The sequence below is a fragment of the Pecten maximus genome, chromosome 15 (assembly GCF_902652985.1).
Source record: "Pecten maximus chromosome 15, xPecMax1.1, whole genome shotgun sequence".
In the NCBI taxonomy this organism is placed as follows: Eukaryota; Metazoa; Mollusca; class Bivalvia; order Pectinida; family Pectinidae; genus Pecten; species Pecten maximus.
In genome coordinates, this window is record NC_047029.1 from 28,579,217 (window position 1) to 28,867,574 (window position 288,358).

The following is a 288,358-nucleotide window of genomic DNA, read 5'->3' on the forward strand; positions in this document are numbered from 1 at the left end:
GAATCATTTTTGGTAATAATAAGACTGCATTTGAATAAGGAATATGATTTTATTAATGTGTCATTTGAAAAGATACATCCACTTATTTAGCTTGCATTCAATCTTAACTTTGTTTCGTTTTTAACTGCATATCTGCAATTTTCATTGACCGCTACATTGACCAATCACATACTTTATCTTGACCAGTAACGCCACCTATCGCGTCATATCCGGGGCCAAAAAAAAATTAGACGGCTATGCCGAAAAAAAAATTATACGGTATTATATCACAATTTACAGTCAGAACTTCAAACGCCTGTTGTCTCATACCGTATCAGAGACATGTATGAGGGCTACTGGATTTCAGTCAGGTCATTATGATTTCATATGTGTCTCAGACTATTGACTATTACCCTATTCAAAATGTATGTTACATACTTTGTATTATCTGTTGTCATTAAAAACAACAATCATTGCAACTTAGATTTAAGAAAGCCATATCCTTATTAGGGTATACACGGTAACAAGATTGCCGATTGATCATGTGACCACCTGGAATACGACTTCCGGAATAAACAAAATGGCGGATACGAAGGCCCCGTCAAAACAACCTGAAGTTCCCGAAGTTTCTAAAGGTTTGTAATAGACATAAATCGAGCACAATATGTATTAATCATGTATTATATGCGAGATGTTTTGTATAACCAAGTCGTGGATGCTTATGCATGCAAGTAACAAGTAGCGCGGGATATGTCCGAGCGAGCAAAACACTTCGTACATAAAACAGGTTCTGACTTCACCGATGTGCGATCGGATTGTGCTTACTGATGCGTGTAATAAGTCATGACACGTTTTTTGATCGAGTCAGCAATATAGCCAGTGTTGTGTAGTAGCTATACACGAGCCACTGGTAGCATTGACGTGATACAATTGTGGAATACACAATGTTGCTGATCGATGACATACGTACATTATTGTACGTGTACAGTTTACGCAATCAATCAATGGCTAATTTCTATATTTAGTTTAAAGATTTACTTCTGGTGTTGACCAAGTCAATAATCATTTATATATTTAACTTGACGAAGTTAGCAGAATTACTTAGCGTGTCAAAAAAGAGTTCTGTCTTTATAAATGAAATAAACCAAGAGAAAGTGCACTTTGGGTAAAACATTTAAAATTATTTTCTGATGATATTTGTACATGTGGTACATCTTGGGACCCATCAGACCAAATCCTTGCAATATGTTTACAACCAGCACAGAAGTAGAGATCCAGTCAGCCTCACTAGCATGATAACATATCTCTGAACTGGCCAATGGTACTCTATCTATAGCCATCCGAATCGAAGAAAAGTCAGATCATAATCATCATTGATCATGCTCTTAAAATTATACATAATCATTTGGTTATTGATCCAACACCATACATAACATCAAGTGATAGGAGAACAAGAGGTGCCAACAAACTCAGTTAATTATCCTCTTAACAAAATGCATAACAATTCGAGTAACAGTTACTCATGATCACCTGCACCATAAAAACATGACATATATATAAACACTTAAAGAGGCTTACCCGCAGACGGACCGGTAAACGGCACATCTCTGATCACTAAATAAACTTCAGTACACGTTTCTATGTGACAAAATTAGAGGCTTTCCGACTTTATTTCTTGAAAACAATTACAGAATATGTATTTAAAAGATGTTTTAAAACTCAACCTGAGAGGGAAATGTATGGAATATAACGGCAAATCTTCTTTGTAAATCGCCGCTGCCTTTGAAGTTATCACTGTGCGGCACTGTGCACATGCTTGTTTCTTTGATGTGTCAATCAAATTAGACTCCACTTTATAGCGGGGACTTATTGCGGGTTGCGATTAAATAAATAATATTTAAAAAATGAGGTTTTAATATCACTTTTCAGCGTTTTATAAGGAAAATAAAATGAAAAACTCAACAATTCCAACAATCTATCATGTGTAAAAAATCTTTTTCTATTAGCCAATTTTTCTGATCTCTCTGCAGGCAAGCCTCTTTAAAGTTCTCAGCATGTTCATGTCTTATTTTCACAAAAAATATTTACATTTTTTTTTCAAGATAGATTTTAAAATATCACCTAAAATAATCATCAATGTCACTGACAAGGTGATTTTCACACAAACTGCTGCAGTCGGTAAATAAACTACAATACCATGTGCTGGTATACGTATACACCATATTTTGATTTACAGCACAGATGAGTGACTTACTCCTATGTTGGATCATTACATATTTACAGTTTTTGTACTCGTATACAGAATCATTAAGCACTTACAGAATGTGTCCAACCTTTGTAACATGAACTGTCCTTTTAGTGTATGTGTATTGTGGTGAACCGTGGTTGTGTTACCTGCCGTTCCGTACTGTCCATCTTCAGATTTGTTTTTAGTCTTGTCATTAAACAGAGTTGATCATGAGATGCATGCAATTGTAAGTGATATGCATACTTGCCAACTTTTTAAAATTCTCATGGGGGAGAAAGTGCGTGAGCGACATTTTTGACCGGAAAACACATTTCACGCCCGACACATTTAACAAACAAAAACTAAGGGGAGATAATTTGCTATTGGAAAATAAATTCCTTGCATGATCACTTAAGCTTCCTTCCCTCACTGAAAAAAAGGGAAGCAACAAGTTACAAAAAAATAGCTGCAAAATTACATAATTTTTAATTATTTCTGGAAATTATTTAACTCACTGTTCACTCTAAATAAAAGTATTTACTTAGATATGTTATGAAAATTATGTTGTAAGATAGATGTCAGTCAATTAAATGCAAATTATCACAATGATATCACTTTCTATCAAGCTTTCTCTCCAGCAGTAAACTTCAAAAGAAAATACCTAAAATGTCACGATAAATATCTAGAGTACAATATAATATCTGAATGAAATTTCAAATGTTTCCTTTGGATTACAACAAAAACAATAATACAAAAAAAAAAAAAAAAAGGGCTGTACCAGCAGTTGTAATCACTATATATAGGCTTACAACTCAGTACTTTGTACGTGGGGACTGATACCTGAATTCAAAGTTTTAACATGACAGTATTTAGTTTAAGAAAGTGAGTATTTGTGTACATGTTTTTGTCTTTCAAAATGTGAATTGGGAAAGTTTCTGCCAAAATAAGTCTCTGCTAACTGACACTAAGTATGCTGATGATACGGTGATTGAAAGAACGTTACCTACCGGCAACCAGGCCTTCGGTCTATATTTGGTCTATATGGTCGTTATTGTGAATTTATTTCCCTGTGCTAATTATCTAAAGATCAGCCAATGTTTAAATGTAGTTAACATTTCAATAAGTAATCTGTCAAATTTGATACTCCGTTGATAACATTGCCAGTGTATTTTTCACTTATTCTGTCCGAGATATACTGTCAAGTGGAGGTCGTTTATGCGCTTGACATCAAAGGCAGTATACGAAGCCATTTACAAGCGTTTAATCAACCATGACTGATCTGCTACAAAACCATCACCACGCGTCCTCAGCTTAATTGGTTTTAATTAGTTGTTTATTTATCGGGGTATTGTCACCCTTGCAGTCAGTGAAGTGTCAGAATTTCGTTACGGTCTGTGAGCAGGTCAGTTAACTGACCAATGCCCCACGCATATGTCTTTCACCAGCCAGCAAGCGTTATTACCTGTCATAGGCCTAAGTGAATCTAACAAGATTAATAGGGGCTCCATACGGGGTTATCAAGACATATTCTCCAAAATCGGGAGAATACACTATGTTTTATCTATACGATCGGGAGACGGGGCAGGGAGTCTGGAATTGGGAAATTCCCGACTAAATCGGGAAAGTTGGCAAGTATGGATATGTAGCAGGCCGGGTTTTAATTGTAAATACTGTACATAGTTGTATGGTCGCCTTCTAGCTTCCGGCTAATGAGAATTTCCCTTTAGCTCAGTCGGTAGAGCGGCGGACCAGTAAGCCGAGGGTCGCAGGTTCGATCCCGGCTGGCTGCACACTACTACTCCTTGAACTTTTACATTGGTGCCGCAGACCACTCCAAGTGAAAGCAAGAGGCTTCCTTGGAGAGAGAACCTGGGTTGGTGTGTTCGGGGGCGAACACGTTTGAAGGATGGAGTAGTGTAGCAGGCCGGGTTTTAATTGTAGATACTGAACATAGTTGTATGGTCGCCTTCTAGCTTCCGGCTAGGGGGAATTTCCCTTTAGCTCAGTCGGTAGAGCGGCGAACCAGTAAGCCGAGGGTCGCGGGTTCGATCCCAGCTGGCTGCACACTACTACTCCTTGAACTTTTACAGATATATATACCTAGGAATTTTAGAACATTTAGACTTTTGATCAGAAAAAAAAAATTGCCAACAGGTGACCTTCTTGGATTTTGAAAACTGAAGTTTGTTTCCTCTATTTCTTGAATTTTTATGTAGGTTCCACTTATTCATGTTATCAAATTATTAAGAAAGAAGAAAGAAGGGAAAAGTAGAAAGTATGTCTGACATAGAACTAATAAAGATCATTCAATGATGGGTTCCAAGATCCCTCTTGCGTCTCTAATTTAGGTTTTATATTATCATATTACGAATCATGTGCACATATATACACTAAAAAAGGGGGAAAACAGAGGGAAAACATGACAGCCAGACTATTTTTGATTTATATCACAATTCTTTATGAAATAGAAATCTATTCCAGCCTAGCTGTTTTCTTTCCGTGCGTTAGTGTTATATATACCATGTATGTTTTAATGAAATAAAACAGCAGAATGAAATAAAATCTGCATCATTATTTTTCTTAAAAAATGTAAAAGGAGTTTATTATAGAAGATGAAAAAAATTGAAAGTTTCATGATTTATTCAAAGATTTATTTTTCACTTTCACAGAAACTTTAAAGCAATGGGAAGCAGAAGCTAAGGATGATAATGATGAAAGTCAGGTAAAATTGGGTGATTATTTTCTCAAGCTTGCTGATTCTGGAATCGACAGAGAAGAAAATGCCCAAAAAGGTATACATTGGCTGGTTCAGGCATCGAAACAAGGCAATGATGAGGCTACCAAGCAGCTGGGGAAATGTCTCAAAACAAAGACAGGTAGGTGTTGTGTAAAGCTTGTTACATTCCAATCAGGATTTGGGCATTATTGCTTGTAAATTGTAATTACGGTACGCAGAATTAATTTGTAGCTGTGACTTTTACAACTGTAGCAGAATGAAGGTGAAAGGAAGAGCAAAAAAGAATATCAGTTTTTTTCCCCGATGTAAATTAAATATTAGATAAAGTAAACATGATGAAGGGATGTAGAGACCTTTAGCCTGGAGATCTTGGGATCAAGGGATCCACTTCATATCTCTAGGGATCTATAGGAAACTCTATGGGACAAGGAATATATCCTAACCTTGTTAGTCTCCTTAGCCAGCTTCTTACAAACATGACTGCAGTCAGTATGATCCAGGAATGAGGTATAGATATTAAAATGAAACCTCTCTCGTGTTTTCTGTGTCTCTTGTTTTTGGTGATTGAAATTTGTCTATAAATGATAAAATGATCATACGCGTACTTAAAATTTGTATTTATCTGCAAATAAGCCCTTGACCACAAATAAGCCCCTTAATTCACACTGCACACCAATAATTCAGCTCCCTTCAATTTTGGAGAATCATCACTTTGAAATAGTTAACAAATGAAGCCCTAACTGCAAATTTAATAAGCCCCTATCCATATATAAGCCGCCTGTTGACAAATAAAGATGTTAAACAAAATAAACCAAACAAATAAACCCATTACAACAAGACAGCCTAATATCCACAAATAAGTCCCTATAGACAAATTCTCCCCTGTCCACAAAAAACCCATGACCTCAAATAAGCCCTCTTGAATTTTGAAGAATCATCAATTTTATCTACATTTGCATTTCACAAAACCTTTACACTAGGGGACCATCTCATATGGTCCTGGGTATTTGCAAGGATGTCCCCCCCCCCCCCCCCCCTTAAATATATACTAAGGGATTGGGCTTATGTATGGATGAATACTGTACTTTACTTTTTTTTAAGGTGTCACAGCTGAGAATCGAGAAGAAGTTCAGTGGTGTGTTGAGACCAGTAATTTTGAGAAGAAGGTTAGGTCTGCATCTCGTGGCCTGTTCCACAAACTGTCAGGGACACACCAAAAAGTGATGTCTTTGGAGGAATATATCACAGCTGTCAAGAAAGTTTCGGGCGGAGATGTTTTGGAGGAGAAAGTACTCATAGCTGCAGGTACCAAGATCTTATTCATATTACTCTAGTCTCAACCGTTGGAGAATGTGATCTCAAAAATAGGTACAGATACTGCAGCTAAACAGTAGTATTTAAATCCCTCAACTGCAAATGGTTTGGACTATTTATTTGTATTGTTCTCAGTAAATCCAAAGCAAAAATGGTCAATAACAAAATTATATGGAGCTGTTCAGCTCTCTATTTGTTCAAAAATTGTTGATTTTAACATAACTTTTCAATATTGTTTTCAATTTTGAATTTGCTGATAGGTCAGTGTTTACACATACAATGGTATAATCTCTCTGTAACAAAATAGATACATATTTCTAAAAGTTTATGTAAATGAAAAAAAATCCCAAAAGGTACAAATACCACACAAATGTACACAGGTAGTGACACACACCACATGCTTATTTGTATTAATTTGCCTGTATTATAAGTTTTGCTTTACGATTACTGTTAACATTTTAGAAAGAAAACACGACTGTAAAATACACAAATCAATATATTCCTCGAAATTCTTTGATGCCGCCATTTTATTTCACCCATTCAACAATGCTTCATTTTAGGCAAGAAAATTGGCGACAACATCAGTGAAACTGAATTCGCTAAAGTATTGTCAAAGAAAATTCAAGGAAAGATAACTCTAACATCTTCCGAGAAGGACTCTCAATCAGAGGAATACAAATCTGCTGGAATCATTAATAAGGTAAGTCATGACAGAATTTAAATTATTGTGAATAATTTTCCTGCCATGCTATTTCATAGTGCAGGAAGGGAGGAGGAGGCATACAGTGTTACCCCTGACCATCATTCATCTTTTTCATTTGGTTATTGAGTTTATTTAGTATCAGGGATTTTGCATTGTATCCGTCCTTCCACACTTGATCTTTTCCTGGCTGACTATCTCCTATAGATATGTGTTATATAATTTGGAACTTCATACTTCAGGCATGGGTTCACCATATGGTGAGGAGGTGTGCCATGTATCATAAGAAGGTCACTCTGACCTATATTTTGACCTTTGACCTACATGAAAGAAATTGTTTGTCTGGGTGGTATCTTTTACACTACTTGTCACTTGAACTTCACACTTTGGCCATAGGTTCACCTAGGTGAGGCAGTGATTTACGTATGAAAAGTAGGTCACTAAATGTAGGGTAGATCACTCTGACCAACATAGGTCACTCTGACCTACATGGGTTGCTCTGACCTACATCAGTCACTCTGACCAACATAGGTCACTCTGACCTACATCAAAGAAAAATTTTGTCCAAGCTCTAGTTCTACCTTATTCCCTACTAGTCAATGGAATGTCATACTTAAGCATATCTTCAACTAGGTGAGGTAGTGTGTCATGTATTTTATCAGTACATATGTAGGCTACTCTGACCTATATTTTGACCTTTGAACTACATCAAAGAAAAAGTTTGTTAGGACTGTATCTCGTACACTCATTCGCTCTGACCCTGGACATGGATATCCACCATCTTTACCGGTGTGAGATTTTCTTGTCTTACCTTAGGTCAACAATACCATGATGTCACAGCACAATACAGTGACATCTTTTAAAATAAAATTTAAATCATATCACGTCAAAATGTCCTTGCATTGATGTAGCGTTCATATTAGATACATAATAAGGTAAACAGGGTAAGAGAAAAATAATCATTCACCCCCATGGAAGTGAGACGGGGGAATCTCAACCCTTCGGGGAAAGATAGTTACGCTGCCAAACACTCGGCAAACCTCGTGTCTGGTAACTGAAGAATTCTATTAGTCTCTGGAACATCATACTTGAGGTATTGGTTCACCTAGGTGAGACACTTTCATATACAGGAACCAAAATTAGGTCACTGCCCTACATTTTGACCATTGATGTACCAAAAAGCACAGTGGTGGTCATGTCTTCGTGCAAGACACTCTACCAAAATTAGGTCACTGCCCTACATTTTGACCTTTGATGTACCATAGTACATCAAAAAAGCACAGTGGTGGTCATGTCTTCGTGCAAGACACTATACTGCGTTTAACCAAAACTATATATATAAATACTACATAGTTTGAGATGATTCTGTACAGCTTTGTAAGAATAAGATATTGTTTGAATGAATCAATTTTGTTGACTTTCAGTATTTTGTTCACAGGTTATCAAGCACCCGAAAGCGACAGCCATGGTCCTGTTTGATGAAGGATTGGAATGGGTGTCTGACGAAGGTTTAAAATTTGGCATGTCTTTGATTCCAACCAATCAGCTTTATTTGCTTGGCGTATTTTTCCTGTACAGTTTTATTTCAACGAAACTCCTGTTTCTGGTCATCCCGCTTATCGTATTTTACATCGCAATTGCCATCATGGTCATCTCCACCTTACAAATGTTTTATAAGAGCAAGAAACTAAGGGATGCAACTGCAATGGCAAAGGTCCTCAAGAATTACGATGTCGGAGTAAATGTTGATGATACAAAATCTCAATACACATGGAACACACTAACACCATATTTGGTATATTTTGGAGCCTTGCCTTTTCTGATCGTAAGTTTCTCATTGGCTAATAAGATATTCATCCCTTGCTCTGAACTAATGATACTTTCCGGCGCTTTGTCTGCAGTTTGTTTCTCTGCCTTGAGTGACAGCCATGATCTTATCACTCTGATGGCATTGGGGTGTAACTTTCTTGCGTCACTTCCAACATTTTTCCATGCTTTCCCAGATATCCCTGTAATAACTCCGATTCTACACATCTTAACAGGCTCCCTTTTCTCCATTGAACTTGGTTACGGATTTTCCCTAAATTTCGGAATTCCTTCTCTTTCACATATTGTGATTGGTTTATTTTTCATCATCATGGCAATGCAGAAGTCCTTCAGTGGTGTATATAGGGTATTAGTACCTCACCTCATCTGCTACTTTTGGTGGAACTTCATGACGTCACTCTTTCCCTTCACCACTTGGACTGGTTTAGCCCGTGCAGGTATCGGATACTTATTTCTCCCTCTGCTCTTTCCATTCATAATGTTAGCCATCATAGGAGGCTTTCTCTATTGTATCTACTGTCTTTTCCGAACCGAACTTTTTGGAAAGATCATCATAACACTTCTTTTGCTTGCTGTGCCAGTCCTGCTGACTCAAACAAAAGCACTTTTTGGGAAGAAGACAGATAAGCAATACAAAAATGTCAAAACTATCGTCATGGTTGTTTTCGGAGTTTTGGCATTCATACCTCTTGCTTTCATTCGTCTGCCAAGTTTCAAGGTGAAAGGAAAACTTAATTTATCTTGGGATGACTATAGTAGTATTTGTGTGGATGGATTGAAAAGCAACACAGCACCGAACCAAATGCAATGCAGTCATTTCATTGGCCAGAAAGTGGTATGGGAGGGAACATTTGTAAGTTCAAAGGTCACAAAGATTGAGAACAGTGTTGCACCATTGCTTAGTAGCTTGCCCGGATTTATTGCGGAACAACTTCGCTGTATATATGGAGAGGACTTTGGAGACTGCGATTCTGATGAAATTACAGAAAACGAGAAAAAAATCTGTCAGTTGATGAAAACAGCAGGGAGAGATTGCCATTTAAAGAAACACGACACTTTCTCATTTCTGGTCAACGTAGAAATGCCCGACTCAGTAATGCTAAGTTTGGATGTCGGAGATGGATTTAAGCATATAATAGCCGCTTTAGAAGAAAAAGACAAAGTCAAGGTCACTGCAACTCTTCATGATGGTTTGGGGACAAAATCTCTGCATATGAAAATGAAAAACATTAACTGCCTCAGCCGAGATTTGCCAGTAATGGAAATGATAGATGAGGAAGATGATGATGAAATAATTGAAAGAGCCATGAACGAAGCTGTCACTGTTGCTTTTAATTTCTTCTGGTATCCTTTAGTGGAATATGCTCCTTAGAGGCTCAAGGTCACAAGGTCAGAGGCACAGAACTAAAAGCACTTGCCCAAGGGCATTTCCAAAAACTAACAGTTGATATAAGCATTGCAATCTGTATGAAAAAGTATGCTGGTAATATTTTGTTATAAATTCTCAACATTTTAGTGACAAGAGAAGACCACTTTTGTGAATCTCTTTTAGGTGTCATTGGTTTTTATGTATGCTACTAAACGTGTGCAGTTTAAAATACACGTATAATGTACTTCAACAATGGCATAAAAAAAAAAATAGCTGGTTGGAGTAACACTACAGTATATTGTTGTTTGAAATATGGGTTATATATTGTTCAGGGCTCAAAGTAACGTCTGTTATTGTGTAAATTTGCGATTTTGTTAATCTTTCAAAAGTTGCAGTCAATGCTAAAATGATGTTCACAATCGAAAAAGGTTACAGAGAGATGTTATACTGTACGTACTAAGGAATTAGAAGATTTCTTTTAAAATTAAGACAACTTGGCCGGCGACTAACTTTTCCAATTTGCACCTAGATTGTATGACTTGGTAGCCAAATAGGACAACTGGTAAAAATATCCACTTTGAGCCCTGTTTGTTTTAGGTTGATTATTTTATCAAGCAATTGTGCTTATTATAATTATTATAATTATTCACTAGTCAGGAAACTTGTAGTTTGTATATCAATATGTATTAATCCTGAAATCAGCCATCAGAAACAATGAGTACCTGGGCTAATTAGATTTAAGTATCTAGACTAATTAGATGTAAGCATCTGGACTGATTAGATGTAAGTATCTAGACTAATTAGATGTAAGTATCTAGACTAATTAGATTAAGTATCTGGACTAATTAGATGTAAGTATTTGGACTGATTAGATGTAAGTATCTAGACTAATTAGATGTAAGTATCTAGACTAATTAGATGTAAGTATCTACACTAATTAGATGTAAGTATCTGGACTAATTAGATGTAAGTATCTGGACTAATTAGATGTAAGTATCTGGACTGATTAGATGTAAGTATCTAGACTAATTAGATGTAAGTATCTGGACTAATTAGATGTAAGTTTCTAGACTAATTAGATTTAAGTACATGTATCTAGACTAATTAGATGTAAGTATCTAGACTAATTAGATGTAAGTATCTAGACTGATTAGATGTAAGTATCTAGACTAATTAGATGTAAGTATCTGGACTAATTAGATGTAAGTATCTAGACTGTAAGCACCTGAGCTAGTTAGATGTGAATACCTGAGCTAGTTAGATGTGAATAACTGATCTAGTTAAATGTTAACCAAGTTCATTAATTTTATTTATTTATTCTATTCAAGGACAAATTAGATGTTTAAGAGGAAAATGTATTTAGCATTGGGACTTACTATTAATACATTATAATAATTAATTTAATTTCCATTGATGCCTTCTAGCAAAAAATATATTAGCAACAACATTAATGATTTTGATATAGAATTATTGATTATAAAAAAAACATTTGAATGAAAATTAAAGATGATAGATCTGTGCCTTAATTTTCCGAGGTCAAACTTACAATGTACAAGTTGTTGAACATTTTTCAATATTTTCGGTGTTTTTATTTCACACCTTAGTACTACAATGGTTTAACTAGTTTGACTTGGTAATTGTCTTATCAAAGTAATTTATATGTTTGGTTTAAAACACTATAGAAGTGATTTTCAGTTGGATATTTAAAGAGGATATAATTAATTTTTCTTTGTTTTCATGGTAAATACTCAAATGTGATTGGTCGAAAAATTCTTTTCATTCTTCTATGAAAGAAAGATAAATAATGGCGCGAAAAACGTTACTATCAGGTACTCTCTTTATTATCAACTTATAAAAGTTTAAAATCTTGACGTTAGAATTATCTCCTGTCATAGTCTCATTTGCTTGATGGAGGATCGCAAGTTGCTGCTGGTTTTTCTTTTCTTTTATTTATTTTTAATACTCCAGTTTTGAACAAATCTGCATGATTCCATACAATGTGTTGTAATCCATACGGAACAAGTTTGAAGAAGAGGACTGTCATTGACAGGAATACTGTAGTTTATAATAGTTTCATAGTTTTCTTTTAAAGTTCAAACTTAAGGATAAACTATTTTTCATGTCAATTGCAAGGCCTAATTTTGGAGTTGCAAAAGAACTATTTAATGTATTTTTTTAAATGATCTTTTTTAAAAATAGTTATATCCTCCAAAGACCTCAGAAGAGAAAGTTATACTAGGCAATTATTAATTGTAGTTTATAATCCATTATCCCCATTTATGCCCTGTATCCAAAACACTTTTCACATTCAAATTCATTTAATTAAATATTAATAGTGTTTATGCACTTGTGAATGTATAATTTCATTTATAAAGTATCCCATGGTTTTCAGTGCTCTCAAATACATATATGCTTTTGTCTCTTATGTCCATATATATATGTGGGACTCAGTGTCTTTGACTCAATGTCTGTACTTCTCCTGTAAGTACCCAATACAACGGACCCAATGTTACAATTTCAACCAGGAACTAATTGTCTGAATATTCTGATTTTATAGAAATTACATTGAAGAAAAAATCTCTACACATGTGATATAAAGGATATTTTTATATGAATAGTTCAGGAGGCATGTTAAGTTGCATATTAAAAATTATTTTTGTAAGAGTTATCTACCTTGAAATTTTGTCTCATAACTGAAATATAACCAGTGCCATGTTGTTTGTAGACTGTGATACATGGCCACTTTTGCAAAATCTGCAGAAATGTCAAACTAGTTGAACCAGAAAGACGAATTAATGTGAACAACAGTTACCACAGTCTGAGACTTAAACTGGCAGTATATGTACTAGTACTTGTCCAAAACTGACAATCGCTAGTTTTCAGAATATCTAAACATATCAAGGTCGGTGCTCACACATTTTAGTTAGCACCATAATATGTTGTCTTATATGATAGAAAACTTTGATTTGAGCTGTACTGGTTACGAAATGCTTGTTCTGATGGGACTTTGTTTACTGCAGTTAAGGTCCATACTAATTGGACCATTTCAGCCCAGGTTATGTGTACAGCAGCCCTAGGCCTATTTTTATTGTAAAGGCATGACTAAGGGGAAGCTACTTTACTAGTATACTTTGGAAATTACTCATCTCTGTAAAAAGTATCTGTCATAATGCAGCTGTACTTGTCGGCCATTATTCAGCAGGGCTCACACTCGATCACCAAAAAAAAAAAAAAAAAAGCAGATCGAGAAATTATGTATAAGGTTAAGACTGAAGGAAATTTCTTTATTTTTTGAAATGTTTGTCTTTACGAAATATGTGGAAACTTGTTTTTTGGTATGCATGTATATTACATGCATATTCTTGTGATATATCATAATACACTAAATGAATCTCAATGGTTATATGCTTGAGGCAAACAAAACCTTTTTTAATACAGATTTTATGATTATAAAGTTTAATATGTTATAACATTGGAAAATAATTTTGATTTACGGAAGTGTAATATATTTATAGAATAATTTTGATTTACAGAAGTGTAATATATTTATAGAATACTCAAGTGGATATGAAGATTAAATCGTGCTATCAATGTCTGATGGGGAAAAAAAATAGGTGCGTTGAGATATGTAATTTGAGTTTAATATTGTATTGTTTAATTAACTTCAGTGTTTTTAATTGATTGTAACAAGTCTTACATGCGTCCAAAGACTACAGTATTTTTTAGCCTTTGTTCAATATTAATTTTTTTAAAATTCATATTGAATTGAATGAAGACAAGGTCACCTGCTTTCAATATTGATGGAGATAAGATCTTTTAGGCATCAGCTGAATTTGCCTGTAAGGTCAAAGTTCAGCATGAATTAAGGGTCATGATGACTTCATACCTACATCTAACTTCAATGTCAAGGTCAAAATCGCACAAGTTATGTATTTGTCATTATGAATAGATTCAGATGACAAAGGCCATCAGATTTCTTTCAAAGTAAATCTCGATATATGTGATCAGAAGTTAACAAAGGTTTTATCTATAATTGTAAATTTGTATAAAAATTAATGTTAATGAGGAAATCAAATTTGTTAATTGTTTCTTAAGATCAAGACATTTTAGTTTGAATATAATTCAACTTTTTTTTTTTGTAAAAAAAGATATACCCTTGGTTCTTTGCCACTAAGACATGACGATCAAATTTTCACTTTTTGTATCATAAGAAAATGTATCCTTATTTTTTCTTAGCAATTCTTTGTTTTTAATTTTTTATATCTACATGTAAAAAATATTAAACTGTGACATGTGTTTATCACTTCATACATTGTTTTAAGGTTGCTGGTAAAGGACTCATTTGCTTCCTGTGTGAAATGTTTGTTTTTGTTGAGTTTAAACATACTTTCACATATCATAATATATATATATATTCATACACTTTTACATATATATATTCATATGCAAATTGTATATAAATTTATTATTTTATGTTTACATAACTTATACACACCCTATAACATGTTTTTATACTTTTGTGATCTATTATATCAGACCCAATGTTTTGTTTTGATTCAGAAATGTGGTACACTTCATAATATATGGATATCACGCTAAGAAAATATGATGCATTTTATCAAAGGACACTTTGTTTAGATTGTGGCTAATTTTCAGATTTCAATGGTTACATTTTGGAAACAACCATGTTAAGATTTTTTAATAACGAACAGATTGTTAATTTCTCATGTTACGAATTTAGCATTAGTTGATCTAATGACTGAATTTTTTTCAACGACTTAATTTTCTTGATTACAATGACCTAATCTTTTAAATGTTTTGTACCTAATAATTATGCATAGACATGTTCACAAACTGTGTTATTGCTCTCAAAATCTTGTTCACATACATGATATACTTGTTATCTTTTCCAGACTTACTGTTGCCTAGCTGTTACTGGTATTTAGTATCTAGCATATTTTCCATTGTCACAATATTGTACTCTTTGTTATTTCAACTTTTGGTTACCATTTTTTATAGTTTTTCCGCTTTAATACCTAATATATTGCAATATTGATCTGTGACTTGAACAAAATTAACTGTTATAACAATAAAATTGGAAGCTTTAATTGTTGATTTGCATTTTTTGTTCAGCTCTCGTCTTGAAGGGCCATGCGAGTTTGTCTTTGTGCGTCGTCCTTCCAGTCATCTGTCGCCCGTCAGGTGTCAACTTCTCCTTTAAACAATCACTTTTCACTAACCAAGACTGAGAATCACGATATTTGGTTGGTGGGTTCCTATGGTGGAGTCCCACAATGTTTGTGAAAAGAAATCACCTCGACTCCTATCAAAGGTCATATATAGGTCAAATTTGTTAAAACCTGTCATGATATCCAAATAACCACGACTCCAAGAGTCATACTTGGCCAATATGTTTTCAGACGAGACCCAGCAAAGTTTGTGAAAAGAAATTACCTTGACCCATATTCAAGGTCACAGGGGTCAAATTCCTTAGAAGTTTTCAATTTGGTTCCTTGGATGAGATGCGACCAAGTTTGTGAACAGAAACGAAGTGACCCATATCTAAGGTCACAGGGGTCTTTCAAACAAATTCAGGTTAACAATCATTAAGAATCATATTTGGCTAGATGATTCCTATGATGGGGACCCACAAACCATATTCAAGGTCACCAAGATCTTTGTTCAAACATATGAAGGGCTAAGTCTGATTACTTGAAAGCCGAAGAATGAAGTTCTTTTGATTAAATGAAAGCCAGATAATCATCAAATAAATAGAATACCAGGCGAGACATGCAGGCCCGTTAGGCCTCTTGTTCTTCGTAACTGTATTTCTCCAGGGTTAGACATAACTTTCAGACAGTTTGGGAGTTTATTGGACGTTGAAGTTGTAATTTTAATGAACAGCAATATAATATAAGAGTGGGACGAGGTAATATTGCCAGTAATATATTGTTGGGTTTTATAAACTGAAAATATAGAATAATCATATGATTATTACAGACAGAGCCTTTATCCTGAAACGTACACTGCTCATGCAAAGTCTTGGAAATTAAAAGCTGGTCACAATCTTCAAGGTGGTAATTTTCAGTTGTGAAAATTTCATCATGGTTTCACATGGAGACAAAAGAAATATCCTCCCAATAGAAATGCAAATAAAATCTTCCTTTCAATGGTATTTGTTATTTTATCCTTTAATATCGCAAAAAATAAATTCCTATGGAAATAAACTTCAAACTTCTATTCCATTTTGGGACGGATCAAAAACTGACATGGCTGACTGGTCGCCATCTTTGATTTTGACATTTGAAGTTTGTTATCACAATTTCTCAGAAAGTACCAAAGGGATATCTTTCTCAAATTTCATAAGTTAGTTCCCTTTGGCCTCAAATTGTGCATATTGCATTTTGGGACATATCCAACAACAACATTGCCAACAGGAGGCCATCTTGGATTTTGACAATTAAGTTTTGTTATTGCAAGCTACTCTCAAAAAGTACTGAAAAGATTTTTTTTTTTTAATTTCATAAATAGGTTTCTCTTGGTCCCTAGTTATGCATATTGCATTTTGTGACCAATCAAAAAACATGGCTGACAGGCAGCCATCCTAGATTTTGACATTTGAAGTTTGTTACCACTATATCTAAGAAAGTACAAAAGGGATCCTTCTGAATTTTCATATGGAGGTTCCTCTTGGTACAGAGTTGTGCATAAAACATTTAGTGATCTGTAAAAAGGCTGCCATCTTGGATCTTAACAATTGAAGTTCTTTATTGCTGCATCTTGGGGAAAGAACTGAAGGGATGGTTCTCACATTTCATATGTCAGTTCCCCCTTTGTTCCTAGTTGTGCATATTGCATTTTGGTACTGATCGGAAAAAAAACATGACGACCATTTTGGATTTTGACAATTGAAGTGAAGTTTGTTATTTTTCAAATTTCATGTGTAGGTTCCCCTTGATCCTAAGTTATGCATATTCCTGGGTAGGACCAACCTGACAACAACATGGCCAAGAGGCAGCCATCTTGGATTTTTAGCTCATCAGATGGTTGACTATTCAAATTCCTATGTCGTCGGTCTGTCATCCGTCTGTCTGTCTGTCAAACCCTCCATAAGTTGTTATTGCTATTTCACAGAAAGTAATGAAGGGATCTTTCTCAAATTTCATATACAGATTCCCCTTGGTTCCTAGTTGTGAATATTTCATTTCAGAGGATTACCGATCAGAAAACAGCATGTCTGACAGGTGACATCTTGGACTTTGATAATTGAAGCTACGTTTTTTACTGCTAATTCTCAAATTTCATCTGTAGGTTTCCCTTGATCCCTAGTTATGATTATTCTTGTATAGCACCAACCTACAACATGGCCAACAAGCTGTCATCTTGATTTTGACAATTGAAACTTCATTAGCAATTTCTTAAAAGATGAGGAGTTATTTGTAAACCACTTGTAGCTAACTGCATCATTATTAAAATTAACGATTCTGCTATCTAAATTTCGAGGAAAAATTCAGTACTTGATTGGGTTCTCCGATCCATTAATCTGTCCCATCTTGTCCAGGAATAAAGTTGAATTTAATGAAATAATGGTTGTGCCCATTTGATTTAGAGTCTGACCCATCTTTGTGCCATCTATGATTTTGACAGCTGAAATGTGTTATCGATTCTTCTTTGGAAGCACTATAAGGATTTTTCTCAAACTTCACAGGAAGATTACATGTACCCTTGATCTTTAGTTCAGCTGAATTGGTTCTGAGCATGATCCAGAAAACTAGCTGCCATCTTGGAATAATTATTTAAATGTTTGAATACGGAACTTGAAGCTTGTTACAGCTATGTATTTCTTGAGAAGTACTGGGAGGATTTTTCTCAGCGTTTATATATAACTATTAAAGATAATTCAATGGTGTGTGCCAAGATCCCTCTTAAATATCTTATCCTGTGAAAAATTGGGTTTAGGTTTTACCCTGGATTCATAATGTAACCTCTGTACTTCTTTTAAATTAAGGAATCCTAGATGAAACTAAGAGATCGAGATTCGATGTAAAGTTAAGAAATGTAAAGTTAATCAGTTTGGGTAGATACTTTTTGGTACGGGGACAAGTAATACATGTAGCTACAATTTTGTAAGGATCCCGAGGACAAAATTAGCTATATAAGAATAAAAAACAAGATTGTGAACAGTGCAATAACTTTATTTAAACCTAACAAAACAAGAGGCCCAAAGGGCCTTAACGGTCACCTGAGATTTGAAATATTTCGGCCAACTAAATTGACCCTTTTTGGCCCCACCCATCAGTCCTAATGGGGTCAGTCTATGAAGAGTATTTGATTCTAACATATAGTAGATAAGAAGATTTTTGAAATTTCAGTCAATTTTACCCTTTTTGGCCCCGCCCACCAGCCCCTGGGGGTCAACCAGGGCCAACATGTACATAACATCAAACTGTAATCCCATGCTGATAATTTGAACCAAGTTAGAATGAATTCCAATACAAATCCAACAAATAATAGTCAAAAATGTGATTTCCCTATATGAACTATAGTAAAGTTTACCCCCTCCCCAGGGGCAAACGTGAGACCCCAGGGTCATGAAATTCACAATTTTGGTAAAGCACCTAAAGAGCCTTCCACCTATGAAGAGTATTTGATTCTAACATATCTGAGAGTAGAGAAGAAGATTTTTGAAATTTCAGTCAATTTGACCCTTTTTGGCCCCGCCCACCAGCCCCTGGGGGTCAACCAGGGCCAATATGTACATAACATCAAACTGTAATCCAATGCTGATAATTTGAACCAAGTTGGAATGAATTCCAATACAAATCCAACAAATAATAGTCAAAAATGTGATTTCCCTATATAAACTATAGTAAAGTTTACTCCCTCCCCAGGGGCAAACGTGAGACCCCAGGGTCATGAAATTCACAATTTTGGTAAAGCACCTGAAGAGCCTTCTATCTATGAAGAGTATTTGATTCTAACATATCTGAGAGTAGAGAAGAAGATTTTTGAAATTTTAGTCAATTTGACCCTTTTTGGCCCCGCCCACCAGCCCCTGGGGGTCAACCAGGGCCAACATGTACATAACATCAAACTGTAATCCAATGCTGATAATTTGAACCAAGTTGGAATGAATTCCAATACAAATCCAACAAATAATAGTCAAAAATGTGATTTCCATATATAAACTATAGTAAAGTTTACTCCCTCCCCAGGGGCAAACGTGAGACCCCAGGGTCATGCAATTCACAATTTTGGTAAAGCGCCACAAGACCCTTTCATCTATAAAGAGTGTTTGACTCCACCATATCTGAGAGTAGAGAAGAAGATTTTTGAAGTTTTAGTCAATTTGACCCTTTTTGGCCCCACCCCTCAGGCCCCTGGGGGGTGGGGACCATATAATTCACAATTGTGGTTGACCTTCAGCCATAGAAACTTTCTGCCAAATTTCATTGAATTTTGTTAAGTGGTTTTGGAGAAGAAGTCGAAAATGTAAAAAGTTTACGGACGGACGACGGACGACGACAGACAAAAGGCGATTAGAATAGGTCACTTGAGACTTCGTCTCAGGTGACCTAATAAAAAACATTCCCACAAAATACAACAAAACATGAATTAGTTTAATTATACAGTAATTTAAAATGTTAATAAAATTACAGTATATGGGCGACTATCTTAAACACTAACTTACTTAAGGTACAATATACCTGGTAGATTAAGTTGACATTAGAGTTAAAATACTTTGTACCTAATATATAGTACGTATGTCTACACAAGGTATCGCATACCTGGTATGTTAAGTTGACAGAAAATATAGGTACCTAGATATTTATGAAGATGTGCTATCTAGTCACTATGTTGTAGTTACACAGTTCAGAAATCATTTAGAGACATCCAATTATCCTTAGTCCTGTTACTAAAATCATTTAGAGATGTCCAATTATCCGCAGAGTCCTGTTACTAAAATCATTTAGAGATATCCAATTATCTGCAGTCCTGTTACAAAAATCATTTAGAGATATCCAATTATCCGCAGTCCTGTTACTAAAACATCATTTACAGATGTCCAATTATCCGCAGTCCTGTTACTTAAATCATTAAGAGATATCCAATTATCCTTAGTCCTGTTACTTAAATCATTTAGAGATATCCAATTATCCTTAGTCCTGTTACTAAAATCATTTAGAGATATCCAATTATCCTTAGTCCTGTTACTAAAATCATTTAGAGATATCCAATTATCCTTAGTCCTGTTACTAAAATCATTTAGAGATATCCAATTATCCTTAGTCCTGTTACTAAAATCATTTAGAGATATCCAATTATCCGCATAGCCCTGTTACTAAAATCATTTAGAGATATCCAATTATCCTTAGTCCTGTTACTAAAATCATTTACAGATATCCAATTATCCGCAGTCCTGTTACTAAAATCATTTAGAGATATCCAATTATCTGCAGTCCTGTTACTGAAATCATTTAGAGATATCTGATTTATCTGCAGAGTTCTTTTACTGAAATCTAAATATTTTGAGATATACAAGTCTTTTTATGCCTTCCATTTCGTCAAATCCATCTCCTCAATACTGTCACAGTATTTCAATTTATTTCTGAAAAAATAAATAAAAGACATATCATTAGACCATCAACCAACAAACCCAGAGTCTGGATCAATATCAAACTCAGATACTTCGCTTGAAATAGCGAAATACATGTACTCTATATATATGAATGCTTTCCATTTCAATGTTTAATACCTTGCATATTTTCGAAATTGGCCTAACACACTAATTAAATACCCAGGCAGTGTAATGTGAAAATATTGTTGTCAAAATCAACCACCCATATACTGGTAAGTTATGATGTCATTATCAACTTCTCAGCCGAAGTAGTCGAGAAGACTTTAATGCTGCACCAAAACTGTATACAAAGTAATCATGTCTACAATTCTATAAGGTCCAAATAAACCAAACCAAAAGTTAGGACTTACCTTTCACTCTGTACGTGGAAGACATCCTTTGTTATCAGATCCATTCCGAAGTTGGTACACATAACCTTGGCAAGGGTCATTTTCCTTATCTCCTTACGTTTTACTGAAAATAATTATCTTTTCATGTTAATGAAACAGTATTGGTATTTAAGGCTACATACAGTATCAAAGAGCTTCCTCCCTTTTACAATAGCATTTTATCAAGATAATGATAAAAAAGAGTTCCCTTAATGATCAACTTCCCTCAATTGCTATAGCTTTTGATATTTACAACTATATTTTAAAACATATTTCAATTATTGTCATATCACTCATTAAGTTAACTGAGCATTATATTAATATTTGTTTCAAACTTATGCTAATTTTACCTTTCTCAAAAAAAAAAAAAAAAAAAAAAATCCAAAATGATTCAAATGTTCAAATGATAATAAATTTTCAGAGGAAAATCTTTTGGAATGGAGGCAATAAAAAGTAACATACACCCTTAAATAACATTGATCAATTCGTAAGATTAAAAAGCTACATACATGACATCACATTTTACATCAACAATAATCTCCAACTAAGAATTTCATTACCAGGAGAAAATCCTTCGGGGGCGGGCCTTTCAAACCAAAATCGATCACCAATTTTGATCTTTTTGAATTGCCTTGCTATTATTTCAGAGAAAGTGGGTCCAAGATTACCGTTAGGCTTCTTCTTCTCGGTCATACCACCAACATACAAATCAATATCATCAACATGGCTGCAAACAAAATTTATTTGCCAATTAAAACTAAGATTCAATTAAAAGCAGAAAAAAACAAAGGAAAAAAATTGGTATACAATTTATAAGGTATCTATCTCATAGAGTGGTGTATTAACGATTCGTCGATTCATCAATGTATTGGATCGCAGAGTGGTACATAAATGCATCGTCTATCCTTGATTTGTACCGCGATACTTGAAAATGTGTGGTTATCTCCCTTGACCAACGTTAGCTTACGTTTTGTAATAAACAACATGGCTGATAAGGCCGTTCCAGTGGCTTATAAAGCTGCCTGTTAGAGTTCCTTCAAATCCAAATTATCTAAATTCTAGAACGCTTTGTGGGAAACGGACAAAACATGTTTTTGTAACAAATGTAGACAAAAACTCTAATTTTAAAAAGTCAAAACCATAGGATCTTTTAGAGGCATTTAACAATGAAGAGACCAGATAACCTCACAGTTAAAGATTCTCCTAAGCCTAATAAATGAAACATCATGAAAAATAAATATCCAGCAAATAAACTCTTACAAACAATACCCCAAATAACATCTTCACAGTCTCGTATCCTTTCTTTTCGTAAAGCAGAGTTATCTGCTCTTGAGAGGAAGTATCAATGGTTATGTCATTTGTTTTGCGAGAATAACACAAATTTATGAGAAAAAATTTCTCGAGCAAACTAATGATGTACACTTTCAATACCTGCTCCCTAGTTCAGAAAACTCTGCATTGTGAAAAGACCTAGGAAAGAGACAAGAGCAAATGACCAAGTTAAAAATTTTAATCTATAGTGTTTTACAGGAGATTATGAAAATTTTCTGTCCTGTTATCTAGCATTGAGGTTACAAATGTAAGATAGTTCCATATGATGAACAGAAGAGGTTTGAAGTATATACTACCTTGTTTCATTGTTTCTGAAATTAAGATTTAAACAATACAGACCTCTAACATATCAACTTCAGTACTGTATTTACCTGTAGACAGCTTTTAACATGTCTTTGATCCCATCATTGTGATTTGTCATTTTCTTGAAATTTTTGAGCTTCTTCAGTCCAAATCTTTCCATGTAGGCGTTGTAAGGAGGGATTCCGTGGTCGCGTCCTCTCTGAATATTCAGTGCGGCCAAATCGAAGCTCATTCCATTACTATCAAGGAACAGCATGTCTTTTACCCCTGCCTCAAATCTCCTGGTCAACATAATACAATAGTTGTAGAGGTATAAAGACACAGGTTGGTAGAGCTAAATACCATATCTTTTCCTCAAATAACCCCCCTCCCCTATAGTCTAAAGGTTTAGCACCATATTTATCTTAAAATAAACCTCCTCCTCCCCTTGTGTAAAAATTTAGTACATTACTCTATTTATCAAATAAGCCCCCTCATCTACTGTAAAAGTTCACAATTAAAGTTTAAAGCTTATTTGTGAACCTCTCTCAGATTTATCAATATTTTAATAATTTGATTTTCCAAAAATGAAAGGGGCTTTTATTTGTGAACACAGGCTTAATCAATACAGATAAAAACATTTACTTGAGAGCTTTGAATGAGAAATATTGTACTGTGGAGGTTTATGATTATCAAAAATTCTGTTTGATAATTAAATTAGTGCCAGAAAACACAGAAATTGTCAGTGGAATTAAGAATGTTAAGCTGACAAGTTATTCATGTCAAATCAAATACCCAGTAACCGTTTGAGTTAAACACAGATTGCATGCAAAACGTAACAGAACCATTACCTTTTATTGAACATATAAAATACTGTTTGATCGGCCTACTTACTTTTTATTGATAACCACGCCATTTCCATGTGTATTAGCACCGGAAGTTGGGCTGCGCATGTGCGTATAAAATGTTACTGTAACTGAGTTGGCGTTTTATCCGATTTAATAGACAGCACTGACCGTTACAGTTGTACTCTGAACACCTCGGCAGTAATTACGCTATTGTTTCAGCAGTTTAAAGATTTAATAGGTGCCGGTGACTGTGTCATTTCTACACCTGTAAAAACATCAGCCGGGTAGATCTACCGGGGTGTCAGAGATTAGTTCCGCTTGAGCGAATGGGTAGATGAGTTGTTGACTATCGTGTGTACTGATATCGGCGACCGCCTTGGGAAATTACCTGATGTAAGTAAAGCAGTACTTTTTATCACCAAGACTTGTTGTTATAAGATTCAACCGACAATTTCTTTTATAAATTTATGAAACACTTATAATAGCATGTAGATTAGTAGTGCCGATATGTTCAGTATTACAAACGGAATTTAGTTCTTAAAAAATGTCGGCGTTTGCCACCGATCGACGAAAATTATACTTCGAGTTATTCGAACATTTCAAGTAGGATTTATATTGTTGGGACCAAATTTTTACTTCATATTATCCGAGTTTTTCGAGTTATCCGAATTCGAATTTTCTGAGTTTTTTTTACTAAGATAAAGAGAGAATTCGGCCGGGACCGGCGAGGTACTTCGAGTTAAGCGGGGTATTCGAGTTATCCGAGTTCGAGTTAACGAAGTTCCACTGTAGTTATAAAATGAAACCAACATTTTCTAAAAATAGTTATGATGACCATGACCTTACTAGTCTGAACCTGTTCAAGATGTAAGGTCCTTTATACTTAATTGTCTGAAGTTTGATCAAAATCCCTCAACGCATGATGAAGCGGCTAGAGCACCAACACCAATCTTCTAAAAATAGTTACGGAGACTTTGACCTTACAACCCTAAAATGGAGTCCTTTGTTATTGTGTAAAGCTTAATGAAAATCTCTCAAGTATTGACGCCACTAGACTGGTGACAAACTTTCGTCAAACTTGCACATCAAAATTCTAAAGGTTACAGGTTTTGCAAAAATAATGAGAAACAAATTTTTCACTAATCAAGGGATTAAGGTAATCATCTTTTGAATAACTGGGCCCTTGCTTACAGGATATTGAATCAAAACAAAACACAGATATACATGTGTAATACAATATCTCAAACTTATTCTGTTGTATAATCAAGGGGACATAACTCGCTGAAAAAATGAATCTATGTATGAGACGGATGAAAAGGGAAAAGGTAGCCATGCACCCCTCTAGTTTCACCACCAGGGGACCAATAAGCTGTTTTGTTTATAATATTGATTTTCAGGATTGCTCAGCATTACCTGTCCACCTTCATGGAACTGTTGGTACACATCCATCGTGCTAGTTTTGGAATGTCCTGTCCAGCATTTCCAATCACCATTGAAGGCCTGAAGAAAGTTTCTTCAATTGGTGTTTGTACTTCCCATGTTGCATAATCGTGGAGGAGATACCCCTCAAGTGGAGGGATCAGAGAGTGTCCAAACCTCATGGCAGCAACTGCAAACTCATTCCTAATGTTTGGGTTAACATCAGGCTTATAAAGGTCCTTATTAGACTTTTTGAGTTCAAACTTTCCCAAATAGGATGGACTTAGAATAGATGGGAGCCATTCGTAATAACTGATCTGTTGTAAAATTCCAGATACTATTTTCCTTGTTTCTTGAAAAACTCTCTCATCATTCCAGTAGGTGTTCATAGAAGAGAGAATTTCTGCAATTCGATTGTGCTCCCGGAAGAAGAGAACATGATTAGCTCCAAGATGAGGGACCACATTAGCTCGTATATCTCCTGTTAAACAATAAAAACATATTTATGATCTATTTAATATGCAAACTTAACTCTCTGCTGAAGAATTGTAAAGGCTAATGTTACTATTGATTTTACAACAACAGTGAAATAGTTATATCAACTTTATCAACTCTTATTGGCCCAGATGGAAGAGTACGAGGGATCTAAACTGTTGGGAGAAAAGCAGAGTACCCAGAGAAAACCCACATTGTCAGACAGGTGTCCCTATACCTTTTCACATAAGATTGGGGAATCGAACCCCAACTGCCTAGGTAAAAGGCAAGTCCATTCTGGTACTAGTGCAACAACTGACCACCCAAAAGATAAATGTCTATAATAACCAACAAGAATAGCTAGTTGAAAGCCATTGTCCAATAAAAAATAGAGGATTTGAGATTATGTTATAGGTCAATCAGGGTCTAAGGTAATTATGCTATTATCCTAAAATACTGGTTTGACAACCTACGATCCTAAAATACTGGTTTGACAATCTGTGATCCTTAAATACTGGTTTGACAATCTATGATCCTTAAATACTGGTTTGACAATCTATGATCCTAAAATACTGGTTTGACAATCTGTAACCCTAAAATACTGGTTTGACAACCAACAATCCTAAAATACTGGTTTGACAATGTACGATCCTAAAATACTGGTTTGACAACCTGTGATCCTTAAATACTGGTTTGACAATCTGTGACCCTAAAATACTGGTTTGACAACGTACGATCCTAAAATATTGGTTTGACAACCAACAATCCTAAAATACTAGTTTGACAACCAACAATCCTAAAATACTGGTTTGACAATGTACGATCCTAAAATACTGGTTTGACAACGTATGATCCTAAAATATTGGTTTGACAACCAACAATCCAAAAATACTAGTTTGACAGCCAACAATCCTAAAATACTGGTTTGACAACCTACGATCCTAAAATACTGGTTTGACAATCTGTAACCCTAAAATACTGGTTTGACAACCAACAATCCTAAAATACTGGTTTGACAATCTGTGAACCTAAAATACTGGTTTGACAATCTGTGATCCTAAAATACTGGTTTGACAATCTGTGATCCTTAAATACTGGTTTGACAATCTGTAACCCTAAAATACTGGTTTGACAATCTGTGACCCTAAAATACTGGTTTGACAACCAACAATCCTAAAATACTGGTTTGACAACCTACGATCCTAAAATACTGGTTTGACAAACCTGTGATCCTAAAATACTGGTTTGACAATCTAACCCCAAAATACTGGTTTGACAACCTATGATCCTAAAATACTGGTTTGACAACCTACGATCCTAAAATACTGGTTTGACAACCAACAATCCTAAAATACTGGTTTGACAAACCTGTGATCCTAAAATACTGGTTTGACAATCTGTAACCCCAAAATACTGGTTTGACAACCTATGATCCTAAAATACTGGTTTGACAACCTGTGACCCCAAAATACTGGTTTGACAATGTACGATCCTAAAATATTGGTTTGACAATCTGATCCTTAAATACTGGTGTGACAACCAACAATCCTAAAATACTGGTTTGACAATGTACGATCCTAAAATATTGGTTTGACAATCTGATCCTTAAATACTGGTGTGACAACCAACGATCCTAAAATACTGGTTTGACAATGTACAATCCTAAAATATTGGTTTGACAATCTGATCCTTAAATACTGGTGTGACAACCAACAATCCTAAAATATTGGTTTGACAATCTGTGACCCTAAAATACTGGTTTGACAACCTGTGATCCTAAAATACAGGTTTGACAATCTGTGACCCTAAAATACTGGTTTGACATCTGTGATCCTTAAATACTGGTTTGACAATCTGTGACCCTAAAATACTGGTTTGACAATCTGTGACCCTAAAATACTGGTTTGACAATCTGTGATCCTAAAATACTGGTTTGACAATCTGTGACCCTAAAATACTGGTTTGACAACCTGTGATCCTAAAATACTGGTTTGACAATCTGTGATCCTTAAATACTGGTTTGACAATCTGTAACCCTAAAATACTGGTTTGACAATCTGTAACCCTAAAATACTGGTTTGACAATCTGTGATCCTTAAATACTGGTTTGACAATCTGTGATCCTAAAATACTGGTTTGACAACCAACAATCCTTAAATACTGGTTTGACAATCTGTAACCCTAAAATACTGGTTTGACAACCTGTGATCCTAAAATACTGGTTTGACAACCTACGATCCTAAAATACTGGTTTGACAATCTGTAATCCTTAAATACTGGTTGGGCAACCTATGATCCTTAAATACTGGTTGGGCAACCTATGATCCTAAAATACTGGTTTGACAATCTACGATCCTAAAATACTGGTTTGACAATCTGTGATCCTTAAATACTGGTTTGACAATCTGTGATCCTTAAATACTGGTTTGACAATCTGGCCTTGTAAAAATTTTCACTTACCAGTATTGATGCAGAATTCTGTTGTTGAATTCAAAACACAGGAGTGTGGGTCGCCCTCTGGTGGTAGACCAGATGAAACGCTAGATGTCTTCAGTAGTCCTTTATGACAGCATTATTAAGTTCAACATAGATTTTATTCAAGATCAGTATTTTCCCAAGAAAATATTCAAACAAATTGTTACCAGTACACGTGTATATATTTCAAATCGATAATTTTTCCAAATTGTGTAAGTCTCAACAAGACTTCTCATCATACCTTTAGTTATTTTACACTATATAAAAGGTAGACAATAGAAATGCTATTTGAAACACATCCGCAAAAAAATGCTATTTACCAGGTTGAAAATCGAAAGTGCTATTTACCCGGAATGAGCACATTCATATTTTTGCAGATTTTTTGCTTTGTTCGTTCTGATTGGACAATGCATTTGTCATATCCCTTCGGATTTATTTAGATTCTACCCCATCCCTTGTATTAGAATAAAGTCCGAAAACTCGTTAAAAAACGTAAGCGTCCAAGACGAATTAGAAACAGATTGTTTACTAAAATCGTTGAATGCTTAAGAATGTTATTACGGGGCGAACAGTTAGCTTTGCCTCAGGAAATAGTTAATGTCTCGGAGGACAATAAAAGTGCTATTTCCCTCACACCCATACAATAACTGTATATTGGGGACAAGTGTTTAGTTATGTTCATGAAGATGTTAGGATATAACAGGAAATACATGTCAGAAACAAGGTTCATATAATTGAATTCCTAATCTATCGCTATCAAGATAAAATCCACTCGTACTGATTTAACTCTTGTTGGCCTGCGAGTGAATGATGAGACTTTATGGAAACTGGATAACACATGTGTTTATCAGGCAGTAGACGCACATTTTTCAAGTCAGATCAAGAAATTGAACCATTAACGTCATACCCTACTTTGCGAAATACCATTATAATCATCCAATCACCCAAGTTCAGTGGCATTGCCCATCGTCTGAAAATGGTTAGGGAAAAAAGAGCTGAAGATGACAATTCTAAAGCTAATATAACGACCTTACCTTTGTTGAAAGCTCTCAGACCATTCATCTGGTCGAGTGATGAGCCGTACACATTGGATCCATCCACAAATGCAGTGATAGCATTGAACTGTTCACGATGGTCTGGAAGTGAAAAATAATTCTAGACATGCTATTTGATATCAGACAAGGTTTTCATCCTACACCATAGGTAAAGGGGCCACGGTGGCCGAGTGGTTAAGATGTCCCGACACTTTATCACTAGCCCTCCACCTCTGGGTTGCGAGTTCGAAACCTACGTGGGGCAGTTGCCAGGTACTGACCGTAGGCCGGTGGTTTTTCTCCCGGTACTCCGGCTTTCCTCCACCTCCAAATCTGGCACGTCCTTCAATGACCCTGGCTGTTAAAAGGACGTTAAACAAAACAAACCAAACCTACACCATTCCCCTTACATTATCTGATATAAGGTTGCATGTTACCCGGCAGTTACCAGTTATACTTGCGTTCAGAGTTATCCCCCTTATAAGCTTCAAAAACAATACAAATGCATACTTACAAACTCCAAATTTTCAGGTGGTGAGGGTTGGGGGTGGAGTGGGGTGGGGAATAAATATGTGCATGTTCAAAAGTTTTAAGTCTCAGAAAATAACAATTTACAGACCAACAAATTAATCCCGAAATTTACATATTTGAGGTTGGTCCCACCAGAGCAATAGGACTTAATCCCCATTTTTATGATTATTAAAAAAACCTTGTTGAAAAACTTGGGAGCCTCTTGAAACCTTAATTAGGAGTGTTATGAAGCATATCATGAAATTATCTTAGTTATCAATATCATGTCATCAGCTATGTAAACTCCAATAACCATTAGATATTGGAGGTGGCTTCAACTTAGTACTTGGCTTGTAACTCTTCTGGAATGGAGGTGAATATGTAAGAAGAGCATACAGCCTTAATAGTGCTTTATCCCACTGACAAAGAGAAATTATGATGGATTGAAAACACTAAGCTACTAAATATTTTTATACTAAAGTCAATATATATGCCAATACCACTCTCAAAGCTCAAGTGTCTCTTTATCGATATCAGATTCATAACTTGGGGTCCTATAAGCTGTTTTTAGAACCCTGTTTTTTCCCCATTTGTTGGCATTAGATATATTCCTCTACAGTAGGCATTATTGTGGCGAGTGATGTTTATGCTGTCAGAGGTTCCACATCTTTTAAGCTTTATTTTCAGTAGACTTACTTGGAGAGCAGGCTTCTGTGACTGCTGCTGATCGAACAAATTCCATGCAATTGCTATTGGTGAAATGGTCATCATTATTTGGGATGGTTATTGGGAAACATTCTGGTCTGAAAATAAATATAACAATAATCCAATTTAAGGCAAATGTAAACCAAAAGACCTGTTGTTAAGATTAAATTTCATATATATTATCGATTATATTTTACTGTATACATATTATCGATTATATTTTACTGTATACATATTATAGATTATATTTTACTGTATACATATTATCAATTATATTTTACTGTATACATATTATAGATTATATTTTACTGTATACATATTATAGATTATATTTTACTGTATACATATTATCGATTATATTTTACTGTATACATATTATAGATTATATTTTACTGTATACATATTATAGATTATATTTTACTGTATACATATTATAGATTATATTTCATAAATATCGAAGATTAATTTTTAATGTATATATTATAGATTATATATGTTTATAGCTTATATCTTATATACATTATAGATTATATTATATCTATATATACATGTATTATAGATTATATTTTATATACCTTATAGACTATATTTTATATACCTTATAGACTATATTTTATATACCTTATAGATTATATTTTATATACATTATAGACTATATTTTATATACCTTAGATTATATCTTATATACATTATAGATTATATTATATCTATATATACATGTATTATAGATTATATTTTATATACCTTATAGACTATATTTTATATACCTTATAGACTATATTTTATATACCTTATAGATTATATTTTATATACATTATAGATTATACTTTATTTTATATACCTTATAGACTATATTTTATATACCTTATAAACTTTATTTTATATACATTATAGACTATATTTTATATACATTATAGACTATATTTTATATACCTTATAGATTATATTTTATATACATTATAGACTATATTTTATATACCTTATAGATTATATTTTATATACCTTATAGACTATATTTTATATACATTATAGATTATATTTTATATATCTTATAGACTATATTTTATATATCTTATAGATTATATTTTATATATCTTATAGATTATATTTTATATACCTTATAGATTATATTTTATATATCTTATAGATTATATTTTATATACCTTATAGACTATATTTGATATATCTTATAGATTTTATTTTATATACCTTATAGATTATATTTTATATACTTTATAGATTATATTGTACTATATTTTATATACCTTATAGATTATATTTTATATATCTTATAGATTTTATTTTATATACCTTATAGATTATATTTTATATACCTTATAGATTATATTGTACTATATTTTATATACTTTATAGATTATATTGTACTATATTTTATATACCTTATAGACTATATTTTATATATCTTATAGATTTTATTTTATATACCTTATAGATTATATTTTATATACTTTATAGATTATATTGTACTATATTTTATATACTTTATAGATTATATTGTACTATATTTTATATACCTTATAGACTATATTTTATATATCTTATAGATTTTATTTTATATACCTTATAGATTATATTTTATATACTTTATAGATTATATTGTACTATATTTTATATACCTTATAGATTTGATTTTATATACCTATCTTATATACCTTATAGATTATATTGTACTATATTTTATATACCTTATAGATTATATTGTACTGTATATATATCATAGACACCTGAAGAGCTTCCTCTCAAAGCATGTGAAAGCACTTGTGATTTTCTGGTTTGTGTTTTTTTATTATTATTACTATGGATATCCATCGGTTAATCGGGTAAAAAGCCCCCGCAAATAGGCAACCCAATTAAGCGGAATGCACCGCTTCACATCCATTATGACCCATTGCATATGTTTGAGGCTTTTTTTTCTTACCCATTTTGTATGTATATATGGTATATACATGAAAATTAATACTATTATGCTCCTAGCAAAGAAAAAAAAAACATCAAGCAGAAATTCTTTTGTACTCATATCTCCATATCTAGTATAAAATTTTGACTTTACAAGTGACGATTTTTAGGATGCCCTTATCTTTTTTTTTCATTTTGTTGGTGTTGATTTGGAATTTTTTTATAGCACCAGTGCCATTTTTTACTTCTCTTTTTTTCACAAGCAGTGTCGGTGCTGTACGTATCATCTTAAATGTAGAAAATAGGTTAATATACTTACAAAGTAGCTACAGAAGAATTACAGCAGTGTGTTAATGTTCCTTCAGCACCTGCAACATATCGGAATTATAGAAAGGCATTTTTGAGGCAAGGGTGTTTTTATTAGATATAAACCCTTAGACTGCTACGCGCGTCAAAAGACGCATTGATAAAATTGGTACTCACTGCGACACGCGTAAATAATTGTTTTTTGACTCAGAGTTTTCAATCGGTAGTCCGGTAGACAAATATCCCGCCTATGGCTATATTTGTGTATGAAAACGAAAGTAGAATTCTTCCGATTGGTTCTGAAGTCATTACTTTCGATATTCTCGGGATTATACACTAGAACTAACGACAGGTGTGCAAGGCACTCGAAATGAAAACACTGACTCATCAAAATGGCCACCATCAATTGGAGCGATGACGAGGACGTTCAAAATTTCTTCTTTTTAAAAATCTGGAGAGCGATTGTTTTGTGTATTACATAATACAGTCGTTGGCCAAATGGCTGCTGTTGACTAGCGAGAACGGACAAGAGAAGATGGATGCAGATATCCTGTAAAATAACAACTTTATCATATACAGTTTTTTCCACTCTTGTCTAACTTTGTATCGATTCTCTGAAAAAAGAATCGATATCGGATCGGAAGACGAGACTATCTATAGATTTATCATTTCTGGTAAAGTCACTCAACTCAAAACAACAATTAAATGACAGGTTTAATCACACCGATATCCTAAAACAGTTAAAAACACAGATGATACATGGGTTAATAGATAAAAGAGTTTACCTGATGTCGATGGGGTGAGTGTGATGTCATGATCAAGGAATTGGCCCCACGCCATTACCATTAGCGACAATTTTGTTTCTTTCTTTTCTTTGCTAGACTTGAAAACACTGTTACTGACTACACGCGCACTTGGAAGTGGTTGACTGTTCTTGCCTTGTGTTCTTGGGGAACCAATTCCTGAAATACAAGAGATCCCAGAGGGATCTTGGCGCCCACCATTGAATGATCTTCATAGGTTCCATGTCAGATTGATCTTTTCCCTACTTTTCCCTTCATTTTACTAATCTGTGCAAATTGAGACATCCCTCCAGTACTTTTCAAGGGAATCCTAGCTATATAAGAAATTTGAGATTTAACGATAATGGCTGTTTGTTTGCCAGGTTGTTTTCAGGACAGACTGGTCCAAAAATGCAATACAAGGGACCAAGGGGAACCTACTTATGAAATTTGAGAAAGATCCATTCAGTACTTTGAGAAATAGAGATAACAAACTTCATTTGTCAAAATCCAAGATGGCTGCCTGTCGGCCATGTTATTTTCAGATTGGTCTCAAAATGCAATAAGCATAACGAGGTACCAAGGGGAACTTACATATGAAATTTGAGAAAGATCCCTTAAATACTTTCTCAGAAATAGTGATACCAAACTTCAATTGTCAAAATCTAAGATGGCTGCCTGTCAGCCATGTTGTTTTCCGATTGGTCTCAAAACGCAATATGCATAACTAGGCACTAAGGGAAACTTACATATGAAATTTCAGAAAGATCCATTCAGTACTTTCTCAGAAAAAGTGATAACAAACTTCAATTGTCAAAATCCAAGATGGCTGCCTGTCAGCCATGTTATTTTCAGATTGGTCTCAAAATGCAATATGCATAACTTAGGGCACCAAGGGAAACTTACATATGAAATTTGAGAAAGATCCCTTAAATACTTTCTCAGAAATAGTGATAACAAACTTCAATTGTCAAAATCCAAGATGGCTGCCTGTCGGCCATGTTGTTTTCAGATTGGTCTCAAAACGCAATATGCATAACTAGGCACCAAGGGAAACTTACATATGAAATTTCAGAAAGATCCATTCAGTACTTTCTCAGAAATAGTGATAACAAACTTAAATTGTCAAAATCCAAGATGGCTGCCTGTCAGCCATGTTGTTTTCTGATTGGTCTCAAAACGAAATATGCATAACTAGGCACCAAGGGAAACTTACATAAGAAATTTGAGAAAGATCCCTTAAATACTTTCTCAGAAACAGTGATAACAAACTTCAATTGTCAAAATCCAAGATGGCTGCCTGTCGGCCATGTTGTTTTCAGATTGGTCTCAAAACGCAATATGCATAACTAGGCACCAAGGGAAACCTACATATGAAATTTCAGAAAGATCCATTCAGTACTTTCTCAGAAATAGTGATAACAAACTTCAATTGTCAAAATCCAAGATGGCTGCCTGTTGGCCATGTTGTTTTCCGATTGGTCTCAAATCGCAATATGCATAACAAGGCACCAAGGGGAACCTACATATGAAATTTGAGAAAGATCCCTTCAGTACTTTCTCAGAAGTAGCGATAACAAACTTCAATTGTCAAAATCCAAGATGGCTGCCTGTCGGCCATGTTGTTATCCGATTGGTCTTAAAATGCAATATGCATAACTAGGCACCAAGGGGAACCTTCATATGAAATTTGAGAAAGATCCCTTCAGTACTTTCTCAGAAATAGCGATAACAAACTTCAATTGTCAAAATCCAAGATGGCTGCCTGTCGGCCATGTTGTTTTCAGATTGGTCTCAAAACGCAATATGCATAACTAGGCACCAAGGGGAACCTACATATGAAATTTGAGAAAGATCCCTTCAGTACTTTCTGAGAAATAGCGATAACAAGAATTGTTTACGGACGGAGGGACGGACGGACGGACGGACGGACGGACGGACGGACGGACGGACGGACGACGGACCACGGACGCAGGGCGATTTGAATAGCCCACCATCTGATGATGGTGGGCTAATAAAAAATTAAGGATGGATGCTATGTTTTAAATTCTGTACGAGTTATCTCCCTTGAATTGACCGTTAAAACACTAAGTTTAACTATTCTCGCCTTATGTTCTGTGAGAAGCAGCTCTTCGAAATGTTTAATTCAGATGTAATGTTTTAATTTGAACAATTGTTATCTCCCTTAAATTAAAGGTAGTTTGTCTACAAATCTTGTACTAATTAAATCATCAAGTCTTTTCCCCCCAAACAATGAAAATCCCTCACCTTAAATGTTGAAATTCACATCCATCTATAAACCTTAAAACTCATGAAGACTAGAAATACTGCACAAATCTTTTGTTTCAAGTTTTGTTAATGCTTAATATCTCCCCTATATCAAGCTACCATTTGTGAATTTTATCATTTATTTCAAATTATGTTTTCCGTTTCCCAATTCTCTTGCCATGGCATATATGACATCAAAGTTATTTTTTTTTACTTAAAAATCATCAGATATGATTTCAAAATTTCCATTCCTGATGAACTAGTGATGTAGTTAAGACAATGTCTGTTTACATACTCTGTAAAGCCTCGTAAAAAATAAGTGATATTAAGATTGTACCCGTGACTATCCCGTGTTTTTTTTCTATAGGATATGATTTAGATATCACATACTTACCATCACCATATTGCGGAGGTAAAAACCTGGACTGTGCTGTTGCTGCCGCACCATATTCTGGATTGGCCAGGTTGTTGCACGTTCCACTCGCAGAACGGAAAGTTGTACTTGCTGTCGAACAGTCTACCTGGTTTGTTGGACACGTAGTTTGTTTCTTCCACTCTGACATTATTTCTTTACTTTCCTTGAGATCTTTCAGTGACATGCCAGTCCTTTTGCAAATAAATGAACTTTTATTTTGATTTTAACCCAAAGGGTACATATAATTGTATCGTAATTTGTACCAATATTTTACAGGTTGCCAAAGCCACAGCAGTTACTAGCATTCTTAGTCCAAATGTTGCTTTTCTGCAACTTATTGGAAATATTCAGTCAACTCGGTACATGTACCAATTACAAGTTTATCTTGGGGAAAAAAGACAACTTCGGGCCAGCATTAACTTTAACTCCAGCCAAATTTTTTTTTTTTTTTTTTTTCGCTTTTAATATCGATACCATGCACCTATGGCTTAACAAATTAATATCGATACCATGCACCTATGGCTTAACAAATATTTATAGAGGTATAGATATTTCCAGACTTATTTCATCCTCAACCCAATTATTTGAATACAGGATACACACTACTCACATTTCCTGAAGTTTCTTTGTAGCATACAGTGATTTCATCGACACCTCTTCCTTTGCTTTGACCTCAGGAGATGAATATTTCATCATCTGCATCATGCGTCGACTCTTGATAGTTCCTGCATTGGAAACAATTACTAGGAACTAAGTCAAAAGTTCTGTCTCATCAGGTTAGCCCAAAAAACAGGTTGTTTGCAGTTCTCCAATGCTGGACATTTATAAATAAAAACTTTGACAACCAAAATATAATGCGATACCAAATGCAAAAACATGTAACTAGGTTACCAAATTGGCATTATAAATACAAAGTAATAGATATCTAACAAATGTGATTAATTATGGGGATTGGTGCATTGAAATTTGAAACCTCCATAATCTACATGAACATTAAAATCAAAGTACTGTAAGTACTGTAAACGAACATTATTGTTTAATGCAAAATCAGTAATCTTCTAAGTTTAAAGTTGATAAATTTACTGATATTGATTTAGGAATTAATTGCAAATCATTTGAAATGTTTGCAGCTGTTCTGATATGATTGTACACATGTTTCTGTAAGGCCCTAATTAAAATTGGAAGTATGTTGATCTATCTTGGATGGATAAAAATAAAATATGTCTTCTTTCTTTCGGGAAGGCATCATCAGTTATAATACAGTCAGGACTCTGTGACCTTATTGATGCCAACTTCTAATATGCACTAAATTTAGGCTAGTTTCATCATTCGTTTGGCATCCCACACCGAAATAAAGTACAAAAAAAGTATGGGAAAAAAGTACTAAAAAAGCATAGAAAAAGTATGCTTTTTTTGACTCAATTTGGAACCGATATTCCAACACGGTTCCAAATTGAGTCAAAAAAAGTACTAAAGTACAAAAAAAGTCTAACAAAAGTATACCTTTAGTACATTTTATTGTTTTCATTAAGTACAGAAAAAGCACAAATATAGTACAGAAAAAGTACATTAAAAGTACAATAATAGTATAAAGTGCACAGGGCCAAATTGATGGTGTACTTTTTTTGTGCTTTTATACTTTTTTAGTACTTTTACAGGTAAGTCCATAAAGTACAAAAAAAGTACAAAAGTACAAAAAAAGTATGAAAATGGTACAGAAAAAGCAGGAAATTAGTACTGAAAAAGTAGGAAAAAAGTACCAATAAGGTAGGAAATTAGTACTGAAAAAGTAGTGGAAAAGTAGGAAAAAAGTACAAGAAAAGTAGGAAAATAGTACTAAAAAAGTAGGAAATTTGTACTGAAAAAGTATCAAAAAAGTAGGAAAATGGTATTGAAAAGAAGGAAATTAGGACTGAAAAAGTAGGAAAAAAGTACCAATAAGGTAGGAAATTAGTACTGAAAAAGTAGTGGAAAAGTAGGAAAAAAGTACTAGAAAAGTAGGAAAATAGTACTAAAAAAGTAGGAAATTTGTACTGAAAAAGTATAAAAAAAAAGTACTGAAAAAGTAGGAAAAATTTACCAAAAAAGGGACTTAATTTAATGGTGTAGGAAATTAGTTCTGAAAATATAGGAGATAAGCTTAAATGAGAATACTGCATGCTTAAACAATACATACATCAGTCCCATTCCTAAGAGAAATGCACAATTGTATCAAGTGAAAACAAACATTGAAATACAAGATTAGTTATCCAATCACAATTCCACTGAGTATAATTTCATGCCATAGCAAAGTCTTGATCTAATGAGCTCGAAATTTGTTTAAGGGTGAGGTTAAGGATTTACAGATGGACATCTATGTATAAGGGCAATAACTTTTGATAAATTATTCTAATATTTTTTTCAAGCAGGAAAACACAATTTTATATCATGTGTATGTAGGAGATCCAGACAAAAAAAATATACTATTCTAAATAAAAAGGGCAATAACATTTGTAAAAATTGTCGAATCATAATTCCTCTTGAGGAAACACAACAAAAAAATGTAAATAAAAAACAATGCATAAATGCATACTGAATACAATGAAGTGTGGTATATGCATAATGTTGCTTGCTAAACTGGTCAAATCCAAGTAAGTGTGAATTCGAAAAATGAAATGTCTGATTCTCTTCATTCCTTTTTTGCTTTATGCGAATCATTGCCCTCAATTCAGACCACAATGCAATATCTTTAAGCTTTCCCTCACTTCAGAATGTACTGCATAATCTGTTGGAAGAAAGAGAAAATTTTAAAATATTTTTTATATCAAAACTTAGAATAATTGTGAAGATTTGTTTAATATAAAAATGAAGATAATTTTCCTTATATATGCACCTGATCACTTTACTGTCATTTATTACATGCATGTCGGCTTGGAAGTCTTTTTATCAAGAAAAGCTAGCCACATGTATACAAGTTTAAAGCTACAACATAAAACTTTTAATTATAAGGATAAGTACTTTAATAAAAATCAAGCTACTCCAGAATTCTCTTGACAGTTTATTTCATCTTAAATTATGCAACTAACTATCAAAATACTCCAAAACACAGATTTTTTTTATTCAATCATTTCTTGAGATCATTTTTTTGTGAATTGATCATGATCATGACATACAACAAATTTTCAATGGATTTTATTGACTTCGTTTTTGAATGTATTTTCTTCAAATTCCATATACTATAGTAGACAATTATTAGCTCATTTACCGATATTTTTACATATATTCCCTAAAATAGATATACACATGTTGCCCGAAATGTGACGTTACTTTCGTTCTTATATTCTAACTTAAAAATGTCATTGCTATTTTTTTTGAAATTTTATGCAATATCTCTTGAAATCAACTACAAAAAATTCTGTTAATATTATCAGATGAATAAGCAAATAATTCTTTACATGTAAGTGAAATTTCAATAAATTCCATTGAAAAACGAAGTCATTAAAATTAATTGGAAATTTGTCAAAATGCATGAAATATGTAGTAAAGATATTACGAATTTACCGTTACGTGACAGAAATAAAAATGCAATATAACTACGTCGAAGTTCGTCAATAAAGAAATAAAATTCTTCTTGTTCTCAATATTTGGGTGCTATCAATCAGGATGCTTATAAAATCCCAGGCGTATGGTAGCATAAATCTGTAAATTGAATACTTACGATTGAAACACACGTGGATCTAGCGGTTCTTTGTTAATTAAACTCGGGCCGTGTAAACTGTAATCGGTGATGAATTCATTATGAAAACCCTGAAACACGAAGTAATCAAGTATTAATATTAACATGTGTAGGCCCCTATTCACCTATATAATGTGAAACGATGTAGGAACGTGCAGAAGACGAAATAGATTTAAATATTTATAAAATTGTAAACTTACCTGGTCGCGATATCTGTGATATTTTCGGGTGAAAATGAGCATTTGTCGCCAAAAACAACAAGAAAGCTGATATTCTTTGGCCACTTACTGACAGATAGTCGATCTTCTTCAGTTAGGCAAGAAAATGAATTTCGTTTTTAGGCTATTCTATATCAAAATCGTGTTTGTTTATGTTTCTTCTGTAGATAAACATCCGGTGAAATTCAAACATGGCTATCAGACTTCCCGCTAAAATCTCGCTGTTTGTTGCATCATGGGATAAAAAAAAAGTTTTGTCGGAGATCTACTGTATCGATTTCATTCTTTTATTACTTGTTTTTTTATATTCTACTTCCTTAACCTCTATTGTTCCATACTTTTGGTATTACTACTTCAGCATTTAAAGCTTGCACATTGCACAAAATGATCGCACGAAGCGAACTCGTCAAATCTCGGTAGATTCCGTAAACCGAAGTAAACAAACGAGATCACGGCCCCGAGGTCATAGGTGAACCGACCGATGGTAATCTGACACAGGTATAAGCCTCGTCAGTACCTGTTATGTAATCCGGATGTTTTGTTTAAATGAGGGTAGGCACCTGTGATCTGATCGTAGTGAAAGGCAGTCAAGCTTGACAATATAAATTGTTATAATTAACGCCGCGGGCATAAGACTTTAAGAGGGGCAATATGTGTACAGGCGAGACGGGAGGTACACAGGTAACTCCAATAAACAATAAAGCTAGGTATGATTTGCCATTACAGTCGACTGTCGCTTATATTAATTAACACCACGGGTGAAATTAACTTTCGGTACGACGTTAAGCATATATCCTGATCGCTTTGTTAGCTTAACACACAGGTTTCAAGATTTAGTTTAAAACAGTTGAAATATTTTTGATCGATCTTGGTGTTGCAGTTATTCAAGCCGTCTACTATATCAATTAAAATATTTATGATAGATCCTCGTATTGATCTTGATTTTTGTATACAATAGAGTATTTTATTTGTACACACAACACTAGCTCCTACGAGATCATTCTACAACAGATTAGAGTACAGCTACATTGTGTCGTTGTCCGAATTATCGTACGATCTTGCTAAATAAATATCAGACAAATTAAAGTTTTCTTTTTGTGTTCACTTTCACCATTTCAATGAATGCGATGTAATTCTGATTTAAATACTGGAATATTGTTCCTTGATCATGCCTGTTTGTTGTCAGTCAAGCCATATCGAGATCGAGATCATCACAGCGCTTGACTTCAATATACGTTTTACAAAGAAGCGTCCGAGTGACTATATCAGTATTACACATGTTTATCTGAGTATATCGGTGAATATTTTGACAGAACACGACGTGATTTCGGGTGCAATTATCAGATGTAATCTTAAAACCACGTATATCCAGCAAGTATATGATATGCAGACAAAGAGCAGGTGATTTTAATTTCATTTGAATGAATTAAAAGCGTATTACAGGCACGGGCACATGTGTGTTTGTAGAGTGATCCCCGATCTGGTAGAGGTTAACGTTTGGATAAACAAAATGTTTTAAACTCCGTTAAAGAGTTTATAATTAAAGCCAAAATACTGTAACTTCAAAGAACGATCTGGAACAAAAATTTTTATAGAGCTAAGTTTTGACGTTCGTCACATGAACGTATAGTAACATTCATCAATGTGAAGTTTATTACTTCTGAGATGCATATGGAAATACAAACGAAAAGTGACAAAGAAATCACCGTTAAAATGTGTGAACCTTACTAACAAAGTACATTGAAGTGAAATACTTATGATAATAATTGTTGAATTTTAATTATTTTTAGATAAATTTCTGTGGTACTGATCAAAGTATGAAAAGTATTTTTTAGAACATAAAAAAGACAAAAAAAAAAAAAACAACAAAAAACGAGATCAAAAACATTTGATATTACCAAATGATAATTTTCTGTATCTTATTTGATAGATATTTGTTGTGGTTAATCCTGGGTATTATTTTTTTAGTCTTAGATTTGTAGTCGACTGAAAAAGTCAGATTTAATTTTGAAAATATTAATATGCTATAACCCCTCGCAATGTCTGAAAATATTCTAAGTCCATAATAAGTACAAAAAAAGCACAATGGCATTAGCTGAAAAATTCTAAGTCCCAAAAAAGTAGGAAAAAAGTACATCCATATTTTCACAATCTTTCAAAAAAATTCTAAGTCAGATTTTAGCACAAAAAAAGTACTCTGAAAAATTTCAGAGTCCAAATAAAGTACAGAAAAAGTACCCTGAAAAATTTCTAAGTCCAGGATAAGTACAAAAAAAGTACTCTGAACAATTTCAGAGTCCAAATAAAGTACAGAAAAAGTACCCTGAAAAGTTTCTAAGTCCAGAAAAGTACAAAAAAAGTACTCTGAGAAATTTCAGAGTCCAAATTTAGTACAGAAAAAGTACTCTGAAAAATTTCTAAGTCCAGAAAAGTACAAAAAAAGTATACTTTTTTGGTACTTTTTCTAAAAAGTAGGAAAAAGTGTATACTTAAAGTAGCATAAAAGTATACTTTAGTGTGCTTTATTTCGGTATGGGATATTTCAACTTAATTGATGAAACACACAAAGAATTACTGAAAACCAAAATTAGAGCTGCTAATCAAGGCCTGGATTAGGAATGTATCGTATTGAAACTGTACTCAAGCATGTATGGTACTTCAAAACAAAAAACTTTTGTTCAGGAATCATTTGATGTTAATAAATCTTTATATGAGAAGATATACTCCTGGTATAATTATTGTAAACAATGTGATAAAGGATAACCACCACATAGCTGAATTATTCGATACGGGAAAAGAAAACTTTAAGCTTCATTTTCAACTTCAAACCTGATCACAAAGATTACACTCCATTCGATGGGATGACACATTCCCTATTCATTGTCCTTTTCCAATGTTGACCATCCAATCATACTGAACCACACAGTTGAGCAATGTAATCGTACAAATCACACACTTATGTGGAGAGAACATTTTTGGGGGTGTTATAAGATTCCATAAATTTAACTGTACGCAAGTTTGTGAAGCATTCCATATCTATATCTATATATACACCGTACGTGTATTTATTTACACATATCATAATTGGAATGATACAGAGGAGATTTGCAAGTTTTAGTTCACCTTCAGTCATAGGAGGTTTGGTTTATGTAAAATGCTATATTTACCGGGGTAATAAGTAATTTTGAGAATATATTAATGAAGCTCTATTCTGTACTTTCTACCATGATAATAAAATAAATGCTTGGGCTTATTACCAGGCTTGGGCTTATTACCAGGCTTGGGCTTATTACCAGGCTTGGGCTTATTACCAGGCTTGGGCTTATTACCAGGCTTGGGCTTATTACCAGACTTGGGCTTATTACCAGACTTGGGCTTATTACCAGATGTGGGCTTATTACCAGATGTGAGCTTATTACCAGGCTTGGGCTTATTACCAGATGTGGGCTTATTAACAAGCTTGGGCTTATTACCAGGTGTGGGCTTATTGACAGACTTGGGCTTTACCAGACATGGGGTTATTACCAGGAGTGGGGTTATTACCAGGTGTGGGCTTATTACCAGGAGTGGGCTTATTACCAGGAGTGGGCTTATTACCAGCCTTGGGCTAATATTGCCAAACATGAGCTTATTATCAGGCATGGACTTCTTCCCAGATGTGGGCTTATTACCAGGCATGGAATTATTACCAGGTATGGGCTTATTACCAGACATGGAATTATTACCAGGCATGGGCTTATTACCAGGTGTGGGCTTATACCAGACACGGGCATATTACCAAGTGTGGGCTTATACCAGACATGGGCTTATTACCAGGCGTGGACTTATTACCAGGTGTGGGCTTATTACCAGACGTGGGCTTATTACCAGACGTGGGCTTATTACCAGATGTGGGCTTATTACCAGATGTGGACTTATTATCAGATGTGGGCTTATTACCAGGTGTGGGCTTATTACCAGACATGGGCTTATTACCAGACATGGGCTTATTACCAGGTGTGGGTTTATTACCAGATGTGGGTTTATTACCAGGCATGGAATTATTACCAGGTATGGGCTTATTACCAGACATGGAATTATAACCAGGCATGGGCTTACTACCAGGCATGGGCTTATTACCAGACATGGGCTTATTACCAGACATGGGCTTGTTACCAGGCGTGGGCTTATTACCAGACGTGGGCTTATTACCAGACATGGGCTTAATACAAGATGTGGGCTTATTACCAGACATGGGCTTATTACCAGATGTGGGCTTATTACCAGATGTGGACTTATTATCAGATGTGGGCTTATTACCAGGTGTGGGCTTATTGCCAGGTGTGGGCTTATTACCAGACATGGGCTTATTACCAGGTGTGGGCTTATTACTCAGATGATGTTGTTTTTAAAAAAAATTTCAAAACATATCACCTCTATGACCTTGAAAGTAGGTGTCACAATGGAAAGTGTGGCTAATAAGTATACAATAAATGCATATTGTATTCATAATCTTTTTTGGGCAACATATTAACTTGCACAAATAATTGGAATCTGCGACTATCACAGGATTGTAAAATAGCATTTGTTGGTTATTTTACTCAACAGGCCAATAGCTATGGGGTGGGCTTATAACTGGGCATGGGTTAACTGCCAAATGAGTATACAAGTTCAACATGCTTACCATCAACATAGTAGATTCTGAACTGGCGATTCTCCTGGTAGGTCTTGTCAGCTTCATCGTGGACATATTTTATGAGTTCCTCTATTGACTTTGCAATATTTTCTTGGTAGGAATGTACACATGTTAAGGAACAGACTCCGATCACCAGGAGAACTTCCCTATACATCACTAAAAGAACAAATACATACAGGATTTAGATTCATGATCAGATACAAATCAGATTTAATTTTAGCCCAATTCCAAAACACATGATTGTCAGTATCAGTAAACATGAGTTACAGAACTTGTAAGCAAAGAAGTATAATCTGTTAATCATTCCTCTACCCAGTAACTGGGTTTTACCATCTAGAATAATACAATAGATCATGAAATGCATGTTTAAATAAAATATTGATATTGCCAAACTTGCTTCAGAACCGAACAGTATTCCTGTCAATCAATGAATATAAATAATACTTACTAATCATATAAAAAACAAACCGTTGAAAGCCTGAATTTTAAACATTTAACACAGAGATCAAATGATGTTTTGTTTTAAAACTAATTTTCAACACATATCTCACCTCTATGACCTTGAAAGGTATGTGGCTAATAAATATACAATAAAAACATGAATACAATGTACTCAGATTTGGACTAATTTTCACGTATAACGAAACAAGAGGCCCATGGGTCTTAACGGTCGCCAGAGTTTTGAAATATTTCTGTCAATTTGACCCTTTTTGAACCATCAGCCCCTGGCGGTCAGGCCAACATCAAACTACCTTCCAAAACTGCTAATTCACAGAAATAACTCCAAAAGAAATCCAACAAATAAAAGTCAAAAATGTGATGGAAACAAAAATAAAGTTTACCCCCTCCCCAGGGCAAACGTTTAAATACCTATGCAGACAAATGGAAGTTACTAGTAAATACAGAAAAAACTAAGATTGTTATTTTTCGTAATGGCAGCATAGTTAAAGTGAACGAAACTTGGACTTTCAATGGGGAATTGCTTTCAGTAGTTGATCAGTTTTGTTATTTAGGTGCCCTCTTCCGATTCAACAATAAATTTAGTTTTATGTCTAAACATGTGGCTGAACAAGGACGAAAAGTTCTTTTTGCTCTTCGCTCCAAATGTAATAATATGAATTTGAATATCAAAACTATGTTGCACCTTTTTGATACATATGTCGGAAGTATTCTTTTTTATGCCTGTGAAATATGGGGAATTATTAAAGATTTGGAATTTTGCAAAAATTTACTTGGTGTAAAGAAATCTACATGTAACGCTATGGTATACGTTGAACTTGGTCGCCAACCGCTTGCTAATTGTTTAGGATGTTGAAATATTGGTTTAAATTATTAAATTCGGATAATTGTATCTTAACTGAGGCGTATGACTTTCTTAACAGGGAAACGGAGAAGGAACATCCTAATCAAAATTGGTTAGTTTTTCTAAAACAAAAATTATTTGAGCTAGGTTTTGGTTATGTCTGGGCGAGACAGACACCCACCGACATTTATATTTTGCCTCTAATCAAACAGAGAATTGAAGATCAGGCCAATCAAAATTTATTTAATTTAATACAAACTTCGAGTAAATGTGAACTCTATAGGCATATGGTTGATAAGGTGGCCTTACAATTCTATCTGACTAAATCATTACCAAAACTATGAAGAATTATGATTACTAAATTTCGTCTATCTGCCCATAATTTAGCTGTAGAATCCGGAAGATACAGGAATATAGAAAGGTGTTACAGATATTGTCCATATTGTAATTCATTAGATGTTGAAGATGAATATCATTTTCTACTTGTCTGTCATTGTTATACTGATATTAGGAAGAAATATATAAAGAAATATTTTTGGCATAAGCCATATCAGTTCTCAAAGTTATCGAATTATTAAACTCAAGAAGTCAGAAAGAATTGAATTTGTTAGGAAGATTTATTTCAGAAGCCTATAAACGTAGAATTGTGTAACTATATTATTACTGCAATGTATTTTTCAAAGTGCTGCTCTCTGTCCGATATTTTTATGTGTTTATGTTCAATCTGTCCGTTCGTCCGCCTGTTCCATTATTTTGATACCTGTACAGGTGTAAGGATTAACCGTTCAATTTCGATATACCTTAGTACATATAACTACATATTAATTCAAAGTATTATCTAAGGATTATATGTATGAAATTTCACATCATTACTCTAGGTGGAAAATGTGTACCGCTTTAGTATTATGTAACATGTACACTGTAGAGTGTGAGATTTTGTGTGAATGTATCATGTATATGTATATATATGTTTGTGAAAAACCGAAAGGCCTAAGGTAATAAAAGAATTGAATATTTATCTTAACTTGAGACCCCAGGGTCACGAAATTAACAATTTTGTTAAAACACTCCGAGACCCTCCTATCTAAGAAAAGCCCCTGGGGGTCAGCCAGGGCCAACATGTGCATACCATCAAACTCTCATCCAATGCCGATATATGTTAACCATGCATGCTACAATATATTCTGGTAGAAATTAAATAAATGATAGTCAAAAATAAGATTTCCCTATATAAACTATAGTTTACACCTTTCCATACCAAAGGACAACTTTAGACCCCAAGGGTCATGAAATTCAGAGTTTTAGTGAAGCATCTCAAGACCTTTCCATCTGAGGAATATTTGATTCTATCAGATCTGAGAAGATTTTTGAAATCTTAATCAATTTGACAACCCTTTTTAGTCCCACACCTCAGGCCCCTGGCATGGTGAGTTGGGACAATATAATTCACAATTTGACAACCCTTTTTAGTCCCACACCTCAGGCCCCTGGCATGGTGAGTTGGGACAATATAATTCACAATTTGACAACCCTTTTTAGTCCCACACCTCAGGCCCCTGGCATGGTGAGTTGGGACAATATAATTCACAATTTGACAACCCTTTTTAGTCCCACACCTCAGGCCCCTGGCATGGGGAGTTGGGACAATATAATTCACAATTTGACAACCCTTTTTAGTCCCACACCTCAGGCCCCTGGCATGGTGAGTTGGGACAATATAATTCACAATTTGGTTCGCCTTTTACCCATGGAAGCTTCCTGCCATATTTCATCGAATTTGGTTCAGCAGTTTTGCAGAAGTCAAAAATAATGTTTTTTTACAAATCGTGGCTAAATCATCTCTAGGGACTTAGTTTCATGGTCATATCTTTGAAACCATGGAGATCCCCACCCTATAACCATATATAGCATTGTTGGGCATTAAGAGATAAACACAACCCCGTTGTAAAAATGGACCCTGGGGTCGTATTTATTATATATGTCACCGGGGTGTGGAAATATTACCAGAGACAGAAGTAGTTCGTTTGATGGTTTAATATCAGATCATAAAACCTACAAAGACAAGACAAACATTTACTCACAAAGTCTTCCAAATCGAACACACTCACCCAGTCTCGAACGCGAGTTCCACACACCATTCACCATTACTACAATGTCAACTTACCAGGCTTCTATATGGCGACAATTCAACTCGGTCATCTCTCGATGACCGATGCTAGCTAGTGCTTTGCGCTGCTGGACCGCTTGCGCCGACGTCCAGCAATAGAATGATAGCTATAGGTAGAGAGATAGAAAGCCAGAAAGGAAGTTACGTAAACAGGTGTGGGAACGCAACGAGCGTGCAAAGCAAGTGCAGGTGTTAATTGCTGAGTTGCGTTCATGCTGATGTCCATGTCACGTCGGACTGGTCCGGCTACTTTGTACACATACCTTACATTCCACAAGACAGGTACTTTGACAGGATAATATAAACAACATGTCACGTACACAGGGACTTGACGCACACATACACAATGAATACTTATGTATACCTGGACAGGTATACAACGTACAATACGTATACTATGTTATATATATATGAATATGTATATAACACCTGGGTTACATATATATTATTTATTCAATGCTCACGACATAATTTTTGCTTTAAAGGGTCTTATATAACAAGTAACATCTTGATAATTTATTATAACGGGCCTTATATAACGTAACATCTTACTAGTTTCCTATATAACATTTTTATTGGTTTATTGATAATGTATTTTATGAAATTGGATTATTTTGTGGTTTTTTTTGTCTTCTATCAATCAATTTAGGCCAACCTACCTCACTGTACAGATTTTCAATATTAGTTAATATTTACCTTAGCACCAGTAACTATTCTGGCAGCTTCTAAATCTACACCTTCAAGCTTTTGTACATATTTGTATGAGATATAGTCCCAAACAATATCAGCATACTCTAGTATAGGGCCAATAAATAAAATATACATTTTGTAAAGAACATCTACCTAATTTGAATTCGAGTGATTTAATTATCTGATTTGCTAGCTTTACTTGTGATATAATTAACATGATCTAAGCAATAACCATTTTCTGAGAACATTGCACCACGGTGTTTGTAAAATGATACATCTGTTTTCATAATTCATTTGTAGAACAGGATGATTCAGATCAGTATATTTCCTACTAATTATCATACTTTCTGTCTTTTTTTGGATTAAATTCCACTAACCATTGTTTCGACCAGGTTGATATTTTATATAAATCACTATTCATAATCATAGCTCCACTATTTGCAAAGCTTTTTCTGGATGCTTTTTTGAGCCTTTAATGGACCCCTGATTTCCAATAGAAATTATTTCATATTTAAGCCAAATTCCAAAAATTTGCCCTTTACTCCTGAAAAAGTCTCAATTCATCAATTTTCTTCCCGAAATGTGACAAAACAGCCCCTTCCTAATCCTGTGAGCCCTGATTTGGACAATCGACTAGAAAATTAGCAAGATGTTGCATGTTTCACAAGTAAAAATGTTGATTGTGTAGCAGGGTCATGCGGTATGCCATCATTACAGCTGGGAGTACATCTATCCAGTCAGTCTGTTGCCCGGTGCAGTAAGTTCGAAGTCCTTGCAGAATCACGCTATTCATCCTTTCACACACAGCATTCACCATTCTACCCCTTATTTGGAAAAGACATGAGAATGCCGATAGACGCAACATTAATACCAAAACAATCTTTACCAGTAGACTTTCGTCATCAGCTCACCCAGCATTTGAAAAATTTAGAGAAATCAAGAGAATTAGCAAAAGAAAACATGAAAATTGCTCAGCATCACTATAAAAGACAACATGACAAGAGGGCGGAAAAAAACAAAGTTTAGAGTAGGTGACAGAGTTTGGCTTTACTGTACCCAAGTACCAAAAGGACATGCTCCTAAACTACACAAAAAGTGGATAGGACCGTACAACATTGAGAGCAGCTACCCAAACAACACATTCAAACTCGGGCGTTGTTCAAATAACAAACAAGTCAGATCTCGGGTAAATGCAAACAGGCTAAAGCCATATTTTGATCCTGTGTGACGCCCAACGAACCCTCCACAAGATTATGTGGACGACACAGATGAAGCAGAATTGAATGCAGAAGAATTGGATGAACCAGAAATCCAACATGACAATAGGAACCAAGCTCCTGATACAGCGCCATCACAGCCTGATGTCGACAACAATGTACAAACACAGCAGCATTCATCACAGGATGATACTCAGGCAATTCCTCCATCAGCAACTATGGATAACCCCAGCCAAATTGCTAAGAAGAAGAAACAGTCTATACCAGACTACTCTGTAAAGAATGTCGCACCAAAGCCACTTCCAGCCGACCAAATTGAGAAAATACTTTGTTCAAAAAGATCAGGTGACAAGCTATGGTATAGAATTCTTTATAAAGACAGATGATACCAAGTGCTTGGCTAATATCAGAGTTAGCGCCTGCTGAAATGAGAATCCACTTCCATGAAAACAAGAATATGACTGGAAAAGCTCGAAAGCGACCTTTAAGACAAAACCAATTCTTTCAGCAAAGAGTAAACAGCATCAATCTTGTCAACAAGCAGAATTCACACAAAAGAGGTTTAAGATGTCCCAATATCATGAAACACTTCAATAAGCCTGACTGCTTTAAATGCAGCAGAGTTACAGCGATACGTCTGTCTCCGGGACCTATAAAAGCCAAAATATATTGCAACGACACAAGACAAGAATCTCCTTTCGTTCCCATCGATAGAGTACCAAAACTGTTATTGTCATATTTCATCAGAAAAATTGGAAAAGACTTGACCAGACTCAAATTGCAGTACCACAACTCACGGATATCCAACCCAAGAGAACACATAGTGTATCATAACAATCGGAAGAACTTCTTAGGAGTTATCCCAAATACTCTATCCAATCTTCTCACATGTTTTCATGGGTGCAGCCATTTTCATAACAAGTAAACAGTCCGAGGAGTTCCGATTTTTACTCGTATCCTACACTAGCACTCCTCGGATGTTTTCCTATTGTCTACACTAAACTAGGGCTGTTGTGCGGTTTTATCACGTTTTAATTGTGTTATGGCACGTGCACAAATAATACATTTGTACGAAGACACGGAAAATATTTTGATGGAAACTATGGATATAATGATGTAACAGTTGTAAAGTTGTTCTTGCTGCATATCCCACTGGAAAGACTCAGGTAGGAATTTACTCATATTTACTCTGTTTATAATTTCATTAGGTACATGTTGTGTTTCTTCTTTTATTGTAAAATAAAATATATATGTATATATATAAAGTTACCTCTTCAAATTCCATATTCAAGTTCCGTAATGTGAACAAAAACTCATTTGCGTTTGTATTGAGAACGTATACTATGTATAATGGAGAGATGTGTCGCTATGCGCGTGTATCGATAGACTGATACTTGTCTCAATGAACGCACACGCTTTTATAGCGGCTCGTATCTACGCATTACAAAAAACAAAAATGTCTGCCGTCCTTAGATACGACACAACCATAATTGGGGGATGTCTCGGAAACGACTTTTGGAAATCTGTACATGTATTATTTTTTTTTAATCTCAATTGGATGCTTTTTCACTTGCACTGTCAGCTTTAAATTGCTAGTAGACAACATAATATGAAGACTCATTATCAGACATTCTTTTTACTTATATAAAATTTCTGTAATATTTCAGTTAATCTGGTTATATAAGCATAGGTAAAGCTTATTCTAAGAATGTAGGTAATTATAAGGTACCAGTTAATTTTTGTTAGACTAGGTATAAAGCAAAAAAAAATTTCACATTGCACCTATGCATTAAAGAATTTACACATTTAAAAAAAATCAACAACAACAAAACTACAAAATGATCAGTCACATACCATGTAACTACATGTATGATAGGTCCCTCCCGCCAACCCCCATCTATTTTTCAAAGAAAAGAAATATTCAGGAAAATGTTATACATTATATATGACATAGTTTCCTAATAATGTCACATGTTTGTTTGAGAATATTTGCAAAAACATATATGTAATGGTCAATATTAACTGGAACTGTAAATTCTGTATATTGAAACGTAAGATGTTATTGCATTGCAGACCTATAATGACTGTCATTCCAGGAACTATGAAGAAGTTCTACATGTACATTTGTGACACTCGGAAGTAAGGAAATGTTATTTCTAAGCAGTTTTTAATCCTAAATATGCAATTGTATGGATATAGTGGACAAAGCATCCGAAGAAATGGTGGACAAAGCATCCGAAGATATGGTGGACAAAGCATCCAAAGATATGATGGACAAAGCATCCGAAGAAATGGTGGACAAAGCATCCGAAGATATGGTGGACAAAGCATCCAAAGATATAGTGGACAAACCATCCGAAGATATGGTGGACAAAGCATCCAAAGATATGGTGGACAAACCATCCAAACATATAGTGGACAAACCATCCGAACATATAGTGGACAAAGTACCTAAGAGATGGTGAATTCAGTGCCTACTAATTGAAAATGGCTGACATTTTATAACTCTATAATTACAGAGTTTATAATGTATAAATTATATAGTGAGGAAGAACTATGAGAAAATTATCTCAAAAACAGTTATGATCATGATAACTACTTACAAGTGATTTGTGTCTGCGTTGATTGATTTATTAAGTGATGATTTAATATGCTGTTCAGTTTATAGAATATTCAAATTCATTTTATTGTGTAAATATATGTTAAATGTGCCAGTGTATAAGCTTGTATCAGGTATTTCAATGAGTTATAATCATGAAAAAAAAAAATGAAATGTACATATACTTCATACCTGACAATTTGCTTGCTATATAGTAAAATTGTATAATGACTTGCTGTTAAGTCTTTGGATAAAATAATGAATGTGGAGTGTGGGAGCTTTAAAACTCAAGTATGTGAATATTGAGAGATAAATATATAGGAGACAGTGAAACCTACCTATAGAATATATATAAATATCTTATAGACATATTTTTGTTTTTCTAAATAATTGTTACTTATAAATTATTATATATATAGAAGGAGTCGAATTGTTTTTGCAATTTTTTTTTCTGTAAAGAAAATAATAGACATGTTTTTAGGAATTATTTTCCTTTTTAATACGTTTATTGTGAAACATATTATAATTTAGCCTGTGCTTGTTTTATGTTGGACTGGTCATCCTTCATTTGATTTGCACATATTGGATTTGGGTTGATCTGACCAATCAATTCAATTCTCAATTTCAAAATTCTACAATATTTTAAATATTAATTTTTTTTATATAGTAACTATACTTTAGAACACATAACTTTATTTGATTTTTGTTAGATTTGGGACAAATCTAGGTGAAGTAGAGGAGAGTTTCACAAGTAAAAATGTTGATTTTAGAATTTTGGAAATAACTTGTATAGAACCCTACAAAACAGGAAATATTTGGTTTAGGTTTCCTTTGATGTTTAAGAAGTGTCATAGTAAGTAAGGTATGTCTCAATTGAATTAAGTCTTTAATTGACTCTGTAAACCGGTCACAGGTAATCTACAGATGACTTATACAATTGCTCAATAGAAATAAGAATTTCACTTAAGTGAAAAAAGAATTTCACTTAAGTGAAAAAAACATAATGCAAATAATTTATTCACCTTAAGGTGAAAAGAATTTCACTTAAGTGAAATAAAACATAATGCAAATAAATGTTAATATCCCTTAAGACGAAAAGAATTTCACTTAAGTGAAAAAAATTATGTGCAGACATAATGCAAAACACTTGTCCCATAAGTGAAATTCTTTTCATCTTAAGGTAAATAAAACCGACCATATGTCCATAAAGTCACTCTGTCCTCCTATCCACCCCATGGTATAATGGAATGAACCCTCCCCTTGGACCTGTCAACTAAGAAACAGCGTGAGTAAACTTCAACTTTGATACGTTCTTATCACTTACCATAATGGAAATAAATAAAACATATATTTAATGGAAATAAAACATAAGTGAAAGTAAATCATATGGGAAATAGTATTGATTTTATTAACAACAAATGAAGTAGAGAAAAGGTCTTGAATTGGTCAGAAATTAGACACCCAATGCTTGGTCAATATATGGACTAGTCCATATCTGATTCATGAGAGTGGGTGTCCGATTTACTCAACAGCAGCATTTGCATTATGTTTTATTTCACTTCAGTGAAAAAGATTTTCCCTTAAGATGAATAAAATTTATTTCACTTAAGTGAAATTCTTTTTCACTTAGGTGAAATAAAACATAATGCAAAACAAGAATTATCTTTAAAAAAGATAAACGGCATAGTTTTAATGCTGGTGGTTATAATGTAAAACTACTGGTGAAATAAATTAATGAACTACATTTTAATTAATAAATACGCAGTTTCAGCACGGATAACAAAATTATATCAGTTTGAATCATTTTTGGTGATAATAGGACTGCAAATGTGTCATTTGAATAGATGCATCCACTTATTCAGCTTGCATTCAATTTAAAAGGGACATCACGATAAACGTTGCAATTTTCACTGAATGTACGCGTTTTGTTCTTTTCCAGTTATGTTTCTGTGCTGTCCCAATGTTCACAGTCAATCCCTATGTCCAGCTTGACCACTCGATTTAGTTGGGAATCCCCCTCTTAATTTAGCGCGGAAATTATTTTAAAATTATTACGTGACTGTTTTGAAATCGTGGCAACACAAACAGACGATAGTTTACAAGGCGATATCTATATTCCGTCTGGGTTAGTTGGATAACGATATTATACAGTGGTTTAACTCTTTACGTACTCATTCAAATTTCGCGGTCGCTACCGGAAGTGAATGCTGGGTAGGTCCTTTGTGTATTGGAGCATATGGCTATCACATCAGACGTCGATAAAACGATCTTTTACTGATCTTTTACTGTTGTATAATGCTTAATATTAAATGAAGTTTATCATATGGAACAAGTACTGAGTACGGAAACTCTTTTACCCAATTTTTCCTTTAAAATACGGCGAAATCACCAGGCAGAATCGCGGGAAATGACATGTTAATCGGCACATGTGTCACACATGTGCAAGAAATCACGTAGCCAAAACATCGTTTTTTCGGTGTGTAAAAATATTTTACGTATTTCTTACTTATTTTGATGATAAATGTTACTCAATTATATATATATTATCGTTTTTAATTGTTTTATTGTGTTTAACACCTCAACAATCTCGCAGAAAACGAAAGTAAATTTGAGGCCGCCATTTTGTAGCTATGTAAACAGCTCTGCATGAACCGGCGGAATTCTTTGAAATAGACAATCTTAACGAATGAATTATGCTTCTGGTACGTAAAATATACCATCAATACAATATTTACATTGCTTTTTATTTCTTAAAAACATCATTTCCGTGTCAATTCCTTCGTATGACTATGCTAAACCAGCAAGTAATATCAACATCTTTCGCGATGTTTTACGACGATTTGAGTCGTCACAAAGGATGGAAGGCATGTTAATTGTGACGTGTGTAGTCGTCATGAAGGATACAAGAGCACGTTTTTGTGACGTCTGTAGTCGTCGTGAGTACGGAAAGAGTTAAATGTTAAATAACATGTTCTGTATATATTACGGCACACATATTTATGTGTAAATAAGTGTAAACACTGTTCATGTAGTATAGTGACAGTAGCGATGTACTGGTACAGACTGTGTAAATATTACCGAGCTTGTGGAACTATTACAGAGTTTGTGTTAATATTACAGAGTTGTGTAAATAATACCGAGATTGTCATGACCTACTATCAAACAATCAAGCAGAATACGAGCGGCGTCCATATTACTGCTGTTTTCATGTTTGAACTGTTACAATCCATTGTACTGCTTCCCAAGTTTAATTCTAGGATTATGTTTGACCCATTTCCCTCTTATTCTCTTCATTGCCAAAGCTGTTATCGTTTCCAACCGCAGTCGATTCACAATGGAAGCCATTTTTGTTTCCATGTATTTTAGTTTGTTGTGCGCATGCATTTATCGTATATATGTCACAAAATTTGCATATTCAGAGTGATAACCTTTTAATAATTGATAATTGATGTTTTTATGTACATACATCATCAAATTCGAATGGCTATTGTTCAGAAGGTTATTTTTTTAAAAGATATACCCAATAATATGATAGAAAATACAAAATAAATATTGGTTTACAGTGAGGTCCCTTTAACTTTGTTTCGTTTTAAACTGTATATCTGCATTTTGCATTGACCGCTACATTGACCAATCACGTACTTTTCTTGACAGAAACGCCACCTGTCGCGTCATATCCGGGGCCAAAACAAAATTCAATTTTCAATTTTCAATTTTATTCACTTTAGGCCATACAGCCTATCAGTATATACAGAATTCATTAGTAACATCGATAATACAGAATATGGCATGCAGTAACTATGCTAATATGACTTACAAGAACACAAAATATGGCAAAAATTAGTTAAGTCAATGTATATCCGTACAAAAATTACATTCAATATTTTCTGTAATTCATCTACATAATCAGAACATAAGATGTAGAACCATGTAATAACAGAATCATAAACAATTAAACCATACATTTTTATTGTTAAGATTCCATAAATAGTGGTCTGTCCGGAAGGAGAACATTAAATATTACTGATCGGTCAGAGAGCCGTGTCTATGTGAAATAAGATACACACTGACGGATTAAGTTAAACAATTCTACGCTTGAAAGCTTCAATAATAAATTTACCTAACAAGTTTAATTCCTTTAGATTGTTTGATTTTAATAATTCAATAACCTTCAAAACTGAAGGTTTATCCCAGAAACACTTTTTGATATATTTGTTCCTGATATCAGCGTAGCACTGGCATACAAGAAGAAAATGATATTCATCTTCAACATCTAAAACATTACAGTTTAAACAATATCTAAAACGTCTATCAATATTCCTGTATCTTCCGGATTCGATTGCTAAATTGTGTGATGCGAGTCGTAATTTGGTTATCATAACTCTTCGCTGTTTTGGAAGAGATTTAGTTAAATACGATTGTAACATTACCTTGTCAACCATGTGCTTATAAAGATCGCATTTGTTCCGACATATTAATTGAATTGAACAAAATTAGACGGCTATGCCGAAAAAAGTCTTTTAACCTTAAGGTAAAAAGTATTTCACTTTTAAGTGAAATAAATTTGAAGCATATTTTACCTTTACTCCTATAACATAAGAGGCCGCTGGTCGGCTCTTTTTCTATCGGATATTATTTTGCCGACTGCGCCTGTCAAAAGTATCTCGCCGTGTAAAACCTCTAACATTGTTGGAGTAATTTTACCTTAAGAGGAAATGGGATTAAATGTTAAAACGGCTTGCCATAGGTATCCACATTAATGTTTTCTGGTGTATCGAAAGAATTTATAGAATAAAGTATTTACAGAATAATAAGAATTTATAGAATAATTTGCAATAAAAAGATGCATCAAGATTACTTTATATTTTTTAAGGTTTAAAATCGCCAGTTTCCTTTTTTTGTGACCAAGAATGTGAATTCTTGTTCGGCCAGAGGATAGTTTGTTTTCATACCATTTTTCAACCGAATTTATTTAGAAGTTAATCGATTTTTATTCAAATATAATATGAATATTGCTTATTACACAGTGCAGTTTTTGGAAACCTGTGCAGTCCAAATTATGTGCAAAACGGCGCTATTTTATAAGAACATTTCATATAGTTAAAAAAAATGATGCGATTAAAATATAATATATGGTCTTACCTTGAAAGTATTTATCAGTGCCTCGGGTACGAAAGAATTCTGGACTGTTCTGACCTTCTTTACGGACGGTTCTGCGGATTGTTCTGACCTTCTTTACGGACGGTTCTGCGGACTGTTCTGACCTTCTCCAGTGGTCTAATGTCCTAACGCTGTACTCAAAGTATTTATGCTCGGAGTTGAAGAGCACGTGACGGGCGCTATATACATTTTCACGAGAATCACGTGATTCCTCAATAGTCAACTAATTACAGTAGGCACAGGGATACGTCATACACTATTAAATTTTCCCGCGTTTCGCTAGTATAAGCCGGGAAAATGTTGTATAAACGGCTGGTGCCGTACGTGTAATAGATCACGTGATACAGGTGAAATAGGGTATTGTAGTAAGGTGAAATATCATTATCTAGCTGCCCACAGTACGTTCAACACCAAAACTTGACAAGTTTTGCAATGCACTTGTATTCGTTATATATATATATACAAATGTATATATAAATTTTATTGTGTAATAGTATAATTTCCGAATATTTTTTATATGTGCTGTACATCTTGGTGATTAGGGGTAAAACATTTGTTTCAATATTTTTGTCCATCCCGGATCAGTCCAAGGTTTTCCAGAGTTTTTTTATATACATATTTCAAAAAGAACGATTTATTCTGAAACATACTATTGAGAAAAATATGTTTTTATCTCTGGTTTTTAGCCCAGGACTCTATCTTTAATTTCAATTTCTACAACAAACGTCACATATGAGGATAGGAGTGGAAGCGAGGGACGGGTATATATATACGTGCGAGGTCATGTTACATTTGTAATTTGCTCAAAATGCAAAATTAAAATAAACTCTTGCTACCGTACTCTACGCGGCAGGCTAGTCGGCAAAATGTAGTATTTGTGTCGGTGACCGTGTTGTTTATAATGGAGTAGATAGAGGAGTTTGATACTATGATTTATACCAGTTATTATCACAGGTGCTTGGCCCAAATTCACATTCCATATGGTCCATATAATTACTATAGAGATCGTAGATTGGGAATATTTATACCCAGTCCCCGTGATTATTAAATATGAGGCCATTTCCACCCAAAAAACGAAATAAGGACAATTGAGTTAAATTTTACTTTAAAAAAATCAAGCCTGGCAGAAAATTAGAGTAAAATGATGCCATTACACTATTCATCCGCTATGTTGTCTTTCGTTATTTCATAGTAGAAATCCTGCAATTATCATGTCACGAGAATTGTTTACATTAAAAATCCAGACTTCGAACATTAATGGCCGACATGTTGAATAAAACTTTGTCATTAAAATGTCGTTAAAAGATATTTTGATTTGCTTTTTTAGTTTGTATTAATTGAGTTTTAAACAGGTGTTCTTTTCTATATAGATGGCGTATTTTCATTTGATTCACAATTGCAAACTGGAATGTCTGTTGATCATTTTTTTTTTAAACATATGCATATGTTAGTGTCTGTAAATCGCCGACAGTTTAGTAGGATATTTAAGTCGCAGAAATGAATCTGACTTGATATTATCTAAACAGGCCTGAAGTTCAAACGAAACAAAGATAGTGATTCAAATGAAAAAAAAAGGAGGAAAAATAAAATAGATTGATAGATATAACAACAATATAACCTTATAGTTTTAGTTTATACAGTCGGAGCACGTTCGGATTTCTATTTCTTTAAAGACAACTTAGAATTTCAAAATGTTCGAGAGTGGTAATTATGTGATGTATACGTATGGTATAGTATAAAATATAATACATCATGTTGTTAATTGCAATCGATTCTAATGCCCCCTTTGTTGACAATGTAGCTCCGTACAGATTTTACCAGAATACATGTTTGTTTTGTTAGCCATAACTTACACTTCGTCCGAACGAAGATCGTGCAAAGTAATATGATGATTTTCAAACTAGGCAACATTTAACTTAAACATTTGGGATTTTAGTAAGAAACAGGTTGAAAAAAAAGTTGATCAGAGAAGAGGAGATATTTACTGAAATAACACGGATACCTTTGAACAACACTTGAAACGACAAAAGAAAGGTCATATTTTTTATAAAGTGTTTTATTTATCTGATGGAATGATGTTCTTGTCTTACAATGCTCCCTTAGTGAATATGATTTCTCGTCTTCAAATTCTACATCCTGAATGACGTAACTCGAGCTTGGTAAACACTCATTCAAACATACTGTGAATGTAAACAGGTAAAAACTAGCTGTCAAAACCTTAATTCACTCAAACACAGTGTACACAGTGCTTTGTCACAAAAATGCATGAAATAATACAAGTACATCTAATTGACAACAACAAAGGAAGTCCACACTCACTCCTTTATCGGTGTTAAGCGTCTTAATGCAGCTCAAATTAATTACATTGTATAATACGGGTTGGACTATTGACTAATTACATGCCCGGGGGTTGTATTGGCTTGGGTTCGTTCATCTTTCACACTTCTCTTCAATGCAACAAATGTTGGACCTTTTTTCTGGTGACCTGATTAAATGTCATAAGGGCTTCCAAATTTGATTGCCAGTTTTCTCGAAATTAACCATTCAGAGAGATTTCAATCAAACTTAGTTACAGCTTGAAATGCCTTACAGTTCGACCATGTTCGATTTATGGCCTGTTTTTTTGACAAGAAATACCATCTACCCATCCCATGCAATAACTGAATCAGAATATGGCGGGGTTCCTTTAAACCAGAGACATATATACAGACTGTATATATGTCTCTGTTTAAACTTAGTAGAGTCCGACCAAATTCTTCATTCTTTCAGATTCAATTGATTTTATAGAGTAGTGAGTCGGACGAGTCTTATCACTAAACCTTCTCAATACAATAACCCGGCTAAAACGCTTCAAAATGTTGCAGTGTCCATCTGACCACAGGGACATGGAATTAGTTACAGTCTACATGTATTTGGACCTCCCCTAGTGTGTATCACAGGGACTTGAGAATTAGTTACAGTCTACATGTATTTGGACCTCCCCTAGTGTGTATCACAGGGACTTGAGAATTAGTTACAGTCTACATGTATTTGGACCTCCCCTAGTGTGTATCACAGGGACTTGAGAATTAGTTACAGTCTACATGTATTTTGACCTCCCCTAGTGTGTATAGCACATTTGCAGACGTTTTGGGGGACTAGATTAAAATTCGGAAAAAATGACACCCCGGTGATCATTATATATAGTATATAGACTAATTAATGAACACCGGGGTGTCATTTTTACCGAATTTTAATCTAGCCACCCAAAACGTCTGAAAATGTGCTATACACACTAGGGGAGGTCAAAATACATGTAGACTAAAATAAATTCTCAAGTCCCTGTGCATCTGGCATTCATTTCTTACCTTGAAACTACTACACAAAATCAAAAGGCCCTAAATTATTTACAATTGACTGGTGCGTTCCTGTAATGGAAGTCAAAGTTTGATGGAACAAGTTAACATCACCCATATTTAATGTCACAAGTTAGCATCACCCATATTCAATGTCACAACTGTGTAAACACATTCAAACGTCTTTTGACTAACTATTAACTGTTATTGTCTGTGGGGAAAAATGAGTATTTGTATGTCCTTCGTAGCACATCAACAACAACAACAACAACAACAAAAAATGAAGTTAGTTTCATGCGTTTTTTACGACACATCACGTGGCGCAGTTCTGTGAGGGAAAGTCGCCGAGTTTATATGGTATTGAAAAGGACGCGAGAGTAAGAACTTGTTCTGGTGCTTATACAATTCAAATCAACATGGACTTGAGAACAAGTTTAAATTATCATAGATGGTAGCAAGTTGTAATATATATAAATAATCTCCCATTTAATTATCCCAATTAACTTTGAAATGACAGTTAGAAGTGGTTTGGTTTGTTTTTTTTTTTTTTAACGTCCTATTAACAGCCAGGGTCATTTAAGGACGTGCCAGGTTTTGGAGGTGGAGGAAAGCCGGAGTACCTGGAGAAAAACCACCGGCCTACGGTCAGTACCTGGCAACTGCCCCACGTAGGATTCGAACTCGCAACCCAGAGGTGGAGGGCTAGTGTTAAAGTGTCGGGACACCTTAACCACTAGATCGGCCACCGCGAAATAAGTTATAAGTGGACATCGGGGCATAACATTAAAACCGGGTATGAATTTATATCCATATGAAGGCATGAATATACAGGAATGACGGGGAAATGATGAGATTTCAATGTTATAATGGGCACAATGCAGCACTTAAAGTAAATAATCTTATCCATTTTATGTGTCTCCATATATATATATATATAGTGTGCGTATAAAAAAGGGAATTCGTCACCATTTTCCTTTATATATACGTAGAAGGAAATTATTCACAATTATACCTTCCTACATTGCCAGGGAAGCTATTTTTAAAAGCACATTTTTGTATATCGTGTTTTCCACACATGTTTCGCAGCTCATGAAGTAAAGAATTGGAAAATTTAGCTCTTGTGAACCTCCAGGTTTATTTAAGTCATATATGTGGAACTTAAATTCATATCTGACACAACCAATATGCTATTTAAGAGTGTGACGTTTTGATGACTACACTGTCGCCTTCATCAGACTAATGACCAATGTGAAACGGCATATTGGTTGTGTCATATCGCTTCTATCAACCTGAAGAAAATGTTCAAGAATATTGAATTCATGCTCTTTCCTTTCAGGAATTGTAATTAGAATTTCAGTATTTAAGAATAGTATTTCACAATGCTAGTACATTTGACACATGTAACGTTCATACATGCCATACCTCCCGGCGGGAGACAAAATCTCCCTGTTACGTTGAAAGTAGGCCCGTTGTCATAGCATGTGCCTCTTGAATTGGTTACTGAGAAAAGACTGTTTAGAAAATAAACATTTAACCCTTGTGACCTTGGAAGTCAGTATATGCCATTCAAATTGAAGGAAGTGTGTTGGCCTTAATCACAATAGGTACTGACCCAATATCGCGTGACCTTGAAAGTAAGTTGTCATTATTTTGGACAAAATTTGGCTATATTTTATCCCAGCCGGTTACTGGCCAATTATCACAACCTGCTTGTTTAGCGACATGAAACCAATTATATAAATTTCAAATATCTCATTTGACCCCCGTGACCTTGAAAGTCAACTTGACACATGTACAAAACAAAAATGTAGCTCATCATTTTAGCATGAACCTGATTCAAGATAGATTTAGGCCTCTTGGTTATGAAGAAGTAATCAAAATTATAACAATATAACAATTCATTCATCTAGACAGACCATTAAAAGATTAGCCTGTTGTCTGATCCATTTATTCATGACCCCTGTGACCTTATCAAGGTCATTTATAACATTAACAGCATGCCCCAGACTGAATGATCATACATTTCTTTGTTAATTATAAGTTGCATTGGTCGAAGGGAAAAACTGAGCCAGACATGGATGTTGGCATAAGTTTTCCTGATGGCTGAGCTAACAGTGAGTTTGTTTACAGATGGACATTGCAAAGGTTCAAAGGTGATGAATATCAACAAATCTTGTAAGTTGAGATGCAAAGAAAAGCATGATTTGCTACAAGAAATATACATACATCCTTAAATTACTTTCATAGCAACATAGGCACTTGTAGCTACATTTTGAATTCTGAGTACAGGGATTTAAGAAAATTGTTACAGTCTGAACCTTCATGAGCACAAGGGCTTGAGATTTTTTCAATCTGAACCCCGAGCATAGGGACATGAAAATTTGTCATAGCCTGAAGCCTGAGCACAGGGACCTGCAGATCACTTGTTACAGTCTGAAGCTTGAGCACAGGGACCTAAACATTTTTAACAGTATGAAGCATGAGTACAGGAACCTGATAATGTATTAGTCTGAAGCCTGATCCCTGATAATTTATTAGTCTGAAGCCTGATCCCTGGGACCTGATAATTTATTAGTCTGAAGCCTGATCCCTGGGACCTGATAATTTATTAGTCTGAAGCCTGATCCCTGATAATTTATTAGTCTGAAGCCTGATCCCTGGGACCTGATAATTTATTAGTCTGAAGCCTGATCCCTGGGACCTGATAATTTATTAGTCTGAAGCCTGATCCCTGGGACCTGATAATTTATTAGTCTGAAGCCTGATCCCTGGGACCTGATAATTTATTAGTCTGAAGCCTGATAATTTATTAGTCTGAAGCCTGATAACAGGGGCCTGATAATTTATTAGTCTAAAGCCTGATAATTTATTAGTCTGAAGCCTGAGCACAGGGACCTGTTAATTTATTAGTCTGAAGCCTGATCACAGGGACCTGATAATTTATTAGTCTGAAGTCTGAGCACAGGGACATGATAATTTATTAGTCTGAAGCCTGAGCACAGGGACCTGATAATTCATTAGTCTGAAGCCTGATAATTTATTAGTCTGAAGCCTGAGCACAGGGACCTGAGGATTCTGTAATTGTGCCTATCCTAGTGTATGAATACAGGAAATCATCAATCACCTGTGAACTTAAAATATAACAAATACATTTATTGATGTATAAGATATCTATTTATTTTTACGCACAATAAACAAAAATAAAACAATAACACTCAACAAAATATCATTAAAATGTGTAGAAAGTAAACAGGCATATTTTATTGATAATTCCAACATACTGTAAAGTTATCACAAACATACTGAGTTATCATTATGCAAGCATTCATTGTGGATATTTGTATCATATTGTATTATATCTGATGACCATTTAAAGAGAAATCATTAAATCTCGGATACCTCCGGTCTCAATATACCACTCAATTCTTCAACCAAATCTTGGTTGACATTCAATATTGTACAGCTTACGAAGAAGTCCACAGGACATTCGTTTTAATATCAAGAGTTTTAAAGGCATGTATTTTAGATACTCATAAGGTACCACACCTTCATGCAAACAGAGTTAAATGCATTATTTAGACAACTATCAAGTTCAAGCCAAGTTCAAACCTGTTGTACATGTAACTTTGAAAACAAAACTTACTTCATTTTCTAATTTGACTGCATAGAGAAGCTGTTTATCCTCCAAGAACTTCCATGATAATTATAATTGATTTGTACAATTTCAGTCATCAACAAAAACATTACCTGTTTTCTTCACAGTATTTCAACTACGGAATATGAAATTAGATTAAAAAATAAGTCTACTGTGCGGTATGTATGAGTGGGCTTATTACCAGATATGGACATATTGACATAAAAACGTTTATAGAACTTGCATCTAAACACTGTACTCAAAATGAAAGCATTAATAATCTGGAATGTAATTGAAGTACCGCATTTATCCGCAAATTTACCCCCGTTCACAAGTAAGCCCCCTTCTGTTTTTTTTCTTTTTCTTTTTTGATAATCCTCCGTTTCAAAATAATAACCTAAAAGTATAAGTTTATAAATAAACCCTCCCCAAACTTTAATAATTCTGAACTTTTATAATAGGGGAGGAGGCTTACTTAAGGATAAATACAGCACGAAATCCATAAAAAAAGAAATGAAATAGGTAAATTGTCACAACATTTAGGCGTGATATGGAATCAAACTGATGAGATTCTTTACAAAATTCAGATTGTAAATAAATTGAAAAAAACCCTTTTAAAACACAAATTTTTAAATGGATAAAATTGCATTTTATGAGTGTTTGATATCCCAGCAAGTAAATCAAAATGTTTTTTTAAGTACAGAATGTTTTTTTTCATTAACAAATATATGTAATGCACATTTCAAATGAGATATGGAATTTCTAAACAAATTTTCAGATTGTTTTTCTGATCAAAAATCTAAATTCAAATGGCACAACTAGGGACCAAGGGGAACCTACACACTAAGTTTGAGGAATACCCCTCTAGCACTTTTCAAGAAATAATGATAACAAACTTCTATTCTTGAAAAGATGTCCATTTGATTTTTTTTGATCAAAACAAAAATTTGATTGGCCTAACTAGGAACAAAAGGGAACCTACACATGAAGTTTGAGGGATATCCTTTCAGTACTTTTCGAGACATAGCGATAACAAACTTCCATTCTCAAAATCCAAGATGGCCATCTGTCAGCCATTTTGTTTTCCTTATCAAAAATCATATTCAAATGGCACTACAAGGGACCTTGTGGAACCTACACATGAAGTTTGAGGAATATTCCTCCAGTACTTTTCAAGAAATAGTGATAACAATCTTCCATTCTCAAATTCAAGATGGCCACCTATCGGCCATTTTATTTTCTGATCAAAAATCTGAATAGTAATAGCACAACTAGGGACCCAGGGAAACCTACACATGACCTTTGAGGAATATCCCTCCCAGAACATTTACAGGAAATGGCGATAACAAGGATTGTTTACGGATGGACAGACGACAGACAACAGATGCAGGGACCCGGTGATTTGAATAGCCTACAGTGGGCTAATAATGTCGTGTGGATAAAAAATTACTGGAACAAAACAGTCACAGCATTGGCGAATTACACACATTCATCATTGAATTTAAATATGTAATGTCCTAACACTAGTACTATGTACTGCTCACAGAGATCAATATATGTATATCAAAAATTCTAAAATCAATACATGTACATCAATTGTAAAAATTGACTTTTACAGATTCCGTTCACATTTCCAAAAATCATATTTTCTACAAAACCATTAATACTATAAACTTAAACATTTTTGTGGTAACCTTATTTAAACATATTTTTTCATGCTGGAAGTATAGTACAAAATTATGATTGGGCTAATTACAATTTCTGTACATTGTTTTCTATGGTGAGCATTGTGGTAACAGCAATCCATCTTCAGATTTCCACAGAAATTTGAGACCACCAAAATAAGTATATTTTACTCAGTGTTGGAACTTCAGAGAACAGATATCAAGGAATGTTCTATGACATTTAAACTATCACCTTTAATTAATTAAATTCTCTAGTATCAAGGTTGTTTTGGTATCAAATTTGTTTTTTTGGGATGCCTACAGCCCCTGAAAAATGTATTACTCAATGAACATGGTTTCTCGCACACCTGTTCAACATTAAATGGCTTACAAAAGCTGAATACACGAAAACAAGTCTGACTATAATGACATGTATATTTATTTTTATATATTGATGTGGAGTCTCCTTGCAGTAGCTGGTGACTTCCTCACTGAACAACATATGGGAGGCCCATCACATGAGAACAACTGGAGTAATAGAATCTAACACCTCTTTTGGGGTGAGATGGGGTATCTCTCTTTACTCTTAACCTGAGGGGGAGATTGTTAAATTCCTAAAACACAAGGTTTGTCGAGTGTTCCATAACTTTAGAACCCCCCCCCCCCCCCCCCTTCCCCCTCCGAGGGTAGAGATCCCGCTATCTCAGCCCAAAAAGGGGGGTGAATGATCATTTTTCTCTTACCCTGTATTCCAATTGCAGTGTGAACTTAATTCAAATGTTGGAAAACACAAGGACACATACTTTAAACATAACATAAGTTCCAATCGGTGTCAATGTACCTCGAATAACACCTTGGTTTCCATTTGATCCAATAGTTACCGAATCACTGATTTTGAACATTTCAATACATTTTAAATCTGCCTCAAATAGAACACACACAGGTCAACAAGAAAAGTAATGTAAAGTCTGTGTAAAAGTAGTTCCAGGTCAGGTCAGTGACCTCATACCATTGAGAACAAAGAACATGTGTAGCTGGTCTTTTGGCTCTGGTGAGATTAATAGAATCTTTCACCCCTTTTGGCGTGAGATAGGAGGATCTCAACATCAGGGGGGAAATTGTTAAATTCCTCTAAACGAGGCTTACCAAGTGTTTGGGAACTTAACAATCTCCCTCTGAGAGTTGAGATCCCCCAATCTCATCCCAATAAGGGGTGAATGATTATTTTTCTCTTACCCTGCTTTCCAATCGTGGTGTGAACCAAATCCAAACATATGTAAACAACAACACGTGTACGGCGGATGACAGTTGTGATAAGGATGCAGCAGACGCTTTACATCTTACGATGCTGATTTCATACAAAATATAGTTCCGATTACCTTACCAAAAAGAACACCAAGCACTCCGTTAACTCTGGTAATTAATACTTATTATAATTTCTTTTGTGAATAATACTGATATTTAGCATTCGAACGTTCTGGGTCAGGTCATAGTGACATCACCCTATCGAGATCAAGAGCACGTTCGAAGAGCATGTGTAGCTTGTCTTTTCCCTAGGGTGAGATAAGAAAATCTCACTGCGGATATTCCTGTCCAGGGTAAGAGAAAAGAAAATTTCATCCTGGTTAAACTGTGGATATCCCTGTCCAGGGTAAGAGAAAGGAAAATTCACCCCGGTCAAACTGCGGATATCCCTGTCCAGGGTAAGAGAATAAAGTGTCTTGCCCATGGACGTAGCCACAACTGCACAGACCAACCTATGTCTGATCAATTTCCTGAGAACAAAATTGGAAACTTATTGTCTAACACTGATTAATAACTACTCCTGCATGTTTACATATAGTCATGCTGATTATGTAATATACAGAGTAAATTAATACAAATTCCTAAGTAAAAAAAAAATATAAATAATTCCTAAAAAAGCTGAGATTTCCAATATTCCAGACCAGGAATCCAATCACAATCTGTTCGGACAAAACTATTATTATAGCATTTACCTAAACTGAACCTACATACATAATAAACATCTAAATATGGAATTCTGGGAAAATGCAGATTCAGTTTCTATGGAAACCTCTATTGAACAATTAGTAACATTACTATGTAATAACGTACAAGTACCTACTATCTTTTGATTTGGCATACCTATGCAAATAAATACAGTATTATCAATGTACAACATTATACAGCTCTTGACTAGATTCTACTGAAAGATAGAAAAAAATTAAATCAATTATAAAAGTCAAGGAAAAAACATTTCATTAAAATTCATAAAAATGAAAAAATATACAAATTTTTAATGGCCACAAGAATATACATATCAAAACCCTATTTTAATTTCTTTATGTATTTGATAATGTTACAGAACAATAAAGGCTAAGCCTTCTTAAAAATAAATCAATATTAATAGTCCTAACAATCTGCTTACCATTCCATAAATAAGTTCTATAATGTCTGCCTACAGTCTATTTTTAAAAATACTCTCCAATATTTCTAACTCAAGAAAGATACTGGTTTACAAAACAGAATACAAAATTACTTTGACCGAAAAATCTTTTTTTGTTTGTTTTTCATTTAACAACAACAGCATATGTTCCACAAATCTACAGGTTCACTAAACAAAAGATAAAACAAAAAAAACATATTTTCTCATTTACCAGGTTTATAAAAAATATCTTTTTGCTGAAGTCCAAAACATGTTTTTTTGAAATATAAGAATTGCCTAGACAGCATTGTTGGTTGAATAACGAAGAACTTTATGTAAAATATTCGATCACTATTTCAGCTGTTAAACTACTTTAATACCAAATGTTGTTGATGGATAGTAACACTTAATTCCTCCAACCACGTCTTGTAGTCAAAGTCTGGATTTCAAATTCAGAGTCAAATTCAAAGTATTATCATTAATGTTTTATACATATACAATATCAGTGTTTTTCCTGCCCAATTTGAACTATTCCCTGAAAATAGTCTATAAAGTTCACACTTTCTTTAAGAACACAATACATTTATCATGTCAAATATATGGTCTAGTGTATTCATTAATAACAATAATAGATTATCCATGATTTATCCTATATAAATACCATACAACCTTAATAGTATCTAAAACACACAACATTGTGACATAAAACAATATATTCTAACTAATTAATCATTGACCAAGCCATTCTGTGCACTGATGTTGTTAATTACATTCCGATTGTCTGGCGGTGAATGAATTGTCTGACTTGGCGATCCCTGATTGGATGATCTGAATAATGAGTAAGGTGGGGGCTGGGGAAGGCCACTGCTGGTAGGATCGGTACCACCTGAGGAATAAAGAAATAATCTGGTGATGTAGGTCAAAAGTCGAAATGTAGGTTAGATGACCGACTTCTGGTACAGGTACCCAACAGACTGTCATTCCAAAATTAACAAAAAAAAAAAATGTGGAAAAATGCTGCAGATATAATCAAGACACAACTCTTACACACTTGACTGCACACATCGATGGAGGGATATTGTGAAGATTAAACCTAATACCATTTTTCAGAGCACAAGAAAATTGGTTTAAGCATTAGGTACAGGTATATTTGTATATAATTACCTGAAATTAAACTATGATAAATACACTGTACCTATTTTTAAAGCCTTCAATCATTACAGCAATAGGTAGTTTTATTTACTAACCTGAGTTGTTTGTAGATAAATGCTGAGTACCTGGGTATGGAGGAAGTATGACCTCTGACTTATGAGCTGGATATAACTCTGGCTGCATCATCACCTGGATCACAGAGAAAGGTACAAGTTAGGACTATACCTATATACAGGTGTGTGGTCGGGTACCTTTATACAGGTGTGTGGTCGGGTACCTACCGGTATATACAGGTGTGTGGTCGGGTACCTTTATACAGGTGTGTGGGTACCTATATACAGGTGTGTGGGTACCTATATACACTTAATACAGGTGTGTGGTCGGGTACCTATATACAGGTGTGTGGTCGGGTACCTATATACAGGTGTGTGGTCGGGTACCTATATACAGGTGTGTGGTCGGGTACCTATATACAGGTGTGTGGTCGGGTACCTATAAACAGGGTTTGGATCGGGTACCTATATACAGGGTGTGGTCCTGGGTACCTATATACAGGTGTGTGGTCGGGTACCTATATACAGGTGTGGTGGGTCAGGTACCTATATACAGGTGTGTTGGGTACCTATAGTACAGGTGTGGTCGGGTACCTATCTCCAGGGGTGTGGGTACCTATTACAGGTGTGTGGGTACCTATATACAGGTGTGGGTCGGGTACCTATATACAGGTGTGTGTACCGGGTACCTATATACAGGTGTGTGGTCGGGTACCGATATACAGTGTGTGGGGTCGGGTACCTATATACAGTGTGTGGGTACCTATATACAGGTGTGGTGGGTACCTATATACAAGGTGTGTTGGCGGGTACCTATATACAGGTGTGGTGGGACCTATATACAGGTGTGTGGGGTACCTATATACAGGTGTGTGGGTACCTATATACAGGTGGGTGGTCGGGTACCTATATACAGGTGTGTGGGTACCTATATACAGGTGTGTGGTCGGGTACCTATATACAGGTGTGTGGGTACCTATATACAGGTGTGTGGTCGGGTACCTATATACAGGTGTGTGGTCGGGTACCTATATACAGGTGTGTGGTCGGGTACCTATATACAGGTGTGTGGTCGGGTACCTATATACAGGTGTGTGGGTACCTATATACAGGTGTGTGGGTACCTATATACAGGTGTGGTCGGGTACCTATATACAGGTGTGTGGGTACCTATATACAGGTGTGTGGGTACCTATATACAGGTGTGTGGGTCGGGTACCTATATACAGGTGTGGTCGGGTACCTATATACAGGTGTGTGGTCGGGTACCTATATACAGGTGTGTGGTCGGGTACCTATATACAGGTGTGTGGGTACCTATATACAGGTGTGTGGGTACCTATATACAGGTGTGTGGTCGGGTACCTATATACAGGTGTGTGGGTACCTATATACAGGTGTGTGGTCGGGTACCTATATACAGGTGTGTGGGTACCTATATACAGGTGTGTGGTCGGGTACCTATATACAGGTGTGTGGTCGGGTACCTATATACAGGTGTGTGGTCGGGTACCTATATACAGGTGTGTGGTCGGGTACCTATATACAGGTGTGTGGGTACCTATATACAGGTGTGTGGGTACCTATATACAGGTGTGTGGGGTACCTATATACAGGTGTGTGGGTACCTATATACAGGTGTGTGGTCGGGTACCTATATACAGGTGTGTGGTCGGTACCTATATACAGGTGTGTGGTCGGGTACCTATATACAGGTGTGTGGTCGGGTACCTATATACAGGTGTGTGGTCGGGTACCTATATACAGGTGTGTGGTCGGGTACCTATATACAGGTGTGTGGTCGGGTACCTATATACAGGTGTGTGGGTACCTATATACAGGTGTGTGGCCGGGTACCTATATACAGGTGTGTGTTCGGGTACCTATATACAGGTGTGTGGTCGGGTACCTATATACAGGTGTGTGGTCGGTACCTATATACAGGTGTGTGGTCGGGTACCTATATACAGGTGTGTGGGTACCTATATACAGGTGTGTGGTCGGGTACCTATATACAGGTGTGTGGGTACCTATATACAGGTGTGTGGTCGGGTACCTATATACAGGTGTGTGGGTACCTATATACAGGTGTGTGGTCGGGTACCTATATACAGGTGTGTGGGTACCTATATAAGGTGTGTGGGTACCTATATACAGGTGTGTGGGGTACCTATATACAGGTGTGTGGTCGGGTACCTATATACAGGTGTGTGGGTACCTATATACAGGTGTGTGGTCGGGTACCTATATACAGGTGTGTGGGTACCTATATACAGGCGTGTGGTCGGGTACCTATATACAGGTGTGTGGTCGGGTACCTATATACAGGTGTGTGGGTACCTATATACAGGTGTGTGGTCGGGTACCTATATACAGGTGTGTGGTCGGGTACCTATATACAGGTGTGTGGTCGGGTACCTATATACAGGTGTGTGGGTACCTATATACAGGTGTGTGGTCGGGTACCTATATACAGGTGTGTGGGTACCTATATACAGGTGTGGTCGGGTACCTATATACAGGTGTGTGGTCGGGTACCTATATACAGGTGTGTGTGGGTACCTATATACAGGTGTGTGGTCGGGTACCTATATACAGGTGTGTGGGGTACCTATATACAGGTGTGTGGTCGGGTACCTATATACAGGTGTGTGGGTACCTATATACAGGTGTGTGGTCGGGTACCTATATACAGGTGTGTGGTCGGGTACCTATATACAGGTGTGTGGGTACCTATATACAGGTGTGTGGGTACCTATATACAGGTGTGTGGTCGGGTACCTATATACAGGTGTGTGGTCGGGTACCTATATATACAGGTGTGTGGGTACCTATATACAGGTGTGTGGTCGGGTACCTATATACAGGTGTGTGGTCGGGTACCTATATACAGGTGTGTGGTCGGGTACCTATATACAGGTGTGTGGGTACCTATATACAGGTGTGTGGGTACCTATATACAGGTGTGTGGTCGGGTACCTATATACAGGTGTGTGGTCGGGTACCTATATACAGGTGTGTGGGTACCTATATACAGTTGTGTGGTCGGGTACCTATATATACAGGTGTGTGGGTACCTATATACAGGTGTGTGGGTACCTATATACAGGTGTGTGGGTACCTATATACAGGTGTGTGGTCGGGTACCTATATACAGGTGTGTGGTCGGGTACCTTTATACAGGTGTGTGGTCGGGTACCTATATACAGGTGTGTGGTCGGGTACCTATATACAGGTGTGTGGGTACCTATATACAGGTGTGTGGGTACCTATATACAGGTGTGTGGTCGGGTACCTATATACAGGTGTGTGGGTACCTATATACAGGTGTGTGGCCGGGTACCTATATACAGGTGTGTGTTCGGGTACCTATATACAGGTGTGTGGTCGGGTACCTATATACAGGTGTGTGGTCGGGTACCTATATACAGGTGTGTGGTCGGGTACCTATATACAGGTGTGTGGGTACCTATATACAGGTGTGTGGGTACCTATATACAGGTGTGTGGTCGGGTACCTATATACAGGTGTGTGGGTACCTATATACAGGTGTGTGGGTACCTATATACAGGTGTGTGGTCGGGTACCTATATACAGGTGTGTGTGGTCGGGTACCTATATACAGGTGTGTGGGTACCTATATACAGGTGTGTGGGTACCTATATACAGGTGTGTGGTCGGGTACCTATATACAGGTGTGTGGTCGGGTACCTATATACAGGTGTGTGGGTACCTATATACAGGTGTGTGGGTACCTATATACAGGTGTGTGGTCGGGTACCTATATACAGGTGTGTGGGTACCTATATACAGGTGTGTGGGTACCTATATACAGGTGTGTGGTCGGGTACCTATATACAGGTGTGTGGTCGGGTACCTATATACAGGTGTGTGGGTACCTATATACAGGTGTGTGGGTACCTATATACAGGTGTGTGGTCGGGTACCTATATACAGTTGTGTGGTCGGATGGCACACAGTTCAGGGTCCATAACACACTTGACTTTCACCTAGACAACTTGTGAAGTTCTATCCTGGCCAACAACAGTGATGAATCAATTGATATAACTTAATGTCTCACAATTACCGTATTTGACCTAATAAGGGCGCAGGGCGCGGGTAATTGACAGTGGGGGCGCCCTTATTAAGATTAGTTATTCTGAAGTTTTATGAAACAGACTATACCTTATAGCAGAATACCCAAGGTTGTGGAAATGGTAAAATATTCAGTCATAAAAATATTCCAGATGAAGATATCTATTCCTTATCATATATTAAGCTGAAACATGACTTGAATACTCCTGTAAACTTGTAAACCATGCCAGCTGATCTTTAGACCAGAGAACGTGTGTTCCACCATTTATGTTCAAATGGAACTCTTTTGTGTTCTATTTATAGAAACAGGTGATTTCCCAGATCATATCAGACATCGTTTTCTTTGACCTAATAATTGATTTACAATAACTTTTACTAGCTTTCTGTTCTGAACAAAAGTTATTTATCAACAAGAATGAAGTCTTTACTTTATCTTCAAATAAAGATGGTAAGTTATTATTTGTATGTGTGTTTAGTTTTGGGTGCTCTTTGCACTGACATGTCATCTGTAGCCTGTAGGAATACACAAAATGTGGCGAAAACATGTGTTCCAGTTACTTAATTTGCTGAAGAAAATTGAACACATAAAGTAGCAAAATATTTCACATGAATTATTACTTTTGAACACCATTTTGACACTCAGTCAAAGATTTATTTCCTTGAAAAAAGGTAGGGGCCCTTATTAGGGCAGGCGCCCTTATTAGGTCAAATACGGTATTGTAAAAGTTTACATTTTCAGAGTTGTAACAGCTAGCAAGCGGAGTGATGCCACTGGGGATCGAACCCACAGCCCTCGGCTTGCCATTCTGTTAAAGGGAAATCTTCCAATAGCGAGATGCTCAAAGGCAAATGTATTACTATGTACTCTATATAACACAAGAGGCCCAGAGGGCCTGTATCACTCACCTGGTTTCATGAGATATGAAACAAGAATGATGCTTGACTATATTTGTCGCTGGTATTGCTATGTCAATATATATCATAAGCATTTTATATGGGTACATGTACATTGGTTTAATTTTAATACTAACAAGAGGCCCATGGGCCTTAACGGTCACCTGAGATTTGAATATTTCAGTTAATTTAATTGACCCTTTTTGAACCCACCCATCAGCCCCTAGGGGTCAGTCAGGGCCAACCGGTGTATACCATTCAGTCATCCAATGCTGATAATGTTAACAAAGTTAGAATGAATTCCAATAGAAATGAAACAAATAATAGTCAAAAATGTGATTTCCCTATATAAACTATAGTAAAATCTAACCCCCTCCCCCCCAAGGGCAAACTTGTGACCCCAGGGTCATGAAGTTCATTACATTAGTAAAGCACTATAAGACCCTTCGACCTATGAAGAGTATTTGATTCTGTCTTAATTGGGTCTTGAGAAGAAGATTTTTGAAATTTCAGTCTATTTGACCCTTTTTAGCCCTGCCCATCAGCCCCTGGAGGTCAGTCAGGGCCAACATGTGCATGCCATCAAACTGCCATCCAAAACTGATAATGTTAACCAAATTAGAATGAATTCCAATAGAAATCACACAAACAATAGTCAAAAATGAGATTTCCCTATATAAACTGTAGTAAATTTTACCCCCTCCACAGGGGCAAATGTGAGACCCCAGGGTCAGGAAATTCACAATTTTGGTAAAGCACCTTAAGACCCTTCAATCTATGAAGAGTATTTGATTCCATCATACCTGAGATTAGAGAAGAAGATTTTTGAAATTTCAGTCAATTTGACCTTTTTAGCCCTGCCCATCAGCCCCTGGGGGTCAGTCAGGGCCAACATGTGTAAACCATCAAACTGCCATCATAAGCTGATAATGTTAACAAAGTAAGAATGAATTCCAACAGAAATCCAACAAATAATAGTCAAAAATGTGATTTCCTTATATAAACTATAGTAAAGTTTACCCCCTCCACAGGGGCAAACCTGAGACCCCAGGGTCAGGAAATTCACAATTTTGGTAAAGCACATTAAGACCCTTCCATCTATGAAGAGTGTTTGATTCCACTATGTCTGAGAGTAGAGAAGTAGATTTTTGAAGTTTTAGTCAATTTGACCCTTTTTAGCCCCACCCATCAGCCCCTGGGGTCAGTCAGGGCCAACATGTGTATACCATCAAACTGCCATCACAAGCTGATAATGTTAACCAAATTAGAATGAATTCCAATAGAAATCCCACAATTTATAGTCAAAAATATGATTTCCCTATGTAAACTATAGTAAAGTTTACCCCCTCCCCAGGGGCAAACGTGAGAACCCAGGGTCAGGAAATTCACAATTTTGGAAAAGCACCTTAAGACCCTTCCATCTATGAAGAGTGTTTGATTCCACCATATCTGAGAGTAGAGAAGAAGATTTTTGAAGTTTTTGTTAATTTGACCCTTTTTAGCCCCGCCCATTAGCCCCTGGGGTTCAGTCAGGGCAAACATGTGCATACCATCAATCTGTTATCTCATACTGATAATGTTAACCAAGTTAGAATGAATTCCATTAGAAATCCAACAAATTAAAGTCAACAAGAGGCCCATGGGCCTTAACGGTCACCTGAGATTTGAAATATTTCAGTTAATTTAATTTACCCTTTTTGGCCCCGCCCATCAGCCCTCAGGGGTCAGTCAGGGCCAACATATGCATATTATCAAACTTTCATCCCATGCTGAAAATGTTAACCAAGTTAGAATGAATTCCAATAGAAATCAAACAAATCAGTCAAAAATGTAATTTCCCTATATAAACTATAGTAAAATTTAACCCCTCTCCAGGGGCAAACTTATGACCCTCGGGTCATTAAATTAATAATTTTTAGTAGAGCACCTTAAGACCCTTCCAACTATGAAGAGTATTTGATTCTACCTTATTTCGGTCTTTAGAAGAAGATTTTTGAAATTTCAGCCAATTTGACCATTTTTAGCCCCGCCCATCAGCCCCTGGGGGTCAGTCAGGGCAAACATGTGCATGCCATCAAACTGTCATCCCATGCTGACAATGTTTACCAAATTAGAATGAATTTCAATAGAAATGAAACAAATAAAAGTCAAAAATGTGATTTCCCTATATAAACTATAGTAAAGTTTACCCCCTCCCCAGGAGCAAACTTGAGACCCCTGGGTCATGAAATTCACAATTTTAGTAAAGCATCTTAAGACCCTTCCAACTTTAAAGAGTATTTGATTCCAACTTATTTTGGTCTTGAGAGAAGAAGATTTTTGAAATTTCAGTCAATTTGGCCCTTTCTAGCCCCGCCCATCAGCCCCTGGGGGTCAGTCAGGGCCAACATGTGCATGCCATCAAACTGTCATCCCATGCTGACAATGTTTACCAAATTAGAATGAATTCCAACAGAAATAAAACAAATAAAAGTCAAAAATGTTGTTTCCCTATATAAACTATAGTAAAGTTTACCCCCTCCCCAGGGGCAAACTTGAGACCCTGGGGTCATGAAATTCACAATTTTGGTAAAGCACCTTCAGACCCTGCCATCTATGGAGTGTATTTGATTCCATATTATCCGAGAGTAGAGAAGAAGATTTTTGAATTTCAGTCAATTTGGCCCTTTTTAGCCCCGCCCATCAGCCCCTGGGGGTCAGTCAGGGCCAACATGTGCATGCCATCAAACTGTCATCCCATGCTGATAATGTTAACCAAATTAGAATGAATTCCAATAGAAATAAAACAAATAAAAGAGGCCCAAAGGGCCTTAACGGTCACCTGAGATTTGAAATATTTCGGCCAACTAAATTGACCCTTTTTGGCCCCACCCATCAGTCCTAATGGGGTCAGTCTATGAAGAGTATTTGATTCTAACATATAGTAGATAAGAAGATTTTTGAAATTTCAGTCAATTTGACCCTTTTTGGCAACGCCCACCAGCCCCTGGGGGTCAACCAGGGCCAACATGTACATACCATCAAACTGTCATCCCATGCTGATAATTTGAACCAAGTTAGAATGAATTCCAATACAAATCCAACAAATAATAGTCAAAAATGTGATTTCCCAATATAAACTATAGTAAAGTTTACCCCCTACCCAGGGGCAAACGTGAGACCCCAGAGTCATGAAATTCACAATTTTGGTAAAGCACCTTAAGAGCCTTCCATCTATGAAGAGTATTTGATTCTAACATATCTGAGAGTAGAGAAGAAGATTTTTGAAATTTCAGTCAATTTGACCCTTTTTGGCAACGCCCACCAGCCCCTGGGGGTCAACCAGGGCCAACATGTACATACCATCAAACTGTCATCCCATGCTGATAATTTGAACCAAGTTAGAATGAATTCCAATACAAATCCAACAAATAATAGTCAAAAATGTGATTTCCCTATATAAACTATAGTAAAGTTTACCCCCTACCCAGGGGCAAACGTGAGACCCCAGGGTCATGAAATTCACAATTTTGGTAAAGCACCTGAAGATCCTTCCATCTATGAAGAGTATTTGATTCTAACATATCTGAGAGTAGAGAAGAAGATTTTTGAAATTTCAGTCAATTTGACCCTTTTTGGCCCCGCCCACCAGCCCCTGGGGGTCAACCAGGGCCAACATGTACATACCATCAAACTGTCATCCCATGCTGATAATTTGAACCAAGTTAGAATGAATTCCAATACAAATCCAACAAATAATAGTCAAAAATGTGATTTCCCTATATAAACTATAGTAAAGTTTACCCCCTCCCCAGGGGCAAACGTGAGACCCTTCCATCTATGAAGAGTATTTGATTCTACCATATCTGAGAGTAGAGAAGAAGATTTTTGAAATTTCAGTCAATTTGACCCTTTTTGGCAACGCCCACCAGCCCCTGGGGGTCAACCAGGGCCAACATGTACATACCATCAAACTGTCATCCCATGCTGATAATTTGAACCAAGTTAGAATGAATTCCAATACAAATCCAACAAATAATAGTCAAAAATGTGATTTCCCTATATAAACTATAGTAAAGTTTACCCCCTCCCCAGGGTCAAACGTGAGACCCCAGGGTCATGAAATTCACAATTTTGGTAAAGCACCTTAAGACCCTTCCATCTATGAAGAGTATTTGATTCTACCATATCTGAGAGTAGAGAAGAAGATTTTTGAAGTTTTAGTCAATTTGACCCTTTTTGGCCCCGCCCACCAGCCCCTGGGGGTCAATTAGGGCCAACATGTACATACCATCAAAGTGTCATCCCATGCTGATAATTTGAACCAAGTTAGAATGAATTCCAATACAAATCCAACAAATAATAGTTAAAAATGTGATTTCCCTATATAAACTATAGTAAAGTTTACCCCCTCCCCAGGGGCAAACGTGAGACCCCAGGGTCATGCAATTCACAATTTTGGTAAAGCACCACAAGACCCTTTCATCTATAAAGAGTGTTTGACTCCACCATATCTGAGAGTAGAGAAGAAGATTTTTGAAGTTTTAGTCAATTTGACCCTTTTTAGCCCCGCCCCTCAGGCCCCTGGGGGGTGGGGACCATATAATTCACAATTTTGGTTGACCTTTAGCCATAGAAGCTTCCTGCCAAATTTCATTGAATTTGGTTTAGGGGTTTTGGAGAAGAAGTCGAAAATGTAAATTGTTTACGGACGCACGACGCACGACGGACGACGGACGACGCACGACGACGGACAAAAGGGGATTAGAATAGGTCACTTGAGACTTTGTCTCAGGTGACCTAAAAATGTGATTTCCATATATAAACTATAGTAAAGTTTACCCCCTTCCCAGGGGCAATCCTGAGACCCCTGGGTCATAAAATTCACAACTTTGGTAAAGCACCTTAAGACCCTTCCATCTATGAAGAGTGTTCGATTCCACTATATCTGAGGGTAGAGAAAAAGATTTTTGAAGTTTTAGTCAATTTGAACCTTTTTAGCCCCGCCCCTCAGGCCCCTTGGGGGTGGGGACCATGTAATTCAAAATTTTGGTTGACCTTTAGCCATAGAAGCTTCCTGCCAAATTTCATTGAATTTGGTTTAGGGGTTTTGGAGAAGAAGTCGAAAATGTAAATTGTTTAAGGACGCACGACGCACGACGCACGCCGCACGACGGACGACGGACGACGACGGACAAAAGGGGATTAGAATAGGTCACTTGAGACTTTGTCTCAGGTGACCTAAAGATGCCACAAAGTGCATTAATTCATGAAATGAAATTGACTTTTGGCGCGACCCCATAGGGATGCTACCACCGAATGTGAGTGATATCCATTGCTTAGTTTTAGAGAAGAACTTGTTTAGACCAATTGACCCCGTTTGACCCTGCCCTCTGTCACCTGGGGGGTCAGCTCCTTCCTTTATACAATTTTGAATCCCTACCCCAATAGGATGCTACCAGTCAAACCATTGCTAAGTTTCAGAGAATAAGTTGTTTAAATCAATTTAGCCAAATTGACCCCTTTTGGCCCCATCCCTCAGCCCCCTGGCAGCCCAGGTCAACCCCAACATTTGTACAATTTTAAATCCCTACCCCATAACCATGCTACCATACAAATGTGAGTAATATCCCTTACTTAGTTTCAGAGCAGAAGTCGTTTATTTCAATTTTGCAAAACTGACCCCTTTTGGCCCCGCCCCTCAGCCCCCAGGGGGGTCGGCCCCGTCATTTGTACAATTTCAAATTCCTACCCGAAGGTGATGCTACCAGTAAAATATGAGAGATATCCATTGCTTGGTTCCAGAGAAGAAGTCAATTATATGAATATAGCCTGATTGACCACATTTGGCCCCGCCCCTCAGGCCCCTGGGGGGTCAGCCCCATCATTTGTACAATTTTGAATCCCCACCCCATAGTGATGCTACCAGGCAAATATGAGCGACAGCCATTGCTCGATTTCAGAGAAGAAGTCGTTTATATCAATATAGCCGGATTGACCACATTTGGCCCCGCCCCTCAGGCCCCTGGGGGGTCAGCCCCATCATTTGTACAATTTTGAATCCCCACCCCATAGTGATGCTACCAGGCAAATATGAGCGACAGCCATTGCTCGATTTCAGAGAAGAAGTCGTTTATATCAATATAGCCGGATTGACCACATTTGGCCCCGCCCCTCAGGCCCCTGGGGGGTTAGCCCCATCATTTGTACAATTTTGAATCCCCACCAAATAGTGATGCTACCAGGCAAATATGAGCAATATCCATTGCTCGATTTCAGAGAAGAAGTCGTTAATATCAATATAGCTATATTGACCCATTTTGGCCCCGCCCCTCAGGCCTCTGGGGGGTCAGCCCCACCATCTGTACAATTTTGAATCTCCACCCCATAGGGATGCTACCAGGCAAATATGAGTAATATCCCTTTCTTAGTTTCAGAGCAGAAGTCGTTTATTTCAATTTTGCAAAACTGACCCCTTTTGGCCCCGCCCCTCAGCCCCCAGGGGGGTCGGCCCCGTCATTTGTACAATTTCAAATTCCTACCCGAAGGTGATGCTACCAGTAAAATATGAGAGATATCCATTGCTTGGTTCCAGAGAAGAAGTCAATTATATGAATATAGCCTGATTGACCACATTTGGCCCCGCCCCTCAGGCCCCTGGGGGGTCAGCCCCATCATTTGTACAATTTTGAATCCCCACCCCATAGTGATGCTACCAGGCAAATATGAGCGACAGCCATTGCTCGATTTCAGAGAAGAAGTCGTTTATATCAATATAGCCGGATTGACCACATTTGGCCCCGCCCCTCAGGCCCCTGGGGGGTCAGCCCCATCATTTGTACAATTTTGAATCCCCACCCCATAGTGATGCTACCAGGCAAATATGAGCGACAGCCATTGCTCGATTTCAGAGAAGAAGTCGTTTATATCAATATAGCCGGATTGACCACATTTGGCCCCGCCCCTCAGGCCCCTGGGGGGGTTAGCCCCATCATTTGTACAATTTTGAATCCCCACCAAATAGTGATGCTACCAGGCAAATATGAGCAATATCCATTGCTCGATTTCAGAGAAGAAGTCGTTAATATCAATATAGCTATATTGACCCATTTTGGCCCCGCCCCTCAGGCCCCCAGGGGGTCAGCCCCACTATTTATACAATTTTGAATCCCCACCCCATAGTGATGTTACCATGCAAATAGGAGCAATATCCTTTGCTTGGTTTCAGAGAAGAAGTCGTTTGTATTAACAGAGCCAAATTGACCCCTTTTGGCCCCGCCCCTCAGACCCCTGGGGTCAGCCCCACCATTTGTACAATTTTGAGTCCCCACCCCATAGGGATGCTTCTGACCAAATTTGGTCAAATTCTGATCAGTAGTTATGAAGAAGAAGTCAATTGTTGACGGACGGACGACGGACGGACGACGGACTACAGTATGGCATAAAAGCTCACCTTGGTCCTTCGGACCAGGTGAGCTAACAAGTAAAACCTGCCATCAGTCATGTACTATGCAAAATGATAATTTAGTTCCAAAATGATATATACACTATCTTTTTGCCAATTAGTAGCAGACATACACGTACCGTATTTTACCTAATAAGGGTGCAGCGCATGGGTACATTGACAGTGGGGGCGCCCTTATTAAGATAAGTTATTCTGAAGTTTTATGAAACGGCTATACCTTACAGCAGAATACCCAAGGCTGTGGAAACGGTAAAATATTCAGTCATAAAAATATTCCAGATGAAGATATCTATTCATTATCATATATTAAGCTTAAACATCACTTGAATATTCCTGTAAACTTGTAAACCATGCCAGCTGATCTTTAGACCAGAGAACATGATGTGTTCCACCATTTATGTTCAAATGGAACTCTTTCGTGTTCTATTTATAGACACAGGTGATTTCCCAGATCATATCAGACATCCTTTTCTTTGACCTAATTATTGATTTACTAGTCTTTTACTAGCTTTCTGTTCTGAACAAAACTTATTCATCAACAAGAATGAAGTCTTTTACTTTATCTTCAAATAAAGATGGTAAGTTATTATTTTTATGTGTGTTTAGTTTCGGGTGCTCTTTGCACTGACATATCATCTGTAGGAATAGACAAAATGTGGTGAAAACTTGCGTTCCAGTTACTTAATTTGCTGAAGAAAATTGAACACATAAAGTAGCAAAACTTTTCACATGAATTATTACTTTTGAACACCATTTTGACACTCAGTCAAAGATCTATTTCCTTGAAAAAAGGTAGGGGCGCCCTTATTAGGGCAGGCACCCTTATTAGGTCAATACGGTATATGTGAAATTTGAGAGAATTGGGAATACACCCAGATGGGAACTCCAGCAGCAACTGTACATGTGTATACCATCAAAATACATTTACATATGTAATTAACTTTGATTTATTTTACAACAATCGCAAAGCAATCTATACAAGATGCCTATAATGGGCCTGTATCATTTACCTGTAGCTTATATTTATTAAGTAATTTAACTTATGTAAAATCAAAATTGATACAGGACAAGGATACATAACTCAAATCCATACCCTTTATTTTCTCATCAATTTGTCATTATCTTAACAATGTAATTGGTATTCATTATTTAGAAACAAATACTTTTAGGGTTTTGAAAATTTGACCACAGTGACCTTGAAAATAAGTCCAATTATTTTTTTAACAAAATTGATAGCCCTTCATCCAGCATACTACAATATCAAAACTCTTGGCCTCTTGGTTAATGAGAAGAAGTCATTAAAAGATTTGAACACATGACTCCTGTGACCTTGAGAATAGGTCAAGTTCATTTGGAAAACCCTGGAAGCCCTTCATCCCAGCTTCTACTGGCCTAATATCATGACTCTTCTCTGATAGATTTTACAGTCAAATCTGTACTAGCGGACACCCTTACATAGTGAACACCTGTCCATAACGGACAGTTCCGGGAATCCCAAATGAAAATCACTATATAAATATCATTTGACCCCCTCTGACCTTGAAAATAGGTCAAAGTCATTCACATTAACAAACTTGGTAAGCTTTCATCCCAGCTTCTACTGGCCCTAGGTCATGACCCTTTGCCTTGTTGGCACTTGACACAGACAACTGGATGGCAGATGACATACCAATGCATATGACCTTTGGGCAGGCAAGCTAAAAATTAGTCTCTTAACGATGTGTTACCTCTGAGTAGGGTGGAGGCTGTAGTGTCAGTCCAGATCTGATGTCTCCACTACCGGTGTAGCCAAAATTGGAATGTGAAGACTGGAGATGGGCATGATTGGCACCGATTCCAGTCCTTATGGTGCTTGGCTGAAGGGGATTATGTCCCAGCTGTGAAGTCATTGTCACTCCGCATACCCCACGAGACCTAGCAAATCTCTGTCGCTGTTTATAGTATCCACAGCCTCCGAAGCAAGACATGAGGACAAACAAGATGATGAACCTGTAAATATGGTCAAAGGGAAGCAACTCTCAGACACCAGGTGTTATACATCAACTCCTTGGCTAACAGGACTGGTTCTTGGCCGCGTCATACAGGTTGTTTGTTATACAGTGTTATTTCATGGTAAAAATACTTGTTATGGACAGAGGTCATTATACACAAGTGGTCGCTAGTTACTCAAAGTTCTCTTGTGAAGTTCAAAGCAAAACTGGATCTTAATCCAAACAGATGAAATTATTACTCAAAGCTTTGATTTGATTTGATGAAGCAGGATTAGGCAAAAGATATTTCAACTTATCAAAGGTTTATCCTAATGATGATAAAACTACGACATATACAGATACTGTATATACTCTAGAAACACTGAAATCAGTAAATTTGACTATTTGTTTCTATAGTTACCATGATAATATTGAAACTGTAACAAAGGTCCATATAGCTAAAGGCACTACAAGAACACTTGATTGATGTGTGTTGAAAGTTTTCTATCTTGAATAGTTTTGAAGATATGCTCCAGAAATGCTCCTCGACAGATGGCTAGAACTGGTTTGCATATCTCCCAGCCCGAGCCATCAACCTTCATTTGGCGGGGATAAAAAAGATTTTGGGAAATTTTAACATATCTTGCTAACATGAGACCATGAAGGAAAGGCATTCATTTAACAAACTTGGAGGCCCTTATTCAATTAATTTGCATGCTACTAGTCAAATATGCCCCTGGACCTCTCAGGCATTGTTAAAGGAATCAATTAACCCATGATGCCCATGTGGTGACCTTGAAAGATTTTTATGCCATTCATTTGAACTAACTTGCTTACCTTCTCCCTAGCATGCTACTGGCCAAATTCCATGACCCTTATAGCCACTTGATTAAACACGTTACCCTTTTGACCTTGAACATAGGTTAATGGCATCATTTGAACAAACATTATAGCCCTTCATCCCATTAGATGTAATGCAAGTGCTTCTAGTCTTATATCATAACCCGATCCTCTTGGTTATTAATAAGCAACACCTAGAGGTCAACCATGTGTCAAAGCTAAGGTTACCATGGAAACAATGCATAATTTACTAATTAACATGACATTATATAAATCCATTCTAGCCAAATCAGGAAACACTTGCCAATGACTTTTACCAATAATCTTTAAGAATTCTTTATTTTTTTACAGGTGTCTTTACATAAGGTAAACAATTTTATTTAAATAGTATAGATTAAAGGCCATGCCCTAATCACATAAGTGCTATACTCACCATGACAATGTCACATGATCCATTTCGACGGTGGAAAACTTACCATTCAAATCTAAAATAGCCAGCCTTATATAATATATATGTGGAATGAATTTGAGAATTTTCCAATAAATTTAAGTTTTGCAATAAATATACTATAACACTTGTATCATTACAGAAAGGAATTTATCAGTTCTTTATAATTTAATAAGTCATCCACCTAAAGGCCCGGGACATGTCAAATTATGTGAGTTGAACAAATTACCACCAGACATTGTCTCCTGTCCTACCACAGGCTCACCAGACATCATCAATCAGCCATCCACTCTCATTATACAGTCATTATACCGTGATCACCAAGTAGAGCAAAAATAACTTTCTCCATTTTCACCCCCTCTGGCATTTCTCCTTCGAATTGTTGAAGTTGGCCAGTACCATATCAATAGATGTAGATGAATGACTGAACTTGTTTAACTCATTTCATATTATATTGCCATTCGTGGAAGATCCTTTATTTTTGGGGCATATATATATAAAAAAAAAAATAAAAATTATGTGAGCCTATTAGTTGGAATTTACAATATCTTGAATTCATAGTCATGCTGACAAACCCTGACAAGATCACGATAAACAAATACACACCAGAAATACCACAGGTTGTAAAACGACACCCTGAACGAATAGGCATGGTGATCGCGATTACTATCGTTGTCAACACCATAGCAACATCCACTCGGACAACAGCTCTTCGGATAGTCACACCTGGAACATGTAGTGAATATAATACCTACATTGTAGATTCAAGTAATAGCTGTTTGTTAATTAGTGGAGAGTCCATTAGATTAGTTTTCATTTATGAGTATTGACGTATGTAGTTTCATTCATCAATGTTTTCTAGATATGCGTACTGTTAATGATATCAACACGATCGACCTTGTTTATCAGTACAATTGACCTTGTTTATTGTATGTGTATCATTAATGATTAGCCTTGTGAGTCGTGACTATATAATTATTAAACACAGGAACATGTACGACTATCCTAGTATATAATATTTACCCAACAGGCAACAGGAAGATTCTGAGGTTTGTCAAACAGGGACCACCCATTGAAGTGGTTTCATTACGATTGAAGTAATATTTGGGTATCTTATACCGACAAAATAAAAAAAAGTTTTTTTTTCTATTTCGAAGAAAAAAAGAAATCGCAAAAAATTAGATACCTGAAAAATTGAATTGAGAAAAGCGTGGATAATTTATAGTTATAATGCAAACTATTTTTTTTCAAACTTCTGGAAAAAAACAGTGAAAATCTAAATCACTGCAAAAACAAACAGGTTGTATGGTTAAATAATAAAGTTGGATGGGTCTTTATAAATACAACTTAACTTATTTTATTTTTCAGATATATCTTATTATTTTGCAATTTCATTTTATCTTAAAAATAGTGAAAAACATAACCTCTTAAAATCACTGTATACACTTTGTACGTACATAATATTCTTAACGAAATACATTTCTGGCTAAACCCAGTATCTGTAATAAAGAAATTATGAGAATATTTTTACAGTGTCATGTGACATTGCCTCATGAAAAAAATAAATCCTTTGTTTTCTTGAATTCGGTTTTTGACTATCTAGATGTATTGAAAAAACAAATAGTATTGCATGAAACACATCAGAAATTATATATAATTACAGCATATTAAGGAAATATATCATTTACTAGTCGTAATTTTCTTACCTTTCTCCTGTGTCGCTACAGTATTGTGTATCAGCTGTAACCTGAATAACAAAAGTCATAATTACAACAAAACAGGGTATTATGGTATATAGGAGACCCAGGTCCAGGTTTTAGCCTTTTAAACAAAGAACAAAAACTGATTGCTTTGATGAATGAAAGTAACTTACAATATCTTTTAGCTAGCACAGTTTGTAAAATGTATCGTAGAACAGAGACCTATATACTAATATTAATATATTAATATCTAGGTCTCTGCGTAGAAGAATGAACTTTTAATACAACAAGTATATCAATTTAACTGAACATGTATTTTTGTTTCTCTTAGTGTCTGATAAGCCTTTACTTCATAGGCGAGATGTCAATTATAAATTGTTATAATTCTGTATAGTTATAATACTTTTGATGTTTTATGTAAAATTGACATATGACACTTTAATAAAATACATGTATACTGTATTGTATTATACTCTATTCTCTGTACCTTTTCTAAGTCATAATGAGCATATATGATTAAAAAAATCCCTGAATTACATACATGTATATATATATATATAGATTTCATTTCAGTTGAATTCAAGTTTTATTCTGAACACCTTACCCTCATTACTTGGCTCTCGTCCCAAACCCATATAATTTCAGAAAAATATTAAAAGACATGAAAAATGACATTTATAGGCAGTTGGCTTGTATATCAAGGTTCAATTTTTAGTTTTCAAACAAATGTAAATATGTATTTTAAGAATAACCGTATTTGACCTAATAAGGGCGCAGGGCGCGGGTAATTGACAGTAGGGGGCGCCCTTATTAAGATTAGTTATTCTGAAGTTTTATGAAACAGACTATACCTTATAGCAGAATACCCAAGGTTGTAGAAACGGTAAAATATTCAGTCATAAAAATATTCCAGATGAAGATATCTATTCATTATCATATATTAAGCTTAAACATCACTTGAATACTCCTGTAAACTTGTAAACCATGCCAGCTGATCTTTAGACCAGAGAACGTGTGTTCCACCATTTATGTTCAAATGGAACTCTTTTGTGTTCTATTTATAGAAACAGGTGATTTCCCAGATCATATTAGACATCGTTTTCTTTGACCTAATAATTGATTTACAATGTCTTTTACTAGCTTTCTGTTCTGAACAAAAGTTATTTATCAACAAGAATGAAGTCTTTACTTTATCATCAAATAAAGATGGTAAGTTATTATTTTTATGTGTGTTTAGTTTCGGGTGCTCTTTGCACCGACATGTCATCTGTAGCCTGTAGGAATACACAAAATGTGGCGAAAACATGTATTCCAGTTACTTAATTTGCTGAAGAAAATTGAACACATAAAGTAGCAAAATATTTCACATGAATTATTACTTTTGAACACCATTTTGACACTCAGTCAAAGATTTATTTCCTTGAAAAAAGGTAGGGGCGCCCTTATTAGGGCAGGCGCCCTTATTAGGTCAAATACGGTACTAATTTATTGAAAAGAAATATGGTCAAGGGAGATAACTCATTTTGACAAGAAATAATATCTGCCAGAAAATGTGATAAATCAATCATAGACATCTACAAGTGAACAGGAATGTTATTTTTTAACATATAATTGTGCAAAAGATGCATCAAAACTATATTAATCAACTATATATATTAATAACCCTCCTTACAATGTAAGTTATCCCCTTCAACATAATTACCTCCCTTGTTGGTTGTGTGTCAGAAAGAAAACTTATGATATATATTTTATTATGACACTACTTTTGACAAAATATATTGTAACAATACCACACAGACTGGATGAGACAGATATTTTTTATTAATATTTTTATCATTTTAGTGTTTATTATATAATCAAACCAGGGTTACCTCCCCCTAACCGAGTGGGTCCACTAAAAGAGGTTGTGACGAGAAGTGATTATGACCTAATGTTGCGTTCTACAATAAATTAATGCTAAAATAGTATATATCGTGACATAGATAATTTTGTACAGCGAATGAGCTATGCACGATTATCTATTTCATATCTGATTTGTGAAGGGAAAAAAATAAAGCAGAACCACAGTATACCGCTTAAGCTTATGGACATCATGATCCCGGACATATGTATCGTTAGATGTACCTGTGGACATGTACAACTATTTATCACACAAATGTTCACACTGTTAGGCTCTATAATTTTCATCAACAATCGAATCTCCACGAACATACACAATCAAAATCATGACAGTAGCGAAAAGCCGATCAAAAATAAACTGGACTTACGTGTTGGAAAATTTCTAACGAGAAAATAAGCCATGTCGTCAAATGAACATCATATTTGATAACCATCTTGCTCCTATGAATCAGTGTAAAGATCCAGTTATGATTGAGCCTGTTCTAGTGTCACAACATTTCCTTCCACTTCCGGACATGCTCTATCAAACGCAACAGCCGATGAACTTTGACCTTGGTAATGTGTTGCAGATGCTGAGACACGCACGTGTGCAGATGGCTGAACACGTGATCAAATGTGTTGCGATTATATAACTTTGGTCTCCATGCATGGCATATTGTTTGAAAAAAATGATATTACATTCTGAAACATGTAATAACTTATAGGAAATATATATAATGTATATTGTGTATATCATATCGGTGCGGTTTGGTTTCAAAAATGCCCAGACCAATTATATATATATAGAATGCATAGAAATTATCAAAAATATCAATTTATTCGACAAACAAGCTTACATACAGAATCCAGACTAACTATATTCTCTGCTTAATGACTATTTGATAGATATATTACATAAGATCAGGCGTATGTATGATACAAATATTTACTGAAGTGTGGACTTAGTGACGAGGAAATTTGAACAATTTAGGTCACATGATATTGTCATTTATCCACGAAGAAATAAATGGCGACTTTATTTCAATCAAATGCTATAAGATATATACCTATATGTTATATAAGTTGGAAACCAGACTGGTGGATCTTAACCAGCAGCGTTATTTCTTTTACATGTACATGTATACATGTACAGTATTCCGACAGAAGAACGCGTACGTCACGTGCATGTGACAAAAAACATGTCCGCGGTCATGCAGGTGGAAAACAAATTATACAAGTCGATGGGAGGCCCAGTTTTTATATACTGGAAATGGAAAACCTCGAATTATCACATATCGAGGGAAAGGAAAAAATCAATAAGGTTGTTTAATTTGATGTTAGCGCCACACTGTCATGATGCGTTGCCATAACAACCACATGGACTAGTATAAGCTCAAGCTCCTTACGGACCTATCCGATAAGGTACGAATATGTTTTATTCATTTTTTTTTACTTTTAATCGTGACTAGCAGATCCACCAGCAGTCTGCAGCCAACATCAGCTATATAATAGAAGCACTATAATAGAAGCACGCGTGTTTCCATATATAAAATTAATAAAATGTCATATGTGCAGCCCCTCAATAAATATTATTAAAGGAAACAAATATTAGCCATGTAGACACTATTTTGAAAGAGCTACATACTTCAAGCTCAATACGCTCTGGCATGTCAAATCCATTAGCCTCAACTCTGTTAATTAGTGCCGATGCATTAATATACAGCGCCCAACAGTATCATTGATATACCAGTGTAGATTTGTTGAATTTAAATTAATTGTATTCCACAAACAATACACAAAAGGATTGGACGCAAGCTATCACAACAGTGCAATGTCCTCTCCATAATACAATTATATAAATGCAAAAAATAACAATTTCCTAATGATAATCAGCATGTGATTATTCTAATATAGTATCTGAAACAGAGCAGACAAAAAGAATATGTAACAGAAAAAAAAGAACGGTGAAGAGAGAGAATCAAGGATACTTGTAGATGTAATGAGAATGGACTGTGAAATTGACGGGCAGGCAGATGGTGTAATCGACATGAGGACTGGTTTTGACCATCTCATACCGGTGAGTTACAACGCGACCGGGAAAAAAAAAATTGACATAGAAAAGTCTAGTACGGTGGCTGATATATACAATGTGCCATTTCGTTATTTTGCGTCGAAATAACAATAATTAAAGTCATTTCGCCCCCTAAACATTTGTTTCTCTCTCGCAGCCCCGGAACAACATAACGAAGCATATAATGTCATACGAGATAACGAAATAAATGACATCGCTATTTAGCGACCCGGAATATTTCGCCTATAGCCTTTATCGAAAGTTTGCTCCGTTATACAATACACATTATACACAATGAAGAAAAACGAGGAGAATGTGCTAGTTTAAAATATATATTTTAAGGATATGTGCAGTAATTGTCTGTGGAGGCACATTATTTCCTGTTGTATCATGAAAATCTTCATATCTTCTTCACTTTAACGTTGTTACGTAGCATATGCAGTGCAGTCACGGATATGTTATGTACGATCATCTGGAATCCGACAATGCAAAGTGAAGACAATGTCAATCATCAAGAAAAACAATAAGAATTTCAGCCGATATACATATAGATGTAATACATAGTTTATGTTAGAAGGTGTTTACATGTTTAGTTTTTTTTTTGAAAAAAAGGGGGAGGGGGGTTATAATCTACAGTTTATATGTATTTGGATTATGGCCTACTACAATGTATTTGCCTAGTTTGTAGCATATTTTGCAGACGCGTTGTGCCATTCTTTTAAATTAAAAAAAAACACCAAAAAAAACCACCAAAAAACCCCCAAAAAAACCTTACAAATCTGAAAATGTAGTAGGTAGTCTATACATATACTATATCTTCGCTAACCAAGGTTAGCGTGGAGTAACCGTTGGTTAGCGTGGAGTAACCGTTGGTTAGCGAAGATGTACATATACCTGTAATTCATAGACTGTAATGTGGTGAGCGAGTCGGGTGATTATAGCTGCGCTTTTCTATAATGCTTTAATTTACCTGCATCCATATGTCTTAATATTGTTTTATGTAAATTACGAAAAGCTAGTGATTTAAATTATGATAAATGTATGTAATGGATCATTTGGTTGATGATGGTTCTTGTACATGTGGTGCTAATATTGAAAATGCAATTCACTTCTTCTTCCAATGTCCACTTTACTTGAATATAACCTTCTAGGATATGTCAATCTTCAAGTTCTATTATACGCCTATGGTGTCAATGACTTGCTAACTGATTTAAATATAATCATACTCTCCAACACTAGTTCTTATCTGAAACAAGAAATATCTTTAAAAAAGATAAACGGCATAGTTTTAATGCTGGTGGTTACTGTATATAATCAGAGACATATATACAGATGTATATATGTCTCTGATATAATGTAAAACCAGAGACAATCAACGAACAAAAGCGTTTTAGCACGAGTAACAAAATTATATCAGCTTGAATCATTTTTGGAATATGATTTTATTAATGTATCATTTAAAAAGATAATCTACTTATTCAGCATGCATTCAGATTCAATCTTATCTTTGTTTTGTTTTTAACTGCATACCTGTATTTTGCATTTACCGCTACATTGACCAATCACATATTTCATCTTGACCAGTAACGCCACCTGTCGCGTCATATCCGTGGCCAAAAGAAAATTATACGGCTATGCCGAAAAAGGTAAACGCTTTAAAAATTATAAGTAATAATTGTGTCTATATATACTCATTTGTTTATATAAAAGTTCTAATAATTGAAAATACAGCATGAATACATATAGTAGTATGAGAGTGAGTGAGAATGTGTTTTCTTTGTTTATATCAGAGACTCTGTTTATATATAATTTATTAGGCTTATATCAATGATTAACTTCTAATATTTTCCTACTACATACTAATTTTGTAATACTCATATCAGAGACATATATAGATATATGTCTCTGCTCATATGTTCATTAAACTGGAAATCTATAGGAAAGGACTAATCAGAGACTTGTATATCACAAGTGTGATATACAAGTCTCTAGACTAATGTAGACTGAGCCTGTTGTCCAATCCCTTTTGCCAACACCAAATCTTTAAGATATTCTATGTAAAAAAAACCAAAAACATGTTATTATACTTGTTGTGTTGTATTAGGCCCTATGTCTCTGGTGTTGACAATAAAATATTTTGAAATTGAAATCCATATGTCTTGACACGTGTTTCTGATTCCTTTTTGTATAATCGATATGTTGTTATACACCGTTAGATAAAAATTGAAAAACAAAATACAATTTAAACTAAAACTATGCCTATGTAGTTATAACCAGAGACGTAACTGTCCCGTGATATACGGTATGTATACGCCTCTATTATAACCAGATATAACCGATTCTCGGAGCCGTGACAGTGGTCGATCCTTTCAAAATTCCCGGGAACGTGTCATTTTTCAAACATCTCAAAGACCAAGATTAGCAAACGTGTCCGACGTGAACATGCGCATGACAGAAGAAATGAAAGCCGACGGAGTGATGTAGAGTTCTAACCAAAACACTGCAGCTATGTTCAAGAAATTACGAACAAAGATCGAGCAAGGGGTTGCTCAGAGCCCCCTGAAAGGTGCCCTTAGCTCTGCATCAAAGGTAACAATTGATTCGTGTTGTATCGATCTCGGTGGCACAACAGGTGTTCGATTGTTGACAGTTGACATCCCCCCGGCCCATACAACTTTCACTATCGATGCTTGATCTTGTTTTGTCTTCGTGTCCTGCGTAATACCATTGTTGTATTTATCCTTACATGAAATTGTTAACTTGTTCGAATGCAAAGATACTTGGTAATATGTGTCGTCATTTGGCTAATTGGCTAGCTACTTTCTTACATCTGGCATGCTTGCTGGTTTATTAGGCATGACGTTAACGTTACTGTAACTTAGTGTAGTGTAGGTAAAATGGAGAAAAAAAAACGAAACAACTTCGATATAGAGAATCAAAGTTCTACGTTACTCAGCGATCTTAGCTAAGCCTCGATCTTTTTCATTTACGAATTTTTGTTGAGTACATCTCTCTATTAACTTGAGGTTCTGACATGGCTTGTTGATGGCAGTTTTATATTATAACATTAACGTATATATACTCTCAAATATAATATGCCAATGTAAAAAAAAACCTACTACACATACGCGCACATTATCAATATCTGCTCGTCAGAATGAATAGCCAAGTGCTTTTACTATAGGCCTGAGCATGTATGTAATAAGTTTTGTTGCCTCCACTAAGGATCTTGGATCTTCATAATCAGATGCTATCAGAATGAGCTAATAAGATTCTAACAAAGTTTGTCTAATGAATGTAGAATTAGTTTTATTACCAGTAATACCAGGGTGACAAACATATTATATGATCCCCTCCAGGAAAGTCCCAATGGAAACAGAAATGTTTGTGAAAGTTGAGACTGATTGCTTTTTTCACATCAGTATTTCCATTTTCCAGTTTCCTAATATTTATATGTTAAGGGGCTGCAGTGGCCGAGTGGTTAAGGTGTCCAGACACTTTATCACTAGACCTCCATCTCTGGGTTGCAAGTTCGAAACCTACGTGGGGAAATGCCAAGTACTGACCGTAGGCCGGCTTTTTTTTCTCCGGGTATACATACTCCACCTCCAAAACCTGGCACTTCTTAAATTACCCTGGCTGTTAATAGAACCTTAAACAAAACAAACCAAAGTCCTTATATATAGGTGCCAAGAAACAGAGGCAATTGTTTTATCAATGTTTATACCTTCAGTGAATTTTTTACTCATGAATTTGATTCGTGAACTCATGCTTTTCCATTGTGGCTCACTAATATTGAGTGCTCACTAAATCTGTTAGTAATTGGACTCCTCATAATTGGAAATGGTGTTCTGAACTGAATTGAAAAAATACTGGGTACTACAAAAAATTCTGATCTTTATTAGCCTCAGGAGATGTACTGTGTGCGTAACTATTTTGTATCTAACACAATAATAGGTAATTAGAATATTGTCTTTACACAATTTCCCTTGCAGGAGGACATATCGCAGAGTCCACAGCCTATTGCGGAGAGCACACCAAAAAAAGAAAATTTAAATAACTCCCACCAGGTGGTACCAGACAATGTGGGGGCCACACCCGGTAACGTTGCTGTCGGACAATTGGTTGACATTCCATTACAGGACACTCCTGATAACTCCACAGATGTAGGTCTAAATAATGTGTCCAGCCAAATACTACATCAATCATAATTAAAAGATTTACATATTGTGATTTTTATGCCACCACCATTTTATTTTGTTATTTTTTTTTCAAACTGTAATTTGGTAGCTTTATAGGTAATTATATAATGATTTGATATGCTATTCAAGTTCAGATTCGGTAATGGTCAATTTATTTGTCCAGTGATAGGTCATAACTGTAAGAATTTTAATTAAGCATTTAATTTAAAACAGTTCATGATCACTGTAGGACCAATATTGGAGAGCCTTGACGAACTCAAGTAGGAATTACAAAAAAAAACAAAAAAAAACACAAATATTATACCAAAATTGTTGAATCTTTTGATCAAGGGAGCAGTGTAAATGATGTATGGGGTACAACATTTCAACTCTAGTACGTCTAGTTTGCTGTATCAGATTTTGATTCTAAAAAATATCAAAAATAAAACACAGGTTTTTCACACTTGTCAAAAGCATTGATCTGTGATTTTACTTGAAAAACAGATTTGCTGGTAATTCTGAATTTATTGATCACACTCTTTATCTAGTGAATTTCCTGTTACTATCTGTCAATAATTGAAGGTCTGTCTCTTTCATTTTAGTTCACATCAGCCCTATCCTCACTTCCGGGGAATGACGACACACCCAGAATGTCACGATCACGTACCTCATCGATAAGTTCTGTAACTAGTGATAGTTCTTTTTTCAACACGAGTATCGCATCTCAGCACTATTACCAGATGCCTTCAGACATCGAGAGCGAGGTTGAGGAAACATCAAACCTGGACGGGTACTCGAAGGAAGACTTGTACATGATTGTCCGCAAGTTTGAACGGCGGTCTGTCAGATATAAAAGCAAATTTATGGAGGTGAGTTTCACTAACTCTGTCATGAGGGACTTTAAGCTGAAGTTAATAAATAAAAAATTTCGTTAAGATGCCATCATATGAATTAAAAAAAGATTGTTCTTTTGTGTATACTGAGAGGAATCATAATGCTGTAAAAACCTATATCTTGTTTAAATGTATGTTTATTTGTCAACTTTTCAGCTCATTGTGTACAAGCTTCTGACTGTAGGCTTCATGATAAAAATACAATGGGAAGTAGTTTATAATCTTATTTGTCATATAAATTGGTAAGTGAGAGTTTGAAATTCTAAGTTATCTAAATTGGTAATAAATATACAAATGTAGCTATTTGTCACATTAGCAGAATGAAAAGTTCACTTATTTGGGAACTATTTTTTTTACAGCTTGCCAATATATACAAAGACTTGACTCAGGAAAAAGACAAGATTAAGGTGAGTAATACAACATAAAGAGGTCAATTATCAACAGATGGTTGCTGACATTTTTATAAGTAGAATTTTTAGGAGTTTCTGCAGTTTGCCCCATTTCTTCTGAAAAAAGAATTGAGGGATACACAGGGATAACTCTGGAGGGGGCCATGGGGCCATTGGCCCCATATTTTCCAAAATGGCCTGCCAAAATTTTCGAATTCCTTGAATTTTCTATTTTTTGGCCCATCACATTTCTGAGATCTGTCAAAATGACCCATTTTCTTTTGGTCCAGGGTGAACCCTGGATTCATGTGCAAGCACGGATCCTAGGGTATTAGTAAAAATTCCTGTATCAAGGTTACTGATATGTACATATTTAGCCATCAAATTACAGTTAAAGTGCTAGAAAGTTTAATTGAATTGAATAGAAAAAATATTAACTCACATGATCATTTCTTATTAGCAATTAGGGATATTGGTTCATTTGGTTAATATATGTTTTATAAAGATGAATCGTTTTCCCCTCAAATCTTTAATAAGTCCTATTGTTTATTTCAATTCTACTTAATTGTCAATTGATCTGAAATCAATGACTGAACACTTTTCTTTCGTGGACAGTTCTATATTTTATGCAGTAAACACGATTATTGTGTGATGTACGATCTGTAGCAATGATTGCACCTATAATGAACTAGCAAAAAACATTATTCAGGTTAGGAAATAACCTAGATCTGTGAGTTGTCATCAGCCAATCAAAATACAGGATTCCTGACAGTAGCTGACGACTCATTGATTGGAAACACTTCGCTTTGTCGTAAAATTGTATCTCCTTCAAACAATTATGATTCTTAATTGATTTTCAACTAATTTTTTCCTAGTTTACATCTGTTTTAACATGCGCTTAGTGTACCCTCGACATCAAGCATTTGAACATGTAGAGCTTTATTTGATAGGAAACTCTGTTTCTGAAAATGTAATTGATTTAAAGTCATGTAGTTGTTACTATTATTCATTTTTCAGAATACTTTGACACAAACTCAAGATCGGGCATTCCGAAGAATCTCAGAATTGAAGGAGCAGATTCAATTAGATGTGATGGCCAAACGTGATTTAGAGGAAAATTACAGGCTGATGTTAGAAGAAAAAGATGAACACATGAAAGTCTTCCAAACTCAGGTTTGGTTTGGTTTAGTACGATTTAACATCCTATCAGTAGCTAAGGTCAATTGAGGACAGCCTCCCCAGTATGGGAGATGCATGTATGTAATGTATGTGTATGTTTTAGGAGGCTGTGATGTTTATGTTTGTCTCCTTGTTATGGCATGGGTCTAATGCCAAATTTATAGTGCTACCTCACTGAATAGGCCCAGCAGGACACCCCACCCAGTTAAAGTATACTGGCAACTGGTGAACCAGTTATCACACTCCCAAAAATGCTGAGACAAAGCTGAACTAGCAAATACTATTTTTATAGACTCAGCATGTCACGGCCAGGGACAAAACCCAAAACCAAAGCTTGGTAGTGGCAAGGGCGATATTAGGAAGAATAAAGTTGTTAGTAAGAAGAGAAAAAATAAGATCCCAAATTAAGTCACCTCTTATGATAATGCAAAAGGGCAGCAGGTACAATTCATTATGCCCTACCTGTAGGGCAGTTCAAACTTGTGTATGCTGATGTCTATTCGATTACTGTTAACATATTTACTTTGGTGCACTCAAATATTAGTGCAAATCCAAATTAAAACGGATTAGCACAGTGATCAATATTATCATGAATGGGGTGTAAAAGTCCACTACCTCACCATCCAAGGCTACCAAATTTTCAGCTTGGGCTATTAAAAATTACAGCCATGTTTGTGTGGGGCAACTAGAAAAAAAACCTGTCATAAACATGGTGTTAAATTTTCTTGTGGAAATGTTTTTTTTCTAGGTACGTCTACTGAAAGAGGGTAAGGAGTTGTCACCCGAGTTGTTGAAGAAGCTGGAACCTAAAGAAAAGCCAAAATCCATGCCTAACAGTAACACTCCAACGCCTGTGGACGGTGGGAAAGGGGAAGACGGTGATGTCAAAACACTTACAGAAAAGGTCAGTAAGAAGATAATTTATTTAGGGGCCAGGGTATTAAATGTTCTGTATGACCAAGGCTTTTATTCAATTATGGACATCCCAACACTTTGACTTGTTGGACTCTAGTTGTTCATTTATGAAATAAGGGTAGACTTATAGCAAGTGATCTTACTTGGTTTCAGGCCATTTTGTTAAAAACAAATGCATTAGTGGTCTGTCACTATCTAGGGGGCATAACTCTTGTAGAATGAATACTCTGTTGCAAATCAAGATGAGTTTTCAGAGGTTGAAGGTCAGTTGTTTTGAACACACAAATGCAATTTTGTCTTTTTTTTTCATTGACTGAATTCTTCCCATAGATGGTAAGAAATGGAATCAAATAGCAGTTCCAGAAAATATTGGACATCAGAAATGTACACTTGTGTCTATACGACTCCTTGCCTTTTTAATTAATGTAAATTATTACGAAATACATTTTTGTATGAGTAGCATTTCTCCGTAGGATCTGAGAAATAAGATGTATTACTTGTGTAGCCCTGGTTTTTCCTAGACTTGGTTATAACTAGAACATGTATGTATTAGGCCCTATAAATCAGTAAAGCCCTGGTCTGTCCTAGACTTAGTTATAACTAGAACATGTATGTATTAGGCCCTATCAGTCAGTGTAGCCCTGGTTTGTCCTAAACTTGGTTATAACTAGAACATGTATGTATTAGGCCCTATCAGTCAGTATAGCCCTGGTCTGTCCTAGACTTGGTTATAACTAGAACATGTATGTATTAGGCCCTATCAATCAGTATAGCCCTGGTTTGTCCTAGACTTGGTTATAACTAGAACATGTATGTATTAGGCCCTATCAATCAGTATAGCCCTGGTTTGTCCTAGACTTGGTTATAACTAGAACATGTATGTATTAGGCCCTATCAATCAGTATAGCCCTGGTCTGTCCTAGACTTGGTTATAACTAGAACATGTATGTATTAGGCCCTATCAGTCAGTATAGCCCTGGTTTGTCCTAGACTTTGTTATAACTAGAACATGTATGTATTAGGCCCTATCAATCAGTATAGCCCTGGACTGTCCTAGACTTGGTTATAACTAGAACATGTATATATAAGGCCCTATCAATCAGTGTAGCCCTGGTCTGTCCTAGACTTGGTTATAACTAGAACATGTATGTATTAGGCCCTATCAATCAGTATAGCCCTGGTCTGTCCTAGACTTGGTTATAACTAGAACATGTATGTATTAGGCCCTATCAATCAGTATAGCCCTGGTCTGTCCTGGACTTGGTTATAACTAGAACATGTATATATTATCCCCTATCAATCAGTATAGCCATAGTCTGTCCTAGACTTGGTTATAACTAGAACATGTATATATTAGGCCCTATCAATCAGTGTAGCCCTGGTCTGTCCTAGACTTGGTTATAACTAGAACATGTATGTATTAGGCCCTATCAGTCAGTATAGCCCTGGTCTGTCCTAGACTTGGTTATAACTACAACATGTATGTATTAGGCCCTATCGATCAGTATAGCCCTGGTCTGTCCTAGACTTGGTTATAACTAGAACATGTATGTATTAGGCCCTATCTATCGATCAGTCAGTGTAGCCCTGGTTCTCTTGGATGTTATTATTCACATTCCTCAAGCCTGAGCAATAAAATTTCTGATTAATCATCCTGATGAGTTATTGATGAACAGTTAAATGTTGTTTGTTACACCAGGTGAAGAGACTCGAGGGACTGCTGAATCGCTGTAAGGAAACCATTAAGGCCAATAAAGAGAAAGCTGTGCAGTTAGCAGCGGAAAAGGAACATCTCCAGAAACAGGTGGAGGAAAAAAACAGGGAGACGGAAAAACTCAAGGTTTGTATAAGATCAAGTAACATCGTAAGCTGTCTGAAAGAGGCTCCTTGGATGAAGTCCAACAATATTTGCAAAAAGGAATGACCTTGACCCATATTCAAGGTCACAGGGGTCATATTTGTTAAGACACTCAAACAAATTCTTTGTTTAACAGAAATGTCTAGAATCGAGATATTTGGGTGATAGGTTCCTGGGATGACACCTAACAAAATTTGTGAAAGGAAATTACCCAATATTCCAAGGTCACAGGAGTCAAAACCATATTCAGTGTCACCAGGATCAAAATTGTTAAAATACCTTAGCCAAACTGAGTAGAATCAAGATATTTTGAAGATGCCTTGAACTAGTAACATTATAGTCATGATACACTGCCAGATCAATGTAAGGTTATTCCCTGAAATAATTTGAATAAATTTATTGTCCATTTGTCTTCCATCCACACTGAACATTGTAATTTTTAGCTCACCTGCCCGAAGGGCAAGTGAGCTTATGCCGTGGTGCGTCGTCCGTCCGTCCGGCCGTCTGTCCGTCCGGCCGTCCGACGTCAACTTTTTCATTTAAACAACTTCTTCTCAATAACCAAGAGGCCCAGGGACTTTATATTGGGCCTGTAGCATGCTGGGGTGAAGGGCTACCAAGTTTGTTCAAATGAATGACCTTGACCTTCATTCAAAGTCACAGGGGTCAAATAGGTTATAATCTTCAAACGACTTCTTCTCAATAACGAAGAGGCCCAGGAACTTGATATTGGGCCTGTAGCATGCTGGGGTGAAGGGCTACCAAGTTTGTTCAAAGAAATCCCCTTGACCTTCATTCAAGGTCACATGGGTCAAATAGGCTATAATCTGAAAACGACTTCTTCTCAATAACCAAGAGGCCCAGGGACTTGATATTGGGCCTGTAGCATGCTTGGCTAAAGGGCTACCAAGTTTGTTCAAATAAATGACCTTGACCTTCATTCAAGGTCACATGGGTCAAATAGGCTATAATCTTCAAACGACTTCTTCTCAATAACCAAGAGGCCCAGGGATGTGATATTGGGCCTGTAGCATGCTGGGGTGAAGCGCTACCAAGTTTGCTCAAATAAATGACCTTGACCTTCATTCAAGGTCACAGGGGTCAAATAGGCTATAATCTTCAAACGACTTCTTCTCAATAACCAAGAGGCCCAGGGACTTGATATTGGGCCTGTAGCATGCTTGGCTAAAGGGCTACCAAGTTTGTTCAAATAAATGACCTTGACCTTCATTCAAGGTCACATGGGTCAAATAGGCTATAATCTGAAAACGACTTCTTCTCAATAACCAAGAGGCCCAGGGATGTGATATTGGGCCTGTAGCATGCTGGGGTGAAGCGCTACCAAGTTTGTTCAAAGAAATCACCCTGACCTTCATTCAAGGTCACATGGGTCAAATAGGCTATAATCTTAAAACGACTTCTTCTCAATAACCAAGAGGCCCAGGGATTTGATATTGGGTCTGTAGCATGCTGTGGTGAAGGGCTACCAAGTTTGTTCAAATAAATGATCTTGACCTTTATTCAAGGTCACATGGGTCAAATAGGCTATAATGTTCAAGCAACTTCTTCTCAATAACCAAGTGGCCCAGGTACTTTATGTTGAGCCTTTAGTATGTTGGGGTGAAGGGCTATCAAGTTTGTTAAAATAAATGACCTTGACCTTCATTCAAGGTCACATGGGTCAAATAGACTATAATCCTCAAACGACTTCTTCTCAATAGCAAAGAGGCCCAGGGACTTGATATTTAGCCTGTAGCATGCTGGGGTGAAGGGCTACCAAGTTTGTTCAAATAAATGACCTTGACCTTCATTCAAGGTCACATGGTCAAATAGGCTATAATCTTCAAACGACTTCTTCTCAATAACCAAGAGGCCTGGGGACTCAATATTGGGTCTGTAGCATGCTTGTATGAAGGGCTATCAAGTTTGTTCAAATAAATGACCTTGACTTTCATTCAAGGTCATATGGGTCAAATAGGTTATAATCTTCAAACGACTTCTTCTCAATAACCAAGAGGCCCAGAGACTTGATATTGGGCCTGTAGCATGCTTGGTTGAAGGGCTACAAAGTTTGTTCAAATAAATGACCTTGACCTTCATTCAAGGTCACATGGGTCAAATAGGCTATAATCTGAAAACGACTTCTTCTCAATAACCAAGAGGCCCAGGGACTTGATATTTGACCTGTAGCATGCTGGGATGAAGGGCTACCAAGTTTGTTAAAATGAATGACCTTGACCTTCATTCAAGGTCACATGGGTCGAATCGGCTAATATCTTCAAACAACTTCTTCTCAAACACCAAGAGGCTCAGGCACTTGAGGTTGGGCCTGTCTGTAGCATGCTGGGGTGTAGGGCTACCAAGTGTGTTCAAATGAATGACATTGATCTACATTCAAGGTCACAGGGGTGAAATATTTTTAAATCTTGTGATAGCCAAAAGTCACCAAGACCCGATATTGGGCCAATAATATGCATTGAATAAATTGGTTATCAGCATAGTATCTGTAGAAATGACCTCGATCAACTACAAATTTGCTGTAGAACCAGGTGAGCGATATAGGCCCATTGGGCCTCTTGTTTAGTCAGTATACATTCTATCCAGTTGATAAAACTACTGTAGGAAGTGACTTATAGATCAAACTGTTATTGGGAAGTTTTGATTGAATTTACAGACATCTGCAAATCCTGAAGCCATTGCCAAACTGCAGAACCAGATGAAGGAGGCACGAAAAGTCATAGAACAGTTGGAGACTGACCGCGAGCTCGCCATCGCAGAGGTCAAGAAACAAGTTCACGAGGAGCTTGAGCTAAAAGATCAAGAATTGACAGACATACGCAACCAGTGTCAAGTGCTACAAGTAGAAAACAAGGGGCTTGTGGAAAAAACTGAGAAACTTGAAAAACAAGGTGATTAATTCTTCAGTATTAGTTCTTAGGGGCTACTCCTGGTCAGTAAAATATATAATGTACTCTTGAACAAAGGGATTTATCATTAATCATTTGTTTTGGTAATCCCTGTTTTACAAACTTGTTCTATTGGGTAGATATGTTACTGAAATGACCCTAAGGTAATCCGGATTCCGTTTGTTGGGTGATTATTAGTTAGTTATTGGTTTACTGCCTACATGGCTCCACTTATTGCTAGGTTTCGTCTGACCTACTATAGTTATTGTTTTGCTGGCGTCACTATTATTTTGAATTATCATTAGAATGAAGCCAATTAGAGTTAAGAATATTGTTCCTTGATCAATACCTGAGATACATGTGTCAATACATATCTGATTAATGTAATTGCTGTGTTCAAAGAAAGCAACATGTAGATACAGGATATAAAAAAGTGACTTGTCAATCAATTTAGTGACATTTTGCTTAAGTTTGCCATACTCTGCATGTCAAGTCATAATTCATTTGGATTGTGACACAGTTCAGAATATATAGATAACATTTAAAATCATTTATTTATATATTGGGTGATTGCACCTTCTCATCAAGATTTTGATGTTTCAGTTCACCCTTTCTTTGCGTTTTGTTTGGTGATTCATAGGTATCAGTTAAGGCCATTAGCATCACTGATGGGTCCTAGAAGGACGGAACAGCTGTATGAATTAGTATGTCCTTAGCATCACTGATGGGTCCTAGAAGGACGGAACAGCTGTATGAATTAGTATGTCCTTAGCATCACTGATGGGTCCTAGAAGGACGGAACAGCTGTATGAATTAGTATGTCCTTAGCATCACTGATGGGTCCTAGAAGGACGGAACAGCTGTATGAATTAGTATGTCCTTAGCATCACTGATGGGTCCTAGAAGGACGGAACAGCTGTATGAATTAGTATGTCCTTAGCATCACTGATGAGTCCTAGAAGGACGGAACAGCTGTATGAATTAGTATGATGCAGTTGAAGACAATTTGGATCAGCTGTATCTAACATGTAATTTGTATTATCTTGTGGTTCTTTTGTACAATCCTTTTAACACCTGAACTTAATTTTATGTCCAGTGCAAGACAATCTTGAAAAGTCAAGGGAGATAATTAAAAAGCTAAAAGAAGAGAAAAGGAAGGTTTCTGTAGAGATGGAAGAGCGAGTACAACAGACTGAGAAAGCTGTGGAGGATGAGAAAGAGAATCTCATACAGGAACTGTCCCGGGCCAAGGTTGCAGCAGTCACATGTCTACAGGTACAAATGCTACCATATATATAAATATAAATATAAAATGTCAGGTTATGTATTATGCTTGCTGACAATGTTTTAGTTAAAAGTATTTTGTTGTCTTTTTATAACCCCCCAACCCCCCCCCCCCCCCCCCCTCCCCCTCACCCCACAAACACATTCAAAGTGAAGAAAAGAGGGGTATATAGTAATTACTGTGTGTGGTTAGCTATATACAAGTTATCTCATGAACCCCTCGGCAGATTAAGTACATATTCACACCATCTCATCACACCATCTACATCTGATTAAATTGTGTGTCATTGTTATACATCGCAGCTGACCACACGTCTTAACAGATTTATTTTAATGAGGCACAGTGGTCTAGATGTGGGTTGCAGGACTACATGACTGAAGGGTTGCTAGTTTAAGTCTGGGCATGGCTATTGTGTTGCATCCTTGAACAAGATACTTTACTCAGATTAATTGATTTTACCTAAAAGAGGTGATTTTATGTTTTTAGGAAGAGACAGAAAAGAAAGTCACTGCATCTGTGGAGAGTGTTAGACAGGAGAGGGATGAGTACTGGCATAAACAGATGGAGGAGCAGACTCGTCTCCACCAGGAAGTCCTAACGGCCAAGGTAATAATACAACCTCCTACATTACTGTCAAACCAACGGCCAAGGTAATAATACAACCTCCTACATTACTGTTAAACCAAGGTAATAATACAACCTCCTACATTACTGTTAAACCAAGGTAATAATACAACCTCCTACATTACTGTTAAACCAAGGTAATAATACAACCTCCTACATTACTGTCAAACTAACAGCCAAGGTAATAATACACCTCCTACATTACTGTTAAACCAAGGTAATAATACAACCTCCTACATTACTGTTAAACTAACGGCCAAGGTAATAATACAACCTCCTACATTACTGTCAAACCAACGGCCAAGGTAATAATACAACCTCCTACATTACTGTTAAACCAAGGTAATAATACAACCTCCTACATTACTGTTAAACCAAGGTAATAATACAACCTCCTACATTACTGTTAAACCAAGGTAATAATACAACCTCCTACATCACTGTTAAACCAAGGTAATAATACAACCTCCTACATTACTGTTAAACCAAGGTAATAATACAACCTCCTACATTACTGTTAAACTAACGGCCAAGGTAATAATACACCTCCTACATCACTGTTAAACCAAGGTAATAATACAACCTCCTACATTACTGTCAAACCAACGGCCAAGGTAATAATACAACCTCCTACATTACTGTTAAACCAAGGTAATAATACAACCTCCTACATTACTGTTAAACCAGGTAATAATACACCTCCTACATTACTGTTAAACCAACGGCCAAGGTAATAATACAACCTCCTACATTACTGTTAAACCAGGTAATAATACACCTCCTACATTACTGTTAAACCAAGGTAATAATACACCTCCTACATTACTGTTAAACCAAGGTAATAATACAACCTCCTACATTACTGTTAAACCAAGGTAATAATACACCTCCTACATTACTGTTAAACCAAGGTAATAATACAACCTCCTACATTACTGTTAAACCAAGGTAATAATACAACCTCCTACATTACTGTTAAACCAAGGTAATAATACACCTCCTACATTACTGTTAAACCAAGGTAATAATACAACCTCCTACATTACTGTTAAACCAAGGTAATAATACAACCTCCTACATTACTGTTAAACCAAGGTAATAATACAACCTCCTACATTACTGTTAAACCAAGGTAATAATACACCTCCTACATTACTGTTAAACCAAGGTAATAATACAACCTCCTACATTACTGTTAAACCAAGATAATAATACAACCTCCTACATTACTGGTAAACCAAGGTAATAATACAACCTCCTACATTACTGTTAAACCAAGGTAATAATACAACCTCCTACATTACTGTTAAACCAACGGCCAAGGTAATAATACAACCTCCTACATTACTGTTAAACCAAGGTAATAATACAACCTCCTACATTACTGTTAAACCAAGGTAATAATACAACCTCCTACATTACTGTTAAACCAAGGTAATAATACAACCTCCTACATTACTGTTAAACCAAGGTAATAATACAACCTCCTACATTACTGTTAAACCAAGGTAATAATACAACCTCCTACATTACTGTTAAACCAAGGTAATAATACAACCTCCTACATTACTGTTAAACCAAGGTAATAATACAACCTCCTACATTACTGTTAAACCAAGGTAATAATACAACCTCCTACATTACTGTTTAAACCAAGGTAATAATACAACCTCCTACATTACTGTTAAACCAAGGTAATAATACAACCTCCTACATTACTGTTAAACCAAGGTAATAATACAACCTCCTACATTACTGTTAAACCAAGGTAATAATACAACCTCCTACATTACTGTTAAACCAAGGTAATAATACAACCTCCTACATTACTGTTAAACCAAGGTAATATACACCTCCTACATTACTGTTAAACCAAGGTAATAATACAACCTCCTACATTACTGTTAAACCAAGGTAATAATACAACCTCCTACATTACTGTTAAACCAAGGTAATAATACAACCTCCTACATTACTGTTAAACCAAGGTAATAATACAACCTCCTACATTACTGTTAAACCAAGGTAATAATACAACCTCCTACATTACTGTTAAACTAAGGTAATAATACAACCTCCTACATTACTGTTAAACCAAGGTAATAATACAACCTCCTACATTACTGTTAAACTAAGGTAATAATACAACCTCCTACATTACTGTTAAACCAAGGTAATAATACAACCTCTACATTACTGTTAAACTAAGGTAATAATACAACCTCCTACATTACTGTTAAACCAAGGTAATAATACAACCTCCTACATTACTGTTAAACCAAGGTAATAATACAACCTCCTACATTACTGTTAAACCAAGGTAATAATACAACCTCCTACATTACTGTTAAACCAAGGTAATAATACAACCTCCTACATTACTGTTAAACCAAGGTAATAATTACACCTCCTACATTACTGTTAAACCAAGGTAATAATACAACCTCCTACATTACTGTTAAACTAACGGCCAAGGTAATAATACAACCTCCTACATTACTGTTAAACCAAGGTAATAATACAACCTCCTACATTACTGTTAAACCAAGGTAATAATACAACCTCCTACATTACTGTTAAACCAAGGTAATAATACACCTCCTACATTACTGTTAAACCAAGGTAATGATACAACCTCCTACATTACTGTTAAACCAAGGTAATAATACAACCTCCTACATTACTGTTAAACCAAGGTAATAATACAACCTCCTACATTACTGTTAAACCAAGGTAATAATATAACCTCCTACATTACTGTTAAACCAAGGTAATAATACACCTCCTACATTACTGTTAAACCAACGGCCAAGGTAATAATACAACCTCCTACATTACTGTTAAACCAAGGTAATAATACACCTCCTACATTACTGTTAAACCAAGGTAATAATACAACCTCCTACATTACTGTTAAACTAACGGCCAAGGTAATAATACATCTCCTACATTACTGTTAAACCAAGGTAATAATACAACCTCCTACATTACTGTTAAACTAACGGCCAAGGTAATAATACAACCTCCTACATTACTGTTAAACCAAGGTAATAATACACCTCCTACATTACTGTTAAACCAAGGTAATAATACAACCTCCTACATTACTGTTAAACTAACGGCCAAGGTAATAATACAACCTCCTACATTACTGTTAAACCAAGGTAATAATACACCTCCTACATTACTGTTAAACCAAGGTAATAATACAACCTCCTACATTACTGTTAAACCAAGGTAATAATACAACCTCCTACATTACTGTTAAACCAAGGTAATAATACAACCTCCTACATTACTGTTAAACCAAGGTAATAATACAACCTCCTACATAACTGTTAAACCAACGGCCAAGGTAATAATACAACCTCCTACATTACTGTTAAACCAACGGCCAAGGTAATAATACAACCTCCTACATCACTGTTAAACCAAGGTAATAATACAACCTCCTACATTACTGTTAAACCAAGGTAATAATACAACCTCCTACATTACTGTTAAACCAAGGTCATAATACAACCTCCTACATTACTGTTAAACCAAGGTAATAATACAACCTCCTACATTACTGTTAAACCAACGGCCAAGGTAATAATACAACCTCCTACATTACTGTTAAACCAAGGTAATAATACAACCTCCTACATTACTGTTAAACCAAGGTAATAATACAACCTCCTACATTACTGTTAAACCAAGGTAATAATACAACCTCCTACATTACTGTTAAACCAAGGTAATAATACAACCTCCTACATTACTGTTAAACCAAGGTAATAATACAACCTCCTACATTACTGTAAACCAAGGTAATAATACAACCTCCTACATTACTGTTAAACCAAGGTAATAATACAACCTCCTACATTACTGTTAAACCAAGGTAATAATACAACCTCCTACATTACTGTTAAACCAAGGTAATAATACAACCTCCTACATTACTGTTAAACCAAGGTAATAATACACCTCCTACATTACTGTTAAACCAAGGTCATAATACAACCTCCTACATTACTGTTAAACCAAGGTAATAATACAACCTCCTACATTACTGTTAAACCAAGGTAATAATACACCTCCTACATTACTGTTAAACCAAGGTAATAATACAACCTCCTACATTACTGTTAAACTAACGGCCAAGGTAATAATACAACCTCCTACATTACTGTTAAACCAAGGTAATAATACACCTCCTACATTACTGTTAAACCAAGGTAATAATACAACCTCCTACATTACTGTTAAACCAAGGTAATAATACAACCTCCTTCATTACTGTTAAACCAACGGCCAAGGTAATAATACAACCTCCTACATTACTGTTAAACCCAGGTAATAATACAACCTCCTACATTACTGTTAAACCAACGGCCAAGGTAATAATACATCTCCTACATTACTGTTAAACCAAGGTAATAATACAACCTCCTACATTACTGTTAAACCAAGGTAATAATACAACCTCCTACATTACTGTTAAACCAAGGTAATAATACAACCTTCTACATTACTGTTAAACCAAGGTAATAATACAACCTCCTACATTACTGTTAAACCAAGGTAATAATACAACCTCCTACATAACTGTTAAACCAACGGCCAAGGTAATAATACAACCTCCTACATTACTGTTAAACCAAGGTAATAATACAACCTCCTACATTACTGTTAAACTAACGGCCAAGGTAATAATACAACCTCCTACATTACTGTTAAACCAAGGTAATAATACAACCTCCTACATTACTGTTAAACCAAGGTAATAATACAACCTCCTTCATTACTGTTAAACCAAGGTAATAATACAACCTCCTACATTACTGTTAAACCAAGGTAATAATACAACCTCCTACATTACTGTTAAACCAAGGTAATAATACAACCTCCTACATTACTGTTAAACTAACGGCCAAGGTAATAATACAACCTCCTACATTACTGTTAAACCAAGGTAATAAAACAGCCTCCTACATTACTGTTAAACCAAGGTAATAATACAACCTCCTACATTACTGTTAAACCAAGGTAATAATACAACCTCCTACATTACTGTTAAACCAAGGTAATAATACAACCTCCTACATTACTGTTAAACTAACAGCCAAGGTAATAATACAACCTCCTACATTACTGTTAAACCAAGGTAATAATACACCTCCTACATTACTGTTAAACCAACGGCCAAGGTAATAATACAACCTCCTACATTACTGTTAAACCAAGGTAATAATACAACCTCCTACATTACTGTTCAACTAACGGCCAAGGTAATAATACAACCTCCTACATTACTGTTAAACCAAGGTAATAATACAACCTCCTACATTACTGTTAAACTAACGGCCAAGGTAATAATACACCTCCTACATTACTGTTAAACCAAGGTAATAATACAACCTCCTACATTACTGTTAAACTAACGGCCAAGGTAATAATACACCTCCTACATTACTGTTAAACCAAGGTTATAATACAACCTCCTACATTACTGTTAAACCAAGGTAATAATACAACCTCCTACATCACTGTTGGGATTCTATACTACCAATATAGCATTCTAAACACTGTAAAACATGAAATGATCATGTGAGTACTTCATTTTGGTGTTTGTGCTTTCAAATTATTTCATGGGCGCAAACTTTCGCAGCTAGCCCATAAAACAATTAAATTAATAAATTTCTGGTTTTTAGCTCACCGGTTACGAGTAACCGAGAGCTAATGCTGTCACCCCGGCGTCGGTGTCGGCGTCGGTGTCAGCGTTGGCGTCCCACCCCAAAACTTTAAAGTTTTTTGGGTAAGTTTTTGGAAAGCTTATAAGTCCAAAAGTATACACCTCATGCCCTTCTAATTTGGTTTATACATTCATTAGAGGTCTAGGAGTAATGTTATGGCAAAATCATGCAGAAAAGATTTGTGATTTTTTTGCATTTTACCATTTTGTGGACTTAACTTTTTTGGCACCAAAACTCACTTTAAAGTTTTGGGGGCAAGTCCAAAAGTATACACCTATCACCCTTCTAATTTGGTTTATACATTCATTAGAGATCATGGAGTGATGCTGTGGCAAAATCATGCAGAACAAAATTGTGATTTTTTTTTTTGCATTTTACCATTTAGTGGACTTACTTTTTTTGACATAAAAACCCACTTTAAAGATTTTTGGGGTTAGTTTTGGAAAGCTTGTAAGTCCACACCCTTCTTATTTGGTTTCATACATCCATTAGAGGTCTAGGAGCGATATTATGTCACATACAATTTCAAAATGACATGCTTATACATACATAAAAAATTAATGTATAGTGTGATTGCTGCCGCCGGTGAGCTTTCGCAATCATTGATTGCACTTGTTATCTTAAGGTTATTAGTTGAAGTACATATTACTGAACGAGAAAATCTCCTGGTTCAGTATTGAAGTTGTTTATGGTATGGAATAAATGTATAATAAATTAAATGTTTTGACCTTATCACAGGTACAGGAAAAGGACTTTGAACTTAGCCAGTTACAGGAACAGATTCACCGCCGTCTGGTCGAGAAGGAAGAGGAGATGAAACTTAGCAATGAGGAGAAGGATTTACAGAAAATGGCTGCTCTCTCCCAACAAGACAGCCTTAAGGGACATCTTGAAGCGGAAGTCAGTCAGTTGAAACAGGTAATTTGTTTGTACTAGCTATTATTTGTGATAGCACTGAAGGTATAACATTCTATGTTCTTATAAATAAGATTAATTAATTAACCATGTAATTATAATGTCTAAGTATTATACATGGTATCATTTTTTTATTTTATTTCTCGGTGTATTGATATATGTTACAAAACTAAGACTAGTTAGGACCTGTATAAAAAAACCATGATGCCTTTTGGGAGCAGTATGGAATTTGCATCCAATTAAGTCTTAAGACTACAAATTTATTAAAGAAAAATCAGGATTTAGAACTCTTAAAATCTTGATATTTTAAAAATGGAGATTTCAATGTGTTAAAACTGGAATAACAGAACTCAAAATGTAGTGACTTGAAGGACATAGTGTAAAGTCTTTAAATAGGAATGTTAGATTTCTTCAGACTTAGGCTTGATTTAAAGAATTTTAAAGCCTTATTACAGAAAATAAGTCTACTTTCATGATGCAGAACTTATTCTGACTGCGGAAGTTCAGGAACTGTTAGTCTTTTTTTTTCAGTTTTTTGAATAGATTAGATTTGTCAATGTGACATCAAATGAAAATCATTTTGTTGTATAAATCTTTATTTAAACTGTAATTTTTCTTCATAAACTTCTTTGTTCCTGATTATAATTATATTGTATATTATAATTATATTGTATATTATAATTATATTATATGTTATAATTATATTGTATAATATTATATATTATAATTATATTGTATATTATAATTATATTGTACATTATAATTATATTGTACATTATAATTATATTGTACGTTATAATATATTATAATTATATTGTACAGTATAATTATAATATATATTGTATAATATAATTATATTGTATAATATAATTATATTGTATATTATAGTTATATTATATATTATAATTACAGAGCAACCCGCTTATTTGCATAGCCCTTTTTAAACGAACATTAATGTTCGGTTATTGCCATCAAGAACTGGACTGAGAAATATGACCATATTTGGTAGCCACATTCACCAATACGCCATCTACTGTCTGTTTCAATGAAATATGGCTGCCCCCATTGCCTTACGCTTCAAATAATTTACTTGCAAAATTATCTTCGTTTTATGTAGTAGTTTTACCGAAAATGTTGAAATGTATTCAGTAGATGTTTTCAAGATGCATACGATTTGAGAAATGCATAACGCTAGCGAAATGTGAAGACTAAATGAACCTGAACTTTGCGAATAACTCCAGGTCAATATATTTATGTAAACAAATATTGCGCAGGCGCATTCGTCTCCGGATGTTTAGAAAGTTTTGCTCTTCCGTGTTCATTCCAAAACGGCTGACATTATAGCATCGGTCTGCAAATATGTCCGCGATTTACTTAAATGTGTATTATATACATTCTAGAATGTTACATCATTATCAACTAGATGAGTATTTATATAATTTAGAGAAAGAAATATATCAATAACGGCATACGAAACGATACATTGTATCATACCAGTATAGGTTACTGTACAGTACATGTTTGCGAGAAAGGGTAGATACTAGGTGGCATTTGTGGTCAGGGTGACTGGTCATAGCGTTAACATTGTCATCGATTTCCATATTCCATTTTCCTTTGACGAAACGACCAATAAATCAAATGCAAATGATAATATCTTGTTGCCATGTGCACGGGATTGGTTGTTGTAGGCGATACTAAGAACGTATTTACTGTTGTAAGGGAGGTAACTGCAAGATTACGGAAATCAAACGTTAAACCAATTTGATTGGTCGATTCTTCCATGACTTTTGCAATGGGTTTACAATCGAAGTGACAGATAACTACGGCAATATTCAGATGATATCAACAATAACACTTTTAGATACGTGTGGTTGGCAGTTGTCATGTTTAAAATGAACAATTATATAGCTTGTTTTTATTTCGGCAAAGTCGAGAATATTTACTGAAACGGACCACAGGTGAAGCAGACTTGGAAATACCGAAACGAAGAAAAATTGGGCTTAATTATAATATAAATTGGCATTATTTTCAGAGAATTGACCCACATATATGTTTTTCAATGCCTAATTGTATCATATATAAAATATTAGAGGTTTACGAATTTTAAATTAATTTTTCATTTGCGAATCGCGGCCCGATTGTCGTTAGAGTTGAATTACCGAAATGGCCGATAGTGGACCCAAATCGATATTTTTACGAGAGAATGGACCCAATATAGGATCTATTAATCTTTGGTGTGTGTATAGAGACAATATGCTTTTTTTTTCTTTACCTGAAAGTATTTTGAAAGAATTTGCAAAATACCGAATTCACGATCAAATTTTCGATTGGGACGAACTACTGAGACGGTGTTAAGTTCATGTTAAGTCAATCTGATTGAAATCAGCTGTTACATATGTACACATGGCTACGTTTACAATGCAATACGCCTATGTAATTTTTTTTCAAAGACGGAAAACGGAAATCCGGATTATCTAAAAACAAGTGCAAAAAGACTTGTGATATTCACTTAATTTGACATTCAGCCATTAATTATTATTTGTAGATCTAGTTTTATAACTTCTGAAATAGTGTGATCGATTCTCTATATAATATTGCTGTGGAACTTGTGTTATTTTTCAAACAAATTCATTTTGAAAATTTGTTAATTTAGAACGTTCATCAAGTCATGATCAAGACTTGAAATTCTCGCTACACCATACTTCAAACACAGTAATCAATGAATTGATAATTGAAAATTGAAGTCAAGCAAATGAGTTAATATTTACCTAAATAATTTTTCAATTATATATATACATAACATGTTCAGATGACTATTTGTGCCATGCTGTTACAAGATTTCAGTTACAATTCTAAAAGTCAAGCAAATGAGTTAATATTTACCTAAATAATTTTTCAATATACAACACATGTTCAGATGACTATTTGTGTCATGCTGTTACAAGATTTCAGTTATAATTCTAAAATTGAATTAGTATGTAAATATATGTTATACTGTCAATATTCACAAAGCGAGTGTTGTCTACTGTACTCAGTCATGCCGGTAGATAGCGGTACATATACGTACTGCTTACATCTCGTGCCTACTTGTGTGAACTATAAATCAATAACAAAAATGGTTCATATATTTCTATATATGACTTCACAAATTATGCGGTGTCTGAAGATCTGAATGAAGTGAATAAACGATGTATTAAATTATTTTTATGAAATATTCAAGTCATAGATTTTTTTTTTTAGAAATACTGATTTTAGGTACATTTTGGTAATTCAACTATAACGGCAATTAAAATACTTCTCGTTTTTTTTTAAAGCCGGAAAACCGAAATCCGGATTATCTAAAAACAAATGCAAAAAAACTTGTGATATTCACTTTATTTGATATTCAGCCGTTAATTGTTATTTGTAGTTTTATAACTTTTGATATATTGTGATTGATTCTCTATATAATATTGCTGTGGAACTTGTGTTATTTTTCAAACAAATTCATTTTAATAATTTGTTAATTTAAAATTTTCATCAAGTCATGATCAAGACTTGAAATTCTCACTACACCATACTTCAAACACGGAGTAATCAATGAATTGATAAACTGAAAATTTACCTTAAATAATTTTTCAATATACAACACGTGTTCAGATGACTATTTGTGCCATGCTGTTACAAGATTTCAGTTACAATTCTAAAATTGAATTAGTATGTAAATATATGTTATCCTGTCAATATCCACAAAGCGAGTGTAGTTTACTGTACTCAAAGTCTTGCCAGTAGATAGCGGTACATATACTTACTGCTTACATCTAGTGCTTACTTGTGTGAACTATAAATAGTAACAAAATGGTTAATATATTTCTATATATGACTTCACAAATTATGTGGTGTCTGAAGATCTGAATGAAGTCAATAAACGATGTATTACATTATTTTTATGAAATATTCAAGTCATATATCATTCTCTTAAAAATATTGATTTCAAGTCCATTTTGGTAATTTTACTATGACGGCAATCAGGCCTAGAATGGCGAATAAACCCCTAATATTTTACATATGATTAATTTTGACATTGGAGAACATAAAATTGTGTCCATTCTCTAAGCACTGGTAGAATGTACAGAATAGAGCTTCATAGATATATTCTCAAAATTACTAATTACCCCGGTAAATATAACATTTTACATAAACCTCCCATGACTGATGGTGAACTTAAACTTGCAAATCTCCTGTGTCATTCCAATTTTGATATGTGTAAATATATACACGTACTGTTATATATATAGTTATAGATATGGAATGCTTCACAATTTGCATACAGTTATGGAATCTTTTAACACCCCCAAAAATGTTCTCACCACATAAAGGTGTGATTTGTGCAATTACATTGCTGAATTGTGTGGTTCAGTATGATTGGATGATCAACATTGGAAAAGGACAATAAATAGGGAATGTGTCGTCCAATCGAATGGACTGTAATCTTTGTGATCAAGTTTGAAGTTGAAAATGAATCTTGAAGTTTTCTTTTCCTGTTTGCTGAATTATTCGATGAAGATAGTCTTTATCTGGTTGTTATTCTTTATCACATTGTTTACAATACTGTAATTATAACAGAAGTTTATCTTCTCATATACAGATTTATTAACATCAAATGATTCCTGAACAAAAGGAGTCAGTTTTTTTTTTTTTTTTGAAGTACCATAAATGCTTGAGTACAGTTTCAATAAGATACATTCCTAATTCGGGCCTTGATTAGCAGCTCTGGTTTTGGTTTTCAGTAATTCTTTATGTGTGTTTCATCATATTTAGTTGAAATACAACTATGTATGCCAAACTAACGATGGAACTAGCCTAAATTTAGTGCATATTAGAAGTTGGCATCATGAAGGTCACAGAGTCCTGTCTGTATTATAACTGATGATGCCTTCCCGAAAGAAAGAAGACATATTTTATTTTCATCGATCCAAGATAGATCAACAAACTTCCAATTTCAATTAGGACCTTACAGAAACATGCATGTGTACAATCAAATCAGAACAGCTGCAAACATTTCCTAATTCCTAAACCGATATCAGTAAATCTATCAACTTAAAACTAAGAAGATTACTGATTTTGCATTAAACAATAATGTTCGTTTACAGTACTTCCAGTACTTTGATTCCATGACAAAATATGCAAATAACCGGAGTATTCGTATAGGCGGAGTTGGGTTTTGGCCCCTCTTATACACTATGTAGATCGTCAGGTAGGTACTCAAAACGGGCGCTATATGATTGTTTACGTTATTTGCATTAAAAACATATTAAAAAAAAACATTATTTAAAATATAAGAGTAAATACGAAATAAATGGGTTGTTATTCTTTGTAAATGTACAAATATTTGCATATACATTTGTACTTCATCGTTTACTACTTGTCACTCCGAGTCTGTGGGTCCGAAATCAGTCATACACGCGTGGGTTGGCACTACGATGTACAATGTGATCGTTTTAATAAACATTCATTATCGTCTTGAGATGTGTTTTGTTCCTGCTATGAGTATATTAGTTGTTTGATCATAGATGATGAACTGCTTAAGCAATAGACTGTCTTAAATGACCGTGAGATGTGCATTGTTGTTTGGGTTTGTTTTGGAAAATGGCGCACACACACAAAGAGTTGTCGTTCCTTACACATATGCCCCCACAATGCAACGCGCCTAGTAAACAATCATGGCGATCGCAACCTGCCTCAGTGAGTGTTCAAGTGCACAGAACACAGGTTTGGATCGATGCTATAATAAATAAAAAAATCTCATCAAAAGATGAGACATATCAATATTTTATTCAGTAATTCTTCTTCACAATGCTACTGATATGGTCTGGATAATAACTAAATGTCGATATCGATGCATCGAACATAACCTGTTTTGAAGAAGTGGGAACCAATGATTAGATAACGTTGTACATCGTGTCGAATCAATATGTAAGTTAAAAACACTTTTCATAAAACTTTTATTACGGGAAAATCACAAAAATACCCTAAAATCAATTAAAAATTTTCGATTTTTTGGAATTTTTATATGCATATAAGCGGGAGTCGGTGTTTTAGTCGATGCAAATACACGGGATTAAAATACAAAGATAAAGAAGAAAAAAATCGGGACCTGAGAATTTTATGCAAATAAGCGGGATATTCAAATAACCGATATGCAAATAAGTGGGCTCCTCTGTATATTGTATATTATAATTTTATTGTATATTATAATTATATTGTACAGTATAATTATATTATATATTATAATTATATTGTATAATATTGTATATTATAATTAGATTGTATATTATAATTATATTGTACAGTATAATTATATTATATATTATAATTATATTGTATAATATTGTATATTATAATTATATTGTACATTATAATATATTATAATTATATTGTACAGTATAATTATAATATATATTATAATTATATTGTATAATATTGTATAATATAATTATATTATATATTATAATTATATTGTATATTATAATTATATTGTTTATTATAATTATATGGTACATTATAACTATATTGTATATTATAATTATATTGTATATTATAATTATACTGTATATATATTATTATATTGTATATTATAATTATATTGTAATTAGTTTTTAGCTCCCAAAGACAATTCACAAAACAGTGTTGTGTCAATGCTAATGAGGACACTGCTTTCTTGTCTTCTGACAACTCTTGTTGTTAATCAACTTGAAGATTATAAATAAGTATGTTTCAACTTTTATTAATTTCAGATCATCTTGGAAAAGGAAAAAGCCTTATCCAAACTGACTGCAGACCTGAGCCAGCAGCGTGAGGGGTTAGAGACACAACTGGCCGAGGTACGACAGTCTTTCCAAGCCGATATGGAAGCACTGAAGACCCAACATTACCAAGCCTTGACAGCCACAGAAGAGGCACACCAAAAAGAATTGATGGAGAAGATTCAAACATTAACTGATCAACACTCGTCTGCCCTAGAGGAAAATTCCAGACTACATGAAGACTCACTTCAAGGTTCTGCAAAGGAAATTGAAGCGTACTATAAAAACCAGGTTAAAACTGTTAAGGAAAATCTTGAGCAGCTTTTGCAAGAACGAAACCAGCAAGCAGAAAAATTGGCTGAAAATATTCAACTTTTGAAAAATGAAGTTGCAGCTAAAGAGGAAGGGATCAGAACATTGAAAGAGGAATTTGAATGTAATAAAACAGAACTGGAAAAAAGGCTCAAGCAAGAAGCAGAAATTTCCGAAAAACTTCGTAAAAATCTGGATAATCTAAAAACACAAACTCAGAAAAATCACACTGATATGGAAAATGAGTCATCTTATTTCAAAGAGGAACTAAAAGATTCTCAAGCAAATCTGGAAAAAGTAGAAAAAGTGAACAAGGAGTTGTTTAGCCAAGTCAAGCAAATGAGAGCAGAAAAAGACAAAATTGAAGCCGATTGGAAAGAGAAATATGACCTTACTCTCCAGGAACATAACAACACCATGTCTGCTATTTCTGAATCGTCTGATGAGAGTTTAAAGCATATAACAGTTCAGCTGATAGAAAAGGACAAAGAACTTCAGATGCTGCAAACACAGCTGGAGGAAGCCCAGAAGAATGTCAAGCATTGGCATCAGGTAGCTGAGGACGAAAGCCAAATCCTGAAGGAATCTGATGACAAGTATCAACGAGTTAAGGCCGAGAACCAACAGTTAGAGGACAAGATCAGAACCTTCGAAAGTTCATTGAGCGAGTCGTTGAAAAGCAATGAGGAATTAAATGCCAAGGTCAAAGAAACACAGGAGCTGTTTAACACAAGTCAGCAGCAGATTATAGCAGAAAAAATGTCAATAGAAGAAAAAGTTTTGAAATTACAGGAAGATCTGGATAAGAGGGAAGCCATGGTGAAAGAAAAGGATGAGATCTTAGCTGTTCGGGAAGAAGAACTGACGGCCACGAAAGTCGTAGTACAAGAGACATCAAGCAGTTCTATGTCTTTAGAAAGTAGGGTCACTGAGTTAGAGGCAATGGTGAAATCCAAGGAGGAAATGTTTGAAGAGAAAGAGGTTGAAATGAAAAACATGAAAGATAAATTCAATCAGCTCAGAGTGGAAGCAAAAGGACGGATAAAAGAACTTAAAGATAATTTGGATGAAACAACACAAGTGAAAATAAAATATGAAGAGGAGAAAAATGAACTGACCAACCAACACAATATTCGCATCAAAGAATTGGAAGAAATGATTGAACAAGAGAAATCAACTGTCAAATCTCTTGAGGAGAGTTTCAAAGTGCAGTTTGAAGAGACACAGACAAAAATGAAAGAAGCTAGGATGAAAATGAAGACAAAGTTTCAGGAAATGTTAGCTACAAAAGAATTAGAATTCCAGAATACCTTGTCTGATTTGACGAAGCAGAAAGAACTTGGTATGGATGATGTCATGAAGAGTATGGAAAGTGCGAAAGCCCAACAGATTCTGGAACTTGAGGACCGACACAAAACTGAAATACAAACCTTAAACGAAGAATGGCACCAGAAAGTTAAGTCAGAGCAAGAGGTTGCTGATCAGAAAGCGAAGGAGCTAATCCAACAGCATGAGGAGACTGTCTGTTCAATAAAGACTTCTCATTCAAGTGAAATTGAAGACATAAGTAAGAAATACAAGTCTGAAAAAAGTGTCTATGAAATGCAGGTAGAGAAATTAAAGACAGATCTAGAAAGTGTGAAAGTGGAAGGAGAACATTCTTTGAAAGAACTTCTACAACAGAAAGAAGATGAAAAGAAATCTCTTGAGGAAAACCACGAGAAAACTTTAGGATCTTTGCAACAGCAGATTTCTGATTCTGGTGCTAAGCTACAGGAGCTTTCAGATGAAGTGAAGACATTGGTGACTGAGAAAGAAAAAGTGTGTGAGTCTTTACAACAGAAGGAAAATGAGTTGAGTAAGCTTAAGGAGGGACAAGAGAAGATGTTAGAATCTATAAAACAGGAGAGTTCCGATTCTGGTGCTAGATTGCAAGAACTTTCTGATAAATTAAAAGCAATGGAGGAAGAAAAGGAAAACTTAAATCAGAGTTTGAAAATGCAGGAACAGCAATGTGAAGAAAAAGTTACACTCTTGGGTGAGGTAGAAAAACAAAGCAAGGATCGTGAAATGTCTTTGGAGCAAAATATTGAGGAACTCAACCAAAAACTAGTTATGGTGTCGGAAAAACATGAACAGGAAATCCAGGAAAAGGATAGTATAGTGACACAATCAGCAGAACGGATCACTCAGTTGGAAACAGCTAACGTATCCATGGAGGAAATGTTGAGAGCTCTAAGTGAAAGTGCCCAAAACAAAGATGACAAAATTCAATCACTTACTGATGAATTCGAAGAAACCATACAAAAAATGAAAGCCGCAAATGAAAAACAATCCGAGGAACTTGATAAACTTATTGTGGAATTGAAGCAACAGGTGAAAGAGAGTAATTCTACTCTGGCAGAGAAAGAAGCCAAGTTTGAAGAAATGTCAAAACAAGTTCAGAATGACCATGAATGTAAGATGGAAGAGATGAAGACAGAATATGAGAAAAGATTGTCGGACATGATGGTGAACGATGAAGAACTCCAGGCAAACCTGACACAGCTGCGAAACAAAGTGACAGAGACAGAGGAAAAGCTACACGAATGTATCCAGAATTATGAAAATCAGATTGAAAAGTTAAAAATCAAACTGGATTCCCAAGAGACAGTATTTGGCAAAGAGAGGGAAATGTTAAAGCAACAGCTTCTGGATGCTGAAGGTCAAGCTAAAATGACTACAGAAGGCCTGCAAACATCATTACAAACCAAGGTGCGAGACGCAGAGGATAAAATCATAGAACAGAATAAAAACTTTGTGGAGGAGAAAGAAAAGATTGAAGAATCTTGGAAAGCAAAGTTCCAAGAGTTGAAAAACACATACAAGTTAAAATTGAAAGAATTTAAAACCAAGAATGATGAACGCATTGCAGAACTTACAGAGAAGTCTAGGAGTGATTGTGAGGCACTGCAGGCAAGTTTGAAAGCTGCTGAGGAAAAACTCCAAACAGAGGTTGCAGCAAAAGACGACATTTCATCAGAACTTGTTATGGCCAACACCAAGCTGCTACAACTCCAGGAAACTTCAGGTGCTAACAAAAACGCTATAATTGACCTGGAACGAATAGTGGAAGAAAAAGAAAAAATGTTATCAGATTACAAATCTGAACTGGAAGAAGTTCGAGGAAACCTTTCTTCAAAGGAGGAGCAGTGTGTTTCCACACAGACCAAACTTGGAAATGTGGAAAATGAGTTCAGGCTGAAGTTAGAAGAGTGTGAAAAAACAATTGCTACAGAACAACAAGAAAAAATGAACTTTGAAACTAAGGGCTTAGATTTAGAAAATGATATATCTCGGTTAAAAGAAAGTTTGTCAGCCTCGGAAGAAAAGTGTGTTAGTGTGCAGAAAGACTTTGAAAATTTGAAGAAAAGCTTGACCGATGTGAGTGGGGCTTCACAAGGGCTGGAGGAAAGGGTCTCGGCTCTGCTTCAAGAGAAGGAAGAAATGAGAGACAAGCATCATCGCGAAAAAACTGAAATTGTACAGAAACAAGCCGACATTGAAGCAAAAAGTGTGGAGCTCCAGAAAAGTTTCCAGGATCAAGTTAGTGAACTCAATGCGCAGTATGAATTGGATAATTTGAAACTGTCTGAAGAATGTGAAAAAGAAAAATGTGAAAAAGAAAGACTAGTGAAAGAGCTTGAACAAGAGAAATCAGGCAGAGTGAAAATGGTGGAAGAAATGGAGGGAGAGAAAAATAATTGCCAGAAACTTTGTGAGGATTTAGAAACAGAGAAAACAGCAAAGGGGAAACTTATTGAGGATTTTGAACGGGAGAGATTAGAAATGAAAAATGATCTAGAAAAAACTATGACAGAATTAAAAGAGCAGTCGAGGAAAGAAATGGAGGAAACAACCAAAACTTTGGAAGCAGAGAATGCTAGTAAAGTAGCGGAGTACAAAAAGAAAGCGGAGGCTTACATATCACAGATTAAACGACAGCTTCAAGAGGAGAGGGATAAATTAGCGAAGGAAAAGGAAGGCACAGTTGGAGAATTAGATCAGAAACTAACCGAGTGTAGTGAAAAACTGACTGTCGCAGAGTCAAAATGTTTTGATCTGCAGCAGGCATTAGACACAGCAAAGGCTGAAAAAGAAAGTGTTGTTTCACAATTAGAAAAGGAAAAGCAGCATTTAGAGACATTGTATACCCAGGAACAGTCATCGCGTGAATCACTTGTGCGTGAACAGTTACAAATGAGTGAATCTAGTCGATCAACAGAGGAGACATTACGAGAAAATGTGAATTGCTTGGAACAAGATTGTGAAAAATTGACATCTCGTGTGAAAGGTTTAGAGGATGAGAAAAGGACTGTGAAAGAAAGCAGTGATTCTGAAATTAAGAAACTAAAAAACACTTGCAAAAAAGTTGAGAAAGACTTCCACAGTTTCAAAATTGAGTCTGAGGAAGAGATAGATCAATTGAAAAATGAACAAACATTAGAATTAGAAAAAATGAAGCAACACTATGGCGAGTTGATTCAGGACAAGGAGAACGACCATGTGTCCAAAATTAAACAACTTGTCAAAGAGTTTGATAAAAAATTGGGAACAAAGGACCGTGATTTTGAAAGTACATTTTCTGAAGCTGTTGGTAAGTCCTTAATCCAATCCTTAATCTTATGTTTGTAATGTCTGGTAGGTTCCTTAATCTCATGTTTGTAATATCTGGTAGGTTCCTTAGTCCTATGTTTGTAATATCTGGTAGGTTCCTTAATCTTATGTTTGTAATATCTGGTAGGTTCCTTAGTCTCATGTTTGTAATATCTGGTAGGTTCCTTAATCTCATGTTTGTAATATCTGGTAGGTTCCTTAGTCTTATGTTTGTAATATCTGGTAGGTTCCTTAGTCTCATGTTTGTAATATCTGGTAGGTTCCTTAATCTCATGTTTGTAATATCTGGTAGGGTCCTTAGTCTTATGTTTGTAATATCTGGTAGGTTCCTTAATCTGATGTTTGTAATATATATCTGGTAGGTTCCTTAGTCTGATGTTTGTAATATCTGGTAGGTTCCTTAATCTGATGTTTGTAATATCTGGTAGGTTCCTTAGTCCTATGTTTGTAATATCTGGTAGGTTCCTTAGTCTTATGTTTGTAATATCTGGTAGGTTCGTTAATCTAAGGAAGTTACGTAACTTTGGCTTTTTCATAGAAAAGTGTTACTGACAATTGAAACTTAATCCCTTATATAAAATAACTGATGATTTTCCCCCTTTAATTCCTTATATAGTAATTATATATATATAACTTATGATTTTCCCCCCATAATTTAATTCAAGGAATTTCAAGTTATAACAAGTTATTGTAATAAGGAATGTTGGTGAAACTTTGGTCTAGAAGGTTAGTTCATTGATGTGCGTCTCCTTCAAGTGAAGTCATACATATTGTTTTACTATAATTAAGGTTCTTCTTGTTTGTGTTTGTTTTTCTAATTCAGCCTTTTCTGAGGCACAAATTTTGAACAATTATCTTGACAAGACTATAAATATACATGCATCATCCACAGGCACTGTAATTAAGATGTGCTATAATTAGGTCATTGTGACTTCAGTATAAGGTCAAAGGTCAGTTGAGTGCAAAATTTACAATGCCGTCTTGTATTCAACTGTTAATTGGTCTGCTATTATATTGGTCATGGGTCAAGGTCACTTACTAGAAACAGAATTTTACACTCATGCTCAATTGTCATCACTCCGACTGGTGGTTTGATTTTGTTTACTGACAGATTCTTTTGAAACTTCATTGGGACTGGTATTTTTGTCTTCATACAAGTTCAGATATCGGCATTGGTTGTAGCTTAGGTCAGAGGTCACGTGTCTTGTATGTTACCTAAAATAGAATTTGATTTTTTAACATATTGTATTGTATAAAGCATGTTGGAGTGCCTTTTTTTCCCAGCTATATCTAATACCTTATGATAAAAATGGCAGCAAAACAAAATATTATCAACTTCAGTTTCTTTTCTCACTCAACATGACCCTTACCATGAATTGATGTAGAAATCCAATATCGAAGTAGTGCGAAGGGGATATTGTGAGCCATGCTGCCTTTCTCTAGCTTTTGAAACTTTTCTGAACATTTAAGCCATGCCATATGTAATGAAATTCTTGATATATTATGTTATTGTATAAAATCCACAGAGAAGAGTAATCGAGAGGAGAACCGTTTGATGTTTGAACATAAGCAGGCTATGGAGGAACTGCATCATGAACTCCACGAGAAAGATGATTCCATGGAGGAGATGAGAAATGAGCTGCTAGAGCAGATCAAGGTCAGGCCAATAGCTAATATAGCTTCATGGGGATTATATCTTATAATTACCACCCTTGGAATTTGATTTCCTGCAGCAGGGGTCACTCTAGAATCTAGGACTCAGTATACTTTGGTATAAAATGAAAAATACTCCTTCATATAGATAGTGTACATATGTTTATATTGTTGCAGTATGTCAGTTGATACTCCATGATATGTAGACACTTTGTGCAGGCGTCATTTGTGTTGCTAAGTTATATATTTATTAGCACAATGTATCATATACACTATGTGTTGGTGATCCGAACATATAGATTTGAATATCCTGTCGTAGTTGTACCGGACAAATATATATATAATATATGTACAATTCGTATCCATGTATGTAAATACATTGCGATCCAGGTATTCATATCATCTTATAGACGACTTCCACAATGATCATGTCAGGGTATCGGGCCGACCATCACTGCGCCATTGAAACATTCTTTTTTAAGAAAGCTGAGGCCCAGTCAGGGCACGAGTCAAAAAGTTGTCTTCCTTCGTCATTTGTGTTGCTAAGTTATACGTACATTATATTTTTATATATATACCTGTACTTGCTTGTTTTACTGTCATTTTCAGATATTACCACTTGAAGAAATTTGGAACATTTGTGTGACAGAAAATTTAACATGGTGGGTGGGGGTATAGGGAACATAGATTGCTGTAAGCTTAGAACCAGATTTTTGCTTCTACACAAATCATGCAGATATAAATGATTCAATATTGAAGCCAACATGTTCTTTCATGAATGTTTTACACACTCATTATGTTTCATACTTAACCTTTTCATTTTAGAAATCTGAAGAGGAATCAAATGCAAAAATTAGTGAATTGGAACAAAGACTGTTCGAAGAAAACCAGAAACATCAGTTAGAGATCACAGATTTACAACAAAAACATGAAGTTAGCATTTGGGAACTTCAAGAAAAATTGAAACAGACACAGGAGAAAAGCCTGGAGGTCAAAGAGGTCATCCATAAAGAGGAAGTTCAGTCTCTCACACAGGAGTGGAACACAGAGAGAAAGGTTGGATTTGTCATTAGTCACGGCTGACAGAGCTGGTGGACATGTGTTACTGTAGATGTGATTTGTCATTAGTCACGGCTGACAGAGCTGGTGGACATGTGTTACTGTAGATGTGATTTTTCTTAGGGATGGCATCAGTGTTGGTGTCTAATGTTCTTACTTTCAAAGTCATTTTCTTGAAAACTAGAGATCTGGAATATTTTTCGTCAGGTGCTATATTCTATAGGGCTTACTCGGTAATTTCCAATTGTCTAAAATTATTTTCTATTAAGTTTATTTTCAGAAGAGTAATAAGATATGTATTTATTTTTGTGGCAATATTTGTGGGGTTTTGATATAATGTTCCACAAGAAATGTAAGCAATCTTTCAGAAAGGTGTCTAACTGATAGATAAAAGGTATTACAATCCAAGGAATCATTATAAAATGACAGTAAAGCTTACTTCATTCTGACAACAATGTATCAAAAACCTTCCAGAATTAACATTGTTACGATTCCTATACCGTATTTACCTGACAATAAACCCATGCCTGGTAATAAGCCCACCCCAATATAATGCAGTTAATTAGAAATGCAAGCAAATGCTATTACACGGAGGTGTTGTGTTGGTCCCTGGGTTTATTGCTGGGTAAATATGGCATCTGTGTGACTTTTTCACCTGAAACATTAAATTTTGTGAACAAAGGTGCCTTTGAATCAGTTACTGTCATTTTTCTGTATGCAATGTTGAAATTGATGATGTGAGTTTGAAATGTATTTATTGGAACTTTCTCACTGTTTTCTGTGTTATAAACCTCTGTTTCTTGTGCGGTCACTGCTACATGCACTTTTTCCCACTGAAAAGCACTTCCTATTATGTTTGTCCCTCCAAATCCAAAAGTTGATGGAAGTTTAATTAAAATGTAATTAGAAGTAATCTCATCGAAATTAGAAAATTAACACTACAACATACCAGTGTGTAAGTCTTATTGTGTCGGTCATACCGTATTCCACCTAATAACTGTACCTGCCTCTGTAAGGGCACCACCATCTTTTTACCTGTAAGCTAATTGAAACATTTAAAAAGTTGCTAACGGTAAACCTCACAGATCTGTCAATTTATAAATCTTCAGTCTTTCAACTGTATGTATTGTTTTCAATACATAAAGGTGTGTAAATGAAAAAATAAAAAGTTATTTTTTTCCACCCAAATTTCACACAGAAAATTTTCTCTGTACATGGTTTTATTTTTTTCCACCCAAATATCACATGGACATTTTTCTCTGTACATGGTTTTATAAAGCACACCCTTTTTGTGTTTTTGTTTTGGTGGAATATGGTATGAGGAATGAAGGGGAGATATAAATAAATCCTACCTGTGTAGGCGTGTAGACTTTAGGTGATTTGATTGGTCGGATGGCACAATGGTTACACACTTTCTCTAATCAAGACCACTGAGGCTCAATTCCTCAATCGGATGTGAAAATGTAGGGGGGTCACATGCATGACCACTTGCGTTTCTGCAGTTGATCTGTTTTCCATGCAAAGTAAGACCCTTCATTGCTACACCCAGACCAGCAAGAGTGATATCAGTTAATAAAACTTAATTCAACAAAAAAAAAAAAAAAAATATAATAATTTATGAAAATTTATATTATTTGTTCTTTGATGAGAATATAGAACTATTTACTTCCATCAACTTATGTATCATTATGAATCTTATTTACCACACTCACCCATTTTGTTTATATGACTATTATTTCACTATTATTTTATCATGACATGTCATCATCATCATTTTGTAGTCCGGAAGCTTACAGCTAGCTGGTGATCCAAGTGTCATAGAGCCTGAGGTACACATTCTTATTTTGTTTTTAGTTTTTATCATTCGAATCTTGCCTTGCGTTCTCAAAACTTGTGCATACCTTTATTAATTGAAGGTATTTTTGTTAAAAAAATACTTGCATGAAATAAAAAAAAATGAAAGTAGTACAAAGTCATAATTGAAATTTAAAAAAAAGAAAAACATAACAAAAAAAAAACCCACAACAAAATGAAAATCATTTTTGCATGAATTTTAGAGAACCATTGTATTATTAAAAATAAAGATATCAATATCATTTTGACTTGAACTTAATGAAATTAAGATCAAAAACAAATTTTGAGATGATAAGGCTTGCTTTGACAGTATTTAAAGCAGAATATAATAAAATTTAATTGTTTGTCTTTGTTTACTTTGTATGTAAAGCTGGTGCACCTGCTTTTTAAATTGATCAAGGTTAAACAAATATCCTGTAATTACAAGATATGTTGGTGTGGATGTTGTTTTATTTATGTTATGTGGCCCTTGTCAGAGGAATGTGATATTAAAGGGAATCATGACATTATCAGAAAGAGATAGATATGCATAAACAATTTTTTTCTTTGATAGAAAGTCTACATATACATTCTTGCAACTTATAATTACTAGACCCCTCTCAAATTATTTTTACACTTCATGAAAGTTTTGTGCATGACATTATTTGATAGAAAAATCCTGATGACCTATTTTTGCCTAAGTAGTGCCTAGATTAGGAACAATAAGCTTAAGCCTATGTGTGGCAATGATGACAGCCATACTTTGTATCTATTTTTACATCTGGTAGAAATGCTTTTTCATTGTCCAGCTTTAAGCTGACAGTCAGACACCTTTATACGAGTCAGGGGTTATGTGTTGGACCTGTGGGGTTTTCAGTTATAGTAGGGCTGTTTACAAAGCATAGATCATAGGGTATTTACAATGACAAGAATTTACATCCTCAACATTTTCTGGGCATTTTTTCAGAATTTTAAACATTTTGTCATGTACGGTAATCAAGTTCATATTTAATATTCATTGTTTTACTTAAAATTTTTAATTCTTAATTTTTATACACATCTTCTCACATTATTTATTCTCACAATTTTTGCCTGAATTCCTATTGTTGATAATCTTAATCCAAGGTTACTGAAGTGTCACTAAAGAATTGAGATATATTATCTTGTAATTTTGTTCGGTTGGTGGGGGTGGAGGGATTGTTCACTTTGATAAGAATCAAATATAAACCAAAAGGTTCTTGGATTACCCAAGGAAATCCCTTGACCCTTCCAATTTTTATAGGAGAGCATTATTGGGTTTTTGAACATAATCTTAGTTTAGGGACTCCATAAAAAAAACTCCAATTAAGAAATTTCCTTAAGTTAAGTAACATTGATGAAAATGGTGCCAGGTTATAACGTATTTTATGCTACAATATAGTGTTTGACCTCAAATGTATGCTTGACCTCTGTCCAGGAGTTGCTGCATCACAACCAACTGGCCATTAGTGCTCTACAGAGTGGCAACACCAGCGGTCATCTCCTACAGAAACAGGTCATCGAACTGACCAGTCACATCCGAGAACTAAAGGAGAGGCACAGGTAAAGACTCAGAATTACCTATCATTGATTTTAGCCCCTTAATATAGTACTGGAGTATTCTCCATTATGTATAGATTATTAAGTTTATTTTGATTATTAATTACAACATGGGATCAGAATAATTATCCTGATATCTGTGTCATAACACCCATTACATAAGTTCTGTTTTAAACAGGTGCTTTAAACGCCTACATTTGCAGAAAAGTTGTGATTGGCTAAAGGTCCTCATTGTATAAAATGTGACATCATAGTTGCGAGGCATCAGATGCATTATGCCAAAGAAAAAAAACGAGGAGTGAAAACATTGCAGATTTAGATTTTATATCAGTATGATTAAATGCTGTTCTCATGGATGTTTGGAAACATGTTTAAGTTACATGATTAACAGAATATTACCCTATATTTGTTGAATTTCTGTTTCGTGCGAGTTCTTTGAAAAAAATGGTAGTTTCATTACTAAATGCTTGATAAAATGAAAAATTCCTAGATTCATTTCATAATTTTCAAATGTAAATGAGAAAAAAATATGATCCACTGTCTGTATTAACTTTGCAAATAGCAAACAATATCTGCCAGAGAGGCTTACTTTTATGCAAGAATTAACTTCTAATGATAAAACTTGTTATTATCATAAGTATTTATTTTATCATATTCACTCTTAATCGACAGACTGGAGTTAGCCGAAGCTCAGGGTCGTTTCGAACAGAACTCCTTACCCACGGCTCTACTGGACAGGCCACTGCCGACACAACCAGCTCGAAAAAGAGTGACGTTTGACCTCTCTGACCCCAACCTGGAGAGTGATATCCAGGATCTGGAGCTGACAAACATGGACCTGCAGGTCTGTATAATACATACTATATTATTAAGGCCGTGCTAAGGCCATGCTACTCACAATTAAGACTGTCTGCTGGTTTTACTGCAAAAAATGTTTACATTGAATTTCTCAGGACCAAATGGAATAGTTAGTTACTAGTATATCAGAAGTTCATTATAGGATTTTAAGATATATATGGTTGAGCCATATTTAGGGATTTTAACTTACTTTGTTTGTAAATCAGAAATTTGTAGCGTGTCTGTAAAATCTTTAGAAAATTTTACTGTGCTAGTTTCAAAGACTAAATGTTATTGACATCCCAGATTCAATTTGTATGCTGTACTTGTAACACCATTTGGTCATTCACAGTTTACATAGGATTAGGGGTGGGGGGGTTAAATGCTAACTTTAAGATAATTCTGGTGTCTCTGAGCTGTTTTATTTTGAGTTGTAAATGAGATTTCTTGTTAACTAACACTATTTTCATTTACAATACACAATACACAATTGACCACTCTTCAACAACAACAATGATTTTGACACACAACTCCAAAACTCCAAACAATATTGCATGATGGGTAATATATCTAAACACAACAACAACACTACCATGGTTACACAATTGAACAACACAACACACATGCTGTATCCAATGACAACCTCACATCACACCATACACAACATCATTATGCAACAGACCTACTTAGAACAAGGAGAACATGTCACTTCAGCCATGACATTGGTAAGCTGTTCTCATATTTTTATTTAGCTATAGGAACACCCTGTGACCCTACTTCTACCAACAACTATTAATAATGTTGTTGTGAGACTTACTCGGTAATGTTTTCGCCTCACACTAAGGATGATGGTCATCAGTCAAGGTTAAAGGTCAAAGGTCACACTTGACCAGTTTCAAAATAAAGATATCTTTTACAAGATATCTCCTGAACCCCTGGAACATATTTAGTTCACATTTACACCATAACATCACACCATCAAGTTCTACCCCTGATTGGATTTTAGGTGGTCGTTGCTCAAGGTTAAAGGTCAAAGGCCAACCTTGACCACTTTTGAAATGAAATGCATTATTTCTCAAAAGAACATGGAGAGATTTGTTTACTGATAAGATCATTAACTGCTAGTCTATCACTAGTTACAAGATACTGACTTGCTTAATGATGTCTGTTTTAGGCTCAGGTTCAGCAGCTGAGTGGAGAGATCACCCAGAGCAGGATTAGAGAGCGGGAACTGCATCAGAAGGTACTGTAGACCAATGACACTCCCTATATAGCTACCGGTAATGGTTTGTTTCTCGAGAAGCAGAGAAACAATAACCAGTCTGCACTGACATGGTTATGATCCTTGGGCAAGACACTTAACCCTAATTGCTTTGAAAGGAATGAAACTGGTCTTCCATATATTGTTCAGTGAGGTAGCCACCATCTACTACAAGAAGACTCCGCCTCAAAATGACCAATGGCTGTTCAAGGGGAGATAAACCCAACAAACAAACAATTCCTCATATTTGTTTAACCCAGTTATTAATTTACCTTCAAACTTATTCACTGTATATATCTGACATTAAGCTCATGCCTGGTAATATAAGGTCCCATTTAGTTATTGCAGTTCATATAAATTAATTCAAATCCCATCAATCCCTTAACTGCATTATTGTACTTTGAACTAGGGTATGTGTTGGCTCGGCTCCCCTTGGGCTCATTACAGGATAAGCATGGAAAGTGTGTTCCATCAGTGATAGAATAGAAATAAAACTTTAGGGAATTTGTTTTGAAAGATTTGTTATTAGGTGAAGCATACTAAAGAATGTTATATTGGTATTCTTAATGGTGTATGCTACCTGAATGTAAAGTGAAAGAGTTTTACTGAAGGAAACCATAAATCCATTATCATGGTAGTTTTAAATGATTAATGACATTGGAATAATTGAATACAAAATTCTTTTGGATAATTGAAAAGTAAAAATTCAACATTGGAGAAATTTGTCACATATAACACAGTTGTTACTGATAATACTCAATATCTACATTGTCATGTACATTTCCAGATTAATACTCTGGACAAGAGACCAGCACAGTTATCCATTGACTCCCCGCCCCTCAGTCCTGGCTTTGCTACAGATGGCACCGCATACGGACCCCTTCTAAATGAACCAACACAGATAGAGGTACAGCAGTTCTATGTATAAAATCTCTTAACAGACTTGTTGATTCAGAAAAAAACGTTAAATCACACCAATCTATTTACCTGATCTATTAACCTGATTTTGTAAAATTCAGTAAGCTTTAGTGAAATGGAAAACAGGGATTAGAATTTAATAATTATATATGCTATCTTCACGTGTACTAGAAAAGAATTTTCTAAATTTTCTTCGTAATCCTGAAAGATGGATGATTTTATCAGATTATTTAATTTTTTAATTTTTTTTTTTTCAGTACCTCCGTAATATCTTGTTCCAGTATATGATGGGCAAAGAGACCAAGGTAAGGTTCACGGAAAGACACCAGACAACAGCCTTGACAAGTTGACATCTTACTATTGTCCTAATAGTATTTAGTTGAAATTTATCTGTATTGGGATATCTGCACAAACTAATACACCTTGACATTTTGTATTAATTTTGTAGATTTTTTTGAGAAAAGGTTTCATTTTTACATTGTTTGTATAATGACTCATTCTGTCCTGTCTTTCTGTGGTACACCTTTCAAATCACTCCACCAAAATATGATTTTGTATAATATTTGAGTTTTTCCTTCCAGACATTAGCTCGAGTCATTGGCACGATTGTCAAGTTCTCGGATGACCAGACGAGGAAGATCATAGCCAAAGAAGACACTAGAGCTGCTGTAAGTTCATCATTGGTTCATTGATCTAATAATCGACCAATCAGAGTACAAATTTATCAAGAATGCTGTGTGTATAAAAAATAATATGTTTTACATGATCATTTTAACATAGTTTGCTAACTTACTAATACTGCTTATGGTCCATGTAACTGAATCGGAGTATAATTATTGTAATATGTGTGTCTCATTGGATGAGTGGTTTAGATATATTTCCACCGGAGAGGCCTGGGTTTAATCCTCACTGAACTAAAAAAAAAGATATTGTGGAAAAAAAAGAATTAAAATATTATGAAGTGAATAAACTCTGGGTATGTTAAATACAATATTATATAATTGTGTTTAAATTTGATTATCTAGAGCTGAGTACTAGGTAAATTCCTATTATTATTAATTTTTGAATTATTCGCACCGATCAAGCACCAATTCAATTCTAGTAAATATTGTGAAGATCCCACTTGCTTATTACACTGCATTGTACATGTATATCAAAATGCCCAAAAAAATGAACTCCCAAAGTGAGAATATTTGTTGAAACTGTGACTTTGTATATTGTACTGCACTGCTGGCACATCTAGACAACACCAGTACAATGTTTGCCTTTCAAACACTGAATTTCTTATGTAAGTGGTAAAACACAGACTCATTTACTTTATAGAGCTTGTGATGAGTTTGTGTTATTTTGTGTTTTTGGTATTTTGGACCAGTATCCTGAACCTACAATCAATTTGAATGTCTGTCTTAGGTTATGGTCTTTTCAATTATGTAATCCTGCTTGGGGGGAAAAATCATTTTAATATTTGAACATCCATCTGTCAAGTATAAACTTTTTAAACTCTTTGGTAAATGGAAGAAAATATATGCTGCCATGTACTTGAACCTTTGGTATGTTCTTCGAGTTATCTCCCTTAAAAAAAAGTCTTTGTATTTTCGCTTATGAGTTGTGAATAGTCCACTGAATGTCTTACTGAAATTGTATCCAGTATTACCAACCACTGTCAAACTCTTTTGTATTTGGAGGCATATCATAGTAAGGTATTATCATATATACTTAAAGCAGACACCATGGGCCTGTTCGTTTATGTGGACATATTTAAATGTAATATTTCAAACATATATGTTGACGGACCTGCAAATGTTAATACAGGCCTTAGAAGTCTCTGCCAAGGCTCGTCTGAAAACAATTTAAAATCATCAGGTCCGTCTTTATTTCATAAACGAACAACACCTGTCCACCTGGTCCGTCTGTTTGGACCGCAAAAACGAAAACGGCCCATAGCTATATGTACATCACATGCACAGTAACATTGTTAGTAAGAAATGGGAACATGTACAGAGCCATGGGACCAGAGTTGTCCAATAGGAGAGGAGGGCCTTTAGGTGAATGCTTTCACACAAGATTTGACAAAGACTTAAACAAACAGGCACCAGGTCAGGGTGATCACAGTTTTGAAAAGCCCTTAAAATTTACTTTGTGGTCTTGAAAAAAAGCCTTGAGTCCTGGTCTGTGGCCTTGATAAGCCTTTATACCTCCTGTTCTTTGGCCTTGTTAAGCCCATAAATCCTGGTCTTTAGCCTTGTTCAGCCCTTAAATCCTTGTCTGTGGCCTTGTTAAGCCCTTCAATCCTGGTCTGTGGCCTTGAAAAGCACTGAATCACAGGTACCCTGGTCTGTGGTCTATTAAGCCCTTGAATCCTTATGGTCTGTGGCCTTGTTAAGCCCTTGAATCCTCATGGTCTGTGGCCTTGTTAAGCCCTTGAATCCTTGTGGTCTGTGGCCTTGTTAAGCCCTTGAATCCTTGTGGTCTGTGGCCTTGTTAAGCCTTTGAATGCTCCTGGTCTGTGGCCTTGTTAAGCCCTTGAATCCTCGTGGTCTGTGGCCTTGTTAAGACCTTGAATCCTCATGGTCTGTGGCCTTGTTAAGCCTTGTTAAGCTCTTGAATCCTCGTGGTCTGTGGCCTTGTTAAGCCCTTTAATCCTCATGGTCTGTGGCCTTGTTGAGCCCTTGAATCCTCATGGTCTTTGGCCTTGTTAAGCCCTTGAATCCTCGTGGTCTGTGGCCTTGTTAAGCCTTGTTAAGCTCTTGAATCCTCGTGGTCTGTGGCCTTGTTAAGCCCTTTAATCCTCATGGTCTATGGCCTTGTAAAGCTCTTGAATCCTCAAGGTCTGTGGCCTTGTAAAGCTCTTGATTCCTCATGGTCTGTGGCCTTGTTAAGCTCTTGAATCCTCATGGTCTGTGGCCTTGTTAAGCTCTTGAATCCTCATGGTCTGTGGCCTTGTTAAGCTCTTGAATCCTCATGGTCTGTGGCCTTGTTAAGCCTTGTTAAGCCCTTGAATCTTCTGGTCTGTTGCCTTCTTAAGCCCTTGAATCCTCGTGGTCTGTGGCCTTGTTAAGCCCTTGAATCCTCATTGTCTCAAAGTTTTATGTTACAAAACTGATTAACTAAAAGAAAATGTCCAAATCAATGTTTCAATTAAGCCAGGAACAGTGAAGCATCAGGCTTCAATAAAATTTCTAATTAAAATTAAAAAGTTTCTATTTTGTATGAAAAATTCCTTCACAATTTATTTTGGGCTTTGAAAAGGCTGTGCATTTGTTTGCTTTAAGAGATCTGTATAGGCTCTGTATGTGATCTTGGCAGTATCAGATAGAAGACATCATTAAATGTTTCATCTGATGAAGTCTGTCTCACTGTTTGAGATATTGTAGTTTTGATGTATCTCTCGAACAGATCCAAAAGATGTAGAACAGAGACAAAGGAATACTGGTTTGTTTGTTATACTTTCATATTCATGCATGATGTGTAGGGTCTGTTTCCTTGTTTCCATAGTAAGGTTTACTTGTCAATTTGGTTAATCTTTTCTTTGGTGCTTGAAAAGCCACATGGAAAATATAGACCCAATGCCATTGACAGTTTTCTATATGATCTTAATGTAACTGGGGATAGAAATTCTGCACCATAAATAGTAATAGATTATATTCTACTATTATTGAATAACTTAATCTTGCTTATAACAAGTATTTTCATTGGATTAAAAATTGGTATTAACATACATGTATTTAAAAGGATGACTTTAGCTGTTTGTAAGTTGGCTTTTGATTGGCTGATAAGTGTTTTAATCATTTTAAAAGCAAAAAGTCCATCAATGAATAGCTGAATGATATTATTGAAGTAATAATATCTAAGAGAAAAGAGTCCTTCAATAAAAGTAGATTTTTACGGAGTTTATTGTAGATTAAATTATAAGAATGAACTTGAGTATTTTTTTTATTATGTTATGGAGCCCTTAATGAACATAAAAATATATTCAATTTAATCCTTAATTGACTCTTGCTTAATAATAAGTCCGCCTCTTATGGTAAAATCAATGTAAATGCGTAATGCCACATAACGTATCATATGATATTAGCGTTCCTGGCCTCCATCAGCTTTCAAGCTTGGAGTGAAACTAAGGGAAGTCACTCTTGTAGATCAGAATTATATATGTGTAGGTCTAGCAGAAATATATTTAGAGAAGAAGATTGAATGTGATTTATTTGATCAGCAAAATCTTTCTACCTTCACATACTTGTGAAAAAGTCATATTAAAAGTATATTATACACATGTGCCTGTATTTGTGTGTTGATACAATTATTTATTTTGTCACTTTCATAGCATAAAAAACATGTTCTATGGCATTTGCATTCAACTATGTTTTCCAGTTAAAACCAAGTGTGACACAATACCTTAATGGTTATTTCGCTTGACTTATTGTATGATTTATAAATAAAAGATAATTAATAAAAAAAATCTGCTTTGATAGTAATGCTATTTGTGTAATTTTTTAAAAAATTTTGAGTATAGGGTGTAAATAATTCCAAAATGAGAAAACTAGTCATTGCTATTGAGATTTGGTTTAGGAGTATAGGGTGAAATAGACAATCTTACCTGGGTATTGTGTGGTTATTTATTTCTAGTCACTTGTTACCTCCCTTTGCTTTATCTATGTTAATGTGAAATTGTATTAGTACATCACATGATGATTTTGAAAATGGTTGGTCATTGAAGTTATTTGGTGTAGTGTGTCATCTCTCTAGACTAAATAGAATACACAATGATATACCTACTGCCGAGAGCTACATGTACACCCTTGCTTTCTATTGTTATGTAAGCTTTACATTGATTCCATTGTCATCGCTTGCTTATGTTGAGCATCAAAAACCAGATTTAAAAAAATTCTGGCAGAGATACAGCAAAGTACATGAAGAAACTGCCAACAAAATTCATAAACATTGATGTAGAAATTTAGTATGACTTTAACCATGATGTAAATGACTAAAATGAACAGTTTATTAATCATTTTCAAATATCCCAATAAAATATTATCAGACAAAAGAAGAAATTTTATTAAGTTTACAAGATTTTCAGCCATGTGATGTACTTACAAATCTATTAGGATCATTACCTATGGGAATAACTCTCTTATAGCTAGAGATTGTCTGGTGACAGATAGTACCAGACACGAAGGAAAGTACTATACCAATCAGACACAAAAATACTGTATACATGTAGTTCTTATACTCTTATGGGATTTAATTTCGCTATTTTCCTGGTCATTGAATATAGAGCGAAAATAAACAACCAGCGAATATAAATATGTACAAACAAATAAATAAAAGTGATTACCCGTGAACAAGATCTGACTGGAAAACCACGGAATTTTAGTCTCATGAAAATTAACAACTATACAGTATATGAGAGTTGTTGCCTTGGGAGTGTGCCTTATAGACAAATGGTGTCAGCTTGTGGGCGATTGGTTTTGGTATTTCGATGGTTTATTTCAGCTCACCTGAGCTGTAATGTAGATATTTATGAAATGTTTTATTTGATGTAGGATATCGATAACAAATTGATATGTAATTGTCCTATAATTGTAAATTATGTATTGCATAAAATTTGAAAAAAAAGATATTGATGTGTGGTTTACATATCCGTCGGATTTCCACAAAGTAAATTTGTGCTTGCTTATAAGTGATTTTGATAATTTTACAGCCTATATCCTTTAAAAAGCAGATACAGCTGAAGTATTATTTTGATTTGTAATTTTTAATCTACAAACATGTGACACTTTACTCCACAGATATACTGGTTTAAAGCATATAAAGTCACATATCTTACTGCTAATTAGTTACAAAATTAACGCAAAAATATGCATCTGTAGTTACATTTACAAGTTACGCTGAAAAAATATTGGCTTCTAAAAATCGAAAGGATGCTTAAATTATGGAAGAAATGCTAGTAAAATATTTCATTTTATTTTGCTGTAAACATAAAAAAAACAATGTTTGCTTGTCCATGTTATGTATAAGATTTAATTAATATTCGTCTTTTGGTTTTACAGGGATGGATGCCTTCGCCAATGCATTGACGAGTTTGAGTGTGGTTTATCACATACATCAGATGGATAATAACCTGGTATTCATTATGTAGACCACTCTTGGGAATTTGATAAAACTATGTTACTCTTTTGACACCCAGTGTACCACGAGTTTCACTATTTTTAAGCTCACCAAGAGCTAGCAGAATATCGCGGCAGATCCAGAAAAGTGGCCTATTTATAAATGTGTGAACATCTGTGTACCGACCACTAATGGAAAACTTTGTGGAGTCCTTAAAGGATTTAAAGGAAATGATGGTATTTATTGAGTAAATATGTGTATGTATGTGTAATATTTCTGCCTCCATAAAAAAGGTAATTCTTTTTAGGGGTAAAGAATTATTTATTGAATATAGGAATGCGGCATCTTGATTATTGGTCGGATGATCCAAAGATTGTGTTTTTTTTCTTTGCGTGGTTATCTTGTATCTGGTTGTGTGTGGGTTTGATGAAAATGAGGTAGCTGCTGAAAAATTTGGTCATGAATGAATTTTTATTACAAGTTATAATCAGAATCATACATATATATTACAAATATATATTGTACATGTAGTGAAAATAATCTTTGTTGTTTTGATTTTGAAGAGCATTTGATTTGATAATGAAAGTGTATTATATTTTCAGTTTTTATGAAGCCAAATTTAAAAATATTCAATATTTGAATACTTTGTTCTGCATTTAGCAATCGGAAAATACTGAATGATGAAAGTGTTTGTCCTGCTTCATGTCAGCCTCATTAAATCTCAACTAACCTTGTCATATATGAGAGAAAAAATACTCCTTCATATATATGAGGGGGGTCAAAAAAGGTAGTAAAATTCTTGGGATTATGTTTTGCGATCCCTTGAGCTGGAACATCCTTAGCAAAAATGCAAGAGTCCTATAGCCATGTAGTAATACCACGGTAATTTGGATGGTCCAAGTGGTTTTCTTTAACGGGATTGATAATTTGGCTCTGGTAGATATAACCATGAAAAATTAATTTTGTTATTTTAAATTTTGATTGTTACTTGTTGATGAAGATGTTCAATTTGACATACTTAGTAGTTAATATCAGGCTACTGAGAGTTTGTTTAGAGGATTATAAGTGTGATGTTTGGCTAAACTTGGTTGCATTGATATTTAATTTGTTCAGAAAACTATTGGTTTACTGTGATTTATTTGTTTTGCTCCTTTAAGATTTCTATGACAGCTGTGGGGGATTCATTCAATCATAACTGGGTTATTTCATCTTCATTTAGAGTTATCTTCTCTTATTGCATCTCCAAAATGATGCATTATGGGATTACTTTGTTTAATGTATATAAAGATATTTATTTGTTACCAACAGGCAATTTAAGAATTACACATATTATACATGGTATATTGTATATATATGTGTTCAACTGTCTATTACATAGTATATAGGAGATAGAGTGCATTAGGTCAGCAAGCCGCCAGATGATTTATATATGGCCTATCAAATGTGCATTTGGTCAGGTACAGTTTATTAAAAACTTGCATATGAGTTAAAACATGGACTTGAATATAAAATATATTATATGACTGGTTTAAATGAGTGAAACATCATACGTCCTTGTGCTGTTTCCAAGTATGCATCGGTATATTGGGTTAGCTTCATTGTTGGGTCCCATGAACAGCCATGGTTACTTCGTGGGAGCATCTCCTTGTAGTAGCTGATCTCTACCTCACTGAACAAAGCATGAGAGGACGGTCACATGTTATTTAGGGCATTAATAGGGTTAATTGTCTAACCAAACGACATGACCACAATATTGAAGAGCACAACATGTGATCTCGGCTTTCTGAAAAACACAAACCACCCTGGGTAGGGTTCAGACCACAAACCTCTTATTGATCGGCATCAAGAGGATACATTGTCCGGTGCACTTGAGCTGCGATGAGTACTGGCAGAGTTACTTACCATAGTCTCCAGTATATTTAAGTAATATTACTCTTTAAACTTATTTTCATGGTTTGCAACTTTCCATTTGTTCTCGGAGGCAGTTCCCAATGCCCCGATGGAAATTTTCACCAAATTAGAAATAATTTTTATATTTTGATTAAGTGGTTCATGATTGTTATAAATTTACAATGGTGAAATGGAATAATGCATATACACATAAAAAGTTATCCTTTTCTCAGATGTGTTCATAGGCTCTACCAATTTAAATTATCTCCATCTGTTAAATTATCTCCATCTTATTGCACATGGCAACAACTCGATAAGTCAAATTTTTATATCTGTTTCTAGTGTTCTTTATGATCTCTTCCCTTTTTTGTTTTTGTTTCTGTTTATGTACTTTTGTTCAGCTTTTATATACTGCAATGGTTGTTTCCTGAGTGGTTCAATCATTTAGTGCTGTTACCAAAAGTTTGAGAGCAAAATTGATTTTGTTTTGGTGCAAAACTAATGAAATTGACCATAAACTTTCTTTTGATAATTACTTTTTCAAGGTGTCTTTTTTCTTTTTTTTTTTTGTATGTGCAAAAAAATAACAGGAAAAAGAAACCATCAGAAATAACAACCTCTATAGTATATGTATTGACTGTGTGCTTCTGTTTTGTTCTGTAAATGCATGTACAGTATGTGTATCTATATATTTAAAAATACCGTAATTATCTGCAAATCAGCTAATGACCACAAATAAGCTGCAGGACCTTCATTTTTGCAGAATCATCAATTTTGAAATTATAGTTAGCTAAAGTAGTTCACAAGTAAGCCCTCCCCAAACTTACTGGACTTTAGTTTAGGTAAGGATACATGTAAATGTATAGTACTAAACTTTTAAACTGGGGAGAGGGAGCTCATTTGAGGATAAATATGACATTATGGGAGAGTTTTTTAAAGGATAAATATGATACTAAATTTAAGAATAGATACAGTACTAAACTTCTACACTAGGGGAGGGGCTTATATGAGCATAAATATGGTATTAAATCTTTATATTTCGGGAGGGGGCTCATTTGAGGATAAGTATGGTATTAAACCTTTATACAAGGAGAGGGGGCTTATTTGAGGATTATTATGGTAGCCTGCAGTTAGCAATATTAATTAGCAAAGTCTGTGATTACAAATCTGCTAAGTATTTAATCATTATTTTTTATCTTTACGCTCTTGTTTATGTGTGCTGGTTTTGCTTTGTTTATTAAATTATTTGTTTATAAGTGCTTTGTAAACACCAATGTACTTAAAGCGCTTTTTCTTTTTATACATTTCTATATTATTCAGAAGATTTTATGGATGTGTTCGTATTCACTCCTGAAGATTTTAAATAGTCATGACATTAAATCTGTTATAGAAACATATCGGATTATAATTAAATTTTACTATGAAAACTGTATTATACATGTGTAGGGGAAATGAATTAAGTTACCTGTGCATGTAATTATGAATTTTTCAAACTCAAGTTCTATGCTTTTGCTCATGATCAGCTCCTTGTAATTATAATGAACCTTTTTGAGGAACATTGAGAGTTGACGCAGAAATACTGTTTTGGGTGTCAGAATTTTACTATTTGATTGTGTGGTATGAAATAATTAGTCAAAAGAAATTTGAGCACAGAATTCATGGTTATTCATAAGAACTGTTTCATAATCCTGATACCAGAGCATGGGGAAATGCTGAATCTACAGGTCTGGATAGAGCACAGCCTTGTTGGATTCTTGACACAAATGACCAAGTAGAGTCTTTTGGGTTTCCGATAATACGGTTGTAGCTGGCATTGATTTTATCAAGGTTCCTTAATTTAACAATATTTGTTAGCTAGAAATTATTATTGGGTTTAAGGGAAAAATCTTAATTGAGGAACTTTCTTAAATTTCTGTATTGCTTTCTTATGGAAAATTTGAAGTTAAGGAATTTTGATTCTGTACTTTTTCCTATGCAGAATTTTAAGGAATTTCTTTCCTGTTAAGGTGAAACCAGGGCCATATATTATGATAATTGGTTCAAATGTCCACATCTAGGCACATCTATGATAAAAAAACAGGAGGAGAGGTAGAGATGTAATAACAATGTATTGTTCTTTTGTCAGCAATGTATGTAGCCGGTGTTAAGACCGTTGTAAAGATTTATAAAGGCATCTTGTGCAGGATTGTGAATTCGTGAACATAAAATATCCATAGTTCTGGAAAAAAAATAACATTAATCATTTTCCATTTTGACTGGGTATCTTGATAAATGAATTGTGTTTAAAACACATATTTTGGAAAAGTTAAGATTATGGTGTTTGAATGAGGGTGATGCAAAGCATTTTACATTATGGGAGATTTTAAAGGTTTTGACATGTGAAAAAGGGTCATGTAAAACTAGTCTAGCCAATTAGGGAACTTTACAGGGGAGATAATTGTTTCTTGCATTGGCCAATTTCAATGACATCATATATAAGAAGATATGCCATTTAGGGACCACAATTGGAAATTGATACAGGTTTTAATATAATTTACAAACATATTATACATTTGATATAGAAAATGTCACTGCATTGATATATGGTATAGCTTTGGTAGTCCTTTTAACTTTGATCCCAGCAAATATTTCTTAATTGTTGATTGTGAAAAAAAAAAAAAAATGTTACTACCCATAAGACAGTTTCTTTTAAAAGGTTAAATTTGTCCCCAGAGCACTGGCTCACTAGGATAACCAAGGGGTGTTTGAGTTAATTAGGAACCTACCTGACAAAGATACTATGGCATGAATGAAAGATAATTATTTTTGTTTGTAATGTTAAACCAAACCAGTCTCTTGCCTTTCTACATTTTGCTTAGCTTGAAATTTTAGAGGGAAATGCTTGTTTTTTGCATTGCATGGAGTAATGTAATTTGAGAGAAATACCGTCCTATATTTCATTATATGTACAGAAATGTATACAGCTGTATGTCAGTTTTATCAGTCCTGGCTTGCCTTTTTGGATTCTGTGAAATGAAATTTTCAACAAAGCTATTAATAGGTTGTGTAAAACTGCTTTAAAAGTGAATGAACAGATATGTGCATTAAAAGAATATTGTGTAAAAAATGAAACAGACTCTTTGAAGCAAAAATTGTTTTGATAAATCCTGATCAATGCTCTGTTGATAATAAATTATCATTAAATCTTTTAATTAAATAAGCTTTCCTGTAAGATAAGACAATATTAACTATATGCATGTATGATTTCAAAATAATCACAGAATAATTTTTAAATTGTGTTATTAAAGTAATGAAAATTTATTGTGAAAATTGCACCAACAATTCTTAATTACATGTATTGTTATCTGCAGCACAGACTGTGCCACTTGCCTTTATTGTCATTGTTTACCTCATGAAGGTGCTACTTGTTTCACAAATTGATCTTGTGATGAATCTTTTTCAATTTTGACCTCAGCACCCCGGATAAGTAGAAATGTGATTACATGTGCAACACTTTCCAAAATTAATGGTAAATGTAATTTGTAAATTTCAATTTCCATAGAATCTTGGTATGCACAAAACTGATATATTATGTCATTTACCAGAGCTTTTATACTCCAGTTCTTTTCCAGTTCTTAGAATAAGAAATCTGTTTTAATATCACTCAGTATTGTAACTATAGCTTTAAATGAATCCATGGTATGGTTTAGAAGCATTCAGTTGAAATTACTTTTTTAATATTTGTTTTGACTATACATGTCGTTACTGATATCAGTTGCAGTTAACATTCCACGACAACCATTCGTAACACCACCATCCAACTAAACAGTTCAGTCTTCTAATGATCCTTTATATAAGATTAAGTGTGTAAGGAAATGAGCTTGTAGCTTTGTAATTGATGCCTGTATGTGGAGCGTATTTGTGGAATCTTTGTTTCTGAAGCAGACCATGCACAGCTTCTCGTTGTAATGGGTTATGTGCAATTAAGTGCGTGACTTTAAAAGAGATTTATCAATCATCTGGGCTCTATTTCATCAATATTCTTTAATTTTAAGGAGCTCCTTAAGTCGACATTTCCCGTAGATTTAAGAAATTTCTTGAGGGATTTTAGGTTAAAGAATGGTGATGAACCGAGGCCAGTACATGTACAGAAGATTTGAATTGTTTGTTGAAAATAGAACAATAGTTTTATCACATTATTTGAATGTGTATGTCACGTGATAAACTCTAAGTATATGATGAATACAATATTGATATATGGCTATTAAAGAAACATATATTTCACTCTATTTAAGTCTTGTGAGTTTTCGCTTGTTCTTTGTGTACCTGTTATCAGAGGCCCTGTAGAATTGGGGATTGTTTTTTTATCTTTGTGTATTTTTACACCTGTTATCAGGGGCGAAGAATCTTGGCTTGTCTTCTATTTACAATGAATTTCTGGCCCCATTACAACACCTGGGATCTTTAATCTGTCCTTTTTTTCCTCACTGCTGTCTCTCAGTGCTTTGTTTTCTTAATCTATGTGGCTCTTTGACACCTTCCTCATATGACCCTTGCTGTGTAGAGAGTGTTAAATACCTAAAAACCTATTATCACGCTGGAAATGAGACACTGGAAGAGGAGATGAAAAACCAAGGGACGTGAAAACTAAAATTTATTAGTACCATCCCGTTGAAAAATGAGCCACGCGTGGTAGAAGGATCATGGATACTCAAATCCTGTAACTTATAAAATTACCACGGAGAGGAGCTCATTCTGTTCTTTATCACGGACAACGTACCGTTCATGTATATTAAGTAAGAGGGCTGATTGATATGTTGTGAGCCTCGTATTGAAGGAGGTACTCTAGGATGTCCTTTTTAAGTCCTACTATTCTTTGACTATATAGAGCTGTGTACCCTAGGACTGGTCTCATTTGGTTAGTTTATATCGACGAGGTAGCACTCTAAAGTAAACAAGACAAGCGGCTTTGTAAAATGGACAAAATCGGTGAATGAGATGTGATCCATTATTTGCATAAAAAAGGTTTAACACATAAGGATATCCATCATCAGATGGTAGCAACACTAGGGTAAGATGCCCCTTCATATGCTACAATAAAAAGGGTGGCGGAATTTAGGCGCGGCCGACAGAGCCTTGGGGACGAACCCCCGTCCAGGAAGGCCTGTTAATGTTGGAACCCCAGAAATGGTCAATAAAGTTCATGATATTGTTATGACTGACAGATGAATAACAGAAAGATATATAGCCAGTAGAGTTGGCATTTCTCAGGAAAGAGTACATCCCATTCTGACCTAGGATCTTGCAATGGGAAAGCTTTCGGCCCGATGGGTACTATGACTTCTAACAGTTGATCAGAAACACACCAGGCGCACATTATCGCGTACTAATCTTAACCTTTTTGGGGAAGATCCTGCCAACTTTCTTCAGAGATTTGTCACAATGGATGAAACATGGGTCCATCATTTTACCCCAGAGGTCAAACAATAATCGAAGCAATGGAAGCACACTGGCTCTCCCCCGCCAAAGAAGGCAAAGACTGTTCCCTCAGCTGGAAGGTCATGGCCTATGTTTTCTTGGATGCAGATGGCATTCTGCTGATAGATTATTTTCAAAAGGGATACACAACCAATGGCACATACTATGCTTCACTTCAGAGGCAGTTACGAGAAAATATAAAAATCAAGCGCCACGGAAAGTTAAAGGTGTGTTATTCAATCAGAGCAATGCTCCTGTTTACATGTCTGTCATTGCCATGGCTGCCATTCACGATTGTGGCTTTAAATTGATTGAGCATCCGCCTTATTCACCTGTTCTCGCTCCATCAGACTTTCATCTATTTCCAAAACTGAAAAAAAGCTATTTCAGACACCCAGATTCAGTTCGATAATGACGTCATACATGCAATGGATAACTTTCTGAACACCTAAGAAAAGGAGTTTTATAAAAGTGGCATTGATGCCCTTAAACACTGCTGGCAAAAATGTATAGATACTGAAGAGGATTGTTTTGAAAAAAATACAATATGTCCGGCAAAATTCAAATCCTTAAATATGAGGCTCACATCAATCAGCCCTCGTATATGAAACATGCAAAGAATGAAGAGGTGTATGATAGCAATGACCCCGGTCACTGTATTGTGGAAGAATAATCGAGTAACCAGATATTCATCTATGTAGCTCAACAAACCCACTGAAAGGGACACCGTCCGGAATAAAAGGGTTAATTAAATTCGGCTCAATGAACTACTGCCTGACTGAACATACTGTTTTGCTCTATATGACTCCGCCAATTGCAAGGTTTCGCCTCTCCGATGATATAGTCAGTGGTCTGTCAACGCGAGGGATACTCTCTGCCTTCTATACTATAATAAAGTTGGGAGTAGTTTAAGGAAACGGCTCCCAGTTCTTAGTGTCCTTTATCGTATGTGAATTGTAGACTAATTTGTTTAATTTGAAGTTAAACGTGTTTTTAGGTTTTAATTCAACCCCTTACTCGCGACCGTACTTTTCTGTGTTGGTGACAGTTATAAGATAATGACTGATGGCCTGTAATATGGCAGATACTGATCGTTAAAATTAATGCCGATTAAGTTATTTCTTAATGTAACACAGTATATATTATTTACAACATACATATATTACTTCATTACAATCCATGTGTAAAAGATGGCGGAGTGCACAACCGAACTAATTCTGACACATATACCGATAGATACATCAATATATATCATAAACACACTTGCATACCGATTCGATACGAAAGATTTTTTTCATATTACATGTACATGTACTTGCAAATAATTTGGCTTACATGTGTACAGAAGTGGCGGCTTATAAAACATTTTCAATTCTGAGTAAGCGATGAGAAATGTAGTGAATTAGTTTCAACCTCCACTTCTCTAACACATAATAAACACAGACTTGAGGCTCTGAAGATACCTTGATATCTACCATTTTCAACACTTAATAATATTATGAGTGTGTAGTTAACTAAGTACGGGGATCGTTAAATGTCAGAGACGTAGTAACATACGTAGACCATATCAAGCACACTTTGTTCCAGAACAGTAAATGCGCCTTCTCTAACTGGGACGCCGGACGATAATCCCAAACACGTAATTAGAGTTAACATAAAATATGTGTGTCAAATGAAAAAGTTTAGTTTCACATTTAAAAAAGAATCCTTTCGATACTGTATTTAGCAGGAAATCAGCCTTTTCTACTTCGAAGTTATTTGAAGCAATAGTTTTACTATTGTAGTTAAATTAGACCAAGGCAATGAAATTGATCTAATAACTCCATAGGAATACCATTGTAAGTCCAATGTTAGGATTATTACGTTTATTTAAATACAACAATTCCATGTTAATCTAAATTTACATCTTAATTCTATCTTGTTGGATACGAATGCGAAAAATCTAGTATTTTCTAAAGGCCGTTTATGTCTTCAGCAAACATGACGGTATCATTGCATACATTAAAACTAACAGATTAATTACCAATAGATTTGCATGACAATAAGAGTTAATTAAGTCAGACTCCGTGTCATTGGTGAATAAAGAAAACAATAATGGAGACAAAGCTTAAAATAGATTTACTATCATATATATATATATAATGATATCTACCAATCGACCTCTGACTGCGGCTTCCATGATTTCAACTAAAATAATAGTAATTTTGATAGTTAAACATGTATATAGCGCACTGTTTTATTTTATTTCAAGTGTTGCACTATGTAACATATAAACGACATGTCGACTCGAGTAGTTAAATGATAATGTTTACATGCCCTCAGCCAGAGACTCTAAAGAGCACACACATAGAAGTGAGTTTTAACCTTCTGGAATTGGCAAGGGGTTTCGACCTACTGGTAACAGATGATCAGCTGTTCCACGAAGTGGCCGCTACCTTTCCAAAGCCCCGGTTACCATAGTAAGTCATAGTACAAAAGTTAGGAATTAATGCTGTTTCCAATCATTGTGATCGTGACGGGTGGCAGAGAGTGACAAGTTCCTGTAAATACTCTGGAGTTGTTCCATTTATTGTCTTGTATGTGTACATCAAAATCTTGTACTGTGGTCTGAAACGCAGAGGTAGCCAATGCAATGAGTACGGGAAATCAGGCATGCTGCAGTGTTCTGTGCCCTTTGCAGACGGCTAGTCATTGCATAAGATCTATCAAAGACCAAAAGCATTACCATAGTCTAATCGAGAAGTAACTAGCAAATATGCCAATTCAATGTTAAGGTAATTACAGGAAATTGCGATAGCGTTTACCTGTTTCTCCATGTTCAGAAAGCTGTATCAAAATTTGATATACACTAAAGTTCCTCACAGCTTGGTCTGCCTCAATATTTTGAGCACCAAACTTTAGCTGGAGGTGTTAAGTGTGGTGACACTTATGAGGAAAACTATTAGTTCTGAGTTTTCCTGATTTAGCTTGAGGATATTGAGATTCAACCAAGTACTGATGTCATTTAGACAGACTTCTAAACTTACTGTTGTTGTGTACCAGTTGTCTTGTGGTCTGATTACGATATATAATTGCGTATCGTCGGCATAAATATCAATCATCCTGTATTGACTGTTTCTGGAAACTACATTATAATCATGAAGTGATGTGGATCACAGTCAAAGACTTTACAGAAATGGGAGGGACGTAGTACGATCGGTTGAGCGTAAGACTAGTAAACCAGAGGACCCGGGTTCGAACCAAAGCTTGACCTCTGTTACACATGTAATACATGTAATCTCAGATGTTTGATGTGAATTTTAGATCCTTACCGTGTTTTTCCAGGAAACTGATATAACGAAACGTGATGTGCTATTGTGTTTGGTCATTCGGTAAGACCCGATTATAATGGGATAATTATTATATAACGGAAGAAAGCAAAACCAGGGACTTTCAGCAAAACCAATTGCTGTCACTCTTGGAGGTCTGCAACGTAGGGACGCACCTCCCGCTGATCAACGACGGCCTGGTCAGTCCCCGTGAAGTATTGTATGTAAGAATAGTATTCCTTGTACACCCTTACACTCAAGCAACTCACTCTTAAGTTGGTAAATATAAATGCTTTAATTATTGGGTAGATGAGTCATTTTATACATTTACTTGATCTGGAGAACATGAAGCAGGCCTCTGCCTAGTCAAGTTTGCATTGGCAACAAAGATAAAGCAATCCAGGCCGTCTGTGAAAAATCCAATAATTAATTTACCTGTTCTGAAAGGTCACGAAGATTTTTACACGGTGACAACTTCACTACATACACCGAACGGCTACCTTGAGAACAATGTGCTGAGGAAACCCATACTATTTTAGAACATAACATTTGACTTTATCACCTGAGTCGTTATGTCTTTTTGCAGAGTATTGTTGGTTTTCGTGCACAGTTCATGACTGATTTTGAAATGTCTTTGGACCCCTGATTAACCAAAGATGACGAGGTAGAATTACATTACAATCTTAAACTTCCAGGTTAGTCTCGTTTAATATTTAAATCAAACTTTTTCTCACAATCGATGAGTAGTCGTATTCCTGGAATACCTTTCGGTATTGTATAAGTTGTCATACAGCAGGCAGATATTCCTACATATCTACTTTCTAGAATTCCTCAAGTATCAATTTACCAAGAACTATACCTTCTTTATATTTGTTAAGCATGTAGATGTAACGGAAAGCGAAAGTAGGTCTTTTGGCGGGAAATGGAAAACGAAAGTAGACCTCGTCCGACAGAAGCTTCAACGTTACGTCCCAGTAAAACATGTAAAAGACATAGATATCTGTAATCACGTGGTACTTTCGTTAGTATAAATACAGGTGAGCTGAGCTGCGCGGGTTTGATTCTGATTCTGATTTCGAGGAGAGAAGATCAAGCAACGCTGGTAGGTTTTCTGCTGTATAATTATATAGCATAACAATACATAGAAAACAGTGTGGGCCTGAATAAGGCTGGAATACTAACACACTGTGAGGTTAGCGGATTGACAGGGTTACGGTACTGTACTTGTATTATCACAGCAGTGATAAGGAGCCTGACAGTTGACTGTTGCAGTGCACTGTTGGCAGGTCAGTGTACAGGTAACTCTGGGAGGCTGACCGATGTATAGCTAGCGGTCGGGTTGTTGTGTATATATGTGCGCATACAGGAGGTCGCTGCAGACAGCAGTGAGAACGGCGGTCGGACGGACTGGTGCTGTATGCGTGGGTTAACATATACACAGACTCTAGCAGAGTGCGTATTGCAGCGGTTTTACTAGTGACGCGGTAGCGGCATTCAGAATCCCTGTTGTTAGTAGTATAGATAATTACGTAGTGGTCAGACAACCACTGGATACAATCATACTCATTGTTTTTACGCCCGGGCGGCGTTACGCTCTTATAGCAGAACACATATATGTATATATTGTACTTAGGGTAATAGGTAGTAAATATCTCGAATCCCAAGACGTGACTTGGTAACGAACCCCTTACACGTCACAAGATTTTGGTGGCAGCGCTGGGGATCCGATAATCTATGTATTTTTTACCCTTGGCTTTAGATAAAAGCTGTACTTTATATATAATAACAGTGTTTTGCTGTATTGCTAATTGTTAAAATGGCTGAAGGAGGGTACGATAGTAAAGCTGTTGAGGCTGAGATAGAGAAACTTCGTGGGGAGCTTTCTCAAATACTGGATAGCGGTGTAGCAACCAACACAGCGCTCACTACTTCTACACCTTATGGCCCCCGGACCGGAGATGGGTGTAGACAGGATATGGATAACTCGGGCAGTGGTCGGAAGGACTATACCGACTATTATAGTAGCCCGAATTTCGGAAATTACGATAGGGATGGAGCGCGTGCTGGCCAGTATGATAAGGAAATGTATCAAGGAGTTGGTCCTGCACCACAGGATAGCTATCGTAATAACAGTCCTAGCAGGGGCTACCGTGTAGAGCAGCGTACGGATACCGGGAGAAAAACTGTTAATATAAAACCCGCGACGTACGATGGGTCCGGCTCATGGCGCGATTACCAGTCACATTTTGAGGCGTGTGCCAGTATTAACCAATGGACTATGGAACAGAAAGGATTGTTCTTGGCAGTATCATTGAGAGGACAAGCACAGGGAGTACTGGGTAATTTGCCTGATGACCGGCAGCAACACTACTCTGTCCTGATTAAGTCTCTAGAGGACAGATTTGCGCCACCTCACCAGACGGAATTGTACCGTGCCCAATTACGGTCAAAAAGACAAAAAGCTGGGGAAACGTTGCCAGAGTTAGGACAGACAATACGCAGATTAACGACACTTGCGTATTCTACAGCACCAGCGGATGTGCTTGAAACACTGGCCAAAGAGCAGTTTATTGATGCTTTAAGTGACGGGGATTCGCGTATCAGAATAAAGCAATGCCGACCAAAGACCCTGAATGAAGCTGTACAGCTGGCGGTAGAGCTAGAGACATTTAAGCGAGCAGAAAAACGTAAGGATGACGGTACTGGTTTTCTGCGTCAAACTCTTACCGAAAATAACGAGAATGAGGACAGTACGGCTGGTAGCGAGCTGAAGTCCATGATAAAGACATTGACGGAACAGATGGAATCATTGCAGAAGGATGTCTCTAACCTGAAGTCTGGCACCGCTTCTGGAGAACGTAAGCGACCAAGGAAAGAGAACGGTGGTACTAAAGGCACCCAAACATTCCGTTGCTACTATTGCAACAAGGAGGGGCATATCAAGCGCAATTGTCCCAAGTTAAAGAAAAACTCCAACAAACAGGTCCCCGCCACGACCAGTGATAGCGATGATGCACGTCCAGTTGGAGCTGCCTCTTGTACTAAGGAGGCTGGTATGTTCATAAATGTGTCCATTCAAGGCAGTAAGGCTAACCTACTACTGGACACTGGGGCAACCGTTACGCTTATCTCGACCTCACTTTATGAGAAAATGATGGCTAGGCCAGCATTACACCAAGTTTCCCAGACAATCATTACAGCCAGCGGAGAGCCTTTAGATGTTAAAGGCAAAGGTAGATTCTCGCTGAACTTTGGCAACAACGAGAGGATGACAGATGCGGTTGTAGCCAAGATCAACGTTGATGGAATCCTGGGGTTGGATTTTCTCATGGATAATCGTTGCAGTGTAGACATGGACAAGAGTCAGATGATGATGGACGGCGTTATTATGCCTACCCAATTTCGAGGAAAAGTAGGTTGTTACCGAGTGAGTGTGACTTCTAAAGTGGAACTCCCAGCGCGCAGCGAATTAATAATTCCTGGGCGCATCATAGTGCCCGATGGCACGTTGGAACCAACAAATGATCTCGTTCTTGAGGCATCAGAAAGTTTCCTGAAGTCAGATAGAGCACTAGTAGCCAGGTCTCTGGTCAAATACCAGCCTACTGTTCCGATCCGTATATTGAATACGGCTGATACACCACAGACAATCTACCCGGGTACTTGTGTTGCTAAGGCGACAGAGGGGGAATGCTTACAACAGAAGACAGGCCCGGAGGAAATGGATGAGCAGCGACCAGACATCAAGCAATTGCTGGAACGATCAAAGACTCATTTAAGCGCAGAGGAAACAAGCCAGGCGGAGGAATTATTATTCCGGTACAGAGGTGTTTTTGCCGCCACAAACGCTGACTTCGGACGTACTGACAAAGTCAAACACCAAATAGACACAGGTATCGCGCGGCCTCTAAAACAACCAATGAGGCGCATTCCTGTGCATCAGTCAGAGGAAGTAGACAAACATGTAGAGGATATGTTGGAAAAGGGAGTCATTGAACACTCAACCAGCCCATGGTCCTCTGATGTGGTATTGGTCAAAAAGAAAGATGGAACCACTCGTTTCTGCGTCGACTATCGTCGCCTTAACGATGTGACTGTCAAGGACGCATATCCGCTGCCGCGGATTGACGACTCGCTTGATAAGTTAGCAGGTTGCCATTGGTTCTCTACGCTGGATCTTTGCTCAGGCTATTGGCAGGTGGCAATGGACCCTAGAGATAAGCCAAAAACAGCATTTACCACCAGAAAGGGCTTGTTTCAATTTCGGGTGATGCCTTTTGGCTTATGCTGCGCACCAGCCACGTTTGAAAGGCTGATGGAATCTGTCTTGGCCGGGTTACAATGGGACATATGTCTGGTTTATTTAGACGATGTGATTGTTTTAGGTAAAACATTCAATGAGATGCTGTTGAACCTGGAGAGAGTGTTTGATAGATTTCAGGCAGCAGGGCTAAAGTTGAAAACCAAGAAGTGTCATCTGTTTGCCAAACGGGTTGAGTTTCTTGGCCACATAATTTCCGACAAGGGGGTAGAGACAGACCCCAAGAAAACAGAGATCGTGAAGAAATGGCCAGAACCCTCAAGTGTAACGGAACTTCGGTCATTCCTGGGCCTGTGCAGTTACTATAGAAGGTTTATTGAAAACTTTGCGGGTATTGCCAAATGCTTGCATAAGCTCACTGAGAAGGGCAAGGCGTTTGACTGGAGCAAGGAATGCCAAGACGCATTTGATACCTTAAAGAACAGATTGGTGACAGCTCCGATTCTTGGACATCCACACTTTGACAAAGAATTTATTCTGGATACTGATGCCAGTAACAATGCTCTGGGAGCCGTATTGTCGCAGCGTGTTGATGGTAAGGAAATGGTCCTTGCATACGCCAGCCGCACATTGACCAAGAGCGAGAGACGGTACTGCGTCACAAGGAAAGAGCTTTTGGCAGTAGTACACTTCGTGAAGTATTTCAGACACTATCTGTACGGTCGAACATTCCTTGTGCGCACTGACCATAGCTCTCTGCGATGGCTGCTTAACTTCAAAGATCCGGAGGGCCAACTTGCCCGATGGCTAGAAGTGTTGAGCACCTACGACATGAGAATCGAACATCGGCGTGGAGTCCATCATGGCAATGCTGACGCTCTTAGCCGTATACCATGCAAGCAGTGTGGGTATCGTTCGGATTGGGAGAAACAGTCCCGGGGTGTCGTAAATACCGCAGTAGCTGTCAGCAGCAAGAACATTGGACCTCAGTCATCAGAAACATCTTCCGTCATACAACAGCGACAGGCATCCGACAAAGACCTGTGTGTTGTAATAGAATGGCTTAAAGATGGCAAGAAACCATCCTTTGAGGATATCCAGAATCAGAACTTCGTGATCAAATCCCTGTGGTCACAATGGAATCAGCTCGTATTGGATAAAGGTGTTTTATACAGAAGATGGGTCTCAGACAAATCCAATACAACGTTACAAGCAGTAGTACCACTTGGTGAGAGAAGGAACATACTTCAACAATACCATGACGGTAGAACTGCAGGGCATTTAGGAGTTCGGAAGACTCTCTGTAAGATAAGGCAGGGGTATTACTGGTCCGGTCTGCAATGGGATACTAGGAGGTATGTTGCCGGCTGTGAAATTTGCACCAGGCGCAAAAATCCAGTTCGGAAGAATAGAGCGCCAATGCAAATAGTCCAGTCAGGTTTCCCGATGGAGCGTATAGCCGTTGATATACTGACTGACTTACCTGAAACAGGAAACGGCAACCGGCATGTGTTAGTAGTTGGTGACTACTATACGAAATGGATGGAATGTTTCGCAATGCCTAACATGGAGACAACCACTATTGCGACTCTGATAGTGGAGGAGGTCATATCAAGGTTCGGCATGCCATACGCGATCCATTCTGACCAAGGCGCTCAGTTTGAGAGCAGGTTATTTGCAGAGATGTGCCAACTCCTTGGTACGAGAAAAACACGTACTTCACCGTATCATCCTCAGAGTGATGGTATGGTGGAAAGGTTCAATAAAACCTTGGTGACAATGCTTAGTGCATTTGTCAACGAACATCACACAGACTGGGATGAAATGCTGCCGTACGTGACCATGGCATATCGCTCGGTGGAACAAGAAACCACGGGTTGCACTCCAAATTACCTGATGTTGGGGCGAGAGGTAACAACACCACTCGACATACAATATGAGATGCCAGTAGACGACAAATCCATACCTCAGAATGAATGGGTGTGGACACTTCAAGAACGCATGGAAGAAGCACATCATTTTGTGAGGTTGCATACCGATGGCGAAATGAGGAGGCAGAAGAAATATCATGACCAAAAGGCTTACTGGAACCAGTACAAGCCAAATGACAGTGTTTTTGTCTTCTTTCCAAGAGTCAAACCAGGCAAATCCAGGAAGCTAACGTCCATGTGGCAGGGACCATTCAAGGTGATTGGGAAATGCACAGACGTTACATACAAGATACCTTGTGGGTACCGCGGAAAGCCACAGGTTATACATGTAGACCGTATGAGGCATCATCGGTCACAATTACTACGCGGCGAGTATAAAGTTGAAACTCCAAAGCACCAGGCAGATGAGGCCGGGCTTGAGTTATCGGAACACAAAACCGTTCCAGAATGCCAGGACTTAGCGGAGGACACTGATGTCGATGCAGCCATTGACTCGGGACTAGGACCAGAACATGGTCGCCCGCGTCGCAGCAGACATCCTCCGAGCTGGCACCGCGACTTTGTAGTATAGTCAGCTTATCAGAATATGCTCTCAACAAGAAGTCGGGAGTTCAGATCCAGTAACAGTAACATAAGACAGTTCTTTAAGGAGCAAGTAGTCCTTGTAGTTAGTTATTAAGATATTGTACAATGAAACGTTCACTTATTCATAATTGGTATGTGGGGACACTTATACCCGGAGGCGTGGGTAATGTAACGGAAAGCGAAAGTAGGTCTTTTGGCGGGAAATGGAAAACGAAAGTAGACCTCGTCCGGCAGAAGCTTCAACGTTACGTCCCAGTAAAACATGTAAAAGACATAGATATCTGTAATCACGTGGTACTTTCGTTAGTATAAATACAGGTGAGCTGAGCTGCTCGGGTTTGATTCTGATTCTGATTTCGAGGAGAGAAGATCAAGCAACGCTGGTAGGTTTTCTGCTGTATAATTATATAGCATAACAATACATAGAAAACAGTGTGGGCCTGAATAAGGCTGGAATACTAACACACTGTGAGGTTAGCGGATTGACAGGGTTACGGTACTGTACTTGTATTATCACAGCAGTGATAAGGAGCCTGACAGTTGACTGTTGGCAGTGCACTGTTGGCAGGTCAGTGTACAGGTAACTCTGGGAGGCTGACCGATGTATAGCTAGCGGTCGGGTTGTTGTGTATATATGTGCGCATACAGGAGCTCGCTGCAGACAGCAGTGAGAACGGCGGTCGGACGGACTGGTGCTGTATGCGTGGGTTAACATATACACAGACTCTAGCAGAGTGCGTATTGCAGCGGTTTTACTAGTGACGCGGTAGCGGCATTCAGAATCCCTGTTGTTAGTAGTATAGATAATTACGTAGTGGTCAGACAACCACTGGATACAATCATACTCATTGTTTTTACGCCCGGGCGGCGTTACGCTCTTATAGCAGAACACATATATGTATATATTGTACTTAGGGTAATAGGTAGTAAATATCTCGAATCCCAAGACGTGACTTGGTAACGAACCCCTTACACGTCACATAGATATGGAACTCCAGTTCTCCCAAATTTAACCAGAAAAAATATAGAATTCAGCAGAGGAGCCATCCGAGCTTGGAGATTTCTTATTGTTTGAAGATTTGACACCTGGCAATACTTCGGCATATGCAAAAATGCCTTCTAGTTTTACACTTTAAGCATCACATAATTTTGGTACATGCAAATTTTCAAAAACCATTTTCAATTCTGTCTATCAAAAACTATCCTTACTACTGCAGGTATAGAGATTCCAGTAAATTTCATCAGTTTTATCTTCTTTCCGAGTAATTAATGAATATTACAACGTAGTATCGGAACGCAAGTAAAACTGTCATGCTTGAGGTATTGATATTTCAGTAAATGTAAGTTTTCATTATAATGCAGCTAAATATTAGTAGATTACGGCATTTAAACCATAATGAATAAATGTAATATATTAAATACCATATCAATAACAACAGCATGTAAAGAGACGAAACTTCAATGTTAAGATTTTTGTTTTCTTTTTCTTTTTGAATACATATGTATCATAATTTTTATTTCCAGTAAACTGGAAATTTTGATCAAAATGTAATACCTTTATATAAATGTAAAACACCAGCCTGAGATTGCTCAGGTGACACATGTTACTACAGGAGAAAAACATGTAAATAAGGTCAACCGCTCTGAAATAGACTATAATTCTTTTAACAACATTCCTCCCCGTGTTTATATAAAAAGTGGGCAAATGGAGATACAGATTCTCATACCGGACAGCAAACCCACTAACAATAATACAAAATCTAGATGCTATACATTCGGTGAAACGAAGCCTAGCGATGGGCTCAGTCAAAACAGTAACTAAGATACGGCCGTTTCAAGCCAGTGCTCCAAAAGGTCAAACGTGAGAAACGGAGAGAGGAATCAAGGGTGGCCGACGATTATTGAGACACAATTTACATAATATATGTATATGATTACACATTATACCAGTTAAATACTGATACGAAACTATGAATATGCATTTTCCATTTGATATATATATATTATCAGTAGCTGTGGCTTTTTAGTCTGAATATGATACTGCGTTATTTTGTCGCAGACAAATTATACACCATGTTCACACTCGCTTGAACGTGTCGGTGTCGTATCAGTCAATCGGTAATGGGAAAGGGGATGGATGTCGGAGGTCATTATCTCAAATTGTATTTTTGTTGTATAAATCAAGCACAGTCGGACGATGGACAGGGAGACGATGGACAGGGAGGCGATGGACAGGGAGACGATGGACAGGGAGGCGATGGACAGGGAGACGATGCTTAATGAATACTTTGTTAAAACAGAAAGCCGAGATAAAAAGACAAACTTCTACGACTCGTGGAGCAAGCAGTATGAACAGGTACGGCTTATGGTCCACATATATACATACACGGATATCTATCAAATAAGATTACAGCCGTTCAGTTCTACCAAGTCATATGACTGGTTGGTGCGATAAAGGACAGGTTGTGATCAAATGTAAGTTAGTTTTATTGTGTGTACTATAATTTCTATGAGACCTCATCAAGGTATATATTCACGAAATTGATATTTGAAGTTTTATGAAATAGAAAATTTAATTACTCGTTTACATTACTAACGATCTTTTGAGGGATGGAAGCCTTGGAATCCTTACTAAAATAATATAAACCTTGGCTTTAAGGGTATTATCATAATTTAAAGACGATTCCTATTAGAAGTTCACATTTAAAGCTCATTCTCACATTCGACATTTGATGGAAATATGTTGTAGTATGGTGGATGGTAACGGACATATTAGAAAAAACCAAATTAGTTCGAACGTATTTTCATCATCATTATCATCATTTTTAGTAACTGTTACATTATTTCGTGCGAAAGCAATAGCACCACATAAAAGATTATTGCATTTCTACAAAATTATAATGAGTTCCAGCGCAAATATAATGATTTCACATACAATTTATAATGAGTTCCCAAGCAAATATAATGAGTTCCCAAGCAAATATAATGAGTTCCCAAGCAACTATAATGACATCACATCAAATTATAATGATTTCACACACAATTATAATAAGTTCCTAAGTAAATATAAGGACTGTATAAGGATATAGGAAATTATGATGAGTCCGCACGCAATCATAATGAGTTCACACACAATTACGTGTACCTTAGGAAATATGATGACTTTACATAAAATCAGAATGGATTCCCACACAATTATAATAATTTAATTAAGTTCCCATAAAATTATAAAAAGGTCTTATGGAAGTATAGTGATTTCCGAATCAATTTATCAGATCCCACACAATCGTAAAACTATTTCTTTCAGTTGTGGATTAATTCAAGGACACTCATTCTACAACTATTTGCATTTTGTTATTTATCACATTTTTTACCAGTGAAATATCAAAAATAATCATTCTATAAAAGTGATATTTTTCACTAGCGCACTCGTGAAAAATATCAAAATATTAGCCACACGAGTGAAATAAATTTGGTATTACTGAACACACTGTTAGATATCCTCTATGCATTTTTTCCATGTGAAGGACATGCAATCTCTAGATTATCTGGGTCCAGCCTTCGTTGGCAGTGTACTGGCTAAATTATACCCCGGAGCTAAGGAGGACGTGCGTATTCTCGATGTTGCTGCTGGCACTGGATTAGTTGGTGAACAGGTAATGTATGTTTTGAGAAAATGGCAGATGTTAAAATAATTATTCATAATATATTGAAAGAAATATTGATGCCTTTTTTTCTTATTCTTAAACGGCTTGAAGTTGAAGAAGCATTACAATCTTTTTGTGATATGAAGTTTGACCTGTTCAGTTTGAAAACTGGTACTTCCATTCTTGCCACCGCCGTTCTCATATGGCATTATCGTGTTTGACATACAGTCAAACCTGTCTGTAAAGACCGATTAAAGGTCGTTATAGACAGGTGGTCGTTAGAGCAGGTTTGACTGTATATATTATTTGGTTATATTTATCAGCTAGCCAAACAGGGATTCATCAGAGTAGATGCCTTAGATCCATCGGAAGGAATGCTAATAGAAGCTAAATCAAAGAATGTCTACCAAGCTCTGATATGTTCATACTTTGATGAGAAAGAACTGGACATCGCACCAGGTAAGTTAAAATCGATTCTATTTTTAGGGTACAAAGTTGGCCAAAACATTGGAAGAGACCATTATATATCGGTAGACCAATTCAATGTCTAGTTCAATTCTTGAATATTTCTCTGAACTGACAATGCGGTACCATACCCGACAATGAAGTATACAGGTATATTTGTTTCTTTCACATTTTATATATCTTTATCACAGAGGTGATTGGTAGTGTTTACAAGGTCTAATTTAATCGTCTGAAATATCCTCAATGATGTTTACAATTTACAAGTGTACTTTGTAACGTGATCAATTGAACACACCTTACTTTGAGCAATAACCGAATTTAACACATTTTAGCGCAACGATGAACCGGAGCATTTAGAGAAGCTTTGTATAACACAATATATATATATAATCTATACAAACTGCGCATTCAATTCGCGAAATTTTAATTTTGCGGAATGACTTAAATGCGATAAAATAAGATACTAAAGTAATCGCTAAAACAATAACACGTCAATTTTTATTTTAAATAGATACCTATGATGCCGTTGTCATTTGTGGGGCCTGTAACAACAGTCATTTGCCTTGTGAATGCTTGTGGGAAGTCATTCGTCTCGTTAAGCCAGGTAATACAGCACAATAATTTAACTCTACCATTCCTTTCCTGAGCACTTGGTCTTTATCTGCTTGATCCTTTTAAAGGATATCAATGTAAATTAAGATATTTATTTTGTTTGTGTTTAGCCTTTGTTTTATTGAGATTGAATTACGGTTCCGTTTTCACATCGGTATTTTTTAACATTTTTCAATGACCCTTGCCTTCACATTTGGTTTCAGAACTTCTAACGCGTAGAAAAGGACATTTTTAACATCTTTTGAAAAGCTTTATGGAATGCTCCTATCTGTGTCTCTATAAATGTTATATGTTTTTATATGTATCACATGTAACTATTGTAGGGGGTTACTTTGTGATGGCCACACGCCCATCTCTTCTGGAATCGGTTGAGGAGTACAAAGGGCACTTTGAACCGTTGATGGACGAGATCGAAAAAGAGGGGAAATGGAAAAAGATCAGCAGGGAGATTGTTTCTGATTATCATAAAGGAAAAGAAGGGATTGTGTTTGTATATCAAATGAAGTAACGAGAGTAGTGCTGAAAATGGACAGTTGGGGGAAAATTGATCATATACTGTTTTACATTAGTAATTGTATTCCAAAATAAATATGTGTTTTCTCATATGAATTTGACTTGGGTTGATAATAAATTTGCATTCGTAAAATTTACTGGTTTTCACGATACGATCACACACCGTTTCGTATGATTGACGAGTGACATAGTCACCAGCTACTACAAGGAGAATCTGCCTTAAAATGACTCTTCAATGGACGATCCGGTAAACAGCTGCAAAAACGTAAATGCTTTACTGATATTACACAAGAAATTAAAACAAAACAGTGCTTTTCTGTTTTTTGGTGTAATATTATCTTATTCTTGTTTATTCTTTGACAAATAAATACATATAGAGGATATAGGTGACAAAGTGATTGTCAAAAATTCCCTGGTGTGATATACATTCTTAATTTGATATTAATGCAAAATACCGACAGGTATCAGGGGACATTCTGGCGTTGTACATCGCAGTCAGTAGGGCTTTAATTTAAAGAAAAAATAAAGTATTATTTATATTTCCTTAGAACCAGTGAAGCATAATTTGCCCCGACATTCCGGGGTCCGATAAAGCGAGTTGACAGACACACCGCTTCATGCTTGACCTCCTGCAGTCCGTATAAAGGCCATTCAGCGGCGGTCAAATGTATAAAACAAACAGAAAAAAAGAAGATAAATTCCTGATATTTTAGACGAATTCAGGGTAATACACGATTTATAAATTAGCACACTCTATATTTGTGTTTTTTTTCTCAATATTGTATTGTGTTATTTTGTCGCAGGGGAGTAAAAAAAGACTTTTACGGTTAACTAAATAGCAAATCCAGTGATATTTTACAAGCCTTAAATCTTTAATGTGGTGAAGCTTAACATCAGTAACCTGATCAATTGTTAGTATGTATCATCGTTAACCTTATGCTGTTTTTAAGTTTCGACAAAACATGTGGAAAATACATGGTTCAGGAAACACAATAAGCTGTGTGTATTACATATGCTCACAATTGTCTATAGCACGCAAAGGGGGTACTTGTTTGACTGGAATTGAATATACTGTATATGCCCATAAACGTTGATTTCATTTTGATCTTGAAATGCAAATGGTGGTTGTGAATAACATCACATAAACACATGATATATGACATACAGGGTGGCATTTCAAGTAATCAAAATGCCTCTTAGATACTATTAAGACATCTAAGCATAGAACATAAATTATTATAATGTTTTTGGGACAAATAGATAAACTTTAATTTTTTTTCTTCAGAAATCTTCATCTTCTACCTCAAACTCAGCGGTTGAACTATTCCCCCTAAAGAGTCTTCTCCCCATGAAAAATTAACATATATGTACTTTTGTTAAAATTACTCTAGAGCAATGATTGATAGGCTTGATAATATCACTAGATTTTACAGTCAGACGATCCTTAAAACGACGACTTTCTTTGTAAACTAACATCAGTAACTGATTCAGTCTCCAAGTATTATTCGCCCCGCGCTCCATTCAGTAAAAAACAACAAAATATTTTAATACTTGAGACATGTTTACATTGGAAGGCCGTTATGGTTGTGAGATAACTGTGTCGTAATTACGAGACAGTAAGTCGTAGTTACGAGACAGTAAGTCGTAGTTACGAGACAGTAATTCGTAATTACGAGACTGTAGGTCGTAATTACGTGACAGTAAGTCGTAGTTACGAGACAGTAAGTCGTAGTTACGAGACAGTAAGTCGTAATTACGAGACAGTAAGTCGTAGTTACGAGACTAGGTCGTAATTACGAGACAGTAAGTCGTAATTACGAGACAGTAAGTCGTAGTTACGAGACAGTAAGTCGTAGTTACGAGACTGTAGGTCGTAATTACGAGACAGTAAGTCGTAATTACGAGACAGTAAGTCGTAATTACGAGACAGTAAGTCGTAGTTACGAGACAGTAAGTCGTAGTTACGAGACTGTAGGTCGTAATTACGAGACAGTAAGTCGTAGTTACGAGACAGTAAGTCGTAATTACGAGAGAGTAAGTCGTAATTACGAGACAGTAAGTCGTAGTAACGAGACAGTAATTCGTAATTACGAGACAGTAAGTCGTAATTACGAGACAGTAAGTCGTAGTTACGAGACAGTAAGTCGTAATTACGAGACAGTAAGTCGTAATTACGAGACAGTAAGTCGTAGTTACGAGACTGTAGGTCGGAGTTGCGAGACAGTAAGTCGTAATTACGATACAGTAAGCCGTAGTTACGAGACAGTAAGTCGTAGTTACGAGACAGTAAGTCGTAATTACGAGACAGTAAGTCGTAATTACGAGACAGTAAGTCGTAGTTACGAGACAGTAAGTCGTATTTACGAGACTGTAGGTCGTAGTTACGAGACAGTAAGTCGTAGTAACGAGACAGTAAGTCATAGTTACGAGACAGTAAGTCGTAGTTACGAGACAGTAAGTCGTAGTTACGAGATTTGTGTTAAAAGTCGTGTGTCACTGATCGGCTACTGTGGAGTGGTGTTCCGCTCTCTGTTAAAGTAAAATGACATGATGCGTGACCCCCCGATGACCGTATGGAAGGTCATTCAACAAAGGGAAATTATTGTTGAAAACGGACAATATAGTTTTAAAACTTCAAGATAAGTTTTTATAAATTAGTATACTATAACATCTTTTCAATTGAAATATACATATATGAACTTTTCAATTACAATTTATTTTCGATTTTCATATTTTGTTGTTTGTACCAAGTTACATACTTCATTAGTTTTATTGTAGATAACATACTTCGGTGCCATATTAGTTAAGGAGATAGGGTTATTGTAGATAACATACTTCGGTGCCATATTAGTTAAGGAGATAGGGTTATTGTAGATAACATACTTCGGTGCCATATTAGTTAAGGAGATAGGGTTATTGTAGATAACATACTTCGGTGCCATATTAGTTAAGGAGATAGGGTTATTGTAGATAACATACTTTGGTGCCATGTTAGTTAAGGAGATAGGGTTATTGTAGATAACATACTTCGGTGCCATATTAGTTAAGGAGATAGGGTTATTGTAGATAACATACTTCGGTGCCATGTTAGTTAAGGAGATAGGGTTATTGTAGATAACATACTTTGGTGCCCTATTAGTTAAGGAGATAGGGTTATTGTAGATAACATACTTCGGTGCCATGTTAGTTAAGGAGATAGGGTTATTGTAGATAACATACTTTGGTGCCCTATTAGTTAAGGAGATAGGGTTATTGTAGATAACATACTTCGGTGCCATGTTAGTTAAGGAGATAGGGTTATTGTAGATAACATACTTTGGTGCCATGTTAGTTAAGGAGATAGGGTTATTGTAGATAACATACTTTGGTGCCATGTTAGTTAAGGAGATAGGGTTATTGTAGATAACCTACTTTGGTGCCATGTTAGTTAAGGAGATAGGGTTATTGTAGATAACATACTTCGGTGCCATATTAGTTAAGGAGATAGGGTTATTGTAGATAACATACTTTGGTGCCATGTTAGTTAAGGAGATAGGGTTATTGTAGATAACCTACTTTGGTGCCCTATTAGTTAAGGAGATAGGGTTATTGTATCAAACTTCTGAGATAAATAGTCTGGGTCTCTCCATTTTAAACACTTTCAGAACCGGTATGGAATACGAAAATTTAAAGATGTTGCATCGCCGACAGGGTATACGGTGCTTGTCAGAAACAGTGTATAAAACGACACAGGGAGTGTGTATAGCACGGTTTAAGATGTTTTAGGAGGCTAGATGAAAATGAAGTAAAAAGAACACCATCGCTGTTCATTGTAAGGAGCACGGGTGTCATTTTTCTAGTCTCCTAAAGGGTCTGAAAATGTTTAACGATCCATGATCGACCTTCACATTGAATGCTACTAAGCCATCACTACTTGGTTGAAACTAATTGTTTATTTATCGGGGTGGTGGTGTCACACTTGCCGTCGATGAAGTGCCAAATTTCTTCACAGGTGGTGAGCAGATCATTAACTGACCTATGTCGACTGCTGATAAGCGTTACCTTTCATATGCCTTATTGAAACTAACATGACGAATGGGGGCTCCATACAGGGTTATCAAGAGATGTGTCCCAAAATTGCGACATTACTATTTATTTGGTCAATATAATCGGGAGGCGGGACATGGAGGCTGAAGTCGGGAAACTCCTGACTAAATTGGAAAGTATGTATCATTATCATATCTGACCTTAAACCATTTCACAGGAACAGAGAAAAACAGAATTATATAAATATATATAATGCTGATGTCCGTTCTCCGGATCCCAATGTCCTTAAATTAATCTCTCCCATTAAAGAACACAAGAAGTGTATTGCGTCACTGTTTTCGGTGCACACATAATGAATTAACCATAATCTCGGGAGAGTGTTACCGAAGACTGGATATTTACTTCCTGGAACAAGAAATCTCCTTTCTCATCATATAAATTCAATAAGACACTGCAAGTTTGTTTTACAGAAACAGTACAGACGTGGACAAAGGGCTAATTTTAAAAATGATAAAGACAAATATAGTTTTTGCCTCTGTTTTATATCTGTCTAGTGGGATAAAGATAAGCTAATGTCAAATCTGGATTGTTATTTAGGAGGATTTTGAGGAAAACTTTAAACTTGATATAAACTTAAAGGCATTTCTGCCTTGATTTTTTTATTTAACTTTACAAGTAAACTTGTGATGACCTAGTATGTATAAAATAATCAGCTGAGTATGTTTTGTGTGAACTACCTGTTAAATGTATATATCTACTGGCTAATAGCTATATGTGGCTAGGTTCACTCATGCATGAATGCATGTGTTACAGGTATGTAATGTCACAAAACATAATCATCTCAATTACTAAGAATTCGTCACAAGTGAACTAGAAGTAGTGTTGACAGACAGTTATAATGTTATTTTGGAGTATAAGTGATATAATGCTTCTCTGTAACTGTGCACAAATATGACGTTTCAAAATCGTTAATTAGATATTAAGTATATACGTAAATAAAAAAAAATCATACAATTATTAATCTTAGAAAAAAAAGCTATTGCCAAATAAAATTTGCTAAATAATGTTTAGAATTACAGTTTGGCCGTTAGCCAAAATTGCCTAATAGAAGCCATTTTGTCAAAGCAGAAATGCCTTTGGTAGATGATAAATTTTAGGACAGATGTGAGATGATTTGTCAAGACAAAATAAAGAGTTTGTCTCAACGGCGAAGATAAGATTTGAATTTTTTTTTGTATTTTTCAATGTTTTTCTGAATTTCGCATTAATATTATATAGATAGAGCACATCAAGACTATGGACGGAGGAATAATGCTGAACCAATCTTTTTTAAACACAACCAGTGAGAGAAACACAGACTTCTACAATTCGTGGTGTAAGAAGTAGGACGAGGTATTGTTAATGATTACATCATAAATAAACTAAAATTAAATCCTTATGTTTTAATTGAGAAATAGAAAGGTTTTTTCTCGAAGCATGACACATGGTTTCAACATTCTAAATGAAAAGTTTTCAAAAAAGAAAAGAAAAAGAAAAAAGAAAAAGAAAGCTCGTTAAATTGCGTTTGACATCAATATGATATACATACACATCTAACGGGACAATATAGTGATATAAGTAACTTTGAATTAGACAAGGAAGCGTATAATCTATTATTAGTAAACTTGTATCTGATGTATCCAGTTGTATTTGATGAAAGAGCCAGTGATGAAATTCAGCCCTTTTATATTGCCTAGACTGCTATGGACATTAGACCACAATTTTTTTATTGTGATATGTATAACAAATTTTGATTTATTGGAGTTTTGGCGTGTTTTCTATAATACGCATGCGCCTGACTTTTATTAAAATATTGAAAATTATTTTCATTGATTTATATTTGTCATTTTTTTCAGCCTCTGACTGTATAACATTTTTATAGAAATGTGGTTATATTGTGTGTGTCTGCTTTTTATTCAATCATTTTCAGCAAGTAAATGGTAACTGAATTGCGTGTCATCTTAGCTCTTCCATTGTAGCGACTGAGCTATATAACATATAAATGGAAAACAATCTACCTTAGGTATTCAACACCATAATCAAAATCTTGAGGCAGTTTATTTTCAAAGTTTGATTTATCATTAATGAATTTTAGGAGCAGTGTTATTATTAAGTTAGGTAAATTTCGGAATTAATGATAATGACACATTTCGTGTTTTCAAAAATATCCTTTTTTGTCATTAAGAAGATTGTTTTCGTATAAAAAAATATCTGAAACCATTTGAATTTACAAATGATGAATTTGATAAAACAAATTTACTAAAAGCTATGCATTTGAGTTATTTGAAAATTTCTGGATTTTGAGATACATACTGCATAGGTATCATCATTTTGGGTACCTTTTATTTTTCCATGGGAAGGACATGGAATCTATTGCATATCGAGGTCCAGCCTTCGTTGGAAGTGTACTGGCTAAATTATACCCCGGAGCTAAGGAGGACGTGCGTATTCTCGATGTTGCAGCAGGCACTGGATTAGTTGGTGAACAGGTATTGTGCATGTTGAAAGAAATTTTGCTGTTTTACCTCATTTTCAATAATATTAATTCAGTGTTAATTCAAAATATTTTACATGAAAGTAGTAAACTATCGCATGTCTCCTGAAGGCTCGAGGCTATAGGGAACAACCAACCAATTGAAAAAATATATTTTTGAAACAGCCCCTGTGTATAGAACGTTGAGCCAAGGATAAAATGTCTGGCAGCCACTGATTGGCCAGTATGTTATGAAGTGAGAAAATAGATATGTAGTCTGATAGGTAACTATCAGTAAGAAATGTTGATATAAATTTCGTGAGTCCGATTGATTTTTTACCCAAAAGTTCAGGTAATAATAATAAACAGGTAAACATTTTAGATTTTTGAGAATTTTTACTACGAAATTCACCTATTTTCAAAATGGCTACCCTGGAGAAAATTTGAGCTGAAGGACCCAGCTTTTTTTTTTTGATTAGGTGTTATATCAGACGCTAAACTTTTGTTATAAACCATAATTGTCATATTGAATTCAAGAATTTGAATGAAATACTCCAAAACGTTAACACTAAAGTCTATGGAAAAACAATTGGTTGGTTTGTCTCTTAAAGATAAAACGAAAGTAATTATTTCCTCTGCTCAACACGAAAAAGAGGTGTTCGATGTCCGTGTGTATGCCTAGTAGTCGCGATGTCACAAATCTTGATCTCATTTCAAGGACGTGACTAAGATTTAACCTAGATTTATATGGCTGGTGTCGTCCACGAAGGAGGAGACGCTTACCCTTCAGAAACACATGATTTCATTATCCTCGTTCTTTATCAAGGGTCTCCCGGAACATAGACATAATTTATCAATGTTTCATCAATATAAGAGTTACGAGTTCGATTACATCTCGGTAAAACCTGTTTGTTGTTTTTGGTAACACTATATCTGTTTATGATCGGGCAAAACATTTATAAAGCAGCGTACCTTCAAAGAAGAAGTTGACATGACACTCTCACTCTCACACCATTGAGACAACCAAATACTAGTAACTTATGTATATCGTTACGATTGAATACCAAGTAGTGCGGGCTTGTATATATTTCTTCCTATTGCTTTGAAAGAGAGATAGTTTGGAAAACATTTGTATATGATTAATATAATCTTCCACCACCTTGAGGGTATGGCAGTGTTAATGGTTTTCTATCCAGAGGCTCTGCAGAGAGAAATTATTTTTCTCCAAGCATATTTCTTTATTTACGTATGGTCCAATCGTTCAGCTAATAACGATCATCTTAACAAATATCCAATTTTTGATGCTAAACATTAGAATGTATGTGAAAGCTTAAGAATGTTTGACTTGAGGTTTGAGATCCCCTCTTCTCACATACTCCACACGGTCATCCGTGATTGCACATTTCAATGATGGCGCGATAAAAAGGTTCAAAACACCTTGCAATTTTCAATCGTGCTGACCAGTCAAACTATTACACGATGGTTGAGATATTCCTGTTCTTGTAACAGGCCTATGTAAGATTATATTAGTCTCACTCCTAATTGGTTGAATGATCACGCCTTGTAAGAGCTCCCTAGTAAACATTTGTTTGTACATATCTATATTCGCTGTGTGCTTATTTCGCGCTATATCTAATGACCGCAAATATAGCAAAATGAAATCCCTCGCCAATATAACAAACTGTACCGTGATATATTTTATTAATGGTATGTGGAATTCAGAAACATAGTGGATGCATACACAGACGGCATGATTTAACGTACTTATATCAGTGTGCATTTACTTAAAATATTAGCGTGTTATTAACTTGCTGCAATATATTTCGAAAACAGCTGCACCAGAATTAATATTTTGACAGCTAACAGAAAAAATAAAATATGAAATGTTCTGGCCAGTATGAACCGATAGGAATGAATAAGTTTGTGTTACTAAGTCGTAAATATGTAAATCATTTAATTATTTCAGCTAGCCAAACAAGGATTTGTTCAAATAGACGCATTAGACCCATCACAAGGAATGCTAGATGAGGCAAAAACAAAGAATGTCTACCAAGCTCTGATATGTTCATACTTTAATGAGAAAGAACTGGACATAGCACCAGGTAAGTAATTGGACTTTTGGCTATACAGTCGATCAATGATTCTCTACAAGTCAGTTTTCAGTTGATTTTATTTCATGTGTAAAACACATCGGGGAGTTGACATGCATGCAATATATTTCAAATCTACAAATGGCGCATGCGCCTAACAGTGGTCATGCAAAATATATACAATACATATTATACAATTAACAAAAGCATACGGTATGTGAATTCGTACAGTATTATATAATTGATATCCATTAACCGTACAGTATCCTCATGCCCAATTACTTGGATTGATTAACATATATCTACACATAATGGTAAACAAATTTCATTTAGAATAGAGCAGAACTTGTTAACACTAGTTCTATATCCGACTTGTTTGTCGGAGGTGTATCGAGGATCTCACTCAATACATTGGTGTTTTGACTAAGTTTCTGTCGATAGCTCAGTATCGGTTACAGCACCGCTGACCTTTATCACGGATCTATATTCCAAGCACAAAAACATAAAGCTACTTGTCTCGTGCCCATGAACTGAGATATTTCATGTGAACACCTTGACACATGATAAAAGCATACATTGCTCAGCATTCCACCTCGGTTTCCGGAATATTTGTCGAAAAGAAAGGTGTCTGGAATTAATTATTGCATACCTACCAAGTCCAGGAATAGACCGATAATCCAATCCTGACAGTGATTAGTTTTCAGCTGTGACGTTCGACTTCCAATATCGTTCGTCCTCGGTCGATATTTTTTCTCATGTTAATAAAAATAAATAAATAAATAAATAAAAGCGTGAATTGAACTTATCAGAAATTGTACAGTGCTTTCCTGATCTTTATTCACAGATTTTCTATGATAAACAATAGTTTCTGATTTTGTTTTGTTGAAATAAATTTTCAAATGATTTATTTTTTGAATAGATACGTATGACGTCATTGTCATCTCTGGAGGATATAGCAACAGTCACTTGCCTCTAGATTGTGTGTGGGAAGCCGTGCGTCTCTTAAAACCAGGTAATTCAGCAAATTTATTAATACTGACATACAAAATGTCCTTCTAGTTCATGGTTCTTTACATTCGAGTTCAGAACTACTTATACCTACACAGAATGTATGTTGATTTAACAAAAAATTTCAATATTAAATTATGGGCTATTACACCACGCCATCCAGATATTGACATTTCTTTCTCTTATGGCTTTCTCCCATCGCCTCCTAGATATCAAAACTTTAGACCATTAGTATCACTGACGAGTCCTACAAATACGAAACAGCTGTATGATGTTTCTACCATCACTGAAGAGTCCTACAAATACGAAACAGCTGTATGATGTCTCTACCATCACTGACGAGTCCTACAAAGACGAAACAGCTGTATGATGTCTCTACCATCACTGACAAGTCCTACAAATACGAAACAGCTGTATGATTTCCCTTACATCACTGACGAGTCCTACGAATACGAAACAGCTGTATGATGTCCCTTACATCACTGACGAGTCCTACAAAGACGAAACAGCTGTATGATGTCTCTACCATCACTGACGAGTCCTACAAATACGAAACAGCTGTATGATGTCTCTACCATCACTGACGAGTCCTACAAAGACGAAACAGCTGCATGATGCAGTTTCATTATTCCTTTTGCTATACTGTTATATATACATTTTGTATTACTCTTACTGAAATGTTCTAGTGTCTTGTTCGTCTTTTGTACGCTCCTTTAAATAACTTTATGAAAGACTTTCATATACTGTTACTTAGTACTTGAATAATTTATTGAAATATTTTCATTAAAGCTCTTTTCTATTGCTATTTTAGGGGGTTATTTTGTGGTGGCCGCGCGTCCAGTTCTCTTACAAACAGTCGAAGAGTACAAAGGCCACTTTGAACCATTGATGGACAAGATTGAAAAAGAAGGGAAATGGACAAAAATCAGCAAGGAGGTCGTTCCCGATTATCAGAAAGGAAAAGAGGGGATTATTTTTGTATATCAAATGAAACAATAGTATCTTGCTTCTGATTCGATATTCGTGTTTATCGAATTTCCCGTGTACCTGAATAGCTGGACAAAATGGAACATAGTGCCGTTTTACAGTATTAAGGAATGTATTTCAAAATAGTTCCGTTTTAGTAACTTGGGCTATACATGTCTTTGAATACAAGATATCCTTCTTCAGGAACTAACCACCAACTTCTAATATGTAAAGTAAAATAACCAGAATATGACAATCACTTTTATCATTGCATCATATTGATGAAGTTTGACCTGGTACTCTTAATTTCGTTATATCAGCCATGCTTTGATAAAGAAAGGAATATAGACATGACAAAATCAATAGTCTGTGGCTGTTCATTGAAAACATACTGGACTTATCGCTAGACTCATACCTGAACTTTGAAATGCTTTTCACTATGTCGTGTGCTTACTTTTTTCTTGCGAAATGAATATATGAATAAATAAATTCAATAAAAACACTGATATGTAATATTTTATTACTGTCTACGTATCATAGGCAAATAATTGTTTATAACTTTTTATGACACATTCCCGTAATATAATGCGTAGTTAACGTAGTTAAAAAGTTTGATAGCAGGTGTCGCCACTGAAGCAGAAGACGTTTAGTGCTCCGCAACACCTGGTTTTACTTGCATTGCACTTTAAAAAAAATATATTCTTCGTAGGAATCTTTACATTCACCGTGTCAACCAATCTAAACGCATTTAGTGTTTAATCCACGCGTGGTATAAACTGAATGTTTATCAACAGTTAAGATGATTATTGCATGCCTTGGGAGTTTAATATCAGCCAACAATTGGGCTAGAAACGTGTATATATATATATATATATTATTAAAGCATCATGTATGAAAAGTGAAAAATCAATTTATGAGAATATAATTATGCTATACCACAAATTCCAAAACAAAGCAGATATATCTAAATATACATATATTCTGTTTTCTCTTCAAGCAATATAATATAAACATTATATTGCAATGAATATATAAATAACCATATATATTAGTCAGCCAAATAATACTGCAATAAATACATAAATATACATTAGAGCTATCTACATTTGTAAGTACAAATTTTACATGCAATATTGCAATAATTATATTAACATCAATGAAGCTTAGGTACCTGTGATACATGATCAATATATACATGTAATGAATTTAGCATTTTCATATAGAGGATATTGAACGGTTTACCATTTAATACAATATACATTTTTTTCACGAGTATGGCAGAATATCGATATTTTCACGAGTCCGAAGCACGAGTGAAAAATATTGAAATATTCTGTCACACGAGTGAAAGATATGTTATATTAAACGGGAAACCATTCATTTTTCTTTCTATTGCATTTTATAAACTTAAAAACAAAATTAAAAACATCGAAAAAATTAATGACGTCTTCTCGGTGTGACGTTACTCCACGTCAATTTGACGGCGCCATTTTGAAAGGACTGATCAACGCAATTTACACGTTTTCTGGTGTTATCGGAGAATCTGTGCATAAATAGCCAACGTCAAATGAGTTTTGTCAACAACTAGTCAGAATATTTCAGAAACACAGCAAAATAAACCAATTAATCAATATCCGCTTCGACTGGGAAAATCGGCAAGCTTAAATGAGGTGAATAAAAAGGTTAGCTCTGATTGGTTAAAATCGAAAAACTTATATTTTCACTGCAAAACTTATATCATTGCAATATCTCATAGCTGCAGTGAAAACATACGTTTTATTAGTTTGGTAAATGTCTATATTTCACTGGCAAAAATGCAATAAACTCAATTATTACAAATGTCATTATAACACTGATTTTTATTTTTCGCTATTCGAGAGATAACATAAGATTGTTTGAAAGATGCCTTAAAGATATATGCTTATATATTTTACACGCTTACTGTATCCATGAACATTTTTTTCAGAAAATAATGGAACGTTTCAGGATGTCCTCGAAACATTGCAAACTCCATACTGAAAAATACTGATTAACAATCAGGTTAATTCGTTATTTTTATACGCGACGTTTGAACTCAATCGTGATCTTTTTGTTAGAACACGGGTGAAGTAACTTCCGACATTGTGTAATCTAAATATTACCTAGGGAAAATCAAAATGAAATCTACTGAGCATTGGTATTTTTTATGATTACAAATTGACAGTTATCGAAAGATAGCTAAATACATAAATTAATTTTAATATCATCTTTTGACATCATGTAGGAATACATTCACATACATCTGTACTTTCATTCTTGCAAACAACACGAGAAATAAGAATTTATGATTGCCTGGGAATATGGAGTTTATCATTCGCTTTGCATAAAAATTGATGTTTCATTCAGTATAAACTCATTGCAAATGTATTGTGTCAATGCCTTTTATGCTATTTTAAGGATAAAGTCAATTGTTGAAGATACATGCATATTCACATTAACGTTTCTTCGAAACTTTTTTACTTAAAACTTAAATACCGATTCTACAATTATCAGAATTTGTTACTTTTTATCAACGACACATATTGGTAATTTTGTCGGTGAATGCATCACTAGAATGCACATGTCACATTTCCTCCTGGTAAATCATACCTGTGGAAACAAAAGGGAACACACTGTTAGAACATTGATTTTTCAGATATACTGAATATATCATATCATACAATTGTATCTATCAAAACATGATAAGTATATAATAAGTTCTAGCATCTATATATTACTGATACACTTGTAAATGATCGCACAGGTTTTACACAAATGCGTTGAATGGAATTATCAGCACTGAAACTCTCTTTGTAGATATCATGGGGCGATGATTTGAATTGGTATTGAGACAAAAAAGAACTGTGAATTAGGTCCTGTTGAATTCAACTCAATCCATCACCTCACGAATCGTCAAAAGCAAGCCATATTCTTTTCTTAAATCCAAATGAACACTGTCCGTGTTAAATTTTACCTGATGTTGTGCGATATATTTTACATCACTGGTAAATTTATACTTATTTGTGATAAAAGTTTATCATTTAGCTCGAGGGGTTCGCCAAAGGGAAAGTCAAGTGCGTTACCACTGGTCACCCGACCATCAATATATATCTTACATTTTCTATTTCATAAAACACGTTTTATATCAAAATAAAGGTTGTGAATGTCATTTAGAATAGCAAAACATAGTTGGTAATTGCAGAGCATAAGTTTGTAATCCCGCCGACTACAGGTTATTTTAAACAAAAGGCTTCATTGTTTTCGTTGCGGCTCATTACACCTACCTAAATGGACTGCACTGTGGTCTGGTTTGGGTTGAGTATAACAGTGTATATGCTGAAGTCTAACAGCGTCTGAGCTGACGTATTACAGCATATATGCTGACGTATTTCTGCGCATGTGCTGAAGTATTGCAGTATTATGGTCTTATTGTTACATCCTTAGATTGTAGCGTTTTAATTGGTTGCTGAACCAGCCAGCCATATTGTGGGGATTTCAGATGGATATAAATAGTCTGTCTACTTTTATTAGCCCACATTTATACGCAGTACTAACCTGAGTAATTGGTTACCTACCTGTTGTCAGTGATGTCACCATTTGTAAAATTACAATTTGGGAAATTAATTGGAAACAAAATATGATTGATAAACAGAGAGATCCGCAAATGTTTAAACAAGATTGTGGGACAGTATTCTGTAATTCCATTTATTGCGGCATTACCTGGTTATGGCCGAAACACGTTAAAATCAGAGATACATGCGTACGAGAGAAACTCCACAGAACCATCGGAGCAACATATTAACAGTTGTCAATTCGTAGATGCAGTTAACACCCAAATATTCCTTCCTAGCATTACTTCGTGGGCTTCTGCTTAACCTACTATCTCAAACTTTACTATAACTGTTTACTGATAAATAATGCTTTTGCAGCCTCTCAGCTTTTCGGAGAGCTAATATTTCTAAAATGTCTACAGAGACATGAAAATATTACTAAATTAATAAAATTCATGGCCTGCTAATAACTTACCAGCCACACAAGCTGTGAAGTAACAAGCTATAGTGCCGACTATAACGGCACGTGGCGCCAGCTTGGTGACGGCACCGATGTATCTTGGGGCAAGTACAGCGATAGAACCTATACTAATACCGAGGGACGACAACGAGGCAAAGCCACACAAGGCGTAGCAAGTGATGACCTCGGAACGGTCCTGTAACACAAAAATAACTGAACATGAACAGATGTCGGCTTGAAGAAAATTGAAGTTGAATTACAATATACAACAAGATCCTTAATGGCCTTCGGGATATTTTAATGATTCCATCTTCTTTCCATTCTGCTATTCAGTTTTACATTTACAGATTTTACACCGATGGGAATTATTTGGAAATCATTCCGTTTACTAACTATACCGATACCATTATGGATCCAAGATAATAGCGTTTGGCTTTGGCGACAGCCAATAAAATGCCTTAACATGTTTCTCATTAATATTATTGAATATTTATAAGAATAAAAGGATAATACAGGGTTACCCATTAAAAGCGTCACAGGTTATAATAATGGGTACTGTAGTATTACTTCTATATCAATAGTCGTGAACCTGCATATGTATGTTGGTTCCTATCTGACGTCCATAGCAGGTATATACAATCATAACATAAACTAAAAGTTGTCTGTAAGACACAAATGCCCCGGCCCGTATGTACAGATCTTGGCGTTACTATGGTGAAATCATGGTATTTGATATCAAGACGAATGACAACTAGCATATAGCAAATCTTTAACCCTTTAAACTTTGATCATCAAATCTGTTGAGTTCTTTCAAGATATGTCATTAATTCGATACGGGACGGGGTATTTGTGCATCGGTAACACCATATGCCCCCTAAAATACTAAGTTATCTTTTATTTACATGATTATATGTTATATAATGGGAAAAAATTGAATGTTTATTTGTAAAAGTAGTAACACTACAGGCAATGAAGATCTATCCATTCAATAAAACAGTGTATACTAATAACCTTTTTGAAATAATTAGTTTTGGGAATTGATGACCTTGTATTTCCCCTGATAAAAGTACCTGAGGTATCAAATATATCTGGAACTTACCGACAAGATGCCTTTTACAAGAGTTTTGTTCCATTGTGGTAAAAATACGTCGTAAGAATCTTCATAGAATACTGTGTCGTTGAATAATAACGAGTATTCATTAAAAGATTCTTTGTTGTTGACATATTCTCCAATCCGAATATATGCTACGGTTAAATCAATCAGGCTCCTTAAGCCTAAAAGGTTTGCGACCCTGAAACAATCTCCAGTATCTACGCCAATCAGGAACGCAAACGGATAAAACAGGTAAGAAGAGATTGTCTGCGAATAAGAAAGGAGTTACTTTAGAAACCATGAAACACGTTGTTATGAAATAGTAAATTATCAGCGAAGAATTAGTATCTTTGTTTAGAATATAATCAAACATGCAATCGTTAAAACATATGATGCAAAAAAGCCAAACAAATAAATAAATACATTAAGAAATAAATGATAAATAAATGAATAAAAGATATGACATCATGTTAGAACCATCCTACGAATTAAAAACATCTGAAATGACAACTTACTGTTTAGTTGTTAAATTTTACGACGCTAATATTTTGTTCATGTTCTAGCCGGGTCTAATTCGTGAGTAATAAATTTCACACACCCAGGTCTTATAAACATTCTGCAGTAAACACTTATTTGTGTATATAAATATTCGTTGGGTATATATTTCATATTATATAAATACCACGAATATAGCGAAATCAAATCCCTCCGAATATTATCAACTATACAGCAGTGCACAGTTTTGACAGGTTTTGTTGTATCACTTACATACCAGGTAACACAAAAGGAAAATTCAAAATAAAAACACTTTACCTCAAAATTTAAATTTTCCAATCCTGCCCTGGCCCCAAACCATTGTAAAGAGGTATCAGCAAAGTCCAGGACGGCTAAAAGAACCATGATGTTGACCATAATACTGGCTACGAAGGTTAATCCTTGTCTCGCTCCAAGGGACAAAGCATGAAGGACGTTCGACTCCGTTCTGTAAACAGATATGGTACACTCTGGTAGCTCACTCTTCTGGAGCGCCTGGTCTTAGTCCCTGTTTACTTTCTATATTTCTACATATCAATATTTTTCCTCATGTGGCCTCATCGATCCTTTATTTAGAATTATGACTTCGTTTTATCTGTTCGATTTTGATTTAAAAGGCTACTATTTTCAAGGGGAAGTATGTTTTCTGTATTTTGGAAGATATTCAAAAGTCAGAAAACAAAGCTGATTTATACAACACCGATAATTTCCTTAAAAATATTTCTTTGAAATATGCATTCTTATTGTTCGTTTGTTTGTAATGTTTTGTTTATGTTTTTATTTTGGTTTGTTTTTGTATTTTGTTTTTGTTTTTGTAAAATCGCAAAACACCCCTTTCAAGTAATTCTTTATAATTAGATCATAAGACATAAAACCAGTCAGGGTAGCACACTACCTTTCAACTTCCTCCTTTTTGACGTTTTCATCCGATATCTGTAGAGTGGGCGAACTAGGGTAGTTTAGTTTAGCTGCGGCCAATGCAGCAGGTGCAGAAAGAACAGATGCTGATATCAAATACTGCACAGGAACCTTTAACGACAAGATCACGTACAAGGAAAAGTCTACTACCTGTAGATAGAGAATCTTTAACGACAAGATCACGTCCAAGGAAAATTCTACTCTATGTAGATAGATAACCTTTAACGACAAGATCACGTCCAAGGAAAAGTCTACTATCTGTAGATAGATAACCTTTAACGACAAGATCACGTCCAAGGAAATGTCTACTCTATGTAGATAGAGAACCTTTAACGACAAGATCAGGAACAAGGAAAATTTTACTCTATGTAGATAGAGAACCTTTAACGACAAGATCACGTACAAGGAAAAGTCTACTCTCTGTAAATAGAGAACCTTTAACGACAAGATCACGAACAAGGAAAAGTCTACTCTCTGTAAATAGAGAACCTTTAACGACAAGATCACGTACAAGGAAACGTCTACTCTATGTAGATAGAGAACCTTTAACGACAAGATCACATACAAGGAAATTCTACTCTATGTAGATAGAGAACCTTTAACGACAAGATCACGTACAAGGAAAAGTCTACTCTCTGTAAATAGAGAACCTTTAACGACAAGATCACGAACAAGGAAAATACTACTCTATGTAGATAGATAACCTTTAACGACAAGATCACGAACAAGGAAAAGTCTACTCTATGTAGATAGAGAACCTTTAACGACAAGATCACGTCCAAGGAAAAGTCTACTCTCTGTAAATAGAGAACCTTTAACGACAAGATCACGTACAAGGAAAATTCTACTATCTGTAGATAGATAACCTTTAACGACAAGATCACGTACTAGGAAAATTCTACTATCTGTAGATAGAGAACCTTTAACAACAAGATCACGTCCAAGGAAATGTCTACTCTATGTAGATAGAGAACCTTTAACGACAAGATCACGTCCAAGGAAATGTTTACTATCTGTAGATAGATAACCTTTAACGACAAGATCACGTCCAAGGAAAAGTCTACTATCTGTAGATAGAGAACCTTTAACGACAAGATCACGTACTAGGAAAAGTCTACTCTCTGTAAATAGAGAACCTTTAACGACAAGATCACGTCCAAGGAAATGTCTACTCTATGTAGATAGAGAACCTTTAACGACAAGATCACGTACAAGGAAATGTCTACTCTATGTAGATAGAGAACCTTTAACGACAAGATCACGTCCAAGGAAAAGTCTACTCTATGTAGATAGAGAACCTTTAACGACAAGATCACGTACAAGGAAAGTCTACTCTATGTAGATAGAGAACCTTTAACGACAAGATCACGTACAAGGAAACGTCTACTCTATGTAGATAGAGAACCTTTAACGACAAGATCACGTACAAGGAAATGTCTACTCTATGTAGATAGAGAACCTTTAACGACAAGATCACGTACAAGGAAAAGTCTACTCTATGTAGATAGAGAACCTTTAACGACAAGATCACGTACAAGGAAAAGTCTACTATCTGTAGATAGAGAACCTTTAACGACAAGATCACGTACAAGGAAATGTTTACTATCTGTAGATAGAGAACCTTTAACGACAAGATCACGTCCAAGGAAAAGTCTACTCTATGTAGATAGAGAACCTTTAACGACAAGATCACGTACAAGGAAACGTCTACTCTATGTAGATAGAGAACCTTTAACGACAAGATCACGTACAAGGAAATGTCTACTCTATGTAGATAGAGAACCTTTAACGACAAGATCACGTACAAGGAAAAGTCTACTCTATGTAGATAGAGAACCTTTAACGACAAGATCACGTACAAGGAAAAGTCTACTATCTGTAGATAGAGAACCTTTAATGACAAGATCACGTCCAAGGAAATGTTTACTATCTGTAGATAGATAACCTTTAACGACAAGATCACGTCCAAGGAAATGTTTACTATCTGTAGATAGATAACCTTTAACGACAAGATCACGTCCAAGGAAATGTTTACTATCTGTAGATAGATAACCTTTAACGACAAGATCACGTCCAAGGAAATGTCTACTCTATGTAAATAGATAACCTTTAACAACAAGATCACGTACAAGGAAAAGTCTACTCTCTGTAAATAGAGAACCTTTAACGACAAGATCACGTCCAAGGAAATGTCTACTATCTGTAGATAGATAACCTTTAACGAAAAGATCACGAGCAACCAACCAATTGAAAAAAATATATTTTTGAAACATTCCCTGTGTATAGTAAGTTGAGCCTAGGATACAATGTCTGGCAGCCACTGATTGGCCAGTATGTTATAAAGTAAGAACATAGATATGTAGCCTGTTAGGTAACTATCAATAAGAAATGTTGATATACATTTCGTAAATCCCATTGATCCCCCCCCCCCCCCCCCCCCCAAAAAAAAAGTTCAGGTAATAATGATTAACAGTTCAACCTTTAAGATTTTTGAGAATGTTTACTGCGAAATTCACCCATTTTCAAAATGGCTACCCTGGAGAAAATTTGAGTTAAAGGACCCAACTTTGTTTTTATTATGTTTTATATGAGACCCTTAACTTTTGTTATAAACCATAATAGTCATATTGAATTCAAGAATTTGAATGAAGTACTCCAAAACGTTAACACTAAAGTCTATGGAAAAACAATTGGTTGGTTGGTCCCTACAAGGAAAATTCTACTCTTTGTAGATAGAGATCCCTGGGTAATAAACTTTTGCGATAGCTTCGCGAAAATTATGCCAATTTGAAATATCAAGATAAAGAAGTATTACGCAGACAAGCTATATTGGTTGCCATGCTTATCTAAGCGAAGTAAACATGTTGCGAATGTTAACATTGCTTGGCATATTAGTTTTTGACCTCTTTGAGGATTTTTATTTTGTACAAACAACTATACCATGAAGCATTACACTTCGTGAGGGAAACACTGGTAATTCTTCTTTTGATGATTCTCGTCCCGTTTTAATTTAGTGCCATTGTTTAGAATATACACACGTACCTGACATTCTTTAGAAATCTAATATTGAAAACAATGGAAAGCATTATTAGGCTAATGAACCTCCCAATCTATATTTTGACATTTCTTTCGAGTTTCCTCAGTCGCCTCCCGGACATTAACACGTAATGTCCTTTGTACCTCTGAGGATTGTATCAAACACAAAAAATATGCCGAATGTAACTAGCATACATTTGTTGCGTCCTTCTAGAACTCGACAGTGATGGAAACTACCCAGTATAGATAGATGTATAATATACCTAAGAGGTGATAAAAACGTTTCCGTAAAAACCTTTTCTCATCAATTGGAACTCAGAAGCAGATATTGTTGATTGGCTGTTTACATGTGTGATATCCACATCAATATTCCGTACCCATGCTCATGCATGTAAGTTCACTTCCTTGCATAACTTAAAGTCACATGAATAAATGTTTGCTTTTTAACCCGCAGCATGCACCTTTAAAATATATTTGTTGCACTTCAAACTTTACAGCTGTGCATTTCCTAAATTTCTTTTTACAACAGCTTCCATTTTATTCATTGTCTCGTAGTCAGTATGTTGTAGTCGGTCTGTTTAAAATGTGTTGTGTGTATTCAAGGTTTGATTCGGGTGCTGAAAATACTTACCCCATACCCTGAGTATAATACCACAGCGCCACCACCGATAGAGGCGAGGTCTCCCACGAACACACAGAATATCTCCGGTTCTGTCAGAAAGTTCATATATTCTTTGATGAAGAGTATAGCTTGTCCCTGTCAATAATGGAAATTAATCACATTGATTATGTGGTTCAAATTTTACTCCAATATTTCAATGATTAAAGAAAATGTTGATTTAGTCCTATACAAATATTTACACAGCATAATATTTTTACGAAATGTTTTTAGCATTATTTATTTCTAGGTTGGTGCTATTCAGAATGAATTCTTACAGAACTAGAGAACAATTTGTTACAAATTGAATAATAATTAAATAAATGATATCATCCACACAACAAACAGTAATAAAATATATAAAACTTCAACAAATAGGTAAGTAAACATGTAATTACTCTCCAACAAATATGTTCAGTAAGTTAACATGTAATTACTCTCCAACAAATATGTTCAGTAAGTTAACATGTAATTACTCTCCAACAAATATGTTCAGTAAGTTAACATGTAATTACTCTCCAACAAATATGTTCAGTAAGTTAACATGTAATTACTCTCCAACAAATATGTTCAGTAAGTTAACATGTAATTACTCTCCAACAAATATGTTCAGTAAGTAAACATGTAATTACTCTCCATCAATTATGTTCAGTAAGTAAACATGTAATTACTCTCCAACAAATATGTTCAGTAAGTAAACATGTAATTACTCTCCATCAAATATGTTCAGTAAGTTAACATGTAATTACTCTCCAACAAATATGTTCAGTAAGTAAACATGTAATTACTCTCCAACAAATATGTTCAGTAAGTAAACATGTAATAATCATCAAACAAAGATGTAATTTAAGTTGTAGTTACCCCTCCCACAAATATGTTGGCCGCGGCACAAATAGATTCGGAGTTGCTTGTTCCTGTACAAAAAGCTAACATGGTTCCCAAATTACGGTTGATGAAGCTGAGGACTCCTAGATAGGTTAGGACCCTCACGAGAGAAACAAAGAATATTACCTTTGGTAAAATCTGTAATAAAAAAATAAGCACTTATTTTATTATATATACTTTTTCATTTTATGATATCTATTATGTAATGGTTTTTGAAAATTCCAATTTATGTCACAAGATATTTGCTTTACTCAATATGCATGGGTCTAACCTGTACATTTTGAGAATCCGAATTCATGCGTACACAATGTTGCGATTCGACAGAGCATTTAATAAAAGGCACGTATATCAACCGAATAGTTCAGAAAAAAGTTATTGTTCAAGAGAAAGGATTAAAAATGTAAATTTTATTTAGACCGACGGTACTGTTGACAGGAGGCTGATGCAACTTTGTTAAATACCATGGGTTCAATGTATAAAACCAACTTACACCAAAAGCCATATAAAACTGCGCGTAGTTTTTTCCAAAGACGAATTCTGACCCTTTTCTAGAATGCGAAAGTAGTTCGCTGAGTCGCGTGCTGCACCAAACGACAGTATCTTTGCCGCCACTTGTGTACAAGACTAAAATGGCTAGGGTGAACTGAATTCCAAACCCCCAAAACACGGAATGCCAGGATATCTGGAAAAAAAACGGAACTATGATCCCTAGGCATATTGTTTGCTGTTATTTGCAGTTTTGGTGTCAATTATAACCTGAACACAAAAGAAGAAAATGCAGAAAAAGATGACCCCCCCCCCCCCCCCCCCCCCCCCCGAAAAAAAAAAACACAAAAAAAACCCCAAAAAACAGGAAAGTTTACCATTATCATAATAATAATGTACTCATTCACCCATGATAAATAATAGCTAATTCTAAACTTCTGGACAAAACCAGAGTTTGACAACTTCCAGTCATTTATACAAATATATTGTCTCAGCATGTCTTTACAGTCCAGCTGTTTACATAATTCAAATAAATATTGATTGTGCACATAATGATGATACTAATAGTATTAAAGGTCTTAATTTTCGTAGTTTCAAAGTTTTCATTCAAATCATCTCATTCGAAAAATTGAACAGACATTTTAAAAATAAAATTGTATATTTTTCCTATGAAATCAATCCGTTTAGTCGTGATTTAAATAAAAGATACAGATTTTTTGTTTAGCAAAACCACTAGTAAATGACGGAAAATTGTCGCCATTAACAAAAGCGAGTTTTAAAAGCATTCTTTTAAAAACTTATTCATTTGTATGTAGCAATTTATAACTGTTACATTTATATGAATAATTAGTTATAGATATCCTCTCAGACAAAAAGGAAGTTTTTTTTTTTTGCATGACTATGCCAAAAACTATGAAAGCAAATATATCATGAATAATGAAATTTACATCCCATCCTAATTTTTCTGCACGGTATTAGAGAATCCTCCAGCTTCTGGTATAATGATAAATAAGACTGACCTTGTTATAGGTGACATGGTATCATTTCTTACGTTTGCGCGATCCAAGGATGTTGCATACAAAAGAAGCAGGAAGGCTAATAGTCCACAGAGCGACACAAGATTCCGGAAATTTCCTTTAACTACAGCAATCCCTACCATCGACCCAATGACCACCAGCATGGCGATGTATAGACTCCTTTAATATTCAGGAAAAAAGGCATTGTGAAATAGGTATATTCTTTATTGTGTATTACTTTTTAGACTCCTGGTGGGAGTCACTACAAATGCTGGAGATGGTCTACAAATGCTGGGGATGTCCTTCAAATGCTGAAGATGGCCTTCAAATGCTGGGGATGGCCTTCAAATGTTGAAGATGGTCTTCAAATGATAGGGATGGTCTACAAATGATAGGGATGGTCTACAAATGCTGAGGGTGGCTTACAAATGATGGGGATGGTCTACAAATGATAGGGATGGTCTACAAATGCTGAGGATGGTCTACAAATGCTGGGGATGGTTTTCAAATGATGGGGATGGTCTACAAATGCTAGGGATGGTCTTCAAATGCTGAGGATGGCCTTCAAATGCTGCGGATGACCTACATTCGCTGTGAATGGCCTACAAATGCTGCGAATTGTACAGGACACCCACAGGAGAATATAACTTTTCTATACGAATTGAGAGTTAGATATATGATGCATGTATATTATCCGTGCGTTAATTTATCTGCTTCATACCAGTTTAAACGGTACGAATCTGCTGTACTTATAATGGAACGTGCTCTTCCAGCAAACCAAACCGGTTCACGTTGATCGTTTTTTTCAAACGTACCATTTGGATCCAATATGGCGGAGCTGTGATTCTTCATTGGTCATGCAAATGTACTTTTCGTTAAAAACGAAACGATGAATCTTATTTGCTATGATTTCTTTTAAAATCATATATGCCAATATTCGGTTTTTTTTTTTTCGTTAGGCTGTAAAACAGTCATTGGGTAATTTCCCGGTTTTAATTGCAATTATGAATTCTACGGTATGAATTGTCACATGATATCATCCTTAAGGTATATATCCTATCATTTAATACATTTTTTTAATGCTGTGAAAAACAAAGAGAGGTTTAAAATGAATTCAGTAGGTACAGGTTCTACTGCAACATACAACTGTTTCGTCGTTCTAGGACTCATCAGTGATGCTAGAGTCGTATCAAAAAGGGCTGATACGAAATTGCAGGAATCTTTACGTTGAACTTGATAGATGGTATATAATAATTGGGGTCGATTACCCTTAACTTTGATTCGATCTTTATTTATATTTGAGTTCCTTGCTAACGAAGAACTGTTTTCCAAGAAATATTTACATGTAAATATTTGAGAACTGACAATCTATATCAATATATGATAATTTCCAAGGTTTCATACACGCAAAGCCATCAAGATGAAGACTATTTCCTTTATTTTTGATGCCGTATCTAAAGTGCCTTGGTAAATGGTCGATTGTAAAATTGTACATGTATTTACTACTTTTGCTCGTATTTTCGTTTCACTTACCATCTGATAAATTTTCTTATTTTCAATTGAATTCTCCCTTGGCATTTAAGTTGCTTTAAGTCAGTGTAGATGTTTGCAAACCATTTCCATTTTTGAATAAGATTCCACGACAGAAATAGGTACCATAATATGGTTCCAATCAGAAGTCTTAAAGAATTTTCAGAACCGAATTCAACTGTCATTGAATATCCAACATATGCAAGAAATAATCCCGCTAAGATAACTTTGGTTGCCCTGGTAACAGGTTCTTTGTACGTTGCTATGCATTCGGAAAACCTCTGTCTTTCTCTCGTATTTACTTCTGGCGTATCCCCGTCGTTGATAGTAACTGTTATCACTGTTTCTTTCTTGAGGTCTTCCGAATATGTTATTTCAGCTGTGCTTGGAACCTTGGTGTACATCTGTTGACTGGCCATTCCATGTCTCTCGAGATCTCCAGGTACCACTATTATATCTTTCTAATGTAAAAAAAAGATGTTAATAAGTTCAAAATATACTAAATTGAAAAGAAAATGACTTTTAAACTGTTTTGAATGGATCAATATATACATTTCATGGTCTTTTTTTTTTTAAAGATATGTAAAAAACCCTTATAGTTAAAAATCGCAGACTTACAGACAGTTCCAACGTCTGGGTTTAACAAATGGAGCAGTATGTTGGTTAATAAAGCAATGCTTGGAAATAATAAAAATATGACAAACATATGAGATTTTATCATTATCTATCATCGTTGAACTTCAATAAAATCTTATTTTTATCATATTGTGGTTTTTTTAAACGTGGTGATAGATTGCGATTTTTTCTAATTTTCACCAGGAACAAATATTAGACATGGATAAATTCACTGTATACCGTGGAACCGCCATTTGCATACAGTCGCGTCGATTTTTGAATTGAAAGCGTAACTTGAATTGGCAAAAAACAAAACAAACAAGAAATATCTTCAAAAAAGATTAACGGCATAGTTTTAATTCTGGTGGTTATAAGGTTATACTTCTAATAAATCAACGAACTAATGCGTTTCAGCACGGTTAACAAAATTAGATCAGTTTGAATCATTTTTGGTAATAATAAGACTGCATTTGAATCAGGAATATGATTTTATTAATGTGTCATTTGAAAAGATACATCCACTTATTTAGCTTGCATTCAATCTTAACTTTGTTTCGTTTTTAACTGCATATCTGCATTTTGCATTGACCGCTACATTGACCAATCACATACTTCATCTTGACCAGTAACGCCACCTGTCGCGTCGTATCCGGGGCCAAAACAAAATTAGACGGCTATGCCGAAAAACAGATGGCGTGAACATATTCATCTACTGCGGCATGGCGACAGTTTGTAGTTGCTATAATAGCTCGACTTGTAGACAATACGCTAGGAACGCGGTCCGGTTGATCAGGGATATTGATGTAGACCTAAACAGTGCTAACGGGGCGGAGCACAGGAGCACGTCACTACCGTAGACTGTGCATTCGCTTGACTTATCACTCAAGCATATGCAAAGCAATATATAGTGAGTGTCTTTGTGATGCGGTCTAATTATACAACCGCAAAGATGTTTTATTTATTTTGTTTCGAAATAAACATTAATATGTCGTGTTTCTAATTTTCGATAATTCAAACATGGAGGCGGTGTTGTGCGTAAATAAAATATGTATTCATGCGCATGAAATGATATCACGATTTTGGTGTCAGTTATGTTCTCATTGACTGCAAATCTATCTAGTAAGTTTTTATCATGACTTTGCCGTCCAAATGTAAATATATTAATATATACAGCCTGTCTCTGTTATAGAATATACTCATGTGTCCTTAATGTGAAAAATCAGCATGTGGATGTCACTATGAAAGCGATTTTCGAACTGTTAAAACAGAAATGCTCAGCACCAAATTTAAGGCACTATGTCCCACCTACTGTGAATTCAAGTTTTTCAAAACCATTTTTCTCCTCCTTTTGTGTTTTATATAAGTACCTCTTTAACGCAAAGACAAACTTTTTTTCTTAATGATTTCTTAATTGATTTCCTTTATAAATTTCAACTTACCAAATATTTTCTATTGTGATACAAAGTTAAAACATACAATGTTTCGAAGTCAATCATATAAATACAACTTCCATGGACCACGTTAGTCACGTTATAAGAAGAAAATGACAAAATATGAAAATCACAAAATATGAAAATCACAAAAACAGTGATGAAAGTATAGCATGTGGTAACAATTCAAACTGGGTATTACGCATTCAATGTTGTGTTTAATTTTCAAGGAGAAACATGAGTTACAGAGATTTTTTGATCTATTTTTCCTGTCGGTGTGAAACTTCCTTTGTGTAATGAAAATGCATTAACGCAATTTTGAATGTCTAAAAATAGATATATAACACAAATATTAACGAATAAATAAGAATAAAATTTAACAATACAACAACATTGTTATATATCACAATCTTACCTTATCGATATCCTGCTTGTTCATCATACCGTATATTTTCACCTACACTGATACATAGATGTCGTCCCTACTGATCACTACATCAAGGAGAGACGATTGTCTTATCACGCATTCTAAAGAATGGCCCTGACATGAATATTAAATATTGTGTTTTGGTTGGTTTAATCATACGGTGGTATGTTTATACATGATCTGTGTATATAAGCTATACAATCTTGGTTATTCATTAACTTTGTATACTTGTATATAATATATAGAGGATATCTTACAGTGTCGTTTGTAAGCAGTGATTTGATTGGTCAAATAAGAAAAAGTGAAATGTGTTACTACTAAAAATATTAAAAAGTGATTATTTCACTAGTGAAAAATACTACTACTTATAGATTGAATATTTTTCGATATTTCACTGGTAAAAATGTAAGGAACTCTGTTATAACATTTTCTATTACTGTAAATCACCTACATTTCGCGAATACTTTATTTCGCTAACATTATTCGCGAAAACATGATATCGCAAACGCTGATCAAGAAACCACATTTACCTGGCTAATGATGAGCTATTAGTCATGAACACTGCTGTATTACTATATTTGTCGTCATTCTAATATGTTATCGTCGTACAAATAATCGCGGAAAATTTGATCTCTTGTCATGTTAACTCGAAAATAAATTCCATGCGCAATATAAGTGATTTACAGTATGTGGTACGGTGTTAATGGTCAATGATTTTATGCAATATATTTTTGGTTTATCTCCGGGTCAAAGGCCGCTTGTACAGTTTCGTTATGTGCAATGCAAAACCATATAAGAAAGAAACGGTGTTAAAGTGAAATGGGCACATGTTTAAAGTTAGATCTGACATGCAGTATGACGGCAAACACCGGGACTACAGATTACTGGGAACGCTAACAAATGATAAACTTACATAAATATTACCTGGTTTTGTCATGAAGACAGATAAACTATAATCAATGTACTTAATCATTAACACATTAAGGATATCAACACTGAAATTTGGTGCCATCGAGATACTTAATCATTAACACATTAAGGATATCAACATTGAAATTTGGTGCCATCGAGATACTTAATCATTAACACATTAAGGATATCAACATTGAAATTTGGTGCCATCGAGATGAACTTTGCCATAATATTTGGCAGTCAAAGTACTATATTTACATTCTGTGTTTGTCTATATGTCGTAAGTAAACCAAATTGTATTCATGAGACTGTATACTACAATTTACAGTGATTCGGTCAGTGTAGGAATACAGCTCCATGTTTTGTAGGTTAAACAATGGCCGCCAGTTACTTTCGGTCTAGAGAACTTTGGAATGCTAGCATTTATTTACAGAAGCCAAAAAAATAAGCAACGTCACAAGTTATGAGAGTATCATTTTATAATTAGAAAAATAAAGACAACACGAAATTACTATCAGTGCCATTCTTGATCTATATGAAATATGATCAAATTGTCAATGTCGTCAGACTCACAGGGGCTCGTTCCGAATTTTCATAAATGCAAGACACGACAACAATAAAAGTAAAGTATTTATAAAAAACAAATCTTGTATAAATATCGGGAGTATCGACATGGTTTCCGGTTGTGTATATAAACTGGATTTAAGTTTTGTGGTTATTCACTTACATTCCTGTATGTCAAAGGCCTACCTTACAAAATCGAGCCCCTGTGAAGTTGAAAATCGTCTGCTAAGATAGCGACACTGAGTTGACCGGTTAGACCGGAATCTGTTACGAACGAAATATCCTTGGAATCGTTTTCCCCTAATGTCAAAATGTCAACATCACTTCTAAATGTTAAATGTATATCATTGCGCAGAAAAAAACCCGTTTCGATTTTAAACAATCAGAAATCATGTAATTATGAACAATTTGACGATAACTACAAACGTATATGAAATAAGAAATAAAACCAAATTTGTACAAAAACGATAGTATGTGCTTGTTATTAATTACGTCATCAGGGTCTATATTGTTCCCTACAGTAAATAAAAAATCTTCATGAATGTAAATATAAGCATTGACAACTGTTACCAAATGGTAGTATACAGTCAATATGAATACAATTTCAGTGAAAGATAAACAGAATGTCGCCCGTTAGGGCGACATGACATATTTATACCCAAACTGTATTCATATCGACTGTATACTACCATTTGGTAACAGTTCAATGCTTAAATATATAGGAAGAATGATGTATGGGAGCAAATTGTGTTGCTATATATCGTAAATGTTCGCTATGACCAAATCATAATAATAAAGGATGTAATACGTTAGTAAAGAATTTGTACGGCCGCCTGATAACTAAGTGAGCGCGGCAACATTTCCCAGTTTAACATTGTTTCTTTTGTATTAAATGCTTCTAATTTAATTATATGTAGCATGTGTTTCGCAATCTTCGTGCAAATGAAGGAAATAGAAAAATATCTAGCTTTAAATTTAATAATTTTTAGTAATATCGACAATGGGAATTGGTGCATCTATGTGATTTCGTTACTTGTACTATTGTCTATTCTATTGACGATGTTGCTCGGTATAGTGTACATATTGTAAATCATTTGCCACCAACAACAAATGAAATGTAACACACACCTGTATGTTAATCAGATCCTGTATACACGGTGGCCAATCCATCAACGTGTAATATCCGGTTATGCGGACAGTCCACGTAGCCGGAACTTCCATTCATTAGGACTAAAAAATTGATGAGATATTTTTCCTAAGAGGAAATGTTATGCGATGTCCGAATGGTTTATGCATCCATTTATGCATTTCTTTTAATAAAATGTCATTCATTTTTATGTGAAGAGCTTTGGTTCGTTCATTTGTCGATAGCTTGGTTTATAAGATCGACAGTTATATTAAATTGACAACACTAGGAAATACATATATATGCCGAACCTCTCCTTTGCAAGACTTGATACATACAACCAACATAAGGAATGCCTTTTTAAAGCCTATATCGGCAGAAGCGTAATATCGTGGATCTTCATCCGGGCACTGAAAACATCCGTTTCTATTTATAATTTTCATCCGGGTACTGTAAAAGGCACGTTTCTATTTATAGTTTTCTGTTGAATCATACTGAATTTCCCAGGTCCTATAGTTGAAATGAACCGAAAATCTAAGCTGACACCTCCTTCCCGTGACAGCACATGATATATCTGATTGTATCTGTGTTTCTATTGTATTTATTGCCGTCGCCATGGTAATAAATCTTCGTTGTCATCAAACCAATAATACACGCCATTAACTCAGTATCCTTACTCTGATAGGACGCTCTATAATCCGTTTTCTCGGCACATCCAGGGCAATCAATTGATTTACACTTCGCTCTCCTCACACAGGCATCTCTAAAAACAGGAATGTTATTCTGCGTAAATATGAAATATCACCACCACCACCACCACCACCACCACCACCACAACAACAACAACAACAACAACAACAACAACTTTAATCAAACTCTATAAACTTATCAAAACACGTATCTCCTGTGCTTCACACCCAAACACCAAATATAACCATCTGCGCAGTTCGATAATTGAATCATCTGACAATGTTATGCTGTTAAGATAGTTACTATCTATTTGTTTGTTGTTTCCAAAATAGAATCACGAGCTTAAATGAGATTTTTATGACAATTAATAACGACGATGAAATAATTGCGACTCCCACGCACAAAATTTAACGCATATTTATAATCTACTTAGGATGTGTTGAATGAACCTAGGCCAGTGTTCCCAGGTGGGGGCCGGCCTTACCCCAAACACTTGTCACTGACCTTCAACAACGATGTCGTGCAATCATGAACAGCGTTGTCTTACTTTTTCAAAACCTACCTCATATCATAAAGTCAAAATGAATTGTGATGTCGAAATCGGTTAAAATTATGTCATCTTTATCGATGTAAAAGCTTTAAGATTGGTCAGAAATAGTGTTAGTATATATAGTACAAAATCGATATATTGTTTGATTGGTTTATCGCCCGGGAACAGCCGGTGTCACTTTGACTTGGGGTCTCCTTGTGTGGTGACTACCTCACTAAACAACGTACGGGAGGCCCGTCGCATGTCATCGACAGCAATTAGGATAAAGTCTCTTGCGCAAGGTCACAACCATGACAGCACAAACTGGCCCGTTTCTTAGCTTCCCGAGAAACATAAACCGACACGTAGGGAGCGTCGAACCACGTCTGAGGTTACTGGCCGGTGCCCTCACTGTAGTGCAACTTGTTTTGCGCCGCTTCCAGTTCCCGTTTCGAAGGGAAAATAAGGTGAGTGTCTAGTCAAAATAAGTGTTGAATATCATATGCACAAGTAGTAGGTAATTGTTGTGTTATTTGTTCATTGAAAGGACTGTCATATGCAGCTTGTTTACCTAAACAAGGGCCCAATGGGCCCGAATCGCTCACCTGCAATGCAGTGATCTTTTCATATATGGATCCTGCAGTTATTTGAAAGCATGCTACAGGACCAATATAATGTCTCTCGGCACTTAAGCTATTCACTAAAAGTCATTTAAAGATTTAAGCATACTTGATCGACGTGACGTTCATTTGAACAAATTTGGGAGCCCTTCACCCCAGCATGCTAAAGACCCAATATCAACTCCATGGGACTCTTGGTTATTGAGAAGAAGTCGTTTAAATATTTCAGCCTTTTTGACCCCTTTGACCTTGAATAAAGATCAAGGTCATTCATTTGAACAAAGTTGGTAGCACTTCACCCCAGCATGCTACAGGCCAAATATTAGGTCTCTGGGACTCTTGGTTATTGAGAAGAAGTCGTTTAAAGATTTTAGCCTTTTTGACTCTGTGACCTTGAATGAAGGACAAGGTCATTCATTTGAACAAACTTGGTAGCCCTTCATCCCAGCATGCTACAGACCCAATATCAACTCCCTGGGACTCTTGGTTATTGAGAAGAAGTCGTTTAAAGATTTTAGCCTTTTTGAATCCTGTGACCTTGAATGAAGGTCAAGGTCATTCATTTGAACAAACTTGGGAGCCCTTCACCCCAGCATGCAACAGGCCAAATATTAGGTCTCTGGGACTCTTGGTTATTGAGAAGAAGTCGTTTAAATATTTTAGCCTTTTTGACTCCTGTGACCTTGAATGAAGGTCAAGGTCATTCATTTGAACAAACTTGGTAGCCCTTCACCCCAGCATGCTACAGACCCAATATCAAGTTCCTGGGTCTTTTGGCTATTTAGAAGAAGTCGTTTAATTTTTTTAAGCATATTTGACCCCTGTGACCTTGAATGAAAGTCAAGGTCATTCATTTGAACAAACTTGGTAGCCCTTCACCCGAGCATGCTACAGACCCAATATCAACTCCCTGGGAGGACTCTTGGTTATTGAGAAGAAGTCGTTTAAAGATTCTAGCCTTTTTGACCCCTGTGACCTTGAATGAAGGTCAACTTTATTCATTTGAACAAACTTGGTAGCCCTTCACCCCAGCATGCTACAGGCCCAATATTAGGTCTCTGGGCCTTTTGGTTATTGAGAAGAAGTTGCTTGAATGGAAAAGTTGACGCCGGACGGACGGACGGACGGACGACGGACGCCGCGCCACGGCATAAGCTCACTTGCCCTTAGTTTAAACATATTTTATTTGAAAACATTTCAAAAGGAATTGGACACAAGTTTTACAACTTATAATTGTCCTCTTCCATAAACATGAATATAATGGTATTAACAAATGGCAGCATTTACGATACAATATAATGATATTTTACACATAGATGTTCTATATATATATAAAAGAACACAACATTAATATTTATTGGTTGAAACAACGACGTGTGCCATACCAGTAACCAAAATTACAATAGTGTTATGGCTATTAAGTAAATGATCATGACATAATATTAATAAGTAAACATAAAACAAAATGTACAATATGATAATAAAAATGTTGGTTTACATGTACTATCAACAATATAGTTTCGATATATATAGTCTATCGATGTTATATATATCAATATTTTGCATAATATATATGTCATATATAATTTATTTTGCACAAATTGATATAGGAATTGTATAGTCTATTGTTCATGACTTACAATTATCACATAAATGACATCAGATTAATAAAAACGGTTAGTATTTTTTATATATTCTTGAACAATCAACCGTATATTGTCATTGTCAATTTGACTAAGTCTATCTGATCCATTAAGTATTAGATTTAGATCTATATGGACATTAAATACAGACAATTTCCTCAAAAACATGACACGATGATCGTTATATTGGTGACATTGTAAAAAATTGAACAATTACATGAAGGGTTCAGAGTTAAATTAACTTTAAAAAGGTCTGAATTTAATGAGCTACATCCATGTCGAAGTCTAGTGTGAATGACATCAAGTTTTCTGTCACCAACTCCTAGTCTTATTGCTACAGGTATTTTTCGTTTTATTTGTCTTTTAAATTTTGCTATTGTTTCTGAAGATCTTATGGTGATGTCTAAAGAATTCCATGTTTTTACTGTGCTGGGAAGAAATGATTTTTCATATAGAGACAGACGACATCTAGGTGGTACATAATCTTGGTTATTTCTCAAGTTGTAAGTAGTATTTTCATTAACTCTGTTGGGCAAAAGGTCGTTCAAATAAGATGGCGCCATATTATAGTGCATTTTATAGAATAATAAAAGTTTTTTCTGCTTTCGCCTTTCTAATAGTGTTTCCCACCCGGTTTCTATATATAGCGACTGTCTACTTGTAAATGAGGTTAAACCTGTGACAATTCTAGCTGCTTCTAGCTGAATTTTCTCTAACTTGTCAGTATCTGAGTTGTTACACCCATCCCATAATTCACTCGCATATTCTAGCAAGGGTCTTATAAATACAATATATAATTTAGACAAAATTTCCTTTTTCAAAGTAAATTTCAACTTACGTAAAACAGATAAGTGACGTGAGGCAGAATTAGCGATATTTGAAATATGAGTTTCCCACTTAGCATTTTCGTTCAACGTTACTCCTAAATGTTTGTGTATATTACTGCAAGTCAATGTTGTGTTGTTAAATTGTAAATTAGTATCAATTTTTTCAAGAGAGCCGTTGAAGATTATAACATCAGTTTTGCTTGGATTAAAAGTAACTTTCCATAGTTTTGACCAATGATCTATAGCTGTTAAATCATCATTCAAATGCCGTTCTATATTCATTCTGTTATTTCCAGAGTATGAGAGAGAAGTATCATCAGCAAACATTCTTGACAATGAAAATAAATTTTCAGAAATGTCGTTAATAAATATTAAAAATAGAAATGGCCCTAACACCCACCCTTGTGGAACTCCAGCTTTCAAGTATCCGGTATCTGAGCTTGAGTAACCAATGACAACGAATTGATTTCTGTCAGTTATATAGTCTTTTAACCAGTTATAAATATTACCTTTGAACCCATATGAATAAAGTTTTTTCAGAAGTCCACGATGCCAAACCCTATCAAAAGCCTTAGAAATATCGAAAAAAAAACATACAAGTTTGCAGTTTATTTTCCAATGATAGGCAAATGTTATGATAAATCTCAATTAATTGTGACACAGTAGAATGACCCGGAAGAAAACCAGACTGATACTTATATAAAAGGTTGTTATCAAAGACAAAGTTATATAGATGTTTATACACAACTCGCTCAAAAACTTTACTAACAGTGCTAAGCAGAGAAATTGGTCTATAATTACAGGATAAAAAACGTTCACCTTTTTTGAATAGAGGTATTACCATAGCAGTCTTCCATTGGTTAGGAAACGTATATTGAGTTAAGGATAAATTAAATAATAACTGTAAGGGAATGCATACAGTTTCAGCAGTATTTTTCAACATTTCATGACTAATAGTATCTTTACCAGTAGCTTTGTTTAATTTAAGATTCAAAAGAATATCCTTTACTTCACTAACAGATAAAATAATATTTTCAATAGTACTATTACCTCTTGATGTAAAGTCAGGAATATCAATTGGTTCATCAATAATTTCTGATATGGAGCAAAAGAAAGAGTTCAACAAATCAGCTTTCTTCTTATTATCATATACCAATTCACCTTTAGTACTGTCGTATAGTGAAGGAATTGATTCCGATTTACCCGATTTTCCAATTAAACGATGCATTAGTTTCCAATAAGACTTAGAATCATGTACGGCAAAATTGTTTATAATACCATTTATATTTTCGAAAAACGATAATTTAGCAGTTTTTTTTCATGTTATTTACCCTGCTTCGCTGTTGTTTGAATTTCAGTATGTCAACCGGACGATTCGATTTGCGTGCTTTTTTATGGAATCTGTCCCTTTTCCTGATCTCTTTACGTAGTTCTGAATTAAACCATGGTTTGTCAGATTTCCTTATGGTTACGGTTTTCTTAGGTATACACATGTTAGCAAAGGTGAGGAAAGAATTAGTAAATAGTTCACATGCTTCGTCTACAGTACAGTTTTCCATCCTATCTTGCCATGGAAACTCTCTAATAAGACTATTAAACTTTTCATAATCAACATTTTTATATATCCAAACATCTCGTTTATATGTTTTGAAAATCTTACCCGGTAATTGCACAACAATATGTGTGGCAGGGTGATCACTTACTTTGTTTTCGACAGGGATAACAGAGGCTTCTAATATATTAACAGTATCACTTACAAGTATAGGGTCAATAAGTGTACTAGAGTGAGCAGTGACACGAGTAGGTTCTTGTATTACGTTTGTTAGATTAAAAAGAAGTATTAGTTCATTGAGTCTATGATTTCGAATTCTAAGCAAATCAATATTAATGTCACCAAGTATAATAATGTTAGAACTAATACCTAGCGCAGTCTCAATACATGATTGGAAATTATCCCAAAATGGTATATTTGATCCTTCAGGACGATAAACCGCACAAATAAGATATGAACAGTTAGTAAACTTTAATTCTACCCAGATTATTTCGCCACCATCAAATTCTAAATCCATCCTGCGTTTGTAATGAACATCGTTTGATATATACACCATAACACCACCCCCAAAACAGTTCCTATCAAGTCTGAGTGGTTCAGAATATCCATCGATCATAAGTTCAGAGTTTAAAATATTTTCATCTAAATGTGTTTCATTTAATAATATAATTGAATATTCGTGGGCTAATAATTCAATATCAGATATTTTGTTGCGTACACTCCTTGCATTAAGGTGAAAAAACGACAGTTCATTGTGTTCATGTTCAGGTCCGGGATTGGTTTCTATGTCATTACACAGGAGTAAGATAAAAACAATAATGAAACTAGGATTGTTTAAAATACATTTCTGAGCACAGAAGATAATCAACATCGTTTTCTGGTATAGTGTAGGAAATTTTCGAATACTACATAACAAAATGATAAAAAGTAAGATGTAAGTCGGTGACCAAATATAATTACCAAAAATTAATTTGCCATACACTTTAAAATAATTAGTCCCGATTGCCATTCTGTACAAGACTAAATCAATGCACATTTTGCTACATGTATTGTAAACTTGAAATTTGTGACACATGTACAGAGAAAGGCAAGGGGACAGAAGTAAAAAATCTTGGAACTGGTATGGGTAACACTGGCTATATTATTTGTAACAAACATACAAAAATATTTACAGGAACATAAGAGTAAAATAATAAAAAGACTTGTCATTCGTTTCAAACGAGAAAAGATACTTTTGGTCATTACACGTGTATCCTTCAATAGAAGGATGATCGGCAGCTTAACTTCTTAAAATTGCTGCTGAATAACTTATACTTAATAAAAACATATAAATTGAGATTCTATTTAAAAGTTTTTGAATATTCAAATCATCTAAATTACAGCTGAACAGTTCATTGGGTCATGATTGAATATTACATTTTTTTCACATAATTTGTTGTATTTTGTTTATTTTATAACTAAGGTAGCCGAGTTGACCATAAGAGCAAAAATTGTCAAACAATAAAGATAGCCACAAATAGACATACAAGACGCGGACAGACATTACAGACAACCAGACAGAAAAACCGTACAGAATTATACTCGCACGATAAGCCTTTCATGTTTGATACACCGGGACGCGAACACTGTGACACGGCAGCACAAACTTAAAGACAGACAGGTATAGACACGGGCCAACAGAAGCGAGAGCGAATATCAAACTATATACTCAGACCTTATCCTTATGAATCAAACAGACAGACAGACAGACAGACAGACACATGGACAAACGTAATGCCACGCAGGTACAATACAAATATACATGTATATATACAGACATCCTTATCCTTATAAAACCATCAGACAGACGGACGAAAAGACAGACAGATATACAGACGGACAAGTGTACTGCCACGCAGGTACACTAATATATGTACATGTATCATATATTTATACAAATTCTTCAATTACCGGTAATTGCATTATATTATATATATGTACTTATATACAGACCTTCTTGTTCTTATAAACAACCAGACACACAAACTCAAAAACTTTATTCGCACGCAAGTACGATAGGGAAAACATGCAATTACTGGTATAAGTTATATCATATTAAATAAAATGAGTGTTACAGATTAAGAGCAATATGGGTAATGTATTAAATATATTCACAGACCAGCGTTTTCCTGGCTAGTTGATAGTGATCAGCGACATGTCTAATTACGCTTCACGGATAGCAAATGATACTTTTAGTAATGATTCACACATGTAACATTATAGTCCACAAAGGATCTACATGCAACATATGTCAGTCTAATTAAACGAAATATAAATGTGAGTTGAACAATGCAAATAATGTACGGGTAAAATACTTATATCTAGTTTCATTGATATCATTTTAATATCACAGAACATAATGTAACACGTACACTGATTCATTGGAAAAAGTAATATTTTATAGACGCTTTCATCAATATGTGAACCCACTACACTGTATACACATGTATATCCTTGGTAATTGTTTGAAATTGTGTCATAAGAGAGTCAGACCGAATCAAATCATTCACACATACCCTAGAACTATTTTAACAAAACAAATAACCAACTTTTGATGCTATCCAAGAAACATATACAGTGTAATACAGTGTAATTAGTTCCGTTACTGGTCATAGGGATACATATATTACATGTAAGTCTATAAGGATATTTTTAGTAGTTCCGGTCCCAAACATCGATGTCGTCATGTGATTTGATGAGGTGTTTGCGACTAGTCGGGGTTTCTTTCAAAAAGATCCGACCGTCTATGGTCCAGAAGGAGTCGATGGACTTGGCGTGTCTTAGCTGTAGTAGGTGGGAAACTAGTCCCTGACGATATTTGGTGAGGTCTTCCGTAATAAATGTTTTGTTTGGATTGCGCGCCAGTTTCGATTTTGACATAAATATATTGTTTTTAATCTTCCAATTCCTAAGGCGGCATATCAGTTGAGCCTTTCCGGATGTGGGATTGATCTTTCCAATAATATGGGATCTATCTATGTCATTGTCGGTAATTTGTACACCAAGTTTGTCGCGCACTAACTTGACTATGACGGCATAAGTGTTACGAATTTCATCAGGTTTTAGGGGCACATTATGGAAGCGAAGGGAGTTTCTCCTACCATACTGTTCGAGTTCCCCTTCGGGTAGGTGAGCTAAAAATCCTTGGAAATAATTTAAATAGTTGAGGGAAATGATTTTCTTGTCGACTGTTTCCAAAAATACGTCATTATTTATTTAATTTGTCTCCATATAATATCAGTTAATGCCTTTAAATTGTATATGTATATGTTGGCAGTAATTATCTTTCAATATGGAATTAATTGTGTTTTTAAGATTGTTGTTGTAACAGTTTCGTTTATCGCGTGTGTACGGTTTCGTGTATGTGACTTTGATAAAGAAGTGCATGGTTTGGAATAATTTTAATGCTTTTTAATCTAAGGAAGAGACTAATTTATATGAAGCTACTGCTGCCAAGGAAACGAATCTTTTGAAGACATTACAAGTCGATGTTTCGATCTCCACGAAGATGAAACGTTGAAGGTTAGAAGTCTCGAGCTGAACGTTTATAATGGGTAATTTGGTTACTGGACTTACAACTTCAAACTGATTCTGGCTCAAACCTGGAAAGGTAATCAAGTGATCGAGGTGAAAAACTGAGAAAAAAAACAACAACCACGCCGTTAGTCAAGTAGAGCGTCGGCTTCCGTTCGGTGGGTCCCTGGTTTGATTCCCGGCGGCCGCATCATGTTAGGAACATTACACGATACTAAGATAACTTCTCGCCAATCATTCGGCATGGAGTATAACACACCAACTGGTATGTTTGGAGTCAGTATAATGAAAGAAAATTACCACCAACGGTAGGCCAAATTAGCAAATAATGATATCAATTCCGGTCCTGGCCCTTAGTGACACAAAATTACTTTGTCACGCGTGAAATGAACCTTAAAATGTATGTACATTTGGTTTTAGCATTACCAGTAATGTTATTCATTAGAGACATCCCATTGCTTTAATTTAGATTTTGTAATTAGAATCACGAAGTGTAAAAAAATACGCAATCATTTTTGATTATATATCGCTTCATCCGCCACACAATAGCCTAATGCTATTCCAGTGCCCTCTTGAAAGAGTTTTGATTATTTTGCTCGGAAGTTCCAAACTGTTGCAAATCACCCACACCAAACCAATAGTTAGACGGTCCCAACCGTTGAAGCCTCTAACTGTACCGTTGCATTTTTCTGAGATCCGTTTAACAAAACCATCACGATGACAAACCCCATCAGTCGAACTCAACTGGTTATCTATTTCAAGCTCTTTACTGCCACAATATATATGCATCATACATCGATGGAAAGAAAAGAAAAAAAGACCTTTTTTAATGATATCAAATTTTGTGTGTTTCTCAAGGATTTAATGTGTTCAACAAAACAAAACATGATAAATTGTTCTCGTGAGCTTTTGACTGTTAAACGAAATCTAACAAATTTCCTCCTGATCTAATAGACTGAACAGCTTAAGATAATCATCCTTTGAATGCAGATACATCTCAGTGGTTTATAAATCCCTGTAAAAGTACTAACTAACGCTAACCCTGACACGACACTCACCTTGTTTTTCTTTCGAAGCGGGAACCGGAAACGACGCAAAACCTCCGCCGCCGTAACAGTTACACTATATATATATATATATATATATATACACTGGCTCTAACGGCTGAGTACATTTATTGTATTTGATATTTTCAGATCAATGGCTTTTCTAATGTCTTACAAATGCATGATTATCATCGCAAAAGTGATCAGGATGTGACTATAAATAACCTTTGTCACCGTGTTTGAATTTATATGACGAGACAACGTCGCCGAGACTTGAAAGTTACCCTACATTTGTGACATATTTCTTTGGGACGTGTCTCATGTTTACGTTTGATATGTTGTTGGATGTCAACTTCTAACGTGAAGGATTTCTCGCAGTGACAATATTGATGTTGGTAACATCATGCTTCCTGACATGTGCCATCGACGATTCCAATACTGTATGTACGTTTTCGTTGCCACATATGTACTTTGGTTTCTCTGTTGTTTCTCCTTCACGAAAGAGATTTAATGAAGTCATCTGTAAAGCAAATATAAAACTCGATATTTATAAACTGCATACTGTCGTGAGCCAATGGGCAACATAAATTTTGACAGTAAATGTGCAGTTTAAGGGTCTCTCGTAAAGAATCGGCGTTAAACGTGTTTTAGAATGAATTTTCGATCATTTTCAATCACTTTTTAAACAGTATGACTGTTTAAAAGCATTGCAATTATCCGGCAATGCCATTTTCTTCATGGTCGATACAATGTAGGTACATTTGTTGATCTAACAACTGTTAAGGAAGTCCCCGAGAAAACAAAACATACATTCAATCTGACGTGTAGGGATACCTTAGACATCCCAGGGTTCCGTGGTATGAGTATTTGTTACGAATGATACCTAATGATATTTATAGGATTGCTCACCTCTGTCACATCCGTGGTGCTTCGGAGCCACGCCCCCCTACGACGCAGAGAGCTGTGTCCCCAGATGTGGCGGTGTACACGGTGTACACTATATCGTTAAGTAATGCCAGGTTCCTGATGTTATACAAATGTTCCATTTCTTTTTCTTACTCAATTTCCGAGTCAGTCTCTTCCTGCGAGCTCTTCAAAAAGGAAGATAGATTACACTTCCGGTTTACCGCTTGGTAGAGCCGGAACAATGAGCAGGGAGCGAACATTTATGTAATCCCTGGAATATCGAGGATGATATATCCCAAAGATTTGCTGTGAATTCTAGCACAAGAGTGCCACCTGTTGGAAGAACAAGAACATTGTTTCGTGTTAAAAGTTACAAAATAATTGTTGCCAATAATGTGAAGTCTGAATGCAAATACATGTACAGAATAATTGATGATTTTCAATCAACAGAGTATCAATGTTGTGTGTTGTTTTACAAATTTGAATCATTCAATTAATACAATTTTCGACGATAGCAATATCATAATTGAGTCATACATGTACATGTACATTTCATAATAACAATATCACGTGTAAAAGCCATAGCTAGAAGAAACGTCAAGAAATAAATATGGGTGGAATTGAGAGTACATGTACCTGACGGAGACTCCTTGGATGTCTCGGACAGTTTCCTGGAAAACAATACCGAGCTATAAACACTTTCTTTTCAACCAATGCATCTTTTTTTTGCAAATTAACATAGATAATTCATCTAATCTGAGATGTTTTCCATATTATCAAAATCAAAAATATCATTCATTAAAAATACCACATCGTGGAGACATAGTAACCATCAAGACAAGTTACGTTCATGGTCATAACAGCAGTCTACACAACTCTGTACAGGATATGTTTGATGTACGCACTCAGACATGTTCCAGTGTTTTGTTTGTCGACTTATGAGGTGCAAGGCGATTCACATTTCAAAATCTGTTTTCATTTCTATTCATTCTGTCGCTAAAAAAGCACATGAGCTGTCAGTTTTAATACTGAATTCTGTGCAAAATTCAAAATTACCTTAGAATTCGTCTCCTATATGCGACGAAGATAGTTTGCACCCCACGACTACCTCTGACCGACCAAACGGACTTCGAGTTATCTCCCTTGGCCCAAGATCGACTTCGTGGTCTTGAAGTTCTCGTCGGAAACCACCAGATACCGCTCTTACGGTTGTATCGTAGAGTAACGAAGAGTGGTGTATCGTGGGTTCCCGGCGATGTCTTGAAGTATGATTCAAGTAAATAGTACTTATGTTCATTATATAAGTGGGATGTACATTGCATTTTAGCTGTTATGAGTTTATGCACTTTTTTGCCTTGAACTATTTTTATCATATATCAATCATAATTCATCCAGACTTTGCCAGCTCATCTAACCAATGGCGCATTTTGGCTGTTTAATATTTAATTTGACGTACTTTATCAATATGACTGAATTTCCATTTCATACATTTTTCATTAACTACAGTTTATGTAATTAATACGTGCGTGATTTATTCAAGGTATGCTTTTATTATAACAAATATAAGTATTTATATTAATAGTGTATAGCTCAAAAATGTACAACACCATTGGAAAGGATTTCAAAGTTTAAACTATCCAATTTATAAGTGATTCGATGGGTTAACCACCAGCAACTACGGGAGACTCTGCCTCGAAATTACCAAGCAATAAAATAAACAATATTATTTTGTTTTTATTAAGGTTTAAGATGCCTCGAAAATCCGAAAAATTCTTTGTCCGCACTTACGTCATAATGCCTCTATTTACAAAAATGTAATTACAAATGGAACGAATATCAGGTTGTTCGGACCCAGCGTCTATTTGTAACACAATGACTTGGTACCAATTTGCAAACCCTCCGAGTCCATATCTGTATATACATACCATAACTGTATACAGACCGTGGCCAGCACATGGTGTCAGGTCCCTGCGCTATACCCAAATAGTATTGATCATGAATTCGAACCAAATCCATATATTTACCATTGTATGGCACTGCCACTATATAACCCTACCAATTCAGTTGCGAGGTCACCAGCTTATGAACTGCCAACTGAAATTTGAATTTGAAAATTTCAAAAAAAAAAATCGCACGACAAATAAAAAATCGCAGATGGTAAATATAAGCATTGAACGGCTTTCAGTTGGCATTCATAGTCAATATGAATGCCAACTGGACAGAGGCAAGTTCAACAAGAAGCGCTAGCGCGCTTCATGGAATTTGCCTCTGTCCAGTTGGCATTCATATTGACTATGAATGCCAACTGAAAGCCGTTCAATGCTTAAATAAACGTTATACAATGTATATATTTTGGGGACGTGTGCCTAATCCCTGTGATATTACTAAACGTACGACAGTTAGTGCTGAAAATAAAGAGGTGTATTTTCGTGGCAATTTGGCTCTTTCTCAAGATTTCAAGATTGTAAAATGTCTTTACTGCTCCCGAGCACATCTTGGCGTATTATTTACAAACATTAGGCATTAACAATGACATAAGTTTACGTGTTTTTGATACAAAGATCACGACAAATAAAATACATATAGGTATGCGGTATTGTTGACTGGAATCTGACTGATATACACTGTACATGTATTACATCATTCGGAATACTGTTTAATTTTTCTGGTTTGATCCCTTTAGTAACTTTTACAAATCAATTCCTTTTCATATAACAATTTCCTACTCTGTTTTATAATGTTTTGAACACAACTTTTTTGTTTATAAAATTACATATTTTCTCATTTATATTAAAAAACCCAACAGCAACAAAAAAAAAAAAACAGCAACAAAACATATAAACATGCAGATTTATCATTCAAATCCAGTCATCTTTCTCGATGCGTATATGTCTCTTTGACACAGTACAAATGATGCCGCGTGGTCCATTTGCCTGAAAATAACTATTAATAAATGTTGTAAGCGATAGCGAGAAAATTATTGATCGCACCTGTAATTACCGGCACAGGTATGCGAGGTAGGTCGTTTGAAGGCGAGTTGTGTAGTGTTGCTGCACGGGACGTCGGGTGTGTATTCGTTCTGTCGTCACAACCGCTGTGAATGGTGGACAACATAAACGTAACAGACTGTCACCACGGTTAACGGAGATAATTCCTGTGTGAGGATGTATCGGTATACTGAGGGATCATTCACCGTGACACCCCAACCGTCATTTAGGGCGGGACGAGACACACCTGTATGACGTTGACAGGTACAAATTTCCTTATCGGACCGATATTCTAGGACTATCATCGGTAAGTATTCTTACTATAGTGACACGTGTGTTTTGTGTATTGCCTATTGTTTATTATACACGTGCAAAAGTGTATACTGTGTAATATGTTTTATATAAACAAATTCGTCAAGTCTGTCCATTAGCAAACTCTTTCGATGTACCCGGTATACATGTTACATATTGATGTAGTACACCGTTTAACTGGGTTCCGTAAATCGTGAATATAATACAAATGAGCAAAATCGATCAGAATGTTTTTCCATTCACTAAAACTTTACTCGATCTTCTTTCGTCCGATTCTATCTCACATCAGGCTGACCTAAACAAGATTTACCGAGGAATGTTGTCAGACAAACATTGTAGGATGTTGTTGACTTATAAATCCATATTTATATCGGGTCCAGAACAATGCCAGGCTTGGTAAAACCTATTGTTTACGTAGGACAAAGCTAGACAAACGATATCTGCAACTGGAATTTCATATTATGAGCGGATAATGTTCTAGCTTTTCCAGAGAGAATGTGATTTAAATTTTCAAATGTTTCCACAACCACTCGGAGCATAATTGTAATGTTTTTAAGCCATTTTCCTCGGTGAATTGGCACAAATTCCGAACCAATGGTAAACATATTGTATAATGCATGCAAATTAGTATCAAGTTCCTGTGTCCCGTATCCCACTTTTCACGAGTTTTTCATGGTGTAAAAGCGTATCAAAAATAAAATGTAAAACCTTCAGTGCAGATTTCCTGACATGACAAAAAGTATAGCAAACTTTAAAATGGTGATGTTTAATGATGATGACGAGTCATTCATCACATTTAACACGAACTATGCAGTTTTATTTGTATTTTTGTACTGTCAAGATGCGGGGGAAATGTCACTCAACGGTTTTCATAATGGCGGGTGTTTATGTAACCCCGGAAAATACTAACAGTTTCCGACCGACACAGCAATGGAGAGTTCCCTTTTATGCCGTGAACTGAAGGTCCCGGTTATTTACCCTGATACGTGAAGTTTAATGTCCCGAATCCTCTTGTATCGAATTGTCACACTTCAATCAATAATCTATTATGGTGACACTGCAGGTAATTTTGTAATATGGCCAGAGTTTATAGAAACACAAAGGATTTATCATGGAGACAGATACTATAATATTTACCACGTATAACCAGACTATCATATCATGTTAAAATTATAATATATGTCATTTATAAGTATCGTAATACGCGCGTGTAATAACACTGTTGCCAGTGTACGTCATCAGTGAAAATGACGTCAGGCTTGTTTTTTCATCTCTTATAGGAGGGTTGCAGTTGCCAGCTTGTCGCATATTTTCTTACGGATATGATTTATATTAAAAAAAATCGGAAACCTCGTGTAGTTACATTTCAGGACACTGACAGTCCCAATGTTGTAGAATACTAAATCATTTAACTATAAGATATATGTATACATGCAATTTACTGTTTAATGTTTCTTTAATGTGAAATTGAAAGTTCGCCAATGTACCCAGATTAGTGTTGCACGAAGAATACCGACCGCTAATACGATATTCACTGCAATAATATATTTATACATACATTAATCCTAATTTCGACAAAGAGCTGCAGTCTTTACACCAAGCGAATTTAAAGAACGACAACTCTGGGTTTAAATTAACACCCACTGGACACGTTTCAGCGGATTCGTGCATTGTTTACAATCAGTTTTCGGTCAGGTCATGACCTGCCAGTCCGACCCGCTAGGTCTCGTCAAATTGAGGTAATTATCTACATTGTCAATAGCGAGAGCCGTTAATAGGGGGCGTTTGCATTTAAAAGCTAATAAGAAAAGACATTTGATTACAGGTAACAGTATACAGATCAGATACATGTATACTAGTAAATCAATGTCAACGGACCGTTCACGCTTATCATGCACATGTACGTAAACATGAATTTCTCTCCTCATTGATGCAATTTTATCAGGGAGAAATAAATGTCAAATGATAAATGGTGTGTTTGGACCATTGGGTTAGTAAGCTACGTAAAGTTATTCCTTCGACCGAAAATTCGAAATCCATTAGAAGAATTGGTAGGTAGGACCCTGGCTGTTAATATGACGTTAAAAAAAAACCCAAATAAACAAACCAAATCCTCGGTAGGGTAGTATCTACATCATATTTTAGATGATATTGTAACTTTCACCCAGAATAGTGCTATTTTCGTCGTCAACAAACGGTTCCTGGCACAAAATCAAGATTATATATAATGTATTGTAATATTGAGTAACGTCAGCTGTTCAGTCCTATAGAGCTTTCCTAAGGTCAAAATCAAATACATGTAACAATCTTTTAAGTTTGCGTCTTCTTAGTAACGTTTAATAGCGTCTTTTCGTTTATATTCACGATTGAATTTGAACCAATAGTGTTATTCTGCTCCAAGTCCGGCTACAGATTATTGTGAAACCCTCTATGGTATTTGTGTTAAGATTTGTTTGTTGTTGGTGGCTCTCGTTGAGACAATATACGTATTGGGTTTCTTGTGATGTTGGTAAAACACTGACTGTTTAATATCAATGAAAATACAGAAATCTTTTATCTGCAGTAAAAATTGTTTGTCGTATCACGTGTTACGATAAACTAGTCTAATGAAAAATCTTCAACACAACTCATTGTGTACACGTATGATTAAGTAAGATGATTGGAACACGTGTTTTTGTCGTGAGGAAATTGGCCACACTGTATATTTTAATAGTATTTTCATGAAAATTTTACATTGAACTGTTCCCGAGGATATAATACTCATACAATTTCTATTTAAATGTATTACGTTAACTGAAAACTGGGTCATATTTTACTTATAGAATTATATTGTCATTTACCTGATTTTCGGTTTTTAAATTTAGACTGTTAAGATCGGTGTGCGAACAATTTGACTACATATCTTTAAAAGTCCCGGAATCAATCGGTTAAAATCTGGTGTACATATATATTTCCCTTATACAAACACAAACAAACAGTCGGGTTGGCAAGTGTTGAACTCGCCTTTAATCCAGCCCTAGAGAGTACGGACACATGGTCGGTGTATACCTATGATATGGGTACGTATACACCACAAACCGGCGATCAACTCACCTGTGTGTATTTTACCTGAGAAGTGACGTGATTTTGAACGTAACGGGTGTTGTATATGAGAGTTTTTGCAACTGTCACTGGCTCAGCATATAAAACTATTTCTTTTTTTTTGTACGCAGATGACGAAGAGAAATATCAAAGGATGACTGTGTTTTCCTAACTTACCTGGAAATACCCGGACTTCCTTTGGAAACCGGATACAAGCACTTTATGGTCAAAGCTTAAGGCTTTTATATGTAAGCAGATATCATTCTTCGTTGAAATGTGTGGAAGCAACATTTCCAAGACTACAGTTTAACCGAGATTCGGATTATGGAAGGGGGGAATCCCCCCGAGGGTACGGCCCCGGAGCCCGGGGGTCAGGCTGGGGAACTACCCCCCGAGGAACAAGAGAAACTTCAAAGAGTGCTGTCAGGATGTCTTGGAAATCTACCGGCTCTAAGTTCAAAAATTGTTCGTATATTTACCAGTTCTACGTTCACAGGTACGTAATGCTTATATAATTGTGTTTTATTTTAACCTATATGACAGGTAAACACTTGGAACCAAAATAGTTTTATTATTATTGCTCTGCTTGAATTGGTGTCTATCCTTTTAAATGATGACACGGTGATTTGAATATACAATATAGGGAAAGACCTGTAAATTAATTCGTTTAGTACCCAAGGACGATATGTTAAGATAGAAAGAGACACGGGGTCGGGGTGGAGGTGGGGGTAGGGGTGTATTTTACGTCATGTCGATTTAAATGATGTCACCTTGGTGTGTAAACGAATTCATTTGGATAACTTCTTGGCTAATTTGAAAGAATCAAAAATCCTGGGACCATGGTAAAATTAGTGTTAACTTTAAAGGTCGTATCTCATATCTGTGTTAATGTTGATAATTAAACAATGACACTGTGAATTACCTGTCTACAGAAGGACAGTTACCAAGATTTTCAGACATAGACTAAAATTTTGATTTATATATCATTAAACAATACATCTTTTTTATTATTCGTGCAGTATACATACTTTGAACATATGAACTTGGCCCTTATAACACATTAATGATGTTTATATTGTACGTAATATTCCAGAAATGATTTTGAATATAATCAGCTAAATTAAGGTAGCACCTGTATCTAATTTTTGTATAAAGACACAATATAACTCTGATGATAAAATACAATGTATCATGCATACACTAAGTTTTGTATAAAGACACAATATACCTCTAATGATATAACACAATGTTTCATACATAAGTTTTGTTGATTCGAAGGTTAAAGATGTGAATTTTCTGTCGTAATTGTATTTTGTCGAAAACACGTGTTACACACTCAGGGACTTGACACAAATCCTCAGTCCACGGTCAATATCTACATGTAATAAATATATATATATGGACCGTGGGTTTGAAATATGTACCAAGTCCCTGTGATTACACAATATATACACTGTTCTATGCTGATGAAGCTGAATGACCCAAGACCGTAGTAAAGAACCCGCTTAGTAAAGAAAGGATTCGTAGGATATAATGAAATGAATTTTCAAATTTAATTGGATCATATAAACAGAACTACAATTGAATTAATTAGCATGACAATACCGTTAAATGATTGTAATCTGAGCAGAAGACTTATTAATTGAATTATCAAGTCCTGTCAATTACTCCCACACTCTCATTAGAATTCATTGTTATACAGGATAATTGTAGTTTTCAGTTTGATGTACGTCATCACTGTTAAATCAATAAATTCAATTATTGAACCTAACATTAAAGAGTTATGGTAAATAATTAAATATTTTAACCAACCAGAAGTAGAACACATTGACATTTTTATTTAAAATATTTAAACCCTTGAGAAATACTTCAACGGAAAATATGTGAAAATGTTTTACCACAAACTCCAGACTCCACGCACTGTCAGCTTGATATTTGATATGAATTAGGTTGTATTATGGTGTTTGCTGATCAATATCTCAATTCAATATTGATTTCGAGACACTCCCTCCCCCTCCTTAAAAAATGAAATAAATAGAAATAAAAAAGTGTATTTCATATAATATTTTATTGACTTAAATCACATTCGAACTGAAACCGAAAATCTAACTATACGACTGAAAACTCTCACTGTAAATGATATATTTGATTCCTGGAACAACACTTCGATATAAGTAACGCACACGGGTACTTTTTGAATGCCATACGTCGAGTGAAAACGTAATCCTGTTTTTGTTGAAGTAGTACTTGTGTGCTTGTAAGATTATCCCACGATCAAGGACAATCATGTGGGGAGAATCCAGTTACGTTTGTCAATTTTGATTGGAAGGTGTGTCGTAACTATAACACTTTAACAACATGACAACTGAGCATTAAAATATGATGTTAATCAGACTACAGATGATTACCTATTCATACTTACGTCATCAGTTTCAGTTGCTGCGTTCTTTATGACGTTGTGGGTATGAAATGGATTCGGGTTCAAGATCGATATATTTGCGGATAATTAAAAATAATTTTCAAGTTTTCGTCTTTTCAAATGCAATACGGCATATATGCAGTCATGAAAAACATAGATTTGGGTTGTGGGTGGGGGTGGGGGTGGGGGCCCAATACTAGTTGTAGCTACATTTATCTAGTAGCTTAAATGGAAGATAGCAAAACCTGTTGAAATCGACATCTCATGGGACACATTAAACGGGATATCAAAGTACACAGGTTATTAAGTTTTTACAGTTTTAGGAATGAAATAGCACTATCTGGCTTATTTTGACTGTTGGAATTTTTGGGCAATACATTTATCAGTAGGTTGGAATTAATGTTGAAGAATTCCAAAAGTCTATGAGAGTACCTCTGTTACACGCGTAATCGAATGCGTTCACTGACAGCTTTGTTTTGTCTCCATGATGTACTTAGATCGCATGATGATGTGTTATGATTCAGCGCGTGTAAGATATTTATTTTCAAGATATTAACCATTAAAATGTCATCTTATTAAGAGAAAAACTATCATTTTAACCCGTGTATAGAATCATACGACCGGAGAAATCAGACCATCTCCGACTCTTATCTCTGTTACGCGTGTCAAACATCCGGTGTTGTCAACTAGCGCTATCAGGAAAACACCATAAAATAAAACAGTTTTTTACGTTATCTACCCGGAGTTCGCGCTAGATCCCCCAACCTTGTCTGCAATTCTTCCATTTAATATTGATTAGCAATAACATACTTTTCAAAATTCAATATTTGCTTTGTATTGTGTCCGAGTTCAGCACGGTCTCGCTTATATTAGCGTGGTATTAGTTGCCAATACATTTTGTTATTTATAGTCAGCCTTACCGATACATTGCTATCTCGGCCATGGTAGACGGTACGTCCACAGACACAGGACCAACACACGACAGTTATTGTAGTAAGAGCAATAATATGACGAGAATGGTCTAGTCCCTGTATTAATAGAGCAGTACAGGAAATGAAAATAAAATACCACAGCTTTAACACAATTGAAGTATAAAACACAATATTGTAGAGATTGTGCCATTCAGTAAAACTTAAAAAAGTATATGTATTTTTTAACTGGATAGATTCTTACTGACAAGTGTTCATTATTAGCAATAATAAATGATGCACAAATATGTAAGGGCATTGTCGTTCGTTCTAAGCCATTGGGGAACGAACAGCGCCTAGTCGAGCGTAGTGATGTCGGCATAACGCACCAGTGGAGACCGGGCCAATATACACTTGTAATACAATTTCATTTATGATTTAATGGTTTCAAGGCCTTGAATACATAAGCATATTATAAATATATAATAACAAATAAAACGCAGTTTGATTTTACAAGGACATGATCTAGATGCAGAGTTGGTAAAATGTTTATATTACGTATATTCTGTAACGAAATCGAGCCCCATGGCAAATAGAGGTATCGTAATTTGATTTGCATGAATCATGTAGTTTCAAAGGGCGAAGAAGTCATCTGTGAGGTGTCGTGAATTGATAAATACCGAGACCTACACTGAAGTTTCTATACAGAGACATTTTCAGAAGGCTTAGTTCCAACTGTGATTGGATTTCACAGTCGTATCTCGTGTTATTGCATTCACTGTACAAATACTCGGGGTACAGGACGGAGGGATTGTAAAGAACACCGTGGATGAATAGCTATGTCATTATACAACTGTCAGTCCCTTGAAAACCCGAGTATGTAGACGTATATGTGTAAAATACCGAATATACACTGATTTACATTGACTCGGGACAAACCCTTCACATTCAATATGAAATTTTATCGAACATGTCTGCAAAAAAATGATTAATTGCAATGATTTGTTTACTTACATAACACTGTACACAAACAACCGTAAAGAAATATGATTATCTATAACTCATTTAAACATAATTAGCCAACGAAGCCCTTTTCAGCATTTCCCATTAAAACTGAATTACTGTAAATAAATTCATGTGATTATTCCAGCTCATCAACCATACTGCAAACTCTTTATCTGTTTCCTATTAGTATTTAATATCAATCAGTCCGATGATGATCAAGCCCGTTTTAACACTAGCTCCATTATTGGCTCTATATAACTCACAATTTGTATTGAAAGGTGATAATATTGTGTGTATGATACTATCCTCGGCATGTAAGCGACATGTAGTACTTAGTGCTTCGCATTAATGCCCCATTTAGATCAAGTTTATAAAACATTGGCAGATCACTGTTGTTAATGTTTCAGAGCACATCATAGATCGAAATATTTTTTTTTTTTCATTTCTTTGTTCATGTTTGAGACAATGTTGGTATATATTTTTGCATTGCGCTCATTTGAGTTTACTTGGTGGTAAATTCAACTGTATGTGAACTTGAAGCCCCGAGGTCTGCCGTGACCTTGCATTGTAAGCTTATAACTAGTGACGACAGATTCGGGAAACACATACCTATCGCACGCTCTTTTTAATCCAATTTATTTAATTGCTGGGCTATGTTTGATCCTTTTAACACATATTTGTCACTACCTTAGCTCTCATTTTGACAACTTGGCTTAACATAAACCGGATTTACTTACCTAGATTCAACTGGCCGTGGTCGTCGTGACCTAGATTCAAATGGACGGGGTCGTTGTGACCTAGATTCAAATGGCCAGGGTCGTCGTGACCAAAATTCAAATGGCCGGGGTCGTCGTGACCTAGATTCATTTGGCCGGGGCTCGTCGTGACCTAGATTCAATTGAAACAGAAGACGCTTACTCCCCGGAACACATGGGCCTGTATTATTGAAACCATTATATATCATGCTCAAACATGAAATCAACCCAAATTTCTTTAAACTCGCTTAAATAAGGAAGAAACGGTTTAAAGTAAAGACCTTAACATCGAAAATAATTTCTCACTTGAAGACTTTCCGAATTTCCTTCAAATCATTGAAAACAATATTAATTCATAAATCAGAATTGTCACCAAATGTATCTGAGCATGAGCACAACATGCGTATTACAGCATCATGCATACGGACACTGGTATTGTCTTCCTGTACTTTCCAAGTGTCTCCATGCAAATCTTTGCGTTAGAATTACGGTTTAATTTCAACGTCTGTGTAATATGTTATTGTCATTCGGAACTCCTCGGGTATTCTATTCAAATTTTGAAATTGAAATTGAAGAATACCCGAGATTTTCCGAGCTTGCTGGAAAGGCCCGAGGTAGTCCGATTGGTGTTATTGTTTTAGACCTATTTTGATTTCCCCCGAGTTCCCGTCTGAATTTCCACATTGTAACCCCGGACTCACTCTACATTTACATGATACTGTTAATATTCATTATTTGATACACCTTAGTTTATACTCAATCCATACATAAAGGCGCTATGAACTTGTGTATCATCTGTCCAGTCCCCTGAACACTGTATTCGGTGATACAGATACTGAACCTATAATGGCTAACACCACAGATATCTATAAATAGCAACGTTAATTTGACTGTTTTTGATTCCATAGGTTTTGTTTTTATTTCCTCAATGGGATATATCATGTTTGAGTATTCTATTGTTCATTTCAATTGTTCTTTCTCCACAGACACAACAATTGAGAGAAATGCGCTCATGGAAAATGTTTACCCGAAGTTAAAGGAATATCTTCGAGAAAGATATGGTTTGGAATTCCAGGTAAGCCTGTCTTCTAATCAATAACACATTTATATTCTCCATTATATAATGATAACTATGCTTAAACTTGTGTTAATGATACTGTAAACGCGACCATTTACGCGAGGGGGAGAATATAATCCAAATACACGAATGCTTTTCGGCCGCAAAAATTCCCACCGCACGTATTGTTTTGTGATGAATTTGATATTGATGGAATAGGGACAAAAGAAAAATTCGCGGAAATAACTCCCACCCGTATAATTAACCTATTATTGAAATCGCGAAATAAAACTCCCGCGGAAAACCCCAGATTTATAGTTCATACAAGTACGAAAAGAAAGGACATGTAAATTAAGCTTTTAAGATCTAATTTTAGAACACGAAAGATCCACGCTCGTTTTCCTTGACATTATTTCAAAAGTGTAAAATCGATGAAACCTGTTGATATAGAATTCGGTCATCGCTTTGACCCCAAAGCTATGGAGTGATTCTGCAGTTCCCCTGAACTTTAAATGCCAATTATTTTAAAATTACATTGATGTTATACGCCGTTATCAAACCACACAATTGTTTGTTTAATGTCAAACTCTCACGCTAGTCCAATTTGTTTGTTTTGTCGGCTATTTGTTGATGACAGGCTATAACGCATAAACAGTAAGGATGGGGCTTTGCATAATCTCGCATAATCTCGTAATACTCGATTTCCATTAACCTTGATAACTTTCAACGCCAGTATATCAAATTTCATGTTAATGAATTTTTTTCATCATATACACGCGATTCCTTTCCCAAAAGCATATATAGCAATTTTAAATTCCATCCCTCTGGAATTTGATTCCTTCCAAAACACAAGGATTGCCTGAATGGTTTATATGATAAGCTACACGCAATGTTTTTATATTTTTTTTGTTAGGCAAAATAAGGTCACTGAAACTTCGCAGTCAGATTCCAGTTAACACACCTAGACAACCTAATCTAGATTACCTGGCCCCCCGCGATGCCTATATGGGTTTAGAATTCCCGTTAAGTATTCGGGATCGGGTGACCCAGATTTGAAGACGGCGTACGCACATCAGCCCAGCACAAGGTGTCGGCACGGGATGGGATTAAGGGGTACAGAGTACACTTGTCGAGCCTTATCAATAAATAAACACAAATTTATTTCACAATGTTGACGAATTCATGTAGGGTTCTACTAGATAAATGTTTCTAATCTAACACTCTAACTACTAATACTGGGATACAACTTCCATCGCAACCCGAGCTACAGGGTTTAACTTTGACAGAGCTAAGTTATCTTAACGGTCCAGTTTAAGAAGTATTTGGAGAGTCATTCAAGCATTTATATCATTTCAATACTTGTTTTGATATACACGGAGTTTTACCGATTATAAAAATCACAAATATGAATCAATATTTCTAGAAAGGATGTTCAACATGGATTGTTTTTCATATCAGGCAACATAATGAAGCTTTTGACAAGCGATTAATCATTATTTCAACGAGGGACACATGATTTCCCCGTGAACTGTACACAAGTGCCTTAACTTATTTACCTCACCAATAAATATCGTCAGTACAAACATGTAAATGTTTACATACCATTCGGCGCCAATCCCGAGACGACACCAAATGAGAATAATAGTTAATTCCCCCATCATTGACTGATTGTGTTGTACAATATCATTGTTTATAGTCGTTTAGTTAGGGAGGAGAATGCATTGTTTATTATTATGAAATGTAACCATCATGGCAATGGCTCATTCCACTGCATTGTATTTATGAATATATTTCAAGCTTTGGTAAATAACCCGAAGATTGATAAGAGATATGTAAAAGATATGGGCTGGTTTCATCAAAGGTCCTAACTTTAAGGAAAAAAATAAACCTTAGTGGGAAACCATTGTTGGATTTGAGAAGAAAGTCTTGGCTAACAGTTAAGTTAAGAATATATTGGTGAAACTGGATCCATGGTATCGAATGCATTGTTAAAAGATAACGATTATATTCAGCAAAACTTTATTGCAGTTTACATCCAAAACAATAATATGGATCAAGCTGTAAACATGTAATACAAGGTTCAAACAAACATATGTGAAATACGTGTACATGCAAATTTTACATTTACGTCAACCTTCCTCGGTTCAAACGACTCAAAGAAGAGTCCCATATCACGTTAGTGTCATAAAGAGATAATTCCAATTATACATTTTGTATATATATTATTTCATAAAGTAGGTTATGTAATGCTGTTTCATGTTTTGTCTTGAAAGAGAAGGACAGTCCAGTCGTTTTCCCCTGTAATTTCCTACAAGATAATTGTTCGTTTTATATCTGTGTGATGACGATAGGGAAGTTTAACGAAAAAGTAAACAACCGTCTAATCATCACTGTCGTAATCACTTCTTAGCTGAGATATTTTGATACATTCTGCTTTTCTATACATGTATATAAACTGGCCATCGTCTAGTAGATAATTATCTCAAAACTGCTGAAACAGAACTACAATAAAGCCAGATAATCACACACCTATATAATCACATCACCCCCAATTCGTGTACTTAATGACCTTAAACTTATCCTTCCCCGAATCATTGAACCATGAACCATGAACACAGTATATTCATCACAAATGATTTACGTCGTTTTCTGATCAGAACGATCACGCCAATAAATAAAATTATATCATCTGCAATTTAGATTTTCCGCTGAATGCGTTGTAAATTACATCGCTATGAGGGGGTCCTAAATCACTATTGACCGGATTCTGTTATTCGTCCTTCAGATTACGTACCTCTTGCCGTATCAGTAAACAACAACAATGATTGTATATATACCTTTATACAGGTATACCACACGTTAGGGAAGCGCCTTCAAGTTCAATGTTTTAAAGGGACGTCTTACCCTATCTACGTGTTAGGCATACTTTTTTGTTGCTTTTACAAATTATATGAATATGTAGTGGTATGCAGAAGTATCAATATATTGTCACTTCTTGTATTTTTTTGTTAATCTGTTTATTAAACGTTGCTAATTTTGTATTGTGAACAGAAATGTGGCATTGCCCCACACAAATAGTACATGTATATATAATGCACGGGTCATGACATTGTCTTTCTTCGTCAAGGAAAGTGGGACAGGGGAATCTGATCATGGAATAATCTGAAGCTGCCAACAAATACTTGTCCACTTAAGAATCCTCTCCATCTAGTCGTGATGCCCCTGTCTTACCCCAAAGGGATGGAACTTTCTGTTAGTCTCACAGCATTGTGATGGGCGATGATACCCGTACCACAATATATAATATTTATCTCTAACATTTCCCCACGGTACCTATCCGTACTATATAGTTCTAAAATTACGATACCATATATTGATATCCACACGAAAAAAACTGAAGCAGTACAATTTCAATGTCATTTAATTATATAATATATAATACTTAACCTGTCTTCATTATAACAATATTTCTATATTTAATGTTTAAGAGTGAACACATGTGAACATTGCATAGACCAAACCATCGCAGATCAATCTCTTAGTAATACATTTCCTTGTAACCGTGTTTATCGAAGGACACTTCTATTGATTTGGACTTATCAACAATGCCCATACTATCTGCGAACCATATATTATGTAAACACAAAGTATATGCTGACAAAAGTATAGATGATAGCGAAATAAGGTATTTTGTTGTTCTTTATTTTCAAATAAGTGTTGATTTTACAATGCATACTTTATATATGCATATATAGATATTTGTTAATGGTGGCAAACATCGATTCAAACATTACTCAGAACGATATCCACTTAGAACAGTGGGATCGAACGAAGGATAATAAGATTGTAATACCTCCCGATAATACCTGGATCATAAATGTTTTAATTTTGGCAGTTTTCATTGCTGTTTGGTGTGTACAAATATACAATGAATTTATAAACATCTTATATAAAAGTCGATTTTAAGATATTGCAACTTGCTCGTTACTTAGATAAAGGTATAATATATCTCTGACAAAAACTATTATGATCAATGGAAAGAAAAGACAGTTGTAAACATATATTCAATACTAAACTTGAAGCCATTCCCACCCTCCAAAGGTCTCAGGTTGCATTGTAAATTTAAAGTGAGTGAATAATTAATTGCATCTGGAGAAATTCAATTACGCATAGCTTTTATATCTGATAACTTCCGGTCTTGTAGGCGATCGTTTTTAAGGACATTGCTATTATTTTTCATTTATAAGCGTTGATTATGTGTATGTAAATAATATATGTGGTATATAATATATATACCATGCGTGCCGCTTTATGCCTTTTGTGACCAGCGCTGTATACTGTATACTACCTGCGATAACATCCTCATGCTGTGCTAAGTTTTTTTTTTTCTAATATTCAGGGTTACGTAAACTAATATTTTATTAACGATACAGACATTAGTAAGGCTGGTTATGGACTTTCTCATTTAACGACATCAGATATATTAGTGAGGCGCCACATTGTATATTCACATGTTAATTATGTATATGATTGTCATAAATATATAACACATAAAGTGTGTGTATGGTTTCATTAAAACTGTCTTCGGCAGTATGAAATATTCTTTGCACAGCACCAAGGTAGACAAAAGCCGATAAATCTACATTGAATCAGAACTAATAAAAACAAACTGTAAATTTATGTATTTTATTGATTGAATGAAAAGTACACTAATTGATCTTATGTTGGTTGAATAAAATACAGCATTGGATGGCCGGGTGGCGTAGTGGTAATGCGCTCGCCGTTCACTTAGATGACCGGGGTTCGATATCCCGACAGGACGTGAAAAGATATTTGTTCACCTGTCCGATCACGTAGATATTCCCCGGGTAAAATAGTTTCCTCCCACAGGCGCAGTATCGCACGTTTACATCCGGGCAAACTATAGTGATTAATATAAAATAAAGTGTAAATTTAATATTTACATTGGAAAATTAAAGGTATCAAAACCTTACCTGAATACATTTCGTAATTATATAATGTTCACATCATAACATGAATTTTACACATAATCAATCGAACATGCTGAATGTTACGAATCTAAGGGCGAAATGTTTGTAATGATTCAAGGTTGATGAACACTACATTTGAAATTTTTATATTTAATTTATTGCACTCGGAATTCGGTTCAGTTATAGACGACAATATGACAATGACTAACACGATAACAGTATTATTCTCTATTGAACAATTTATCACTAGCTCTAATGTACTGTGTTGTAGATTGGCTTCTACAGTAGTAGTAGGTCGAACTGCGCCGTATGCAGCTAGCTGTAGAATTTATGGTTATGGCCATCTGATGTTAAATAGTTTCAGCTGCAATATTCGTCGCAATATAATATTTAGAACATATCGGCCAAATGGAGTTATACGATCGTGTTATACAGTGTATTAACTGTTCTTTATCGGGAGTACTAAATAAAGGCACCCTTGACGAAAACATTCCTCAGACGAAGGGACTGAGAGTGTATGAGAGTGTGTGAATATTCTTTCTAATGCGTTCGTATAATCATTCTTACTTTTCGCCTTTCTAAATAAATGTTGCTATGTGCAACTAACACCTTGTTTACGATCGGTCACTATGGGAACAAAAGTACACCTTCTGATTGGTCGTTAAGTCCTGTAGAATAACAAAATGTCAACTATATAGAAACTTTCTATTGTTTTCCAATTTATTTTATATTGAACTATATTCACAATAACTAGGATATATCGCGATATTGAAGTCATTCTATATTTTTTACATATAAAACTGTGCAAACACAAGGGGCCAAGTTTCATAAATATTTTTTAACTTTAAAGAAACGGACAGCAACAGTTTTCTGTTAAATCCAATGTACTTGTTCTTTTGACAAAGTTTAAGTTCAGGATTTTTTTCATCGTAAAGGAATATTCATGAAACCGGGGCCTATACTGTGAATTGTATTCTCTCTGAAAGGTGAATTCACTCATAGCGAAAAGACGTTTAAAAAGACGCAATGCCGACTTGTTGGGACGAAATACTCCGATGAATTGTACCTCGCATACATGTATCGTAAGTGATATAAATGGAAGCCATTCAAGAGTAGGTTGTTACTCATACAAGCTGTAATTAGTTGTTCCGTCTAAAATCCATTCTGTATGTATACAAAGGTATCGGTTATCGCTTTCAATTAATGTTCTAATATCTTTAACGAACATAAGTGGGTTAACGACAAACTTAAGTGTGTACATGCAGGTACTTGGTAAATATTTGATCGAATGTCAAATTGCCTAATATTTCATTGTCAATATTTAATTAACTCGGTATCATTGTGAGATATTCACTTGAACCGCTGTCAGGGAAGTTCGTAAAGAGTAAAAGCAGGCCAAAGTTCATTTAACTGCATAGTGGTGTTGATATAGACTCTCCTGAGATAATTGCACCACTACCCACAGGGGATGTTTATATTTGCATCTGTACATTGTATATAAAAGAAAACAAAGACTTCTTATAGCATATGTATCACCATTACAATTTCTACAATCCCATTACAGACCTATGAACTATATATATTAAAACGAATTGAAAAAAAAACAACATATGCCAACGGAAAAAAATATTTATTATTTTTTTAAATATCATCGACCATTTTTCATGCCTATGGTATCGATATATTTTTTTCATATATCATCGATCATTTTGCTTACCTACGGTAAACATATTTGTTTTTCTTATCATACAATCATATTTCCATACCATACATATTATCTTTTGTGTTTGAATATTAAAAAACACGTAAAACAAAAGCGGACAACCATGAAATGACATCGACAGAATTGGGGTGAAGTGGAATGCGGTACATATCCATAACACGAATCTAAATGCAATTTGTTGAAGGAGGATTTTCTTGGATGAAAGCTCCTCACAGTTTGTCGCCAGCTATCATATATATAAACACGTAATTAAAATATACTATATAGGGGGATACGTTCAGTGTGACACATCGGTACGCTATATAGATAACGCGCGTGACATTTTGTTGACATAACGGTGCCGTCTTATTGACTTAGATTTTGATGGGTTGACGATTTAAATAAACCTCTAGGTCTACCAAGGTAACAGCATACACCAGAAAATATTCAGGAGTCACAGTAATTCAGTATAGGAATCGAAACATCACGAAACATCACTGACTGAAAGTTTACAATTCTATTGACTGTGCAGGAACCCGTCAAATTTTCATGGATGACTAACTCAGCAATTTCTTGATCTGAAATTGATATCCAGTACGTTCCTTTTGAGTCCTCTTATCTCACTTTGGTTTTCATATACTCATTTTGAACAAGCCAAACGAATTACTTAATATTGCAATGTATTTTTCATATAGGCTTTGGCAGCGATATCAAGACAAAATGCAGACAAAATATAATAGTAGCTTCCAATTTCACTTACTTACATGTAGGGGCCGCGGTGGCCGAGTGGTTAAGGTGTCCCGACACTTTTTCATCTAGCCCTCCACCTGCGGGTTGCGAGTTCGAAACCTACGTGGGGCAGTTGCCTGGTACTGACCGTAGGCCGGTGGTTTTTCTTCGGGTACGCCGACTTCCCTAATCTCCAAAACCTGGCACTTAAATGACCATGGTTGTTTATAGGACGTTAAACAAAATAAACCAAACCAAACCAAATTACTTAAATGTACGTCCAACCATAGCAACCAGGATATAAAAGTCATCACAGGGCGTGTCATTCTGGGTTATTACAGTTATTGAAGGATTAGATCACTACCAAGTAAAAAGCTACCTGCCTAATCATGTGTTGTGCTATTGGACATTGGACATACATGTAGTGTAGCTATCTCCTTATTACGGAAATCTATTCCAATCATCATTACAGCAACACCATGTTACGCTATAGTTACAAAACATTTTCTAAACACCACTGCTAAATGTGCATGGACATGTATATAGTTTTTATTGATATACATTTGTACTTGTAATTGTATTTACGTCATATTCATTTTAAACTGAAACGTCTTAGTTTAAAAATAACTCTCGCCCAAGGTTGTTAAGATGGACCTAACTGCCCCCCCCCCCCCCCCCCCCTTCAAGGGTCTTGGTTGAAAAGATTGATATTTTCCCTAACCTCCAAGGGTCTTGGTTGAAAAGATTGATATTTTCCCTAACCTTTTGATACCTAACGTGAACTCTCTGTCACAGATAAGTTATTCGTACTAGGTATAGATATATACCAACGTACTATTTAGATAACTTTTGTGTTATCCCAGACGATATATGGAAAAACATGACTTCTGTTTGATAACGATGTGTCTTAAATTTCTGACACATGTATAGATTCAATAGTTTGGCTAGTTTCTCAAAAGATTGCATAAAAAGACGAACAAGATATTAACGCCTATTTATATACAATATAGAGCTAAAATGAATTAGACTGCATCTTAATCTGTTTTTTCCTATTATTCAGTACGTTACCTACATTTTAATATTGGATTTAAACAGAACGTCAAAGTAAGGACATAGCTATCTCCTTATTACGGAAATCTCAAGTAGCTACAAAAAAATTGGCCCAATTCCTAAACCTTCGGTCCATATAATGTATAAAGTCCATATATGGACCGTAGGTTGGGAAATAGTCAATGTGCTTCTAGTAGCTTCTCTGTAGACTACAATAGATCCCGTAAAGGCTTCCTTAACATTCGGACAAACCTAGCATCAAAGCCCCCTTGACCAAACCTTAAATACCGCGTTAGGCTAACCCTTATACCTTGTATCCTTTGATTGTATTTAAAGATGATAGGCGTTCAATATCAAAAGTTACCTGTGTTTGCTTCACATAAAGTTAAGATAACACGGTCGATAGATCTAACACAAATCAATTTAATCCTATGATGAGATTTCTGGCTAAAGACTTGTTCTATAAAGATGATAAGGTTGAAGTATGATCAATCTTATTTAACATTCTTGTCTTCGTGACTATGATTACAACATGAAAACAACAGAATACAGACACAGTGTAAACATGTTAATTTGGTTATGTCTCCACCATCTGTTTATTCCATGCATGTTACTGTTTTTATTGGTGTCTATACGAAATTACATAGATTCATATGTAAACAAAAACAAAATACCAGCGTGTTAACGAAGGAAAGCACTCCCCAGTTTTGAGTTACCTCATATTAACAAGTAAATGGGTACATGAAAGGACAAGATAAGAATTTAATAACACTGCAGAAGGAGCTACATTGGAATACCATGATTTTATACTAAATAAAAAAGACAGGTACTTTAACACTAGCACTCCACCTCTGGGTTGCAAGTTCGAAACCTACGTGGGGCAGTTGCCAGGTACTGACTGTAGGCCGGTGTTTTTTCTCCGGGTACCCCGGCTTTCCTCCACCTCTAAAACATGGCACGTCCTTAAATGACCCTGGCTGTTAATAGGACGTTAAACAAAAACAAACAAACAAATCAATATGCATATGATATGAATCCAAAGGACACAAGCGTCTTAAATCGATCGACTAGAAACAGTTGTTCAATATGTGGATGATGTCATGCTAACAGGAAATGTGATTTAGGTAGACTTTACTATTTCCTTTGATTCAGGATAAAATACTAACCACATGAGATATCAAATGTCGTCGTCATATCCTGTTAACTAGCCGGAAATATAGAAGATTATGTCATCTCATTCCTAAACTTTGGAATTATATTTCCCATGTTGTTTAACAAACAATCAAAAGAGTCGTACGGAGAACGTATTTGGTTTAAAATTTATTTATTCTACAAAACAAATCGAAACAAGTTATTTTAACTTATATTTAATAATCTTGTTGGCTCGGATAGAAGCACGCGTCTCACTGTGGGAGGAAACTGGAGAACCCGGAGTAAACCCACGTGGTTGGGCAGGTGACCCCATTACTTTTCACCTCCGATTCGGAATCGAACCCGGGCCACCTTGTTGAAAGTACGTTACCTGAATCACTAACAGTGTTAACCCGAAAACACTAACAGTCTTAATACGAGAACACTAAGCGTTTGATATCATAAGTTAGTAAATGAAACCCATCTGAAGATAAAATCGTACGTTTTTATACATCAAGACACATTAATAATTCCAAGATGCCTTTGATGAATTGGTCAACAAATTCTAACTTTACAGACACAGGGCAGTAATCTACACCCGATGAACTATACCGTCTGAATCCAATTCGGATCGGCTTCTTAAATTAAATATAACATGAACATATTAACATGCCACCCACCTTAATCAGAGAGCAATGTACTAGCACGGTGTTTTACGCAGCGGCGCAGACTATTAAGCAATATCACTGAACCGTGTCTTCATTAAAATTACTTGTTAACAGTGTGTTGTACATTAAGTCTGTAAGTATGATCGATATATGAATTTATTCTGTAAAGTACTTGTCTAAAATGTACAGCCTAACACATATATTAATTCATTGGTACTTAGTTTAAAATTTAAGCTACGGTGTACATCCTCGATAATACAGAGGTTATGTTCTCTTTCGCTCTCCACAACTCTGGGATTTTTCATAACAAAATCAAAGGCTTAATCAATGCCATCTTGTTGACAAAACACAAATTGATCAATTGATGAACATCAAACGAATCTCAAGACCAGAACTTAAATAAATTAACTTGGTTGCCACCCCTCTGAAATCTTCAAAAGAAATACAACAGCTTAGCGATTGAGCAGGTTTGTTTGCCGGACAATAATGAAACAGCCAGCTGCGTGCCTTAATTCGACTTTGCCTTGATACATGAGTAAGAAAGTATATATAAACCCTAGAGTGTCGAGGATGTGAGAGAAAGTGGATGTCATACATTGAGTATAGAAGATGAGTAAAAAAGTGAATGTGATACATTGAGTATAGAAGATGATTGAGAAAGTGAATGTCGTACCTTGGGTATAGAAGATGAGTGAGAAAGTGAATGTCGTACCTTTGATATAGAAGATAAATGAATCGAGGATGAGTGAAAAAATGAATGCTACCCCCAGAGTATCAGGGAAGTGTTAGAAAGTGAATATAATCCCCGGAGTTTCGCGAATGAATGTATAAAAGATGAGGGAACGAATGTTAACTTTAACCCAAGAGTATCTAGGATGAGGTAGCGAAAGAGAACGTCCCGGAGTATCGTGAATTCTTTAGCACGTTACGAAGGAGACGATACTGTACTCTCTATTGTGCACGTGTTGTTATTTAATTTGTATCACAATTTATAGTAACATGCAGAAAGTCAATGGCTATAGAAAAAGAAAAAAAAAAATACAAAAAAATACGGGGCATTCCAAATCAATCAGTGTGACATGATAATAATTGTAGGGAAATTTCAATTAGGAACGATTTTGACTTTTAAGTGTTTTTAACATTCCACTGAATTTATTACAGACGTACTTTATCCTTGGTGTTTACTTAGTACACATCACCATGTGACTTCATGGGAACTTCGATCGATATGTACCTCATTAACTTAGTACAGACAATGAACTATGATCACATTAATTGTGCAAATATTTTACTCCAATATAAGGTTGAATTGTATCATCGATAACATATTTTGTTTTATAGTGCATAGTTAGGCCTATCTTAACGAATTAATCTGCTCAATTGAGCCCGATTTTCTAATCAGTTGGCAACGTATTATTTCAAAGCCTCGCGACGCGTCGAGTTTTTCCGTATTTACGAGAGCTTTAAATCTCACCCAGGCACGCACTTGTTGTTAGTATTAAATATATGGACTACCAAACATATTATACAGCTGTTCAAATTACCAGTTTCCCATTGTACTAAACAGGATTATGATTTAGAACAGGCGATTAAAATATAGTTCCGCATGCCTTTGGTGTAATCGTGCTATCGACGCGGAAGAATATGAAAGTCGTACTCTAAAGAAACAAAGACAGATAACATATCGTGTTACCAAACTTTAAACACTTATCGCCATATGTACTTAACGTGGTGTGTTGGCTACAAGGACAATGACGTCACTTTAGTTCCGGCAATGTTTGAGTCATATGTAAACTTGTATATTTCCTTTGTAGTAATTGTATACCAAATGTACTAGAGTATATGACCATTGCCCTGATTTGATCTAATAGTGTACACTGAAAATGTTCAAATCTTAAACCCATTACACTCGATATATCACAAATACAAAAAGTCCTAGTGATATTTTTAACGATATCGAAGTACTGATAACATGAACTACTGTATGAGTTATACTGAGTTTGTAAGTACATTTTGTACTCTTTTAGTACAATTTGTATTTCCACGTTGACAACGACAAAATACCGTAAAAGACATTTAACAAATTCGAGATATTTTTCTCACAAATAAGGTTTCTTAAAGACAAACAATCTTTATTTCTTTCAATTGGATTGATTTCTTGTTGACTTAAATGTAATTCAATAACAATATATTCATAAAAGGACTCAATAGATCTATTTTTTACTTAATTAAATGTGATTTAGAAAAAAATCTGTCCAAATTTTAATCTTGCCTCACATTATAATTTTTCTTCTTTCAGGACGACAAGAGTGATTCGTATACCTTGTTAATAATTTGGTAAAATAGCTAAACTAAAAAAAGTCATTCCAAGTTCTCCTTCTTACCTGTTTAATTCAAATTTGAATCAATTTCAAATGTCATTTAGGATATCTGTTTTGTGTTGAATTGTATATTTTCTCATTATTCCCATTTCATAATGAAAAGATGTGTATTAAATAACGATCTCCATCGTTCAAACACATTTTTAGTCTTGGCTGTTAGAAAGTTTGTTTTGAACCAATTTCAGTTGCTTTTATAGACATGCGCATCATGCAACACCATTAATGTAATAATATAATGAAGTTCATGGACTATGGATTTTTTAATCCTTCATTATGGTTTACCTGGACATTGAAAACATTTCTCGTCTATTTTTGTGTGATTTATCTGCGTCGAACACATATTACACAAACATAACTATGCCCAGAATAGTTTACCTTGTCAACCCACTTATCGTCTATGTTGATAACAAACGAGTTTCCGTCCCATTCCATACCTTGTCTGACACCATGTAGGCGAATTAAAGCATCAGTTTGATCCAGACTTATTGATCGACAAAACGCTTGATAATTGAATCCGTCTAACTAAAATCTAAACCAAACATTTGTGACACGCTAGTTGTACCTTGGTATTTATTTTTCGGAAAATGTTCCCCACGTTGTTACACACGTGTCTTTTTCATGTTAAAACTGTATTTCTCTACGAAAAAAAGTTGCTGATTTAATGTAATCTTGGCACTGGCCAGAGAAGAGGGATTTCATTGACTCATAAATCATGTGTACCTCGAACGCCCTATTGTTAGATATTGAGGGGGTTATCTGTGATTCCACCGCGACAAATAGAGATGTGTTAGGTGGTAGCTAAGAAATTGTTAGATAAATGGCTTTGTCGGATCAATGCTCCATTTTCTATCCAGTAAAATTAAATCGAATACAATTAAACGATAAGTGATTGCAGGGTAAAAGCTTAATCGAACGTCCTAAATATCTGTGGTATCTCATTCTGTTTAGGGATTAAACAGGGCTTGCCAATGTTTAAACGCTATATGAGGGTCCTAATGGCCCTTTTCCCTGGTTACAGATAAGGTTTAGTCTTCATTTTGACAACCCATCAAGGCATGCCCTTTTTATGATGTTGATAATCCAATTTATTTCCATTAATATGATATCGATACTCAATCTTATTTTAATTGATTTATTGTGACAGGATCGACTTTATTTGTGTATAGAAATTATGAATACCATCTGTTGCAGTTAAATGTTGCTGTGGCTACAAAATTACCATTGCCAGTTCAGCCTTACCATGTTGGTAGGAAGCACCCAGTAATTTGCAAATCAAATACTGCATGGTTATGATACTAGTTAAACGAAAGCCTATTCACATTGAATACCTGACGAAAATATTTCATAATATGCTAAATTTATTTCCTCATATGTCTAGCTCATAGCCATTAGCGATCAGTATGTATTTAATCAATGTTATATCATTATCGGTTTTGTTGAATATGGGTTAGTGGTGTTCCGAGATGTTGGTCAATGGCTGACCCCATGATGATTTGTAATGTTAGTAGTGAATCAGTATTAATTTTTTATTGGCTAATAACAATGATTTCATGTCAAAAGATAAGAGAAACTGTCTAATGTTTTATTTGATAAGTACTGTATGTCGGGGTTGACGGCTGTATCACTTTACTGCATAAAACAATACCCTATTGTGTTTCTTCCACCGAATGATAAATCATGGAATCCGGTCACAAATAAATAATTGTATCAATAATTCAAATACATCCACTGTGGAATATAGGCCTAAGTACATTTAACGCTTTAACTCACCAATATTGGTTTTCCGTCAATCATTAATTAGTTTACCTTTATTTTATATACCTTTGCTCATGTATCATTGATCATGATTTATGAAATGAATAAATGTTGGCTGGATTTGTAATGTATATACGGAACATATCCTTTGTTATACGACGATTGATGATGATGTCACGGGACTGATTCATTTCATGATGTTCATTTCATATTCGTGTAAAATATAAAGCATTCATCCTCGCCCAATCGATTCAGTATGCCTTGTATTCATCTAGAAAAAAGGTTACATGTACGTTCTATAATACAACACGATAATTCATTAATCAATTAATGAATAACGATGGTAAAGAATCCATTTCTCCAAACCCAATTTAAACCGATATCTGTTTCATTAACGCTGCAATAATGAAACCGGCGAGTAATCTTCATGACATAGGTTACACGAAACCCCTTTTGATTGATTCCGGAGTACCGTTTCCGGTTTAATTGTTAGTGTAGAATATAAATTTTAGGAATTCGACACATTTGCACTCAATCTGACACGACATATTGATCATGTTTGCTTGTTATTTACCGGGAGAGTTAATTATTCTTACCTAACGTAAGCTAAATCAAGTTTCAAATCCCAGAAATATATGTAATTAGCACCGTTCTTAAACATAACAACTTTTATGCAGATGTTTGGCCAATAGCTTTTGCTCTTGTATTTTTCACACAACATGGCGGATCTATAACTGAGAAACATTCCCACTACATATACCTTTCCCTCGGTTGTTTGGCACCAATTTGGTTTTCATTTTGTTGTGTTTAATACCCTGCCTTCTTTTTATTTTTACTTGTCTTGTTGGCATTCCGTGTCGTGTTAAAATGTATGGTCAGGTGGCACATTCGTAACACACTTTCACCTAGACGTCCGGGGTCTGATTTCTAAATCGGACGTGAAAAGGTTAGGGGTCACTTGCCCGACAACGTGGGTTTTCTCCTGTCACTAAAAACCCTTGCACACTTCAATCCGGGTCACCAAGCGCGATTAATATAGTTTGTTTGGAAATTGTTATAAAATGAATGAATTTTACATTTTTTCTATCAAAATGTACATATACACTGTATGATGATGTGTGTGTTAAACAAAACCAAACATTGCCTGAATATACTTGGATATATTATACATTCCTTTGTTATCATGTATCTTAATGCTTTTAAACTATAGATCTGTTTATAAGTAATGACATAAATAATTAATGTAGAGACGAAATGGGGTTGATGATGGCAATAGTTCCAGTTAATTACCCACGTTGATGTGTGTTTTTCTGAATGGATATTGTTGTGTTTCTTGGAGATCAGATTTGAAATTATATATAACTGTCTCTAGTAGTTTTATGGGCACTTAAAAAGAAGACTTAATTACCCAATTTATTAATGCGTCTTTGAAGTAGAACATATTTTATTTATATAAACTGCTCTTCCAAAGAAGCATTACCTGCACAACCATTTAACATCCATCATTGATCTTTCTCCTAGGCCACAGTGGCAACATCTGAAAAACGTGCTGTCGATGGGAGTAAACAGTATATTGTGCATCGTTAGGACGTTGACAACGGTCAGAGAAATGCTGTTTATTACATAAGTTCTACACGAACGAAACTACTATATTATGCAGTTTGATAACTTTTTGGCTCTACTGTAACTCTGTTTAATATCTTGAGTCTTTTTATACAATCCTTTGAATACATTATTATAGATGGCGTTACGTGACAAAACTGGTATTGTACTATATATTGAATATATAAAGGTGTATCGATAAATCTTGTTTGGCAAAAATCACAGAAGTCAGTCAGACTATAAAATTTTTATATTACCAATTTGGATTGAATTCCAAACATGTCTTTTTATCAAATCAAGTTTAAAACAAAACATGAAACTTACACAACACATAGTGTACATAAAAATAATGATAAATTTATATCATTGTCAGAAATGATTTGGCAATCAGCTGTCACCATGTAAAGCGATTTTACATATCTAAAACGATAATTTAGCGACTTGTGAAACGATGAAATAGGAGCATCTGAATATTTTAAGATATTAACGTCACCAAAATCAAATTCGCAAAACTTTCACCACTTGCACAGTGTAGTGTTTTTTTTTTACCTGGATCACAATATAAGTACACATACTTATGCGTGTGTACATATCGTTTGTCCACGATATAGAGAAAGGTCTAGGCTGTTGTATCGTCTAAATATTTTTTAAAGAAAGCATTTACATTTTAACAATTTATAATTAAAAATTTGCAATTGTCTTTCTCTTTTACCGCACATTAATGAAAAGAAGCTTAAAGTAAACGGCTAACACTTAATCCCTGAAATTTGACATTAAACAGCTAAATTTTACACTCGCTAAAATAACCAGCTATGCGGAAGCAACGGCGAAGCATATACAATAATGTATCAATGTTGGACGTGTACACGAAGCTAACTGAATAGAAATTGGAACATTGTCTTTGTTCCGTGTGACCGCTTTCTAGATTGCGTCTTCCTCACTGCTATATCCTGCCAACACATGTTTAGTAACAAAATACTATCACCAAGCAACATCCAAATTAACCGTTTTCCCACAAAATTGGTCAGCGGTCATTAGCAGTTTAACGGAAAGTGTTTGGATCACAACAGTTGATGACGTCACTGACCCGATATCTCTACACGCCAGATACAGTCGTAACTCTGTCAGACATTGACACTGATAGCCAACATTAACACTACGTGCCGGAAGTAGGGTTTTCATTGTGGATGTAAAATAGCATCATTGCTTTTATCGACTTCAGTTAGACGCTTTATCACGGCAACCCGTATTTAACAACTTAATAATCGTTTGAAAGACGCGGACGCTTTAAATCATTCGGACGTATCCCAATAATTCGTCATTAACTACCATGACTTTTTATAGAGCGGCCATACTCTTGTTTTAATTGCATGATTCCCGTTGACACAACGAGACTACTTCCATTTGGTCTGTTAGGTAATGGCGGAGTAATTTCCTGCTTATAATGACGTGTCACTTTCACTTTGACTTCCAAAATCATATTCTGTCACGAAGGTTTTTTTTTTATTTAAAAATCCGAATATTTATTGAATCAAACTGCCTTTACGTCAGTATTTATTCAATAAATATTGGACTTTAGACTGTCCTCGTTTTGGTCTGACATAAATCTTTATGTCCCCGTTTGCATGACAATTTGTTATATAGAATAATGTAATGCGCTATTTCCAATTATGTCTTATACATACCGTTTGTAGCTATCCCAAACATCGTAATCATGGGTTTGTGAGACATCCGTTTCTTTAATGTTTGGGGTAAGTGATAGCCATTCTCAGGTCGAAATAATCACCTTGGACCATTTAGTGACAGACTCAAAGAAAACGTAATAGATGGATATTCTTAATGAAGTTTGAAATAGGCATCAATAACCGTCCATAATACACATAAACTGAAAAGGCTACAGTAGCTAAGTTGGTTGAACATGCTACGATCCGCAGTGTCAGGTGTGTGATCCCCATTCAGGTCCGTTTGTGTTTCTTAGGACGCTGAGTTTATGGGCTTTCGTGGATGCGCCTTCTTGGGGGCACTTTACCCTAATTGCTCTGACTGTTCTGACCTCTGATACAGTGTATGTTGTTTTGTGAGGTAGCCACCAACTACTACAGGGGGACCTAACCTTATCATGATCCATGCAGTTCACGGAGAGATCAATCCAGAAAAAAACAACACACAAACTCTAATACATTGTACATAAAAGAAACTAAGTAGAAAGTTTGTAATAAGTGGTCCTCTTGACTGGTAGGTCATTGGTTCAAATCCAGCAGTCGGGCCTATGTTAGGCACTTTGTTGTTTACCTAGGCCTTATACACATAGTAGTGTTAAGTTGCAAATGGTTTTGACAAAAACATGCAACTATAACTCGGATAAAAATGTCCATACATTTGGTTTGTCTGTAAATGACACAATGCTCATTGTAAATTATAAGTTTCCTTTAGTTTGACATTTATGAAACGAACCTAAAATGTTTATCTTACTGATCTGCTCTCTTATGAAAATAGCATTTGATCAGACTGGTGTGAAGTCTTTAATAGTTACTTTTGCTACTCCATGTTCCTTTTTCTTATGGCACCTTGCATTTGGCGCTAGGACGTCATAACCTCACATTCGAAGGGAATAAAGCATATTACAACTCTGTCAGTTGTTATTGGACATGTATTTATAACATAGTTTATCAAGTTAATGTTATGACTCTGATAACAGAATAGTTATTTAATAGTAGATGTGACATTGATATTAGGGTAGATACAATTTGTATACGCAATTAAAATGTATGTAGATCAAATGCTTACATAACCTGCTTTTATGTTACATAGGTCGTGGACATGAGATGGGGAGTTCGAGACGAGGCTACAGACGATCACATGACCACCCAATTATGTATGCAGGAAATTGACAACTGCCAACGTCTTTCTATTGGTCCAAACTTTGTGGTAAGTAGTTCTTTATCTACAAAAGTAAACAACCGACGACGACGATGACAGGATGATACAGATCCAATATTATTATCTGTAAGATGACAATATACAAGTGTGTGTCTGAAACAGTTGATCATTTGAATATCTACCTTTAGAACCCTGAGATACTTCTAAATTATACATTGCCTTTGATCCGAAATGATAACTCACCCGACCGTGCCCAGTGTTGATTTCTCTGTCTCCCGTTCACGCCTGAATTGTTTTATCGTATTTGCACTCAACTGGAAACTACTTCAGCTGAATTATATACTTTATGTAGTATAGAGCAGAGTGTTTCTAAGGACCGACATATGATGTTATTGTCTCCATCATCTGATATCGGCTTTGCTACAGAATCAATTTAATCTGTTTTTGTGTATCGGTTACAATTATGTATTTTTCATCACATTCTTTTCAGAGCGTTAGTGTTATATCTCTATATGCAAGTAGCATTTTGATTGGTTTTTGTTCTACATTAGATTATGGAGGGAATTTATTGGGATTCCCGTTGCTCCTTTTACATGTACAGCTATGAAAAAGACATTAATCCTTTCAATACGTTCAATTAAATATCCAATTATATATGCAACAAAAGTGTGCAGGATCGCGAAAGAATTCATGATTGTCAGTCACTTATATCAGCCTGTTTTATGATATGAAGTCAACAGCGATGCTACTCAATTTCGCCCCGTCTTTCTTCCACAATTACATTTTCACCAATCCTTCACAGCAGTGTATGTAGGCCAATACCTGATGATTGCTGTTGCTATTGATGCACATGATCATCACAGAACATAGAACCAAAGACCATACTGCTAGATAAAAAGACACGGCCAGTTGAATATAGCTGATAAGTGTGTGTTGGCTTCCTGGTCGTTGATGCACAGCCACAGAAGGCGAATTAGGATGATTTGGACTTTATACACTTCTCTTGGTATCGATCCAATGAATGACTGACATCCGTTCACATAATAGCAATTGAACGTGACAACGGTGTAGGCTGAAAATATTACCAATGGACATTATTTGAAACTGCAGAAACAAAGATTCAATCAAATGTATTTATTTGGCGATAAAGGAAAACCAGAAAGAGATAAAGGCTAGGTTATCTATCAGGGTATATAGTGTTTAAACACGAGTGTTATTATGTTCACATAAATCTATTTTTAAAAGGATTTTAGTTTAGAAATGTTGTTCTCTAATATTTACTTTGTAATTGTGATTGACAATAACATTGGAAAAATCTCAAGCTAAACCGGTGAAAATTAATTCGATTTCACTACTTATTAAACATTCAAGCTGACTAAAATTAATAAAAATCTTCCTGTAATAATTCCAATCGGAACCAAAAATCAATGAGCTTGTAAAATTCTATGAACCGGACATAGCGATCTATATGCTAGAAACTTGCCATTTCCATTAGGCTCAATTGTAAAATAAATCAGCTTCCTTTGATTAATGTTAATAAATAACTTGCCAACCATCCAATCAATACATCGTATTTACGTATATGCGGGAAAGACATTCCGGTTTATGACGTAAGCAGGCTTCATATAGGTCAAAGTTGAAACTATCGATGATCTGTAATAAAAGGATTAGACTAGATCCCTTATTGTTACAGATATAGAACAATATACACTACATTTTACCGTCGTGTCAGGGGAAATGCTTCCATTAAGTCCTTTATTTGAATAATTGTGCATTCCCCTGGCAGAGGATGTGTCTATAGATCAACGTGTCTCCACAGAGTGGTTCGGTGTTAACCTTTAAAAGCCCAGGGATTCAACCTGTGACAATTGATCAAATCTAAGATAAATCAAATTAGTATTTTAAATCATGTGCTATTATATTACTATACGCTGCATTGAAGAAAGTTTGGTACATAACATATGCATCAATTTCGAGTTGTGATTGCAAAGAAGGAATATGTGTAAATAATTGTATTGTTTTCATAGGGACATGTTTAAACGTCAAACGGGAACTTAAAATACCTCACTTCTATCCCAATCAGTCTTTTCCCTTTAATTTGGTATTTACGCATAATGGTAATTCTATGAATAATTTGAATAACAGATATGGACAACTATTTTTAACTTCCTGTGGCAAAGAGAAAACCGTCTCGGAACAACTTGTTTTGTTTCCGGTGCATGCTGGGATAGATAACCATTCCACTTAAATCGTTGACTCCTCAGTTGATGAATTTTTTTATCGACTTTGAGTTCTGATTGTCCCTTGTGTATTAACAATGCCACATATATTTTGTTTTGTTTATCCTTTTTCTATAGTCTCACTTGTTAAGATAGCAACAGACGACTTTATAATGCTAACGACATGCTGTGGCAACTCATCAATTACACAAAATGAAATATAGGATTATCAGCGAGTACTAACATAGTGCTTCATGCATTAATTATTTTTCATTAGGTAGACAAAGAATTATATTTCTAATTCTTTACGAACAGAATCAATGATCCAGAGGAGAATCTTTTGTTATAAATACCCCAAGCATCACATCGTCGAGTGAACAACAACATGTTTCCCCCGTATCCATGTTCCTGCCCCTTGTGTTGTGGAATTGGTGTACGATGTCGATAAAATTTGCCACAATAGTGTGAACGGATCCGATTACATTGAATAAATGATGGCCACATTCTGCATAATTGTACCATTCACGTCACTTTATCAATTGTGTTGCGAGTACGTCGCCAATATATCCCTTCAATTTACATATTCCGCGGTAACTAATGCGTTTATTTCCCGATAATATCATTTATAACGCTCATTCAACAATATTATTTGTAACACAAACACCAGAGTGGAGTTTATTGTATGATTATTGTTTAACTCGTCCATAATTGACGATGCAGAGTTGTCATTTCATACGTCCGTTCGTCTGTCAACAATCGCCTGTCATTGGTCTACTAGGCTTATTTTAAAATTGGATTTTGAGGAAATTTTGTTGAGATTTAACTTGATATTGTAAAGGTACATTTTAGCGGTAATTTTATTTTAGTGGGTTTTGCTAAATTAGTATTGCGCTAATTGACATTCTGGCCATTTCATCAATGCGCTAATCTTAAAATTCCAAATGCGCTAAAATTTGAAATGCAAAATAATGTACGTTTACAATATATCAGACAAACTCTCGTTGCAGACTCCAAAAAAGGAAGTGACGCATGTTAAATATATTTTGATTAAACATAATAATGGCTACTCTGTCTGCAATAAAAAAAACAAAAAAAAAAAAAACACACACACATAAAACACATTTAACTTTTTTTCAGGTAATAGTTGCAGTCGTGATCACCAGTAAAAAGTAATAAAAAGTAAAGTAAATTAAAGTATGTTGGCCTACTGCCTCTTTGCTCAAATATGATTTTGAGTCTTGTATTTCCAAATAATATGATTACGGTCAACAGTTTTGGAAGATACTGTAAACCAACTCCTTTTCGCGGCGACATTATTTCGCGTTTTCATGTTTAATAACTTTATTGCGATTAATTGTCATAAAAGGCCTACTGTACCTGTGATTGAAACTATTATGTGGCGATTAATTTTAGCGCATTTTAATCGGCCACAGAATATTTCATAGTGTATTGTGTAGAATGAATAGAGAGATAAAACATAATTTAGAATTGAAAGTAGTGTTTTAACAGATTGTATACATTAAATGCTTCAAATCAAATGAACGTTGTTAACGAAAATGCTTTAACAAAGCAAACTCTCTTGTTTTATGAATATTTTACATTCAGAGACGTCATTCATTGTTCCAGTATATGTCATTCAGTACTTAGGTTTAGAGCCATTGGATTGTCTCTATACGGAAACAGCCAGGTATTAGAGAACATTAATATCAAGTGCACACTTTAATACCCTTGTGAGCGCAAGTCGAACCTGCCATGTCCGGGAAGCATTAGGCCAGGTTTATCACTGCTGATCAATCAAAGCTAATAGGGGCAGATAAATACAGGAATAATAATTAAGGGTCGACGCCCTTGTAGAGTACTGGGTGACCTCGGAAATCATCGGGGTGTCAAATGCCCCGCCATTATTTTTTCGATGTCCACGTCATGAAGTAAGACTATCGGTTAAATTGCTTAATGTTTTAATGTCTTCTTAAGGTCAGATAGAGCAAACTACAGTTAAATAGTTGTTCATAAATGTCAGTGTCTTCAGTTAAATGTAAACTTTGGGATGCATTTTCATTTTGAGCGCGATTTCGTGCACAATCATGTTGTTATGTCCATTATCATTATATTTTTGAAAGTTTATGACTTAATACCATCTAGTCCGTTAACATTTAAGAAAAAGTTGGCTGCCAATTGTTCAAAAAGTCATCTTGGTGTTAGTAGGACGTTACGTAGCTAAAGCCATGTTTATGATTATCCCTTGTAGTTTATCAGTACAAGCGGACGAATTCATTTAGTACGTATAAAACATTTGGAACAAGTTTCATTTCAATTTCTCATTTAAATCATTATACTGACATTTCATATTATTTTGTTCTATTAGAAAACCACACCTATGTGTATATTTAATAAGTTTTTGTGTTAAGCTTTTCATAGATACCAATACGCAACCCGTCGTAAACCATCTGTTTTTAAATATTGATTAATTTTTAAAAATAGTCTATTGAACATCTCACCTAAATACATTGTTTTGTTCTTTTGTTTGACAGGTCTTCCTGGGTCAGAAGTACGGGTACCGACCATTGCCGACATTCATTGTAGCCACGGAGTTCGAAATGATTCGGGAATGTGTTAAGTCCGTAAAGGACGAGATTGATGTCCTTGACAAGTGGTACATGAAGGACGAAAACACTGTGCCAGCCGTCTATGTCTTACAGCCAATCAGCTCCATACTTACAAACTTCAACAATAAGGTACCATTTTTATAATCCTGATTAAATTAAAAGAATATAAATGCTCCTCAAAGAAATTTAACTGACTTGACAAAATGTTAGAAAATTATAGATAAAATTGCAGAATAAAGATGAAACCATTTTCAATATATAAAAGTATATCCCTTTTTTACATCATTTTCGAATTCCCTAAAGGACATTGTTTTAGTAAAGGATAGGATATGTAGTGTCTAGGATCGGAGATTCACTCCAGAGTTTTCTGTATGAATTATATTATTTAATTTGATTAATTGAGGGAACTCAGACATGCATGTCTTAGTGTTATTTCTGAACAGTTAATGTTATTGAACAATAAAAGATAAAAGAGGCCAACCGTGTCTACTGACACACATATTAATTCTTGCTCCAGTTACATGAAGTGCGTGTTCAGGCATCATATTTTTCAAGGACACGGTGGAAAGAAAATTCCCGTCATCATTCAGGCGGACTAAATTCATTGAACACCACGAGATAAAAGTTAGCTACGGTTTACTTCGCAATGCATGGAGTTAATGACATTATCGCGTTGTCTGATCTTCATCTAAATCCTGGCGCAGTGAAGTCAGATTTACATAACATTCTCCTGATTGCTATGTATCGTGAATGTTGAAGGTGGTATCCTTAAAAGCCTTATATGACGTAAATTGTGTTTATTTACACACTTGATTAAACACTTAGCAAATGGTTCTACTGAAACGATTCAAATCTGCTGTGTTCAAAGACTGAAAATGACTTAATGATTAGTCATCGATTCATATGCAACAAAAAGAAGAGATTCGAAGCCGAAATGCTTTAGTATAATCATATTGACATTAGTGGAATCCCTTTCAAGTATACATGTACATTGATTCATAAGAAAAGACCGACTGATATGTAAAATGAACGAACATGTCTTCTTCAATACTGTATAGTTGTTACACGTCATGGGGTCGGTATCTTGCGGTTGTTCCAGCCGGACTCAGTTTGCGGGTATTATATTTCTACAACCACGCCTTGTAAACATTCTACATTGGACACTTATGCAACAATTGTTTGTATATAAATGTTCGATGGGTGTTTATTTTCGCGCGATATCTAATGATCGCTAATAAAGTGAACTTAAATCCCCACGAATATTACATACTACACAGTATAATGTAAAAACACCAAGAGAATATCGATACATAAAAGCAATCGTAATTCTAAAACAAAACCAATACTAGTAAAAGATTACTAAGTATATATTATACATTTTGTGGCAGACATGTATGTAACGGCATATCTACCAATTGATTCAAATAGATTTTCCCTCGTTAAAAATACTTCAAAAATATGCTTCAATTAGATTGTCGGAAAAGCATGCTTTTATTTTATCCAATTGTGAAATTTCATCAAACTGTGACTTTTTGTGATGTAATTTCCTCATCAGAAGGACTTGTCATCCCTCATTTCAACGACATTTTGTTAAATTCAATGTTGTTTAAGTATCCGGTCAATTCTTGCTATTGACGTATGACATTTTAACGACAAAGATCTTGATTAAAACTGAATGTAAAGTGTATCTTTGACTCTATGGTAGATTTAACTAATATCGTTACATAGATGGCTCTACGATGCTTAAACAAAGGTAAAAACCATCATTACTGCTTTATTCGTTTGATCTCAAAGAAAAAACTACAATCGATGAGACATGATCAGTTAGCAACGGCGTTTGTTTCTATGCTTTAACGAAAACAAGAAGACAATCGATCAGGCAACAATGCTATTATCTGTTATACTAATATTACAATATTGTACAAGCTATATTGGAAGCTATAAACAGTGTTCAAATTGAATTGTTTATGCAATTGTGTAAGGTATTCTTTGTGTAGAGGTTTAAAGGGTCATAATGTGTTGCATGAAAGTATATTACTGACGTTTATAAAGCACTAGACAAATTATATTTACATAGCAGTACTGTAAAAACGACCAGCAAGACTTTCAGTCGATTTGAGCTCGATAGTATTTTTTTTTCGTGTGGAGACAGGAACATCATGCGAATTTTATCGCCTCCTGTTTTAAATTGATACCACAACCTACGATAAAAAATCGCATGTCCCAGGCATATAAAAACTCTGCCTGCGTCATAAATTCTATTTTGAGAAATGTCAATATTTTGTTCAATCATTTAAAAGTGAAAGCATGTATGTCATGATTAGATAATTTTTCAACGATTACATTTGAGTGATGTGAAAGGAGACAGACAACCGCTGTAATTAGTTAATTGGTAGAATAAAATGACTTCGTTTTTGATACGTCCCTTCTGTTGGTGAATTAAAATGTCATAATTTTCAAAGTGGGCATTTGGAAGTAATTACTGAGATGCTATCTGCACATGCAATATTTCAGTACGTTATCGCTAGAAGGACTACTATGGATCATTATATTTAAGAGAAGTTTAGTTTTGGGTTGATAAGAGAGGACAATTATTCGCGAATTTTAATCTCCTGCAGAATGTTACTTCATTGACAGTAAAAAACCTCATGATTGTGTATCAAACTTGAAACTTTATTATCAGTATTACTTAAATACACGTACTTATTACTAATGATATTAACATGAACATGGATAGAAATTGCAAAAGAAATCTCTAATACAGGAATTAACGTGTTTCTAACTAAACTCAACAGCAATAAAATTATGTACCCGCAGAAAATAAACTTTTCCCCCACCCTGTTCAGCACTTAATGCTGCTGAAGCCTACAACAAACTTCTACATATACAGATTTTATCCTTTCTTTTTTTTACATGTCATGGTCTCCGGGATACGACAAAGGCGTAATAACGATTGTTACGTTTTGACAAAAAAAGTTTGAGCATTTTTTGAATTTATAGTCAATATTTAATGAATTGCAATTCGAAGGAATTCTACTCCACCTCTAAAACTGCTATATAACTTTCTGATAATTTTAGGACGCTGTTATGTTTTTCATTTGTTAGTATTGATAAGATATATTTATAAACATGTGAGTGCCATTTTATACATTTTGTGACATTGTAGCATTTATAATAAAGTGGTTCAGTTTACTGCCAGTTATATAGAAATCGTTCATATGTTAATAATTTGTTTTAAAATAAAACCTTTTTTCAGAGGCATCAGCGGCTACAAGAACTTGACCAAAATACCTGGTGGGAGACGTTCCTAAAGCTACAACGGATAATGAGAAAGGCCGCTCAAGTACTTTTTATAACGAAAAAGCTTGACCGAGAACAGATGCATAACTACTTCATGTCGGGTACGTTATTGCATTTACTTTGTTACAAAAACCCGCAAACCAATAAATAAATTTGAAAATATAAATGTGTAGTAAATTTAAACAATAGTCTGTGTTTATTAGTAAAACATAGCGCTTGATCACTATTGAATTTAATTAAGTTGATTATGCAGGGAGACTTCTTTGTCTCGAACTCTGATAGCTCGAAGTCTTTGCTGAACTTTAGGTTATAATTCAGTTCGTACAGTAAAATTATATGTAGGCTTAGCTACCTGGAATATTCGAGATATCTAGAAGTTTATCCATTTACCCACTGGCTTCGAGATATCGAAGTTTGACTGTAAGATGGTTTCGATATTATTTGTGCCGATTCAGTAATGCTGTAATCTGATTAAACTTTATAATATGCTTATATATGAGCACTTCCAAATGTATTTGCTTGACAGATTTTACTCTGTTTTGCACCCACATCTTTTATAAAACTTATTATTTATCTTACAGTGACGGAGAGGGAAGTTGAACGCGGTATCCTGAAGGCAAATAACGTGCAGGATCATTGCCTCGCATACGTCAGAGAAATCGCAAACATTAATCCAACAATGTATCGTTTTGCCTACAAATTCGTGGACTTTGCTGCTCGAAACATTGACGGGGAGGCGCAGAAGCTCCTTCAAGTTCTTCGTGACGAAAAACTGACAAAGAAAATGCCAGAAAGCAATTTAGTTCGTTTCAAAGTAGAATGGGGTAGAGAAGGAATTGACAAAGACACACACAAGAATATTTAGAAAACTTTACAAATCACTTCCATACTTCTATCGCCATGCTTGTGGACAATGCTATGGCAAAACATGAAAGGTTATCTAGTGATCCAGTTTTCACGGAAGCCCTACAGCATCTGCACGCATGTACAAAATATTGCAAAGTATTCCAAGGACGTGGGGACATTGTAAAGAAAATAGAGGAGCACATTGTGGGTCCTTCTAACAGACCGTTCGTTCTCCATGGAGAAAGTGGATGTGGGAAAACATCTTTGACAGCCAAAGGTGCAAGTCAGGTAAACCATGATTTTTATACAGATATCGTGAAAAAAACCTTTTTCAAGATAAATGAAGAAAACTTGAAAAAAGTATGTGGAGTATGTATATTGAACTACCCAATTTTCAACGTCATAACATCCGTAGCATATTGATAAACAAAAACAAAACAAAACATAACAACAACACCACCACCTGAATGTGAGATCATAATGTTAGAGGCGCCACATCTATTTGGTGTAAAAAAAGAAAGAAATAGATCTAGTGTAGAGTACATGTAAAAAAACAACAACACTCATTCAACTTGGTTTTGTCCAAATGAGTTTAGGTGCATATGAAATATAACAATAGTTCTCGTATGCAGTTCATGAAACTCACCTACAGATGTTCGACAAAACGCAAATTAGACTCGTCTCATACTTTGTGAATTTGAATCTCATGTAGGATCCATGTACCCATTAATGAAAAATATATGCTATAACGGGGAATCCCGTGTACCATATTACAAGAGTGTTAGTTTTGTATGCTCAGTCATTGTAGCTACTGTTTGTATCATCCTTGTTAAGTACAATTGTTTTGAATTCTTAAGTAATCAAAAATTATTATTTGTCTTTCCAGATAAAGTCATGGTTTCCTGAAGACAGAGAGCCGATGCTAGTCATTAGATTCCTTGGTACGACGCCAAATAGTTCCAGTATCATTCCCCTGCTAACCAGTCTGTGTAAACAGATATGTGTGCTGTATGGCTCGCAAATGGAAGAGATCCCAGACGAACTGGCACCGCTGATACATCACTTCAAGACACTACTGAACCTGGCAACAGAGGAGAAACCTTTAGTAGTGATCCTGGATTCACTTGATCAATTATCGGGTTCGGATGGTGCACATCAACTCGCATGGCTTCCAGCTCAGCTACCACCTAATGTCAAGATGATTCTGTCGACTTTGCCTCGGTTATACGGCATACTGGATACTATCCGCATTATGATTGAACCAGAAGAGAACTATGTCGCAGTGCTTCCCTTGGGAGAAAACTTAAGTGGTACAATTTTGAAGTTCTGGTTGAAGAATGCAAATAAAGCAATCACTGATGCACAATGGGACTTGGTCAATGAGGCATTCACAAAGTGCAATCTTCCACTCTTCGTAAAACTTGTGTTTGATCAAATCTGCACGTGGAAATCATACACAAAACCGAGTACCACCATTCTTCAGTTCACGATACACGACAGTATTATGAAACTATATGAAAGAATTGAGATTCAGCACGGGAAAACATTAGTCGCACACGCATTTGGATACATTACTGCTGCTAAAAGTGGCGTGTCAGAATCTGAATTAGAAGATCTGCTTTCCCTGGATGAAAAGGTTCTAAATGATGTGTACCAGTACCATCTTCCGCCTGTACGAAGGATTCCTCCTTTGTTGTGGACGAGAATTCGGAGTGATCTTCCAGGCTATCTCAGCGAGAGGGAGGCTGATGGAGTCAACGTCGTCGGTTGGTACCATCGACAGTTTATCGAGGCGGCAAAGGAGAGGTATTTTAGGAACCTCAATTTTGTGAGTACCGTTCATGCAAACCTTTCCGAGTACTTTCTTGGAATTTGGGGTGGCGGAGTCCCAAAACCATTTGAATACACAGAGGGCCAACGTCGTATGTTTAAACTTGACGAAATGAAAGGAGAAAGCGACAGAAAGGTGCCTATTCAGCGACTAGTGTTCTCGTCAGATGGTACTGTCACACGCTTCAATCTTAGAAAGCTAAGTGAGCTACCGTACCACTTGGTACGATCACACCAGTACGAAGATCTCTACGCAACTGTTCTGTTTAACTACAAGTGGCTCCATGCAAAGCTGAGTTCAATGCCTTTGCAATCCGTCCTGGCTGATTTCGAAGATCTCTTGGAACATGTCTACCAGAAAGATGTTAAACTTATTGCAGACGCAATTCGTCTTTCCAGTTCCATTCTCAGTCATTACCCAGATATGCTTGGGCCTCAGATCATCGGACGCTTGCTTCCATATTACCAACAAAACACAAACATAAGAAGTCTGATTCAGCAGTGTGATAGTGATGGCTTAGAGGACTGTGCCTTAGTTCCAGCGCATCATTGTCTTCACACACCTGGTGGGCCCCTGCAATACTCATTAGAGGGACATCCATTTGCCCCTTTCGGTATTGGTACGACCTCAAACGGCCGTTACCTTGTATCAGTGTCTAACAAATTCATCATATGGGATCTTTCAAATGGAGAAGTATTCAGAAATGTCGTGCCGGGAATAAACGGCATAATGTCAAATCTTTCCATTTGTGAAAATGACAAATACGCCGCCAGCTTCACAAACAACAATCAGGTCGTGATATGTACAATTATGACTGGTGATTATAGAATCATCACACCCGTTATGAATGGGAAAACAGCCTCAATTATTGGAACATTTATATCCAATTCTCACGTGGCCATCTGGACCAGTCAGGAATGGTACTTATACAGTACCAATGGAGAGCTAATATCGAAACATGATACCCCTCTCAAGATGCCTCTACTGGCTGTAGATCTCGGCAATGATGATAAAACGTACCTGATATGCAAGTCCGGTACGGAAAATGATACTGAAATGGCGCTGGAGGTACAGGATCAGTCAATCGAGCCGTTTGAATTCCACAGTGGCATTGCTGTGAACAAGGAAAAGAATATCCTTTATACGTGCATAGAAATCAGTGACAATGCTGTGGCAGTATACAAACGCGAAGATAGTGTTTGGCGGTATGACCGCACTCTGGGAGACAATTTCGACATCGTGTTTGCGTTGACTCTTTCTGAAGATGAAAACTACCTGGTTGCAACAATTGCGCTGGGTTACAAGCTCTGGAACCTAAAGACAGATGCACTTGTGCAACTCAAGTTACCACCGGGAACTCGAAATATTCCCACTAAAAACCAACTCAGTACTTTGGTAGTGTTCACTAAACACAACCATTTCGTCGTGGCTGGTGTGAGAAAAAACATGTATGTGTGGGACACGAAACAAGGCAATATGGTGAAGGTACTCGATGCTCACTTTGGTAGAATTATATCATTGCGGGCGGTTAGCTCGGGCTGTAACAAAGTGATTTCGTCTTCCATAGACAAAACTATCAAGGTTTGGAACTTTGATAACATTTTGGAAGATGTTCACTCAATTGACCGAATGGAAAAGCCGATTGAAACTATCGATCTTGCATCAGAAACGCATTATGGTGTTACAACGAGTAGAAACTGCATTGGTGTGTGGAATCTCGGTACCGGTAAACTTGAACTGTCTCTTGAGACAAAATCGGTCGTGTCACTGGCTGTCATAACGAAAGATGGAAAGTACGTGGCAGCTGCAGAATCAGGAAAGCTTCTTATCTGGGAAGTGTCACAAGAAACGGCGTCGAAAGTGATTCAACACAAAGACATTCAACAACTTTTATTGAATGAAAGCGACACGCGAGTGATAGCGCTTGCGAAGGAAGGGTTCAACAAGGGAAAGGTAATAACATATACCTTCCCTGAAGGAGAGCCAGTCTATACATTTGAGTACAATCTCAGAGTCATGAAACCCGGAGTACTAACTATAGACGGATCGTTCTTTGCGGTACTTGCCACTGATAAAACTGGTGACGTACTTGGTGTCTACCATGCCAAGTCAGGAACGCATTTGTACAACCTCGGACTCAAATATAACAACTATAAACCAGTGCAATCGATGAGAGCAATGAGACATGACCCACACCAAATTGTGCTTGTCGACGAAGAAAAGGGAAATGTCATCGATCTCAAGAAAAAGACCGTCCCACGGTCGGTGAGTAGATGGAATGGTATGGCTATGAAAAATGGAAAGTTTGGGTTGTACGCCCCGAACAGAGGGGGTCTACAACTGCTAGAACTGAAAACGGGGAAGACGGTTAGAACATTTATTCCGCGAGTGGCTGAAGGGGTGTTTAGCATTGATGTACTATTTACGCAGAATGACCGTCATGTTGTGTATTATCACTCAGGACATCGTACAATTAGAGTCTTTCGTGTGTCTGATGGCAAAATGGTTGCCAATTTCAAAGCGCATGCGGAGGTTAAAGCCATGGTGAGCACAGCGGAAGGCGAGACCGTTGTGATCGGAGCTGTGGACGGGAGCTTCACAGTTCTATCGATAGCAGATCCTGAATATGAGGAAAGTGTTGAATTTCTACAGTGTCTGCCGAGTAGGAACTTACAAACGAACTCTCCAAACGGGTATCGAACAATGAATGGAGACGTTGTGCAAGGAAAGAACAGTATGGGCACTGCCCTACAGGTAGCTAGGTTTGTTGCAAAAGCCAGACAGGCACAAAAGTCAAGAGCATGCGTGATATCGTGAATAGTAACATGGCGAATCTTATTCTGAACTTCAGTGGGAAATCTATAGATGCCGGCGTGATACAGTGGACTGAAAACGGTTGGCAGAATGAAGTTTTGGCATGTATTTTGCAATCTCATCGTGTATGCAATTCCGACCCAGGATAATCTTCTTTCTGCTTGAGTTGCGAGGCATTTAGAATGCCGTCCCCGTGTAGACTTCTCACTACAGACTATGCTTTAAAGCATTAGTGTTATTTCTTCTCGGAACTTCAAGACATCATTTAAAATAGCTTTATCGAAATTCATCAGACTGGTTTCGATGGCTGACAATGATGGCTGCATTCGCACGAATACAGGCATGAATGAACTGTGTATTAATTTATACTATTTAACGTTGCCAAACAGAAGCATGACGCCTGTCATGGCGTGCCCTTCGTTGCAGCTGAGAGATTGTTGCTATCATATAAAGTGTATGTACAGTTGAACGGTAGTCAGATAAAACAATTAACATGTGGAGATCGTGTAAAATGATGTTAGATATTCGGGATGTAGCTGATCATGTGCACCTGACAAAGATATTGATAAGAACAGAGAAAGGTCGATCATCAACCACAGTGATTCTAGTCGTATTATATCAGATCGAAATCAAACCGGAAACTTGCATTGCGCATACAATGTATGTGGTGTTCGACACGCATGTTTCCGCTTTTGTCTGGATAGAGCTCCTCAACAGCGCATGCGCGTGCTTCATCATTTGAAAACACGACATTTACTGGTTGTTACTTGTACGCATGTGTAATCGCCTTAGACGGAACAGCCTTTAAATGGTTGATGATCGAGCTCGCTCTGTACGTGTAATTATATATATCGGAGGCGAGCTTTATATTTGCTGTGTAAGATGTAAAAGTTTATAGTACGTCCAAGTATTACGCCATAGATATATGAAAATACGATGCTGGTACAGAATCATAAAGTTTTAGGAGGTTGTGGTGCATTGGTGCCAATCAGTATGTCATTCGACATTCAGTATAAAACTTTATAACATGTACAGTAGTACTCTTAGTGATGTCATAAGGAAAATATAATGAAATAGCCGCATTTGTTAAAAACTAACTGATGTTATTCTTCAGCCTAAATTTCACAACATATACCATTTAACATGCTTTTGTTCAGAATGTGATAAAGTTACTTTTAAATTAATCTTATCTCGTGTCATTTTTTACGAAAATAAACACAAGTGTTTACCTTTCATGAAAGTCCAATCTAATATCCAATATTATTTCCCATTCTCCTCCTATTTTATCAATGTACTATATAAATTTGGGCTTCATGCTTTGTCACTGCTGTAATGTTATGAGGTGTGGGGAACTCGCTGTACGTTGCATATCGTCAAGCAAAACCACAAACGTCTTTCCAGTTCCAAGTTTTTATATGAAATATCAAAATGTATCTTACAAACGAAAAGAATTACAACAAAGGGGAATAACTCATATATATATGGAGTTAGATTATCTCCCCTGGACTGTACAATTATGTGATCTCGTAACACCCATGCAACCTACATACACAACACCGCGCATAAAATGTGTACAAAAAGTGGCAGTCTTTCTTGGTTTGAAGACCTTTTGGCCTTTTCCGGAAATTTTGTTTCTTTTTACGATTGGAATATTAGATTGAGGCATTCTTGATTATAATCCCATTAATGGACAGTAGCAAGATAGCCGAACTGGAACTCACACTAGGTAACCATTGCTATACCCTTACTATGTAAATCGGTCCTAGTTACCCTAATCAGTGCGCGATGCAGCGAAAAGAAACAAAAATGCAACATTTATTTTTATATATTTTTATATATTTTACCGCTTACAATTTATAAATAATGAATTTTTGAATTGAATATAACAGGTTTTGGGAAATAATAAGCTTAGTTTTCTTAATTCAAACTACGTTGTATGTAAGAAGAAAAACACAATAGATGGTATGCGGTCTTTTCGGTCCATTGCGTTCCGATTCGGGTGGTTACTCGTACTGTCACTTACGAAATTACTCCAAAGAGCAGAAGAGCCCTACGGAGGTGAGCCGATCTTCAACGGCTGAAAAAATACAACAGAACAGAACAGAATGGCGGGTCAACAGTATGACATTTTGACAAACGTAAAGCGAGGGTCTATACGGACGGAATAAAACACCTAGCTGGGACTAAATTGGTGTTCTGGGGTAAATAAATATATCATTTATCCATATATGTAAGGCAGTTGTAATGTCACACCTGATTTTATTTTATTGCACCAAATTCTTAGCGACACAAAACCGGGACAAACGGTGTCGGATATAATTCCACGTTTTGATATAGTAGTGCGCTCTGGCCCTACACCAGACATGGTGACAGGGTCAGAGGAAACTCGGGCTGGGTTGTTTATAGTCCCTGACTATCACACCATCAATGTCTACACATGATTAGATTATGTTGGTCATCAGTCTGTCAACATTAAAGGTCAAAGGTCACTACTTTTGAAATAAAAAAAGAAAACCCAAACTTTTGTATGAATTATTTCTTGAACCCCTGGATAGGTTTAGTTCATATTGATACCATGATATCACAGCATGACACCCGATTCGATTTTGGCCATCGTCTGAATAGACATTGGCACAAAGTACCTTTTAAGTTTTACCCAAGTTTTTATGATGCGCAACCGGATAACAGTGAGTTATTCATACAAGATGCGTCAATATTAGCTGATATCAGCTAACCAGCGACGTCGAAGAAGAGGTATCAGGTATTGGTCAAGGTTAAAGGTGACAGGCCACACTTGGCCATGCACTTTCAAAATAAACCATAGAAAGGTCAAATGAGTCATCAAACAAAATCGGCTAGTGATTTTCAATGACACAACAACTTTTATTAGACTTTTACAATTAAAAAAAAACCGCACGTGGTGACGTAATTATTCTGCATGAGGACGACGAGTTTGACATGTGAAGTATATCATTCCAGCGTATCATTATGATTTGAATGACTGATTTGTGTTTTTGGTTGTTTATCCAAACAAGAAAATGCGCTTCGGAGCGACAACCTGACAAACGTGTTTTCATTAATTCCTGTGAATTATTAAAGAGTGTCGTGACACAGGGATTTGACACGAATTCCCAACCCACAGTCCGTATTTAACTCTTGCATTGTATGTATATACGATATGGACTGTGTTGAAAATCTGTGACAAGTCCCTGTGCCATGATATTTTCACTCCGTAGATTTGAATTGGTGCTACTGTGACAATCCAGTGGCGGATCTCGAGGGTTTCCGATATGTCTGAGATTGTGGAGGAGTGTCTTCTAGATCCCGTTACTACAATCGTTAATAAATGATGCTTCTAGTCATACTTTATTGATAAGTATTTGGCCTGTCGTGTTGGTATCCTTAGGGGAATTTAACACAGTAATAAATAGATTATCATGTCGTAATGTATTCCCTTAATTTAGTTGAGGCATTCTTTTACTGTGCAGTGTAGTTTTCTGGAATTTTATCATCAACACCTGAATATTGGTCTGACAAAATCCAATAGAACATATTTCATAAACATCAGCAGGCATGCACTTATCGACGAGGCGGTTGTTTTTGTGCAAGGCATTTCAGGAATATAGCCACGGTCTAAATTTTAACTCCTTTAGTAATATATGGATATACATGTACATACGGAATTTGATGGAAAATACTGGCGTCATTATCAAGTTTTCCCGATGAAAATATTAAACTTACCTTAAACAATAGGCTAGAGTGAATTAGAAATAAATACGGTGATTATTTTGTAATTACAGTAAGTCCTGTTGAAAATTGAAGGATACAAGCGGTTGTGTGTGAGAAGGGGGATAACTCGTAATTCGTTCCAGCTTAATCGCAATATGTCTCGGCCGATTCCGTCAGGACTCGGAATCATTCAGAATCTGAACGGAAAAAAAGTTTCGATGCTGCTATTGACGTTAAATTATGTTTGGTTTATGCTTCTTTGAACTAGAAAGACGCGATATCGTAAAACGTTCCCTTCTGTTAGAACAAGTGTATATTCCAAGTCTATCCTATAATACTTTGTCAGTTATACATGTGTGAACTGAAAGCTATACCTATGTGCAAAATCCCTAATTTTTCAGTAAATCGCTTATGAATAAAAACCGTTTTCTGTGGTCCTTTTTTAATTCTTTTTCTTGAGCATGCTAGCTATTTCACAAAAATATATCGGAAGTTTATATTTACTTTGGAAACTTGGTTCAAATAGAATAAGCGTAGTGTACAGTGCGATCAACCGTGGGTACCGACCATGACAGAATAGAGATATTTAAAATTTAAATCGGGATATCTCACTGTCGTGTACCTGTCAGGCAATGATAATTTTCAAAATGGCGGGCCAAGATGATCGCAGAAGGTAGCTGTTCAATTCAGGCTATAAAATCACTTACATGTATTTATAAGTACACTGTGACCTAGACAATTAATGACACAGACGAACTCACATATATATGTAGGCCATATATATATATATATATATATATAAACTTACCTTCGCAAAGTTGGGTGAACTGTTAAGCTTGGCATCGCGGCGTGATTCGCCGTGAATTTTCGCTTATTTTGACTTATTAATACAGCCTAAAGGTTAAGTATTTTTTCGTTAAGACTATCGAATGTCATCCGCTTTTAAGCAATATGGTGTTTACGCTCACAGCCCTGTGTATTTACAAAAATAGGGTAAACGATTTTGTTAACATTATGGATTAGTCCCCTAAAATTTGGGGCAAGTTCCAAAAAGTGATGTATTTTGGTTACGGACTTTGCGAAAGATTCTCAGTGGTTTATTAAATAAACAACAACAACAGATAAAGGTTATAATATAAATTTAAAGTACTTCTGAGATAAATTTTGTACTAGTCTCGGTCGGAGTGTGATAATACAGTGATTTTGTAGCTTAAAGTGCACATGTTCCTTTAGTGATCGCCTTGGTCCGCCACCTTGAAAAGACCATATTCACTGACGGGTACACGACAGTGTATCTTAAACTGATTAACATTTCTATGAGTATGTAATATAACTCGCTATCTGGTGCTGGTACTGGTGCTAGTACTAGTGCTGGTATTTGTACTGGTGCTGTTGTTGTTGCTGGTGCTGGTGCTGGTGCTGGTGCTGGTTCCTGTTCTGGTTCTGTAGCCGTTGCTGGTGTTGGTTCTGTTGCTGGTGCTGGTGCTAGTGCTGGTACTGGTGCTGGTGCTGGATCTGGTTCCTGTTCTGGTACTGGTACTGTTGCTGTTGCTGGTTCTGTTGCTGGTGCTGGTGCTGGTGTTGGTGCTGGTTCTGGCGCACCCCCCCCCCCCCCCCCCCCCCCCCCCTTCTAAAATTGTATGAATCTATCGTGATATACACTAGAATTTACCTTTTTGCATTTACCTGCTAAAATTTTTCCCAAGGGGGTACCCCCGGACTCCCCGTTATTTGGCATGCCCCCACCCCCCCCCCTGACTGAAAATCCTGTATCCGACCTGGAACATGATCCAGATGAAAATTGACTGCATGCATTTTCGTATAATATCATATCTATTTCACTTACAAGACAGAATATATAGATTGTAATTCATGTCCGTGAAATGTGTGGTATTTGACGGGAAACGATTCAATATCCTCTGTATTTTCTAATTGGGTGATATTTACTGCAGTAGTTTCTGCAATAATTTTTATCATAAAATTGCATCAAAACTTGTATTACAGATGTATACAAATAAAATTTCGTAATTAAAAAATCATACTTTGTCAACCTCTTTACCCTGACCTATAATATAAATTACTGGATATAAGGCATCATGAAAAAGATAACGCTAGTTATAATTGTAGAGTGTGTATCATAACATTTATATGAATGAGGAGATTCCATTCTGTTTGTATTAATTTAACTTTCTAAAATCTTTGCGATGTTCTATTACAAACTCCGATCACATTATAGTTCTCACTGTATATAAGGATACAGCGAGGACGTTAAGTAAACCAAAAATTCCCAAGTGAAAGCAGACTTTGTAATTGTGTTCCTTGTGTGGAAAATGAAGCCCGTTTCTTATAACTTGTCAAATATGCACTCACTTCATATCAAAAACTTCTGGATGTTTATAACATATCGCAAAAAATAGCCTGAGTGATTCTGCTTTACATTACTTCAACCACGGACTCAGACATACAATCTTACATATGTCCGTGCTGCAATACAAACAAAGCGAAACAAAAAGAACAAAACAATACATAAAATAAGAGATGATATATATACGTCGCAAATTTTAACTGTAAATAGTTCATATGTAGCTTCGCGCTAGTTCCCTTTAGTTCAGTCCGTTAAGCTGCTGACCAGTAAAGACGGAGGTCGCGGGTTCGATCCCTGTGGAGGCACACTGTACTTGCCTTTCTGTAATAGTTGGCGCCGTTGACCACTCTAAGTGAAAGCTACCAGGTATAGGAAAATGAGAGGCTTCGTTGGGGATAAAATCTGGATTAGTGTGTGTTCTGGGGCGAACATGTTTGAAAAGTGGGGAATAGTGTAGCAGGTTTCAATTGTAAATAGTGTACAAAGTGATACGGTCGCCTTCTAGCGTCGGGTATTATATGGGGGATTTGCCTTTAGCTGACTTGGTAGAGCGGCGGACCAGTAAGCAGAGGGTCGCGGGTTTGATCGCCTGTGGAGGCACACTACAATCGCTTTCCTGTTAAAATATAGAGGATATTAAATGGTTAACATATATTTCACTCATATGACAGAATATCGATATAGTCTGTCATAGAGTGAAATATATGACTCTAATATTAGAGTCTCTGGTTATATTCAACGGAAAACCACTTAATTTTCCTTTTAATGAATTTTATATGCTTAAAAAAAATAGAAAAAAAAATTAAGTGTGAAAAAGTCCGGGAATCTATAACATAATTCATGACGTCATCTCATGCTAACGTACGTACGTTACTCCACGTCACTTGACGGCGCCATTTTGAAAGGACTGATCAACGCAATGCGTTTTTGCTATTAGGCCTACCGGGTATCGGAGAATCTGTGCTTGAAAAGCTAACGTCAAGTGAGTATTTTGTCAAAAGCTAGTCTACCATTTCATAATGATAGGCCTACAGCAAAATCATCCTATTTACTGCAGTACTGTTATCTATCTTCGCTACGAGCGTTTCAGTGGAAATATAAGTTATTAGTTTGATACATTTCTGTATTTCGCTGGCAAATATATATGATTGGCCTAGTTTGTAGCATATTTTTCAGACGTATGGTCATTTTTTTTAAACCACAGGTAAAACCCAACCTTCTACCCAAACTTCTACTTACTCTTCCGGACATTTTTCACCTCTTTTTTTTCTTATTATTTCTTTGAGTCTTTGTTAATATAATGCTTTGGAGTCACCTCGTCCACTACAAACGCAGTAGGGACCAAGCTTTTAAAGATGGCTGACATGGAGGGTAACGTGGAAAACGAAGAGAAACTAAAAGAACGTTTATCTGTAACAGATCGTTACTACACACGAAAGTACAAAATAGGTAATACAACGCGTTTCCTTAGATGTTAAACTGTCATTATTTCTGTATATTGTACTTACATTCGAACTGTAAACCTCTATAGTGTTGACTAGGTTATATGGAAAACCACCAACATGCATTATTATTGCATATAATACGCAAATTTAATCTTGCCTCTTACACGATTTGTTGACAGTTGATGCTACGATTTAATATCAAATTCTTATAATAAATGATAAGTGTGTCGTGATTTGCGACACCCACTTTTCTACAGCTGTTACAGGTCGAGTTTTAGACTAGAAACTACATCTTCTCGACCCGTGTCATAGACATGCATATGGGGTAAATTTACATTCATAAAACAGTAAACATTTCCTGAAATTGCAAATCATTGCAATTTATTATCATATTTCCACAAATCAGTGATATACTTTGTATCAAAACCAAGAAATGGCAGCCATAAGTATTAACACACATGATCACACTTTAATATCACAGGAATCTAGGAATTGACAGAAATATAAGAACAGCGTATATGTAGTACTTGTTTTTTACAATGAATAATATGATGTGTATTAAAAAAAACCGAACATATTTTTTTTTCAGAAGTTAAAAATAGTTCCATGTACAAACCCCCAAACAGGGTCGAGTTACATCATATGTTCAGACTTGTTTCTTACTTTTACGTTGGAATGAAGGAAGTAGGATAACATAATCAATAAGATGTATCAAAAACTGTGTCTATCTTTCAACTTACGGAGCGTCTTTTAACTTGGCTTCTTTGAGCAAGGAATTATCGCATGTGGAGACCTGTGTATTTTTACTGTCCCAGGGATTTTTTGATTTTTGTCCCCATATGTTCTTTCTTTCAAACAGTTATCATTCTCATTTATTATATTGGTGTCATACATGTTGATTGTTTGTATAAATTATTTACGTACAATATCATTACTTCTCAAGCGTCCAAATTTAGGTCTTGGATGATATATATAGAACAGAATTTATTTTGTAGCCTGTATTATAGGAGTTGCCTCCCATTGACTGTAGTCATTGATCATGACAGTGATCACTTTGAATTTCTTCAAAAAGTACTATAAAAATAAATAATTATAATCTATCAATAGTTAAATAATAGTTGGTATTACTGAAGACACTGTTAGATATTCTGTTTATTACATTTTTTATCAACGAAAAACCTACCCAGTATGCTAACTAGGCCTACAGCGATAATTTGTAAACAAAAAATGTAGTTCCCCCTGTCCAGGTGCTGAGATATATGTCGGGCTTTCTGATTGGTCAATTATTTTGGTATTTTCTCATCATTAATTTGATTGGTCAAATCAGCAAAAGTGATGTTTTTCACTAGTGATAAATATGATATTTTTCACTAGTGAAAAATATCACTTTTATAGAATGAATAATTTTTGATATTTCACTGGTAAAAATGTAATAATCAAACTTATTTGTTAACTTAGTTCCGACAAAACTGTTTTTGTTTTAGTTCACTTTATGCTTGTTTGGAAATTTCCATCCTTATATGTCATTGGTCAAGTTTTTAAGTTACAAAGGAAATTATATATAATTACATTTAGTTGATTTTACTATTGATCAGACTTTGTTTTGGAAGAAAACCAAACACAAAAAAAAAAAAAATTCTAATATATATATTTGTATGATTTATGTCACCTGACTATCCTGGTAATTTTTAAACTTATATCTATCCTTCAAAAGGTAAAACTGAAGACCAAGATGTATGCGTGCTGGCCCACTCTAATAGGTAGGTATGCTGTACATGTATATATGTGTTATAAATCAAACTTAACTGATAAACTTCAACCATGTTCACTGTTATCTTATACATGTACTTGCTGTTCATGAAAATTACAAATGGGATCATGCTGCATGTATATCAGTCTGTGATGAGTTATAACATAAGATTAAAAAAAAAAATGATCTCCATCATACTATAAATATATAAATATATTTATGTGCTTTCTGATCATGATGATTAGCCAAGGGAACTGACCATATCATTGGGAAAATATGTTTCTAAGGCATTTTTGTGATTCTGACCCTGAAATCATATACACATATTCATATGTACGTGAAATTTACACAGATTAACAAAATTTCCTGTAAGGTATGTTTAGTCTTTGAGATGATGAATCTTATAGAGACAGACCAAAATAGTTGTAATAATATTTTCATTGTGATGGGGATCTTGTTCCAAGTCTCATTGGTTATAGAGCTGCAGAGCTTTTTAGTTATTATTTGTTTGTAAATCTTTGATAATTTTTACCTACAAAACGTATTAAACTTTGGAAAATTCACATGCAAATCATTTTTTTTAAGGATGGCCTGTTAACCATTTGGACAGTTTGGCACATACTGATTTTGTCCCCAGACTCTATATATTGTTTTCAATCAACACATCAAACCTAGTTATCTCGTAAGTTAGTTAGATCATGAAAACACTTAGATATCCTAAGTATTCAAAGTAACCGCATATAATATTATATAGAATTTTAACTGTCCGAACTGAATTTTTAACTCGAGTTAAGCAGTCTTTGAGTTACTAGAGTTTGAGAAAACAATTTTTGGTTCTATAACCTCTGAGACAGCATGTTACATTCTAAACTATATATAAACCTGGTATGCTAGCTGCAATATACCTCTGCTATTGAGAACTTCTCTTTAGCTTGATTGGTCAAGAGTTATTAGTAAGCCAAAGGTCCTATCTGAGACAGAGATTTAATTTAATGAATCCGGAGTACTGTTTCATTGTCAACAAATTAGAGACTCAGGAATAATACTTAATGTTGCTTCCAATAGCATCGCTTTAACCTCTGAAAACTCGAGGACGAGTTCTTCCCTTGGTAATTCTGGTAAATACTAGTCACAGTATACCTCTTCGCTAGAGATAACTTATCTTTATCTGTTTATTTGAGCATAAGACAGCAATCCAGAGGTCCGGGGTTCAATCTCTAACAGAGGCAGAGATTTTATCATACGCTCTGTTATACATAGACTGTATACAGACACTCTGTTTCTAAAAAGAGGTGTTCTTTTTCAAATCATGGATTTTCTATTGTTGTTTCTTTGCAGAATATGTATAGTAACCCTGGCACCCAGTCACCCTGTTGTGGCAAAGAAAAAGAAAGTTACTGCTGTAAGCTTTGATGTCAGTGGAGCCAACAGACTGGACAACAAAGTGTCTGGCAAAGGCAAAAAGGTAAAGAAACACTTCAGAGGAGTTATACTCTATATCAGGCTATTTTATAATCTGTTATTTTTGTGCTTATTGCAGAAGGAATCAATTGCAAATTCAACAATGCAGTGAGAATTTAAAGATTTTGACAAAATTGTAAACGCAAGTGTTTTTGAAATTGATTTATAAAAAATAATGATAAGAAATACACATTTATCAATCATGTAAAAACACACTTGTTTTCTGTGAAAATGAATTTTATGAATAATCCAAATATTGATGTCTTGTTGTTGAAAGCATGAAAATATCGCTGTGAATTCAAAAGAAGTATACAGAATGTATGTGTACATTTGTAGGTGGAACAGAATTTAGGAAACTTGTGGATTTTGTAACTTGTGACAGTGTCACAAGGTTAGAAGGCGTAAAGAATTGATACATAGCCTATACAATATCATATTGTAGCAATGGTGACGCTTTTAAAAAAAAATATCAATGCTTGTAAAATTCCACCAAAAGGCTGTACACAAATAAGAAAAAAAGACGGATGGACCTACAGCTAGGCCTAGGGACAGATATAACCATACATTTATACATTATTGTCTTCTTGTGAGGTCTCTAAGTGATTGTGTTGTCATAAGCAAGGGATGGCTGGTATGAGGTCACTATGGCCTGATTGTGTTGTCAAAGGATGGCATAGTACGAGGTCATTATGGTCGGATTGTGTTGTCAAGGGATGGCATAGTACGAGGTAACTATGGTCTGATTGTGTTGTCAAGGGATGGTATAGTACTAGGTCATTATGGTCTGATTGTGTTGTCAAGGGATGGCATAGTACAAAGTCATTACAGTTTTATTGTGTTATCAAGGGATGGCATAGTACAAGGTCATTATGGTCTGATTGTGTTGTCAAGGGATGGCATAGTACAAGGTCATTATGGTCTGATTGTGTTGTCAAGGGATGGCATAGTACGAGGTCATTATGGTCTGATTGTGATGTCAAGAGTGGCATAGTATCCAAGCTGGAGGCAAGAGTATTGTTCCCTCTTGAGTGCCCTCAAAAGAAGGCAATATTTTTTTGTTTGTAAATCACACTTAGGTGACCTACATTCACTTCGTTAAAATATTCAAATGAGTGTGATGTAGTAATCTGCAATATGATTTTCATAAGGAATTATATATTTCCCTGTGTAAGTATAGCCCCATTACTTTTGTGATGTAATAGAGTGTTGATCAATGTCAGCTAGATCTAAATACCGGTACTGTCAGTGGAAGAGGAAGGGAAGTGTTTTAATCTATGCCTCTCACCCACTCTTTGTTTCTGGCACTCTACCGAATACCATGCTACTGGTGTTCTTTGATTTTGAGGTATTAAGAAGGGACAAGTTTCTTTCAGGAATTAAACAGCACACACACATTCAAATATGAATTTAGAAACAGTACTATCATAATACAGTATGGTGCAGGTACGATGGTCTAGTGGTAGGATATAGGGCTATGTGACTGAAGGGTCGCTAGTTCGAGTCCTGGCACAGGCACTGTGTTGTATCCTTGAACAAGATACTTACTCCTTTGTGTTCCAATCGAGTCAGCTGTAAATGAGTACATGGTAGGGCGGTGCAAGAAATATCCTGTTTGAGTTGTAAGTGCCAAAATGGCAGCTGCAGCTGTAGGCTCCCTAGGGAGTTGAGAAAGACATCGGCTGGTTGCTAAAGGCCCGATGACCACAGATAAGAATTTGTGAACGGCTTTCAGACTGCTATGTTGCTGTGACATAGCGGTTTATAAAACAAATTATTATTATCATTACAGTACAAGTATATACCTGACAGTGAAGGTAACACTGTACCATACAGTTTCTAGCTCCCCTACCAGCAAATGAGCTTATGCCATTGTGTGGCATCTGCCGTCCGTCATCCATCCGACCTAAATTCAAGGTCAAATGGGTTAATTAGGCTAAAATCTTAAATTACTTCTTCTCAATCTTCAAGAGACCCAGGGACTTGAGATTGAGTCTGTAGCATGCTGGGGTAAAAGGGCTACCAAAATTAAAATGAATGACTTTAACCTACATTCATGGTCACAGGAGTCAAATAGGCTAAAATCTTTAAACAACTTCTTCTCAATAACCAAGAGACAAAGCCATTTTGTATTGGGCCTGCAGTATACTGGGGTAAAGGACTACAAGTTTGTACAAATGAATGAGCTTGACCTACATTCAAGGTCACATGGTCAAATAGGCTGACATTTTTAAGTGACTTCTTCTCAATAACCAGGATGCCAAGGGAGTTTATATTGGGTCTACAGCATGCTGGGGTGAAGGGCTACCAAATTCGTTCAATGACTTTAATTAACATTCAGTCAATGACCTTGATTGATATGCAAGGTCACAGAGGTCAAATAGGCTGAAATCTTCCAAATACTTCTCAATTACCAAGTGACACAGGGAATTGATATTGGGTCTGCAGTATGCAGGGGTGCAGGACTACTAATTTGTTCAAACGAATCACCTTGACATGCATTCAAGATCCAAAGTGACAAATAGGACTTGATATTAGGCAAATGGTATTGTGGAATGGAGTACTAGAAAATGTTGGCATGAATAAACCTAACCTACTCTGTTATTTGAATAAAGTGGTAATCAGCTCAAAGTTTCTGTAGAATCAGTTGAGTGATACAAGCTCATTGGACCTCTTGTTTTGTCATTCTAGGACATGTCAGTGATATACTAGGAACGAAAGCACAGAACTGAAATAAAAAGATGAACATATTATTTCGCTTATAAGCAAAATGTTTGAATAGTAGATGCATTAACATCCAGATGAAATCTGCAATGAGCCTAGTACATGTATATGTAGATTGCTAAAACAAAGCATTTAAGGTATAATAAAGCCATTGATTTAATGTCATATCTTTTTATTACATCAAGGCTGCATGTGTTTCACCGATTCTGAATCCAATAAGGGGTACTGAGACGAATATTTAAGAAATACGACAAGCCTTTGTGCTAACAAGTTTGGTATCATGGTATAGAGACATTAGTCGCGTGTCAGTTGCTTTTTGATTCGACGGTTTAACCACAGGGCAGGCATTGTTGTTACATTAGGTGATGCTGTTAATCAAGTCGAAACATATTCCTCTGAAGTTCCTTTAGAAGTAATGGCCGTTTGGCATGATATTTCAAAGGGATTTTTATGGAAATTTATGTATAGTGGCCATCAGTGTCATCCCATGGGTGGTTTTTGATAAGCTCATACATAACATTATGCAATATTGCACAATCTTTGTACGAATTACACACATTTGGTAAATGATGGACTATTTTTTCCCAGTTAGAATTTCTATCAGAGACATCACTTCCATAAATTTGTTCAGTACAAACTATTTAACATTCATAGTATAATTATCGATAGTTTAGAGGTCACTATTCTTTCTTTTTGGTATCACATTTGGATTGTAGAGAAAGAAAATCACAGATCATTTTCAGTAATAGAGTGCTTATTCAGTGAAAATTAGAATAAGAAGAATATCAACTTCACAGTACTCTAAAATCTAAAAATAAGTTCTCTTAGTTGATACGCCATGTAGTTTTCCATGCCAGGTGGTTTGCCATGCCCTGTGGTTTGACACGCCAGGTTGTTTGACACACCAGTTTGTTTGACACACCAGGTTGTTTGACACACAAGGTTGTTTGACACACCAGGTTGTTTGACACGCCAGGTTGTTTGACATGCCTGGTGGTTTGACATGTCAGGTGGTTCGACATGTCAGGTGGTTTGACATGCCATGTGGTTTGACATGCCAGGTGGTTTGCCATGCCCTGAGGTTTGACACGCCAGGTTGTTTGACACACCAGGTTGTTTGACATGCCAGGTTGTTTGATACGCCAGGTTGTTTGACACACCAGGTTGTTTGACATTCCAGGTTGTTTGACATGCCAGGTTGTTTGACATGCCACGTGGTTTGACATGCCAGGTGGTTTGACATGTCAGGTGGTTCGACATGTCAAGTGGTTTCACATGCCAGGTGGTTCGACATGTCAGGTGGTTTGACATGTCAGGTGGTTTGCCATGCCCTGATGTTTGACACGCCAGGTAGTTCGACATGTCAGGTGGTTTGACATGTCACATGGTTTGACATGCCAGGTGGTTTGACATGTCACATGGTTTGACGTGCCAGGTGGTTTGACATGTCTGGTGGTTTGACATACCAGGTGGTTTGACATGCCATGTGGTTTGACATGCCATGTAGTTCGACATGTCAGGTGGTTTGACATGTCACATGGTTTGACATGCCAGGTTGTTTGACATGTCACATGGTTTGACGTGCCAGGTGGTTTGACATGTCTGGTGGTTTGTCATGCCAGGTAGCTTGACATGTCAGGTGGTTCGACATGTCAGGTGGTTTGACATGCCAGGTGGTTTGACATGCCAGGTGGTTTGACATGCCCGGTGGTTTGACAAGCCAGGTTGTTTGACATGTCAGTTTCTAGACCTCGTCAGTGATGTTAGGGGACATGATACAGCCGTTTCGTCATTTTACCACTTGTCAGTGGGGTTAGGGACATTATACAGCTGTTTCGTCATTTCACGACTTGTCAGCGATGTTACGGACATGCTATAGCTGTTTCGTCCTTCTAGGACATGTCAGTGATGTTAGGGACATTATACAGCTGTTTCATCCTTCTAGGACTTGTCAGTGATGTCTGGGACTTGATACAGTGTACAGCTGGTTCGTCCTTCTAGACCTCGTCAATGATGTTAGGGACATGATAAGCTGTTTCGTCCTTCTAGGACTTGTCAGTGATGTTAGGGACAAGTTAAAGCCGTTTCGTTCTTCTAAGACCTGTCAGTGATGTTTTGGACTTGATACAACTGTTCCGTGCTTCTAGATCTCGTCAGTGATGTTAGGGACATGATACTGCTGTTTCGTCCTTCTATGCCTCGTCAGTGATGTTAGGTACATGTTACAGTCGTTTCGTCCTTATAGGACTCGTCAGTGATGTAAAGGATAAGATACAGCTGTTTCGTCATTTTAGGACTTGTCAGTGATGTTAGGGCCATGATACAATTGTTTCGTCAATTTAGGACTTGTCAATGATGTCTGGGACATAATACAGCTGTTTCGTCCTTCTAGGCCTCGTCAGTGATGTTAGGGCCATGATACAATTGTTTCGTCATTTTAGGACTTGTCAGTGATGTTTGGAACATAAAACAGCTGGTTCATCCTTCTAGAACTTGTCAGTAATGTTAAGGACACGTTACAGTCGTTTCGGCCTGATAGGACCTGTCAGTGATATAAAGGATAGGATACAGCTGGTTCGTCATTTTACGCATTGTAAGTGATGTTAGGGATATGATACTGCTGTTTTGTCCTTCTAGGACTTGTCAGTGATGTTAGGACCATGATGCAGCTGTTTCATCCTTCTAGGACTTGTCAGTGATGTTTGGGACATGTTATGAGTCGTTTCGTCCTTCTAGGCCTCGTCAGTGGTGTTAGAAATATGATACAGCTGTTTAGTCCTTCTAGGACTTGTAAGTGATATTTGGGACATGATACAGCTGTTTTGTCATTTTAGGACTTGTCAGTGATGTTTGGGACATTAAAACAGCTGTTTCATCCTTCTAAGACTTGTCAGTGATGTTTTTGACATGTTACAGACGTCGTTTCGTCCTTCTAGGCCTCGTCAGTGATGTCAGGGACATGATACAGCTGTTTAGTCCTTTTAGGACTTGTTAGTGATGTTTGGGACATGATACAGCTGTTTCGTCATTTTACGATTTGTCCGTGATGCAAGGGACGTGATACTGCTGTTGCGTCCTTCTAGGCCTCCTCAGTGATGTTAGGGTCATAACACAATTGTTTCGTCATTTTACGACTTGTCAGTGACTTAAGGGACATGATACTGCTGTTTTGTCATTTTACGACTTGTCAGTGATGTTTGGGACATGATACAGCTGTTTTGTCATTTTACGACTTGTCAGTGATGTTTGGGACATGATACAGCTGTTTTGTCATTTTACGACTTGTCCGTGATGTTTGGGACATGCTACAGCTGTTTCGTCATTTTACGACTTGTCCGTGATGCAAGGGACGTGGTACTGCTGTTTCGTCCTTCTAGGCCTTGTCAGTGATGTAAGGGACATAGCACAATTGTTCCGCCATTTTAGGACTCGTCAGTGATGTTTGGGACATAATACAGCCGTTTCGTCATTTTACAACTTGTCAGTGATGTTTGGGACATGCTATAGCTGTTTCGTCATTTGACGACTTGTTAATGATGATAATTAGGGCCATGATACAGCTGTTTCCACCTTCTTGGCCTCGTGAGTGATGTTAGGGACATGCTACTGCTGCTTCGTCTTTCTAGGTCTCGTCGTCATAATCTGTCTCGAGTTCAAACCAAATTTCATGTTCTATTCGTCAGTATAGCCGTTCAAAACAACGTACTATCCCCTAATTGAAAGAAAAGTATTATGTTATCGCATTGGATATTCAAATTAAAGGATAAATGGGTTAACCCCAATAGATAAATGATTTTCTAGTGGACATTGAAACAATCTGATGTACCTACTCACAACACAGATACACAGTCGATTCTTCCGTAAATACAACTTCAATGTAACAAAAAACTGTATATATAGACCCTAGGTCTCAGTTCCCGAGGTAACAATTCGTACCTCTATATGAAACCTCTGTAGTAGGACACCTATCAATATTACCTGTCGCTTTCCCTGGAGTGGCCGTTATTGCCAGTTTTTAATAGTTTTCTTTCTATCATGTCTTTTCTTTCCTTTTGGTGGTTTCTCCTGAGGTACATGTACATGTTTCCATATGACCTTAGAAGGAGCAACGGCGTTAACTCAGAAAATTTCAGAGTGACTCTATTTCGACAAATCAATGCCACTAGTACCAATAGACTAATTGTCACATATTTTCAAATTGATTATGTTCAGAATAGGCATATCTACTTCACAAGATCGTCTAGACTTACTGTAATTTGCCACTTGACTATTATATATATGTACGCATATCAATTTCAAAGATATCGCTATAGACCGTCGCATAGTAACTTACATTTTGATTGTAAGCAGAATTGATTAGTCAACCAATTCTATAGTGCTAGTTAACTAATTATTATTAGATACACATATCAACATCGCCAGTGCCCCTATTACAACTGTTGCAGATATATCTGTTCCTCTGGGCTAACTGTAATTAGCTAGTGAACTAATTATTATTAGATACACAGATCAACATCGCCAGTGCCCTTATTTACAACTGTCAGAGATATATATATTCCTGTGGACTTACTGTAATTAGCTAGTGAAGTAATTATCATTACAGATCAACATCACCAGTGAATTAAGCAGCATCATGAAGACATATCAGTATCACCTTCAAAAGTGGCGCCGTAAATCTGTCGCGTATATTCATTGTTTGATTATAGACAGAGTAGACATATCAGTTTCACTTCTTTCTCTGGACTTACTTTTATATAGAAGGATCAACTAGTATACCTAGACTTTTTGTCTTGTTAGTTATTATTACCACTTAACCTTATAACAAAATCAGTTATATCTTCAGCCATTGGTTAATGCGATTGATTAATGTCACGCCCATGTGCGTCATAGGTCAAACTAATTAAGGTCAGTGCATTATGGACACTTTGTAACTGAGATGTTAACCAATTATAGACAGTTACGGAAAAACGTCTACATTATACTGTTATCCTGCAATCAAAGACTGCCGTAGTATTATATAAAGACAAAACTAATGTGCTGTGAATTTCTACTTGATATACGCGGCTATTCCTTGTTTTCATTAACACTGGGCTTGCTTCGACCATGTGATAATCGAAGGAAATGAAAACAATTCCTGTTTTATCCAGAAGGCCAATTTGTTGATAAGACAGACCATATTTTTCAATTGATCCCAATATGACCCAGGTGTACAGTGTTTCAGAGTCCAAATATCAACGATATCCTCTTCTTCATCTCTGTCTATTTTTGAGAGCTTATTGTGGACATGGCATTGTAGTAATTATATCACGGCTTTCCTCCTTGAAGGACTATTTCTGTGCAAGACACCCTATTTCGCAGCATATTGTCAATGGTGTATACGATTTTGAGTTTTGTTCAACATGAAAGAATCACTGGAGACTATTGCAAAAGTTTGTTTTATATCCCTATTTTTATCCTCCGCGAAACGTATTTATAGGGGGTAAGGGCTATGAAATTGGGTTCCGTCCTTGCGTCAGGCCTTACGTCCTTGAATGATTCCAAAACTGTCAAGGATATGAAACATTTTACATGCATTGCTCGAGTAGTCGTGTCGAGTAGTTTTCATCATTTTCCTTAACATTCCTTTAACCATGGAAACAAATTGTTAGAAATCTAAATATTACCGTTTTTAAAGCATAAGTCCATAACTGTTAAAGATAGCTTCACAGTACCTGGTACACGCACTGCTTTTTTGCCGTTTTATCTCTGCAAAAATAAGCGAAAGAATGAACCCCTTGAAAGTATCAATATAAACATAATTCAAACAACTCGAAAAATGCACAACTAACTACGAAAACGATTATAAACACTATGAATGTACATATATATATCTACGGATGTTTCTTTTCATTCAGGGAGCGCAGTGGCTAAAATCCGCCTCGGAACTGTGTAAAATCGAATGTGAAGACGGCGAAAACTACGTTTTTCCTGCTGGTCTACCAGCGCAGCTAATTGAGATCAACGAAAATCTAGTGCATTGTCCTAGTTTGTTGACGGAAAAGGTAAGCTACGGGATGGTATATACTGTTGTAGACATACCTATTTTAGCGTATGCAATTGAAGCGCAAAACCGATTTAAAACACGTTAGCGCAATGTTTAGTTAGCGTACCCAAAATTATTGTATAATTAGCTCAATTAATAATTAGTGGAATTCTTTCAGCGTGAAAATCGCTAAATAAGATTACTGCTACACTAGTTATACTAGTTTACAGTAGTTATATTGCTACACAAGTTATACTATTTTATAATCAATTAAGTTTAGCGTAATGATGCTTTTCTCATTCTTCAATTTACTATAGAAGTAGCCAATTTATATTCTAGCACAATCATTCCATTGTGAAATGTTTGGAAAACACACTGAAACATGTACATTTACAGTACTTTAATGAATTGGACTTTCATAACCGGGGAAAAATGGACTCGTGTGGCTTATATAGGTCAATATAACATTTGAATTTCATAAGTGAATGTTTTCGTTTATAATTGGATACAAACTATGCACATTCAACTTGTACACATAAACTACCTCACGTGATTTCTGAACATAAAATAATCGGCTCGATGCTGTCCATAATTGATACATAAAATGTTTTAAAGTACAATAGAATAGCAACAATGCCCTTCCTTCCTTCCTTCCTTCGTATAACATGTTACATGAATTCACTACCTACGTCATCGCGGATCGAATTATACGCAAATTTGAGGCCAAATTAGGTTCCATTTCATGGGATACAAGTCCCCAGCGAACTGAACTGAAAGAAATGTAAGAATATGTTGATCGGATAGTCTGGTTTGTTTTGGAATGTTTATGACAATTTTTTTTTTCTGTGCGATATCAAATCTAAAATAGTAATACTCCCTACCCCTTTCATTTGTGACGTGACAGCGAAGCATTGGCACCTGTATCCAATCACAAATACGGTATAACATGGACATTCGTTGTGTATAATATATTTCGCTGTTAGGCTGGGCACGAACGTTTGTACCCACGAAATAACCAAGAAAGAAATTACACTCGAGTCTTTTATATTATACAGTAGCAAACAACCATTCTGTGATTATTTTTGATTATTTTGTTTGTTTGTTATTAATCATCTAAAGGAACGATAATAGAGTGCCTTGTATTGGTATATGAGGATCATTTATTTCTAGGATATGTGGGTGTTGTGATATTTATTTTAAATCTTAGTCAAATGAATTATTTAGCGCCCCGCCCCTGAGCCCCTGTTGGAGGGTCAGATTGAGATTGTGTTATAAAATTTACAGTTTTGAATAAACATCTTTAGAACTTTTATGTGAAAAATATTATTTTATAACAACATTCAGCCCCATGCCAAAGAGTCACGAGGCGGGGACCAAACCATTCATATTAGTGCATCTTTGGTCATGGAAGATGGCCGATAAAGATTAAAATTCGACCTCTCTTAAAAAATGCCATGTCAAAGAGGTGATAAACCCAGCTGATTTAAAAAAAAAATCTAATCAAACGTGGGAAAACGGACTGATTTATTCTGCTCCCATCTCCTGATGGATGTGATTCCAAACCAATTATTGTCAGAGCTCGGTAGCTTCGTCAGATATGCGCGTGCTTTGATTAAGAATGACCGTAATGCATGTTAACGTTCAGCTTGTAGAAAAAATGTCTTTAGTGGTGTCAGGAAAATTGGGGTTAGAGTGATTCCCCAGTTACCGAACAGTGGCGTTAATGGATTCTGATATAGAAATAGAATATGTGAATTCAGAGAATGATCGTACTCCATGTTCATTTCGTAAAAAACCCGCCCATTTCTTTACGAGTGTCTAAAATAAATAAACAAATAAAACATATTTTCACTTCTAGTGTTAAATGTCAATAGCTATATGAATGCGAGCTATCACTAAAGCTTTGCTGATAATTTACTCATTGACACTAAGTCCTTTCACACCCCGTATCAGCTGTCGGAATTGACATTGATGAAGACTAAACGTGAAGCCTGGCGAGTTTAACGCCGTTCTCTCGCTTCCTCGACATTAGCAGTGTTTACTGTTGACTTTGGCGATGCTCTTTCTGCATTCCATGGATTTCCCACATTCGTGCCGTGTCACCGCGCATCTTGTTTTCTTGTTACGCAAAACCATAAATGCTGTAGTTGGTTTATGCCGTATGTATACGAACGCGTTTGAAGTATGAACTTGACGTTGAGAAAAAAATACATGAAAGAATCACCAAACAGACCTCGTTTATGATAAAAGAACATTTTAAATACATCAATCTGAATTAATTTAGGTGATGTAAGCATCTTAAGACCTATATGTAATCCCGTGTTTAAGCTAATGTGAATCTACTATTGCTTTAAGTTTTTTTTCATATTGCTCTGAAGTTATTATGTAATAAAATATGTATTTCAAAATTGGCTTAACAGGTCAGAAGAGATCCGATATCAAATAACCTCAGCGTAACTAAACGTACTTGTAATTTTAGCTAACTGTGCAAAATGGGAACCATCATCAAAGTAACGATTACTATACTTCTCAAGATCCCCCCATTCAAACAGGTAGCACTTCATTATCTATTTGGCTGGTGGTTTGTGTAGCGACTGAAACTGTTATATACATTACCCAAGTCCTGTCGACAGGTGAACGATGTTAAACAAACAATTACAAAGAAATATCATCAGAACGCGTGGGTTGACAGGGTGCTATCATATTCACAATGTTACGGATGTATAAGGGAACAAAATCTAAAAATATATATCAGGAAAGGATCCTAACATATCATAGTTAGATAACTGGAAATCCCGGCGGTAGGTTTTAGAATTTGTGATATAGTAATATTTTGGCATAACATCGCCGTCGTGCGTCTTTCATAGTTCATAGTTAGAACAGATGACATTTTCGACTTTATCTTAAAGAAAAACCAGAACCGATTTTAGTAATATTTTGCACCAGAATAGTGAATTATTTTTTAACTAAATCTGAGTTGCCGGTTAGGGAAAGACTTCAGTTACTTTTTTTTTGTTCAAAATCATACACTATGAATCTCCATAAGATGAAAAAGTCGGACCAGAAATTCAGTTAGATGTTAAATTTAAATTTATAATCATCAATGATGTTTCCCTGCAACAGTGGGATAGTTCCTAAATCACGACTGATAATCCCATTGTCTCTTACGTAAACAAATGACTATGTGTTATTTACCTTTATGCTGGCGAACAGTGTACTGTTTCAAATGTTATCACCCATGTTCCCTATTTTCCCCGTTATATTGTGTTGCTACTTGATATCTTTGCTAAGTTCAGAAGAATGCTATAACTACTTCTAAATTCACATTAGCTTTGAATGTCTTGACCCAGTCGTCGACGGTGTTCTTTATTCATGCATCTGATACCACTGGCCATCAACTGACAAATATATATTGTAAATGTTGGTTGTATTTGTATTAAGTCTATTTTCTTTGGAGACAATATATTAATGTATTAACTAGGAAAGTTAAAACCCGTTCTGACTAGCTATGATAGACAGCGTTCGAGTTATAAACATGGTGTACTGTAAATGTACAGACTTCAGCGGTAGCATTATTATTATTAATATATAATAAGACAAAATATTTAGCAAATCATAATGATAATAGTAAGAAAAAACTGTCCTCATGGATGCAAGAGGACACCCCTTCGCCATTCGCTTATCTTAATTACTGAATTCAGACACAACAACACACATACCTCACTTACAGAAACAATTATGAGTTAATTAACACATATATTATTTAACTTCAAGTATAACGTATCAATAATCATATTCACATAATATCAATTTAAGACTTTTCATGCGTGACGCTTTGCGATAAATCATGATTGTGCTAATTACACTTATTTCTATGGTATATAATATTGGTACGCGAATTCATCAATGCGCTAAGTTGTTAAAATTTTGGTAATGCGTTAAAATTTAAGTTCGCCAGAAAAGTCCGTATACAGTACAGTATATAACTATTAAAATTTACATGCATAACTCCATAAAACCATACAACACGTGCAACCTTTCGATCGTTTAACCCGGTGTTTATTAATTGAAGTACATAACTTAACAAGAAAGGAATCACGTAACAGCCCCATTATAACAAGTGTAGGAATCCGATACATCACGTTTAGTAGATAGCTTAGTTAATGAGATAATAAGGTCAATAACCGTTCTATTAAAGTGCTCGTGGTCTAAATGTACTATTCAGCGGTTGCGAAGAAGTCTGCCAGCTTATATTCGTTATGGAGGGAGGAGAGAGCGAGAGAAGTTTGATTGGGTGTGTCGCTATCATTAAGATTGGTAGTCATATGCTATCACAATTATAATGTCCGTTTTAGATTTCTAGCTGCTATTGTAGGTGTCAGTCAAATTTAAACTTGTGAAGCACTGGGTTAGTTAATGATACATGCAATTCACACAACTTATTTGATGTCATTGTACGGTTTATTATGCCATACATCCGCAACAAATGTAAATACTTTATTTTGGCACGGAAATCTTTTTTTTTTTAATTTTTTTTTTATAATTCAATTAGTTACTGGTATATGGCATTTACACAAACTTCTCGAATATCATTGTATAGTTTGTGATATCATACATTCTTAACAAATGTTCATGATATTTTTGGCACGAAAATCGTATATTTCATAAATTTGGTCTTGATTGAGGAATTTTATACAGTGAGCAAACTCTCAGCTATTTTCTGATAAATATCTCCATGACCTACTCTTCGGCAAAATGCTTTTGTCCTCTAAGCATTACCTAGCAGAAAAGCTGTTTCCTTAATCCTAAAAATAAATTTGTAAGAAATCAATATTGCATCTGAAATGAATTCAAAACGGAAGCAATGCATCCTTTCTAACTACTGAAAACAACGTTTATATAATATTGAAATTTAATGACGAGATTATCACACTCTCTATATGATGTCATTTATGTAGGAATCAAAATTGTGTTATTATTGGTCTATGTGACCTCTTTGCGTTTGACGCACATGTTATATGTATTAATAGTACTACTGCACTCTCTCGTTCAGAACAGCTAATTCTGTTGCCATGCAAACGTTCTGTGATTTTGAAATGATGCGTTGTCTTGCCGGGATTTCTAATTTGAAGTCGTTAAATTCCACTGTGTGCTAACAAATGTCATCATGCCGTGATCCACTTAAGGTTCACCGTTCGTTATTTAGATTTGAGTCGACGAGAGATTCATCACATCTAATCGCTTTCAAAGATAACGTAATTACTGGCTTTTATAAATGCCTTTGACGAGAACCATTTGTAACGATGCTGTGCGAAGGAAATGCGTATTTTCTCATTGATGTTGATGCCTGTTGTATGTTCGGAGTTAAAGGTATTTTCCTATCAAATTTATGGAGTGCGAATTGAAGTTACACACACCTGTAAGAGGTTAAGGAGATACCCTCCGACACATGCGAAATAGTGGCCAAGAAAAGCACGCAAATGATAGAGCTGCGAATGTATCGTGTCATGCTGTTTCGGAATGAAGATTAGAAGGTGAAGAGGTTATCGATGTCATAGGGCTGTCTAACGCGTGCTTCTGTGTATTGCGTTCGACGAAGATCTACATGTTCCACTGTAGAATCAGCTGTTTGGTAAATAGCCGTCTATAAATAAAATAATGATTACTGCAATTAGCAGGTTTGATACCATCTGTAAGCTGCCTAGAACTCGTGTCGAGATAAGTAGAAAGATAACACGATAGTTCATCGTGTCGAATTGAAAATCGATTATTATTCGTCTTATCTATAACAGACAGACAAGGACTTTTGATACCATGGAATTTTTGCATATATATATATATATGCCGCTGGTTTTCAAGATATGGAATGCTTAGCATCCAGGGAAAGCAAATAAACTAAGTAACTCACTTAGCTTTTTGTTAATTATAATTATAAGTTTGATAAATATGTTCATAGATTTAATTAAGTAGATAATGATAAATATGTTCATAGATTTAATTAAGTAGATAAGAAGGTCTCCCAAATCAGTTTTATAGGCTATAATTATTGGCATAGTGAGACAATTTATACCATAACATCCGCGCAAAAGCAACATATATAGTTATATATATCGCGGCGACAGCAAATCAGAGGGAAAGACAACAGGCACATGGTGGTTGAGCGGGGCAATGGGTTGTGACGTGCTACCGTTTTCCGCACCATTAGATACAAGGTGCTTGGTATAATCATGTCAAGTCCTGGTGGAATGTCTGTTATTCTTCACCGAGCTGAAGCGCTAGATTATCTTGAGACGCTATATGCAGTCCTTAAAAGTGTTCTATTAAAATCGATCTTTTCACTTAATGTGTAAAATCTTTTAAACGACACGAATTCGATCAGGTTTTATATAGACACTAATATATTTGTTTCTCTGCAGATTAGAAAAAAAAGTAAGTAAATAAACAAATATATGTAGATAAATCAATGATATGGAATAAAAAGCACTAACAATGACATGTTTGTCTCGGATATTCTGAAACTGTGAAACACACTTTTAATATACTTTTTTACTTTTGAGCTTCGGAAATAACAAAACTCAAAACTCATTGACAATAACAACCTTTGCCGAATACGAAATCTTACAGAACCTGTTCAAAATATGTATCTTTGGGTATCTTTAGGTAAGTATTTATTTGCATATATACCTTTCTTAAACCTCTATTTATTGTTATATTTTCATGTTTATTGATGGATCCGTAGCATACCGGGGATCCTAATTTGTACTGAATTAGATATATCAAGGCGATGTAGGTCAGGCATGTGGCGATTATACACGGAAGTGGTGTTAGTTTAAATGAAATTATTTGATTATTACTGGCCTTGGTTTCGGGGTTGTGATAACCTTCTGGCAGACGTTTGGTTGTGAAGATTTCCAACTGGCACGGATGTAGGACAACATGTTCGCCTCATGTACTTTATCATATGGACACTCTGTTAGAGCGAAATCTTGTAAATGCTGTCACCCGATAACCAGGAAACATATTAGGAGCATATAATTCATTAACGGGAGATTTCCTGAATGTCTAAACAACGAAATATTTTGAGGAAATCCGTTACTGTATAGTTGATATTATTCGCGGTGGTTTTAATTTCTCTGTATTCGCGGTTATAAAATATAACGCGAAAATAAATACTTAACGAATATTCATATACACAAACAAATGTACAGAAGTGTTTACTGCAGAATTTTAGAAACTAGGTCCGACTCCGAAATATTAACCATAGAAATGGATAGTATTTCGGAATTTACAATTTACAGACGACATTTAATTGTACAGCAAATAATTGATTATAATATAGCTACATGTTTATATTTCGAAGAACACGTGAACACCTAACGATTAATTTTCGCCAAGTGTGTGTTTCAAATGTACATAAAACTCGAGCTATTTAACCCGTGTCGAAATTAAGGTACATAAAAAAGATGCACTGCCGAATTTATATTACATTGTACATAATCTTATTATAATACACGCATCCTACATACGCCGATGATATAAAGCATCAACTCCTCAAGAGATGATAGCAGTGGTGATCGTACATACCCATTTGACTTCATTTGCCTTTAAAATCATTTTTAGGTCACCTGAAACAAAGTCTCAAGTGACCTATTATGATCGCCTTTTGTCCGTCGTCGCGCGTCGTCCGTCGTGCGACGTGCGTCGTGCGTGCGTAAACAATTTAAATTTTCGACTTCTTCTCCAAAACCCCTAAACCAAATTCAATGGCAGGAAACTTGTATGGCTAAAGGTCAACCAAAATTGTAAATTTTGAAAAACACATTTTAAACTTCTTCTCAAGTTCCACCAGTGCTATTGAACTGAAACTTGCCTGAAATGATCCTGAGATGATCCCGACCAAGTGTTGTTATTTTTCGGGTGGGTCTGAAATCCAAGATGGCCGCCATAGCCGCCATTTTGAAAAACACATTTTAAACTTCTTCTCAAGTTCCAATAGTGCTGTTTGGCTGAAACTTGCCAGAAATGATCCTGAGATGATCCCCACCAAGTGTTGTTATTTTTCGGGCTGATTCAAAATCCAAGATGGCCGCCATCTTGAAAAACACATTTTAAACTTCTTCTCAAGTGACACCAGTGCTATTGAGCTGAAACTTGCCTGAAATGATCCTGAGATGATCCCGACCAAGTGGTGTTATTTTTCGGGTCTGTCCGAAATCCAAGATGGCCGCCATAACCACCATCTTGAAAAACAGATTTTAAACTTTTTCTCAAGTTTCACCTGTGCTGTTGGGCTGAAACTTGCCTGAAATGTTCCTGAGATGATCCCGGCCAAGTGTTGTTATTTCTTAGATTGGTCTGAAATCCAAGATGGCCGCCATATCCGCCATCTTGAAAAACACATTTTAAACTTCTTCTCCAGTTCCATTTGTGCCATTGAGCTGGAAATTGGTGAGGATGTTCAGGATGGAGGGCCAATAAAGTGTTGTTATTTTTTCGGCCTCGTGAAAACTTTGACATGGCAGCAATGGCGGCCATTTTGTAACATGATTGCGCAATCATGGTTTTTCTGAACAACACCTATTTCAAACTTCTTCTCAAATTCCACCGATGGAATTCAGCTCTAAATTATCCTTAGATGGTCCAGACCAAGTGTTGTTATTTATTGGGTCGGTCAGAAATCCAAGATGGCCACCATGGCCAACAGTGCCACTATATACTTGCTACAGTGAATACATACTACAATAATATAAGGGTTTTAATTTAGAGTCAGATGACCGTTAAGGCCCCTGGGCCTCTTGTTTTATTTCTATTAGAATTCATTCTAATTTGGTTAACGTTATCAGCATGAGATGACAGTTTGATGACATGCACACGTTGGCCCTGACTGACCCCCAGGGGCTGATGGGATGGGATGCCCCTGGGGAGGGGGTAAATTTTACGATAGTTTAGATTGGGAAATCACATTTTTGACTATAATTTGTTTGATTTCTATTGGAATTAATTCTAACTTTGTTAATATTACCAGCATTGGATGACAGCTTAATGGTATACACATGTTGGCCCTGACTGACCCCTAGGGGCTAATGGGCGGGGCCAAAAGGGTCAATTAAATTAACTGAAATATTCCAAATCTCAGGTGACCGTTAAGGCCCATGGGCCTCTTGTTTATTGTATTCATCTAGACTATTGAATTTTCAATATCCGTTTTCTTTTTTAAATACTACTTTTACAAAAAGGGTAAACGGATGTTAACATTAATTTACTTAAATCTTAATTATATAAGTAAAAAAATGAATTACTTTTCCTTATTTTACTTTCAGCCCCATACTGAAGGCTACGTTGCCATCGTGCTACCAAAACTGAAGGAATATGAATACGTGATGAACCGCTTGTCGACAGAGGAGGCCTACAAGCAAGCTCGTCCAGATATCACATAGAATTTTCCTGCTGAGTAGGCTATTTCACCGGCGTTCAGTGTATGACGGAGGTGGATATTCATATTTGATGTATTACTAACAATTCGATATTTACCAAGCAGCAATCAGAATTGTTCTCATTTGCATTGTTTGTTGAATTCATTTCTCATGTCGTTTGTGTCATATTAAAGTAGTTGAGGGACATAACATGTTTTTTTTTTTTTATATTGGTGTATGGTCAACATAAATCTTTCTTTAATGAAATTTAATCCAGATGTGGTGAAAGTGCATATTTTTGCACACTCAATTATGTGCGCGTTATGTAAGTTTAGTGGAATGTTTAATTGTTGAATTGGCTCACTCATATCAAATAATGTGTTGACCTTAGCGCAGTAATAATTAAGCGCAATTATTTAGCGCAAAAAAAACGCTGAGATAAGAATAATGCTGAAATATCTACAGCTATTGTGTTATACCTGTTCACATACCCATGGGATATATGATATATTTTACTCATATTTACGATGAGCTTCTTTGATGCATTTTTGAAGATGATCAGATCTTTCTATCACAACAGCTTTTCTTTTGATTGATTAGCAAACAATAAACCACATTTGGATCACAAGCCAATCAACAGGCCTGCTTTTGATCTGCGTCAAACTTGCAGTTTAGCTTTTCATTACAAGCCAATCAACAATTCCCATTTTTATCAAATTCTTCTTTTTTGCTAAATACCGCTTTGGTAGAAATACTATAGGATGCATTTCAACAGATAGAATAAAAACGCAGCATAACACATTGAGAGTGATGGATACCATGTACATAATGGTGATATTAAATATTAAACGTAAGTGAATGTAAATGCAGAATATAGCAATCTAAACTATTGCTTGCATTACAATTATTATTATTTTAAGACTAGTATGCTCCTTTCTCATTTCTGTTTATGTTGTTGTAAGGAACGTTACTGCTCTACCCCCTGAATGACTCCGCCTATTGATAATTTTCGTCATACCGACTGTACTCTTTTGTGTTCTGTCGGCTTTAGTTAAGTATCCAAACGAAGATGGGGACATATTGTGTTTACTCCGTTTCTTATTCTTCTACTTCCGCCGTAATTTTATCCAGCGCATTGACACAAGCGTTCATTATGGACAGGATTTGTACAATGGACCTTTTATTTCCAGATTGGTCAGCCAAGATAGCCAAGACTCGGATTGTTAGGAAAATTTGTATAGAGGGGTATAAGGGGACCGCAAATTTAACACTGATTGATCGATTTTGAAAAAAAACCTGGTATGTCTTTGTTCAATGTTAGGGGAGTAAATTCAACCACATGGGTTCCGTTGTCAAAGGAACCACTAAGATATTTCTGATAGGATGAAAATTAGGTATTCTTTTTCCATGAAATGTGTATATATGAGTATTAGGGGACTGCGAATTAAACCGCATCGGTTTTGATTGTCATAACGACCACACGGAGGCTTCTGATTGGTCAAAATGAACACACTGCTCTCTTTTGATGAAACTTTGTATATATCAAGACAGTGTGTGGGACTACCGGTTCTCCAAACTATTACTGTAAATTCTTTTTGGTTTACCGCCAAGGTTTGTCAAACCGACTGTAGTCAGTGCTCTGTCAGTGTTCAGGAAAGTACTCTCGTCTTCGATTGCGGCTTACGTCCACTAGCAGTTACTTCGACATCTATGCAAGTCCTCACTCACTTCGTTTTGTTTTTCAAACTCTGCCTTTGTACTTAAAATCGACTATAACGATTGTTAACCTCTTTCTGATATTATGGTGTTATATATTTATAACGTCAGGATGCCTTTGGGACCTGCCGTTATAGTCGTGGTGGGTAAATTTTGTTAGTCACACTTTCGTTTCCGGCCAACAACTTCTCTTTTCTTTAATACAAATGATATTCATCCGCAGCCTAATATAGCTCCTATTCTAACAGCAATTATTGACACGATTTAACAGATTGTTCCCGTGTTTACTGCAATTATTTAAAATTAAATATGAATGTTTGGTGTTCTAGACTATTTTGTTGGCGTAGGATTACGTAGTTCTGTCTCAATCCTGCCTCAAAAACGAAAGTAAAAAAAATTCAGTTTGATTGTCGTGGAAATTTACATGCCTCCACAGAGAAACTACTCGCATGTCTTAGACTCATATGTTCATCCTGAGATCATATGCAGGAACGTTTCATATAAGCCTAAAACCAACCGTGTTTACTTAGTCAAATGTTTACAATTCTATAAATAGCTTTGCAGCGAAACGGGGATAACTTCAGCTGTCACTTGACTAATCACGTGATCATCAGCCAAAATGGCGTTTATGTCTTATGTAACTAAACCAGCGACCGTTCGCGGTTTCATATTTATTTGCATGTCGCTTGAATATGTAAGAAATATCAACAGGAATTGAAGGCAAGTTTTAGCAAACTTCATTACCGTTTTTCATGAAGATTTTTTAAAATAAGATTATTATTTGTTCATTTGAAAAGAATCTAAGGATTATGATGTAATGGCGTCTTGTTTGTCAAAACTGTACTGTAGGCCTATGTGTGTTTTGTCGGACAGCGCGACCGCAGTTTTCTATCGGAGGAAGCCTAAAATATTTGCATTTTCGATGTTACTAGGGGGTTATAAAATAGATGTTTGCTAGGCCTAATTAACATCTAATAATATAAATAAAAAAAAAACTAACTTAGGCTGTGTACATCTTTCATCTCTGGTTGTACATGTAACTGTTATTAGACCGATTTGTCGTTCAGTTGATTTTTTTTCAAAGTTTACAAGCAGCTTTACAGATTCAGAAGTATATCTTCCACAAACATGAAATGATTAGGTCAGGGAAAGAACTATACTCAGCTTCTGGAAATGTTCAACAGATAGATACATTGTACATGTTTTCTTGAATATATAGAATAGGAATAACCAGATTAAGACATTTTATCTGATACAAATGTGGCTGTCTGACTATAAAATCCAATTTTAAATTTCTTATTTTATGACCTCAGAACCTGACGTTTCTCAGGGCCTTTGGCCTTTGATTATGTATTAGCTTGTGATGTTTCTACTTTTGCAAAGATTAATTGGACCAGTGCTGGGCTAGAAGTTCAAAATTGAGTTTGACATGACCCATGTCAGTTTCACCTTTCAAACATATTATTTGCTAAGAGTAAACGATCACAAGTGTTTGCAACATCATTGTATATTAGCAAATATCCCATTTATTTCATACCGAAGGCAAATACTTGTTGAGCATTTAAACCCAACCCAGATTAGCTAGGCTACTGTTAGTTTGCCCTGCTCTGCTCTATAACTAATGTGACAGATCCTGTAAATTTCTAACATGTGTTTACTTTCGTGTTTTAATGTGTAACGCCATGCGAATTAATTCGTTTTACTTGTGTGATTTAATCGCTGACACTGAAGGTATCTGCTGTGTAAGCACTGCTACTCTCTTAAATAATTAAGGTTTGAAGAAGCTCCCGCTAAGAATTATTCTAAGCAGGCTATCTAATTGTTAAGTATAGCTCGCAGTGATATGCCCCCTGTATCTCTCTATATTTTGATTGGCATGTGCCAGTTGCGATCAGCTGTTTGTATTCTACTGAAATAGAACAAACTGGCTGCGAGATAAATCCACTAGTATTTGTATTGAGATGTACGTACATTTGATTCTTGTTTGTGTTTCTTGGCAAAGTGTGAAGTGTATCAATATCCTTCGTATGACGTCTACATGTGATTAGCGAAATAGTAAATAAGTTATCATGTACCTATGATTTAAGATGAATACTGACGTCACAAACTATCAGTCACCAACGCATTATTTCGTTCTCTAGCCCCCAGGTGACATTGACTTGTTGTCATATATATATTATATAAGGATATGTAAGGATTGCATGGTGTAATAAATGACACGGCAACGTAATTCTTCCGTAGATTTCTTTGTCAAATATATTTATGACCGGTACAATAGGAATATTTTTTTAACATCGAAGCACTCTGTACTCTGTTTTGGACAAGTTGATAGCGTGAAGTTATTAGGATAAATGTGAATGATTTTATCTTTTTGCATCTTTTTTTTTTATTAAGATATCTGAATACAATGAATATACATTTCTTAGTCAGCCTTTTCATTTAGGATAATGTGGTTACTAAATACCTAAAGTAAAAAAGGCCATGAAAACTTTTTTTTTTCAAAACTTTTAAGGTCTTAAATTATTATATACTTCACAGTATGTTTGAATGTCGATTATAATAAATGATAAAAACTGGAATGGTATGTTTCTGAATTGAACTTAAATCAATTTAATGGCGTAAAAACTTAACAAACTTAAATCAATTTTATGGCGTAAAAACTTAACAAAGTGATCGTTGGACACTAGTTATCTGAACATATCAATGCCCTCTTTATAATGCAGATATACATATACGATGACGAAATAACCATGATACAACATATCATATACTTTCTACATTATATACCTAAAGCTAAAAAAGGACAGGAAAGTAGAAAAAGGGGAAAGGAAGCAGGATACTGATAAAATAATCTCATCTAATCTATAGCGTTACATTGAAGTCAGATTAGCTGTTTGAAAATGTCCAAGCAAGGTGGCCACTTCTATTAACACTGTAAAGTGGTGTTGCTTACCAATCAAGTTGTAAAGTTTTGATGTTAGTCAATCAACGTGTTGATGTAAACTAATCAAAATGTAGATGATAACCAACCAAAAATGTGAATAATAGCAAGCTTTGCGCCTTTGATTTTGCATATAATACAGATGTACAAAGAGTGTATATCTCATTGTGACATAAGTAATTGAATTTTAAAATTATTTTCCAATCCAGAACTTATGGTATTAGAAGCTTTTCAGATTTTCTCCGCAGATGTTCCTTTATATAAAGATTTCTTATTAAACACAAATATAAATTATTTCTCTTTGTCGTCTGAATCATAATTTTATCATGTACCTGGTGCGATTAACATAGGGAAATGTGTTGAGGTCTATCATGACATGCTTACAGCTTACATAGAAAAGAGGTTCAGCGTTATAACATTGATTCCTTTGACATTGATAGTCGTCAGGTTGAAATGAATTGTTGTCGCGTATTTTACGTGATTGCCATCTATGTCATCAATGTATTAAAGCTGACGAGCGTATGTTGTATAACATGTTGTGACGTCAAAAGATTACCAATAAATGACATTATACTCTTGAGGAGTATGTTATGACTTAACAATGGTGACGATAGATAAAGAGCCACGATGACCTCCAAACCAGTAAAGAATATTGTGTTTTCCGCGATATTAACAGCCATTTTTGGCCGTGTGAGAAAACGAATACTTATTCCTTGTTCCAGTTATACTATTTTCATAGAGGCACACGTACTGAAAAATAGATATCAAATAATACATTATCATAGTCGTTTAGTTAATTACATATGGAATGGAAACTCCCGAAAGCCCTAACTTAGATAGGATTATGTAAAATAATAATTTGAAGCAAAAATAAAGGACTTCATATGAGTTCCCTATTCATTTTGGAATTATGGACATGGAAATGTTTTTCCTTTATTTAGCATGATCCATAGCAGAATAAACATTTTGTATGGAGTAAGATCGTAGGATTCAGAATTTTTACGTGGCTCTACATCTTTTATGTCATTTATGACGGTCTTTGTGCGTGTAACGTAGCTTAATTTTACTAACGTTTTAAGACGTCGCAATACATAAGTCATACGAAATCTATTATATAGATGCATTCACATTGCAATAATTTGATATATTAGATATGGTTCGACTTTCACACTCGGACAATATTTGATTATACCAGGTTATTATAACACCATATTGACCTCTCCAAAGGTTCATAATCGATAATATACATCTTTATACGTAAATGTATGTATACATAAATATTGCACTCTACGTATTATATTTATAGTTAGATTCCTGTGATTTTGAAGAGGATTTCAGTCATTCAAAGTCTATAATCCAGCAGTCGGAACTGAATGCAGTGATATGCTTATTTAATCCGGCATGTCCGGATTGTCATGATTTCACTGAATAGGAACAACAAAGTCATAATTGAATTTTTCACATTTAATGATTTTTTCTATCACAGATCTCCGATGTCAATACATCACAGAAGGCACTCCGCATTCTCAACAATAAAACATTTCTCGTAATTGAACATAGAACAGTTGGTCTCTAATAATGTATGGCGTCTGACACAACACGTTTAACGCTGTGATTGGATATTATTGTATTACATTTTATCATGTATTATAATCTACTAGTGGATGAATCACATATAGCTATGAGATTTTGGAATGCAAAAGAAGCATGAATGAAGTCAAGAAATATGGTCTACGTACATCTACTGCCCTATTGCCTCGCGGGATAGCCATCAAGCTTATATCATCTTATCAATCAAATTAGATATTCTAGCACTCCGTGCTTTGCAATATATACAGGTTGTATATTGTATCACAGCGATTATGCTGTTTCGTTAAGGTATAAGCTTAAGATGATCATTATTGTAAATAAACCAATATTACACTGTAATATTATCAGCACATCTAAAAAACATATTTAACACATGTACCAACCACCAATAGAACTGTTAGGTTGACATAGCTGATGCAAATTTAAACCAATGTATTAGTACATTGTCACACTGCCAACTGTTTTACAATCTTCAGCGTCATGCTTGATCGGTCGGCTACAAACAAAATATATGGCTTAGTTTACATCATGTACGAATATACTCAACCAAGGTCCAAATTATTTGGATTTAAAACATTTAAGCAATAATCTAAACTATGGGACAAGTTAAACAAACAAATCACAGATTATGAGACGAATTACGAGAGAGGGAGAGAAGGAAGAAATATTGTCAATTGTCATAATTATGAGATACGCTTTTTTAGTGTGTCTATCATTATGTGAACACATTGCATCAATTAAAGTAGTAAACGATTAATTATATTATTTAAATTAATAAATTGATACCATCCTTTCAAAATCCATTTAAAAAGATATTTGAATTACATTAGTAAACGTGGATCGATTTACCCTTTTTGATATTTGTTTGTATCCAATAAAATCATAATAGGTAACTGGGTCATTTACAATATACATCAAATGTATCCTATATTTCGATATATATATATTTAACCATTTACAATGGTTTAAAAAAAACAATACTGTTTCAGAGTTAAACTCTAAACTACACTTTCTATTATTTAATAAAGATTCATATCTATTTATAATAACTTCATTAGTAAATAAAAATCGTACATTTGTATTAATAATTGTTACACCTAATTGATACATTTGAAACAAACAACCATTTACCTATAATACTTCTATACATTTTTGACAGACGCTACAAAATATATTTTGATTATTTGTAAAACTGTCCATCTGACAAGAAATCAATTCAAATAACAAGAACATTTGTGGTTAACACAACGACAGTAACATGAAATGGGAACAACATACATATGGAGACAATACAAACAGATTTAAAAGCTTTGCAATTGTAGCACAGTTTGTTATGATCTATGTAGAAGTGACGATAGCATACACTCAGTATGGCAGAAAGAGTTGTCGCTTTAGCGACGTTGACGGAAATGACATACATAATGAGATCGACAGGAAAGACGGCAATATGTATGATGTAGCACCACGTGATGCGTTGTTTACCTCTAAAAGCACCAAAAGACAACAATATAATGTAAACAATAGCGTCTTCATAACCTTTAAGGTGATACTTTCCCAACACGAGGCTATCCTATGGATTTCGTGTCTATCACACCCGATTCTGTAAAATTAGAACCTGGCAATGTTATTATACTTGATACTATCTGCCCTATTCAGTCATCTCGTTCTCTGTCAATCGTAAAACACTTCGTTCTTTCAGTGCCTGTCCTACTAGTCTAATGACTAGCACTGCAGTCACGAGGAAAAAGATGGTTGAAAGACAAATAGTTTCCATCATTCCGTTCAAACAAACATTCTTTACTATTTCGCAGATACATCACAGTCCTGTTCCTTTCTTTCTATTGTTTTTCTTTCTTCACTTACGCACAACCACATCTGTCTACTTTCATCCTTGGCAACCGCGTTAATGCTATGTTGGAGTTATGGTCGAAGAAAAGCATTGCTAGGTCTGACATTTTAGTCGGAGTGCAACAGGGGCCGACATTGCTAATGGCTGACTGTGGCTGACTCAAGGTTGGGGACGGTGCTTGCTGGATTACATGAGCGTGCAGTGTATCGTCTAATTGTTCACCCTTACATTCGCCGGCGCAGTAATAGGCAGCGTATGTAAGAGGAGCTATCACAAAGTCCCACCCAAACGCGACGAAATCAACCTCTAAAGGGTATCTGCAGCAAGCTGTTTCTTCTCTTGTGTCGCAATAGAGTTCCGTAGATCTCTTAGAGCGTGTAGACTTCCTTAGAGATGTTCGTAAATCCAGCATGGGTTCCTGAAAATTATAAATAAAATAATATATGAGATGATATCGAAATGTAAAAGTTTTACGAAATTGACAGTTGAGTTCCCTTCAAATATGAATAGAACACAACAATAATGAAAATTAAAGAAAAAATAAATATATTAATAAACTAAATAAAAATGAACATGAAATAAATATGTAGATAAGAAAATTGATATAAACACTAAGTCTATTTGAATGTGGATTTTCTTTTTTTGTGTTTGTTGTCATGGAAGCTTTTACGTGACAACTATTATCTTCCCCGGGATCAATTTCTATGTCATCATTTCGCCATAACACACCTGTCCACAGAATTAAATTCACCAGGTGTGAATAGCAAATGTATTAAGCAAACACAGCTGAGCTGATATACTGTTATAGCTGTGGATTATTAAATGCATTTCAATTATAATGTTTTCTATCTGGGCGTAGTATCGAAAGGCTATTATCTGAGGTACAACGTAAGTGTTATTACTCAAGATATATAGATGCAATCATATGCCAAACCCTGGTTTTTATTTGTGTAACAAGTAACAATATTTAACCCCATGACCTATTAGTTTTATTCTATTGCCGATTTGTTTACTTTTTGAATTATATTTGATGGTTAGTTACAAACTTAAGCGTCTGTTGTACCCCAGCTGTGTTTGTGTATATAGGTTATATGTAAGGACACTGACGAGGCATTTTCACACCTGTCGTAATATATATACTTAATACAATTACCAGGATGGGACAAAGATATTAAACACGGTTTTATATACATTTACCTATGTCGCTCGAGCGGATATTTTATATCATGATACGCTTCTCTAATTTTGAATAGGCCGTTAAGATTTATTTTGACGACACAAAGACCCATAAGATTTATGGGAAAATTATGCAAAGTAGAATATTACAAGATGAATCGTTATTCCACTACTTACAAGTCATCTGGCCTCAAAGTACCAAAGTATTATCCATTTATAGTCAGTTCTCTACCTGTAGTAATCTGATTATCCTAGTTTGGTTAGGTAACCTCGGGAATAATATAACGATACAATTCTAACCTAGAATGAATTTGTTTAGTATTGTTTAGAAAAAAAAAAGTCAAAGAAAAATATAACATAACTCTTTCATCAATTCATCCTTATCAAATCTTGATCGGCATCCCTTTTTTCTGTAATTTCAGTTTTTGCCCGAGAGGAAATATCCATTAATTAATGGCTCACAATACTACAAGTTAGATGATATATGACTTCTATTTACGTGATGTATATAATTCCAGCCATTATACTACAAAGTATATTATCCAAATATATGTATCACCTATAGTTTTTGTTATAGGGTTTGAAGTGTTAAATATCATACTAGATCAGGTTGAAATAGTTGAAAAAAGAAATAGTGACGAATTTCATTAATCACGAATAAAAATTAATCGTTTAAATGATTATGAAAACAGCATTTTCCTGGTCGGCTATAAACCTTAATATCACAAGTTTTACTAATGACTCTTATTTTGTGACCACCGAATGTAATAGGTAGTTTTGTTGCGACAAGAACCATGTCTTTTCATAGTTTTGACACAATTCAAACAAGAGAAAGCCTCAGGCAAAAAAGCTGCGATGGTAACGTGTATAACTATACAGTAATTTGTTTAAATGGTGTCAAGACACTGATAACAGGGTAGATATGTGATGACGGCGATCAAAAGGGCAAACGGTCTTAGTTACAATGCATAACGGTGTTGTTTTTCTCGAAGAAAATACCCGATCAATGTGATGTTATATATAAAGTTTGTTTGAATCTGAATTTGTTTTTGTTTAAATATAACCATTGGATAACTTACATAGCCATCATCGTCACCAAACGTCGGGGGAAGTATAACCAAGTTATTGCCCGCCTCGTCCAAAGCCTCCACAACAAGCCCAAGGTTCAGATGTGTTCTGTAGGTCCATTTTTGTACCTCATTTAGTATATCAAAATGGTGCCACCCTGACGCTTTCATATTATGTCGTTTTCTTCTACCGATTTCTTTTTTGACGGGAACTTTACTAAATTTACCAGGGGGGTCAATCGTGTAAACATATATTTCAGTCATATTTCGGTCTATGATGTCATCAGGGTTGATGTAGACCCATAACAAGGCTTTGTTGGTTTCCTTTTCCGGTGAATCTTGCATATCAAAGTATATGGTGTTGGGAAACTGCTGGTCCATATCATCAGGAACTGTAACAAAGAAACAAAGTAATTATGATACTAACTCTTTTCATGATATGTAATAACAATACTTAAATTGGTGTAGTTGTATTAAGGTTATTCATGTAAACGGACTAAAATTATGGTTAACGGTAAACGTTAAAATTAAATATCAATAGAACGTTTCTATCAAATAATAAAACAGCTGCCATATGTGAGCATAGCCTTCGTGTTAACTTTTACGTAATGTAATAAAATCAATTACTATGGGATAGTGTAATTTTTCATTATTCGAATATATTACTTCCGCCAATGTGACTTATCATATATACGGACATAACAAGCTTACCTTATATTGAAAATTGTGCAATTGATATAACGGGACTATTGAATGTCTAAATTTGGATATTGAAACTTCTTTTGAATTGTTTTAGATAATCCTAACGGCCATCTAGGTATCAACACTTCAGTACCTTTGCATCACTGACAAGAAGGACGAAACAACTGTATGACGTAGTTTAATCAATTTTCGCTTTACTGCATCTTCATCTCAAGTTGTATTGAAAGGCGCTATCATCTGGTGTCTGTGTGAGGTTTGAACAGTATTTTGTTTAGGTGAGCTTTTAAAGATAGTATTTGTTCTCTTAAA

General features: G+C 35.6%; 10 protein-coding genes across 13 annotated transcripts in view; 6 read left to right on the plus strand and 4 right to left on the minus strand.

Annotated features, from left to right (window-relative positions):
- The first annotated feature begins 558 nt into the window (after positions 1–558).
- Positions 559–15,261, plus strand: LOC117343484 (wolframin-like). Its single transcript, XM_033905854.1, has 5 exons — positions 559–614; positions 4,876–5,082; positions 6,045–6,248; positions 6,818–6,957; positions 8,396–15,261. The coding sequence occupies exons 1-5, from the start codon at positions 560–562 to the stop codon at positions 10,154–10,156; spliced, it is 2,367 nt and encodes a 788-aa protein (XP_033761745.1). The 5' UTR covers position 559; the 3' UTR covers positions 10,157–15,261.
- A 5,424-nt stretch (positions 15,262–20,685) lies between these two features.
- Positions 20,686–58,456, minus strand: LOC117343365 (myeloperoxidase-like). Its single transcript, XM_033905707.1, has 15 exons — positions 58,445–58,456; positions 57,654–57,894; positions 44,524–44,691; positions 36,538–36,652; positions 35,907–36,118; positions 33,248–33,424; positions 32,476–32,524; positions 30,231–30,337; positions 29,025–29,126; positions 27,976–28,074; positions 25,036–25,522; positions 22,864–23,076; positions 21,721–21,887; positions 21,143–21,245; positions 20,686–20,762 (listed from the first exon to the last, which is right to left on the minus strand). Exons 1-15 carry the CDS (start codon positions 58,454–58,456, stop codon positions 20,702–20,704), a joined length of 2,313 nt encoding a protein of 770 aa, XP_033761598.1. The 3' UTR covers positions 20,686–20,701.
- Positions 58,457–68,611: 10,155 nt separating this feature from the next.
- On the minus strand, positions 68,612–89,720 carry LOC117343675. Its single transcript, XM_033906134.1, has 6 exons — positions 89,593–89,720; positions 87,332–87,372; positions 86,232–86,351; positions 84,095–84,356; positions 69,977–70,070; positions 68,612–69,615 (listed from the first exon to the last, which is right to left on the minus strand). Exons 1-6 carry the CDS (start codon positions 89,656–89,658, stop codon positions 69,455–69,457), a joined length of 744 nt encoding a protein of 247 aa, XP_033762025.1. The 5' UTR covers positions 89,659–89,720; the 3' UTR covers positions 68,612–69,454.
- Positions 89,721–93,713: 3,993 nt separating this feature from the next.
- On the plus strand, positions 93,714–145,320 carry LOC117343091 (golgin subfamily A member 4-like). 3 transcript variants are annotated; one of them, XM_033905383.1, is made up of 24 exons: positions 93,714–93,863; positions 95,270–95,440; positions 96,058–96,324; positions 96,708–96,755; positions 97,755–97,910; positions 98,665–98,820; positions 100,531–100,671; positions 103,364–103,598; positions 104,692–104,870; positions 105,367–105,486; positions 111,984–112,163; positions 118,937–123,893; positions 125,440–125,570; positions 126,392–126,622; positions 128,407–128,454; positions 129,915–130,039; positions 130,709–130,880; positions 131,554–131,598; positions 132,048–132,116; positions 132,922–133,041; positions 133,310–133,357; positions 133,634–133,720; positions 136,449–136,484; positions 139,100–145,320. In XM_033905383.1, the coding sequence occupies exons 1-23, from the start codon at positions 93,783–93,785 to the stop codon at positions 136,461–136,463; spliced, it is 7,782 nt and encodes a 2,593-aa protein (XP_033761274.1). In that variant the 5' UTR covers positions 93,714–93,782; the 3' UTR covers positions 136,464–136,484; positions 139,100–145,320. The 3 variants fall into 3 exon arrangements, with proteins under 3 accessions (XP_033761274.1, XP_033761273.1, XP_033761275.1); XM_033905382.1 differs by lacking the exon at positions 136,449–136,484; XM_033905384.1 differs by lacking the exons at positions 131,554–131,598; positions 136,449–136,484.
- Positions 145,321–158,625: 13,305 nt separating this feature from the next.
- On the plus strand, positions 158,626–162,079 carry LOC117343919 (methyltransferase-like protein 27). Its single transcript, XM_033906479.1, has 5 exons — positions 158,626–158,945; positions 160,117–160,245; positions 160,560–160,695; positions 161,213–161,305; positions 161,637–162,079. The coding sequence occupies exons 1-5, from the start codon at positions 158,787–158,789 to the stop codon at positions 161,819–161,821; spliced, it is 702 nt and encodes a 233-aa protein (XP_033762370.1). The 5' UTR covers positions 158,626–158,786; the 3' UTR covers positions 161,822–162,079.
- Positions 162,080–166,851: 4,772 nt separating this feature from the next.
- On the plus strand, positions 166,852–173,011 carry LOC117343947 (methyltransferase-like protein 27). 2 transcript variants are annotated; one of them, XR_004536104.1, is made up of 5 exons: positions 166,852–167,244; positions 168,252–168,380; positions 170,331–170,470; positions 171,374–171,466; positions 172,274–173,011. XR_004536104.1 is itself a non-coding variant. In XM_033906516.1 (5 exons), the coding sequence occupies exons 2-5, from the start codon at positions 168,255–168,257 to the stop codon at positions 172,459–172,461; spliced, it is 543 nt and encodes a 180-aa protein (XP_033762407.1). In that variant the 5' UTR covers positions 166,852–167,244; positions 168,252–168,254; the 3' UTR covers positions 172,462–173,011. The 2 variants fall into 2 exon arrangements, 1 of the variants encoding a protein (XP_033762407.1); XM_033906516.1 differs by having other exon boundaries at positions 170,331–170,466.
- Positions 173,012–173,701: 690 nt separating this feature from the next.
- Positions 173,702–189,131, minus strand: LOC117343946 (solute carrier family 28 member 3-like). Its single transcript, XM_033906515.1, has 11 exons — positions 189,074–189,131; positions 186,617–187,074; positions 185,119–185,263; positions 184,072–184,263; positions 183,558–183,719; positions 182,670–182,795; positions 178,980–179,113; positions 178,364–178,532; positions 177,557–177,817; positions 176,473–176,653; positions 173,702–175,056 (listed from the first exon to the last, which is right to left on the minus strand). Exons 1-11 carry the CDS (start codon positions 189,098–189,100, stop codon positions 175,031–175,033), a joined length of 1,881 nt encoding a protein of 626 aa, XP_033762406.1. The 5' UTR covers positions 189,101–189,131; the 3' UTR covers positions 173,702–175,030.
- A 17,009-nt stretch (positions 189,132–206,140) lies between these two features.
- LOC117343710 (NACHT and WD repeat domain-containing protein 2-like) lies at positions 206,141–249,286 on the plus strand. Its single transcript, XM_033906177.1, is given in 9 exon segments — positions 206,141–206,367; positions 209,585–209,949; positions 215,527–215,615; positions 234,418–234,534; positions 239,237–239,440; positions 242,568–242,712; positions 243,193–243,462; positions 243,465–243,745; positions 244,344–249,286. Coding segments are annotated over 8 exon segments (5,040 nt in total). The 5' UTR covers positions 206,141–206,367; positions 209,585–209,777; the 3' UTR covers positions 248,106–249,286.
- A 6,231-nt stretch (positions 249,287–255,517) lies between these two features.
- LOC117343498 (protein Abitram-like) lies at positions 255,518–277,215 on the plus strand. The gene is made up of 5 exons (XM_033905871.1): positions 255,518–255,645; positions 257,356–257,401; positions 258,730–258,856; positions 267,468–267,614; positions 276,916–277,215. Exons 1-5 carry the CDS (start codon positions 255,552–255,554, stop codon positions 277,030–277,032), a joined length of 531 nt encoding a protein of 176 aa, XP_033761762.1. The 5' UTR covers positions 255,518–255,551; the 3' UTR covers positions 277,033–277,215.
- A 5,899-nt stretch (positions 277,216–283,114) lies between these two features.
- The window catches only part of LOC117343500 (growth/differentiation factor 8-like), a 10,569-nt gene continuing 5,325 nt past the window's right edge, over positions 283,115–288,358 (minus strand). The window contains exons 2-3 of the mRNA XM_033905872.1: positions 287,360–287,739; positions 283,115–285,522 (exon numbers count right to left, since the gene is read on the minus strand). Coding sequence (XP_033761763.1) covers positions 285,115–285,522; positions 287,360–287,739 — 788 coding nt within the window. The 3' untranslated portion in view covers positions 283,115–285,114. The remainder of the gene's footprint in view (positions 285,523–287,359; positions 287,740–288,358) is intronic.

Excerpts from the sequence above, each read along its gene's own strand:
- LOC117343675 (XM_033906134.1), bottom strand. The coding sequence starts at position 89,658 with ATGGTTATCAAATATGATGTTCATTTGACGACATGGCTTATTTTCTCG. Across the intron at positions 86,352-87,331 it reads TGTAGCGACACAGGAGAAAG|GTGTGACTATCCGAAGAGCT; the intron begins GTAAGAAAATTA and ends TACATGTTCCAG. Across the intron at positions 69,616-69,976 it reads TTTATCTACAAACAACTCAG|GTGGTACCGATCCTACCAGC; the intron begins GTTAGTAAATAA and ends TTTATTCCTCAG.
- LOC117343947 (XM_033906516.1), top strand. The coding sequence starts at position 168,255 with ATGGAATCTATTGCATATCGAGGTCCAGCCTTCGTTGGAAGTGTACTG. Across the intron at positions 168,381-170,330 it reads CTGGATTAGTTGGTGAACAG|CTAGCCAAACAAGGATTTGT; the intron begins GTATTGTGCATG and ends TAATTATTTCAG. Across the intron at positions 171,467-172,273 it reads CGTGCGTCTCTTAAAACCAG|GGGGTTATTTTGTGGTGGCC; the intron begins GTAATTCAGCAA and ends TTGCTATTTTAG.
- LOC117343946 (XM_033906515.1), bottom strand. The coding sequence starts at position 189,100 with ATGATGAACAAGCAGGATATCGATAAG. Across the intron at positions 185,264-186,616 it reads ATAAGAAAATTTATCAGATG|GAGTCTATACATCGCCATGC; the intron begins GTAAGTGAAACG and ends TGAATATTAAAG. Across the intron at positions 182,796-183,557 it reads CCAACATATTTGTGGGAGGG|GGACAAGCTATACTCTTCAT; the intron begins GTAACTACAACT and ends CATTATTGACAG.
- LOC117343484 (XM_033905854.1), top strand. The coding sequence starts at position 560 with ATGGCGGATACGAAGGCCCCGTCAAAACAACCTGAAGTTCCCGAAGTT. Across the intron at positions 615-4,875 it reads AGTTCCCGAAGTTTCTAAAG|AAACTTTAAAGCAATGGGAA; the intron begins GTTTGTAATAGA and ends TCACTTTCACAG. Across the intron at positions 5,083-6,044 it reads ATGTCTCAAAACAAAGACAG|GTGTCACAGCTGAGAATCGA; the intron begins GTAGGTGTTGTG and ends CTTTTTTTTAAG.
- LOC117343091 (XM_033905382.1), top strand. The coding sequence starts at position 93,783 with ATGTTCAAGAAATTACGAACAAAGATCGAGCAAGGGGTTGCTCAGAGC. Across the intron at positions 123,894-125,439 it reads TACATTTTCTGAAGCTGTTG|AGAAGAGTAATCGAGAGGAG; the intron begins GTAAGTCCTTAA and ends TAAAATCCACAG. Across the intron at positions 133,042-133,309 it reads ATGAACCAACACAGATAGAG|TACCTCCGTAATATCTTGTT; the intron begins GTACAGCAGTTC and ends TTTTTTTTTCAG.
- LOC117343919 (XM_033906479.1), top strand. The coding sequence starts at position 158,787 with ATGGACAGGGAGACGATGGACAGGGAGGCGATGGACAGGGAGACGATG. Across the intron at positions 158,946-160,116 it reads GGAGCAAGCAGTATGAACAG|GACATGCAATCTCTAGATTA; the intron begins GTACGGCTTATG and ends TTCCATGTGAAG. Across the intron at positions 160,246-160,559 it reads CTGGATTAGTTGGTGAACAG|CTAGCCAAACAGGGATTCAT; the intron begins GTAATGTATGTT and ends TATATTTATCAG.
- LOC117343365 (XM_033905707.1), bottom strand. Across the intron at positions 32,525-33,247 it reads ACTCACCCCATCGACATCAG|GTGCTGAAGGAACATTAACA; the intron begins GTAAACTCTTTT and ends GATATGTTGCAG. Across the intron at positions 21,246-21,720 it reads CCCCGAAGGATTTTCTCCTG|TAAAACGTAAGGAGATAAGG; the intron begins GTAATGAAATTC and ends AATTATTTTCAG.
- LOC117343498 (XM_033905871.1), top strand. The coding sequence starts at position 255,552 with ATGGCTGACATGGAGGGTAACGTGGAAAACGAAGAGAAACTAAAAGAA. Across the intron at positions 257,402-258,729 it reads GTGCTGGCCCACTCTAATAG|AATATGTATAGTAACCCTGG; the intron begins GTAGGTATGCTG and ends GTTTCTTTGCAG. Across the intron at positions 258,857-267,467 it reads TGTCTGGCAAAGGCAAAAAG|GGAGCGCAGTGGCTAAAATC; the intron begins GTAAAGAAACAC and ends CTTTTCATTCAG.